Source organism: Achroia grisella, unplaced genomic scaffold (assembly GCF_030625045.1).
Source record: "Achroia grisella isolate CSIRO2021 unplaced genomic scaffold, CSIRO_AGI_Agris_v1 utg853, whole genome shotgun sequence".
In the NCBI taxonomy this organism is placed as follows: Eukaryota; Metazoa; Arthropoda; class Insecta; order Lepidoptera; family Pyralidae; genus Achroia; species Achroia grisella.
The window spans coordinates 226201-467691 of NW_026713043.1; the positions used below are offsets into that span (position 1 = coordinate 226201).

Sequence of the window (241491 nt, forward strand, 5' to 3'; positions counted from 1 at the left end):
ACGTTTTAACACGTATTTGATAATATAAAGCAGAATCACTGCAAAAATTTGCAAATATCGTCACTACTTTGCCATTATCAAGAACTAACTAAATATTTAAATATGAACAGTTATAGTGAAGTTTTTAGACGACCGCTCTGTTTTATTAAACTATGATGGTGAAATGGCGAAATGCTGAAACAAAGGTCCGTAAAGGGCGAGCGGTAGCTTCCGGGCCCGCTACGTATCGAATCCCGCCCGCCCTGTCCGCCGAATTTCAAAGAATAAATTATCACGACAGATGAACAAGTCCTTATATCCTAATAAACGCACTAGTGGTATTACGAGCGTTACATGATACGTGGTGTCATGTATATAGGCGACGGTTACCACTTACCATGAGGTGGCCCGTCAATTTGTTTGTTTGTTAGCATTCCAATTAAATACAATATGTGTGGATTTAATTATTAAAAAATATAAGAGTCTATAATAGAACTACAACAATATATTTTTAGTAAATTTTGATTATCATCGTGTTTATAAGTAATTTTAACAAATTCTGTAGTTGTTACTACTTACAGTTCCCATTAACTACATATACGATGCAATATACATGAAACAGGTACTATTACTCCGCTTTCTTCATATAATTAAATTGTCCTCTTCCTGTAAAACATATAACTCGCTCCATAAAAGAGCGATACTTGCCGGCTATAACTACGCTGGTTAATTTAGGGTTTTATTCGAATTCCTTGTTCTTGCACATGTGATGTACTTCATACATATAAAAAAAGTATGATAAAATATATTTTCTGACATACACAACACGGTTTTAGCTTTTACGGAGATTTAACATGCAATCAATCAATTGCACAAAAATAAAACACAAACTAGCATTAAAAAAAGCAAAACTGGAGAATAATTTAAATAATTGTTCATCATATATTACTTATTATATTATCTATGAAAAACTTTTCGATTTCACTTATTTAATACCTATTTATACATCTGATACTAACCATGTGTACAGGATTCGATTAGTCTTTGCGTAGGGCGGCGCGGCGCAGCCGACTCACTGTAGCTTGGTCAGTGCCCCGCGCGCCGCGTGCTTACCGCTTGTCGCTTACTTCTCTGAAACATTGTTCTAATATCATTGTCTATATACAATATTAATCACTAACAACAGTTCACTTTAAATATAACACGGTAATTACCGGTTCTATTTTTTGCTAACATATTTCCTCATATTGTGTCTAATATTTAACTTTTTGTATTAGGAATGTGGAAAGGATTAGGTTAGGGTTTTTTGCGGTGCTGAAATAAATCAAAGGTAAGATAAATTTTACTTTTTATTTGCATAGAAATAGCCCTCGGTCAATGTTTGGTACGGTTAATTGCGTTTCGCCTTTGTTGCGTTTCTTTGTTTGATTTAAAATGATTTTGTATTATAATCAAACATATAAATTGAACATATAAACATATTATTTACTCTAATGAATATATGTAAAATTATCACTAATATTAGCATTTTATTTTGATTTAATTTTGTTGTAATAATATTATAAGGATATATTAAATAATTAAGTAAAGGTATTATGAACTCAATTATTTTATTAAAATACTTATTTAAGAAATTGTTTAATGCAATAATGAATTATTAACATAATTATATTAAAATATTAAGTAACAGGTTTTTAATTAATGACGTTAACCCATCAAAACCTACTAAAAGGTTTTGATGGTTTGCTAATAGTTTTGGTGATTAGTATAATGTAATTTATATATTTTTTTAGTTTTAAACATATTATTTTATATAATATAATATATACAACTTACATAGAGATTGTTTTAGTAACTGTGAAAGACTCTGAGCTGAGGTCGCCTCGTAACACGTATAGTAACTTAATTATCCGACGGAAACTGTGTCCCTACTTCGGTAAGCACCCTGAATAATAATTCTTGCCACATGATATACAATCGGAATTTTAAGATTTACATAAAATAATTAATGATAGTTAATGATTCGCATATTTTGTATATTCTAGTAGAAGTAATTGAAAGAATAATAAGTAATAATGTATTACCAAAAAATAATACATATTGATTTTATTTTATTTTGTTTAATAAAATAGTAACAATACACAGAAGTATAATTATGAATTTTAATTACATTATCTAGAGGTACAGACTAAAAGTCTGTACTATATATGTAAATAAAATATATAAAATTATATAATACGTAAAGATTAGATATACGATAGACGAAAATAAATCAAATTGTACTAATAGTGCAATTTTTTTAAATATGTTAAAAAAATATTTTGGGTCAAAATAATGTATATTATCAATTTAAAAATAAATACCATCCAGATAATTCATTTTTAAGTTGTAGTAAATAAAGCAAAAGTTTTTTTTCAGTGAGCTCAAGATATTTATAGCTACGCAAGCTACGACGTAGCAAGCGCGTAGCACCCTCATTATTGTTTAAGCAAAGGAAGTAGAGAAGTTCGCCGAACTATAGTGTGATATGTGTAACATTACCACTATTATTAAAAAGATGATAGTCTAATCTAATATTACTATTAGCACAGATAATATAATATTACATAGTTACCTTTCTCTATATATATAAAACCAGTATCACGCCCATCACGAATATACCATGCCGCCCATAGTACCATTCCTGTGAAAGAAGAATTTTTGTCTCCGTTCCATATAATTCTATATATATATCACGCTTTAGACACGCGACACATTTCACATAGCAAACTGTTAAGTGGCAGAGTTAGGTGATAAAAAGATGCCTGCGGACGACTTTGAACAGTCTTATAGAAGATTAGATAAATTTTGAAATTGCGTCAACAAAAGACATTTCTTTCAATCACTATTGAAGAAATTTGTCGCAATTTATGCTTTGAATATATATTTTGAATATATGTATTTATAAACATATAAGTTAATAAAAAATCGTAACCTTTAAATAAGTTTACAAAGTGTCACATTAATTGATTCTATTAGAATAGATTACATGATAATTACCGTGAATTTTCTAACTCAAAGTTCAAGGGTAAATCAATTTAAATTTCCGAGAGAATTATATTAGTTATTTGGGAAAATTAAGGTTGCGCGAACAAGCCATCAGTAGCTAATGATAGAATATTAAACGTGCCGTGTTTAGAAAGTTGCGTATACAAACGTCAAAAGCTTTAAATTAGTTTTGATTAAGGCTCAATTATAACTGAGTTCTATGTTTTTAAAGTGTTTTTTAAATATGTTTTTTACCAGAGGTAGACTGTAAAAAGTCGTTTACCTGGATGCATTAGTCTCACCTATTTTGGCCGCTAAGTAACTTGATTAGTAAGCTGTGGTTCAGTTTGATATTCAGATTAAGTAGTAAAATTATAGGATAAGAGGTACGTCTTAGTCCTCTGCAATGACAACGCATGAGGTATCACGGGTGTCACATGATATCTTGATGTCCGTAGTGCTAATATATACAGGTATTCTTCTGTTGCTTATTTACCATTTCAAATACATAAAAAAACAAGGAAGTTTTTAACTAACAACGTTAATTAAAATATGTTAATAACGTATATAAAAACTAGCTACTCGTCCCGGGTACATCTATTATATATATAAACCTTCCTCTTTAAACACTCTATCTATTAAAAAAACGGTTCAAAATCCGTTGCTACTCAACGGATTTTAAAGATTTAAGCATACATAGGCAAGGACAGACAGCGACAGTGCGTTTGTTTTATACTATGTAATGATGACAACTATATATTTTGTTAATTTTGTAAATTAATCTAATAAAACAAGGAATATTTAATAGGATGTAATATAGCCAAGTACGCAATTACATTCGGTCAACTTTGCCAATAAATGTAGAGAAATTAGGATCATTGCACGAATAAAACTTCACTTCAACAATGTCGCTTAATCTAATTTTCTTTTACATTAATGAAAATGTTAATAAAGTTATCAATTTGCAATTGGCTTATGAAATAAATTATAAAGTTTCTTTATACGACGTGAAGTCTCCCTACCTACGCTAGTTATATTGACTAACTATTGTTCAGCCCCGGCTTGGCTCGGGGGTTAATTTTTTTATGATTCGTATCATTATATTAACAAAACAAATAATATAATATAATTTATTTATAACTCTGGAATATAACGTATTTGTCAAACACTAAAAAAAATCTAATATTCGCTCTATTGTTTTAATATTAGTATAGATATTCTATAGGTAGAATAACTATACCATATAATATTTAATACTATAAGTAGGGCCTGTGTTATAGGAAGGTACTAAACAACTAATACAAAAATACTTAGGTACTAAGTATTTGTATTAGTTATGTTAAAGAAAATTTAAATACATATTGTATTTAAATTTTAATTTAAATTCTAATACAAATACTGAATACCTAAGTATTACATACATAGAAAATACACAGACCGATACAATCACACTCATGAATACAAATGTTTGCACCGTGCGAGGAATCGAACCCGCGACCATCGGAACTAAAACATTGCTCTAAGCTGATATACCACCGAGATCATCAATTATGAATAGGAATTTTTACAATGTAATGTATGACTTTCTTTTATCAATTTTAATAACTTTAAAAAAAAAACGACCGTTTATAAACTACATCAATTCAATCCAGGGTGTATCGCTAGTTATCAGTATTTATGTTTGCGATAATACTTGATAAATACATCGATTATTAGATGTTATAAGAGAAGCATTTAGTCCCCGCGCGGCTCATTAAGTCCAAATCCAATTATTGTTGCTCCCGAGTTTTCTCGTCAATTAACAATCAATACTATGTTGGTTACGAAACGACTAAAAAAACTCTTGGAAAAAATCCTCATTCTCACTCTATAAGTAATAATATGCATATGTAACTTGAATGATAAGTGAAAAATTAATTATGGCTGAATTTCGACCTCTGGGCGACAACTAGTAATATTTTTTTTATAATACGATGGTGGCAAACAAGCTTACGGCTCATCTGATGGTAAATGGTTACCATAGCCCATGGACACCAGAGACACCAGGGGCATTACATACGCGTTGAGGACCGTTAAGAAATCCTTCTTGAAAAACTCCAATAACTAAAGTGCTATTAGGAATGGAAGTAGAGAAAATATGATTTTTAAAAGTAGCGACTAATAGCTCATTTTTGTTATTGACAGGCCCAATATACCTCCACGCTATTTAGTCTGGAAACCACCGTGATTAATTCCTGGCAAATTGCCATCTGTCCAAATGACTTTACCGAGATACTTGTTTTGGTTACCTCAGCCTCACATATTTCTTCCTCTAAGAAGCTTGCATTATATTCAGTGATCTAGTTTGAAATATTGCTATGAGATTGATATCTCAGTCATCCGAAATGGCAACACCTGAGAGATTTTACTGACCTTACATGACGACAGACGGGATGTCCGTAACGCATTTTATGTGTATAGAGCGACAATAGTTGTCACTTTCTATGTATAATGTTAGCTTTTTTAGTATTTAAGTTATACCACAGATAATATACAAAAATCCACCCGACTCGCATCACTTTCGTTTACGTCTCATTTCCCCGTTTTTGCAACATTTTTCATTGCAACTCTACTCCTATAAGTCATAGCGTGATATTATGAGGTCTAAATGTTTCTATCGGTAAAAGAATTTTCTAAATCGGTTCCATAGATCCGCATATAATTCTCTGCCTTTACAACTTCATAAACTTTATCCCTTCATATTATATTGCCAACTCTGCAAATTTTTATATATATATTTTTCTACCAATTATAAATGTATTTTCTTTATAGAATTAAAGTAGCTTTTATTAATGAAATTATAAGATATCTTGTAGTGGTATCATCTTAGTCTCTTTCCGGAGAATCATCAGTTACACCAACAGATAGTTTCGCATTCCAATTACATAAAAAAGTATATAGAGATTGCATTGATTGTAAAACAATCTCGGAGCCTTGTGCGGCACAGTTGGCTGGCTGTATATATAAAAAGTTCCTGCTGTGTAATAATAACGTTCCGAAACTGCTACCACTTTTATTGGTTTTCAGGGCATAAATACACTCATAATTTATGTATATAAGCTGATAAAGTTTTTTCTTATAGGTATTTTTTTTATTTTTTGATATTCACATATATACATTATAAAGTATCTACAGTAACTATTTCAGTCTAAATATATGCGACAGGCTGTTCTCTGCATCTTTATCTGTTTTTGCAGAGAACATGCCCATGTCTCTCGTAGTGATCAATCTATCTTCATGTTCAATTTTGTTAACATCAGTTACGCCGGTTACAGCTAAAAAGGTATTAAATAGTCAGACACACTTTCCCATTTATATTATATATTATAGACAGATACAATATTTAGTAAACTTTAAAAGAAAAAATATAATATTATTATTTAACTGTAACTTTTAGTAATTATTTGTATTATGTGATATAATGACTAAATTTCATATGTATATTCTCGAGAATGCTATCTTTTACTTCATGTTTTCATAAAATTTAAGAATAATTTAAAATAGTCTTACACGTTATCTAGAAAGATTGATATTAAACTAAAAACGAAGAAGGAAAATAACGAAAGATTACTTTCATTTTATTGAAAACTATCAGTTTTAAAAGAAACGAACGAATAATAAACGATTGCCATTAAATATGACGACGACGAACAAAGTCATTATGTAGTAACTTAAGTCTTAATTATCTCTAATTAAGTCTGCGCCGCGCGGGACAATCATGGGTCATTAGTGGGCAGAGAGAAGACTTATCTGATAGCTTACAATGTGGTATATACCTCAGACTATATAGGTTTTAAGCTCATTAATTCTAACATACTTTAAAATCAAATCTGTTTAAAAGTATATGAACATATAGTACCATCACAATTTATATGTATATTTTTAATAATTATCCTTTTCGTGAGATGGTCTGTGTTTTTTGATTATAGAATAAATAAAAATAAATATTATCATGACTATAATCCGTAAAAAATAGAAACATTTTTAACTAACGTAACAGTGTACTGAACTTAATATTTTAAATAAGATGTAAAGTTATAAAGTATTAGAATGAAAAGCATAATTTTGACGAAATCGAATTGGGTCAAATCGATTATTTAACAAATTTATAGTTCTGTAATGATTATTTATGTTTTGATCCTATTCACAGTTAAAAGTTATGTGTAGATAAAATGTAGTATGTAACTATATATACCCATGTAAGCTTTATAATGAGATTGGAGATGATTGACTTGTATGACATAAGCATTAGTAAAATAAAATGCCCTGGACTTACCTAGCACCCTCGGACCCCTTTAGTCCAAAATTAAACATAGCACGTATACTATAAAACCAAAAATAGACCTATAAATATTGAAATACATTTTATCTAAACTGATTCTTATATATTTTAATATAAAATATTCTTACAATGATAATGAATAGTGAAGAAATGTGAAACACGTCCTAGGTACCAGGACGTTATTCACAAATATTATTCTTTATTGTACACACACACATAGGACAAAAATAACAAGGGCGAGCTCATCTCTAAAAAGAGATTTCTTCCAGCAAACCTAGAAAATGTTATTATAGTATAATTTGGTCACTAGATCAGCAGATACGTGTACGAGAAAAGAAATATTATTTAGATTTTTTTTATCTACCAGGAAATTATAAGTACGAAAGAGTAAACGGAAATTACATGAAATAGTTGGAACTGGCTCACTTTTCCGTCCAAAATTAAACCGGAAAATTCATATATAAAATATTCTTACAACGATAATAATAAAACCCAGGACGTGTTTCGAATTTCTTCACGTATTATTTTGATTTAATTTTTTTACCTACCAGGAAATAATAAGTACGAAAAAGTAAATGGAAATTCCGTGAACCAGTTGGAATTGACGTGAGTGTACGTAGCGAAGTGAACAAGTATGAAGCACTCTCATGGAGTCGTGCCAAGCTCCACTGCACCCCTTAGCCCTTTTCAGAGCTCCTCAGGCCCTTTTATACCGAATAGCCAGTAACTTGACCTCGCCGACGAATTAAGAATATTGAAACCGGTAGCTTTTTACGAATAATAAAAATGGCTACTCATTGTTCAATGTCGAATCTTTGCTTTTATAAAAAGGAAGCTCTTGTAAAGGTCTGCCAAGAGTAATGGTTTTAAATTCAAGTATGTAAGTACTAATCAGAACTCACAAAAGAGGCTGGAATTGATATTTCTTTGTACCTGATAAATTCATAAAATACAGAAACAAAACTTAAAAGAAAGAAAATCGGGAATTTTAAATTCTTAAAAAATATATATAACCATAAAAAATATAGTTAACAAATTTGTTGTACCCAAAAATAAAATAAAATATGTTGTTTCATATTATATTCGTATAAACAATTTTATAGGTTTATAGATTTAGCTGGTACAGTAATATTTACCACCTAAATCACTGACTATAGAAATTTATGTTAGGTCATATTTTTTTTTTATAATATATGATCAAATCGAAAAACAATCAAATAACTTATTTTATTATGAATGAATGAAAATCTCTTTATCTCTCACCGAAAAAAATAAATACAAAAAGTAACATGTATAGAGACAGAGGTAACAAAGGGCGGCCTTATCGCTAAATAGTGATTTCTTTCAGGCAACCTTACGATGGAGGGAGAGATTAATTAAACTTTGAGTCTGGTCGAGGTATAACAATAATTAATGTTTAATAATAATGGTTATAAGTATTATTAAATATATATAAACTACATATAATACATACGTACATATAAATATATAACGTGTAAACATTATACCTAAATTAAACAAAAATATTATATATTTATCCCGTCTAAATAATTATAGAAAGTAATTTAATGTTAATTTTTTATAGCATTTGGTTAATGAAAAATTATACATTGGCAACACATAAATGACCTTACATTATATTGATCAACAACCCTAAATGTCTACAAATATTAAATTCCCATTGTGATGAGCACGAAACGTCATTGAGTCTAATCTACTTAGGTACGGGTCGGGAATTAATCGAGTTACGCCCGCCTGCCATGCTAACAGTCTATTTAGGTGCCTCAGACCAAATAATCGACAAGCGCATTATGTAGAGAACGGTTAAAAACCGTATAACCGATTTATCTTACGGCTAGCTTTGTAAATAACGCAGCGGAATTACATATTTTATTCGAATCTCGGAGGAGAAGTAAAGCCAAGATGAATCAACGCCATTCGTCTATCGCAGGCAATCCCTTTAATTTTCTTCCATCTTGTTCGGGATCTTTAGAAGATTCCCTGTAGATATACTTGATGTCAGTGTTTTAAACTTTAGCTAAACAAATTTCAGATTTATATTATTCTTTATACCTGCACTATCTGACCCGCGCAACTTCGTTCATCTTCAACACTTAATATTTATGATTATATTGCGTCCAATTTACATAATATATTTTTATATTATATCCTATATGATATTCTAATGTATAAGCTATATTACTAAAAAGTTTCATCAAATACCGTTCAGTAGTTTTTGCGTGAAAGAGTAACAAACATCCATCTGTACTCACAAACTTAAGTGTTTATAATATTAGTAAGTATACTCAAACTTTAATTACATATTTAACAGAAGTATATTTTATGCGAATTTGTCTGTCTCATTTATTTCTGACGCTAAGCTGCTTGATTTTTAAACTGTATTCTGGTTTAAAGGGCGAGGATCTCAGTAAAATTATATGGTAGAGACACCTAACATCTAGGTCCTCAGGAATGGCAATATATTAGGATTTCAAGATGACATAATATTCATAAAGTAGATTATTTGTAGTCGTATAGTTAATGATTACTACTTTGCTATTACTTCCATATGGTTGGCCATTATGATTATGTGTAAAAAAGAATTGCTGAATTTAGAGTATTTAGTCGAGTAAAACCCAATTATGTTATCTGTGGTATAACACTGGCTTACTTATTTCGGTCGCTGAACCACTCTGAAATTCAAGCTATGTTCCTGTATAAAGTGTGAGATACGGTAGAGGAATTACTGCGTACGGAAGTAAATATCTAAGTCTTAATGGCAAAGAATGAGGGGTGCCATGTATTGCTATTCAGGTGTTCAATTTTATATATTTTTATTATTTTACAGATACCGAGATGAAATCGCAGCTTAAGTATTTACTTAGTTGTATATTTTCATAACTGTGTTTACTCGATTTACTTACTTAAGCTGCGATTTTATGTCGATATAATTGAATTCACTATCATGTAATAAATGCATGTAATATCATGAATTTTAATAGTTCTATTTTTATAGTTGTAACATTGTTTTCTTGTAAATGATAGACAAAAGGATTCTTCAACGTACCTTGTTGGATTCTCATAAACAATGTGAGATCTACATCTCAATTAAAAATTTGTGTGAAATCGATACTCTGTGTAAAGTACATAAAATTTCTCGCAAGAACTTTCGACCATTATTTTCTTAGTATATCTGTATTTTATAATTACTAAATTATACCGGACATATACGCTTGCGATCACAAATATAATAAAGAGCCATTACATATTTCTTAAAAATAAAATTATCATTTTATAAATGGAATGTTTCTTTTTGCAGAAACAGAAACATAATCTTCTCGTACATTCCGTATAAAGATGAAGTGCGTAAAATTATTTATAATTTTTCTATTACTGTTATCATGCAATAATCCTCCACAAAATCTTACTTATAATATATACCTGATATATTTATTTACACATTACACTCTTGAGGTGGTATTTTAGTTGGAAAGGCACAATTTGTAGTTTTCGTGTACAGGTTGTAAAGGTGTTGATTCGTATATTAAGCATGTTTGATCAAGTACATCTCGGGCGCTACCAAACAGTAGCAGGTGTTCAAATGTTTGCTCGCTAGAGCCACATGGGCATCATACGTCATATTAGCGAGCACGCTTTGAGACACCTAATATTAAAGTTTTATAATATACTAGCTGTGCTGTGCTGTATCAGTGACGTAAAATTTATAGCCTATGTGTTATTGTGATGTATAAGCTGTAACTTACTACTGTCATTATAATTAAGCTGCATTCAAAAGAAACGAGCTGACAAGACCACAACAGATGCACTAGTTATTCCAAAAAACACTATCTCACATGCTACAATCTATTTTACACTGTAGTGACTTTGAAACGTCCAACAGGTATTAAAAATGAAAAGTTTAAAGCTGAAACTTACTATTCGTAATTATTATGAGTCTGCATTCAAAACAAACGAGCTGACAAGAGCACAACAATAGGCGCTCTCGTGCATTGTCCGTTGTACGCTCACGTGCCCTCGTCACATTGCGGTACCTAAGTATCGACCGACTGACTGTCCACTCACACGCCCTCTACCGTACCTTTGACGAAATTGTTTTTCAACATTTCTAGATTTTTTGTTAATAAATATACACAATTGCTTTTGAGCACTTGGAAAATATAATGATATATTCAAGAATACAAATAGAAACTACAAATGTAGCTATTTTTTATAATGGTATAAATATATTATCAGTGTGATGCAATTTTAATTTGATCTCAATTCTATTGTATAAAACACGATCTGCCGATTCTTTAGCTTTTTCTTCCCTCTTGTCTTATACCATGTAATTATTATAATGATGATTCTGGATGATTCACACAGCGTCATATTATTACTATAAATACAAACCATTATACAAATGTTTGTATCATGCGAGGAATCGAACCCGCAACATCGGATGTAAGGTAGTGTGCTAAACCGATGGACCACCTAGGCCATCAATTATAAAAATAGCTTAATTGAAATGAAGAAAACAAAAGCTCGTAATAGAAAAGTAAGTTTACCTATTAAACAAGGTTAGATGAAAACTCAAGCGAAATCGGTTGAGTCAAATGCAAACAAATATAATTTGTTACATTATAATAGAATTAAGGCACAATAAACTAAATTTCAGTAACAAATTCTATATATTTAATGCAATAACATTTCGGAGTACAATCCAATTTTATGAAAAACAAGTACAAATGCGATTAGCGTTCAACAGTCGTCTAGACGGGAGACGTTAGGTATTATAGTCTCGAGTTTGCTGTTTATGTATTTTCAACACTCTTGATCGTAAACTGGATCTAATTTCCACCGGTTTTCGATATATAAAGCAGCTTATAAAACACGCGTGCGTTATAAACGCAAACAGTGAAGTTACATTCAATAATATTTTCCCCACATTTTATTAATCAAAATTCGAATTGACTGCCGCGCAGCATCCTGTAGACAGCGAATTTATTTAAAAAAGTAAAACAGCGGGCATAATTTATAACAGTGTGCATCACAGTTTTAGGGTTGAGTTTATTTAAAATCAAGTGTACCGAAAAACCTCGTACGATTTACGTGCGTATTTAACACACTCGGTTCTACTACGCCCTCGTCTTAGTTCGAGCTAAAATTTTGCTACGTGTATTATAACCATCATAACGCACTTATATCGTAATATACTAAAAAAAACGGCTCCATCGCACTTTATTGTATCAAATACAGAAAAATCATAAAATAATTAATTTAGATGAACTAATAAAAGTCGCGGTCTTATAAGAAATCTCTTCCAGACAACCCTCGGGTAGGGAAGGTAAATATAAGAAATACGCTATGGCGTAGGTGGCGCATGTTATAACCGAAATATTATATTTATTATTTATTGTTTATGGTACTTTTTTATAATGTTATGTTCGTATTTGACCGACACGAATAATATTATGTGTCTATTTTTATTTCTCAAAAACAACCTTCAATTTATCCGAATGATGGCTTTCTACGACCTTCTGCTACATTTGATTTAAGTATATTCAGCATACTACCATATTCGAACTAAAAAAACGATTTTTTACGAAATAGCGTTATTACGAATAGCTTAAAATCTACAAGTTAGGCTTTAATTAAAATTATTAAAGTTAGAAGCATAAATAAAAAATCGGATCGCGTGGGAAATATTCTCAGTTGGCACCCATATAAAGCTTCTATTATAATAATATAATAATAACCCAGAACAACTTACATAGCGTCATCAAGTCCCAAGCTAAGAGCTTGTGTTATGGATACTAGATAACTGATACTAATACTTAAATACTTTAAATACATAGAAAATAACCAGAATTGTTTTTATTATGCTAGGAATGGAATTTGAATCCTCGGGTAGTAAGGAGTTGTGCTAAACACTGAAGTCATTAATTTAATATATGTATGTTGACTGTTAACACAATCTATTAGGAATCAAATCGAATCATATCGAACAGATGACATTTATTCCTAGTGTTTATCCCTTTAAGCCATTATAGAAGATTTATTACATAGATGTAAAGGGTATGTCGTAAAAAATATTTATTATATCCAATCGAAAGACAGAGATAGAACGTATTCATGAAATTGAACATCTACTAAAAAGGGAAATGGAAATCTATAAATATATTTTGATCTTATTAAACTAAATCAATCATGTTACAGGGCACTTCATATTTTGTATTTCACACAAGTACTACTTTTAGTTTTGTCTTAATACTACATCGTACCAATATTATAAATGCGAAAGTTTGGATTGATATCTGTCAATGTCCATCTGGACATTTGTATCTCTCTCACCCAAATGCTCCTGAAGAAATTTTTATGTAACTTACGAACAGTATAACTTATGTGTAAGTTAGGCCAGTATAATACATCGGTTACCAATTAAAAAGATATTTTGTGAATTGGTTTAAATATGATAACTTTCAAGAATGTCTATAAAAATTATTCAATCAAAGAGATATTATAACGTGCGTTGCATAAACTGTTAAAGTTACTCTAAGTGTAGAGGGATTGGTTATCATAAATAGCTTTAGTCGCAATGTCATAGTTATGTTCTATCTGGATGCCATTATAGCAAAAATAAAGAACAATAATTAAATTTATTTGGCCTTAGCCTATCTGTTCTTATGTATGAGCTATATTACTGTAAAGTTTAGCACTTTTTGCGTGAAAGAGTTTGTTACTCTTTCACGCAAAAAGTGCTGAACTGAAAAGAGAGAAAATTTACAGTAATATAGCTCATCCATCTCACATCCTACTCACAAACTTTCACGTTTATAATATTAATAAGATATGGATACAGTAATAAAAATATGTAGATTGAAGTAGATACTAAATTAATTGATATCAGAATAAGTACTTTTATCGGTTTTTTAAATAAAATAAACTTTGTTCTTTACTGTAGAATAAACAAACTCTCAATTACATGATGAGAATAAAGGCGAGCAGACGCATGGTGTCTTTTTTAAGATTTATTAATAAAATTTATAAATCACTACATTAATTGCAGGTCGTATCGGTAGATTCTTGAGCAGTGTTTCCCAACCTTTACTAAAATTCATATTGTTCACTCAAGAAACTTAAATAATAGGTTTTAGGAAGAAATCACTAGGAAATAATGAAACAGTAAGTAAATTTTCAATACATATAAGGAAAAATTTGAATTCACTTTCAATATAATTTTAATAAAGAGTCCATTTTCGAATTGCCCTTCTTAACCATCGAATTGACCCCCTATGGGGCGTGTGACCCATGTTGGGAAACACTGCTCTACAGTGTAATATATTCACTTATTTTATTACAGCGACAAAGCAAAAATATGAAAGAGGCCAAGCTCATTTCTAAAGTACATTCAAACGCAATAAAATATTCAGCACGACTTGTACACGAAGCTTAAACTGTGTGACAACTTTTTATTACATTTTATTGCCTCGCGTCGTAGGTAAGTAGGTACTTATACACGAGTACGTAATGTGAAGTTGTAAACTTGCTTGCGAATTCTTCGATAGTGTGTGTCAAGTTTTATGGGGTAGTTGCCCGGATTTTAGTGAGTATATAAATAAAATATGCTTTAGAAATTACTTAGTGTTAAGGGCTTTATAAATGACGTCACTACAATAAGGGAGGGCGTAGGAAAGTTTTTATTTATTTATTTTTATGACATACTGCGGCGATTCTAAATATTAAAATGAAAGCAAGGCAATTACGACCAATAAATTTAGAACCAATGGAAAATAGAAGGTATCTAATAAAGTAGTTGTCACCCGTGTCTTCCTCTGATCAAATGACAATTGGTTTGTTCGAATAACAACGTTAATCATTTGCACGGTGCGCTGAATCAAACCCACGATCATTTGAAGTGTGTATGTGCTAAACCGTTGGAACATCGAGGCCGTCGAATCAAATCAAATCAAAATATCTTTATTCATGAAGATCTATTACAGACTCTTATGATATGTCAAATCTACCGTCAGTTCGCTATGCTTTCAAGCTGAGAAGAACTGTAAAAAAACTGAGCTCGTATTATTTTCAAATAAGATTGTATGTGTTTACAATAAAACAGATTCATTTATTAAATTCAAGTTTGGCTGAATAGAGTGACCACCAATATACGCTATTGCAATTTTATCAAAAGCAAATAGTCTAATCACGGTCTGTAACCCGAACAGACCAGCCCCCACAAGCAGTACCAGTTCACGAATATGACGGATAATAATATAATCGCTTATCTATGCTTTTTTTATAATTACTATATTGCAGAAAAGCATACGTAAGCAAATACAGACAGACGCAAAATTATGTATATGTACAAACTTATCTCTTATAAGATTTTTTCTTCTTTTCCTATTATAACTTATCTTACAAATTAAGTAGAGGATACCGTCTCTACTAAAAGCTCAATTTCAGACGTCTTGTATCTTCGTTGTGGGTAAAGCTAGAGGTCTGCAAATTAAATTAACAAGAATATGCATCGAACCTAACTGACAAGTTACAAGTTTGCATCCAATACATCTAGTTTTCCAAGTAGATAGTCAAAGTTCCCTAATTTTGTCACTAACTCACTTACGAATCAAGCAACAGAAATTGTATGTACTAAATGCGAATTGGAGATAGTTATATAGATACCTAATTAGTTAATTGGGATTTAGTTTATTAAGAAACGAAAAAATGAAAATTCTATTGCATCCTTATGACTCTACATGTTTAAAAAAGGAATAATTATAGTTTGTTTGTTTGTAACACTTTATTGTACAGTAATTACATTAAAAATAGCAGGATCTTAAGAAATCAGTTGTACAATGGGGGATTGAAAGGAATTGTAGAGTGGTGGAAACAGATACATACATGACAATAACAACAAAAGCAAATGCATTATATATAATAACTAGAATATTAGATATAGTATGTGAATAAATTATTAGTATTATACATTTGAAACCTACGATCCAACTAAAAAAAATTTGGATGGGACGTAGGTACTCAAAGTATACGGGTTAATTCTTTTTATAAAATCGTAAATTTATATTTTGCCATTTCAAATAAATAGGAAACAAAGACTAGAAATTTAATATTAAAATTAATTGAGGAAAATATTGCAATGTTCACGAAACGTGAAATACAATTTGTATACTTCCTAAACAACGATATTTTAGAATTGGGTTAGTTTAATTCTAATCCTAACATAGATAACGTTAGAAGCAAGGAACATGTACAAAGTTTTTCATGTAAATAAAAACCCAGAGATCTTGAATTGTCGTTGTTTCATGCTCGTTGTTCAGTGGTAGTAATTCTTCAGTGCACCAGTACACTAAACAGATAAGGATTCGTGTCACGAAAGGTTCTACTTGCTGAAACTTTTTACATATATTTACTTTACTGCCAGATAAAATATAGGGTTCCGGGAACATTATTCTTTAACAGTAATACAATATTTACTAAAAATAAGCAAACAAATATACGAGATTTTTTTTTACATGATGGTAGGTGGTAAATAACTCCTATAGCTGACTAGCACAAATATATAACAATGGCTTCGCGCGGTTTCACCGGCATGGAATTTATAGCCTATGTGTTATTCTGACGTATAAGCTATATACTGTAAAGTTACATGAAAATCCGTTCAGTACTTTTTGAGTGAAAGTGTAACAAACATCCATCCATCCATCTATTTATTCATACTCACAAAGTTTCGCGTTTATAATATTAGTAAGATATTCCTAAAACTGATTTATGCTGCGCAAACATATTTTGATTAAAATGTACAACATTGCAAGAAAAATGCCAATCACAATATTTTTTATGTAACATAGGATGATTACTACTAAAGTGCATAACATATAAAACATGTGAAATTGAACAATACCTTTATATAATCTTACAATTACATCCTTAAATAAAATAATAAAAAATAGAAGATGAGGCCAGATAATGGATGACTGGGATGACTTCAGGTAATCATATGCAGTTATCCCATTACTAATCAACTCCTTCCCTCTTCGTAGTGAGGTTATATTTATTTAAATTTCAACTCAAATACTGCACAAGACTAATCTATAAATTTATGTTGAAACGTGCTGTGCAGCGAGGAATTAGTTCGCTAGATTACATGATTTATTCTTGTTAATTTAGCACAGCACGTACTAGATTAACGGCCCCTCTCCACTTCATCTCTCTTTCATGTACCTATATACTCAAAGTAAGTCGTATATATTTTTTTAATTAATGATAATATAAAGGTGCTTCCTCCTGCACTAACGGTTTACGCTGTCAAGGCACCAATGAGTATGATAAGATGAACATGAGGTCAGATCGGTTAGCCCAACTTGACAATTTCAGCAGGAATTTATCACGATAGTTTCGGGGGTACCGCGTGGAGGTCAACCTGACATGGTACTTTGCTGGCAGTGGAGTTATATTACTAACAATACCCGTTCCCACAGTATTTTATTATTAGTTTCTATGATTATAAGACAGGCATTATGATATATGACTGGGATGATTGGGATGACTTCATGTAATCATATGCAGTTATTCCTGACTTGCTTAAAGTGGAGCCAATACTTACGAATAAGAGGTTTCTGTTCACAATTGTGGACTAATGTCCACGATTACAGAAACTTCTTATTCATGAATAATAATTAAAAATAATAAACAAAAGTGCATACAGTTGTACATAGAGTCTCTATACTCAACCAAAATCGTATATTATCTTATTGATGGTTACAATCATTCTCAGACAGGTATTATGATATGACCATGAATAATACCTGCACTTGCTGATAGTCGACCCCTTCTTCGTGCATAAGAAGTTTCTGTAATCGTTGAACATGGATAGTAATGAACATAAATACGCACAGTCGAACATAGAATTCCTCCTTTATTTTTAATCAGTCGATTTAAATTTCTATTCATTTCTTTTGATCGTCGATAGAAAAAGTTTAAATCACTATCACGGTCTTAGGCAAAGACGACCCTGCGTATGCGGTTTAAATTTCTCTAAGTACATAGGGAGCACTGAGCGGGACGTAAATAAACACAATTCCAATATAAACAGGATACGTTCAGCTACATTAATAGTACGTGAACGAGTGAGCATAGCAAATGCGGCTCTATTCGAAAACGACAGCCTTGAAACTCCATTCACAATCTCATCAGGCGTGTGCCGAGAGGCCATTGTTTCGCCAACACTGCATCGGAGAGCAATCGAGTACCATCGAGGGGAACCGAGTTCATTATGGCGGATTCGCGCTTTAACCGTATTTTCAAGTATACTCACAAAAGTTCTCATTGAAATACTCCCTTGGGAATCGATTGTAGAATATTAAAAAATATATTGAAAACGCAGAATGGATATTAAAAAAATCGACTTTATACTTAAAATAGATAGGTAGATAGATTTCCCCCATAATTATACTCATATAATTATGAACAATTCATAGATCGACATAATATTAACATTATAAACTATAATATAACAATAATACTCTAATATTAAGTCTATTTTACCACCAATCGTTCAGAAATTTTCATATCAAATTAATTATTTCTTACCAAACATTTATATGTTATTATGTAACTATTCTTTTTTATTTACAATCCATAGATCCAGGATTGTAATTATTTACAATCCATATTTAACTGACTTAAAAAAGAATAGTTCCCAATTCGACATTTTTACATGAATTGATTTTTACGTTTTTTTCGATTTGAAATAAAAATATGTATATTGAATATATATTATTATTATAATAATAATAAAAATATATATATTTATATCAATATACATATTTTTATATAAATATCGAAGTCCCATAAAAACATCACGATGTAACCAGTAGTTTGTGTAATCGATTAAATCCGTTTTTTTTTCTTGGATGTCTTTCTTTGAATTCGGAAATATTTTCCCCATACATCTTTCATCTTCCATTTGCTATTTCACTATTTTAAGTTTTACGTTCTTAAAAAATATTACTATAGTTTATGTCCTTTCTTTAGCCCAGATTTCATCAAAATTTGTCAAGGGACTTAGTCTTAAAAAGGTAACAGATAAAGTTAGTTTGTACACAGATTTCGTTTTTAATATTGTATTAGTATAGTTATAAACATGTCATTCACATTTTTATTTAATTTATATTCTAACATACTACATATTGGCATTATCAATGATATTATTTATACTCATATATTCAATTTCGGCCATTGACGTTGACAGCAAAATATTAGTAGGATAAAAGTATCGAAAGATGATAACTTACGAATAATAGCACGACATTAAATAAACAATAGTACGGTTTATAAGAAAAATAGAATGACATTCACATATACAGTTAGTTATCTATCATATTGTTATAGAAATGTACGTAAGTTTTTATCTTCGACTGGGAGCTCCAAACCAATACATTTTTGTTTTAAGTAAAATATTTCTAATTGCTATTATATTATGTTTTACACCATATTTTGAATTAAATTTATCTACGCAATCAAAATTTATTGAAAAAGCTATGAGTTTATATGTAAGGCTGTAATGGCTCGGTCATCTAGCGGTTGAGCACACCGCTTTACTTTCTATCAGTTCGATTCCTCGCAGAGTACAAATCTTTGAATGCATGAGTATGATTGTTTGTATCACTCTGGGTGTTTTCTATGTATTTACAAAAAAATATATCTAAGTATTTATATCAGTTGTCAAGTACCCATAACACAAGCTCTGTTAAGTTGTGTTATTTACTAATCAACATATTCCTATAAGAAACTATATACCGATCTGTTTGTTACACACTGCAATATATTTCACTCGTCATTCCTAGTAGAATTTATGATATGGGTGCCTTTTGTCATGGTACGAACTACCTATATAGCTTCATTCAAACCGTCTGTATTCCCTATCGCTAGGTTACGACATACACGCAACATAATAACTATATATAGGTACATTATCTACATGCTAGTATCTATATGTTATCTATTCATGTCGTAGCTACGCTAAAAGATTGTATTTACGGTCTTACGGATTGTACTATTTATGGTTTGGCGATTTATCACACCGCTTTACTGCTGATCGCTGCAAGTTCGATTCTTCGCATGGTGCAAACTTTTGTATTTATGAGTATGATTGTTTGTATCGGTCTGGGTGTTTCCTATGTATATTATGTATGTATTTACAGTTCCTATAAAACAAGCTCTGCTTAGCTTGGGACTAGATGACGCTGTGTCAATTATTCAGGGTTATTATTATTTTTACAAGTGGTAAACTGTAAAAAGTCTTTAGCGCGGGTATCTCAACCTCGCCCCACCTACTTTACCGCCAAGCAGCTTACTTTATAAGCTGTCCTTCATTTGTAATGTGCAGATAAGGCAGTGAAATTACAGGATATCTAAGTCCTTTGGAATGGCAATGCGTGATTAGTATTAAGGGTGTAATAACATGATATCCGTACTGCTTATATATATATAGGCGACGGTTAAACGCTTACCATCTTTTTATTATTACCTGCGTAGTGGTAATAGTATTGTACTAGATCTTTATCACAATTCACTTTCTTTATAACTTTGTTGTAATATTTTTTAGCACAAAGATTATGAGAAAATAAATTCAAATTAATACAAACATAAGAGTCGTTTTCGAGTATCGTTTTCGTCAAACAACTTCGAAATTTGTATTACATTTTTCCTCTTTTTGGTACTTAATAAAAATTTATCCACCAATCCTATTACGTTTTACTTTCTTTGTTTGCGTACATTCACAATACAAAATAATAACAAAGTATTGATGCGAAGTAATATTTTTAAATTGGATATTGAAAACAAGAATGTTTCGCAAGGAAAAGTGTCAATACTCTCATTTTCTCTTTAAATTTAAAGAGGTCCTCGAATATTATATTTATTGAAAATACCTACTAAACGCAACTTTGATGGATGTCACTATTATATTTCGGTATACAATTCAATTTCAGCCTAAATCGAGATACATTCGTTCTAACTGCGCACAATAAACCATAATATTACCTAAATGTAACAGACATTTCCTTTAACATGGTGTTGGGTACACCTATTGTTCCACCATCGTGCTTGATTTATTATAACTTTACTGGCGCTATTATTAATATTACTTAACCATCAATAATATTTAACGAATTGAGTATTTATATCTATTTTGTTTATGGTCGAAATTCGATTAATTCATTATTCATTATCATCTAATGACCGCTTTCACAATTCGATTTAAAATGTCACTCAAACACCTAAATTTAAACTTTATAATCTCAATTCACACAGCGCCATCTAGATCCAAGTTAAGTTCACTAAAGCTTATGTTATCGGCACTAGATAACTGATATAAATACGTAGATTTTTTTTCGTAAATACATACATATTATATATACAAAACACCCACACCGATACAAAAAATCATACTCATAAATACAGATGTTTGTGCCGTGTGAGGAATTGAACCCGCGACCAAAGGAAAAAAAGCGGTGTGCTAAACCGCTAGACCATGTAGGCCGTCAATATGTCAATATTAATTAGAAAAGTAGAAGTAGTGAAGTGAAATAATTACTTCGCAATATATCAACGTAATCGATGAGTTTTATACAACTTTTACCCACATTTGTACACAGACAAACAAAAATGAACTTTCGGGACCATTAAACTGAGGTATTACACATATTAATTATTCGTAACCCAAGCACCTACGAAGAATTTCATTAAAACCAGTCCTCTGAACAATGGCGCTTCCAACGGTACTGTTACGTAACAAAACCATGCGAGTTGAGGTATTAACGTCAACAAACTAATTTGTTTAAAGTACTGTTTGTAATTGTAATAAAACGTAAGTTCATCGTCTGTGTAAATATATATATATATATAACACATATTCTTATAACATGCGAGCTATGCTAATTTGTGTTACAAATAATGTTTTTACTTTACATATTATATGCGGGAATTATAATAAAAAGTATTCAATTTTTAATATCAAATGTTAAATATAGATTAAGATCTATTTTTGTACAGCCATTTTTGGAATGTCTCGGTGGTATAGAGGTTTAGCACACCGCTTTACTTCCGATGGTCGCGAGATCTATCTATCGAACGATGTAAATATTTTTATTCATCAATATGATAGATTGTGTTAGGTTATATATTTATTTCCAAAAAAAAATGTATTTATATTAATTGGGATTAGATGGCGCTGTGTGAATTGTCTTGTTGTGATAGTAGTTACTCAAGATATTTAAAAGTGTTCCTCAAAGTTTAAACATATGGCTTCTATGAAAATAAAAAAACAAATTCTTGGTCAAAGGTAAGGTATGACGGATTTACCATTTATATCCTTTATGACTAATTCTGCATGGGATATTTACCTTTCAAATCCACCTTGTTATTTAACCCTACTTAATTTAGTAACAAGCATGTAAACATCCTTAGAATCTGTAATATTGAGAATATTAATTCCTTCGAAACTTATACATACATGTCATAGCTTAATATTACTCGTAGTAATTATAAAAAATCATAAATCTTCTATAAACTGCCATAACAATTTCCATCAAACAATAATCCCAATTAAACCGGCTTTCAAATACAGGAAAGCGTATCGATGCTCGTTCATTAGTTAGATAGCAATGATACTATAGAGATTTACAAAGGATTCAAATATATAATAACATCACTCAAACGATTGAGATACGACGAGTACATGACTTGTATCGCACTATAACTTTTGTTTCAGAATTTCAAACGTAGTTAAAAACGTCAATGACAAACAAACTATCGGACCAACTGAATGTTTACCTATAAATATGAACAGAATCGAACTTATCACATGCATTGTAAATTTTAAGAACAAAGAAAAAACAACTTTTACAAATAAACATATTATTATTAGAAGGATTATGTACAGTGTCTCCTATGCTCTCTATTATGGTGCTCTGTCTCTACAATATTCTTGTCTACTCTACTATTCCTCTGTATCCTGTAATTTCTCTGGCATAATAATATTTTATCTTTCATGCTGGAATACACTAAGCAACACAAGCAAACTGATTGGTGCAGAAATTGTAAAACAAATGTACCCAAGCAAACGACTGTACAAAGTTTAAATCAGATGAGTAGATGGCTCATTAAAATATGAAAAATTAGGCCTGTGTCAGCTATTTTAGCTGCCAATCAGCTTGCTTTTTAATCTGTATTTCAATTTTAGTGTAATATTAGTTTCTTAAATTGCAGGATAAGAGTCATACCATTTTAGTCCTCTGGAAAAGGAACGCAAGAGTGGTATTATGGGTGTAACATGAGTTCATAGTGTTGTTTACATATAGTCGACTGTTAAAACTTGCCTTTAGGTAGGTAATTCTTTGCTATTCCAATTACGTAAAAAAAACTTTGACGGCCTCGGTCGCCTAGCAGTTTAGCACACCGCACAAACATTTGTATTCATAAACATGATTGTTTGTATCGGCCTGAGTGTTTTCTATGTATATTATGTATGTATTTACAAACAAAAAATATCGGAGTATTTATATCAGTTGTCTAGTACCCATAACAAAAGCTGTGCTTACCGTGTAATTAGATGGCGCCGCGTTGATTGTCCAAGGATATTTATTTATTTATTGTAATCTGTAAATACAGTAGATATACCGTAATCTATACGTTAAAGTGCTTACGTATGACAAATACACGCCTAAATAACTCCTTTATTGCCCTCATAAGCTCTACGTGGATTCATTTTATAGCCGAGCGAATAAAGCGTTCATTCGCCTATCGCACGCTTGTTTATCACCTGGCTGGCCCTTAATTAGGTACTTGCCATTCCCCAACTGCGACTCGCTTAAATCACTTTAATAGACCGAGCATACCCTTTGTACCCCTACTTCTTAAGTTTTTGTATAATATAAATATAACACTTTTACTAGACGGAGACTTTGTGTATAGTTATTTGTATGGATACCTCCTGGTTACTTAATTCTGCCCCTAAGCAACTTCCATGAGAAGCTCAACAATGTTCTGGTGTACAATATTTTAGAGTAAGGAGGTATAATAACTTAATTTAAGTGACACAAATCGCTTTATAACTATATTTAAAAAAAAAACAGATTATTTTTCAGAATTATCGTTACTAGTGTTCGTCGCTGGTCGAAATTCGACTATAATAAAAAATACATAATCCAGCTATAACAAATATATATTATTTATACAATAAACAAAAGGTTATATATACGAGTGCGTATCAAATACATGGTGTTAGTTAGTGTGCATAATGTTTTTTATTGATTTCATGTATTTTTTATACATCATTTTACATTAGTATTCTGCACTCGTACTCCATATAAAAGTGTGCGAAATTTCATACTTCTCCGTCCGCTCAATTATCTTAAAAAGGGGTACAAAGTTTTCATGTATTAATATTGTGATATTGTACATAGATGTACAAAGAATACAAAACATATATGAAACATAAACGGTTAATGAATATATTTCTGTTATTTCTTTGTTGTTGCATGTGGGCCATTTCTCATTGTTCCTTTCTCTGACTTTATTGTATTCGCCCACTTGTTTATCGCCTACAATAGACTCGTGCCTCGCAGATTCCTTGATTATATTGTAAGAATAGTTCATTCATATAACGTTCTCTCACATACATATATATTGCATACTTACTTTGACACAATTGGTGTTTGCTGTTTTGAATTTTACTATATTGAAATTGGGACATTACGGCTTCATTTATTTTTCGACGCGCGGAGATTCTGCTCTCAGCACTTTTGGATAAGGCTGTACACTACATATGTAACAAGATAGAACACACGTTTTGTTTAAGGGATGCACCACTGGAGGATGATAACATGAGTACGAGTTCAGGTCAGTTAGCCCATTGTGGCAGATTCACCAGGAATTTATCACGATGTTTTTCAGGGGAAACTGCATGAAGGTCAACCTGACATGGTACATTGCGAACAATAGAGTTAGTTATTACTAACAATCCCCTCCGTCCTCTATATATGGTTGGCACGCATAAAATAGAATAAATCAGCATCACCTTGGTGTCCTCAGGGACCTTTATGACTCAATTTAGATCAAATCGAATAATCGATAAATTTGTCTCTACGCACAAGTTTCTTGTCTTCTTGTGATTCTTCTCAACACAAGAAGAAAGAGCAACAAACTCGCTCTTTTAAATAAATGTTATTCTAAACAAATACAAATAACCAGGATTAGGCATGCGACAATCAACATACAAACAAGAGTATAATTCGATAGGATCACGAGACGATTAAACAGATCAAAAGTCGATTATGTAGATTTAAACAAGGACGGAATTACATATAAAGTATTATATATAAGTAATATGAAACGTTCGGGCGACAATCTCAGCGGAGGCTGCCTAATAGCAGTTTAATTTAAGTTTCCAAGTACGAATAACTTGATAGCGTGCCAAATTATTGTGTGAGGACCGAGACCCGACACCCTTCCTATCCCACGGGATTAAACCTGCGCGGAGCTATATACCCAAATGGAGGAATGAATGGTACAGTTACCTTTATTAATACATATATAAAACCTTCATGTTATTATTATTATGTAGACAGTTATTTCATTAGTAATTATTGTGATAGGATAATTTATAATAATTTTAACAATTGAGAGCGTCGTGGGCTAATTGTTTATTATCCAAACTTAGACTACAAGGTCTTGAGTTCGAATCTGACCGACACAAATAGTACTTTCTGTGTTAATATATATATATGAGAGAGAAATAACTCTTCGGTGATAAACACATTACAATACAAAAAGAACCCGAGAGACGGCGCATTAAAGCTATCCCCTGCTATGTTGGATTTATATTTGAATACAACACAGCAGGCCATCAACAGCCGACCCTGTAAAATGTAGTCAGATCACGTGTTGCCTTTATCATGATTTCGACTTAGTAACAATGTTCCTGATTACTCCAGCTCAAATAACAATTGTGACGGTATATTATACAACATAAAAAAATCAAGCAAACAAATAACTGTTACTATATTTTTTTAACGATTACCAATATGAAAGTATTCTATTCAGCTATAGCATCTCTACAGCAGTGTGTAAGATATAGCAATAAAAATACAATATCCGAAGGCATAATATCTGACTACTTAGAAATGGCAACGAATGAGTGCATCACAATGTAGTGTAATAATGTGCAGCACAAAAATTATTTATTCCAATAAACTTAAATTTAAGCAGTGTTCAATATGTCATTCTATACTACTCATTGGAAAAACTGGCTGATTATAAGAAGAATGAGAAAAGTTGTCGTTCTTTGAAACAATTGCTTGAACTTACATATTTATGTTAAAATGTTTGAATACAAACTACAAAATAGCACTCAATTAATTGTAGTCAAATTATCAAATACACAACCAACTGGTTAAGTAACTAAATAAGAATTTTAAAATTAAAATAACCCCGTCTCACCAAGTTTTACTTATTGTTATAAAATATGTATACATAGGTAGTTTAATCGTGATCATAGCGGCTGTACACTGCTGTAACATCGGGGAATAAAACGTGGTAAGATCTCGGTAGATCGTAATAAGAATTTTCTTAATTTTACAAGTAAATATTGACCGCGTTGAATTTTAAAAGGTTTATAAATTATTGATATTTATATGATGTTCGTAATGCCACTCATGTATATAACCATGACGTAACTTAACCACTTTCTATCAGACCGGCATGAACTTGTTTAAAAATCCAGATTCATAAAAGAAATACATTAGACAAAAAGATTACAGAGTGTAATTGTACTTCTGAAACCTTCGAACGTTGACCAAAGAACGCGAAGTTAATAATAATATAAATGGCATACAGTTTAAATAAAATTTTGCTTTATATCTATACCATCACAAACATTCAGTAAATGTGCAAACGCAAGCCAAATCCTAGTCTCTGTCGGCGATAAGCGGTCTTTGTTTTTTCGTTTACAAATCCCTTGCCGCTTTTAGTGGGTGGCTACCCTGTGTTGTTTTCATGGCGAATATTTGAAATGGAAAAGATACCCTTTTATCCAAATCCATATGATTTTAACCCAAACAGGAATGGACTTTAAATCATTTTATATTTTAGCTACACAAACACAATTCGTATTTTGGATTTCTTCAACATCTTTTGCATTTTTGGAAGAGTAAGAATAGGTAAACTTTATAGAAGGGGAAAAATACTACCTAAATTTTGTCTTTTTGTTCAAAGTAACCAAGAAACAATACTAAAAATATTATAAAATTAATGTCAACCTTTTCAGTATATCTGAACTTATTACCACAGATAAGACAGTATCAGTATCATAGTATTACTATATAAAAATATATAACTCAAATTCCCTGTTAACAAAAATCCTTTTCTCCTCAACTATAGTAATTATTTTCTAGTGAATGTTCCATGATAGGCTGATATCTCATCTCCTTATACCTGAATCCTTTCAGTTTGCCTCTTCCTCCTTTGTTAGAGTACTAGTAATTCCTCCATCGGGAGACTTCAAATAGTTCTTCCAGTTTAGTGATCTTCAGTCTTTTCTTCCATTTTATTTGAGCTGATATATAATTAAAAGAGAAGGGTTTGAACTCAAATATAAATAAATTCATTTATTACCTGTTAGGTATTTCGTATTAAATGACGAGGATACTGCGTCCTGCGTCCATCTTAAATTCGAGCCCATTAAATAGGTATATAAAAACCCCAGTAGCGTATTCCATTAGTGCAGACGGGTTTACAATTCCAATATAATTCACAGAAAAGGTTACAGCTCTCCAACAGACGGGCCATTAGCTGCCGAGATAACATACGAGTATTATCCATATTAAACCAAAACAATATTGTAAATGCGATCTGGCTATCTGTTTGTAACCTTTTTGCAAATAAACGGGTTAACAAAGCTAAATAAAATGTGACGTAAAGATAGATTGTATCATGAGAAAAGTCAAAAATACTTAATATTATAAATGCGAAAATGTTTACAAGTAGGCTCAACATATATTGATGAAGAAGGTTGAAAGCAAGAATGGATATATAAACTATCTTATATCTCCAAAAAGCAGACAAAATCGCGGGTAATAGCTAGTATGCACATTTTTTTCATTGTTATTAACTCGAGCGTGAACTATTAATCAAGGTGCCACACCACATCAAGTATACAAAATTAAGTGCCAAAAGAAAATAGATTGTAGCAACTCGGTTATTGGCCGTTTGATCGGACCCTCGTCAAAATTTGATAATATCTAACATAACATAAATTACACATGGTAAACAAAAGATAAACTTAAATGAAGTTTGTTTGCTTCTAAATATAATTAAAATGAAAATTGGCGTCATCTAAATAATTAACATGCTTGCATATAATAATAATAATAATCTCAGGACAATTCACACACACAACTAGATGGCGTTGTTGACACAAGTTAAGCTAGCTAAAGCTTGTGTTATGGGTACTAGATAACTGATACATATACATAGATTTTTTTTGTTGTCAACACATATGAAAATATATTATACATAGAAAACACCCAGACCGATACAAACAATTATATATGTATATATATACTCATATTCCTTCGATTTGCCGACGATATAAATGTTTTTGCTCAGTAGAGTCTCACAAGGAGTAGGTCTTAAAATGAACATGGACAAGACGAAAATTATGTTAAACGTCCAACCTGCTCCCGTAAAAATCGGAGATCATCGAAATTGTCGATCACTACGTATAAGCAAACTATCCAGCTAGGTAGATCCAATTTCGAGAAAGAGATCAATCGTCGAATCCAACTCGGATGGGCAGCGTTCGGAAGGTCCGATATATCTTTTCGTCCAAATTTATATCAAGACGAATTTAAAATAAAGATTATAATCTTATCAGAGTCACTCAGAGGGATGAGGACTATGCTGAGTTTCTCTTGATTTTTAGCCCGAAGTATATATCTTGTAGGACAGAATAGAGTGGCGACCACGGACCGGAAGACGCAGCGTGGGAAGAAGGTGGACCGACGATCTGGTCAAGATTTGGACGCGAGCAGTACCGATCGTCGTATATATATAATGATGATGATGATGATATATAATAAATATAAAAAACGATCATCGGTCGTAAAGCGGGTGCTAGACTGCTTGACCACCGAGGTATATAGGTATTTAAAATAAAATTATAATCTTATCAGGATGGGACGTGATTTTTTTTGTATATATCTTGTAGAATAGAGACCTGCGAAAAAACCACTTTACGTAATGCTATATATATAATTAAATATAAAATAAATCAAAAACTCTGGGCAATTAACACAGCGCCATATAGTCCCACTGTAAGCAGAGTTTGTGTATTGGGTACTAGACAACTGATATGAATACTTCGTTTTTTTTATAAATCTATACTTAGTATACATAAAAAATACTCAGACCGATACAAACAGTTATACTCATGAATACAAATGTTTGCACCGTGCGATGATCGAATCCGCGACCATCGGAAGTAAAGGGGTGCGCTAAATCGTTAGACCCTCGATCCCATCATATTATTAAAAAACAATATAATTCCTGTTATTTGTATTTATTATGTGTCCAAATATGTAAATTTTTCTGGTAAACTTTCGATTGTTATAATTTAGAGTTTACTAAATTGTTAGAGAATACTAAATATGAAAAGAGTCACACACATTTTATATTTAGTAAACACACTTTGGTCCCATTCTTCCCCCCTCTTTCCCCTGTTTACCCTTTATAGGTATGATTCATATGACATAGTTACCCAATATTTCGATAATATATAGTTGTCCTTATATACGAGTATATATATACAGGCAGGTACACTAAACTATTTAAACCACATCAAAGTGTCGGGCACATGAATTTCACAAGTGTTTTCATGCCTGGCTGACTTTCCGAGGTCTTGCATTCACTTCGACATACGGGGTCTTCCTTTGAAATTGTATCCGTTCACAATTCACATAGTGTGAAATTTGTAATGGATTTGAAGGATATTTAACATATTTCTTAAACTTATATTAGACATATACTTATCTACTCCATATTAAATTACTCTCTTGGTTTAAAAGTTTGTTCGAATATGAATTTGAATTATGTAACAGTTTTGAATTCTATCTTATCTTACGTTGGTTGCGGGTTCGATCTCCAGAAATATATTTGTATCGAAATAATTATTATTGAGCATATTTTAATGTATAATATATAATAGGTATTCCTTTTATGTGCACAAATAAACATGAATTCAATTGTGTAATAGGTAAACTTTATATTAGTATGTATGCTTAATAGTATCTTAGATTAAATGTTGTATTAAAAATATTGCTATTTAACATTGATGTTTTAATATATACATAATTCATAAAAAATGCATTGAAGCATAACAATCGGTTGTCTAGTTCCCATAGCACAAGCTCTAGTAGATTAGATCTAGGACTAGATACGGCTTTGTGATAAAAAACAGAATGAACGAAATAGTACAAAATAACAAGGTTATTTTATTACTTATTTCAGTAAAAATAATTGTTCACAGACTAAATCGTAAAATCCGATTTTACCGATGACCGGATAACAGAGTACATAGCCTACTTCGCTTTGGATTAATACAACTTTCAAACAGTGAAAAATAATCAAATTGGAGTTTTTTTCCCTTAACACAAGCCTGCTTATTTTTAATAAAGCTTTATACTGCATACAAAATATTGACTTTCTTAATGAGATTTACTTTTGATATTGCGACGCTCTTATGTATTTATTGTATATATTAATACTAGCTGACTCGAATAACTTCGTCTGTATCACACATTCTTGACTTTTATCCTTATATTTCGCTCAGTTTACATAATATCTTTTTATATTATGGACTATATATTATTCTGATGTATAAGCTTTATTACTGTAAAGTTTCATCAAAATCCGTTTCATAGATTTTGCGTGAAAGAGAAACAAACATCCATCCATACTCACAAACTTCCGCGTTTATAATATTTATACTTTTAGGTAAACAACAGCTAATAAAATATATAGGCATTTAGTATTACATACTTAGTAAAACCAATAATGGATACCTCATAAATTTATCGAAATGTGTGAACTATCAGTTACCAATACCGATTATAAGTTACATTAAATTTTTAATTTAATTATATAAACGTTATGTGTGTAATTACAAAAAATAAAGGAAAGAAGTTGATCACTGAAAATAGACAATACAGTTTCACATATCAGAGCCAAAGTTAGAGAACAGCAGAGTGTAAATATAATAATAAATACATAATAAATTTAACGACCTCGGTGGTCTGGCAATTTAGCACACCGCTTTACTTCCGATTGTCGCTGGTTTGATTCCTCGCACGGTGCGAAATATTGTATTGATGATAATGATTATTTGTATCAGTCTGGGTGTTTTCGATGTCTTTAAAAAAATTATCTAAATATTTATATCATTTGTATCCGTAACACAAGCTGTACTTACAGTGGGACTTAATAGCGCTGTGTTAATTGTCCAGGGTTATGTATTATAATAAGTATATTAGTATCAGTAAGACATATTTAATTCTAGCCACGTGAAAATATCAGACAACTACGGACTGGTATACGTTGATGTATTCACATAAGTCCTATTATTGCTACCCTAGTTTCAGACGACGGTAGGCTATTGTGCCGGCCGTCGGAAGTCACAAGGCGGACGTTAAGCTTTCAAAGCGAGGTCAACCTTTATACACACGAGGGAAATCTCTTATCTACATACTTTTGTAATCTTCATATATTTACCTACGTAAACGGATAATGTATGGCGTACGAACTATTATATAAAAAATACATCGCACGCCTTCCTTACAATATTGCATACTGTAGAAAGTAGAAGAAAATATGAACTAGACTTTAAAATTGATACTTTAAAGGCGATGTTCTGTTACTGACAATTCTTTCCATTCACAGTCGATTCTACTACATACTACATACATTTAACACTAGTTGTGCCCGCGGTTGTATTAAATTTATAGCCTATTTATTATTCTAAAACATAAGATATATTACTGTAAAGTTTTATTAAAATCCGTTCGGTAGTTTTTGCGTGCAAAAGTAACAAACATTCACCCTTCCATCTTCCATCTTCATCCACTCATACTAACAAGTTTTACGTTTATAATATTAATAATATCACACAATGCTACATAATCATAATTATGTGCGTTAATTGGTAATATTATCCAACTACAAAGAACTGTGGTTCGTAATTGAACTATATTTTTGTGATCTATATTCTAAAATCTCAATAGATTTTTAAATCTGTTTATAAAGTTTTAATTGGTTATTCTGGTTTGAATAATATTGATATTGATTATTTAAACGAAATCGTAAATCATTACAAAATATTAATAATCCACGCCGTAATTATGACATTCTAACTGTGCCCGCGGTTTCACCCTCGTTTAAGTTCAATATATAAATTTCCTTAGAAAATATAGCCTATGTGTTATTCTAATGCATAAGCTATATTACTGTAAAATTTCATCAATATCCGTTCAGTAGTTTTTGCGTGAAAAAGTAACAAACCTCCATACTTACAAACTTTCGCCTTTATAAATGATAAGATTAAGATGAATAAATTTGTATACATATTAATTTATGTAATTTTCTTTTCTGTTAGAGAAACAATAAGGAGTTTGCATTTGATTAATATTTATATTTATTGCTGTCAGGTACCATGCGGCGGGCCTGTTGGCTGTTATTGGCGTTGGTGCTGACGGACGTTGCTTGCGAGCGCCCCGAACCCGACCGTCCGTTAGATCTCGTCATTGGTGAGTATTTACATTAGTTCCTAGACGACCAAGCATCGCATACTAATTTTTTTCTGTAATATTGCCGGCTCTGTAGTCTATACTTGTAAACATAAAAGAAACATTATCAAAATACGAAATATTAGGAAAATAATATTATTTTATTTATTGAACCTATTTACGTAAAAGAATAAATATATTATGTACGTATTATGGAATATACAAGTAACTAAGTCAGACCATTACGTTCCACAAAACATCTGTTACGTAAACACAATATTGCCAGTACAATAAAACATGTTATGACGGGATATAAAACAATAATGGCCCACAAAAATGAACTATACCTGAAGATTGCTTCCCCAATAAAGCGGTTAATTACGTTAGACTCGTAGACTTCGTAGGCCCGCCTACGAGTTGCTACGGAGCGTCGCAGCACGTAGCAAATTACTTCGTAGACAGACGCGCGTAATATACAATCCACTATTGGTAATAAAGAAATTCCTTTACATTTTTTCACTTAAAATTAAGTTCAATAAATAAAATATTACACCTTCCATACTGTTGTCCCAGATAGAAGCCACTAGTCCCTTTTATTGGGAGGAAAGGGATCGTTATTAATGTGCAGGAAACGGGGTATTTATTCTACATTATAATCGTGTGGAGGTCAGCCTGACATGGTAATTTACCCTTGGAAACTTGTGGTAATTTTCCATTTTTTTTTGTCTGACAATGGAATGGTGCACCCTCCTGCACTAACGGTTTATGCTGGCGGAGCACTAATGGAGGACAATAATTTAGCAAGATGGTTTCCAGGGGGAACCACGTGGTGATCAAACTGACATAATACATTGCTAGCAATAAGATCGTCGATCCACATTACTAACTATCGCTCCCTCCCCTCCCCCCCCCACCCCGCGGTAATTTCCCCAAACTAACTGGCTCATTTTCTTACCCCACTCATTTTCATGCTCATTTTATTATCCTCCACTGGTGCCCCGCGCGCCATATACCATATCACTCTGGAATCCTTTCTCCTAAAACACATTCAATTAAAACAAAATAAACCTTCCTTTTAAGTACCTACCTATTATTTTGGACAATAATAATGAATATATTTATTATAGAAAGTCCTGGAATAAAAGGTCACTAATGGATTTTTGTACTGATTTTAAGGGTAGGTTCCCAACCTACCCTGTACAGGGTTAATGATGGATTTACATATACTTTTCTCTTCTCTGTTTATATAAATTAATGAGTACATATACATACGGCAACGTCCTCGGTGGTCTAGCGGTATAGCACAACCTTTGCGGATTCAATTCCTTGCACGGTACAAACATTTGTATTCATGAGTATGATTGTTTGTTTGTAATAGTTTATTGCAAAACAAAATTATCAATAAAAGGTCACAATTGACTTGGACAACGTGGACTTTTGCTTCTAAAAAGGGAAAAGGAAGTAAATACACGTTTTGTGGTATTCAAAAAGATATTAATGATGGTATCATTAAATAGCCACTTCAATAGCTATGCAAATCCAATGAGCTATAAAAGCTAACTAAAGCAAATAGAATTGTTACAAAAAGAAATAGATACGTCATTCAATATAAGGTCGTTAAAAGCTAGAAAAAATTAACAGTATTTTAGGAAGAATCCACAGTGGATTCTCTACTGATCATTATATATTAGAATGTAAACAATAACAATTACCCATTCAAATCTATAAAGACCTAAACAAATTGTGTTCACAAACTTTATGCGCAAATAAAATTATTTAGTATATTAAATAATACTAGAAAAGTAAATTAATTATATAGATAGATTAGCTGTTCCCGCGACTTCATCCGCGTGGAATGTAACTTTATTTTTCTAAACATTCATTACCTGAAAAAAAATTCCCGTCAAAATCGGTCCAGCCATTCCAAAGATTAGACGGAACAAACAGACAGACATACAAAAATTGTAAAAAATGGTATTTATATTCATTTGCATGTAGTAAAAAATGGTTATTTCATAGATATATAGATTAGGTTTATACATTTACGAAATAGGTGATCTATTTCGTACTGTAGAAACAATTTTCAATGTTAGTTCTACAAAACTATATGCCCAGAACAGTCAAAAGCAATTGCTAAATGCAAACGGTGAAAATAAATAAAACCATTTTTTATTTTATTCGCTTTGTTATTGAACACAATGAGTCGGACAAAGATGAGAGTGGATTAAAAAAGTTTACTCAATACGTCCAATTGTTATAGACAAAACTGGGGGAAAATAAATAAGAAAATATCAAGAAAATGTTTTAGTTCAATATATTGAAAGAAAACCTATTTTATATTTAAGTACATCTGTAAATCTAGTAATATAGATAGGTCCAGCTGTTACTGGGTATCAACCGTAATTATTTCCTTTTGATAAAAAATTAAAAAGTTTAACTTTTAATTTTATCATAACTTAAGCAATTATGTTTTAAATGTTGGCATATTTAAAAATATCGTCTTTGATTTATCAACTTACACATGTATTTATTTAATTTCAGGCATTAGAGAATGATTATGTAAAAATCATCGAAATTTCTAAGTACCAGATTTACGTTTATTAATAGTAAGATTAGTTATAAAATATTTTTTGATAAACCCATTTATTTTAATGGTAATATAAATAATTAAAATCTATATAAATGTATCTACCTGTAATTAAACTCTCACCATATGTTAATACTCATAGTATTAATATCGCGCATACTGACATGACGCGCTCGTCATCCTACTGCATCTGTGCACCATGCAACATTACGCATCTGTGGCGGATTAAGTTTGCGCGGGAAAATTACAAAAGAGAACAAAATGGCTTCTTCTGCAGATGTAATGATAAACTGTTGTACTCCTTATTCTTAATTATTTTATACTGTTCTGCATATCTTTATATGTCTGTAATTTCCTTTTTTATATATAACTGTAGTTATTATTTTAATAAATGTATATATGTGTATATAGTAATTTATACCAAATTTATACCCGGAGCTGACACTCCTAAACTACTTAGAATGTCCATATATACTCTTAACAGTATCTGTTTTCATATCCATTTTTTAATTTTAATATATGTATAACCAATATACAATAGTTTTTATGTAAAAACAATTTTATTAGTAAAAAATATATTTAGCTAAAAATATATAAAGGAAACATTATTATTCACTGTTAGTTAACGAGTACGTGCCTTTGAGCGTTGGCAAACTGTTTTAATTAGCGGCACGATTAAAATTCACCGTGGAGTCAGTTTTCTCTATAAAAGCGAAAAACTGCTTTTTCCCTATCCATGCATAATCATTATAAGAGATATTAACATACATTACAACGGTTAACATGCGCATTTCTAATTCGTCTAAACTTACTTATTATTTATTCATAACAGGGGTGCTAACGTACGAGGTTCCTCGTACAATTGTGAGATTTTTGGCTTTTGGTACGAAGACATTTTCTTAGTACAAGTTTGTACGAATCAAATGAAATCAAATCATAAATCTTTATTCACATAGATCTATTACAGACTTAAGAGTCAGTCTATCGTAAGTGATATATCAAATTTACTATCAGTTCAGAGTGCTTTCAAGCCAATAACTGAAAAGAGACTCATCTCTTATTCTTTTCAAATGAGCTTGTACAATAACACAGATTCAATTTTAAACTAATTTAGGGAGAATTAATGAATATATACAATTTTTACTTATAAAAATCTGTTAAATTACTATGATGTACGAAGTTATAGAGCCGTTGAACTGGTATCTGAGATTTAGTCACATTTATTATTTCTTTGTATAAAGTTGACAACCCTGATTCTCAATGTGAAATTCCTCTGTGTCTACTTAACATGTTATGAAATTATTACATTATCATATTCAGTCAATCAAATTATATAACATACCTTATTTTTAACCCTATATTTCAATATAATAAAAAAATACTTGCAGAAAATTACTAAAATATAATGTAATGTATATATGGACTCTATTCTCCGCATTTAGCCTGTTAATAATTAAAATATCCATAAAATGTGTGAATAGTTTTGAAGTTATAAAAATCAACCGATTTCTTTATATTTCAATATATTTTAGAAGTATTTACTTTCCAATAACAAATTGTAGTTAATTTTTAAAATGTTTTACACTATGTGCGTACGTAGGTTCAAATAATGAGATATTAAATTTAATTTTAATTTAAGATATTTAAAATGAACGTGAATGGAAGTAACGCAATAGGACGTTCGAAGAAAATATAAATTGACTGTTTTACAATATTACTAAGAATAATAATTATGACCAAGAATTAAAATATGTTAATTAGAATACGAGTATTTTTTATTTAAAATTAAAATCTTTGTTTATAAAGGATCATATTATATTATATTACTTATACAATATTCCAGAACATTATTTTATATTATCAAATACTGGTAGAAAATAAAAACATTTGTTCTGTTTTTTATTCATGAATATGACGTTATATCTGGGGAAGCAATTTATATACAAGTAACATGGTACACAATTTCATAAGAGAGTTATTCCAGAAATTTCCGAGATGTCGACAACTCATCGCAGTGTTATTAATACTCATTTGCTAATTTATTCCTTTCCTTATGGAGTAATTATAAGCTCACATCTTGCAAGAGAGAAATAAAGACAAAGTAGATATATCTAAAATTACATATGTAGTTATTTATCTCTCGAGGTCATAATTTGCATTATTAAGTTACAAGGAATATGCATTATATTCATTAACTTACCATTTGATTAGTCTTTCGCAAGCACTCAAGTACACAAGCCAAAATCACTTAAGGTAAAGAAATGTATGTTGAATTTAATAGCCCTGAAGATGAATTACATACACTCGCATCCGTATTATATAAGTATGATGAACGGAAGGTGATTGTTAGTAATGTAAATTAATAACCCCATTGCTAGCAATAGTACAATGTCAGATTGCCAACGCGGTTCCCCCTGGAAACCATCCGATAAATTCCTAGATAATTGATCACAATGGACTAACCGACCTGACCTCATGGAGGATCGTCGACCGATCGTCGTTGAGATCTTTGGGGAGGCCTATGTCCAGCAGTGGACGTCTTCCGGGCTGCGATGATGATGATGATGATGAAGCCACCCTTAACACTTAGGGTTATAAAAATTAGTTATAAAGATATTCTCAGACCTACTGAATATACATGTAAAATTTCATTAAAATCGGTCAAGCCGTTTCAGAGGAGTATAAACACAAAACCTGTGATTCGAGAATTTTATATATTAGATTAGAAATTCGAATGTCTGTAATTTGAGAAGGGGAAAAATAATAGATATAAGTTTGTGCAGATGAGGTCGCGGGTAACAGCTAGCTATAGCTATCTTATAAACTTGTCTAAGAACCTTCTGTTTCATCTCGCCATCTCCGCAGGTAACGAATTATAAAGCGCGCGATTGATATAATATTCTGCGGGAGTTACGCGACAAATCGAATCATCCCTTGATCCGAAGCACGGATGTGGAAGTTAATACTTCCTCTTTCCCGAAGACGGATATCCCTAAAGCGTCATGTTTATTTTATCAAGGCGTTAAATATTAAGTTTGTTATTTCCCGCGCATATCTAAATGTAATCGGTCACAGGAATGTAGGTGCGTAAGTAAAATTATACAAGCTGTTCTCGCAGATTCGTGCGCATATATAATAGCTCGTGATTCAAGAAAAGATTTTTATTTCTTAAAGATCGGCAGCGCACTTGCACTTGCGAGTGCTCATGGGCGGCGGTAATCATTTGCAAATATGGGATGCCCCAAGCTCGAATATTTCCTATGCTATAAAAAATCGGGAGCTTCGTAATCTAGTGGTATTCTTAAGTTTTTTTGTTTGCGATCTTATTGGTTGCGCTTACGGTATACTTATTGTGGATTTTGAATAGCATGTTTATACAAATTACGGGTACAATGTTTGGAAGGTTGTTAAAATGTCTGGGACCAGTAATCAGCCGTGTAGTCATATAATTTCTTTGTATAATTGTACAATAATATATATGTTATATAACCGAGAATTATTAACGTCGCAGACGCATCATATTTCAATAATCCTTCATGTATTTGAACAGAAGTCGACTGATGAATAAGGCAGCGCCACCTACCGTGTCCAATTGTCTTTAAACCAGCCAGGAATTAATTTAAATATATAAATAATAATAATAAATATACAAAAAGAATAATTGAAATTGTTCAAGCCGTTTAGGAGTAGATAGGTGTTAAACATACGTACAGAAGAAGTATATATATTAAGATATGTCATTGTAATAAGTTTTGATTACGTTTTAAATATAAGTAGGGTAATAATAGCCAATTCAAATCAGGCCTATTCGGATATAGAAAAAAATATTAATATTAAAAGTTCAAAGTCACGAGAGTTCATGTATACAGCGTTGTAACAACACACGAAATAGTTGTCATTGACCTACTTGCTCTATTACCTATAAGAACAGCCTGGGTTTCATTTTACTGTTTACAAAAAGAATTAAAAAAATAAACGACTTATTTAATGCAATTTCGTACAAAAACATTTGCAAGTAAAAGTATGATGATGATGATGATGATGATGATTAAAATTGTGGAAATAATTTACTTGTACTTGTGAAGAATTTGTTATATTGAATTAATAATTAACACTACCAGTTCTTATTAACAAAAATCTGAAGAGGAAATGTACACAAAAATTCATAGACAATATAAATACAGCGGAAATAGATACTTGTGTATGAAAACGTTGTTATTTTTAGTTTAAAAAATACAAAGTAATAATATTCTAACAGTAAATAACGTTGCTTTCCGTTAATTTGTTTTGTAACGTATTTTTTAATTTTATTTTGAGAAAATGAAGTACTGTCAAACATATGTGGCATATATTTCACACAGAAATTATTAAAATAATAATAATATGCATGGACAATTCACATAACGCCATACAGTCACAAGTTAAGCAATTTATTATGCGTTCTAGACAACTGATACGAAAGAGAGTTTTTTTAGTTTAAAAGCCTATATATATGGTAGATAGCCTCCAGTCCATTACAAACAATTATATTCATGAATGCAAGGATTTGCATCGCGCGAAGAATCGAACTAGCGACTATCGGAAGTAAAACGGTGTACTCAACTGTTAGATCACCGTTCCAGTAGTAACGGATAATTATTTCTATAGTAATAATATTTTTTTACCATTAAAACTCTAGTTAATTAGAAGTAAAAAGAGATTAAACCTTTAGAAAGAAGTAAGTTTATTTGATAAAAATATAGGTGAATCCACTCATACATAATGCATCGGACCTCTCCTGTGGTGGAGTTAGTTGGTAACAGGAATAGAAATGTCAGTCAGCATTAATACTCGACAGACTCCCATTTCAATCGATAAAAGCAAGTAGATATACATACATTTTGCTTCACTTTCCGTAGGATATTCGACCTAAATAAACATACGTACTCATGTCGAAGTATTACAGATTTATCTCTACCTTACCTTGCCTATATAGAAATGGTGAGAATCATTTCTAAATGAAAATAAAATACGTATATATATTATAATATATTAACACATTTCGTAATTATGTCGGTGTATTCTGGTTTCCTTTAAGTTTCACTTTAAGAAATATTAGTCTATTTTATCCAAATTTGTTGATAAATAATAAATTTAAGTAAAATATAAATAAACATAACAAATAAAATTGAATTTTTATAGATAAAATTATATTGTTACCAAAAAACAGATTAAGTAATATATATTACAATATTACCTTACTTTAGGTATGTAATATTCTGTTATCTGTTCTTTAGGTTATGGACAAAACTGAGTAAAATATATGAAAAAAAAACCTTCCAAGTAAAACTTTTACAAATATTTTATAGTTCTAAATTAACCTTTATATAAGTAGTTTGAAGCACTCTACATTAAAATATAATTTATATTTTAAAACTGTACTGTACTTAGATTTTTTATAAAATTGGAATGATAAAGCTGTAATCACACATGTATATTATATATGGTTTATAATAAATAAATATTTCTTCTTTCTTTCTTTATACAATATCACATTATCATTTTACAATCGCGTTACCACACATGCGTTGCTAATTCATAGGACTAAAATGTTCTTTACTCTATTCTGTAATTTCACTGCCCAGTTTATTTCAGTCTTGAAATAAACTGATGCACCAACTAACACAGACTACTTTTTACACTCTACCTCTTTAAAAATGAATTATCGTACAGACATAAAAATATTATTATAATTAAATTGCCCTTCCGCAAAGAGTAACTGAACTGAAATATCTGCTGGTGTCGGTGAAGTGAATTGAAATGGATATATAAAGCAGATAAAAGGGTACGTAACGTAATAGTTGCTCATTTCTCTGGAAACTCGTCTAGGAAACTACCATTAACATAAAACAGAGTATGAAAATGTTATTTTATCTTATCTGCTATCTTATCTTTATGAAATTAAAGGGGATGTTGCATCAATTGATGAATTATTTAAAAAAACTGCACATGTTAATCCTCCTTAACACTGTGCAGAGAATAAATAAAATAAAAAATATATTAAATACGAATCTTCATAATATAGCATATATATATATATATATAGATTTACATAAACCAAATATAAATACATATTTAATAATCTAATTTGTGTTCCAATAATGGTGTGTAAAAATAAAAAACAATGAGAAAACAGGACACAACGTAATTTACGTTTGAAAGAAAATCTACACGTGGCGGCTTTAATTTTAATTAGCTAAGATAACTCCTGTTAATCCTCTAACTGTGAATAAAAAAACAAATCCTAATCTTCATAATATAGATGGACTATAATTAATTTGTGTTCCGTGGTGTGTAGTTAATCAACTGAAAATTTTAATTCCTGTAGGGACTGCAATAATTATAGTGGCTGAAGTAAAGTAGACTCGTGTATCAATATCTATTCCTACAGTAAATATATGAGATGAGCTCAAACTACAAAGCCTAATAAACCAATAGCTAATATTGCGTAAATTATTCCTAAACATCCAAAAGTTTCTTTTTTACCACTTTCTTGTGAAATAATATGGGAAATTATTCCGAATCCAGGTAAAATTAAAATATATACTTCTGGATGTCCAAAAAATCAGAATAAATGTTTATAAACAACCGCATAATGTTGTTTTTAATTACACACATTATATGAACGGGATATTTATCATCATCATTATCTGTTTATGAATTCCCTATATTTCGACACTATTGTCCTATCGATGGGTCGATGACATTTATATAATATATTTATAATTTTTATAATTGTACAATGCTGTTTTTATATAGTAATATTTACAATAGAATTATATAATTTTCATATTCATATAGTAGTTTTAAGTTCTTACACAATTTCTACAAAAATAGAGATATTATCTGTATTACTATAAAACAATGTTATTTCTATGCTTATACTTATATAAATATATATATATATATATATCGAGGTATTATATGGTTTTTAATAGCATTTAGAGAATTTCTTCCGGAAAATTTATTTGTATAATACATGCATAAAATTATACGAATTTTATAGCTTCATTGTATAAATTGTAAACGCCTGTGGAGCAATGGTGGCTCGCTAGTTGTATATATACGTATGTATATATACAACTATCGAGCCACCAGCCACCACATGTTTAAGATAAAAAAAGAAAATGTATATACGTGACATTAAATCTCTCTCTATTTTCCTATACTGTTTATTGAAAACTATGTTTATACATTATATTATATTTATCATACAGTGCCTCGCAGTATAACGCTTTAGTGAAGTGAAAACGTCCAATAGCATTGTAAATAAAGGATAATATATACATAACTGCAAACACGTTACATGAACAAACGTGTGGATGAGTGATAAGCGATATAGAGGCGAATATACGAAGCCCCGCCGCTGAGTCTAAATTATTTTGGGGTGAATTTAGCGAGGCTGTTATTACTTGTTCGTAAATATTCACTTACCACGTTATATATTATCGTAACACGACGCAACAAATCTGGCTTACTACATTGTGAACAATTAATTATTACGAGCATATTGTGTTCTAGAAAAAACATATATTTTTACGTATGAAATGGCAAACAAGTTGAAAAGCTGTCGGTCACATATTATAGATATAAATAATAATACCACAAATTTTGTAAAAAAAATTGTTAGAACCCCTGAACTATTTATTAAGCAGCTCTTATAATTTGTATTTTTAAGTTGTTGTTTTTTTCGATGAGAGGGACTGACAGAAAATCAGCGCTATGCAGCATACGTGTAAACATAAGTCTAGTAAGCCTCTTTTGTTAAGTATATACATTGTGAGATATTACTGTTTTTATCAATTTGTAGAGTTTTTAAGAGATTAAATTATTTTTTAAGTAAACATTTAAATGTAAGTATATATGTCTTCTTTCTGAAAAAAATAAATAATATATTTATTATTGTTACCCCTTATCCCTAGGACCTTATCCATATCATAATTTCACTATAATATTAGGTATTCATCATAAAAATCAACGTAGAAATACCAGAGACGACTGAATTGATTTTCAACTCTCTTTTTACCAAAATAATTTATTCACGTGTTGCTGTTGAGAAACTCTTTTAAATTTATATATTTAAAATTTATTTTTACATAAAACTGTTTTATATATCAACTTACTAAGTCTGTTACGATTAAAATATTTATACACATCAGTTCGTACGTAATAGTTTTAGTAGTATTTTTTTTGTGTATTTTCTTGATAATGGAAACAAAACTTTTTATAAAAATATTATTCTTAAAGTCTGGTGTTTCCAACATATAATATGTAAAAGCCAGTTATTCATATATCGAACTCATAGTTGATATTTACAATAAATGTATAGACTTGTATGTAAAAGTGTAGATACGACATGAATACAAAGTTAAGAAAAATAGAAGAATAAACTACCATTGAAAAGTTTTCTTCGAAAATTCTTTCTCGAGCGAGCACTTACATGTTTTTGCGAACGTTTTCTTTTTCTCGTTTTACGAGGGCATTGAAAGATCCCTCTAAGCTTAACCTGCGAGAAATAGGTGCCTCTTTTATCTGTCTATTCACACGTATGCCAATCTGAGTGTCTAAATTCCTCCTATAAATGTATGTCTAGGATTGTTATTCACTTGTCTATTACTTTACAAGTTTTTATTTTATCTGTAACTTGGTTCAGTTGTAATGTATATTATAAGTACTTTCTAGAACCCAATTGAAATTGGCCTTCGCTCGTATGTCAATATAAAAATAATTATCTTACCGCTCTATTCTAAAATTTAATTACAATCCAATGACTTTACATTGCGTCGTTTTGTACCTTTTTATTATCTATAATTATAGTAGTTTTTGCGTGAAAGAGTATCAATCATCCATACATACAAACTTTCGCGTTTGTAATATAAATAAGATTTTTTTTATCATAATAAAATGTACAGAATATGTATAATTGATTCGATTTGACTAAACTGAGAGCTGACATAAAACACAAACTCTATTTAACTTGAAGTTAAGGGGTGCCTAACTTGGTAATCCACTTACTACGTCGAGAGCGTGTAAGTTATGTCTCTATTCTAAACTAACACCATGTGTTATATTTCTCATTACTGCACTTGAATGTAAACCTTAATGTTATGTATTTATGCTTATTTTCCAAAGATACGAACACTCATAATTTAATTAACAATGTTTATGTAATAATATAGTTTATAACATATGCTAAAACCTACCAAAGTAATATTTAATAAGATACATAATAATAATTAGACCATATCTAGACCAATACTAACATGCTTACTACTGAATGCAAGTGTTTGCAGCGTGCGAGGAATCGAACTTAAGACTATCGAAGGTAAGGCGGTCTTTGAAACCTAAATTTGAGTATGTATAGTTTTAAAAGAAACGGCTACTATATGTTCTGCCTAAGTCAAACATATAGTACCAAACTGAAGTGGACTTTATGAAAAGTCGTCTGCATATTCTCTGGTCATCTCTCAGACTCAACTATTCCTGCAGTCAAATCGATTGCGTTAGAGCAAAATTTCTAAGATGTATTTGAAATCTTGTTTAAAATTAAAATGAAGAATATATAAAATTACAGAATTCGGTGATTGGTTTGTATTTTTTATTTATTATTGACGCTTTGGTTTATATTTATATACTTACATATGTAACTACACATTATATTATATTTACATATGTAATTATGTGACAATTACTACTAATCATCAGGTGGGTTTATTAACTCAGTTACCATTTTAGTAGATTACTAACGTTTGTACGTAATAATAATTGTTTAGGGCGCCACTATTAGGTCTCTATAAAATGAATGACTGAATGAAAAACTTTTTATTGTTCCTCTCACAGAAAGAAAATGACAATTACATAAATTAATATAAAAAAGAACATAATTATAATACAGTATGAACAATGGGTGGCCTTATCGCTAAAAAGTGATTTCTTGCAGACAAGCTTATTATTGATGGTACATATTGGTAAATAAAAATAAATAGCACTACAGACATTGACTTTTATTTTAGTTTTGCTTTGAAAATGTCAATTTCTTGTGAAAACTAAGCAGTGTTGGAGCGGCTGCTTCCCGTCACGCCGGATGTGCGGAAATGAAAGGCGTCTATGGAAACTTCTGGAACCTTTCTATTGAAATTTATCCAAATTATATTTTAGTCGATATAAATTCTTATAAGTTGTCCTATCTAAACTAGTATTATTAAGGGAGAAGATTTATATTTATTTTTCTCTGTAAAGAATGAATAGATATATAAAAATGTATTACCTATAAGCCTACCTACAACATCAATTAGTAAGTAATAGAGACAAAGTCTAAAAAAATATTTAATAAATGGGGCTATCCCCATGATTTCTATATAATAATGGGTTTAGGATATAGTTGGGGCTCTCTCGGTTCTGTAGCGCTGAAGCTGTTTGCAGTAGCGCAGATAAATGGCTTTCAAGTCATAATGCAAAAAGCGCAAACAACATCCTTACCTCTATGGCAAATATGTCGGATTGTCTAGAGGAACTGAACATCATTGCCCTGCTGCAGACCAGTGCATGTGGGCACATATATATATATAAATAGGATTGGAATAAGGATATCTTATTAATATTATAAACGCGAAAGTTTGTGAGTATCGATGGATGTTTGTTACTCTTTCACGCAAAAACATATGGATTTTGATAAAACTTTACAGTAGTAAAGCTTATACATCAGAATAACATATAATTAATATGGATGAATATTTAAAATAAATAAAGTCAGTTTTTCCGAAACCGGTGCAGGTTGATAGTAAAAATTTACTTTCACGGTTTTCGCGTCAAAAATATATATACCTATAGTTATATAACAGGTATATATGAAGTATACATCTGGCCGCAAAGACCAATAAAAACAAATTAAGGCCACTTGCATCCAAGCTCTCACCATGAAACATTTAGCGGAGCCCCGTTTGGCAAAACACGGCAAATTGGTTCCATTAGGGTGCATTAGGGAGCTCGCAGATACAATGGTGACAGCCTGCAACGTCTCCTTATACACGCCACTCGTGTAACTGTATTTCGTTACGTAAACAAATGTTAATGTAACAGGAAATATCACTGAAAGCATAAAACGTTGGTTTAATTATATTTACTAGGGGCCTCCCATTTATAGAACTACGTTTAAATTTATTCATCAGGTCCAGTGTGGTAAATACTTTATTTACTATAGAATTATTCGTGTTACGATCCAACTAACTATATTGTGTATGTAACCAAACGTGAAAGGTAAAAAAGTGACTAGATATTAGCAAATGCGGGAAGGATGTTTATTTTCACAAAATTCATGAAATGACGAGAATTATCTACACGTTTTTTTATTATATTGGACAATTTAAACTATTCAGTGTGAATGAAAGGGGTACAATTCGTACAATATGTACACACAACAAAAAAATTACAATGAACAATTAAACAGCTCCATGTAGTGACTACTATGTAAACTAAATTTACAAAAGATGATACACGGAATCTGAATTGCAACCAAAGAAAGACGAGTGTTAACTAAACGATTATATATTAGAATTCAAATGAAACCATATTAAACTAGACTCTATGCCGTTGTTATAAAGCATAGTTATAGGTGAACGTATCAACTACGTCTATCTAATTTCGTGTAGAAGAATTTTCCCTGAAGGGTGTCGTGCTCCGACGTTTTCGAGGACAGCCACACGATACCCCACATCACGTGTTGGTAAAATTACGTGTAAATTAAATTAGGTTATGTAATATAAGTGAGGCACTCGGCGTGAAGATTGATTTGATTATGTAACTGTTATCTGTTATAATGTAATATCTATAGCATGATTGAAATTACCAATAGTTTCATCGGGTGTATACAATAGATACATATAGGAGACATATGGACTAATATCACAGCAAAGTGATGCTGTCTCATTCTATTTCATGCGTGCCAATCATAGATGGAGAGAGGAAGGGGATTGTTAGTAATGTGGATTTATAATCCTATTGCTAGCAATGTACCATAGCAGGTTGACCTCCACGCAATTCGTCTTGGATACCATCTGATAAATTCCTCGAGAATTGGGCACGATTCAGGTACTCACAGAAACGCATATAACTGTTTAGAAAGTATACCTCTCTTTGTGCACGTAATATATATGGAACATAACAAATATTAAGAAAAAATAACAAAATATTTAGTTTAATTTTTCATTGTACTATATAATTAATAATACAATGGATGAAAAACAGAGAAAACAAACAACTGAAAGTTTTTCCGTCATCAAAGAGACAAAAGAAATTGCTGAAAGCGAAAGGGAAACACTTTTCCTAAAATAGCTACACTCGGCAAACAATTATACTTTACAGAATTCCAAATAAATAAATAACTAAGCTAGCTCTACAAACAATTGTGATATTTTGAAATTGTATAAATAATAACGCAGCTCTTGTATAAAATTTTCCACCGCAATTTTACAATGGAATATGGTATCATTCAAAGCAGTGATTCCCAACCTAAAAGGTTACCTTAAGGTCACTGAAATAATCACTTAAATACTGTTGTCATTATTATTGTTGTAATTAGGACTATAAATTAAAATGAGTTCCTTAATAAATAAAGTTTAATCAAAAGTTAAAATCACTTCCGCTTATATCATACATTATGTCCGTCGTCGCAATACAATCTAACTTCAAGTCAACAAACAGACAAACACAATTTCCGATTTCTAATATTAGTATGGATATTGATTCTGTTGCATCGATAACTATCGACTTCATCATGTTAGATACTCTTTAACACGTACTTGCAACTAATACTTTTAAAATGCATTTACTTTTATAATTAATATAATTCTGGCTTTGGCCAGCACTTTTAATAAAGATAAATCTTATACAAAATAGTATACATTATTGACAGTCTCACGCATTTCAACCTGCCGTAAAGGAGCTTCTTTGGTTGCTACGATTCGGCTGGTGCGTGAGAGAGAGGTAGGCGGAGGAGGTACGGAGGCATAATACCTTAGTCATAAGTGGTATGCGTCACATGATAACGTGATGTTCAGGTATATAGACGACGGTTACCACTTACCGTCCGGTGGACAATTTTCCCGTTACAGATACATAAAAAAAGTATTCAAAATTCTTTATTTAGATAACACAATTTTTACTACATTCTATACTATATATATGTTGAAGACTCCTTTTAAGCATAAAGATATCCGTGCCAGGACTCTTCACTCTTCCATAACTTATATCATAACTATTGAAAAATATTACTAATTTAGTATATTAGATCAAGAATACATTATGGTTTTCGCCATCAATTAGTGGTATTCGGAGTACAGGTTGAGAACCGCTGATTTAAAGTAACGTATCTTATACAGGATTATTCGTGCGGATTACTGCTCCGGGGTTGGTTCTGACAGGAAAATAATAGAGAAGAAAACCGGCTGTATTACAAACTGTCGGGTGCGTATTACACCGTTGTGTAACATCATAATCTGTTAATACCCTTACAGCCTATTGTGATAGGAAAAAGAGCTATGTGAATCTCCAGGTGGTGTTTCATGTAATTATTGTTTACTTACTTCGAATATGTACTAATATTAGAAAGCTGAACAGTTTATTTGGTTAAATACGATAAAGTCAGGAACTAATTTTTCATATTTAAAGATTATTTTAATATTAAATAGTTCTTTTATCTAGAAGGAATTAAGTTATATAGCATCACGCTACGACTGATAGGAGCGGATCATGAATGGAAAATGTCGTAAAAACGAGGAATATTTATTCTTTATTAGAGCTTCCTCTCTCTTATGTGACGCAGAGAAAGTTGAGCGGACAAGTATAATTATAAATACATTTCACGTAAATCCAATAAGACTTTTAGTTTCACAAAACCTTTGTTATTGTAAGCCGATTTATTTTGTCAACAACTATCCTACAGGCTAATGAAAAAATATTCATCGAAAACAGTCATTCTATTTTCGAGATATCATCAAAAAATATTCTATAGTAATCGTATGAGAATTGATTTACTTCATAAATTACATTTTATTTTCTTCAATTTTTTATAGTAATTCTGCCATCGAGACGGCGACAGCCATTAAATAAAAAAACATAAAATTAAAAAAAAAATTCGATAACATAAACTTCACAACAAACAAACTGAAATCAAATAATATAAAAATGAAAGCGGTGGTGAATAGAATAGTTTAATACTTAAATATTTGTATTTTATATGTATAAACAGATTTTATAAGGGGCATTTATATATATAGATATATATAGACATATTTACAAATATATTTATTATTAAAAAAATATAGATAGTGTAACTTAAGCCAACTTTGTTTTTTGTAGATATAATATATGAACTTTAGGCTAAAATTGAATATCATGGATATATTTTATTTTAGTCCAAGGTCCTTGTTACACAGGTATAACGTTTTTTTTATAAGGAACTTAAATATCCAACAGCTTGACTTTTTCTGTCGTTTTTTATATAAGCGCCCAAAAAAAGGTACATATCGTTTTTAGCGTAATGTTTTTCAACCAACGTAGCGTATTTTTCATATTTTTTTCGTATCTCAAACCTATTTTTTATTTGAATGTTGGTGCTGCTTTTCATAGTCTTATTAATATCTGACTAGTAGGTATTTCAAACATATATATATTTTTTCTTTTGTCAATATATTGACAGAATTTAATGTTTGAATACGCTATGATTTCTGGTAATCTTTAAAATGTAGTTGATAAAGAGGCTAGAAAATAGGAAATGTTCAGGAACATAATGTAAAAATATTAGAAAAAGTATAAGATTAGCAAATAATACGACAGGAAGAATTGGAAGCTTGAAAACTGTATTCAAGAAAAGCACAAAGACGATTTATCATTGAGGATACACACCTAAATAAAAAGTTTCAAACAAAAGTCTTTTTGCTGTCATCGTGAATAGCTGAAATTACATATCACTACGTTTTGTTTATCAATAATCGTATTATAGTATTATATTTAATATCATGTGTAAATATAACTTTATATTCTATTTCTATTCTATTCTATTCTATTTTATTTATGTAAATCTATTTAAATTTCCTCCTTAAAATTAAGTAAAAGAACATATTAACAGAAGCAAAGCTTTAGTTAAGCTCAAGAGCTCGAAAGAGCGAAGCCTTTTAAGGAACTTGCTGGGCTTTACCGAAGTTTGTTTGATTAGTTAAATTTCAAAGTTGATGCTGATTGGTGTTTTGAATTACAAGGAATCTCGATAACAAATACTTAAGAACTCCCGTTTCGTGTTACTACATTTATTTCGATAATTTTAGACCGCCGAAGTCAAACGTTGAATAATGTTTGATCTTTTGAATTTAATTTTTAATGTGAATGGTACTAAATGGCCGACGTGATCACGTATAACAATAGAGTGTTACCGTTGCTTATATGGATACATGAAGAGCAAACCTCAAGGATATCACAAGATATGCTTCTCGTATAATGGAGGAACGCAACTCATAAGAGCGTTACCATTGTAGAAACAGAAACTGCTAATCCATGTGAAGCTTTATTAATGTCTGTTGCTTATTACTGGAAATATCTTTTAATTTTCCTTTATTTAATAAATATTCCTCACATTTCTCATCAAATAAATATTGTCAAACTTAACAGATTGTTCTCGTACAAAGTTGCTAACTTGTTATTTTTTAAATATTTTCAAGAATAGGAAGTTTAACAACAGAATCAATAACCATATATAAATAAAAATATGTGTCTAAAACAGATATTGCTAGTGAAAGGAATCTCTGGTTTCAATTTCAAATATTTTATATCTGAAATTTAAATCACACATTCGTTTTAGTAAACAAAAACTAACATATTTTAATGGTTTCATTACTAACCGTACCTATGTATACCTAAAAATATAATCACTATGGTTGTGGCGAAATTCAGCAAAACCACAGGCAGTTACGATGGGCTGACGTTTCCGGGACATCATTAAACCCGTGTTCCAACGTGAACAAAGGAAGAAATAGAGAGCTATTTAATTAATTGAACCAATCACCTGATTAGACCACAGATTTAGGGGGTAGGTATTTGGTATATATATATATACGATTTTGTATAACACTTAATTATATATGCAATAATTAAATTAAAAACATGATAATATTAGTTTATAATGTCACTAAGATATTTATAAAAAAATAGAACAAGGACACTCAAAAATGCCGTATAGATAATAAAATACAGTTTTTAACTATTATAATAATCATGTCAAAAGACAAAACAAGTTTAAACTTAATAAAGATCTAAAAACCCACCTTGACGTCTAGTAAATTCATTCAAACAATGTACTGTAATGCATATCTTATATTCTTTACGAGAAACGGAAGTGAAGAAACCTACCTACATAACAAGTACAAAACTCTGCTACCACTCCACCATCATTTCAACAACAACGATAATGACCTATTAGACACTGCAATCTTTCATTTTCACGCTCATGCAGCAACAAAATTAAATCGCCAAAGATTTCATGTATTTACAGCGACGTTGCGACCAGGTTTTATCGTCTCGCCGGCGGACGCTTACGCCTGTAAAGCACCAGATATAAAACCCCCTGCTACCCGCCTGTGGGTATTTACCCCCTACCTCGCCCTATAATCGATCGACTCTCAGTGTCGCGAACCATCTAAGGGATGGTACTCACTCGTATTTAATATTTACTGACGTATTTTGCAAGTTGATTCCATTTCGATGAGGTGCGTAATCAAATTATTTTAGAATATTGAGGATGCTTGAAAATCATGAATAAATCATTGACATCACCTGTGACAAATACTTCATAGAGAATTATTCATGATATTATAAGAGCACTGTACTTCAAGATAATTTAAAATCTCCAAAAAACAGCTTCATTTTAAACTCGATTTGGATTAGTATTGATTCTATCAATAATGAATAATGATATCGAATCTGAAAATAATCATTAAAATTTATTCAAAATTATAAACACTCAAAAATTTTACTTTTTGAGACTTTGTAATTCTGAACAACTTTTTTTAATACTTTTGTTAAGTTTGTAGTTGAGTTGTTCAATTGATTTCTATAATTAAACATAAAAATTAAGATATCAGGTAAATTGTCATAGTCAAATGGTATGAAATATTAAGCTTATATATTCACTAAATTTATATATAGTATAAATAACTACAATTATTTTACAGTAAAAACATATAAAATGGGAAGATAAAAGGATTCTAAGAAATAAATTATACAATGTTAGACTATTCCCAAATGAGGGATTATTATAAAGTCAACGTGAATAGGAGTATTGTCGGCCCTTGGCCCTTGTAAGTTTGTTTTAGGTTATGTTGTTAACACATCATATATGTTGGTTAATACATACGACTCAAACACAAAATTTATTCATTAATATTGTGTTATTGTTGTTATATTTTCTTTCCAAAACACTACAAGTATACATGTAGGCCATGTAGTTTACATTACATCAACTATTGCGACGTAAACGATCGCGTGCCAATGTTTTACCAGTGCCCTTGAAGTCGGTCTCATTAATAATTAATATGGCGGTATTATGTTATCTGTGATGCCTACTGCCAGAACAAAATAAACAAAAATTACACAACAATTTCAGTACTACAAATAAAGTATTTAATTTATTAAAATTAATTCAAACGTTTTTAATTAATAACCAGGATCAATGTATTTGTTAAAATTGACGAAAATTTTACAATCATATATACAAATAATTAGTAAAAATCATGGGATCTTACCACGGCAGTGTTAGTTACGGGTAAACAGTTTCCAGTGATTATGACGGTTGAAACACTGCCGAAATAACGGGATCTCAATAAAAATAAATTAAAACGTGGTAAGATCCCGTGATTTTACTAATTATACGTATAAATAATAACCACATCACATTTAAAACAGTATTTAATTTTACAGTACACCTGCCTAGGATGCTGACTTGAGGAAAATTAAACAAAAAACATACATTGTAAAATGTGGAGCTGATTTGAATCTAGTTATGTAGCTTTGCTATTATATATGACAAGTGGGAACACAATCAACAGATGGGGATCTAAATACGTCTCCTTACATGAATCATAATAGGATTTCCTTTGTACAACACCTTTATGAAAATGTACCAGCCCTAAAATTACGATTTTATGGAAGAATGCTTATTAATCTTGAAAATAATTACAATTTGTATAAAACAGAAAACAAGAACATGCCCTACCTACCCTAATTACATAATCTGTAAAAAAATATCTGATCGCTATCTGTATCATACGTAAGATGTATAAGAAAAACTATGATGGTGGGGACTTTGTCGACATACCTAAAACAATAATTGATCAGAATTTCTGACTGTTTTTCTGTATATTTGTGTGTTTTAATAAAAAAAATACTTAAACAATTTGAATATGGTTTATTAATAATATGTTGTGGTAAATTTTACTTAATACTTTGTTTTTATTATACTCCAATTGGTTTAAAAACAAAAAAGTATTCAATCTCGGACTCGGCCAGTGAATAAATTCTTTCTAAAGTAACCCTCATACGAATTGGTTGTATTTTACCAGATTAAAAAATAACTCGAGTCGATTACAAACTTTTTACTAATGAAAATTGATGCGTCGGTCGCCCCAAAACTGTGTTGATTGAGCGTTAAAGCTTTTCATTCACTTATTAGAGATAAGCAAAAATGGTTTTAAAATTGATTACTTTTCTGAGTATGATGTTTTTAGTAAAATACTCAATCGTGTTATATGTATGGATATATATTTCATGGTGGTGATGATACATACATACATAGTGTAGGAATGCAAAACATCAACCTACTCGGATGCCAGAAAGTGCTTGAAAAATGGATCACAAATGAATCGGAAAAAATTCATTCATTTGGAAGGACGAACAAAGCAAGTGATCCATATTTATATTATAAATTCCGGCCTCGGTGATCTATCGGTTTAGCACACTGTTTTACTTCCGTTTTGTATTCATACAAAATGTTTGCACCGTGCGAGGTCTCGAATCCACGACCTTCGAAAATAAAATAATTCCTTTGTAGAAAAGTATATCATAAAATTGAAGAGTTTGTAAACGATAATAATATGGCGAATTGTGGCGGAATTAAACAAAATAATATAAATCCATCGAGTCGTGTAATGGACTTCCGCAAAATAACACCTAATTCGATTAAACAATACGATAATAATATTTTAGCAGATAAATCTTAAAATTCATAGTGCTGACAAAATTATCTAATTGCACTGAGAATGAGTGCGTAGCGGTTTCTATGTTGATTATCGCATGCCTCTTGCTTGTTATTGTGTAATTATTTATTTTAAATAACATCTATTCAAAAGAGCAACACATAAGTTTCTTTCTCATTCTTCTTATGATGAGTCTGTGTTCCGAATGAGTGGTAGAATAAAAAAAATGACTATTCAAAAGTGCTTGTATTTAGTTTAATTTAATATTTGTATTCTAACAGTTTCTTTAAAGCGGTGTGCTAGATTGCTAGACTACCAAGGCAGCTGCAATAATGTAGAGGTTGTTAAGCCTCATACTTCTCAAATTAAATATATCATTTCTATGGTTTTATTAGTGCCTTCTATTTACTACCACTCGTCTTTGGAGACAAGCCAACCTGCAACATAATTAATTATTTCTTGGTACTCCACCCACCTTGTTCGTCTCAGTGATTAAATTCGATGTGAGATTTATAAGACAGTCTTAGCTTTCCCCCGAGACTGGGCGTCTCTGCTTATTATGTCGATGTGGTTGGCGCTCTACATCAAAGCGTACAAGAGCAGCAATCTGCTCAGATCCATCTTATTAATAGAGTTTGTTTATAATTTATATATTATCTCTTTATTTTTATTATTATACCATAACTTTCAAATATCACTATCTGTCAGTATTATGGTTTAAAACGATTACATATATATATAAATAAACATCAGTCCATGCAGTTTCACCCGCATGAAATTTATAGCCCATGTGTTATAATGTAATAATAATCTCAGGAAAATTCACACAGCGCCATCAGATCCAAGTCTAGACCCAAGTTAAGCTAGCTAAAGCTCGTGTTATTGATACTAGATAACTGATGCAAATACATAGATATACGTTTTTGGAAATACATACATATTATATACCGATACAAACAATCATACTAATGAATACAAATGTTTGTGCCGTGCGAGGAATCGAACTCGCGACCATCGGAAGTAAAGCGATGTTCTAAACTGTAGGACCACCGAGACCGTATTTGTATTTACAGTCATTATAAATACTATCAGGTTTGTAACATATAACTTTAGCTTTATAACTCTGGTTCAGCGGTAATCTGACTGCGGTATACAGCGTTGACATTCGGATATAATATCGTGTGTTACCACACACATGACACGTTATATGATTGTTGATAACATACTGGCTGGAACATCAATATAGAAGTGTGTGGGAAATTAAAATGTACATGTAAATTAATATAAAAGTAGTAAAAATAATTCATTAACGGCAAACGTGTGTCACTGCCAAAACCGTCAAATAAATGAGACTTGAACAAAATAAAAAAAGAAATATACTGGCTGGTGTAAATTTTAAATTAAGAATTAAAATTATCGACAAAAAACGTTAGTCCTTGGAGCATTCTGAACGGCGTTGAAACGGACTGATTTTAATTTTTCAACGTCTTAAAAAAGGACTGTTTAAGAAAATTTAATCCAAGATAAAAACGGGTGAATTAATGTAGGTATCTGAGACTGAGTTCATTGAACCGGCGCGCGACGCCGAAATAAATCGGGAGAATTCATTAGACGTATCTTGTCTTCGTGGTGTATTTAACATAAACACGTTTCTACATTTTACGTATTACTTCTAGTATATGTATTTTATTTGGTATTCGCGTCTTTGAAATAAAGGAACTTTACTTAAGATACTTAGTAGAGGCCCGCCCCGACTTCGCCCAGGTGCTTATAACTTTGTGAGTTTCATATATATAATGATACTAATAACCCAGGACAATTTATAGCGCCATCTTGTCCCAAGCTAAGTAGAACTTGTGTTATGAGTAGGTACTAGACTACCGATATATACAAAATACATGTTTTTTTGTAAATGCATACAGAAATAATCAGGAATACAAATTAGTATGCACCGTGCGAGGAATCGAAGCCGCGACCATCGAAATTAAAGCGGTGTACTAAACCGTTAGACCAACGAGGACATCATAAAATTATTCAAAATCAAATATACACCAGTGGCAAACAGGAACGAGCCGCTGTATAGGTAATATACCTACACCTTTTGGTCGTAATGGCGCCAAATAAGAATCTTAACTGTCACTCATAGACACTCTTTATTTCCATCAAAAAGTTACATACGAGAAGGTTGCACGTTAATATTTATGGACTGTGATTTTATTCACTCACTGATTTATGAGTACCAGCCCCACTCAGACTTTCCACGCTACGACCCTATTTCTATTACAGGATTACAACAAAATGTAAATAAGGATCCATCTCTATCCATCAACATGAATCTAAAAATATAGCATCATAACAAATTCCTTTGTCCTCTTCACACTGCTGTATTGTAAACTATTTGATACGCGTGAACCTATATTTGTATATCGCCAATGGATGGCGATCAAACGACATTTCATTTATTCATGACAATTTAAATAGTGTTGTATTATTACATTGACTTTTATTACATAGTATAATAAAACATTAGAAACATAATACAACAATAATAAAGCATATATACAACACCATCTATTATTCGCTTAATGAATTAATTATAACTATTAAAATCTTAGTATTGAACATTTTTATAAAATTAATTACCTCCCTAATATAATAATATATTTCTCAGTTTGCTTTAGCCTATATGTAGACTTATATTTAACTTCAATTATAATTTATAAAATTTATACAGAATAATTCTGTATAAATATTATTTCTAACACAGCAACAGACTAAGCGGCAGTTCTCGTCTCGTCTCGATATTACAATTTTATTCTATGTAAAGAAAATAAAGATGTTATATATATTTAAATTTAGAACACAACGATTAAATTCAATTAAATGACATAAAATATCACAGATAAAATATGATATTTATGCTGTGATATCTACTTTATTTCTAGCACTTTGTCTCTCGTTCATCATTCTGTCACAAATTAATAGTAGATTTTTATTTTGTTCCTTTGATAAACAAACCATGAACTACCTGCGTAAATATAAAGTTCCGCTCTACTCGTTATACAAAGGAAAGTTGTGATAGTTACTCTGCACACAAATGTAAGGTAAACTGACAATTATAAAACAATAGTTTGTACGAGTTGCTACTACTTCCTTTCTGTTGCTCAGGAAGTGGTAATTCTTAGAAATGTACCATCATAGTGTTTTATACATAGGTAAAAAAAATTAACCACACATCATAAAGACTTCCACAGACAGAAATCTTTAAACTTTTGATAATTTTATTCCTACATCATAAAAAGATAAGTGATATTAGAATAATTACGTGTAAAGTGACGTAACGTGAAAGTTTATAGGTATAACATATAAACTTTCCTCTTGAATTACTCTATTTATTGCTAAAAATGCATTAAAATGCGTTGCGTATTTTAAAAGATTTAAGCGAACACACACCGGAAGCGACTTAATTTTATACTATGTAAAGAAGATTAAAAATATCATAATTATACTATTTTAATGTATTGAAACGTTAGTCACAAAAGCGAATACGTATTAGAGAATCCTACGTACATATATTGCATAAGTACTTTTTTATTATTAAAGGAAATCTGAGCTCAATTTTATATTTGTTAAGCCTTTATTTGTTATAAACTTATTGAATAATTGTTGCGTAAGAGATACGTACCAGTATTGATTGCCGTCTCATTAATTCTGGTTGCCATGGAGCTTTTATGGAGGTAAAATTTACAACGCATTTAATTAAATAAACATGTAGAAAATATATTTAATGACGTCCTAGGTATTATAAGCGGAAACGAATCTCCTTTTAATATTACAAAACGGGAAAGTTTATCAAAATCGAGCCTTTTTTATGGTAAAGTAGTGAACGCATTCAAATAAAATATAATGCACAAATATGTCACTTTCTAGATTTAGACAAGACTTTATTTAAAACGGATAACACAGCGATATTGATCTGATTTTGATTTGTTGTCCGTATGTGTTATTTATTTATTTATTTTACTTCGATATAGATAAATGAAATGTATATATGGTGGACTAAACCGTCATTCCCTAACATGTCACGGTCAAATATTTTTAGGGAAGCTGAACCATTAAGAAAACAATCATATTCTGAAATAAATACTCTTGAAAGGTCGCAGGTGCAACGGAAATATTATGTACAACTTCTATGTAGATAGAAGTTGTACATACAAATATCCTTATTACAAATTCCGACAGATACCTATGTACAGGATTGTTAACCATATGTTTCACAAAACAATTTTCCCTTTATGTTTTAAGAGACACATTAAACACTTCGCTGTAATTATTCGATTCTATTTGATGTAAATCGTTCTAATATACATTTCGTAAACATGTATATATAAGTAAAGATATACATATATATATAACGTCTTTATAATATTTGAAGTATTATAAGTGAACGCTTCCATCCATTATTTCCCGTTGTAAGTACGAAGGCGAATGGAATCCACATTTACTCATAATAAACAGAATTTCATACAATTCCGTATTCATAACATAAACTCGTGCACTTCAAGGGAAGTGGAACATTCTATAAATGGGGATTTTAGTAAGATATATAAGAGGACCGGAATATAAAAATGGCGTGCGAATAGCAAGGGTCATGTTCGAACGTCCGGATAACAATGGGGAAACGTCGCATTACGTTCCAAGGAAAAAACCCGCCAGTATTTCATTCTTATGAATATGGCGGATATTAGGTGGTATTTATAGATATTGCTTCGGTACCTTACTCTAATCTACTCTACTTCTCAATTGCTCGTACCTATTTTACGTACGTAATTCATACAATAATAAAGTTTTTTTCAAGAAAATGACAACCATGACTACAGATCTGGAGACGTTTGGCATTACATCGCCAGAAAAAAATAGGAACAAATGCAATGTACGCTCCAAACCCACGGTAGGACTTATGAAGCGGCTAAAAGCCAACTCCTGTCTGACGAATACTGGTCTCTGAGGGCACCACTAAGGAGACGAAACTCGCCTCACATCATCTAAATTCGATCTCCATTTCAATAGGTCAGGGGATCGATCAGAAAGCCTGTGTAGTATTATCTGCCTCAGTTCACTTGAATTGATTAATACCTTTCCTATTACCATACCAATTGGTAGGTACCAACTGAAAGTTATGAGCCAAGAAAAAAAAGTATATTTTCAATAAAACTTCTAAATAGACTTGAAAAACCTGTAATTTCATTATTCAGTAACAATGTGGCAAAATTTTGCAACCGCTTTTTATAATTTAATGGTATATTTATAGGGATTGTAAAGACCATAAACACATCCTTGACATCTCAATTATTTTTTCCCGCGCATTTGGCCCCTTTCTCTGATTTATGGTGTTGGTGGGATACATTTTAAGCTGACAACAAGAGGTCACGAACTCTTTGAAAATAAATCCTCGCCGGAGGGCGGTGACCCCTCCGAATATAGGGTTATATTCGCACGACCCAAATTGGAAAAGTTTCTCTCCACTCTATTACGCCTGGAAGAAACAGATGCTTGTTAACTTCGGATATTTGAGATTGTAGTTGGTAACTGTGAAATTGTTATTAATTCAACACCAGTTTTGTTTATTTAAACTTACGGTTTAACCGGCGCACATAACCACTTTTACTCACTAACCACTGTTAGTTAAAATATTGTTTTATTTAAGGTAGTTTTGTCCTTGTTACCAAACCGGGTGGGTACACGGTCCTGAATATTTCGAATTCAAATCTGGTGAGTACTAAACCCTTTGTGGTTGCTCTGAAATTCTCTGTAACATTTTGTATAGATATCTCCTTAACAATTTTGTGCTTCAGTTCACAAAACGCCAAGTAGGTTTTTATTTAATCCCTCTCTTCCCGACTTTGTTTCCTTATCTTAATATTATATTCCTAGTAATTATATTATATTCTTCTACGCTCTAAATATGTAACCATATGTATACTCCTTTCGAGATTAGTTGACATAATAAGGAAAGAAACAAATATCTAACTGAAAATCACTAACAATATTAGCCTAAAAATCCTGAAACTAATTTATTTTTCGACGTATTTATTTTCGTGGAAGAAATTAAATATGCACAATATGTGCATGCTATCGAAGAAGGAAAACAAAATAAAGTCAAAATTGTAAAAGTAATTAGTAAATAACATAGCCTGTTTAATGATTTGGGTACTATCCTAATGTCTACCGATATACAAAACTTCCATGAAAATTGCTAAGGTCTGGAGTACACCTATATTTAGTTTTCCATTGACATAAAAGAAGAAAAGTACATAATATACTAATCGTATCGACGTGTCGTCTTGATTAAAATGTTACCAATACCACAAAATGTGTTTAATTCCCACAGCAAATATTGTTAATTCTCCTCCAATAATTCGTAACGTGGAGCGGTGCCGACCGAGTGGCAATGTCGTTTAATTTTCCCCAGTCCTCGAGAGTAATGCAATCAGTCCAATGCCCGGTTTCAAACCCATTATATTCATTAGAGCACGATATTGGATATAGCCGCTGTACCTGTTATTATTGTGTATGTGTACTTTCTTTTTATGGACGTACATATATATCTGAATGGTATCTCTGCTTGCGCTGATGGTGTAAATTACACTATAAAAAAAAACACTTTGAAAAAGGAACTACCAAACTTCGTTACATAGTATAAAATAAAGTCCCTGTCGCTGTCTGTCATTCCTTGTGTTTGCTTAAATCTTTCAAACTACGCAACGGATTTTGAAGCGGTTTTTTTAATAGATAGAGATATTCAAGAGGAAGGTTTATATATATAATACATGTGCACCCGTGCGAAGCCGGGGCGACTAACTAGTTATTAATAAAAACAACAATATAAGACAAAATTAAATGCTACATAAATACCCGAAATATTTTACATACTGCTTTATTGTTCTCTTCTTCTGTAGATGTCATCTCCTATCGGAGATTGGCGATCATACTCATATCCGTCATACTCGTGAACGGGTGCTGCTTGTGGGGACTAGTCTGTTCGGGTTACCAACAGTGATTAGACTATTTGCTTTTGTAATGGCGTATGCTGCTGATCACTCTATTCTCCCAAATTGAAATTAAAAATTAATCTGTATTATTTCGAACTGACGGTAGACTTGACATATCATAAGAGTCTGTAATAGACCTATATGAATAAAGTTATTTTGAATTTGAATTTGAATTATAGCGATCTTTATTTTGTCCACGGCGGTCCTGAAAAGGAACCTGATGTTCAACCTAAACCACTGTCTGAGGTTTTTCAACCACGAAGTACGGGGTCTACCTGGTCTTCGACTTTCGACTTTATTGTTATTTTCCTGTATTTATTACTAACATTTTGTCGGAATTTTTCAAACTCTCTTCAGTGTACCGTTGGCGCAGGCGAGAGAATCACTCCATCATCGTCAAAAGGAAGTGCTTAATAATAAAATGTATGTTAGAAAATACAAACATAGTACACTTACCAAATTGAATAAAGCCATAAATTTTATATCGACCATATTTTCCCGGGTTCGTTGGGCGGTATTCATCACATATCAGGGGCGCATGATGCCACCGCGCCGCGACGGTACGCGCCTCACGTATTCCCCCGACACGACACCGCCCGTGTGCTGGGAACCTAATTTTTAACTGTCCACGCCACTAGTATGCCTATATAGACATATTAGCTATTCCGGAAAACGTTGTTTTGCCATATAAATTTAGTAATATCGCTATTAAAAAATAGGGGTTAGTGGTGGAAAGGTGAAAATTAAGGGATGCATGTATTTTTAATGCCACATAATTTTGTCGAAAAAATATAAAAAATTTTTGGGGTGAGCCACCCTTAGAGGTATAAAAATTAGTTATAAACCTATTCTCAAACCTACTGAATATACATATAAAATTTCTTCAAAATCGGTTGAGATGTTTTGGAGGATTATATACACGAAACCTGTGACACGAGAATTGTATATACTATAAGAAGATCTACAAATAAATTAAATTAAAGTACTTAATTGATTTTTATTATTTTGTTTAATTCTGCTCAAGTAGCTTGTCTGGGGTGACAATGTGCACTGACCGTTCTGATTCAACGGCGACCAAACCGCCGAACAGTAGGCTTCCAAGCTATACCCGAGCTCTCTTCAATGATGCCCAGCGAAACACGTGTCGCAATATGGGTGTAGATTCAGTAACGATCAGAATTTGATCACCATTAGAGAAAGTCGTAACGGTAGTCAAATTTCCGCACTGAGGTAGAAAGCAGTGGGTATATATGGTACTTATATCAAAAAATATATTTTGTATCTGTCCGTCTTTTGCTGCGTGCTGGACTGATTTTGACGCAGCTTTCTTGTTCTTCTGACGTAATAAAATACAACTGTATTCTTAGGTTGACCTACAGGCAATTCCCCTAGAAACAGTTGGTTGTTATTTCCTGGTGAGTTCGGATTCATTACATATTCTATTTATAGTTTACTACTGCCCCGTCAGCGTATGCAAACTGCAAATAAATTTTTTCAATCATTATTTATACAAAAGGTGTACAAAGATTTATAACGACAATTATTGATATCAAAAGTGATAATATTGCCATTCCAGTTAATATTAGGGTTTAAATAACAAATAATGATACATTTGAAATACCATAAAAGTTATCTGACGGAAAGGACACTCCATCAGTTTTTTCAATATAGGAGAAGAAAGATTTATAACAACATTTTTTGATTTCAAAAATGATAATAATGTCATTCCGGTAAATTTTAGGGTTTAAATAAAGAATTATAGGTACATATGAAATACCATGAAAATCAACTGACAGAAAGGACACTCCATTAGTTTTTTCAATATAGGAGAGAGAAGATTTATAACAACGTTTATTGATTTCGAAAATGATAATATTGCCATTCTAGTTAATTGTAGGGTTTAAATAAAGAATGATACATATGAAATACCATTAAAGTCAATTGACGGAAAGGACACTCCAGTAGGTTGGACCGCAATGTTCTGCGGACAACTGGACGGTACATAATGGGAGCAATAACTGAGCATTTCCCATTAAACAACGTGCCCATAAAATGAACCGTATGGGAATCCACTTAGGGGTTTTGATAAATCAAAACCAATAAGATTTTACCGATATACGTACTTCAGAGATCATTTTACCAATGTATATAGAGTTTATTGAAACTTTAAAATTAATTATGAGATGAATTAACTATTTCTATCAGTAGTCTAGTACTAGTTTACCCATAGCACAGTCTCTGCAAAGCTTGGGACTAGATGGCATTATGTTTATTGCTTAGGGTTATTGTTAATATTAATTTTAAGGTTATAATGGTCTTTCTAGCCTTATATATTTTAAGATTTCGGATTGGCGTAATACCAGGTCTTTCCTGGAAACCATTTTGATTCATAATTGGCGAATTCACCACGATAGACCAACTGGTATCCGGTTTAATTAATTGTACCCGGGCTGTAGTCATACAAAATAATACTAATGTTCTACCTATATGCTACGACGCCTACGACTGCTATACTAAGGACTTTAGCATAAATATTCGTAAAAAGTAGGACCAGAGCCCCTCGTATTATAATCGCTAAACAAGTTCTTTTGTAAGTTGTGTTTGGTTGAAGGTAAGATAAAACTGTGAAGTAACAGAATAAAAGACATCTCAGAACATCTTCGTTCTCCGGAATAGATACGTATACGCATGAACAGACACATGATAATGTAATGTCGTAGTTCTGTTTATGTATATAGACTGTTACCATTTCCCAGTGGCCCTACAGCTTGTTCCCCATTCAGTTACACAAGAAAAATTGTCAGTAAAACATTTATTTTTGTCCCTAACTTTGCTAGTTGGTCGACAAATATTTATTTAACATCCACATATATGTATATATCTGAATATCCCGCACTCGTTTCAATCTCATTTATTATTCAGTGGTCAGATGTATACAATACGTCAATCAGCGCAAATCGATTAATATGCAAATATCAGAGATTTTACATAATGTATAGGTATATAGAAATGTAAATGAGCGTAAATACGCGACCGACATCATAGGGGAGAGGGTTAAATTACTGATCGATACAGCAATATCTATGCCCTATAATACCCACCTGTCTGTATTTTACAGTACGTGTATTCAATGGTAATGATGTATTCATAATAATTTGGGAATTGCGAATTCAATACCAATAGGTAGGGGAGGAAAAGATTGTTAGTAATATGGAGTAATAACCCCATTGCTAGCACTGTACCATGTCAGATTGAACTCCAAGCGATTCCCCCTGACAATTGTTGTGGTATATTGCCATTTACCAAGATAGGCTAACTGGCCTGAATTCTTGCCTAACCTTTTTATTATTCTCCGCTGGTGCCCCGTCAGCGTAGAACGATACCCACGACCATTCCACATTCATTAATTAATTAAAAAAAACTATATTTTTTTTTAATTGTTAGTAAATGTAGCTATTGACCCTATATCTAGCAATGTATCGTATATAATTTTATTTCACATAAATCTTTACTTTGTTAATTTCTCACCCAATTGAACTATGTTTTGCTTAAAAAATATACTAATATCAATTTTAAAAATATCACTATATACCAATAAATATTGTCGAATTAACCAACTTTATTATTTCTGAAGCTCATTAAAACAAATCATTCTTCCTGGCCGGAATAATCTTTCTATAAAATGGCTGTCCAATACCTTAATATACATTAATATTCGCCTATTAGTACTAATATTATAAAAACAGACAACGTATTATGTTATAAGAAAAATAAACGGAACCACTGCATCGATTTGTTGAAATTCTTTCACTATTTGAAAGACACATTATTTAAGAGTGATGTAGATGTATATTATGATATACATATACGCAAAAAAAGAAATTTTTTATTCAATTATTTATATTTCCAATTATTAGCACCCAAGCAAAGCCGCGGCGATCTACTACTAATCTGTAAAGTGCATTTGTTAATCATAATATTTACATTCAATTTAGTTGCTTCCAAGAGTAGGTACTGGTAGGTACGTATAATCTAAATTACAGTGACCCCCTAATTGCTTTTCAGTTAATTAAATATGACCTTGCGCGAGGGGCAATTACCTAAATAAGGGATTTCTCACTAACGGCCCCTAACGCAAATTTACTGATTAAAAAAGCGAGCGTTTGCAGGTCGAACTTTTTTAAAATAAGAACAATGTCTGACCGCGTTTCCTTGGCCTCTTTTTACGGTGAGAATATAAAAACAAATCTTGGTATAAACGTAACAAAGATTGTTAATACTTACTCGAAATTACGTTATAAACTTAAAGTGCGCCATATACACTGAAAGAAGTATTATCTATACATATAAATAAAATTGGAGTGTCTGTTTGTAATATTGAAATAACCGTTTTTTACTACGTGCATGTATATGTAAATACGGCACATACACCAAAATAACATTTTTTTAAATTTTTGTCTGCCTGTCTGTCTGTTTATTCCTGCCAATCTCTGAAATAGCTGGACTGAATTTGACGGGACTTTTATTGGCAGATAGCTAATGGAATAAGGAGTAACTTAGGCAACTTTTATTTTAGAAAAATAATGTGGTGTAACTGTAGTTTATAATAAATCTTGCGAATAAATAATTGCAGATTACAGACTGTCTAAAATTATGAATTCTATTGCTTAAAATATGATCAATCAGTTTTAAATAGATAATATTAATCTAATATACTAATTTATATGCATGACATCTTAGCTATATCCACAGGATGTATGTATTCAAACTACAAATCCGGTTTAGAACATGGCATTATGCTATTCTCTCAGCCTGAATATCCTTATGCAAATGCAGTAGCCGACTTTATAGTTATTGTACTGTATGTAGTTCTATATGTATATATATGTGTCATGTACTTTATATTTTATCAGAGTACTACCGTTCTACTGATAGCAAATTGTTTTCTCTTTATTTGATGAAATATATTATTACGTTAGTTAGATCTTCTAGATGCTAAATACATAACTTTCTATAGATTAATGATTTCGAAAATCAATCTTACTGTACACTTTAATACCTTTTTTTTCTTTCTTTCCACAAACATAGAGTCCGTGCTCTTATTATGTTATTTAAATTTTTTACACTTTAATACTTGTAGTAGGTATCCATTACAATCCATTACAATCAAATATACATATTCTCCTTATAATATCAATATAATATACACAATTTTTATTTTACCATAGACTAGACTACACATAGAACTCAAGTATAGTATTATATAAGTCATGTACGCCTATAAACATGTGACACAAAAAAAAAAATGAAAAATCCAGAGTGCCATTTTCCCTATGGGCGAAACCGCGAGAAGCAAATATCATAATTTTCTGACGTTATTAAATTTACAAGATTTTAATCATAAACAAAGAGTGTAATAAGGTAAATCGGCAATTCCATGACAAAACATGCGTACTACCTTTTCTCAGTAAAATGGTGCTGGCATGTACGGTAAATACGGGTATGACAATAAAAAAAAACTTAACAAGATAAAACAGGAAAATATATAAGTAGCCGTCAATTTCAATGATCGTGGTTATTTGATCAATGTATACATAATTAAGAAAACATTACCACAGTAGCGTGGTATTCGTTAATTTGATAAAATCCAAGGGACAACAAAACGAGTATAAATGCCATTCATTTCTTGACCCTCGTCAGATGATCCGCCTTTCTAAACATTTCGACTCAACTTTTTCTTAATTAAAAATAATGCCTTATTCAACTTAATCCACTTGTATTAAGAAAATCTCGCAACAGACTACCAGTAGACATTATATATACCCGTTATTTATAGATACTATGGTATTTTATATTACAAACTCGAAATATATATTATTTGAAACGAACACATTTAGTTACGCAATTCTTGGTGTTGTTGTAATTGTAATTGTTAGTAAAACTTCTTGGTGCTCTTGTTTATAAAGATAAACATAAAGCACATAAAATCCTTTCTCTATATTTAATCTTTGTAAAGATATCTATACCTACATATAAATAAAATTGGAGTGTCTGTTTGTAATATTGAAACAACCGGTTTTTACTACATGCATATGAATATAAATACGGCACATACACCAAAAAACCGCTTTTTACAATTTTTGTCTGTCTGTCTGTCGGTCTGTTTGTTCCGACTAATCTCTAAAATGACTGGGCCGATTTGTAGTAATTAGCCGACTGGTAGTAATTAGGCTACTTTTATTTTAGAAAATAAAGTTAATTTCCACGCGAACGAAGTCGCGGGTACAGCTAGTATATAATGAAATCGTGACGGGGACGTAACTTATGACAAACAGATAATTTTCCTACGTGGAACGTAAAGATAGAGGAATAATGATGAAATTTTTAATAAAAATTCCAATAAACACATTAAAAAAAGTCTCGAAATGATAATGAAATTCATATCAGAATAATGGTTTACTTATATAATTATGTTTTAGAAGAAGTGGAGATACAGACAGACGGAACCAGTGAATTTTATTTATACTATTTATAGATATAACAAATTTCAAAGGATTATTATTTATATGTCTCTATCTATATATATACATAAATATACAGAAACAAATTTTTTGTCTGAAACGCAATACTGAAAAATGCAAACAATTTCTCCGAGTTTGACGGCAAATTGTGATGTATGTATAAAGTTTAGTATCTATAAAATACAAAAAGTAATTATGCCTATCTTTAGATTTATTTTAGACAGTTAGTCAATATTTTCAAGTAAGTTTTCAAACAATTTTCAATTAGTCCGAAGCGAGATAACTGCTCTGACAATAGAAATTACAATGAACGGGCGAAGTTGCCAGCAATTTAATTTCTGAGATTCGCCTCCAATACACCAATGGAATAAGGATTGGTTTACACTGTACGCCTGGAATTTTGAACTCGCTAGTATAAAAATCTAATTAGGTTTAAAAATTTCAACATAATAATTGAAATTTCTAAACCCATCTTTTTTATACCGGAAAGTTTAAAATTCTTTCTGATTATGATGTCTCACAAATCCGTAATTTCCTCCACTTATTACATGTTGCAAAAAACCTACATAAAATTTTAGATATTAAATAGACACGATAATAAATATAATAATTATGGATATGTTTTAATATCTATACTCTGTCCTCTGTCTGTATATTTGTGATGATTTATAAAACTACTGAACATATTCGTCTATGAACAGGATGATTTCTGAGTAAGGTGTAGGTAAAATACTCGCGAAACCGAGGCAGGTCGCTATAACATTTTAAAAATAAGTTTCATTTGAGATTTAATCAAAAGTAAGCTAAAGCAAAATTAATAAGAACAATATTACAATATAAGGAGTTCCAAACTGAAGTTACGACGTAATGAAATTCGCTTCTTTAGGCGGTAATAGAAAGCAGTAGATAAATCTATCAGTTGTCACTTCCCATTATCAAAAAACGTTTATTCACCCTGGATTAATTTATATTTTGTTTTATTCAGAACACAGAAATTAAGAATTGTATTGAGATCGTGTGTATGTAACAAAATTCAAGTCAATTGAAATGTTAAATGTGCCAAGCATGCGAGAATACTTATGTTAATACAAGACTTTTTGGTCCTTTATATGAGAACATCTTCATTATAGTGCGAATACTATTTAGACCTACAGAAATCGGCCAAAATATGATAATAGACTAAGAGGTTATAGTGCTAAATTAGGCCAATACAGGCGAACTTTTCGAACGGGATTAAATGTTTTAAATTTGGCAACGTTGAAATAAATATAATACACCATGATGTACCAGTTACCTACTTAAACTGTACTTGTGAGACACTAATAAAATGTTACCAAAAACTTAGACGCGAACATAAATTTATAAACGGTAGCCTAAAATTATAAAAGTTTCGTAAGAAGCATATTTCTGCATCAATAACTTGCCTCAAAGACGTGGCATTGCGAGTATGGAATGCTTAGTTATTACGGACCAAGTACTTTGTTACTTGTTCTTTGGAAGTAATATTTCACTTGTAGTCTCTCAACCCATAATACATAAGTATACATGTCATTTTATACTTGGCGGAAATAAAAGTGGTGGAATAAAACGAGCGGTGGGTTGGTAAAAGTTTTGGTACCTTGGTTTGTCCCTTAACATTCCTTTATTAGAATATCCTTGTTTAAAACGTAATTTAATATCACAACACAGAAAATATAAAAGTAGTGGAATGCAATACATAATGTTCTTATAACTTCATGTCCAGTCATTATTATTCACTGCACGTTATTAATTTCAATTCAAATTTCTGAATAAAGATATTAAATTGTAGTGAATCCGTGAATAATTTTAAAAAATCATTCCAAAATACTTATTCATTGGTCAAATTATTTTTCTTTTTTTGTAGTTCTTTCAAATATCTGAGGAGTCTTAATAGTACAGGAAAAAACCGTATAATTATCATATATTGTCAATAATTATCAGCCTATCGGGTTTCTATAACGACGAATACAAATTTATATGTTATTTATATTTAGTAGCTGTTACCGACATTGATGGTCTGCGTTGATTATGATTACTAGGTACATTTTATTCAACAACCAAAAACCAATTACACAATTCTGAGGAAAATTATAAGGAACTACTGCGAGAGTTAACTTAATCGAATTATTGAAATCCATTTAGTTTTAGCATTTGATTTCTAACGAGTTAAATTCTCTATTCATCATCATCATCATCGCAGCCCGGAAGACGTTCACTGCTGGACATAGACCTCCCCCAAAGATCTCCAAATTAATCTCAAATTCTCTATTATTGCCTATTTATTACAACAATAAGTAGGCTTAACGCCATGTGATGTTTTTTAATGAACTAAACTTGTACTAATAAAACAGTCATTTTATAGGATCTACTAACTAAATGTACATATTTTGTAAACTAAATTATAACATTAAATATGTAGCCTATCCCATTGGATTCAGTGAAATGTGACATGTCAAGTATTGTGATAGTCGACTATGCCTATGACATCTGACAATGCATCCATGACGATTTTTTTATTTTATTTATTCATCCCAAACAATATAAATTGTGTAGGATATGAAGCCTAAATCATAATAGTAACTCAAAAAGTAAATTTTGTTAAATTGTTATAATGCATTAGGTCAACTGATAGATTACGAAATAGTAATATTTATCCAATAAACATGAATAAGGTAATTATTTAAAACTAGATTGAAGTCATGATGTTAAACTGTAATTTAATTGGTAATTTATTAAATATTTTTAATGATTGCTATGTACCTACAATGCGTGAATTCAGGTACTGTTTGGCCCTGCAGATCTTTTCTCCTCGTACTTTATTCGTCAGTCTCTATCTGAGTTAAGATTTTCAGCAAGTTAGATATTTAAAAATTTTATGTTTTCAGAAATGGCTACATGATTACGATTAAATAGTCTGCTTACATCTTAATGGCGTATAATTAAATGGAGATGCCATAGAAATGAAAACAATAGAGCGGCCTATTGTGCCCATTATTTGTGGATATAATTTACTGCCGTTAGCAATTTAGGTACAAATTGAAATATGTTTAAACGATTATGACTTGTATTTCACAAAATTGGCGATATCTCTTCGTGTAGGCTGGTGATCTGTAGAAGTGACATCAAAATAAAAAAAAGAATAAAAATAGGAGAAATAAAACTGTGGTCATGTTTTCTTATTGGTCTTCAATTAAGATGATAGGTACAACAGCACTAAATCCATACTAATTTGTTTTTAGATTCTAATATATTAAGTCGCGTTTTTGTATCTGTTTGATTATAATTTTGTTACCTTTTCATGTCTGAACGGAATCTAGTTTGAATTTAAAGTGCTCAACACTTGCACTGATATAAATAAATAGATACATTTTTTTCTAAATGTATACATAATATACATAGAAAATAACGAGACCGATACAAACAATCATACTCAGGAATACAAATGTTTGTACCTTGCGAGGAATTGAACCCGCGACTTTCGGAGGTGAGGCGCTGTGCTAATCCGCTAAACCACCGAGGCCCATGTATCTGGTTTATGTATGTATGTATGTATATGGTTTAGTGTTTTTTTATTTCTTCAAATATTTTTTTGTAAATATAAATAGTCTACTATAACAATATGCCAATCTAAAAGAACTCCTTTTGAAGTCCTTTGAAAAGAAAAGGACACTTTATGCGTCTAATATTCCCTTAAGCTTCAATCAGTTCAGATGACTGTTTTTCTCAGTCTATTTATACTTTGATATCAAATTTTGGCTCAAACGATAAAAGATAACAAGCCTCCAAAAATACGGATCCTCTCGCAAGTAAAAAGATAAAGTTAACAAGGTACAGAAATAGCAGCCATCGTCAAGGATTATTCGGGCGTGAAATACATATTTATTATGTTTATATTTAACCATACAGTATATTGTAAAATGAAGCTTATTAATATGCGTAAAAATGCCAATTTTGTCTAATAGACATTCTGTTTATCTATATACTCTCTTTTTTCGATACTACAAGTTTAGACTTTGTAAAAAGTCTTCTGCGTTGGATTCCTTAATCAGACATACTGCAGCCGCCAAGTAACTTGCTTTTTATTGGTTAAAGTGTTAGAAAGTGAAAGTATATTTACACATAATAGTTCTTAGGAGTAGCAACGCATGAGTCGTATCTATATATATATATATATAGGCGATGGTTACCACTTACTATCAAGTGGGCCGTCAACTCTTTTCCCAATTCATTGACTTAAAAATATCGATTCCGATAATATTTGTAATAACACTACGAATTAACAGTGTTAAGGGCATTTAAGGTTATGTCTTATATACAAAGCGTTTTCTCATCACACTTTTAATTACATCCGCATCTTCCGTACTTCCCGCTTAAAACTTAGATAATAATAAAAGTATTGGAACATAGCTAACAAACTCGAGCGACCATGTAAGCGGATTCAGTGCTTGCTCCGCACACTTAATTAATTGCCCATAGAATACGCTGTAGTCAGTAAATCCGTAGGTGCTGTTCTCATGTGCTATAATCTCTCTGCTCAGTAGCCAATATATAATAGATATCTATGTGTGTATATAGGGATAAATGTTTGTTACTCAATCACGTTTGAACAACTAAATAAAAATGTACATACGTAAATAAAAAGTTTATTGTACAGAAAAATTAATAAATATAAGACACAAGCGACTTAAAGAATAAATGCTTACAATGGCGGACTTATCCCAAAAGAAGGATTCTAGTCACCCTTAGAGTGACTGAAAGGAATTGTTAAAGCTTTTATTTAAGAAAAACTAAGGGTTTATCATTTGAGAAATAATTGACATTAGTATATTAACAGTATATTTTCATCATAGGACGTTTGGAATTTTGGAATATCGAGACATAAACATTCTGTGTATTGAACGCTTCATCCCTCACGTTTTATTTTGTGACTTTTATATTCATAGACAACTTTTCAGCTTCGACGTCAAACTCGATAAAGCGCTTGCAACAAAATTTTGGTATCAGAAATTACCACCTATGTGGTGACAATGCATAAAGTTCGGGATCGATAATAATATAGGCTACAGCAAACTATTATCGCAACTTTTCATCATTTAGTCCACCAGCTTACTGTTTCCTGGGTATAAAAATATCAAGCGATTATTAAATTTAATAGTGTTAATACATTACAATGCATTAAAAGACTTTCAGAAATTAATATATATGCCAGGAAAAGCATAAAGCGTGAATATTTTACAGACCAAATACACGAACATTACATGCAAATCAGCAACAACTGTGCTACGTTGCCTACTATTAAAGAAATTACTCATTTCTGATGCATACAATAGAGGACTTCGTTATTTTATATCTAGATAACAAAACAGTGTTTCGCACATACCTACATTATATTAATCAAAAGACATTTTTACCAATAAGTAAGAATTTTGAGTACATTCTAAATTGATCACGTGACAATGAAGCTTTCAAAAATTATATTTCATTTTTCGAATTTGTCTCTTTGTTAATAAAAGTCGGTTTCGTGGTCTTTAACTCTGCATAAACCAAAACAACCATGATAACAAAACCGTACTAGTTATATATAAATATTTATAGAATGAATATAAAAATAGTACTGATTTTTAGCAGTGCAAACAGTGCAACTCTTAATTCAATTTAGCTTTGCAGGCGACAGATCAATTTGCATCATCGTGTAGCAAGTAATTAAGTAAACAATAGTATTATATGATAATATTTATATCTTTAGTGATGTAAGGTTAGCTATTTGCTATTGAGAAACTATCAGTCAAAATATCACATTTCAAAATAAAAATAGTACTAAAACTGGATACTCAGAAATTTGTCCTTATAAATATAATTATTATGATAGTTTTTAATTAAACAGTAATGAAATTAAATGTTATAAAACTAAAACTTCTACTACTACTTTTTATGAGATACATGTGAAGAACTGATAACCGCGACATACTCATAGATAAATTGAATTTAGAATTTTCGAATCTAATGTTTGAATGTTATTAATATATAAATGTATTGTATAATTCGAAATAATTGTTTCTAATAATTAGAAAATATGAAAACCGAAAAACTATTCCAATAACACCGAAATACCATGCGTAGCTACTCTTGAGAAATTTAAATTTCGAATATAATTTTCTTCACTCTGAACCGTTCGTAATCAGCCAGGCCTGCATCAGATATAATATAATACTTTTAGTATGAGCTGTGTAGACTCTTTTAAAATGTTTTTTTAATACTGCAGGTTGCATAGACTACAGATTCAACTCTAAAATGTATAAAATTCTTTATTCTAAAAATGGTGCCCTCAATTTGGAAATACCAGTGTATATACTGAATAACCTTTTATATCTGTAGCAGCATATATACGTTAAAATACCAATCGCAATTGAATGTGCATTTTCCCGGCGTAATTGAAACGGCATAACCGTAAAAACTACATAAAACGGTCATTCAGTCACTTCGTATTTGCAATAACAGGCAATGTCTGCATCGCTTCCAACATGCATAGAGTGCACGGATTAGCTGTTAATAACTTTTTTACGTACCAATGGTTCATTTTCGTTTTTTTTGTTACAGATACTGAAACCGCCGATACAGATTACTCGATTTATGTAGGACAATGGACTGACTGCACGACTCAAGACCCAGGGGAACATGCTGCCAAATCTATTGATATGTAAGAAGTTTTTGTATTCTGAATTCGAAATGTTGGTGGAAATAGGTAGGACAATTATGTCAACATGAGGCAGTTATGAATAGCTTTGTAAATTATCTACTTCTTACATATATTCTCATTTCTTCAGGTCGACGACACCTATTTGAAATTCAATAAAGACGAATAGAGCAGACCGAGCAGGCATTTTACTTGTACTGAGTCAATACAGTACCGTCAGTAGATTTCCAAGCTAAATATTTTTATATAATTTAAACAACTAATATAAATACATACATATTATACACAGAAAACACCCATACCGATACAAACTATCACAATAATGAATTCAAATATTTGAAATTCAACCGTGCAAGGAATCGAACCCGCGACCTTCGAAAGGCGATATGTTAAACAATTCGACCACCGAGGCCATCTAACTATGTAAATAAATACTTTATATAATTTATATGTTCCAGGTACAACTTGCAAAAAGAGCCCGACTCGTTAGTGCATACGCCTCGGCTCGGCCTGCAGCGACGGCAAGTACAGTGTCGGAGAAAAGATGGACGTTTCGTTGAATCGATGTAAGTGATTCTTTTTTTGATTTGATTTGTGTTTGTGGAGTACGGTATCTTTATTTTTTTTAAGATAAGTTTTACTACGACCTATCGCATTGGTCGCATTGGACTACGTTGTAATTTTGTTAAAGAAATCTTAAGTAAACTATAGTTTTTGTTCTGTTGTCGGGAATTCTTATTTTGTACGAATACGTCAGACACCTACATTGTTAATGAGTTGCAATAATTTCTTAATTGAAAAAAGCAAACGTTTCCGATTATATATTTTTGTAAATATTTTGCAATTGTTTTTAACATTGACTTTTTTATTTGTACTCTTCTTGTAAAAGAAGAAGATACCAGAGGTAAAGGACAGGATCGTAAAAAGGCGAAGGAAAGGACTACGGAGAAAATATTAATAAAATGTCCTGCATAATAAATACATTATGTTTTGTTTGAATTAATTAAAGTTAGTAGTAATTTAAGCTGCAAAACGGATGTATGATCAATTTGTCAGTTGCAAATACTAATGAAATTGTACGGTATAAAATAATCGCAACTGTGTTACGTAATCCTGTCTCATATGTTCTATCGTAAATGTATTAAGTATGTATTGTCGCTGACCGATTTAGTCGTCAATATTTCATTCCCGTCTTAAAATTTTACCGGCTCATATCTAGGCGGATCGCGTGCATTCTTATGACATTACCAAACTAGGTCAGTCGTGAACATTGATCGAATACGTCAACTTTTATGCGACGAACTGTTACCATATTTATTTCTCGTCTTAAGAATAAAAACATGAAACTCTACTAGACTCGGTAATTTAAGTTAAGTTGTCTGACTCTACTAGACTCGATTATTTAAGTTAAGTTTACTGACTCTATTAGACTCGGTAATTTAAGTTGTCTGACTCTACTAGACTCGGTAATTTAAGTTAAGTTGTCTGACTTTTCTAGACTCGGTAATTTATGTTAAGTTGTCTGTTTTTGTAGACGTATCTTAAAATTCATAGCGCGGACAATATTATCTGATTGCACTAGAGTGCGTAGTGGTTTCTATGTTGATTATCGCATGCCTTTTACTTGTTATTATGTAATTATTTATTTTAAATAACTTCTATTCAAAGAGCATCGCACAAGTTTCTTGCACATTCTTCTTGTGATGAGTCTAGGTTCCGAAATAAAAAAAAGACTATTCAAAAGTGCTTGTATTCAGTTTATTTGAATAATGATTATTCAAATTTAATTTCTGATTATATTAGTCAGTCTCGACTATTTCCCTTGCTTTATAAGTTATGTTACGGTTACAATGTGAGATCATACAGTGAAATTATAGCATAAAAGGCATTAACAAAGACAACTTAGTCCTATATACGGAATGGCACAACACATGAGCGCTATCAATCTCTGGAATAGCAACGTATGAGCGGCAACTGGGGCGTCATACAATGACGTGTGATGCCAGCAGTGCTGTTTTTTTCCGGACGATTCTAATGATGTTGTCCGCAGCTAGCCTTGACAGCATCACCGGACGATAGAGGGTGAGTGCAGATGGTACTCCAAACACGCGGAGGGACTTATGGAGTAGCTGAAGGCCAACTTCCGCCTGACAGATACGACTTTAGTCTGAGGGCATCGTTAGGGCTTCGAACCTCGGCTCAAGCCGTCATAATTTCGATCCATGTTTGATTTGGACGGAGAATCGATCGGAGGGGAGTAGTGCTGTTCACCTCATGTAATATATATAGACAACGGTTACAACTTACTATCAGGTGTACCGTCAGCTTAATTGTTGTTGCAATTGCATTAAAAAATTGGTCAAGTTGATAGCTAAAACAAATTGATTAGACGTTTCGCGTTTTTATGACTTCGGTTTTAAAGCATAGATAGTTAATAAATGATTTTTGTCTTTCCAGGTACTGTGGTTCGGCTCTGGCACATATGGGCACAACCAGAGTATGCATTATGAAAGAAGACTGTTCTCTAGCTGAGTGGTTACCATGGCGACCACGAACTGATGGTGCTCTTGTACGCATACGTAGATTAAAACGTTTACCACAAGGTAAAGATATAAACTATAAAATTACTTTATATAATACTAGCTGACCTACGCAACGTCGTTTGCACCATACTTAATGGACATTTATCATTATATATCCCCTAATTTACATAATATAATATAATTTATAGCCTATGTGTTCTGATGTAAAAGCTATATAGCTGTAAAGTTTCATCAAAATCCTTTAAGTAGTTATGGCGTGAAAGAGTGACAAACATCCATCTATGTTCACAAACATTTACATTTATAATATCAGTAAGATTATAATATTTGTGACCGGAGCGAGATGAATGCTCGAATTAAGAAAAATTATACTTATATATTCGTCTCATAACGAAATCATATAGCCTGTAGCCTACCTCGCTAAACGGACTAGTCAAAACGAAAAGATATATTTAATTAGTAAAGTAGTTTCAAAGTCTTTGTTGAACATAAGTTGAAACATTTTTTGTGTTTCATATTTTTCAGTAGGGCTGCTTTATTATTATATTATTTCGCTGCTGTACTATAAATCTGCGCGTCAAGAACGTTGTCATAGTAACCGTAGGAGGAAAATTACTACTAGAAATCCCAACTGGCCAAAACACCGACAGCAATATTATAACAGCATATTTACGCCCCATATTTATTGCTTTCAGCAAAATAAATATTTTTATTGAAAAAGAAAACCTTATATGTGTCTTGTTATATATTCTTATTGGTTTTTGGTACCTATGGGACCGACTTTTCTGTGGAATTGTTTTGTCAGAGAACGAAAATACGTATTTATGTACCTAAATTTGTAAAGGAAACTAATATTTTGATAGATGGGTGCAATGTATATGACACCTCTTTGTAGATTTTTGATTTACTATCTTTATGTGCTAGTCGCAAATAGCTTGGCGTTATAACAAATGTTTTTAAAATAAGATATGGTCAGCTACACTTATATTGTGAAGAGGAAAGATTTGTATTTGTATATGTGTTTGAACAAAGAATCTCAAACTACTGTACCGATTACAAAATTCTTTCACCATTACAATTATACTTTATCCCTGAGTACCTAAGCTATATAAGCCTATAGCTATAGTAAGCTATATCTAATATTTTATAAAAAATTGTGTAAAAACGTCATAAAATGTATTTCATCGGATATCGAGACGGGCCAGTCTCTATACATGTACACATACTTATATGTATAATCGTTTCTTCAGACTGATTTTCATCAACGCACAACCTAGAGGTAGGAACTTGAAATTTTGTGAGTTCTTTATAAATACAGACTTATAATAAATTAAATATTTATTTCAACAGGTGCTGGAAAAGAATGTGATGTAGTTGAAGAAGTGAGACCAGCAGTCTTAGAACCGAGCGCACACTGGGTCCCCGGACAATGGAGCCGTTGTATCATCACCACTGAATCACCAACATTCTCCCGTATCCCACGTAAGTACAAATGTTCTTTTTGCTCTCAGATAATTTTAAGCTGTAATGTAGATTCGAATAATAAATTAATTGTATAAATAACTGTACTACAAACAGAGGATATTATGATGGATTAAGGAGAACAATAATCCGGGATTTATTTCTTGTTTCTATTTGTTGTATAAATAAAAAAAATTCTATCCGCGATTTCATTATTTCGACGCTCTACTTAAATAATACAAGTACAATAGATGTAGGTACTCTAGAAACCACAGCTTACTGTGCTGTTTCCGATTCAATTACAATGAAATGCACCATTTCGCACAATTATACGTATAGTATGTAATATCACAGATAACATAACATAGTAATATTATCTTATCTGTGGTTGTTATATATATTATAAACACGATATGTTTGTATAGTTTAACACAAATATTGACTGGTTTGTACTGAACAAAGGGTAGTGCAACTATGCCGCGATGAAAAATAACTGTGACACATATGTGTATATACAAATATTGTGTTCCTTGTGACGCAGGTCCGAGGTGTAATTTAAATTGTTATTTTTTCTACTTTTTCCATTATGTTTAGTTATAGCAAGGTATGTATTTATTAGCCGCCAGTTACAAATTTCTTATTCCAAAAAAATATAATTACTGAAATAGACATATTAGGTTCAACCCCGTCTTCAAAGTGGAAATGTCTTTCAGAAGAGCTTAATATCATTACTCGTGAATTATTCGCTTTGAAGTTAAGTCGATACGATGGCTATTTTATGATATACATGACCCTATCATAACAACATAATATCAAACCATAGTATTTTTATTACCTTACCTTTCGCTATCAAAGGAATTGATTTATTATCCTTCTCAAGCTACTGGTCGTCAAGTACCATATACCTTACTCTGTGTAATATTCTCTTATAAATAATAAAATAAATATACAATACGATGACTATATTACCTAATATAGGGTAGTCAGAAGTATTGCCAATTATCGATTCGTCGAGTGTGATTATTTTGGATTGGCATGACGAACCTACCAACGTCTCTAGATTTTTATTTTCTAGTTAATCAGAAAAATAATGTGACTTATAAAAAAAATATGTGTTAGCCAGATTTGAACATAGAATCTTTTGCTCTAAGAGTGTCAATAACTTTACCATGACGGTCTCTTATCTGTGCTTACTCTACACTTACAGAGTTTCAAGTTGATATACATAAGTATACAGATTATGTATATAGATTATTGAAAAAACTGACCTAAATTTCAATGAAATTATAAGCTATTATTACGGCCTATATTTTTTGTATACAGTTATTGTAATATAGTACAACAGGCAGGCGAACGCACTAAAAGCGGTTTTACGATTCAATCCTATAAATGTCGACAACAATAAACATTTAAAACCCCAATGTTGTCTCATCCCCCTATAATAGGGCGCTTTTAGTCTATTGCTGCGAGAACCATTATGAATATAGGATTTTACTTTGATTTTTTTCACTCGCACATTAAAGTATTGGAATTTAGTCCCTTAGATATAAATAGAAAGGAATTTAGATATATATAATACTTAAAGAGTTTTATAATTACTTTTTACTTTACTGTCTAATCTTGCGATTTTGTTAAAAAGGTATAAATAATATAGAGTTATAAATTACATTATTGTATATGTTATTGTATAATTATAAAAGTTTATAACTATATTGTTTGTAAAGTAGTTGGAATGAAATAAACACTAAATTGTAAGTTAAATAAACCACAATATGCTAGTAATATATATATATATATATAGATTCTTAATAATAACTATTATGTCAAATTTAAAATATAAAATTATTATTATATAAATCTAAAATCATAAAAATGTTCAAATATTTATAAATTCATAATAACCCTACCGGTTATAATAATGATAATAATGTATATGATGATAATAACCAGCAAAAGCTGAGAAAATGCGTCAATAGTGTAAATAATAAATTTATAAATTGAGCTACAGTATCTGTCATTCATTAAAATATTCATAAATGTTTTTTAAGCTTTTAAAATTGCTTTTATAAAGTTCATCTTTTAAACCACTCGGAAATTTATTAAATATTTTACAGACTGATAAATCAATAACTATTGCAGCAACTAGCGATGACACTGATGACGTTGACAGCGATGATTATGATGGCTACGACTACAAGGAACCGGAAAGTGAGGCCACTTGCGGAGGAGGCATACAGAGAAGAAATGTATTGTGCGCGCGCGCAGATGGTCGAATTCTGCCGGAAGCCCAATGTGAACACACGCCTTCGCCGACACTTATGCAGCCATGTGAAGTAAGTATGACTATACTATTCACGTTACATCATAGCTTTTTTAGGTTACTAAAATTGAAAAAAAAAAGCTAAAGGCCCACCTGATTGTAAGCGATAACTGCCGCCTATATACATATTATGAACCGTGCTGTGATATCATGTTATCATTTAACGCCTGTGATACCACTCATGTGTTGCCATACCAAAACATGAAGGTGGTATGCTCATATCCTGTACTTCCACTGCCTTTTTTCACCCTGCAACCGATTGGTGATCAAATTCCGACCGTTATTGAGTCTACACGCATATTGCGACACGTGTTTCGCCTGTAACGGAGGCATCATCAAACATTGAATATAGCTCGGATATAGATTGGAAACCTATCCAATCTATATCCGAGCCTATCTATCATAGATTGGCGACTTCGATTAGTAACAGTTTATATAGATAAAGATTATTTCTATTTTGTGAACTTGTTTTTTAATTGTGCACAGGTACCATGTCCCCGGGACTGCGTGGTCGGTGAATGGAGTGAATGGGGCGCATGCCAGCCCACAGACGGGTGTCCTTTGTTCCCAGTACAACAACTTACTACTACCGGTTAGTTATATTGTCATTATAAACCACTTTTATAACATAGTTTATATTCCTAATTATGGCATAGCATATAGCTACTGATATTACTATCCTTTTTTTTTAATTCGTTATTGTAGACCACGAGCCAAAACCTAAAAATACGTCAATCATATCCTCTCGCCCCTAAAATTCTAAAATAGTTAAGATAGTTGTATTATAAAGCCTAGTATAGGTCAGCTTCGGTTCCGTGGATCAATTCGGAAGAAGTAGTAAATCGCTAACGATTGAAGTCGGCATTTTCGTAGTTTATACTTTCAATAAGTAAATTGACAAGCATGTAATTATTAATATAATCAATTATTATATGCAGATGAATGCATATGATGGTGTATGTTATTGCAGTTTCATCAAAATCCGTTCAGTAATTTTTGCGTGAAAGAGTAACAAACATTCATCCATCCCTACTCTCAAAGTTTCACGTTTACAATAATGGTACATTTTATGCTGTTTGGTTATCCACTTATAAATAGGGATACAAAAAATAAAAAAATCTTTTACAATATCTGTATAGATGATTATTTGAATTTATAGGCTACAGTGTACGTCGGCGACGCGTCAAGTCCGCAGCATCAGGAGGGGGTGCTCCGTGCCCTCCTCTCGAAGAGAAGCGGCATTGTTCCACTCCACGGTGCGCCGCCTGGAAGACCTCCTCCTGGGGACCCTGTATACTCTACGATTCGCACGACACGTGCGGCCGTGGGAAGAGAACGAGAGAGTTGAAATGCATCGGTCATGATGGGGTAAGTACGAACAGAAATAGAATAGATAGATAGGTTTTTTTTAATGTATAATTATGGAATGGTGCACCCATCCTCACTAACGATTTACGCAGATGATATTGTGGTATAGTGATGCAAATCAGCACGTTCAATAAAAGATTGTGCGAGTGTACGTTTTGTATAACGACACGTAGGTCACGCAGTACCTTATATATATAGTTTATGTAATTAGTCTAAGCTAGAGTATTCAAGATGTAACAGTTAAATATACAAGTTACACCCTACTGTGTATGTTTACTCTCACCACCGCTCCTGTCATCACATGGCGACCGTGACAAAGAAGCTGCATAAATGGATCAAGATCAGACTATACTCTGAAGATCTTCGGGCAGCAAAGAGGTATAAATTATTTATCCTCAATATATTGTACGGTGGAAATTAAAGTTCCTAGGCCATCGGTGTCCAATATCCTCAAATAGAGGTTCACCGCATACCTGTGCCTAAAAAATTGATTGAAGCATCCATAGATGGAAGTATAAAGATTGAATAAAAGGGTGCTAGCGGTCTACAAATGTTGTAGTGATTATTGTGCCGTGATTAGTGTCATTTCTGAAGACATTTTTATACGTGTTTGGTGCAGTGAAAATATAATTTCGGGACATATTAAGTGGTATATAATATTTGATTGTGTATTTAAATTTAAGTCACTTATTTTGAACAGGAAGTAGGCAAACTGTGACAGGCCACTTACACACTTTTTGAAAGAATTTTATATTAGTCTGTATATTTTAAAAATGGCCGCATTTGATTTAAAAGCAGCTTTATTGCTATTACCTATAGTGAATCGGGATGAGGAAATTATAAAAGCCTTTTAGACGGCATTGAATTTTACAAAACTATCCTCAGGCCTGATGACCACCCCTTACTAATAAATTTTATATTAAAGACGAGACTTTCTAGTTGTGCCAAATTAAAATTAAAATCAAACTACGATAATATTAATAATTTAACGGAGGATATAAGAAAAATTCTATTACCAAGTAAATCGTATACATTCATTTTAACGCAACTACAAAAATGTAGGCAGGGTAATAGAACAATTTTAGAGTTTGGGGATGAAATTGAAAGGTTGTTTGGTGAATTAACAATTGCCCAAGCGGGGGGTTTGAACACCGCGTATGATATTCTATTGCCCATAAATGAGAATATTGCAATTAGGCAATTTGCATACGGGCTAAACGATAGTAGGTTGACAATGTATATAATATGTAGAAATATATCAAATTTACAAGAAGCTGTCAGATCAGCAATAGAAGAGGAGGAATTCATTCCTAAGAACTTCCAATCGTGTTTAATAAATAAAATAAATTATGACGCACGAGAATTTGATCGTAGAACAAATCAATGTCAAGCGAAGCGTAATAATACTAAGGCACGTAGTCAGCAAAATACAATAATGCATAGTAAAGAAGGTCGCGCAGTTTGTTATAGTAAGCATATGAATTACGTCAAAGCGTCAGCTGATAGTAGGAATAGCGAAAGAAAGACACCGTTAGATTTTGTTCATGGAAATAAGAATATCGAAACTTTAGCTTTTAACACAAATAATGTAGTTAAATTTAATTGTTTTAATAATGATATATTTTTGATAGGAGACTCAGGAGCATCAATGTCAGTTTTAAAGTATGATTGGTTAAAAAATTTGCCTTCAATTAAGATCCATAAAGATAACGCTATAATAAAAGGCGTTTGTGGTAATCTAGAGGCAATGGGATTTGTTTACCTGAATCTTGAATTTCAGAAACTGCAATTTAGACAAAAGTTTTATGTATTTAAAGAATTACAGTGCAGTTCCCAAGGTATATTAGGAGAAGATTTTTTAATACAATTTAAAGGTATTATAAATTTTGAATTGGGCTGTTTAAGTGTAAAGCCCCACGGATCACTCGATAGGGTCCGTATACCTTTTCAAAAAAGAGAAAATGGTATAAAATATGTTAATTTTCCTAATAAAAGGAAAACTGATTATATTGTGGAAAATGGCAATTGTGCGAAAAATAGAACAACGGACGAATTATCGAAAATAATTGCAACGTCCGATGAGTTAAAAAAATTAAACTCATGCTGTTCAGGCGTTATTAAGCAAGGTCCAATTAAAAAAAAACATAAATGTCCTCAAGTGAAAATAAAATCTAGTCCATCAAAGATGGTAGAAATTACTAAAAAATCACAGTTTCGTGTGAAATTAAATATTTGTAATAAGGAGACATTAGGAAAAGTGTTAGGTATGCATAATATGCATGATAATGCGTGCAATGTAGTTCTATCCGGATCTATAATATATTTAAATCAAACGTCTCTATTAACAAAGGTGGGCGTAGATGAATCATTAAGAGAACTTGTAGAGATATGCAAGGATCATAATATTATGGAAGTTATAATTATTAAAAATATGTACAATAAGTCTCAAGTTAATAAGTTCTGTCGGTATATACAGAAGTATGATGAGTTTTTACGATTATGTAGGTATACTGTAAAATGTATAGATAAGTATAGTAAGTTAATAAGTACAGATAATGAAGTGAGCATTGTCACATTGGCCAATAATGTAAAGCATAAAATTTCTTAAAATTGTTATAGAATAAAAGGCCTAATTTTAATTTTTGGTTACTACTTGTTTAGTAGAAAACAAGATCTGTTAGATGATGACAAATATGTATTAACAATACAATGTAATTATAAAATTTTGTATTTTTTGTACTCAGGTATGATATACCTTGAGAAATTGTTAAATTAATCCTGTAGTGCTGTTTTTTTTTGTCTTTTTGTATGTAAATGTTTAAATAATAAAATTGTCTTTGTAATGTTAAACTTTCAGAGGGAGGGGACACCCTCACCATAGACACCCTACTTTTCAGGGGAGGTGTGGTATAGTGATGCAAATCAGCACGTTCAGTAAAAGATTGTGCGAGTGTACGTTTTGTATAACGACACGTAGGTCACGCAGTACCTCATTTATATAGTACTCTCACCACCGCTCCTGTCATCACAATATAGATGAGCATGAGGTCAGGTCAGTTAGCCTATTGTGACAAATTCAACAGGAATTTATTACGATGGTTTCCAGGGAGAACCGTGTGGACGTCAACCTGACGGTACATTGCTAGCAATGGAGTAATTACTTCACATTACTAACAATCCCTTCCCCCCCCCCCCTATTTCCATTTCTTTTATTATATGCCTTAGGGATAACCCTAGTCTCATTTGAGAATACATCTTTAATAAACCAAGAAAATCTTTATAGAAAGAGACAAAACTTTGCTACGAAATGATTATCATAGTTCGTGGCTACTTTTACATTCTATAGGCACCAAATGCTGCATTTAGCTGAAAGTCAATGACAAATTCATTGATTTTTTGCTAAATAAAACTAGTGTATATGACTATTCTTTAACTTATATAAATGTATCAAAGCAGATGAATTTATAAAAAAATTCTTTAACAAAATTGAGCTTAATTTATGTATTAATTTAAAACGAGAAAGATAATTTTTATGGACGATAATGGTATGTTGCTAACAGTGTAAAGATAATCACATAGATCGCCCTAGATACGATTGTATAATACTTAATTTCTACCTTAGTACTACATATAAAGACCCTACATGCATTACCTATCATCCTCCACTGATTCTCTTCCAGCGCATATCATTAACAAAGGCGAATGCACTATTCTATTTTCATAGATTAAAAACTGAAGGTTCTCGAAAACATTATACGTTTATATATATAAGTAGTGTAGTGTATATATAAGTTTTATCTTCTAATTAAATGTCATTTTGCGGAAGTCCATTTCACTCCTTAATGGATTTATATTACTTTGTCCAACATGTAGAAGACCGCATTGAAATATCTTATTTCTCACATACCGACCGACACTTTTTTATTGTTAATTACGTATATTATTTTTTCAAACATGTTTTTAGTGTACAATAATTTGAAGTAGACATTATTTAACCCCTAGATTTATTTCAATTAAATTGACCACGGGTGGTCCCAACGTGTAAATTTTGTCGTTTCTTTCGTTGCAGAGTGGGTTCTTTCGTTAACCCACCGGTGGGCATTCTGTGTTTAACATGTTAATTGTTCTAAAAATAAGTGTATATAATAGAAGGAAGCGCAACGCGGATGGTGTGGGGGAGCGGGTGCGCCGGCGGCCAGCGAGCGGTGCCGGATCGCGTGCGCGGGCGACTGCGTGGTGTCCGCGTGGGCCGCCTGGTCGACCTGCACCGCGCCCTGCGCCGCCCCCGCGCGCCCCGCGCCCACCCGCACTCGCCACCGACACGTCCTCGCCCATCCCTCTCGTGGTAAGTTATATACTAATTACTTTTACCCAGGACATCATAAGAAGCAAGAATTTCTGGCTTCTTAATGATGCTTGTACAGGACATCACCATACAAGCATCGGCATTTTACACCACTCCGCGTCCATATCCCGCCCAGGCATGCCATTTTCCCTTCAGTACACTAAATAATCACAAGCAAGCATCGGTCCACATTCATGCAACGTGTACTCATTAAATCAAATTGGTAAGTAGTCCGGACTTTTATACATCATAGCATCCAGATTGTGTGGGTCACAGCAGACGCATACAATGCTCGTCAAATTTTAAGAGGAGTCAATCCCATACAGGTGGCACGTTTGCTCGTGCTCATACCGGGCTCTTCCAAATACACAGATGTTCGACAGTTTGCTCGCTTTCCATCAGATTGACAACTTGCGTTATCAATAATACCAATTCGCTTCAGGTAGTTTTTATTATATCCAAATCTAAAACCGTGATCAGTATTTTGGTATTGAACGCTCCTTTCATCTCACCCAGACACTCACAGAGCATGGATATAATAAAAGCTACCTGAAGTGATTTGGTAGTATTGACAACAGAAGTAGCACGTAGCTGTTTTAGCGGCTATTATTATATTGTGTGTTCTTTTAGTACAAGCAGTAGTAGGAAAGGAGGAGGTGAAATGATGAATCCAGCGGTGGTTATTTACATTATGTATTATATATTAATTAAGTATTTACAATTGGTATATATACAAGAAGCGATTCGGTCTCGAATGACAGGCTTGTTCTTTTATTGTACTATCGTAACTAAGCAACGGTGTTGTTGAGTCATAATAGTAAATTCGCCACACTGTATTGCGCAAGACCGACAGATCGACGATCTGGTTAGATTGCTGGAAGGCGATGGATGAGAGCTACGCAGGACCGATCGTCGTGGAGATCTTTGGGGGAGGCCTTTGTTCAGCAGTGATGATGATGTATTACGCAAAGTATATGTGATGCTACACTAGTAAAAACCTAATTATATTATATAATATTTTTCAGGTGGATATTCGTGTCCACCAGAACACGAGTTGGTACAAAACGAGACGTGTAACAACCACGGATGCGCCACATACTCGTGGCTGGCGACGCCCTGGGGCCCGTGTGAACATCGCCATCAGGACTTCATGGCCACTGCCAACTACACTGACATATCGGTACGTATTGACATTGTACCCAATATGTTTACTGCCATATCTCGCCCCGAACCAAAACACAGCTTTCAAAATAAAAAATAGTTTGTATTCAGACATTTTAACTTAAAAATGTAAAGTTACAATTATTTAAAATGATTTGTGTTATGATGACGGACTTTTCCGAATGAACGGTAGATTAAAAAATATATATGATATTCCAAAGAGAATATATGAATATTATTTATTCTATATACATTTATGGCTACACATATAGGGTACCCACGCAAATGATTTTGTACAGTCCTTCCTGTGCTCAACGCATAAAAGAAATATTCATTGTTCATGCAACACTGCTTTGCAGGACGGAGAACCATTCAATGAAAGTGATGAGGAAGAACCATGCGTTGAAGAAGGAGTGATGGTGAGACAGGTGATGTGTATCCAGAACAACGCTGACGTCGTTCGTGGAGGACTGTAAGTTGATTTACTTGAGAATACCAATAATTATAAACTACATAAGTACATTTTTTTTCTTTGTAACTTATTTCCACTCTTGCACCGCCAACATTTTTTTTATAATTCTCTCCGAAGGCTGTCTAGAAGCGATTCGCGAAGCGAGACGCCTTTTGTACCTTTTTTCTGCACTATACTTTTTTTTTTTCGTCAATTTTTTTTTTATTGTTTCCCTCCCAGTCCCCAATATACAGGCCTGATCTAATTTTAGGACTACCTATAAGAAAATCAGATTCTAATGTAGTAAATAATTAATGTAAATCTATGACTGATTAAATCCACGTTTTAATTCCAAATAAATGTAAGTATAAATAAATATAACTAGATATGTTTATATTTACAAATATATTGTATACGTAATCAGATGTGCACCTCTGCATAAGCCTGCAGCAAGACGCGCCTGCACCGTCCGGTGTCGGCGACGTCCGTGCAAAGTCGACGATTGGATGCCTTGGTCACCGTGCCCCAATACATGTGGTTAGAATTAATTCATTAAATATATATATATATATATACTGCTAGTATATATAATATATATATACTAGCTGTTCTCGCGGTTTCACCCACGTTAAATTTCTATAATAAATATAGCCTATATGTTATTGTGATGCATAAGTTAGTTATTACTGTAAATTACATTTTTCGCCCCTCTGTATCATAATTTTCGATTTCTTGAATAAGAATATGTTAACCATCTTGGGCTGCATTATATTTATTATAGTTATTTATATAAATTCTTTATTGCTTTCACTCATGTTTCATTTTGTATTAGTTAATATTTTTAATTCTCATGTCAAGTTTGTGTTGTCTCAAAATTTTTTGTAACTCTTAATACCCGTTATAAAACTATGTGGACAGAGCCTGGACAACAAACTCGTGTTCGAGTAGTCCACGGAGGGCCAAACTGCGGCGCACGGCAGGAGTCGAGGGACTGTCCAATCGCACCATCATGTCAGCCGCTAGACTCCACCTGGGTGGCGGGAGAGTGGAGCACGTGCCGCATGCCGCCCTCACAACGATGCGGCGTTGGATACAGAGTCAGAAGTATGTCATATTTGAGTATTTTGCCTTTAAAGCAGTGTTTTTTTTTAATTAGAACCAACGGCGTTGCAATTCTATTTACATTATGTATGTGGTAATATTACAGCTACCATAGGTTTCACTTATTTAACACCAAGTATATTTTATTGGCTTTCGCTAAAACAAAAACAACCAAATAGGAAATGAATGAAACCACTGAAATAAATGAAAGAATTAATTAATTTGGAAGCTATACATCTCGTAAATTGTCATTGTGACTAATGAATTGAAAAATTATTATAGAAATAAGACACTGGGAACATGTGTTTTCCAACCTTGTTGCACCCACCTTAGCCCTTCTAAAATATTATGCCCTCTAAATGTAAATGCCTTAAAGTGATTGCGAAATATTTTTCATTCAAACAATCGTAACAATGTTTAATAAAAATACCTTCAGAACTGTTGTGCTTCAAAAAGATTTCTTGTCAATACTCGGCACCCTTCCATTTCTTTACGTATCCACATAACTTAGTTCAATATAAAGTCAGTCCACCTTACGACCCCGTTTGCGTGTATTGGGAAGTTTCAGAAATGATACGTCAATGCAGCAGTACTTTTATTTTATTCCTTTTTCAAATTACACTCCACATCAATTGCGTCGCTGTGCATTCACGTATGGTCGTCTCAGTCGCCTCGAACAAAGAGAGAGCAGCCCGCTCCCTCCTTGTTCCCGGCCTCTTTTTCTCTACCACTATTGGAGCGGCATAATCGTGCCGCCACCAACATCACGTGACTCGCTATGGTTTTAAATTTGAAATGTGAGTAACAAATTAGTCATCTGAGTCTTCTTTATGTATTGGAGCTAACACGTGTGTGTACCCGTCACTAACAGACCACGTAGCGCATTATGAAATAAACTTACTAGTGAAGTTCAATTACTACACTTGTATACTCACTACCTAGATGCTACAGGAAACATAATACGTAGCGACACCTTATCACATCATTTATAACGCATTTACATCAAGCAAATTAAGGACAAATTTGGAGTCATGTTGTATCAACATTTAAAAATAAGCTAGAAAATTATGGGAAGTGGCAAGAGCCTCAGCAACAAAAAGCATGTCTCTTAAATTATGAATAAACTAGCTGACACACAGCTTCTGCGTTACATTTTCCCCATTTTACAACATTTTTCATTCCAGCTGCGCTTCTATTAGTCAGAGCAAATGAGTCTTATCTAAGTGAATGCGCGAATTGATAAATCCAAAATATTTGCAAAATATCTAACATTTTCTATACAGTTTTTTTATTCTTTGTTTTGTTAGAACCTTCATTATATATTATAAGTTATGCCGCGGTAAAGGGAAATAGAAATATTTTTTTATATTGTTTCAGGTATTTGGTGCGGCTCAGAATCGAATCGAGTGGAAGCAGGTTTCTGTGCAGGCCAACTAGTCCCGCAGAGCGTCGCACCTTGTAAAGTGACTTGTGACTTCACAGCTCCTCTCACATGTGAAATGATTTGTGCCAATCCATTGAAGTAAGCTTTTTCTTTTATATCATACTAACTGACCTGCTATGTTATCCAGCGCCACATTTCCTCTTTTTACAATATTTTTCAATACAGCTCTGCTCCTATATTCGATCATAGCTTGGTGTTATGTAACCTCCTCTATTAATCTCGATTAATGTGCTATAGGTATGATGTTATTACTTTACAGATACTTAGATGCAACAGAGCCGGATGTACCAACTTGTGTTTGCAAGAATGTGTCCTTGGAACTCTTGCCAGCCGATTCAGACTGTATCCTACCATATAGGTAAGCATGTTCGATGACCTTCGACTTCACAAGGGAAAAAAAGTGTTATATGTTAATGAGTTATTTGTACTTTGACTTAAGTTATATATTTCACTAATGAGGAGAGTGCCATGTCAGATAATGAAGAAGTATAAACATTAGGACTAACGTTTTATCACGCTGCCTTACTTTCTGATAGTCATAGCTTCGGTCACTGTCAATATGTTTATTGGTTGATATTGATCTAAGAAATCTTCTAACTACATAGTGTAAAAATGTATTTAATGTATTTACTAGTCTGGGACTAGATGATGCTATGTTAGTTATTGAGCATTGTTTATTTATTTTAAAATTGTTATTACAATTATTACAGTAACGATTGTGGAGAAGGTAAAACACTGAGGGCTGCCCGTTGCATGGTCGGTGGTCACGATGTACCGATGGACGTTTGCAAGAAGTATCATCCGCTTACGGGTAAGATCTCCTTCGGTCGCATCTCCTTCCTTTTTGTTAATACTACAGGTTATAGGCCCAAATATAAATACGTTTCCGAACTCTTACAGGAATGTTAATCGTATGTAGTTAATTCAGAGAAATAATAAAAGGCTGTAAAAGCGTAATAACCTGGTCGAGAATTAGGGATAACCGGCGGTGGCCCTACCGCATGCTACATTGCATTCAAAATAAACTTATTGAAATGTGGCCATGTCAATTATTGGGTTCACCACAACAACGACAGATGAACATGCCACTGACTACACTATTTAGGATAACAGTGGTAATGGTGTGTTTGTTTTTTTATCGCTCAGGTCCAAATCGCGTTCGTGAGGCATCCACCGATGGATACACTTACGACGGTGATTTCCCGTCTTTGTTGCGAGGCGCGTGCACGGTGACGTGCAGGCGTGACTGCGTGCTGGGATCCTGGGGCGAGTGGGGACCCTGCGCTGTGGAGCCGGACTCTAGGGCTGCTTTTAGATTCCGCACCAGGTCAGAAAGAACTTTTCTTTTTTTTATCGTTAGTAGTTTGTATTAATACGTTTCAACTTAAAAATGTTTTGGTTTGGATTTTCATTGCGGAGAGAGGATTGGGCAGTCTAGACACTGCATTACCATTGCTAGCTGTCCCTAGGTTCCTATTTTGCACCTAATGTAAAAATGCGGCCGAATGCGCTAAAGTCAAATAATTAATGCGCTAAAGGTAAATACATTTAGTTGTCATTGAAACGAAAGAAGAAGAAGATTTAAAAATGTTTAGTTACAACAATTATTTAAAAGATCAAAATGCAAGTTTCTTGCTTGTTCTTCTTCTTGTAAGATAGCTTTCTGAATTAACGGTAGATAAAAAAAAATAAGTGTAACTATTCAAAAGTGCTTAAGTTTATTCAGAGAAATAATAAAAGGTAGTTTATTTAATATAACAGGGAGAGCTAAAAAATATTAAATAAACATCAAGTGAATAATGTACGATTGGTATGGCAAGGGTATATGGTATGGATAGGTATGGTATGGATAGGTATGGTATGGTTGTGTGTGTGTGCCGCCGCAATATAATGCTAACGCGACACCGGTATCAGCGGTTCGCTGAACATACCATGAGATTTTAAAGTGAGTAAGAATCTCACACACTGCCATTCCTCTCCAGTGAGGGGATTTCGTGAGGGTTTTTCAAAATGTTAAAGAATATTGTGTGCGTATGCAGGGAGGTGATACAGGAGGCGTCTGGCGGCGGGCGCGAGTGCGGCGCGACGCTGCAGCGCGCCACGTGCACGGTGCGGGCCCCGCGCTGGTCCGCCGCGGACTGGCCGCCCTGCGCGCCCAAGCACGCACTCTGCGGACGCGCACTCGTCAACCGTAGCGTCACGTCTGTATACATTTTTTTTTTCAATCTTATTGTAATAGGCTCTATTGTCATTTGGGCCTGTTTTTTTTTCTGTAATTATACTTGTCTTATAATAAGTTTTTCTAGAAAACATTTTGAACAGAGTTGGAGTATCAGAGGCATTATCATATTATTATCTAGATGTCTTAGTGAACAGCGTGGCAACATCCAATTAAGGTTAAACGTAATAAGTTTTACTTTTGATTTCAAAAAGGCCATAACAACGATAGGTCCACCCCTATCGCTATTTTTTTTCATTAATTTGGTACGTTATCGGTATTTCTACAGAATCAGTCAAATATTGATACACATACGTGTAATTCCAACTACCAGTCCACGAGTCACGACGAACGATGAACGATCCTTAAATATCTCATTTTCTTATCTTTTTTGTTTAGGTGCATAGACTCGGAAGGCAAGATACTCGACGATGCAAACTGCGAGGCGAGTGGTGCCGGCCCGGCTCCACCGCGGGAGGCTACGTGCCGAGCGCCTTGTCCGAGAGACTGCGTCCTAAGTGCTTGGTCCGAGTGGAGTCCTTGCGAACAGGTAAACGAAGAAATTGTTTACTAATTCAAAGGATTCTTAACAATTCAAGAATGTAAATGTTTATTTTCTCATATTCTGAGTATAGAACAACTTAAAAAAAATGTTATTTCAAAAAATATTGGTTTCTAAAACAAGGAAAGAAATATTTTCTCTGCCATATGGAAATGCATTAAATAAAAAGATGATAAAAGAAATAATCCGAAATGGGACACAGACAGCGAACAGAATACCAGTTATCATATATCGGCAATGATAAATATATATAATAAGATTCCCATCTCTAAAATTGATGTCATGAAAACACTTACGCAGACGAAGTCTGGTGGACGACGCGATCGTACACGCGCAGTGCTGCGGCCGGCTGCGCCCGGCGGAGCACCCTGCGGACATCTGGTGGCGGCTGAGCCCTGCGCCCCGCACGCCCACTCCTGGCACGTGGCGCCCTGGGACGACTGCCAGCCGCTAGGTAACCCTCGCCGACCTGCGACAATGCGGGCGCCTGCAGGCGGCCGAGCAATATACTCTTAAACTCTAGTGGGACCTAACAATCTGTTTCCAAAAATGTCATGTCATGTTCTTTGAATATTTATTTTATTCTCTATTTAGTTTCTCCAAATATTTATTAATAATAAAGCGCTGACCTACTTTTATAGGAGGTTCGCCCTGTGGTGAAGGTATCAAAAGGAGATCGGTTCGGTGTCTCAGAAGCGACGGGGTCTTTGTCAACGACTCATTTTGTCCGGTAAGTGTACCTTCTATGATTGTAATTCCTTTCATATTTGAAATAGTAGAATTGAACTGCTCTATAAATTACCTGATCGATTATTTTAATCATGTACTACAGAAAAAAGTCCAACCTTGTAATGAAACTCGTAAAAATCTGTTGATGGAGAATTTTTCTAATCCTACGAACAAATTAATAAATAATTATTGCTTAGATCTTAAAATACGAAATGTCTCTGTACGTAGATAATATCTATGATAATTTAAAAATAGTCAAACAAGTGAATCGCAATAAGGTCTCTTAATAAATAGCATTTCATACAGAATACGACAGCGACAGAAGCAAGCGAGTCGTGGTGCTACGTGCCATGCGGCGTGGACTGCGAGCTCACTCAATGGAGCGCATGGGATACTTCTGCGTGTGCCTGTGGCGATTCATCTTCCACTAAATATATGCGTCGTACCAGGTATATTTATCACGTGTAGTTGTACAATTAGGTTATGTAAATAAATTGATATATTGAATACATTTATCATTATTTTAAATTATTTATATATCATAATTATTTATAATATGCCCGATTTTTTTCTAATGACCTAACTATCAAAAAGCACTTCCGACGTAACGTCATTTCAGGACAAAGTTAAAAATGATTACCTACATTTATTTTTGAAAATACAATTGTATAAATAATGGAGTAAAAAGTAAAGTGTAAAGATATTGTAAAGACATTTTTGTATTATTCTGCTAAATCTAAGTAGGTATTTTAAATTATATTTAATAGGTGTTTTACATAATTTGGATGTGTCAATTTGTCCCTTTCCAAGTAACAACTAACAGTAACAACAACAATAAGACTATTATTGTTTTTAACTGATTATTTCATCAATAAAAATGTATATTTCAGAGACCATTTAACAACAGTAGTGTGGCCGGGTCGAGCATGTGGACCTACAGAACACCGCGCACCATGTCCTCGGAAGCCCTGTTTGAGACTCGTGGCGAGACCTTCTCTCGGATGTCACGTCAAGGTATCATAACAATAAATACTTTTTATATCCTGTTACAGTTGTAATTATTGCCGATTCTTCTCGACTGAAGAAAACAAAAGAGAATTGTTCATTCGACTCGAAGGACCATTTCTTTAAACTCTAACAAGATCTCCAATTAAAATGAAGTGTATTTTAAATAGGTTTATATTATGCTTGATAGAATTAGCTGCAAGATGTTGTAAGATATATTGGGTTATGACAATACGCGTTTTCGTGCTGTCCGAGGTTGAAGTGAAGACAAGCCGCTAATCGTGACAATTGTGGTTCAGCATACGTTTGATTAAATAAAGGTTATTTCAATTGCATTCTACAACACGAGTAATTTCTAATAACATTTTCCTTACATTTGTATACTTATAAATTACAAAAAAAAATACAATCTTGTAAACTAGTCCTCATAAATGGAATTGAAATAAATATTTTCGTATGCAGACCTCTTCAGGAGAAGAAGCAGATGCTTGCGGCTGGGGGGTAAAAATATCACACGTGCGCTGCGAACTCACCACTGTTGGTGATGAGCCTATGATGGAGGCATATTTAGAACCCTGGCGCTGCTCGCCTGCACTACCTGGAAGGATTATTTCCCCACAGATAACTTATCAGGTTAGCTTAAAATATAAATTGCTTGAATTTACCTCATATATTTTTTCATTTATACTAGGTAGTGTTATTATTTAGTAAAGCTAATATTTATCAGATTTAATACATAATGTTTTTCCATCTTTATACATAATCTGAGCCATTATTAAATCGTAACTAAATTTTAGTCTTTGTGACCTTGCGAAAAGGACGACACTTGCTTACAGAAATGCCGGAAAGAATTTCAAATTTGATTAATGATAAAAAATATATTATAGTCGAAAACTAAGTGGTATCTGAGAATTGTTTCTGAATGAAAGTAGCCGACCGCTAACTAAATAAAATATCAATTATTTTTATATTATAGTCTCTATAGAATCGCAATCATGTACTTATTTAATAAAAATTAGGATGTGTAATATATACCGAGTATGTCATAACTAGAACCCAACAAACATACTACTGAATGTCTAATTATCTTATTCTTCTTATTTTTCCAAGTAACAAGAAATTAATCTAAATTAAACTTGTTACTTGGAAAAATATTACGCCTGTGAAGTACTTCGTTTTCAAAAAAAAAAAATGTATTTTCTTAAAAAATTCATCACTTTATTTCACAACTCAACTTATTTAATACTAGCGGTGCCCGCGGTTTCACCCGCGTTAAATTTCAATATAAAATATAGTCTATGTGTGCTATGTTACTGTAAAGTTTCATGAAAATCCGTTCAGTAGTTTTTACGCGAAAGCGTAACAAACATCCATACTCACAAAATTTCGCGTTTATAATGTTTTTAAGATAACCAGATTTTTAATACCAATTCATTCTGTACATCATAAGGAGGAAGATGTTTGCGAGGCAGACTGCGGGTGTAGGGAATCAGAGATTGGACAGCCGGGACCGTGGGGCTCGTGGGGATCGTGCCGTGGGGGAGCACGCTCCCGCACTCGACAACTGGTTCTTCCTGCGCGTCGTGCTTGCAGAACACCATCCAGGTATCATCCTATTACCTACTACCTAACTCATATTACCTACTCGTATTGCAGGACAATGTATATATTCGGAATACGTCGTGAAAAACAATTTTGAAAAAATCGCACTTGAAGCCGGTTGCAGTCTTTAATTTTCTTAAAAGTATAAATAAATAGCGATTATAAATAAATAGAATTATAGTTTACGATATAAATAAATAAATAGTATTAGTATTATTTATTTATTGATATCATACTAAGCGATATTTTTGGGGGAGACCTTTGTCCGGCAGTAGACGTCTTTCAGGTTGAAAGATGATGAAGCGAGCTTTACAATTTCCCAATATATTCACTTTTGAAGATTGTACATATATATAACCTACTGGCATCCTACGAAAATCCAGCCACTTACAAGTAAACACATCTAGGAAATCTTATCAGACCGTTGACAGACTCAATGCAAGAGAAATAGAAGCCTGCTTGGCCAGCTCTGTTCTTCTTCATAGAACAAACAAGTATCGTGCTTGTATATAAACATTGAGCGCTCTTAGGGACATTGGTTATGTTAATACCACTTGATCACATTTTTCACCCTTTTCATTACAGATTTCATTAATACAAAATTTCTATTTTAACGTTCATGTATGTACCTAGAGGTCTATTAGCCCCTAAAATAATAAGGGTAGTTAATTACTTTTGGCATCCTAAGAAATTTTGAAACACTTTTAATTCATGCTTAATACAAAATAGATTTGTGACCATCGAGTGGGCCAACTGCACGGGCGACGCCGATGAGATCCCGGACCTCCTCGCTGTAGAACCTCGTAACGACAAACCGCGCCGCGCCTGGCTTGAGCGAGATGTGTACCATGATGGATATATTGGTATGCCTCGGTTATATCTACTAAACTAAATCCAAAGTAGACTGGTAGACTTTTTTTATAGTTGAAAATAGAATGGTGCACCCGTCAGGGCTAACGGTTTACGCTAGCGGGGTACTAGTGGAAGATGATACTATGAGTATGAAGTCGATGAGCATGAGGTGAGGTCAGTTAGCCCATTGTGATATTTTCACCAGGAATTTATCATTATGGTTTCCAGAACCGCGTGGAGATCAATCTGACAGGGTATATTGCTAGCAATGGGGTTATTAACCCACATTACTAACAATCCCCTTCCCCTCAGTGAGAAACTTTGTACATAGTCATCTGGGAACACCCCTGTCTCGTCTATAATAAAAACAACTTGCTTTGTAAGACCTGCTTCAGTTGATGGGTCAGATATATAAATTTTATATTTATACACGTGTATTCGAAATATGTGATGTGGATATATAGTTATTTTAACTCACATCTCACTATATCGTTGTATTCTATTATTATTGTTACACTTCGACCAGACTCGAGTCTAATCGCTTCTCTCCATCCTAAGGTTGGCTAGAAGAAATTTACTTTCAGCGAAACGCCGCCCATTGTTGCCTCTTTGTCTTGCTCATTGTTGTATGTTTATACATATTTATATTTGTACATACATAAATTCTTTGAAGAGAATGGTAAAGAATTTTTCTTTTCATATGATAGTGAAATTACAGGGTACGGACTCAAGAGATCTTATCTCCGGAATGGCCATACATGATGTTCACGGGTGTTGCATAATAGCGTGATATCCGTGGTGCTATTTGTATATACTGGCGACGGTTGGCACTTACCATTACGTCTTATTTGCTATATAGTTCCCAAAAAATTACTTTGTACAAAGTCCCTAACAAAGTGTTATATAATAGATTATCAGTATGACATACAAGCAGTGTATTGTTGATCATTTAATTTTTTCCATAGAGGGAAGCACATCAGTGCTAGCGGTGGTGTGGACTGCAACTATCGTGCTCAGCTTCTATGGAGCTTTTATGCTGTACCGTGGATTTATCAGGTATAACATAACATGAATTTATGACGAATTTAATGGTGAATTTAGAAGAATACCGTCTTCCGTATTACACAATAAAGTCGTGCCTGAAAGATTTTCTGTAATTCCAGGTGTCTCAGAAGCAGGAAAATGAGATCCATCGCCAAAGTCTAAACCATCAAGTGACCATCTTCTGTGAGAATCTCATTCGCCCGAGCGGACTGCCGTACTCGGGTTCTATTACTCTATGGACAATACTGTTCCACATTCTGTTGTCTGTTTCGAATACTCTATACATAATATTAATTATTCTTTGAAAAAAGAACTTACTATATTGTTTATTTATGCTATTATCGATGACTAACGTTATCAATATCATCTTCTTTAAGACTATCAATGATTGATCTCTATTTACCCAATCTCTATCAATCTATTTGTAAACTTCTATATAATAATACAACTTCTCTAAACGAAATGTATTTTATCAGCGATATCGCTAGTATAGGAAAAAGGTTCAAATATATGTAGTATATACTATATTTACTTTAATATAAGTATTTTAACTCATTACTATATAACCTGTACGCATAAATTGTCCTTTTATACTAGCAATGTCGCCACGTACTGTGTCTAGTGGAAGTTTAGTATCGTCAGTTTACTGAAAGTATATAGCATCAGTGTCTATTAATATTTAGTCAGTAAATATTGTAACAAGTTTATAGCCAGCAAACAGTCTGTCCGCAGGAGTGCTTCCATGTTTTTACGACGTAATTACGCTAAATTAGACGGTTTGTATAACTTTTCCTTGCTATAACGATTGGCCGCGTCGCAGTGAGGCTTTGGAATGACAATATTAATTCACGAATAGTATTAGCTACTTCGTTAACTTAGAACTGGAGGTCATGTTTGAGTAATGTTAGGGTATAGCCCTTAGTTGTTTCCGTATTGACAGGTCGTCGTGACTCTCGAGGCAATGTGAGTTAGCACAGAGCCGTCCATTTTATTAGTCGTCTACTGGAATTGAGGATGGCCAAGTGAATTTCACAAATTGAATGGAACAGTTGGACAGTTTATTGATTAACTCTTTTTTTTCTTAAATTATCAGACGTGAAGCATATTTTCATAATTTCATATTATTAATACTATTTTCATATGAACTTTATTAATTTCCTTAAATTTTCGCACAAACAGTATTATTAATCTGCTATTTTATATTAAGTAATAGATAATTACTCAGATTTGTGTAGGTAATGGCAATTGTTATGCTAGTCGATGATTTAGTAGGAAGGGTGTAAGGGACTGCCTAGCTTTGAGACTTGTATGAGCTTGTACGCTCCAGCGACCAAGTAAGACGTAACACATCATACCACACATATCAGTGTTTAAATATAAATTATGTCGTAATTAGACTAGATCGTCTTCTGCAATAGCATTCTTGATTTGGTCAGATCTAACATGGTATTTGGTATTATTATGTCTCCGTAAACTATTGCAGAAGGTAGTTTAGTTACAGTGCTTATATCATCCGAGTAGAGCTTTGGCGCACAAGATATCTACCTACTTAATGAATAGATTGTAAGTGATAATTGTAACTGATGATACCGTTTTGAGATAATAATCGTGTATAACACTTTTTGTAGGTTTTGCATTTAAGCCCATGTATTGTGACATGTATCTACATATTTATAATGTGAGTGTGTTCTACGTCTCATCGACTACTCTCTTATACTTTCACATTCCGTTTCCTCTCACTTTGTGACTTCTACATTTCTATTGCTAATATAGATTTTGACATTAAATTCGTAATCGCCTCATAGTTTCAAATTATTGTTTCGTTGATTTTCCACAGCTATTATATTAGATAATTACTTAATATCTTGACTGCAGAGTATTTGTTTTTAAATAGATGCTTGTGCTTTATAGTTGCATCAGCATATTTAAGTGATAACATATAACAGTTCAGGACTCAATATGTTTAATAGCATGCAAAATAAAAGATTAAAGATGTTTTACTTTAATATAATCGCTATTTTTTTTTATTATTTACAAAATCATTCGATCAATGATATTTAACTACTTTCATGTTCCTTTCTAATAATAACATTTGTTCACTAGAAATCACTATATTTTTGGTTACATTATTCTGTCCTACTTTGTATCACTCTATACTTTCGTGTTTACGATGTGTATTTGTAACCGTATTATATCATTACCACGATATTGATGTGAAACATGATAGTTAAGGAATCGTGTTAGACAATACAATATTTGATATTTAATAAATTTGATTGTGTTTTTATATATACAAGTTGTTATTATTTTACCTACCATGAAGTTTAGCATTTATAACACGTTTAAAAACTAAAATTACAGATTCCTAATAAAGTAATAGATATAAATTTACGAATTACTGACTACCCCTTTTGGAACAACAGTTGTAAAGGTATATGATGTAATCATTCCACGAATCTGTAATAATTGTAACAAAATATAAAAATTTTAAGAGGTAAAATATTGCCATGGATAGCTATTATAATTTAGTATCTAATAAAATATTTAATGTAATAGGATTAACAAGACATGAATATTTTAACTATGGCAATATCAAAACATCTTGTGATTATCTATGGTTGGTACATACCACAACCTACTGATTACAGTACAATATGATGGCCAAGGAATATAAGAAACATCAATCTACCAATCCTAATCAATGAATGACAATAAACATGGATTGTATTTTTCTTAAATTCAGCTGCTACGACCTGATGGAAGTCACTTAACCTGTGTTCTCAAACTAGCGAGCACTTTAGGCTCGTATTTCAAATCGGCCAATCCTTTTTGTACGACAGAGTTTACCCTCGCCGAACGGAGCTGCCGTCTGTACCGGGTCACGTCTTTTTCCGATGCTGACAAGTTCTCCAAATTGTTGAGTAATACCTGAAGATATCAGCTTATTAGAAACTACGCTAATAAAATGGCGACAAATCTTGACACAACAATAAAATTGTAGCAGTACTTGGGCCAACAATAAATTACGTAACACTTTAAGGCCCTTCCTTAAAGTGGATCCACAAAGTTTGACATTGTACGATAAGGGTCCTAACCTCTGTTATACAATATCAAATGATACACAAACTATGTGTAAAAATATCATTAAAAGAACCCCTCCCACTCTCCAGGGAGACTTAAAGTTTATGCATCACATTTAAATTTTAATATTTGTACCGTACGAGGAATCGAACCCGCGACCATTAGAACTAAGAAAAAAACTTTTCGGGCATTGGCCAGTCGTGCAAGTAATCTAATATTAATTGCGACTGCTATTGCCCGAAATAACATGAAATTTTAATTATTAAATATACTAATGTAATGTGCCCTGTTTGGGCACATTACATTAGTATATTTAATAATAAAACAAAAAAATAAAACAATACTGTTATGTTACATAATTTATGAATGGCCCCTTGTCAAAAAACTTTAACTTAACAAAGTTCAGTGGCTGTTATTTATGTAACGCTGTTAATAACAGTTCTCATCTAAAACCGATAAAATTTTAACTAGCAACTATGTACGGACTATTTATCCGGAAATAGCGAATCGAGCAACTTAACTTCCACGGTTACTCTTAGCTGATTAATATAAAAAAAACCTTTTTCAAAATTTCTGCACATAACTACTAGTATATTTACCGTTTTAAACGGATCGTATTTTGATCATATTTTACACTCAGATGGGTCGCATCCTAACTTAACATGCCTTTAATTCATACATAGTCAATTTCAGTTTATTTCATAAATCAATTATAATAATTAATATAAAATAGAAACAAAGTAATTAATAACATTTATATCGATATTAAAAGAAACTGTTAAAATACTTCTATAACTAAATACTAGCATATGAGCAGGCAGCGAGTTCTCCAGCAGCTTTCTGTGCCTTTATCATGGTAGGTGAATTATAAGTAAACACGTCTGAACAATAATACTCCTGCAATGTCTTCATGTCCACATCTAACAAATAATTTTCACTCTCTCCACTCGACTTTAATAATGGGGGCAACAAATCCAAAAATAATTTCTGTTGATATTGATCCAAATCAACGAAATTAGGGCTTATTTGCAATAGTCTTTGACATAAAGAATAATGATCACTATAACTTAAACAAACGCCGCTATACTCAGCTAAGGCGCGAATTATTTTCCAGTCATGACGCGCCTTACCCGGTGGTGTCACCGCTGGCATGGCATATTGAGATCTACCTTCCATATTTAAATATAATCCACCAGATTCTGTATAAGCACTCCCAGGTAAAATGACTGCAGCATTTTGCGCGCCGCGATCCCCTTGAAATCCTATATATATCACACTACAATTTGCTGGTGGTGTCCAATCGTAAAATATTTCGTCTGCCCCTAGAGATATCAACACATTTGGCGGACATTTCTGGACAGCTTCAAGCGCTCCCGGCTTCCAACCAGCTTCCAAAGCCCCAGCGAAACTCGCCTCCCTCGTTAAAACATTCAAAACTTGCCAGTTTCTTAGTTTAGTAGCAGGCGCTAATTTAGTTAAGATTCTCATAATCTCAGGTCCAGCCGCAGTTTCCAATTGAGATACTCCTACCAGTATAAGCGCTCTCTTAGCACCTTGCATAAACTGACCAGCATTGGCTAATGCTTGAATATTGTCACCTAAATAATTGACGTAATAGTTATAGTCGCATTTTGGACCGATGGCGTAAATATCGCATTCATTAAAAATGTATGCTTGGCGAATTCTTGCATTTAGTACAGGTGCTTCGAATCGTGGATTTGTACCAACAAGTAAGATTTTATCTGCTAAAGCGATGTCCTGCATATTTATATTTAACAAGTATCCAGCTCGTAAATCCATCCCCGATATAGAATAATATAACCCACGTTCTACGTATGTGTGTTCTGATCCAAATGTATTAAGAAGATCTTTGGCTGCTACCAGTGTTTCAACATTGCAGTGCGGTCCCGCTATAGCCATGACGTTATCTGGACAAGTACATCTAATCAAATCACCTGCTAATTTCAAAGCAAAGTGCCATTCTGTTTCAAATAGACACTCTTGAGATCTGTACATTGGTGTTACTAGTCTTTGCATTTCAAGTGAATCTATCGCCCATCGTCCTTTATCTGAGAGCCACTCTTGATTTATTTCATCGTGCTCTCGAGGCAAAACTCTTAGTAAGCGATTAAATCGATAGTTTAATGTAATATTTGTTCCTGTTGCATCAGTAACATCAATAGAATTTGCTGTCCTAACTTCCCAAGGACGAGCTTTAAACATATAAGGTATAGCCGTTAAAGCCCCAACAGGGCACAAATCAATAATGTTCCCAGAAAGTTCAGATAGAAAAATTTTATTGACATAGGTTCCAACAAGCATATCTGTACCGCGGCCTGTAGTGCCCAAAACATCTAAACCGCAGACTTGAGACGCAAATCGAATGCATCTAGTGCAATGAATACATCGTGTCATCTCAGTACGTATCAGTGGTCCTAAATACTTATCTTCCACAGCACGTTTACCGTCAAAATGTATATCTGTAAATCTAGAACGATCATTCCCAAACTTCATTGACAAATCTTGAAGATCGCATTCACCTCCTTGATCACATATAGGACAATCTAAGGGGTGATTAATTAAAAGAAATTCCAAAACTCCTTCTTGTGCCATTAAAGTTGCCTCGGAGTTGGTTCTTATTTTCATACCTTCATTTATAGGGGTCGAACAAGCTATTTGAGGCTTCGGTATGCCTTCAATCTCTACAAGACACATTCGACAGTTTCCAGCAATAGAAAGTCTTTCATGGTAGCAAAAAGTTGGTAAAGTCACACGTTCACGACGCAATGCCTGCAGTACTGTGAAATATTTAGGAACAGTAATAGATTTTCCATTAATGAATATTTCAACATCGTTACTTTTTTTATACCGCTTTTGTGTGTTTTGCATTAAATTGCGGCATTTCAGTAGACTACAATATGTTCTAAACATCATAACTGTAATAACAGTTTATAATTTTATTACAGATGTCAATAATAATGTCACTAACAGAAAAAATAACAAATCATGTCATTACTCATAAATCTAATTGCAAACTTTTTTATTCGCTACTAATTTCAGAAATTTGTAGGTACTAATATATATTTCTATAATATTTACTAAATAAGATATTTACGTAAAGTTTTTTTTTACTTTCTACTATAAATAACAAATAGTTTAATCTTATTAGCATAATTTTACCTATGAAAGGATGTCATTATAATTGTTATAATAACATTGTATCGTGTTTAGTTTCAACGTAACTATCGTAATAAATTAAATCAGTTGTACTAAAATTGTATATAAAATATATATATATATATATATGTAGGTAGTATTAATAATTTACCTTATGTATAGAATCTATGAGTTGTACCAAAGCCTCCTTAAACTGTACAAAAATCTCTGTCGCGCGTTGGTATCTGAAAATAAAACGAAATTAAAAGTATCTAAAAAAATTGTGGCATGATTTAACACAGGAGGATAGTTCACATATTGTATATGTGAATTATCCACGGAGCGAAAATCTTTACAATTTCATCATAAAATAATTTCTATTAGGCTGACCACTGAAAGTGAAATATATGAAATACTAGCTGCATCCGCGACTTCGTCCGCGTAAAATGACGATACTTCCATAGAACCTTTAATATTCACTTTCAACCCCTTACAACCCTTTTTTCACTTTAAAAAGTAGCCTATGTCCTTTGTCAAAGTCTAGACTATCTGTGTACCAAATTTAATTTAAATCGGTTCAGTGGTTTAGGCGTAAAAGCGAGACAGACAGACAGAGTTACTTTCGCATTTATAATATTAGTAAGGAGTATAAGGGCAGAGGAAGGCCAAAAAAGAGATGGATGGACTGTGTGAAAGAAGATATGGTAAGAAAGGAAGTAAATAACGCGATGACTGCGAACAGGGATGAATGGAAGCGAAAAACATATTACGCCGACCCCAAATAAATGGGGTAAGGAAGAAGCAGATGATGATGATGAATATTAGTAAGGAGTAAGGAAGTAAGAATAAAGATCGAATTATGAAAATAAAAAAATCAACTGTCAGAATTTAAATGAAGTTAGCAACGTTTGTATATTCATTACTTGATTACAGTCACCGGAAAAGTATCATCTTAGCAGTATGATTATAGTACATACCAACACTATAAGTGACGTTTGATGGCCGTAGGAGACGTTTATTTTAATTCTTACAAATTACACACAATTACAATGGACAATACATAGATGTACATAATATTAACTTGATAGTTCGTGTCATTATGTGTGATCCGCAGCAACACCTATTTCACGGTCACTAGATATAGGTACAACAGAAATATCATTTGTTTTACTTATGATCATGTAAAGTGTCAGTGAACGCGTAGTCCAGTGCAAGTCTGAGGGTTCTCGCTGCGCGTGGTGCGGCGGGCGCGGCCAGCACGCGGCGTGCGCCTCGCTCCAAGCAACGCGCCTGCACCAGCAGCCGGCATGACTCCGCGCAGGCGTTGGTGCGCTCCCACCCGCTTCTACTTCACCAACAACCGATACAGAACAATCCTTAGCTACCGTAATAGTTATTTCCATAGAATTCAGTTTAAGAAACTAGGACATAATACTATATTCATTACTATTTATCCGTCCATGAATAGGTTCAGGTGTTATTGGTTCTAGAAAACTGATATAAATACATAGATAATTTTTAAATATAATTTTTAGAAATAATATTATACTGAGATGGGTCCCCGGGCATTCAAATATTGAAGGCAATGAGAATGCCGACCATCTGGCAAAGTTAGGGGCAAAAACCGTCCAACTGGGCCCCGAACCCTTCTGTGGTGTGCCTCGTTGCCTAAAACTGGGACATCTCAAATTAATAACCAAACGAGAAGCACTAAATCACTGGCAAGAAATGCCAGGATTAACACATTCAAAAGACCTAATATCGGGCTTCTCGACCAAATACTCCAATAGACTACTGCTATTGAGTAAAAACAACATATGCATGATGACTAGGGCCCTCACAGGACACTGCAAATTAAACAAGCATATGGCTAAACTAGGCCTATGCACGACAAGTATCTGCAGATTCTGCCAAACTGAAGAGGAAACGCCGCTTGACATCCTATGTGGTTGTAGCCCACTCATGCATAAACGAAATATCTCCTTTAGAAAGTTTACACTCTTTCCTGAGGAGATAAAAACGATCGCTCCTAAGAATATCCTTCAATTCTTGTCCCTGACGGGTCTAGGTAGCGAACTCTGAAAAGGGCGAGCACAATAGATCTATGTAGGTCGTAGTGCTACAGGTGCCACACATCTGACAATAGCCCAAACAATCCAATAAAAAAAAATAGATAATTTTTTGTAAATACCTACATATCGTTATATTGGGTCTGTATAGGTATATTCAGTCTCGATGTTTTTTTATAAATACACACAATCATGTTTCTGAATACAAATGTTTGTACCGTGAGAGAGATCGAACCCGCGACTATCAGAACTAAAAAAAATCTTTTCGGGCATTGGGCAGTCGTGCAACTAATCTAAAATTATTTGCGGCTGATATTGCCGCAAATAATTTTAAAGCTTACTTCCAAAGCTTTGATGAAAACTACATACATAGGTTGATAGAAATAATTTGTTGTAACTAAATTAAACAGAAGAATTATACAGAATAATATAAATAAAGACACGAAAAAGAAGAAATTGCTGAATTAAAAATATATATCATATATATATAAAGAAAAATATATCGAAAAGCCATGATAGTATGATCTATCATGCATACACTTTTCGATCAGATTTACACAGTTCTGGATTCAACTTACTTGCCAACCGAAGTTAGTTTCCAAGATGGAAGCGCATCGTCCAACAACCGAACGGCTGCGTGGGCGTACTCAGCGGCCGCTCTTAGACGGACGCTTACAGATGCTAACGCATCCCGGAGACTACGGGCGCGAGTCAACTCACTCTCCAGAGGCGTGCCTGGCCGTAAACCATTTCCCCATACGCTTTCTGTAATATTGCTTTTTCAGATGATACGTGCCATAGATACACAATAGAACTCTATATAAATGGTTATGGATATCTATGGTTCTCCGTAGCTAATCTGTGCCAATATACAGTCATCAGTATTATTCTGTGTTCAACTCTCTTCACTCTCCATACATCTCATACTTTATGTCTAACACCACATCTTATTGAAAATAATAAATAAAATACTTCTGGAATGACTACAGTACAACGGATGCTTCTTATAAATATTTCATCTAAATATTTGTACAAAAAATAAACAAAAATTCATCTTTGTAGTGTACTGGGCAAAACACATTTATGGGTAAAGCTAGCTGACACGCAAACATTGTTTTGCATTATAAATTAAAATCGCTATTAAAAAATAGGTGATTAAAGAGTGAAAATTTAGGGTAGTATGTATTTTTTAATGCCATATTAAATTTTCCAATAAAGTCAGGCGGTGACAACCCTTATCACTTAGGGATATGAAAAATATATAGTAGCCGATTCTCAAACCTTACTGAATATGCATATAAAATTTCATAAAATCGGTCAAGTCGGTAAGTTATTGATAACAAATTCATCGTTACCACACATCAGAAACAACATGACTCCAAATACAGCTGTCTCTATCTACATATCTCATATGATCGCAGTGTATTTTTCACTATCATTATCCTGCCGCGTTATTTATAATGTCATGAGATGTCGCTACTTAATTTATGCGTTTCTTGTAGTATCTAAGTAGTAAATATACAGGTGGAATGATTATATTAGCAAGTTTATTTGATAGTGTGTTACATGGCTTAGTAGAAACGCGAACACTCAATGCAGGATCGTAATGTGGACTGACTTTACACTGAACTTAAATCTAAGTTATGTGGAGATGTAAACAAATGGACGAGTGCCGAGTGTTGACAGAAATATTAGAAGTGTAGGCACAATCTCTTGCATCCGCTTTTATTCTTTACGCGTAAAAATATGATATAATACCAAGTAATTGGTGCAACTGTGCGTACAGCGACCGTATGCGCAGGATCTGTGCGTGCAATACTCGTCGCTCACGTTGCAACTCGCTGTGGCGTACCTTCAACCAACTCAGTTCGAGTCCACGCATCTCCTGTTGGAGAATTCAATTAAAATACAGATGACCCAATTTACCAGACGATTGTTAATTCACTTTATTTGATCAAAAATAAGCCCAACAAATTGTCTCCAAATACTTGCCATATTGATTATTTTCAATATAGGTGCAAGAAAATTTTACATTTTAGTATATTAACAACAGATTAAGTGGAAAAGTTCAACTTAAAAACAAAGAAGTCAATTATGTATGTAGAATATACACCTACATAATTGACTTCTAATATATAACACGAAATATTAATTACAGTAATCGATTTTTGCAATAAAAATATTTTATTTAATATAAAACATATGTATAGCATAGCTCAAGAGCCAGCGGCCAATGTGACCAATTTCTATTTTAGATGTTTTCGGCGTGAGGAAATCATTACCGAAATTAGGTGTTGGCACGCTGACTGTCTGCAAGATATCGACGTAGCGTTCTTATTAAAAAGAGATTCTTGAAATTGTATATGTCCTTACCTTTCTATTTACATTTGCGACAAAATCTTCATTCTCGGAGGCTAACATTGGACGTCTGTACAGATCTAGACTTACAAACAACTGAAATACAATGTATACTAGTTAGTATCTAACTAGTAACTCATTTATAAATATAATATGAATATAAAAACCATTAATAACTATTTAATATTTAATCAACATTTGATATAAAAATATAGATTATACACATATTTAATCCTTATTTTACAAATAATTGTAATTTAAAGCACTGACCTGGTGAATAGTTTTTGCATATACATCTTGAGTTATTATTGTAGGCTTAGTATTTTCTTCGAATGTATTGATTTCCTTAACAAACGAAACAAAACACTCTGATAAAATATATAACGTAGAAGTAAAGTAGCTTAGATACATATATATATATATCAGTTTTACGTTATTTTTTCATAGAAACAATTGTCTCGTCTGGATACAGACTCAATTATAGAATATATAAAAGTCCGAATGTAAAGTCATGGGTCATTTACCATATAAGACAAGTATCCGCGCTTTTTTGACCAATCTCTTATCTCCAAATGGAGAAATGATGTCATATACCTAACACTATCATCTTCAACTATATCACTATACAGCCAACGTAGAGTTGTTATCCCTAAAAATCTCATCATCTTTAAAAACAACTAGAACAATCATGAAAATCCTAGGTTACGAAGTTTAAAACCGCGTTTACCTACTATTTTTTTAATTAAAATAAAACATAATTTACATTCTAATTATTCTCTGCGAAGAAATTGTGTAAGCAATCATTAGAGGACTTTGGCAAAGAATTGTTTTATTTATTTTATTGCGCCAGTCGCATACTTGAATACTTTTATACCTGGACAAATGACAACCAGCACATGCCTGAAAAGACGTGAAATATTATTCAAGTTTCTCACCTGCTGCAAACTTTCCATCTCAGCTGTGATAACAGCCAGCCTCGCCGCTGGGTATGCTTTCTCGCTCTTCGCGATTTCGTCGTCTAATCTTACTAGAGCCGCCACCACTGTTTCTCCTTTCACCGTTACGCCGTCCCACGACACTCGCTGAAGTACAAAAATCAATTATTTATAATTTCATCATATATTGCATAATATCTGCACCTGCCCTACTAATATGCTGTCCACCTTCTTGATGGATGACTACTGGTCGTAAACAATAAAACATCAACATCAGTGTCGCAAGCATAGAAATAATTAATCTTGTTATTATTTTATATGTATGTTAGTCTGTAAAATATATATGGACAAGCAATAGTAGCAACAAGACAGAAAAATGTATTGGACATTTCAGCATTGTTTTTTTATTTATTTATTAAAACTTTACTGCACAAATGCATAAATAAAGGCGTACATACATTTATAATACTAGTATAGACATAGGTAAAAGTAAACCAGACTTCTATTATTAGCAACAGCTATATAGTTACTCACACTAGGAACTGTGGAAACGTTAATCCTCTGGGAACTCGCCATGCACCCCATTCCATCGCCACCACACATATGAATTGTATGCGGAGAGACTAACAGCTGTCTCCAAAACTCTACCCCTTTATAATAGTGGCAAATGTGCCAAGGTTACTATGTATGGAATGCTCAGAAAATGATTCACTTTCGTTTGAATGGGACCGTTTTGTGTGAACAATACGGGCGAGTACGGAGCGGCACCGCGGTGTTGTTGGTTTTTTTAAATCCATTATTTACGTACATGGAGCTATAAACTGTAAATCGTAGTTGAAATTGGATTAATGATACTTACTTATACTTACTTACTTATTTTCTAAGAATTCCGTATAAGGTTTCGTATAGATTTTCATGAGAATTTACAGTCGACTATTAAAAGAAATTTGGGTTGTTTGATAATGGTGATCCAACGGTGCCTGCTATATTTGATTAACCAGTATAAAAGTCGTATATCTTTAAATAAATAAATAATCATAAGTTACCAATATACCTATTATATATAGTACGTACATAGTAATGTAATTTATTGTAGCACCAATTTTTTTTATGAGATGATAAATAAACCTTGGCATACATGAATAGCACTACGGATATCATGTTAACAAATCCGCCCCTACTAAAACACTCATTGCTATTCCAGAAGAGTACGATGTCATGATTATTACTTTGTAATTATCCCACGCTTCAACCGAAATACATCTCACAAACCAAGCTGCTTAGCGACAAAATACTATAATACACCACGTATGTACGTCATATTAATATTATAAAAACGAAAGTTTGTGAGTATACTGTATACATGAATAGATGGATGAATGGATATTTGTTACTCTTTCACGCAAAAACTACTGAACTGATTTTGATGAAACTTTACAGTAATATAACTTATACATCAGAATAACAGGTTAGGAAAGGTGTATTAAAAAATACTATATATAAATATTATTTGTTTCAGTGTACATTAAGGTAAAATATGCTTATATATTCCTACATCAGCGTAACATGATTATAATTAGTCACTATCACGACACGTCATTATCAGCTTTTGGCACGAATTGCTACATGCATCCATATTCGCTGCAATAGGCTCGCAGCCAATACGACAATATTTTCTATATACATAAAAATCTATTGCCGATCATAAAGGGCATCACTTCTGAATAGTTCCGATTTGAATAATTCTTTTTTCTTGTGCTTGTAATTGTCAGGTCAAGGTTTGTTATGAAAAAAAAGTGAGAATCTAAATTCTTTGTGTAAAAATATTGTATACTTATGTTTAATGGTTATTTAATTACTTATAAGATAAATATGAGGTCAAATCAGTTATCCCATCGTGACCAAATAACCAGGAATATAGCACGATAGTTTCTAAAGTGGACCGCGTGGAGATCAATCTAACATAGTACATTGCTAGCGATCGGGTCAAAGGTACACATTAATGATAATCCCCTTCCCGCCGGTGCTATATATTAGATACTATATAGCAGCAAGTATATCGTACCTACCACTGTTTTTTATAGAAAATGATGTAATGTCTTTACGTGTGTTGTGTCTAACGGTGTGTGCTGACTAGTAAAGAATGCTAAGTTAAAAATTCACAAAGACATTAATGACAACGATATTTCCAAGGAAAGTGAAAGAGGAATTATCAAATAAAACCAGAAACCCCTAGATATATTGAAATCCTTCAGTTAAAGCCCTTCCTATTAATACAATATGTTTCCCCATCATACTGTATACCTATTATTGTATAGGTATACTCGTTGTGTATGGCGGTTACACACGCCATTTAATTTTAAAGATATTGTTATATTTTTACTGTATCGAAAGTAATAGATAAAATCAATAACGTAGATATTATTTGATCCGCGGTATATATAATATTATAATATTATCTTGAAATACTTAAATTTTCCTATGGTTCTATTTGTCCTTTATAGGCGAGGCAAAGAGGACTGTGTCCATACAGCCATGTCTGCATGTTAAAATGGAGATACTTAAGTTAGTGTGAACAAGTCGTAATGTCAGTGTCAAACGTCAAATCTGCCCATTTTTACCTGTTACGTACAGTTGTAGGTTTAGGTTAATTTCTGTCTGTGCTACGTACCCATTTACCAAACAGTCTTCCTTTCAAATCAATTTACTTAACCAAAATTCATTTTGGTATACTGTAAATTATTTTGAATTTGTTTTATTCTTTTGTATTTGTTTTTATCTTACTATCACCAAAATAATTCCAGGTAAGTCAATTTTATAAATTGGTATTAATCATATGTGATTTCTTAATAATGTTCCACATCAGTTTCTGAATACCTACATTCATTTCTCTTGTAATTTGCAGATTTACTAATTTACCCTAAGGTAGGACCTTAGGCTTCGGCCTAAGGTCTCGGCAACGAGACCTTCTGAAAACATCATAAATTAATAATAGAAATTTTGTCAAATACCACTAAGTGTTTCACAACTTGCACAAAAATGAGTCAATGGAATAATTCATACGTTTACAACAATCAATATCAAGGTGCTAATAGTTGGAATGGTGATCTTAATGACCAATATACAAACAGAACTTATTACCCTAATGTACAACAGGATGCAACCAACCACTATGTTAGCTTTAATGAGTTTCTATCTCAGATGCAGGGCAACAGTATACCAACCACCAATAATACCAGCTTTAACAATCCACAATACCAAACATATGAACAATACAACTACCCAAATATTCCATCCACTTCTCATAATATTCAGCCCGATAGATATTATGGAGCAAATGCATCTAATCAAGGTAATAGTTTTAATCAGAACCAACATAATACCCAATTAGCACAACCGGAACCAAATGTGTATACAAATGAAATGATACTTAATTCTAATTTGACACCTACTGCTGTGGAGTTTGTGCCAAAGAGTTCAAGTGTGAAACCATCAACCAGTGCCCAAAGTATTCCTGAGGCCTCCCAAAGCAGCAGTAATGAATGTGTTACAGAAAACAAAAAATATTACAACAGATCATCAGCTGACACAAATTGGAGGGAAAGATCGAAGCCAGCACAAAATAATGGCGATTCAAACCATAGAAATGAACTAGTTAACCGTCAGGATAATTATAGGAATAATGACTCTAGATACCGTAATCGAAATTACCATGACCAAGGAGGTCGATATGAGTCTGGCAGCCAAGAATCTGGTAATCGTAACAATGATAGAAATCAATCTAAATCTAATTCCAAAATTAAAAATAAGGACTCTGATCCTGGTCGCACATTTTATAATAGCACTATTAATAAGAATGGTCAAGAGGTAAGAAATGGGAAAGAGGGACCATCAGGAAGAGGCAGGAATTGGGCTGGTAGCCAACGAGTGAGGACTGCCGAAAGAAACCCTACTGAAGATGAGCAGTATGCCAACAACTATCTACATTATAAAGATGAAAAGTCTGAAAAACAAAATCAAATTTTGAAGACTGAAAATACTTACAGCCCTCTTAAGATTAAGAGTAAGAATTCAGAACAAGGTTTGTTTTCATCCATTTTTATTTATTGTGATTGTTTGATTTTATTATTTAATTTAGAAAAGTCTTAATATATTTCTTTGAATTAGGAATATTGAAAGTGATTGAAGAAAATAATTAAATCTTTCTAATTATGTTTTCCATCTGTATTTCATTTTACTAAAAAAACTTCAGTTTCTTTTTTAAGTACCTAGTAAATATTGATAATAATAATCTCAGGACAATTCACCTTCTAGACCCAAGTTAAGCCAGCTAAAGCTTGTGTTATGGGTACAAGATAACTGATACAAATACATTGATATTTCTTTTTTATAAAGATATATACATATTATACATAGTGCACACCCAGACTGTTACAAACAATGATACTCATAAATACAAATGTTTGTACTGTGCAAGGAATCGAACCCACAACCATCAGAAGTAAAGTGATGTGCTAATCTACTAATTAATGTTTATTAAAATTAAACTTTTCTTTTAGTTCACTCTGAAATGACTCAACGTGAGAGGCTCAGTGAACAATTAGATAAAGGTACCTTAGAATGTCTTGTGTGCTGTGAAAGGGTCAAGCAAACAGACCCAGTATGGTCATGCAACAATTGTTACCATGTGCTTCATTTGAGATGCATCAGGAAATGGGCTGTGAGCAGTATGGTTGGTGAGTGTAGTTAATATTCAAAATTCTTAACTTAGGTAACACAATTTTTTCTACATTCTATTGTTGTTAAAGACTTTTAAACATAAAGATGTCCTATCATATCATATATATGGAATACTAGCTGTTCCCGCGACTTCGTCCGCGTGGAATTTACCTTTTTTTTCTAAAATAATAGTATCCAAAGTTACTCCTTATTACATTAGCTACTTGCCAAAAAAGTCCCGTCAAAATCGGTACAGCCAGTTCAGAGATTAGACGGAACAAACAGACAAAAATTGTAAAAAATGTTATTTTGATGTATGTACCATATTTATATTCATATGCATGTAGTAAAAAATGGTTATTTCAATATTACAAACAGACACTCCACTTTTATTTATATGTATAGATTATCATTATGTTGTGAAAACCTTGTCATAGTATACTTTTAATATATCATCATTTGCTTCTTCCTTATCATATTTTTTTGGGTCAGTGTAATATGGTATACTTTTTATGTGAAATAAATACAGCCTGGTATAGGTATTTTATTAAATTTAGAGTGCATCATTCATTATTCATCATTAAAAATAAAATTCTCTGTTCTGTTACTTAACAGCTTAAAAGTTTTTTTTTCTCTCTGGCAACACTGCCGATAACAGTCTTTGTCAGTTGGCTCTTATTTATTTATTGTTTTTAAATTATTATTTGTGAAATAACGATACTAGTGTATATAATCAGTGAGTTTTAGTCATAAGTAACGTTGATTATTGTTGGTGTGCAAATCTGTGATTTCTTTGTGGCAAAAATCTACGTTACAAAATTTGTGAGGCCGCCAACTGTCAAAGTACTGGTAACTTACAATAGAAGTCTTGGATTTCTATTGATTCCTTTAATAATTAACTAAAGTTATTACACTTCACTATTACTATATCCGTTTACAAATAAACAATAATATTAAAGTCAAATATTCAATAGTGAAGATCGGTTGTTGTTGTTGAGGAGAGGAAAAAAAAAAAACTACCCACTAACATAAAATATCATTGTAATAATTATAACTCATAATATTTATTTATTATCATATTGATAATATATTAGAAAGATCTGTGTGACTATACTTATGTATTTTATTAAATAACAATACAATATTAGTAATCCATAGCCATTGCTAAATATCATATATAAGAAATTGAGACATACTTACTGTAGTGGTAATATACAAGAAACATTTTATTTTTAAACAGTATTGGTATTTAAAGTTTTATTTAACAGTTTACTAACAATTTTTTTTTTATTTATTTAATATTATAATATTTATTGTATTATTTTATTGAAAGGAAATAGCGCACTTTCATTAATAATACAGTATGTATATCTAAAGTTATTGTACCACCAACAATGTTAACCACAATTTTTGTTCTACAACATCACTAATACATAGTGCTTAGGGTACAATTGGTGAGTAAAAATATAAAGCAATTTACCAAAAATCAATTCAACAAATGTAAATATTCTGCCAACATTAAAATGTAATATGTGTATGTAATATTTTATATTATTTAGGGTTACAAACAGTGCATACAATGTAAATTACTTAATTAAGAATACATACCAACAATGTTAACCACAATTTTTTTTACAACATCACTAATGCATATTGCTTAGGATACAATTAGTGGGTAGACATATGTGTATAAAAAATTTTTTACTTTTAATAATTAAAAATAAAATATAGTTTTAAATTTCATCTCTTACAGAAGCTAAATGGCGCTGCCCAGCCTGTCAGAACACAAGTAAAGATATTCCAACTGAATACCGTTGTATGTGCGGCGCGGTCCGGTCCCCTGAATACCAGCGTGGGTCCAGCGGGGCTCACACCTGTGGGAAGTCCTGCAAGCGCCCGAGAAACTGTCCACACCCTTGTACATTACTTTGTCACCCTGGTCCATGCCCACCCTGCCAAGCTACCATTAGAAAGTTAGTCAAACTATGATATTATTATATTATTTTCTCTGTGATATATTTTTGCACCCGCCTGTGCCATCGTTTTACGCTAGCGGAATACTAGTTATTACAACGGTTTCCAGGGGGAACAGCACAATACAATATTTATTTACATTTAGTTTATTTACGTTTTATATAGCAGATTCTTCTCAAGTTCAAGCCACGAAATCTTGATACTATATTCAGAATTGACATTATATTTAACTGTATAAAAATATCTTTAATTAGACTACTTAATGAATCAAGATATTTTTTGATTTGATATCATAGATGTAAAATATAAATTGTGTAGAGAATGCGGTTGTGGCGCGGAGACACGGTCGGTGCTTTGCAGCAGCAAGCTGCCGCAACTGTGCGAGCGGACCTGCAGCCGCACCCTCGCCTGCACCAAACACGCCTGCACCCAGCAGTGCCACGAGGGACCCTGCAACCCATGCACAAAGACAGTCACACAAGGTCAGACATAACTTCTAATTTTATTTTTATTTTTTGCAACTTGGAGCGGCCGAAGGCTAATGTATAATTAATAATATAATATTTAAACAAAAAAAATATATAATTTAATATGTTGACACACCCTTAAATACTTATGTCTTTTATAAAACTGTAACACATAATTTTACTATATTCTCAATAATATTGGCATTGTCACTAATTATTTTTTTGTTTTTTTATAAGTTAGGTTACATTTAAGTTTTCATACGGATCCCGAATATTTTAAGAATATTCTATCGCCTATGTACATCAGGAATAATGTAGGGTTCTAAAAGTAAACGAAATTTTCAAATCCGTCCAGTAGTTTCAAAGTCTATTTAATACAAACACAATATAATCTTTCCCCTTTATAATATTAACTTAAAATTTGGTTTCAATTTTCGTATATTTAAACTAAATTTTAAGTATTGTTATAATTACTAGTGACAGACAGAGCAGATACCCTGCCTTTTTTTTCGGACTACTCTAATGCTGTTGGCCTCAGCTGGCCTTTACAGCTTCACCGGACGATAGGGGGCGAGTTATATGTAGAGGCGATAGATGGCACTCCAAACCCAGAAAAGGACTTATGTAGCGGCTGAAGGCCAACTCCCGCCTGACGGATACGAGAGAACTTTAGTCTGAGGGCACCACTAGGGGGTTCGAACCTCAGCTCAGGCCGTCGTAATATCGATTCCCGTTTGAATTGGACGGGAGATGCCCTGCCTAGTTTGATTGTGTTTTTTAAACCATCCAGGAACCCACAGATGCCCAAAAGTCATACAAATCAGTCCAGTCGTTTAGGATAAGTGACAGATAATATATAAGATTACAACAAAAAAAAATTACATTTTGCAAATATAAGTTGCAAATGATGATTACACTTATATAAGTCCAAATAATGTGGGGGAATTATAATAATTCTAATAGATTTTGTTGATTATTTTAATTGAAACGATACTCCCTCCTCGCATAGTTCCAATCCAAATTTCGTCAAGATTTATGTGCGATTCTTTTTGTGAAAGGATATCTCAAATTCGTTATATTAAATATTGAATTTTATGTAGTAATTAAAAATTAAATGTAAAGTGAAACATATTGCATAATTAAATTGTTAAAAATGATATAATAATTATTATTGCACAATCAATAAAATCGTATAAATGTCGAATGACTGACGTCATCTCACAGTCAAGGAAATAATAATATATGAATGTGAGTGAATTATAGTTTATGACTTCTGTTTAACGTAATGATAAGAGTCTGTCTTATCTTATAGCAGATAATGTTGCGACCTTCAAGTCGCACGATAGGTACGTTGACCGTGACATTTACACAGATGTGCAAAAGAGATCATAGGTTCTACTCTCAATTAGGTCAGAGTAGAAAATGCTGTTTATATTTTTAAACTAACCGTACCCGCGACTTCGTCCGCGTGGAATTTAACTTTATTTCTTTTAATAAAAGAATTTTTCTAAAATAATAATATAGCCTAAGTTATTATTATTACCCTTATTCCCTGACGGGTCTAGGAAGCGAACTCTGAAAAAGGACGAGCACAATAGATCTATGTAGGTCGCAGTGCTACAAGTGCTACAGTCACCTGACAATAGCCCAAACAACCCAATAAAAAAAAATACTCCTTATTACATTACAAGGACATTTTTTGGCAGCTCTGACCTGCCAAAAAATGTCCCGTCAAAATAGGTCCCGCCATTTCGGAGATTAGCCGGAACAAACAAACAGACAAACAAAAATTGTAAAAAATGTTATTTTGTTGTATATACCGTATTTATATGCATGTAGTAAAAAACGGTTATTTCAATATTACAAACAGACACTTCAATTTAAATATAAATAATATTTATAGATTTATGAAGGTGGCAATTTGAATTGGTACAATTGTATTTTTGTATACTGATTGTAAAATAGTTTTTTAATTATTCAAAATTTACGGAACGAAAAGATATTATAAAGATATAAGCCGGATTCAAGTTATCTGTGGTGCAAAGAAAACGGCATTACGAAAGGAAAACAGAATATAGATTGTGATGATTTAGAAACACTTTATTTATCTCTCCGTAATTGTTACACATAGACATTACATAGGTGTAAAAAATATAAGTAATTGCCAATATTTCCATAACATTAATAAGCTAATCACTAAAAGCTGTCTAAGAAGCTCTGTGTAGGTACTTTTACATTTTTAAAATCTAGTAGTTACATATTGGCTGAATGGAGGATGATAGAATGCAGATGTCAGGACTGTTAGCCTGTTGCTGCAAATTAAGCATCTACGATTATTTTGAGAAGACTCTGTGGACATCTGCCTAATTCCCTTTATTGCTAGCAATACTATCACCGTCTGCTATTCCCTCTTCCTTTCCCATTTCCTAAGCAATAATTTGCTTTACACCACACATTCTTATACGCATGATCAGGAGCGCGCGCGATTTAGTTCGGGAAAGCCAGCGCGCGTAATCGTTAGGATTTGCATTATTTTTGCTCCGTAGTCAGATGTCCGCCATTTGTCACTAATTATTAAAAAAGGCGCTATAGCACGAACGATCGATCGCATTGCGCAATCAACCGGCCGGCGCTGTCTACTCGTTGTCTTTGTCTACATTTACGTGCACATTTTTGCCTGCGTGATAGACTATTCGCGAGTGAAAAAGGGTACGCGTAAAGAGGTTAAGCTAGTGGTGATGTTACAGTGTGCCACTGCCCGGCGGCGGAGACGCGCGAGGCTGCGTGCAGCGACGCGGCGTGGGAGGGCGCGCGCGCGGCCGCGTGGGCGTGCGGCGGCGCGTGCGGCCGCGTGCTGGCGTGCGGCGCGCACGTGTGCTCGCGCGCCTGCCACGCGCCGCCCTGCGCGCCCTGCGCCCTGCGGCCCGGCAACGTGCCCACCTGCCCCTGCGGCAAGAACAAGTAACCTCATTTTATATACTGTTCTAGTACTGTCCGCCGCAGCCTTCCTTTACAGTATCACCGGACTGGACTATACGTCACCGGAGGTTGTGGAGACTGATCTGTTCGCGTTACAGCCTATTTCCTATTGACAAAATTGCATTCGTGGTCACTCTATTATCCATAAATATAAATACGAATATTTTAAGTATTTTTTGTACATACGTGCAAGCTCATTTGAAAAGATCAGGAGCTAAGTTTCTTGTCACGTCTTCTTAGTTCGAATGCACTCCGAAGGTACATTTATAAGCATAGCATCAAAGTTTATAATGACCTACCTGAATAAAAATATTCTGATTTGGTTTGATTTGATAATGGGGCGAGTACAGAGGGTCTCCACACCCGCCGATGGACTTATATATTGTGTGTTATTTTTTTGTTAATTACTTTAATACTGATTACAGGTTAGAAGAAAATAAACGCAAGACGTGTACGGATCCTATTCCGCTATGCGGCAACATATGCGCGAAGCCACTCGCCTGCGGCCCAGCTGGGGATAAGCACTTTTGCAAAATCGACTGTCACGATGGTTAGCGTTCTACCTTAATTTTAATGCACTTCTACTAAAAAAAATGTATGAAAATAAATAAAAATATTTATATACTAGCTAATCAGTACATAATATCTTACTAAAAACTACTGAATGTACTGAACGTAGCCACGGTGGGGCAGGGTGGGGCAAGCGCTCCACCCATACCACCGTGGCTCTAACCTGTAAAGTACCTAATTAAACCTAAAAATTTAAATTATATAAGTATTAACTATGATACTTAATATCCATAAGAAAGTTCATACTTGACAGTCGACACAAAAAATGACATATAGGTACAGGGTGCTATAAAGTGGGACCGTTTTGTGTTGTTGGGCATAGTTTGCTAGTTACATAATATTTTAGACTGCCCTTCCCTGAACCCATGGCTGGCTATGGCCATTCTGAATGCATTTTAATTAAAATTTCCAATAATATAGATTATATATCAGAATAAAACATAGACTATAGATTCCACGCGGGTGAATCGACGGGCACAGCTAGTATATAATATCTATTGCATTTTGTTATATTCTTTTATCTTAGTTTCTCAATTTTAATGAAAGTGATAGAAATCTCCAATATTTGAAATTATTTGTACATTTTAGTTCGATTAATGATATGAGGCAGTGGATTTTTTAAATTAATTTTAGTCTATCTAAAAGTGTGTAAAAATTATTTTAAAATGGTATCTATCCTTTACAGGTCCATGCCCTGTGTGTCCTGATAAAACGTTACTGCAGTGTCGCTGCGGACACTCCAGTCGCGAGGTGCCTTGCTCTGACTTGCCAGAAATGTATAATAATGTATTGTGCCAGAAGAAATGTAATAAGGTAATTTATGTAACAAGATGTATTACATTACGGATTCGAACTATTCACTAAATTTTCAAAATTAATGTGAGGTATTGTTGGTTAAAAATGATTACTTTTAATAATTCCTAATTGGGTCGTTTTGCAATTAAGGTTTATTTATTTACTATTATGTTTAATTAGTAGTAGTCCTAATTACTAAAAAGTTAATTATTTGATTTGATTAATTGAATTGTTAGATTTTGAGAACTTACATCATCACAGTGTACATCGTAATATATGAGTAGGTATATGAAATTGAAAAAATAGTATTCATTTCACACACTTGACCGATTTCTATTTTTATTATTCTCAATACAGGAATTGTTACTAAAAAGTATCTAAAGCTAAAAAATAGAAAAACTTAAAACAGTATATTACTTTTTATGGAAATCGCTACTTCGAACAATATAGAAAACTGTAATTCAATACACAGAATGTGATGTCACCACTAAACGTGTGTGTGTGTGTGTGTGTGTGTGTGTGTGCACAGAAGCTGTCGTGCGGCCGTCACCGGTGCCGGGCGGCGTGCTGCGCCGCGACCGCGCACCGCTGCAGCGTGGTGTGCGGCCGCTCGCTGGCCTGCCAGCTGCATCGCTGCGAGGAGTCCTGCCACACCGGACACTGCGCGCCCTGCCCGAGGCTCAGTCAGTACCGCACTACCTAACGTTACCCTTCCCCCACATCGCACTAACTTTTTATGCTTCGACAAATATTCGGCAGCTCCTCGAAGGGGTCGAGGAGCTGCGATAATTATGCAGTTCAAGACATCCAGGAGCTATGGTGCGCGTGCGGCGTGCAGGTGTGGCCGCTTCAGTATGTATGTGTGTGTGTGTGTGTGTGTGCGTGTGTGAGCGTGCAAGTTTAACCGCCACGTATGTGTCAGTGTGTGGGCAGGTGTGACAGCCTCAGTATGTGCGTACACAGGTTTCGAGGAACTGCGATGCGCAGGTGAGGTCGTCGCAGTATATGTGTGTGTGTGTGGGTAGACGTGGTCACCGCAGTATATGTGTGTGGGGGGGGCAGATATGACCGCCGCAGTATGTGTATAAACAGGTTTCGAGGAGCTTCGGTGAACAGATGTCCCTGCCTCATTATGTGTGTGTGTGTGGGCAGATATGACCGCCACAGTATGTGTATACACAGGTTTCGAAGAGTTGCGGTGCGCGTGCGGCTCGCAGGTGACTCTGTCGCAGTAGGTCTGTGTATGTGTCGGCAGGAGTGGTCGCCACAGTAAATTTGTGCGTATGGGCAGATATGACCGCCGTAATATATGTATACGCAGGTTTCGAGGAGCTGCGGTACGCGTACGGCATGTAGGTGTGGCCACCGCGTATGTGTGAGTGTGCGTGGGCAGGTGTGACCATTGCAGTATGTGTATACGCAGGTTTCGAGAAGCTACGGTGCGCGTGCGGCATGTAGGTGTGGCCAGCGTAGTATGTGTGAGTGTGTGGGCAGGTGTGACCATCGCAGTATGTGTTTACACAGGTTTCGAGGAGCTGCGGTGCGCGTGCGGGTCGCAGGTGTCGCTGCCGCCGGTGCGGTGCGGCGCGCGGCCGCCGGCGTGCTCGGCCCCGTGCGGGCGCGCGCGCGCGTGCGGCCACGAGCCGCTGCACTCGTGCCACTCGGGGGACTGCCCGCCCTGCGTCGTGCTCACCACCAAGCGCTGCCACGGCGGACACGAGGTACGCACGTACCTTCTATATCAGACCTGGCGGCCGCCGGCGTGCTCGGCCCCGTGCGGGCGCGCGCGCGCGTGCGGCCACGAGCCGCTGCACTCGTGCCACTCGGGGGACTGCCCGCCCTGCGTCGTGCTCACCACCAAGCGCTGCCACGGCGGACACGAGGTACGCACGTACCTTCTATATCAGACCTGGCGGCCGCCGGCGTGCTCGGCCCCGTGCGGGCGCACGCGCGCGTGCGGCCACGAGCCGCTGCACTCGTGCCACTCGGGGGACTGCCCGCCCTGCGTCGTGCTCACCACCAAGCGCTGCCACGGCGGACACGAGGTACGCACGTACCTTCTATATCAGACCTGGCGGCCGCCGGCGTGCTCGGCCCCGTGCGGGCGCGCGCGCGCATGCGGCCACGAGCCGCTGCACTCGTGCCACTCGGGGGACTGCCCGCCCTGCGTCGTGCTCACCACCAAGCGCTGCCACGGCGGACACGAGGTACGCACGTACCTTCTATATCAGACCGGGCGGCCGCCGGCGTGCTCGGCCCCGTGCGGGCGCGCGCGCGCGTGCGGCCACGAGCCGCTGCACTCGTGCCACTCGGGGGACTGCCCGCCCTGCGTCGTGCTCACCACCAAGCGCTGCCACGGCGGACACGAGGTACGCACGTACCTTCTATATCAGACCTGGCAAGGATACGGGCCGCGTCCTGCCCCCGGGCTGTAACGATAAGGTCCGCGACAACTGTGTATTATATAATTAAACAAATATAAATATTCAAATAATACAGTAGTAGAATCTGGCACGCCTACACATTCTAAATTTAATATTTAATGAACATCTACAAAATTGAGTTTGACACCTTTATTTTATAGTATATGACTAATAATGAATATTTCGCTTATTTTTTTTTTTAATAAAGTGTTTTGTTATGCTGTAACATTATAATTGTAGTCTAACAATGGCAATCAAATAACTAATAAATTAATAAATATGTATGTATAATGATACAGGAAAGGAAGACCATACCATGCTCACAAGAGGAGTTTTCTTGCGGCCTACCATGTGGCAAACCTCTACCGTGTGGCAAGCATACCTGCATACAGACCTGTCATAAAGGACCTTGTGATACTGTCAAGTGAGTATTATGCAGTTAGACATTGATACACCAGAAATTAGACTATGTGCTCCATATGATGTATACATACGTATATATACACTATTGACTGCAAAAAAGTAGCCTGTATAGGCTATTTTTCTGTGACATACAGAACATACAGTAACTTAAATAAAACTGTATGTGTGCGTGTTTGTAATATTTCTTACTGTGTTTAATGCACGCCTAACAGATTCTGGTTAGACGCTGATTACAGATTCAATTAGTCTATTAATCGTCAGCTTTCTCGATCTCGTGATAATTAGGCCCTATTTATAGATGGGCGACTAAGCAATAAAACAATCCAATCGGAATGATAACGCATGTGAGAAATCAGGTATTAAACATGCCGACGCTGGTGACAAATACAGGGTAAATCGTCCAAGTATTTGTCAGCAACGTCAGGGATGATTTAATTGAGCGTGGAGATAATAATTTGGTATGTGTGTGTGTGTGTGCGTGCAGGTGTACGCAGCCGTGCGCGGAGGCTCGCGGTTCGTGCGGGCACGAGTGTGCGGCGCCGTGCCACGCGGCGGCCGGCTCCACGTGCCCCAGCGGCGCGCCCTGCCGCCGCGCCGTGCAGGCCTGCTGCCCGTGCGGCCGCCGCCGCGCGACCCGCGCCTGCGCCGACAACGCCCGCGACCACGCCAGGTCGGTACCAGTACTGCACTACGCGACGGCCGACGCCATGAGCGCCTGCTGCTTCTACGGCCGTCGCCTTGCCATCACGTCAAGTCGGTATGTCTACTGTGAGCAGTGCACACCACGCGGCGGCCGACGCTATGTGCTCCTGCTGCCCGTGCGATCGCCGCTACCACTCCTGATAAATACGTGTAATGCAGACGACGACCCCGCCGTGCGATCATGCTGTCCTTTTGGCCGCCGCCGCGCCACTCTGTCAGTACGTGTCCTGCGGACGACGCCGTGCGATCCTGCTGCCCTCGAGGTCGACGTCGCGCCTCCATGTCAATAGATACGTGTACTGCGGGCTACGACCCCGCCGTGCGATCCTGCTGCCCTCGAGGTCGACGTCGCGCCTCCATGTCAATAGATACGTGTACTGCGGGCTACGACCCCGCCGTGCGATCCTGCTGCCCTCGAGGTCGACGTCGCGCCTCCATGTCAATAGATACGTGTACTGCGGGCTACGACCCCGCCGTGCGATCCTGCTGCCCTCGAGGTCGACGTCGCGCCTCCATGTCAATAGATACGTGTACTGCGGGCTACGACCCCGCCGTGCGATCCTGCTGCCCTCGAGGTCGACGTCGCGCCTCCATGTCAATAGATACGTGTACTGCGGGCTACGACCCCGCCGTGCGATCCTGCTGCCCTCGAGGTCGACGTCGCGCCTCCATGTCAATAGATACGTATACTGCGTGCGACGACCCCGCCGTGCGATCCTGCTGCCCTCGAGGTCGACGTCGCGCCTCCATGTCAATAGATACGTATACTGCGTGCGACGACCCCGCCGTGCGATCCTGCTGCCCTCGAGGTCGACGTCGCGCCTCCATGTCAATAGATACGTATACTGCGGGCTACGACCCCGTCGTGCGATCCTGCTGCCCTCGAGGTCGACGTCGCGCCTCCATGTCAATAGATACCTATACTGCGTGCGACGACCCCGCCGTGCGATCCTGCTGCCCTCGAGGTCGACGTCGCGCCTCCATGTCAATAGATACGTGTACTGCGGGCTACGACCCCGCCGTGCGATCCTGCTGCCCTCGAGGTCGACGTCGCGCCTCCATGTCAATAGATACGTGTACTGCGGGCTACGACCCCGCCGTGCGATCCTGCTGCCCTCGAGGTCGACGTCGCGCCTCCATGTCAATAGATACGTGTACTGCGGGCTACGACCCCGCCGTGCGATCCTGCTGCCCTCGAGGTCGACGTCGCGCCTCCATGTCAATAGATACGTGTACTGCGGGCTACGACCCCGCCGTGCGATCCTGCTGCCCTCGAGGTCGACGTCGCGCCTCCATGTCAATAGATACGTGTACTGCGGGCTACGACCCCGCCGTGCGATCCTGCTGCCCTCGAGGTCGACGTCGCGCCTCCATGTCAATAGATACGTGTACTGCGGGCTACGACCCCGCCGTGCGATCCTGCTGCCCTCGAGGTCGACGTCGCGCCTCCATGTCAATAGATACGTGTACTGCGGGCTACGACCCCGCCGTGCGATCCTGCTGCCCTCGAGGTCGACGTCGCGCCTCCATGTCAATAGATACGTGTACTGCGGGCTACGACCCCGCCGTGCGATCCTGCTGCCCTCGAGGTCGACGTCGCGCCTCCATGTCAATAGATACGTGTACTGCGGGCTACGACCCCGTCGTGCGATCCTGCTGCCCTCGAGGCCGACGTCGCGCCTCCATGTCAATAGATACGTGTACTGCGGGCTACGACCCCGTCGTGCGATCCTGCTGCCCTCGAGGCCGACTTCGCGCCACCATGTCAATAGGTACGTGTACTGCGGTCGGCGGCTCAATCAATCACGTCTGCTCCAAGCATGCTAGGTTGGTACGTAAGCCTCCAGAACAGCGCTTTGTTCCTCGAAACTTTGGAGTTGTTAGCCAACACCACAAGATTATCGATATACACATTTTAATTAATAGAAAAGCTAATTTCTTAGCAATCCATGGATTCACCGTACCAGTGTCGGGTTCTTCGTGTGGCAGAGAAGGAAACTCCGAGTCCCGAGTCAATGATCCGGATGTAGGTTTAAACCTTCACCACTTATATTTCAATCGCTGTCCAGCTAAATCTGGTGGTAGCCTGCTAGTACATCTTATTAACAATAACGTATATTTTATCAATATATATAGTATTTAACAATACAAAGTCAAGTACACGACATATAACATTGTGATTTCGCACTTGCCTTGCATTGAAGGTAAGTTTTTAGTCCTTATCACGCAATTAAACTTAAGTATTGTACCAATTAATAATTTAAAAAGTTATGTTTAGTCAATTACAGTTTAAGTCTTCTTAGTACTAGTTGGTTTATTAGTAACGTTAATACACGTTCATAGTTTATGATAACTATTTTCTTTTATTATATCAGATGCTCTCTATAATAATATCTAATTTAATTTTCACAGGATTATGAGTGCGCTTGCTGCGGCAAAAATACAAGAAGGCGGTTCCGTTGATATATCCAGTGTTCAGCGTCCTAGCTCCATGTTAAAAACGTCAGTATATAAATTTGATAAAATATATCAAGTCTCCGAAATGTTTATAGATTAAGTATTTGCTCAATATGTATTCAAATATTTGTACTTAAAAATATAAATTTACAATGATTACATTTAAAAGAGCAACTCACAGGTTTCTGCCACATTTTTCTTGTGATGTGATAGTTTCCCGAATGAGCGGGAAATTAAAAATCAAAAATGAATATTAAACAGTGCTTAAATGAAGTTTATTTGAATTAAGGATTTTCTATTCTATACTATGCTAATAAAAAATATTTAAATATGTCTAACAGTCATCTAGCATAAGCTTTAGTCTGTGCTTAATGAGTGGTGGTTAATGATGTCGATATGTGCGGTAGGCTGGAGTGTGACGACGAGTGCCGCGTGGAGGCTCGCACGCGGCAGATGGCGCTGGCGCTGCAGATCCGCAACCCCGACGTGTCCGCCAAGCTGGCGCCGCGCTACAGCGACATGCTGCGGGCCACCGCCGCGCGCGAGCCGGCCTTCGCGCAGCAAGTGCACGACCGACTCACCGACCTCGTGCACCTCGCCAAGAAGGTACGTCACGACACGCTACGTCACGTCACGCCGCGCTACAGCGACATGCTGCGGGCCACCGCCGCGCGCGAGCCGGCCTTCGCGCAGCAAGTGCACGACCGACTCACCGACCTCGTGCACCTCGCCAAGAAGGTACGTCACGACACGCTACGTCACGTCACGCCGCGCTACAGCGACATGCTGCGGGCCACCGCCGCGCGCGAGCCGGCCTTCGCGCAGCAAGTGCACGACCGACTCACCGACCTCGTGCACCTCGCCAAGAAGGTACGTCACGACACGCTACGTCACGTCACGCCGCGCTACAGCGACATGCTGCGGGCCACCGCCGCGCGCGAGCCGGCCTTCGCGCAGCAAGTGCACGACCGACTCACCGACCTCGTGCACCTCGCCAAGAAGGTACGTCACGACACGCTACGTCACGTCACGCCGCGCTACAGCGACATGCTGCGGGCCACCGCCGCGCGCGAGCCGGCCTTCGCGCAGCAAGTGCACGACCGACTCACCGACCTCGTGCACCTCGCCAGGAAGGTACGTCACGACACGCTACGTCACGTCCGCTGCGCTACATCACGCCACAATACGTCTCATCGTGTTAGTTCAAACCCGCTACACCACACCACAATATATAACATTATGCTAGTTTACACCCGCTACATCACACCAGGATCCGTCACATATCCTAGTTTACACTCACTACTCCATGAGTATACCAGAATGGCAGTCAGTAGCGGCAAATGACAAGTTGTCGTATAGCGGATGATATCAACCTCTCGCCTCACTACATAATGAGCACGACAGTTTTGTCAAGAACATGTCGAATGAGAAGAAGTCACCCGCTTCGCCACGCCATGCTAATACACACATCACTACACTAAAAGCTCAAGGAAGGGAAGCAATAAAAAAATCTTCAGTCCTCAGATATCAACAACACACTAAAATCTTCAGTCCTGGATAAAAACATACATTCAACAGTTTTTATTAAAGTTATTATTTTCTGTTTACAGTCAAAGCAAAAAACCCGGTCCCACTCGTTCCCGTCGATGAACTGGCAGAAGAGACAATTCATACACGAATTGTGCGAGCATTTCGGATGCGAGAGTGTCGCATATGATGCCGAACCTAATAGGAACGTCGTTGCCACTGCCGATAAAGAGAAGGTATATCAATATCAGTGAATAGTCTTAAACATCTTGTAAGGTCTGCTCTTATCACTACGACTGATTTAATCTTATTGTGTATTTATATTTGACCCTAATAAATTAGTGCTGGTTGGTATTTTGTATTCACATGTTTCGACTTGTAAAATGTGAACTTACAAAGATTATTTAAAAGAGCAACACAAAAGTTTCTTGCTCGTTCTTCTAGTGATGAGACAGGTTTCCGAATGAGCAGTAGATTAAAAAATAATATTATTTGAATAAATGATTTTCTATTTCTATTCATCAAAAGCCCTTATTACGGCATTTCATTTTTTTATGTAAATAACTCTTACTGCTATGGCTAAATCTTAATAATTATATCAGTTGTCTAGTACCCATGAAACAAGCTCTGCTTACCTTGGGACTAGATGACGTTGTTTGAATTGGCCAGGGGTATTATTATTATTACCGTGCAAACACTTGAACCCGCGATCATGGGAAGTAAGAGGATGTATTAAACCGCTGGACAACCGAGTCAGTTACTAAAATGTGATATGTATGTTGGGTACAGTCGTGGCTGCCCGCGATGAGCGTGCTGGAGGTGGTATCGCGTGAAGCGGGCAAGAGACGCGTGCCCGGGCCCGTACTGCGGGCGCCGCCGCCCGCTGCAACTTCCGCTTCCGCCTCCGCGGCCGCCAGCGCCGGCCCCGCTGCCACCAGCAAGTGAGTCCACGCCCTAGTTACTCGTGAAATAACTATTTATATTTTTATAGTGTAATTTTTTTTGTAGTGTAGTAAAGACAAGGTAGGTAGCTTTTCTTTCAAAAAAGCTACGATCTCCCAGTTTGTCTGTAAGAAATTGCTTTAAATGATAAGCGAATATTAAAAATATTATTAATATTTTGTTTGCAACTACCTCAACAGATCATCAACTGGATGGGCGACGCTGACGTCAGCAAACGCGTGGGCAGCACGCAGCCAGACCAAGCCAGTGAGCGAGCAGCCCAAACCCAAAATAGACTACTTCGATAACCCGCCGGAGAACTAGTCGCGCGTGGGATAACTCAAGTGGTATACTATCTTTGGTAAACTCAGTGTAGAAACAAAGTTAATTTAAACCCTATAACTGCTGAGAATTTGCGTCGCAAGTTGAAACAGTCGCTGTATAGTTCTACATATTTACGTATAGGAAAAACGAGACGTGTTCAAAACGTGAAGTGTTCACCGTTTACATGCTAGTACAGCATTTAAATCCATACATATAATACAAGTTATCACACACAGCGTTTTAAAGTTTAAAATGTTAAAAACCTATACGACCTTGTATTTATTTTTCCACTATTGTTTACAATTGTCCACATCATATCAGCGTGATATTTAGAAATTTAATATTATTTCATAGCTCATATTATTACGATGCTCTTAAATAAATATTAACATAGTAAATATTCCGGTTATAAATGTGTACAATTCTATACAATCTTTTTCTTGAATTGTATTGTTAAGCCTAATTTACATAAAGATTTGTTACTGTTGAGATCATTGTGTAAGTGATATGAAATGATTACATGAATCTACGATTTCACATGTCCTCGGTCACTAATTCGTGAAATTAAATTAAATTCGTAAACTATAATAATTTACTGCAATCACATCATACCAGTTACATAATATAAAAGAGGTGCAACTCCCAATAAACATATTATCTGATTTATATGAATATGTTTAATTTTCTATTATATATATAAATGTAAAATCTACGAAATTTAATACTATGATGAACCGACTCTACGAATGTTGATATTTGCGTAACAAAACATTATTATAACATAGTATTAAAATTTCAAATACCCTTATAAATTAATATTCTACTCGTAGAACTAGTTTATTATGATTAACTGCCATAATAATTATTGTAATATCTTGTTTGGTATATATATCACACTGAGCTTATCAAGGAAAAATATAGTGTCAATTTATTCAAATTATATTATACTCCCAATCGGATACTAATTAATGGCTTATAATAACTTGTATGTGTATGAGATGTATGATGTTTGTATTGATTTATTATTTATATCGCAAGTGTATGTAAATATTGCATAATAATCAATTTACCGAAATGGTCATCTGTTGAGTTTCTTAGAACATATTTACCAATCAATACAATTATTATAAAGATTTCTTTTAATGTTGATTATGCTGTACCACGAAAACTAGATATAAATGATTTACAATTGCCATTAATCAATTGTACGAGTATATTCATACAGAACACTAATAAAAAAGTTATAAAACTATGTTAGTCATGTACATGTGCTTCTTTTAGTTATATATCAAATTATACAGTTATTAATAGAACGCTCATATATTAAAATGTATAAGCATTCTATTAATAAATCAAGTAATATAAATATTTTAACGGATATAAGTGTCCACTATTATTCCTCAATAAGAGGTAGATATCTGATATGCATATTATGAATGTGTTGGGAAATAAAGTAATGAAATGCATTGGATCCGGCTCGAAGGACCAAGACATGATTTGTAACCGTAGATAGTTAGAAACTTGGGAATATTTTTAAAGCGCACGGGAAAAATTTACTGTCTGATTGTAAGTTCGAAAAAGATGACATTAATATAGAAATCAAATCAATTCATATAGTGGTACAACCCAATTAGCACCTTAATATGTACAGCCTTAGAACAGTTTTATCTGTATACATCACACATTTAAAACGTTATAATATAGGTATACAAGAAATACTTTCCAATGCAACATGCTAAAGTATAAATCCTATGCATATGTTTGAATATTTATCAAGGTACTGGATATCAGCGCACTTTATTCAGTTTTCTTAAGCATAGAATTTAGTTTTGCGTAAACCTTATATAATATAAATCTGACTTTAAATGTTGGTTAATTCTGTCTCTTACCGTATTTTGCAAATACAATCGCACTTATAAAATTAAATATGTAGCACAAAATGTTCCATAAATGTCATTTAATCTTGGTAGAAACCTATACGTTTCAAGCTTCTGTCTTCTTGAACAGAAGCTTCAAGCTTCTGTTCTAAATTGTGTACTGCTATTATACTATTCTATACAGAATTAATATTAAAAATTCACCCTTTCACTTGACATTAACTGTTATATTCATAAATATTTGTATTTATTAAAAATAATGGAGAAATATTACAGTGGATCGATTACAATCATCGCAAAAACACGACGCGAATCTCGCCGATAAAGTAGATGCAGAATAATAAGTGTATAAACGTTTGTAAGTTCTATCCAGCCAATTTAAAGTATTTTTCCTATTTATATTATTAACCGGGTTTTAACACGATTAATTTTATGGCAAATAAAGATCTCTCTTGACGTTTTGACTAGGTTACATTAGAGGTGGTCACGGGCTGACTGGAGTGACAGCGATGTCAATGTACATAGATAGGTGCCAGCAGTTTTTTTCTTCTACCGTTATCAGATTAACATACACGATAGCGACACATAGCATAATATATTTCGTGTTTAAACCCGTTAATAATGTAAATAATGTATATTAAACTCGAAAGTTTAAAAATAACTAGTGTTTTTCTTGCTCGTGTCTAAGCTTATAAAAGCAAATCAAATTAAAATATCTTTATTCATGTAGGTCTATTACAGACTCTTATGATATGTCAAATATTTCGTTCGGAGTACTTTCGAGCTAAGAACTGAGATTCTTGTCAGTTCTTAGCTCGGCTCTTATTTTACAAAAATACAGATTCATTTTTAAATTCAATTAGATAGAATATAATACGAACCACCAGCATATCCTATTCCACTTTTACAAAAGGACATATTTTAATCAGTGGGCGTAACCAGCACAGACCAGTCCTCTCAAGCATAACCCGTTCACGATTATGACGAACCCCATCATACTCGTGAACTGGGTGCTGATTGTTCACAAAATTAACCCAAAATTGTTTTACCACATAAAACAGTTTAGACTTTCATAAATATAGTATAGTATATTTAGTATTTGCCCTCACAGTACTGATAACACCTCCAAATTGGTCATTTGCAGCGACTAGCAAGCAGTAAAGAAATAGAAGATAACCTTGTTCACACTCCTTTATGTACTCCTCTTTAATAACTGAACAAAACTCTAACTCGATATCAATGTGTTATATCCGTTAACGAAATGTCGATACGATTTTATTTAATGGTAAAGGTAGGGATTGGTTTCTTATGAACACTCGATGTAAAACTTTGTAGAGGAATATTGTAACCTACTTAATTCGCTGTTGTACACGCGACAACTGTATTAAAATGTTACATATTTGTTATTCTTTTATTATTGTTCCCACGATATTTCCTCTGCTTCAAGCTTAATTTTATAATATACTAGCTGACCCTCGCAACTTCAACATCAGACTTACTTGACATTTATCATTATATTTCGCCCAAATTACGTGGTACCTTTTTAAATTATTAGTGTTATTCTAATGTATAGACTGTGTTACTGTAAAGTTTCCTCAGAATCCATTCAGTCGTTTTTGCGTGAAAGAGTAACAAACATTCATCCATACTCACAAACTTTCGCGTTTATAATATTACTAAGATTTGTAAAAGGATCATCATCATCAACACTGGTTATTTGCTCAATAGCAAAATCATTTTGATTCTATAGAAACATATGCGTTTTATTAAACTTGAATCATGATTAAAAACCTTAATATTCTGTATAAATATATTTATAAAGGTAAAGTAAATAAAAATTAATAACAAAACATTGCTCAACGATTGTATGGATAATTAGATCACAAACAATTTCAGTCGTGGCTACAATCCTCAATGTCTTGTAATATGCTGTCAACATAGCGACCTATATTTAACATGGGATTCCTCATTCTATGACAGTAACAATTGCAGTCTGCTATTACATATTCTCTTGATAAGCCTGGCCATATTGTAGAAGATTTATGACTAAAGTTCAAATCTCTTTTACTTGTTGTAAATGTAGAATTTATGTGCCGTGGTTCGCTGCTCCATCGATTCTTGTTGCTTTGGTATTCATACATGTGTTTAGGAGAATGTTCGGAGTTGTATTTTTGGTCAATAGACAATTTTTTGCCTTTATTTCGATGGGATAGCTGCAAGATCAAGCAAGAATGATTGAGGTGTCGATACATTGTCTGTAGCTCTTATTATCTTTATATATGACGGACTACTCAAAACATATAAAATACTCTATCCTGAGGATATAAAAACGATCGCTATCTAATCATTATTGCATCCTAAAAACTTGCTTCAATTCTTTTACCTGGCTAGATAGCGAACTCTGCAAAAATACCCGAGCACAATTGTTTTTCGTAGGTAGCAGTGCTTAAAACAAAATGTAATAACTCTAAGCCCTCAGTAAAAAATAATATCTCTAATTATAATAAAATCGTGGCTAGGCAAAAACTATGTATTTATGTGGAAGTCTTTAACTTAATAATGGCTGGAGTAATTACGATACAATTTTAACACAGAATATGTTGTTAACATATAAGTAAGTTGGAAAATATACGCTACATCAATCATAGTATTACTGCATTCCTATACATTCTAAATCCGACAGTGAATATGACTGTCAATTTGTACTTATTACTCGTAATGTTTCTACCGTGTTTGTACTGCACGAGGAATTGAACCCGCAACCATCGGAAGTAAAGCGGTATGCTAAACAGCTGGTCCTCGAAAGCCGAATTGTTTACCTTGTGGTTTGTCCAGTTTTTGTATTTTTTCGTATCTCTACTTATTTTTCTTTTGACAGTCTTGTGAGGGACGGAGGAAGTTTCGGATTCATCAGTAGCAAACTTTATCGGAGAAACGTAGGGCTGCAAAATATTAACTAAAATTTAATTATTTTAATTAATAGCTATTAATTAAAATAATTGAATTTCATATTATACGGCATTTCTATTCATAAGTCTATCCTTTTCTTTAAACGTTCTTACCCATCACCTTAAAACCTTTACAGACTCACTTAACTTCAGGTGAGCTTGCGGTCAAACACGCTCAAATTTAAAAATTAAAAAAAAGACTCCAACACTATTAGTGCAATATAAACATACAAACTACCAGGTATTCTATGATACTATCTACTCACACATTCGGTTGATCCCCCTCCGCAAAACGTCGCAAGCAAGCACGGCAGTCAGAAATTGAGACCCATAGTCATAATAACAATTGCCTGTGAAGATCATAAGACCTCCATTAAAAATTAATTACCATCTACATTTATTACATTTTCTACATTTATCACATGTGTACTTTATATAGTCTTATGCATGGTTTCATGGCAATTATAGCAATAACATTAGGGCGACTTGGTACCATAGTGCAGATGGACTGCAATGGATGAGAGGTGCTAAGCAAGTGCGAGAAATTATTTTATCTCGTCTGAGTGCATATCTACAGGCGACTATTTCTATATAGATAGATAAATCGTTTATATGGTGATTACTGGTTGCTGTGTGTAACTGGTAATGATGATAAACAATTAGGTACACTTATATAAATATGGAAAATACATTCGACTGATCCATCGATATTCCGATTATTTGTCATTCCAATCATATTATTTACTACTTAAATAATATTATAAATATTACCGTGATTCAGTTGAATAATTTGATAAGCAAATGAAACCAGTTTTGACCACACGATGAATAAATTATTGTCATCGTTTTTCCCGTGTACATGTTCTCTCCCTTCCATCATTGCACGCGTTTCAATCGATGGCAAACTTTCCACGCTGGACATTTTAGCATCATCACACAATTTGGTATAATCTTCTATGAACTGCAAACTAGCTTTCACAGTTTCCATTTGCATATTGATATTTTCAGCTATATTTTTCTTCACAGATTCCAGTTCTTCTTTTATATCATCTGCTAAATTTGTTCTGGATTTTAGATTCTCGACCACGCTAGTAATACTTTCCTCAAGGCTATTGTCATTCCTTATGTCTTCTATACTTTGAAATTCTTCTACATATGGTGTACCAAGTTGCGAGTCATCTTGGCTGAAATTGTTATCTGAATCTTCTAAGTCACGCTCAGTAACTACACTGATACGGTCGTCTTCGAGTTCGCAAAAACTTTCAAAGAAATCATCATTGCTCGCACTAAATGCTGTTTTCGTTCCTTCGCTCGTAATACTCTTCTCTGTGCGAGGCTCGATCGTACACAACCCGAATTCATCGTAGAGCCTTCTTCTGGCTCTTCTTTCACGTAACTCTCGACGCAGGATCCTCTCCTGGTAGGACCTGTCTTTCAATTTTTGTGCAGCCTCCAACTGATTGTTTTCCAGAGATTTAAATTGCTCATACAAATACCATGATCGAACTCTTTTAGTTTTTTTATGTGTTGTTTCCAAATCTACTGATAATTTATATTATATAAATATAAGAACTTTAAAAGTATTTTAAGGTAAAATATATCTTTTTTTATGTTTAGATAGCCAAGACAGTGATACAAACCATTAAAACCGTTTGTAATTTGAATGTATATAATGTATCATAAATTTACACTATAAAGATTTATAACATCCTAATAGGAACCTTTAAATAGTATTGTCCTGCTACTACTGCTAAGACTAGTCTATTTTTTACAACGAAACTTACCGAGAGAATCCAAAAAATCCATCCACGCCGTTTTCTTCAAACAATATAAATTATTTATTCAACACTTTTTTGTTACTTTAATTCCAAATTTTACATAGTTTGCCTAAATAAATATCTGTTAATTTTCTATTTTATTTTACAGGCTTGGGTATATATAATATAATAAAAAGTTCTATTAAACATCTCTCATCCTTGTAACTGCCAGTTTATATTTTCTATTTCTAGTGATGTCAATTTATGCATTATGAAGCAACCAGTATCAAACTCGAATAAATAATTCTTCATGGGTCTTGACAGCACACTAGAACGAGATAATTGGCGACTGCTAATATAACTAGAGTGGCTTACCAAATTCTGTAAGCGGTGGAGACGGAAGCTAATACGGCTATTACACTGGTACGAGTAGAAGTACCTATTACACGATAAGAAACGAACTTTAACAATAATCCTTACTAATATATATAATATATAATATTATAAATGTGAAAGTAGGAATGTTTGTTACGCTTTCACGCAAAAACCACTGAACCGATCATCAAGAAATTTTGTACATATGTTCTTCGAGGTATTAGAATGAACATAGGATACTTTTTATAAAATAAAGCAAAAAAATTCATTTAATGGATTCAATGCGACCGAAGCCGCGGGTAAAAGCTAGTATTTAATAAGCTATGAAACACGTATATGACACACACTTTTTCACTTGTTTTTAGTGGCGGAGAAATTTGATAATGAAGATATGCGAAAGATATTACAGAGATACGGAATACACAACAGCGGCTGAGAATGCCTTACACGCCAGAGTAAAACGGCTGTAGTGAGCGAGAGAATCGTACCTACTATAGTTGAAGCTGCGAGATCTATGATGTATGCTAGGAAACAAATGCATGGTAGAGTGTGTAATGTTTTTTTATATTAATAATGTATTTTTATGCATAATTTTAGATTTTAAAATATTAACATTCTCACTCCTCTACATAAGTGTGCGAAAATTTATTTATATTTATACTTCTCCGTCTGCGTAATTTTCATAAAAAGGAGTATGTACCAAGTTTCTGATTCACGTATAGATAAATACCTAATAAACTCAGTACATATATTACGATGGGATTATTCTTCGAATGAATAAAATTTAATACACAAACAAAAACATCTTTAATAAAAAAAAACATCTTTATTTATGACACAATAGGACACAACATTAAACAACCCAAAGTGAAACAAAATTATGACATGAAAACGACAACACCTAACAACACTAACATACTCGTTTAAAAAGTAGTCTACCCATGTCTATAACATTAAAAATACGCCATTGTTACATAAAAACTTTTTTGTAGGTATAACTAAAGCTAGCGCGACACAAACAGAAACCTATTTTTCACATGCATAAATGAAACAAATCGAATAGACATAGCGCAACGAAATTATAGTACATCTCCAAACAAGTAACTTGGTTTCGACAAATACTCCAACATCTCACTAAAAATATACAATTGAGAGAATTAAAAAATGAAAACGATTTATCAGCGATTCTTGTATGATCAAATGGCAAGATATGTTTGAGAACTTTCAAATATATTTTGAAAGTTAAGTAAACGTAGGCATTCTTGTGTAAACAACCCACGTATCTTCACAGTTGTAAAATAAACTCCTGTTTGCGGGGGCAAATATGCATAACTCTGAAATAGAAAACATGGAAAGCAATATATAAATATTGTCTGAGTCGTAGCAAATAAATAAACTACCTATATATCTACGTACAGATAGACAAATCCTTTAATTAATTTTCACAAATCACAAACAAAAGTCACATGTACCTACCTAATCAATTTACAAAAATCTGCGTTCTGACATCACAATTATTTCATACTAGCTACTCGCCCGAGTATACATGTATTATATGTACATATAAACCTTCCTCTAGAATCACTCTATCTATTAAAATAAACCGCTTCAAAATCCGTTGCGTAGTTTTAAAGATTTAAGCACACATAGGGACGGACAGACAGCGACCGCGACTTTGTTTTATTACTATGTGATAATGATACTGATTGTAACAAATAGGACTAAAAGTAATTACTTTTTATAAAATGTAAGTGTGTATTTTCAATAATCTTAATAATATTATACACTAGAAAGTTTGTAAGTATGGATGTTTGTTACTCTTTCACGCAAAAACTACTGAACAGATTTTGATGAAACTTTATAGAAATAAGTATAGAAACATAATATAGCTTATGCATCACAATAACACATAGGCTATATTTTTTATTGAAATTTAAAGAATAATGTTATGTATTAAAATGACTAGGAATTGTATCTGATTCTTACAAACATATTAATAGAAGAATATTGCGCCACCAGCTGGTTGTCTACTGTATCCAGGGTTGGTTTGCGAGGAATGAACACCAGAATTCATCAACTTCACACTGAATGGAGATCTGTGCTCCGTGATGCCTCCTCGCTTCATAGGATGACCCTAATGGAAATGTAAACATTTGTTAACATATAACAAATGTTCGTATTGCTGTACTATAGACTACATAGTCTATAGTACAGCAATACGATATGAATATAGAAAGGTGCAGATGGAATCAGGTGCGAGTGAAAGCGTCGACGATGTATATGGACAAAAACAAGCAACTACAAAAGATATAACTCCGACCAAATAAATAATCTGCATGTGGAATGTGCATATTTGAAACAACCAATTCTGTTTCGCAGATTCAGTCACCAAGTGAGACTGGATCTGAACGACGGTGAGGTTTGGCATTAAAATTCTAAAAGCTTGTGTACTATTACGATGAATGAAATAAAATAATTTGTTTAATTCATAATTTTCTGCAGACATTAAATTAATGTACCCATTATAGTTCTAAGTATTTACGAATAATGTTAAATCCGTCCATACCAAAGGAACTACAACAGGTGGGTGTTTGTCATAGGTATTTCGTAAGCGTCGCCACGTGTCACATCCATGAGTCTCGGGCTGTAAGTGAAGGTCCTCCTTATCGGCGAATTTCTCCGTGGAATGGTTGTATGTAGCTGACAGGATTAAATCGAGACTATCATCAGGAAGGCTTTAAAAAGAAATATGTTGGTATATATATATATATAACGTCTAGACAACGACCTCGAAATTACATATGATTTTCTACATACGTAGAACATCAATCTATAATTTGTGATAAGTAAGTAGGAGTAAAATCCTACAGAAGTTAGCGCGCTACTTAACAGCAGAAATAGGTGGCTCCCTCTTCTGCCTACAACGGCTTAACGATACGACTGCGGTCACCCATGAACCCATAAGATATATTGAACTTGAGTCTTAAAAGGCAGTAAATTCAGTTTGATGAAAGGTAACATAAGCTAAGTACCTTTCATACCTACTACATACCACATGAAATCGAGCTAGTGATTTGATTACTTATATTGTATGACAGTAGTGTAATATTTACATAGATAGCAAGTTCATCAATACTTACTGGAAAGGATAGAAAAAGCTAAGGCGTCTAATACTCGCTAGAGTATGATGAGAAAACAATCTAGAGCCAGTAGGGACACCATGTTTCTCGTTAGTAGATAAAACAATTTCTTTCCTTAGCTCACCCTCTTTCCTTAAATCAGGCAAGAGCTTTTTATTTCGAATTTGTTTTATATCAGACATTTTATAAATTGTTAAATACACTTTACTGATTTTGTAAGGCCCCAAATATTTACTTAAATTTTTACCTATCCCTAAATCTTTTACTCAACAAAAATTGTAGACCGAAGTAAACAGAACCCATAGCAACGAATTGTTTTAAGTAGATACTAGCAGTATCTGGCAACGCTCCACGCATCAAATACAGCTCATATTGCTAGCTGTAGATTTATGTAGGTGAACGAATTTTTAAATTAATTGTTGTCCTAATAAGAATAATTATTGATAAATTAAGATAAATTAATATGTTCAAAAATATTTCGTCATTGTTATCATTATTAACCAAGAAATCACTATATAATTACAATGTAAATGTAGCAAATAATCATTGCGTCTTTATATAACTGTTTGTGAACCACAAACTAGAACGAGATGCTGTGTGAACTCTATGATACTTCTTTTTTAAAACACGCTTTAAAATATATCTGGATTGTAACCAGCATACAAATAATCTCCCTAAAGTTAGGGTATGTTAATATACTTGTAACGATTTATTTCCACATTACAGAATTGGGTGTAATTATACTTGGAAAATCTTAAATAGAAAATGATTTATTCAAATAAACTTACATTGATGCACTTTTGTATGCCTAATCATATCTCGTCTTAATCTACTAAATAGTAATGGTAGTTGTAATTTATTTATCCAAAACGAAAAAGTGCCTACCTGCTAATACAAATCGGAATCTAATCATTAGAAAAAATCTTAATCTCAAGCTAACGATCTTTGCACGCACATTTTACTGATATTTATAAAGGAAAAATTAAACAAGAACTGGCAACACAACGATCCGCCGCCACAAGCCGCCGCTTTTCATTTCCGGTAGCCATATTACTTCGTCCATTTCTATTCTGCGTTCTTTGGCTTTCTTTGATAATTGTAAGGTTAGAAACTATTTTCTTGCTCTTTGTGGATTTTGCTTGCTATTAGTTTATATTTAACTCTTAATTTTACCTAATATATTTTGGTTTTAGTATAGATATAAATCACAATGAGTTACGGAAGGCCTCCGCCGCGCATCGACGGCATGGTGTCCCTCAAAGTGGACAACCTAACATATCGTACGACGCCCGAAGATTTACGGCGAGTATTTGAAAGATGTGGCGACGTTGGCGATATTTATATTCCAAGAGATCGATATACAAGAGAAAGCAGAGGATTCGCGTTTGTCAGGTACATATTTTCAATTGTGACGTCATTCTGAATACCGGTAAAAACACCATTTGCTATTAATTACTGATTAATTGCAATCAAAGATTAAAAATATTGCCCATATTCGAAATAGATCAGGCTCACAATTGGCTATGTAATCTGAATCAAATTCATTTGTGGTAATTTTTAATAGATTTTATGATCGAAGAGATGCTGAAGAAGCTTTGGAGTCTTTAGATGGCCGTATGCTGGACGGTAGGGAGCTCCGCGTACAGATGGCTCGATATGGCCGCCCCTCATCTCCCTACAGAAGCCGTTACGACAGACGTCGCAGGTATTTATTACAAAATACAATTTAAATATTTAAACTCATGCTTGTCTTTGCTATAACAATTCATTTCAGACTCATAAAACTGGTGACTGGTTTTGACTGACATTTGAACATAATGCTACGATGGCAAGGAGTGAACGCTGTTTCTTATTTTATCACTCAACTTGAGCTTAAAATTGTTTTTGGAATAAAAATTTAACTTTTATATATTAGTATAAAAAATTATGTGCTACTTGATCACATCAACACACAGATCTAAAGTCTAATCCTAGTGTTTAAAACACTAAAGCATTGAACCTAAAATTTGGTATATTTAGCCTTAGATTCAAATTCCCTATTAAATCCTATTATAAAACAAGTTCAGGATCAAAATTTTTAATAGATGTTTTTAATAATGATTATTCTTAAGTGTAATCTAGCCCTTTTGTGGTCTTTATTGTCACATTTTCATGCTGTGATAATTGTGAATTTCTATCGAACTGTAACTAGACAAGTATTAAGGCCCTATTTCTTTTATAGAGAGATAACTAAACAAACATTCCTAATTACCATTAAATGATATTATTCAAACCATTAAATTTAATTACTAGATTATCTAACACATTTTATGAGAACATTTCAAAAGCACAATAAATTATCAATATAATTCATTGGTCAATTAACTTAAATAAATAATCATGCTAAACTAAAGTAAAACCTTAACAACATGTTGCTACCAACTAACATACAATATATTAATATTAAATGTTAGTTACTTCTAACTGTACAATTTTATAAGATAAAACATCTTAATTCAAAAAATTATCTATATTTTAATTTTATTGTCATTTATACTGTATTGGTTCTTTAAATTTAGTTAATACAAAAGTACCCTTTTGGTTTCAAAAAGATAAAAATATTTATTTTATTACAATTACATAGTATATATGATACTGTGGTGTTGCACTGCAACAAAATTTAAAAAATAAAAAGTAATATTACCTTAATTTAAACTGCCATAATTTTGTATTTTATTTTTTATTTGTCACTGTGGACAGAAAAAAATATATATTATTTATTATCAAAGCAAAACCTCAAATATACATAACTGCAGGTGCATTTCTTCTGTCATCTGCATTAGTCAATTCCAAAACAATTGCTTCCAATAAGCTGCTACACATTGAAAATGCTTCCATTTTGTATTAGGTGGAGATTGCTTCCGTGAATCCTGGGCAGCAAAGGCATGTACCAACGGAGGAGTGAATGATACTCATATGTATGTGTGATGGTATTTCTTTTAGCCACTCGCGTTCACGGTCTCGTTCACGTCGTCGATCCAGGTCCCGTTCGCGATCGAGGCGGCGCTCGTACACGCGCAGCCGGTCGCGCTCGCGATCTCGCTCCCGCTCAGACTCGAAGAGTTCCCGCGGACGCTCCCGTAGCCGCAGTCGCTCCAGGTCCCGCTCCAGGCACTGAACTGTTGAGTGAGTCTCATTTTGACTTATTTTATATGTATTCTTATGTCAGTTTTGTTCTACACTATTTGTATAATATAGTCTGTTTATTCATGAAAACCTAAAATAAGATAAAACTAATCATATTGCATTCTTTAATAAAAAAAAAACTTGCAACGCAACACTTTTATAACAACAATCTATTTGAAAATATATATAGATTGTATTGAAGAAAGTATTATGTAAATCATACTTATTAAAGTAATTTACATCATTAACTTCAATGTTAAGTTAACTTCAAGCTGGATCATAATATATATTTTTCTATTGAAATATCAGTCCAACAAAATTTTTTATTTTTATTATTTTGAAATTGTTTATCTTGTATCCTTGGATATGTTTATTGAAAATTTTAATGATTCAAAATTACACGCAAAATTAGGATGTCTTGTCTACACTTAACAAATATAGTATTATGAAAAATATAATTGAAGATATTTTATTGTATTGTTAAATAATCATAATAAAATTTATGTTTATTTTGCCCTATAGGGTATTTTATTAAAATAATAGTAGTTCAATATTAGTTCATTATTTATTCCAGGTTGAGAGTACCAGTTGTGAGCTGAAGTGTTGTGCCACATGACTCGGCAGTCTTTGGCCCAGGTACTATACTCAAACTCACTAGCCATCTTCATTTATGACCACCACTATGAATACCATAGTGGTATTACATTCAATATAATTTTAAGTTCTCTATTTAGATTAACTATGTAAGAATTGTATGTTTTAAAATTGTTCCTTTTAAATGTTTTTATATTCATAAAAAGTGTAATGTACTTGAGCTTGTCAAAGAAAATACTATCAGTTTGATCACCTTTGTCTCTAATGATACTTTTAGTTGTATATTTTTTTTATATTTTAGTTATTGTATAGAAGCTACATAATAACAGTCATTTTTGATTCATTAACATTATATGTAATTAATTTTCTCAGTCTTGTGTATATGGATAATCAACATGAACAAAGTGTTTGACCTCTAATGGTCCTTAGATATTATTTCAGGTTAAAATTAATTGTTGAGAAGATCATGTACATCCCAAGGGCATATTGGGCTAAATTGGGCAATTATATGGCACTCCCTCGTCTGTGGTAACACACTTCAACAAAGAAGTTATTACTTTTCTTTATATAGATTTCTAGTGTTATTATATTGTCAACTTGTTCACATGTAGTAAGCCTTATAATTTTGTATTTTATTATCTGAAGTACATGTATCAGAATAAATTTTGTAACTCCTAGTACTAAGTATTAGTACTCAAATATATTATTATAAAGAAGGGCAATAATTTAATATCGTTTTAATAATACGACTGTAATTATCATTAATCGCAATGTTGGTATGCTCAAGGTGTGGAGTACGCGGGGAGCGGTGCGGTTTGCGGGGGGGAGGGGGTTTGCTGATTGCTGACAACTGCTGAATTGCTGTTGTTGCCGTTCATAAGTTATGAGTAAACTTTTATATTATAACAAAACGAGACACTCATACGTCATAAAAATAGAGTCGCATCGCCCAATATCAATAGAGCATCTATAACAAATAAGTCCAATTGACGAAATATTGCAATAGGATATTTGACTACTCAGACGTAATTTTTCGTAGAACAGTATTACATATTAAAATGATTATTTGGGACATTTAGTATGAGTTGTTTAAATATATGTAGGTGTCTCATAATAATATAATAAAATTCACAAAAATAACCACTTTAGCTGTTCAAAGAATATGCTGAAATACTCCCAATTCCAACTACTATATATAAAAATAATATCTGTCAATAATGCGGTTGCAACCACCATTCGACACGATTAGGAATTAAAAAACATTAAATAGTAATAAATGGCTTACTTTTATAGATCTAATGTTCAAATTGCAGAAATTAATATATTTATTCATTATAATTAAAACCCAAAATAGTTTACTTAAACATACAGTAGGTTTTACGTTTTCTTAGAATAATGTAACACAAATATTTTCAATACAGTCAAATAGCCTATTTTTATTTCCTCTTCCGTTAATGCTGATTTTTAATTCCATTATTATACAGTCGGTTTTGAAATATCTGTTTAGAGTACACTTTAAATTTAATATAAAAATAAGTTGTGACAAAGTGCATAAGTGCATCAAACAATGATTAGTAAAGTCGTAACAATGAAACGTAGGTAGCAGCCGACGCGCAGACACCCAAACTAATACATTCGTTTGTTTGGCAGGCCGGTGCTGCTCGCTGGCCTGTTTGCTGTGGCAGTTTCCTGTGCTGATTGCTGTGATTTGCAGATACACCTTTTTATTCTTGTCACTATTGACATAACGCCTCTCTCCTGCCCTTCAACCAACCGAGAAATATAAGTACCTACCTATATGCGTTTAAAGCGTAGTATTATAATTATTTCAGTTTTATACTTTCAAAGAAAAGGTTTCAATGAACAATTTAGTGGTAAACCTTTTCTTTGAAATTTACAGTCAAGAAAGAAGCATCACCAGATGTGGGACGCCTGGCACCGAACTGTGTAGGTTTTATCTTAATAAATAATATTATTAAAAGAAAATGTATTTTTATTTATATAATACCATACCGTACGTAGTATATAATATGAACCGTACTTACAATCCTTGGATTCCATGAATAAATATGTCTAGGAACCATAGAACTTCAATGTCTATACAATATACATTGAACAGGGTTTTGGGTGGGTGATAATGGAATGGTTCACCTGCTTGTTCTAACCATTTAAGCTGGCGGGCACCAGTGGATGATGATTAAATGAACATGAAGTCACGTCAATTAGCCCGTTTTGGCAAATTGCAATTTACCACCATGGTTTAAGGAATGAGTGGAGAGAATTTATCACACGGTGGTTTCCAGGGTAACCATGTGTAGATCAACCTGATATGGTACATTGTTAGCAATGGCTTATTAGTCCACATTACTGACAAACCACCTTAATAATTTACTGCAAACCTACATCACAAATGTAGTGAATACATAGCATAGGAACTATGGGTATGAATTATACAAACTACAGTATAATAATATACTTACGAGCTTATATATGCTTAATAAAATCGAAAAGTACGGTATTAAGTCTGCTTTTTGTTTAATAAAAATTACCTATTAACGAACTCTGTAACACACTTATAGTACAATAAATAAAAAACCCTGGGCAATTAACACAGCATCATTTAGTCCCACGCTAAGAAAAGTTAGTGTTATGGATACTAGACAACTGAGTACTGACTAATTACACCCGGACCGATACAAATGTGCGCCGTGTGCGAGGAATAGAACCCGAACGCGGCCATTGGAAGTAAAGTGGTGTGCTAAAACGCTAAACCGCAGGTCGTGAAGTACAATAAATTAAATACTAGTCATTTATGCTAACGCCAGGTATAAGGTATATATATATAATATATAACAATTATATAAAAAAAAACTCATTTTAACCAGTAAAAATATGTTTATACTTAATTATATAATTTTATGTCATAGCATCATGACTTAATATTAAAATTAACAACTAATAATCCATTATGTCCAGTAACAATTCTGAACCATCTGCCTGCTTTATGCTCTTGACCAATTGCTGCATAAAGTTGTCTACCATCATTAGTGAACTGCATACAGTTAACAAAACCGTTTACCTCTATATTAAATAAAGGTAATACTTTCCTATAATTGTCGCAAATTTTCCATAGCCTAATTTTATTATCATAAGAGCCTGATGCAAACACATCAGAATTTAATAAAGTTGCAAGACTAGTGATCCATCTTGGCACATCATTATCAATACCATGGGCTTCATTTACAGTACATAAAGGTTTCTTTTTTAATACACTCCACACACAAAGTGAACCATTATCGCTTCCAGAAACAAAATGCTCTTCATTCAATAATTTTACTTCATCTATAGTACCAACAGGTCCATTAAATATGAGCTGTGACTCTTCTACGATTTTCCATATTCGAACCGTGGTATCCCGGCCCCCAGCTGTGATTGCACACTCTCTAGTCAAAGCGTCAATAGACGTTATGGGAGACTGATGACCAAACAGTGTTTCCACATATGCCATCTCATCCAAAGACCAGATTTTCACAGATCTATCTTTACTTGCAGAGTACAACTCATGTGTATTCTTTCTAAACACAAGACCAGTCACTGGATCTTTGTGTCCTTTAAATGTATGACTATGCTTCAATATACTAGGGTCCCATATCTGTATATTAGGTGATTGGTCGGATGAGGCCAAAAATTTTGTGTCTGTTGTGATAGCTAATGAACTTATTCCACCTTTCAATAATTTAGAATGAGTTTTATAAGTTATACAACCAAGTTTCCGTTTCTCTTTGACGCCCCATTTAATTATGGTGCCACACTTGCTGCCTGTGAACACAAACTGTCCATCATTACTTATACATACACATGTTAGCGTGAGACGGTGTTCTCTGGCGCGTATTAGTCGGAAGTCACTGTCCCTAGGTGCGACGTAGCTGTCAGCCACTTGTGTCTTTAATTTGCCTTTCTGTTCTAAATAATCTTTTTGCAGTCTTTTCTCCACGACATCATCCAGTTCCTTCAGTTCAGCACGTTTCGCTTCCTCTCTTTCTATTTCTTCAAGGTACTTCTTTGCTAACCTCAGTTTTGTTTGTTCAGCGGTCTCATGTTCACTCCCCGAATCTTCAGCATCGGAAAACTTTTTAATCTCCAAATCACTTTCAGAAGATTCGTGCCCATTTTTTAGGTTAGGTGGAGTTTTCTTAGACTTTGTTTGTATTCTATCGCCTTTTCTTTTTTTCACTTGTCTAGATTTACCTCTTAAAAAGAAAGAGGAAGACATTCTATAAAGTTTTAAAGTTATATCGAATGAAATTTATTTAAACACATTGACTTGAACAGAACATAACCAAAAAATTTGTTATTTTGTGACATTAGGCAGCTGTAGTGCGACCATGAACTCGACAATAAAATACGATAAATCACTTAATTTATATTTATGGATACATTATTTTGTTACAATATATTGTAAAAGTAGTTTAAAAAACATGCTTAATGTAAAAACTAAAATAATAAGGAGTGATACGTATGTAATCATCATTTTTTACTTTTTATATTACTAATTTACTACATATTATAGTTTGTAAAAAACCAGTTCTGCTAATTATTAATATTACAATAAATGTTATCTTAATAGTGGAGTCTTTTCTGAAGAGTTCTCCTGAGCATTAATATCAATATTGAAGAATATTTAATTTTTAAAATATATCGGAATATACGTCAGATAAATATCGATACTTTCATTTTTGAAATCACTATGACGTTATGCCATGTGTATTTGACATTTCAGTATTAACTTTTTTTTTAATTGAATATATTTTGCGACAGTGGGCTATTGTTACCATCAGACTGTTACTTATGGTAAAGAATATTTTTTTACAAAAGTTAGGAATAAAATGATATAAGTAAATTCCTTGTTGAGCAGCTCAAATTAATAGATTAAATTTAATAATATACTTTGATAAATAGACATTGAAAAATATAATGCCATAACAAAAAAAAATCAAACATTCTATATTTTTTGTCTCTGTAAATGCTATTCGAATATACAATTCGAAAATGACGACAAATTATATGTAATTAATGATTTGGATCGAAAGATAACGCTATTTAAATATTTAAAAAATTTATGGAAATAATATGTACCTACACTTGTAATATTTCTATCGACACTTGAGACCCTTCCCTTAGTTTACGTTTCCATTAACATAGATTTAAGTTAAGTGTAAAATGAGTCTACATCCCGACTCCGCGTCGACTGTATGGGTTACTAATAAACCATGTAGAACACTACCAATAAACTTAATAATGTCTAATAAATAGTACAATCTTTTTACGAGTATACTCATTACCTACATACTACAATAAATAATATATTACATAGCGCCACCTACTCACAACATACATAACGCTACAGTGATGAGGATAACCTACTAATGCTACAAATACAATAAAATTGTAAATGTCTGTACATTCAATATTTTATTACTATTATATTATTTCATTACACACAGTAAAATATATTTTGTTAGACTCAGATAAGCTGTTAGTTGGTACACATGAAACTATTGTTCATAACTTAAACAAATTTAAGGAAATCTTATATTAAGAGATAGGGAGTGATATTTCTTCATAATAATAATACTTATTTATTCAATAGACATAATAAGTAAACAGGTAGCTTATTTCTATCACTCTTTTGTATTTGTGATTAACAAACAACATGTATATGTATAATATAGGTTGTTGCTATACTTTGCTATGAGAACCTAAGTAAAAGTCAATAATAGTTCATTTTCAACCCACAATAGTGTTTGCACCTCTTAATTGGAGATACCCAGCAGTTATATCCATTGGCAAACTTCTTACTGTAGCAAATTCTTCAGCATTATTGTAATGAAGTTTGGAGTGTCTGTCTATATATGGCGCTGGTAAACCTGATATATCGGAGTACTTCTTAGTTGGTTTGAATGTTGGTGGAGCATTTATTGAGTAATCTGAAAACAATATTATGAATAATAATAATAATATATTTATTTCCTCCACTAAACATAAATATGATATAAAGTGAAACAGAGCCATTGGGGCATGTAAAAATTAATACAAATGAACTGGTGTGCAGTTATAGAGAACTGGTGCCTGTACTAGGCATCCGAAGAACCTGTTGACACAGATTCTTAGGTCACCAATAATTAGTGTTATATTAGAACTGTACCAATATTCAAGAGATTGTTGATTGCTCTTTATGTATCCTTAGATCATAGAGATCTAAAGATTCTTCCATATTTAATATTGTGATTTATTTAATACTTAATTATTCTTATTAAGTGTTTTAAGTAACTGCTCATTATAGCTAGTATATAGTAAATAACAGAATACTCAGAATAAATGATAGACTTCTACAATTAATCCTGAAGCTGAAGTTTTTTAGAAGCAACCGACGATTGCTTTTTGTTTCGTATATTAATTATTTATAAGCAATGATGAGGTTATATGCTAGAAAATTTACACTACATAAATAGAACAAACTACATACATAATACCGCTTCGTTAGGCCATGGGAGTGCTCGTTCTGCTGTTAAAATTTGCTTCAATGATCTCCACATTCGTTTCTTACATCCACTTTTTACTATAAACTTATTTTCCGCTTTAAAGCAATAAGTATTTTCTGAATCGGCAGTCATAATTTAATGTTTAAACTAGCAGTTCATTCAGTACACATACTAATTTCGTGGATATAGTGGTTATAATTGCCGTACTGATTATCTAATAAGGTAATAATTATGTAGCAACGGTAAAATAATTGCTCGTTTATAAATAAAACCAAGAAAATTAAAAACTTAAAACCAATGGATATGAAAAAAACAATAACAAACTTTCATTTTTCATTTTTAAGCAGTGTTACCAGTTTTATTTTGTCTATTTGCTGAATTTTGACTAATATGCTAAATGCAAATAATAAAATGTACCAAATAAGTAATAATTACAGATATATTATCTAATTACATTAACAGATGTTTAAAATAATACTAGAATATACCATTAATAAGAGCAGAACAAATTCAATTCTTGTCTAGATTTCACAGCTCTATTGTCTTATTACTCAAATATAATTTCCAAAAACGTTGTTCTCTAAAGCCATAAAATCATATAAATAAGTTTATATTATAGATTATGTTTTTTTAATAAAACTGTCAAAATTGAAAATGTTGAATTGACATTTCAATATTGACAGTTTTATTAAAAAAATAGAATATGAAGACAATAGACATGGCTGTATGGGCGCAGTTTCCTTTGCCTTTCCGTCAAAAGCATAAACAGAAGCAAAAACATAAACAATAATAATATTTTTAGAGTATATGTAGCAATTTTTTAACAATCGAAATCTTGATTTATGTAAAAAAAAATCTTCAATGAAAGTATCGAAAAACCAGGAAATTTAATCACATATTGTATACAGTTATTTTTGTGAGTGGCATACTGTGCGTACCACCCTACGATCTCCTGTTACTATATTAAAGGGGGTGGGTAATGTAGGAATAGCGTTGTCTACCTTATCCAGGGTGGTTGGGGACTTGGGGTGGATGTTTTATATCGGGTATTGGTTTTATATATCTGTGCAGACTGACGTCTCGTCTCGTAAGGACTAGAGTAACGTAGAAATATTAGTGGAAGAGAGTCGCACTCCGACGCGTGTTTTTCTTTGTTTTCCTATAATTTCTTAGCATATTTAATTCGCAATCATGAAAAAGGGATATAAAGTCACAGATGTGAAAAGAGAGAAAAAAATTGGTATCGCCGCCGAAAATTTAGAAGAATTGATAGAAAAATCTCGGAAAAAGTTGGGTGTAAGTGATACAAATATTTTTGCACACTATTTTTTATTATAATTAATAGTAATAGACGATGTTTTCTATTAGATGTGTAGTTGTTTTAGCCTTCAATTATGTAGGTCAAGGCGACATGGCCCTGACACATATTCTGCTACCTTGACCCAATTCCCTTGTTTTGCAGTTCAATGCCAACTGCGCGGAGTGCCGACTTTTTGTGGCGGAAGATGGTACGCGTGTGGATGACGACGAATATCTCGACTCATTGCCGCCGCAAACACTATTCATATTATTAAAGGATACTGAAAAAATGGTAACTGGTATGTCTCATATGATTTAGATAAAAATAAAAGTACTTACCTGTATGAAAAAAAAACAAAACTGTGTATTTTATAATTAAATAAAATCTCTTTTGGCACACCTCACACACCCATATATATATATTTATTATTTATAATAACACTGATTAGGATTACTCTCTAAATAGTACATAAATTATTTATGTACCTATATGTGTATGTATATTCAACTGGATTTTTAGGTTACATAGTTTAAAGTATCAGGTAGTGCATGTAAGCCTTATTTTCATATTTTATATGAACAGAAAAAGAAATACTGTCTTTCAGTTTTAGCATGAATGTATATGTATATATATATATAGACTATATAGATGCTAAAATATCCTATATTGTATAAATGATTTTTGTATTAAAAGTACATTTCTGTTCATTATTTTATTAGTAGATTTTTTTTTAAATAAAATATCTAATATTTTATATATTGATTTCAGATTTTGACTACTTCTATGATATGATTCGATCAGTGAAGAAGGATTATATTGATACTGGAATGGCAGCTAAGCAATTCCTCAGTACTAACATCAAGGAGAAGTTCAAGGCTTTCCAGAAGTACATTGCGGCATCAGATGATTCTCGTACCCTGCTTAGTGATCGAGCAGATGATCCATCCTGGTTTGAAGGTATTCTACAATTTACATATATTATACTTTTTTTTATTATTTCAATATTTTTTTATTTTGTGCCATATGTAGTAGTAAGATAAGAAGGTTTACAGAAGATAAGTGGGAAAAAATAAACTATACAACCATTGTAATGCTTCACTGTCATACTCAAGTCAAGTCAGTCTCCAGACAATGCATTACTATTATTTTCTTCACTAATATTTTAAAGAGGAAGGGTTTGATTTACTGTTTGTTTTTTTTAATGGACAAACTAAAAATTAATAGACAAATTATAAAAAAGATATCACATTTAGAGACCTAATAAATTATCGGTAAGTATTTATGTTACTATGACAGAACATCTGTATTATAAATGGACAGTGCCACACTACTAAGGCCATGTCGCCGTCGTGTGCGAACGGCGCACACAGTCAAACAACAATGGCGCTGGATGAAATGCTAATAACAATTGCGTGTGCTAGACCACTAGACCTCGGTGGTCTAGTGGTCTAGCCGCTTTACGACCGATGGTCGCGGGTTCGATTCCTGGCACGGCACAAACATTCGTATTCATGAGTGTGATTGTTTGTATCGGTCTGGGTGTTTTCTATGTATGATATGTATGTGCGGAGCGCATTTGTAACGATTCTCCTCCGATACGGCTTGACCGACAAAGACCAAAATTATATCGAAAGTCGACCATCGGGCCTCTGTCGTTTATCCCTCAAAAAAATCCATGCGTTTAGGTCGAGTTTTTAAGAATAAACGCGCTGCGCTTAACATGTGACCTGGTGTATAAACAATACACTGGTAATAAACCTAGTAATTTTTTGCATGCAGGCACTGCATTTGTAACGATTCTGCTCCGAAACGGCTTGACCGATCGAGACCAAAATTTCATCGAAAGTCGACCTCAGACCTCCATCGTTTACCACTCAAAAAAATTCCAATCGGTTTAGGTCTAATTCTTAAGAATAAATCAACATGTGACCTGTTGTGTAAACAACACACCGGTAGCAAACCTAGTACGTAGTAAGATTGTTACACATCAAATATTAATTTTCCAGGGTTAGAGCTCAGTGAAAAGACAAAAGAGCAGTCCATGTCCAAACGCGTTAAAGAACGAATGAGAGGCTATTTCTACAAAACAAAAAGTGCACTACAGTCATCCGAACACTACGTTCATACCAACGGGCGCGGTAAGAAACTTATCGACCAGTTCTTAGTTGACCTTAAGAAATTACTTGAAGCTTCTAAATACAATGAAGCATATTTCAACCGTAACGCTGATAAAAAGGGTTCTCTCTGTGACAAAAGCGGGCTTTTTGTGTGTGGAGGACTTTGGAGCAAGAATGATTGCGACTATGAGGGTGAACACGTGATAAACCCTTACAGGAGTCGTGAGGAGCGAATCATATTCCAAACTTGGAACTTGGATCATAAGATAGAATTGTCAAGATCAGTCATACCGAAAATATTAGAGGCAATAGAGCGATTCTATAACTGTGAAAATAAATGCATAAAATGTGAAAATATGATTAAAATTGGATATATAGATGCAGACAGATATTATTTGCAAATATTTACAAAGCAGAATCTTAAGTTGGTCCATATTGTTTGCCACTATAAGGGTAGGCACGATGCTGAATCTGATGTATACACTGTATGCAAAAAGTGCTTTGATGGTCAGAGTATTCAATATAGTAATTAGAATGCTATGTTCATAATGTTATATTCCTAACATATTTTGCTGCAACATTCTATAAGTAGAGAAATGAATACCTGTGATAGGCAATATAATTACATATTTTCATATAATAAGTTTTGATATAAATAATAATGATAATATATTTTTTTATTAAATAAAATGCATGTAAGGATTAATTTTTGGGTAATATAACAAAGAATTTCGGATTTGACTACATAAACTTTAATCTACCAGAGACATATTTATTTAGAACAGTGTATGTACATCTATTGATAGTTCTATTGTTATACACAAATAGAACTATCAGATTTAAATAACTTAATTAAAAATAAAAATGTAGCAAATATCGTAAAATTGTAGCCTTTTACATTAGAAATTATTTACACTTTTAAAATATTGTTGATGTTGTAACTCATTATTATTAGATGAGAATAACTTTTCTATTCCTTGAATTGATCTCCTTCTGCCCTTTAAATTTTAGATGTAAGAGTAAATGTTTATATTAAGTTATTGGTGCCAAAAATGTTATCTTTATAAATATTATTACTTAAATATATAGTATATTGTAACTGTTATATTTTATATCTCATTTATAATTAATAATCAATAGATTAATTTACTATTTATTAATTTAACTTTATTATGTAACATAATGATTTATTATTAATCTTAATTATACACTATTAATAAAAATTATATGACCAAGAAGCTTAAAACAAAATGAGTAAGCATACTGAAGTACTAAATTTAATATTGACTGACGTCAGATTTATCTTTCCGGATATCAACTTATTTATCAATAACTTGATATCCGATATTTATCAATATTGCCATTATTTAGCATGTTTCTCTTAGCTAATTTTATGACTTCTCCGATAAAAAAAACATTGTATTAATGTGGTACATGTGGTAATTAAAATGCAATATTACATATGAATTCCTATTTTTTATCTTTAGTTTACTCTGCAAGCTCATTTTGTATATTAGCTTCTTGAGTATAGCGAAAGAATAGTTTAAAATTTTGAAATATTCTTTATTTATTGTAACTATACAATAAATTTTATATGTGAATCTTTAAGTTGAATCTTTTGTAATGGATTGTGTAATAATGTAATGTAAAGAGATGTATTGGAATTGGGACATATTTTGGACTGTGATATTACAAAAGCTATTTATTGATAGCATTTTCTATAGAAATTGACTGCACTAATGTTATTGTTCTCAGTCGTAAATCGATAATAATTTCAGTAACTTTTAATCTCTACTCCGAATAAAGAATCAATTTGCGAATTGAAACTTATGAAACTTATTTCATAATATTACTGTTAATTGCATCATTTCATTAATCACGTAATGAAAACATCTTGAAACTATAATAGTTCAGTGCTCAGAACAATTTTTCATTCATACTTTAAATGTGTGAACAATAACTTGATGTTGACGAGGTTAAAATTACAACAGCGTAGATTTACTTTCAAATCTATCTATTGATCTACATACTAGATATCTTACAGAGTAGACAGACAACTGAATTTTTATTTAATTCTTAAACACAACTCTCACTTTATACCTTTTCATAGTTTGTTTGTGTACAGGACTGTTTACTTAAAATTTATATCCATTACTTGATTGATGATTGCAAATCTTAAAACAATAGCGGAAAAGTTTCAGTATAGTATGTGCAGTTTCGTCATATATTTGAATCAATGTTGTGGTCAATTATTTAGTGAGGGTGATTCAAATTGCATATCATATATATAACAATGTTCCTAAATGTGTCCCAAAGAAAAGATGAAGGTTCAAAACGACCATATAATGTCAGTATTGTAACGTGAAACCTCATTTGAATACAGGGTTATAGATAGCCGTAATCAATTTTCTTATAGCAAAATACTATTATGACTGCTCCTATATTACTCTTACATCTTACGTTTTGGAAAATAGCCATTCGTCAGCAAAGCAGCCATTCGCCTGAAGTTCTAGAATGTCAATCGAAGCAAGCAAATAGCAAATTAAATTCATATACTAAGCTATCTTATTTACTAATTCTAAATTAATGATATCAGAACGAATGGATTTATTATCAAATAAATCCGTTTTGAAACAAAACAGGTTATTTATAAAGCCACATCCATTTTCGGCATTGGGGCCACTCCACTACAAAAAATGGACTGTTTTCTTTATCAAGCGGCATCTCCTGGCAATGACTTTCATTAATTTATGGGTTTTATCTATTTGTTGCAATGCATTATTTTTTTTATAAATAACATACCAAAATTATTTACGAAATATGTACACTTTACAAAAGCAATATAGGTGATATATGCCGACCGATATATGGCATATTATTAGGTATATATGTTTTTTAATTTACTTAAACTCATTGTTGTCATAATAGTATTTTGTTAATTTTGCAGAAACTATATATTACTCGACTGATTTGGTACTATGCCGACCACTATCGAATTTTTAGAACGAACTACGAGTAGTTTCTGCACTCTCTTTGTACGCAAATATGGAGTGAATTAGTTAGGTAAATAATGTACGGAAAGGATTGTCTGACGGTCTTTCTCATTTCTTAGAAAGAAAAAATCTGATATAGTAATATTTGAATAAGGATCTTTCCTATGTCTCCACAATGGGTAAATGTTATCAAAGCTGTAATAAGTCTTTTATATAATGTGAATAAGAGGCCTATTATCCCTATGAAAATAATATAAAATAAGTGGATAAATAACTGCATGTAAATTAAATATGAATGAAGATGAATTTTAATTTTAACAAATGAAAAAGATCTTCAGAATTGAGTGGGATAGACTTTTGTATCTTTAAGTTAAATTGAAAGGGTATACATAATATATTTCTACAATATTTAAGAGATAGTAACATTTTTGTTCTACTGTTTGTTGTGTATTGTAGGATCCTGTTTCACAGTCGTTAGATGAGTTAAATAGATACCTAAGTTGATGTGTTCCGAATACCGGGATAATATTCCGTTAAGTTCGTGCATGGTGCTTCAGAACATCCATAAATCATGTTATTGAGGGGTTCCCACCTCATTCACAACGTGGGAAATGGTGGATAAGGTGTGACGTGGGGACATTTATGTGAAATGGGGTGGAACAGGTCCTAAATTTCACATATCATTTTAACTAAGTATTAAATCACGAAATTTAAACTACTGAAGAAAAACTTAATATATTTCCAATTCAACTGGTTTTTTTTAATGTATAATATGGAATGGTGCACCCGTCTACGCAAATGGTTTACGCTGGAAGGGCACCAAAGGAGGATGATAAAATGAATATCAGATTAAAGCAGTTAGCCCATCGTGACAAATTCACTAGAATTTACTATGATGGCTTCCAGGGGAAACCGCGTGGAGGCCAAATGACATGGTACATATCTAGCATTGGGGTGAATAGCCCTCATCACTAACAATCCCCTCCTGCCTGCTGTTTTACTAGTGGATTGCAAAATAAGTGACGTCATAAACTTGTATTAAGAAAAAGAAATGCAGTGGAATTTCTTGCCAGTTCTTCGCAATTAAATCTGTATACTGAACTGGTCAAATGTCCCTCATGAGCAAAAGATTTTTGATTCGATTTGATTCCGTGAAGATATAATGTTCCTTGCTTCTTCATACAAAATGCCTCCAGTAATTCTAGTCACCGAAGGAATGTACCGGCACTGTGCACGACTTTCACGGACTATGCCACTTATCCCGCGGTTGTGAGACACGACCTAACTATCTTTTAAGGTTAATATAATATCAGAAATCCTATTTTGTGACAATTATACCTACTTGTTTAGATAGTCATAATTATGATCGATAGCAATAGTAAATTATAAGTAGCTTTTATGTATATGTCGTTTCAACTGTGGATTATAGAGCGTAGTATTGAAAATAGTAGTTTTTAAATAATAGACACTTCAAATAAAGACCATGGTAAGTATATTCTCTGCAAAATAATAGTATGAGAATGAAAAACTAATTATTATCAAGCGTTCAACGCTGGAAGATAAGGCGCACCTAATACAAGTATTAATGCAATAGTAAATTAAATTTGACATTACCACTTTTTAATGATCATTTCATTTTATTATTCTATCGCTACATTCGAAATGCAGATTTAGCCGATAATTTGCAGGAAAATCGGCTGGTGCTTACTTACAATAAGACACTATGTAAATATATACTTATGTTTAAAATCTAATGCGAATATAAACTATTATAGCTCAAAGTCATGACATTTGAATTTCATTGAATTATTACTAGTATATATGAGAATATAGTCTATAACTTGGCTTATATTAGTCAAAATATTAAGTAATAGTCATATGATAATAAATGATATATTTGTTGCCGTTCTTCCTCCACATGTGAAGGACATATTACAAGAATATTGTAATTCAATAGAGTAGTAGATGCTTCCAATAAAGCTTTATAGTTGTTCGCTGTAGCAATGTAGCGTGTTTGAGTAGTTATCGTTTAGATACTTAATCTATATACAGTATTACGGAACCTTCTCCTTTGTCTATTGTATGACGATGATTAAAATTGTTTGGGAAATAAAGGTTTTCTGTATTAAACGGCTTGTTTTATTGTCTATGGTTATTAAGTCTAAATATGGAACACAGCCACAGCCAGGGCTTAGTAGAAACTCTTATAATCAAGAAGCCATAGACTACTTTTGATGTTTTTACAATGACTGGAATGGGAAATAACTTTAGGGCCTACCTGAAAAATGTAAATTGTTGTCTATAGATATGAACAGCTCATGACCTCTCACCCGTGGTCTGAACTATTAAGTCTTCATGGCTTACTTATTTTGAGGGTTAATGTGTCATGCCTCCATACTCTATGTCATTGCCATTTGAACAGGAACACAGCTTACAATACGAGCTGCATAGCGGCAAAAATAGATTAGACAAAGGTCTTGCAAATTATTTTGGCCAATGGCTACCTCATACCTATGTCGAATATGTCGCAGAGTAAAAAAAAACCGTCAATTATTATTTGTGTCTGTTTATTTACCCTTTTTATTACTCATCTACATATTTCTGTAGTTTTTTAATTTACAAATTGGACTTTAGTTTAAAACGTTATAATGTACACAGACATCAAAATAATATACATTTATATAAGCCATTTGGCTCCAGAACGTAATAAAGATAAATTACAATTATATTTAACAGATTTTATTAAAATGTTTGATAACTATCTCCTCTTTCTGCCAGGAGTTTTCTTACTGGGATTCCTTTGACCTCTGCCAGCTTTTGGCTTCTTTGCTGAGAAGTTTGTAGAGTTGCCTTTGCCCTTACGCTTGCCTTTAGACGGTTTCAAATTTTTCTTTTCTTCTGACCTCCTGTAAACAACAATTATGTTAAATACTTTTTATTGAAATTAGTATTTATTACTGTCTTGTAATCAGGGGTGTCTCTTGTCATATCTTATACATATATAAAATTCTCATAGCCATTTCGGAGTATGGTAACTAGCATTGTGTTTGTTTGTTTTAAATTATATACATTTTCAGTAGGTCTGTGTATCTGCTACTATCTACTTCTCATACGCCTGAGTGACAAGGGTTGTCCACTCCTAACATTTACTTTTTGGACAAAATTTTTACGTTTTATATTTATAATATGGCATTAAAAAATACATACAATCCAAAATTACAATCAACAATCCCTATTTTTTAATAGCGATTTTAATTTATATGGCAAAATAACGTTTATGGGGTCTGCTAGTACAGTTATAATATCTTGTATGGAATACCAACATGTAGTTTCTAGTGGTATGAAAATAATGCAAGCAAAAATATGTCACATATTATCAATACAAACTTCATTGATATCTGTGATAAACTTTTCATATAGACATCAACTATTACACCAACCAAGATAACAATGCAACATTGTATCTATAATATCTAAATACATGATTTGTATAACACAAAAAGATACTAAACTATCTTCATAAAAAAGTTATTCATTATCTGATTTAAGGCAAGGCAGTGTATTTGTTGCATGCCTAATCCTTGTTAATGTGTATTTACTTTAACAACATTTATTTAAAAAAGCTACATGCAAGTTTATTCTTCTTGTGAGGAGTCTGTGTGAGAATGAATAGTCATTCTGAATGAATTTTGAATAGTCAAAAGTACTTATCTATTATTATGTTTATTTGATAAAGATTATTTCTATTTATATAACAATGTAAATATACTTACATTGCTTGTTCATTGTGAATATGTTTAGCTACAGCTTTATCCATATCAATCTTGGGTCGTTTATTCAAAATAGTGTCAAGAAGATTAAGGTTATTCTCTCTCTCTGCTTGTGGAGTAGGTATAGGTGCTCTTCGCTTCCTCTCCTTGCCGGGTATGAGTTCGTGCACACCTTTACCCCGAGCTTCCTTCTCTTTTGGCAATTTGTCTTGAAATTTACCGAGGGATGCTGTCGACGCTTTGGCGACCGTTGCTGCTGTAGCTAACTGAAATTATCATAATCAAATCAATAATCCTTATTCAAGTAATACAGTTATTACTATGGTATAAACAGGCCATAAATAAGAGGAAACATATTGGAGAAGCCAATGGTGGGCTACCCCATGCTGAAGAAATAGCTTGGCCTGGCAATGGCTTAAATATAGACATCAGAACTTTTATAGCTCAGTCTATCATTTCAGGAACTCCCTTGTGCAAAACAATAGACACAATGGGCTAGGAGATGGTACATAGATCAGAAGAGTAGTGATGTATGTTTACAGTACATAGCCAATCCCTGCAACTCGAAGCTTTTATATCACAATAGGTGGACTGTAAGGTGAAGGATAACAAAAAATATTATTATCTATGGCAGGGCATGACTAAGTAACTGGAGTATAGATTGAAGTATTTAAATATCTCTGTATGTATGCAGTATTATACATGTTGATAATTTCCATAAAATCGGAATGTTGTAGAACCATCATTTATCTTCACCAAACTCAAGATCTTTAAGTGCATCTAAACATGAATCTCTTCAATAAGTTTTTATATTTTACCTGTGTTGCAGATGCTTTGTCAGATGTAACTGGCAGGCCCACCCTGGGTATTTTGACTTTCCTAGCCCTAGCTATGTTTTTCAACCGTTGTAACTCATTCTTTGCCACTTTTTCAGACTTTTCAGACGCCTTTTTCTCATACATATCTGTCATAGGGTCCATATTTTGTGGGACTTCTATTAGCCAATTTTTCTCTTTTTCTGCAGCTGCCTTTCTAAATCTGTTAACAAATAAATTAGTGATTATTCTTCAATTTAGATGATATTATATTTTGTTATAAGATTACAATGAAAGTTGTAAGCAATAGTTATCTCATAGCCACAATGTCTTACAAATGTATAATAATTTTATTTCTCATATTTTTTTAAATATATATTTTTGAGGATTGTCATCATGCCAACTACCTAGATTAATTATGTTTACATGGGAGGCAATTCTAAATCATAAACAATATGAAAAAGTGATTATACAACAATTTGATAAAATTGAATTACTAAAAATTATGTTATGAATGTACTAACCCATAAAGAGGTACCCATTTCTGTAATTGTTCATCCCACTGCAATTTGTCCTTCTTCTTTTTTGTGATACCTTTGGCCTTTGCAAACTCTTGCCATTTTGTCAAGGGTCTTGGTTTCGGAACTGGCTTAGCGCGAGGCAATACTGTAGTTGGAAGTGGCAGCCGCACTACTATAGCTTCATCAATTCTCTCAGTGGGCAACTCCCATATTTTGTTCAAGAGTAACTGGGTGTTATCTCGGGTAAGTGATTGTAAATATACATCTTTGTCAGACCTGTTAATCGATATTAAAAAATATATATATACTAAAATTATACCAAGTATACTAATTAAACATTTTAAAAGATCATAATGATCAGTTAATGTGTTATAAATATTAATTATACATGCTTCATAGTGTATGAAGCATGTATAATAAATTGTGTAATAGTTATATTAACATTATTAGACTTATTCAATATTAAATGGTAATTTTTACTTCAGTAATTTTGTGTCCACATCGTTGGAATCGAAAGCAAGAAGTGTGCCCACGTCGAATTCCAAATCCAGATGCTTATCAACAGTTATTGGCTTATATTTTTCAGCTTTCTTTTGCTCGTTCAATAAAATTTCATTAACGATATCCATGATATAAAATTAAGCATTAAAGTAACAATGTACAGGAACTACACACTCAATAAACTTAATTTTTATAACCTTAAAAAACTAAGAAAATAGGTAAATAACATGCCTGTTTCTGACAATACAGATTATATATAGATACAGATAATGTCTAAAGTGTCATCTGTACATCTGCCATATTAAAATATACTTTATGATAAACGCCATTAGTTCATTTTTGGTTAATATCAAACTCTATAAATTTTAGAGTCAAGTTGCCATTAAGAAATAAAACCGTCTTTATACATTTTTTGACATATTAGTGATGCCGCCGGCCGTTGCGCTAATTTAACCCCCGAACCCAATTGTGTGATTGCTATCTATAAAAATATATTTGTTTTATGTAGGTTGAGTCGACGCGACGCGACAGTGTGACTCCAACAGCGGCAGGAAATTCGTATTGATGATTTATAATATGGAACTCACAATGACCTTCAATTTGCACTTCCAAGTGAACCTTTTAGGTACATAGTATGAAAATAAGATAAATTTTATTTTAGAGTTCATAATTAACTTAATAGTATTAGTTAATTATGAACAGTACTATTAATTAAATTAATTGACGTACAATGAGAATGGCTGGCAGTTTTACATATAATTTTATCTATATTCAAAATGATCTTTCTATATATTTTTTCCCTTTATATATTTTCGCTCTGCTATACAAACGTCTCTACAAGCATCTCTCTTATTTTCATTTATTATTACTATAATTAGATTTGGGTAACCTGGCCTGAATATCGCCACTTTGGCCGGATTCGTCTGTGATAACCTGGTAATTCAGATTCGGACTTCCCGGCTCCCGCCAACTGAACCAACCTTAAATTTTTATTTTATTATTCATTCTTAAATTTAACAAAACACTATTAATTTTTCCATAATGAAAAGAGGCGCTCTAATAATTGTTGAAGGCGTGGATAGAACTGGAAAAACTACACAATGCAAAGAACTTGGTAATTAAAGATTTCTTTAGAGAACTTTATTTACTTATTGACATTTCATCATGTCATTGCATTTCATAATAACTCTGCAAATAATAATATTTTAATGCAAGAAGGATAAATAAAATAACAAGTTTTATTTAAACATGTATTCTTTATTTAATTCACGCATTATAATGCTTCTTTCTCTACTGTTGTGACAAATACATGAGTAAATAAAAGCATATTTTTATTAACTTATAATAACATCGGAATATGTCACATCATAGAATACCAAATAGTATATATTTAGAATGTGGTATTATAATGTTGTGTAAAATAATGCAAGATTTATTTCACAGTGAAGAATTTAAATGCAAAAAATGTGCAAGCAGAATACACAAATTTTCCAGCAAGACACACTGAAATTGGTAAAACCATTAACAATTATTTGACATTCAAGGTAAAAGTGTATTAAAATTCAATATGCATATATATTCATATGACTGTAGTAATGGAGATTAACAAGTACTAAGTAAATTAGCAAAATTTCAACATTGCCAGATTTCCCAATTTGCAATGGTTATTGTAAAGAGAGAGAATTCAAATATCTAGTGGTAGAATAATTACAAGTTATATATTATATATAACTTGTAATTATTCTATATATCTATATAGTAATATATTATCTAATTAATTAATAGACACTGCACAGCCACAACATATATTTTCGTGTAGCAAGAAAAAAAATTTGTGGACAAAATAAAACAAAAAAGGGTGTGGAGTTTAATCTATCACTACATAGTATAAAATAAAGTCATTATCGCTGTCTGTTCATCTTGGATGGTATATATATATATATATATATAATACATGTTCACCCGTGTGAAGCGTGGGGAAAGTAGCTAGTAAACTATATTTTTTTAGGTTACACCTTTATTGGTGTAACTTAAAAAAATATATGTAGTGGTCTTTTTTTTCACACTATACCAATACTGTTAGCCATAGCTAACCTTTTTAATAATTTCGACAAACGGAAATAAAGCAGTGCAGAGGCCACTCCAAATTTTCGGGAAGTCTTATGGAGGATTGGAGGCTTTACCTAGGAGTTGGATAAAAATATTTAAATTTATTTTCCAAATAGGAAATAATATCAACATATATGTATATAGTAAATAAGGGAATATTTTTTTTGTTTACTATTCTATTTTTTATGTATCAAGATGCAAAATATTGAGGAAAAAAATAATTTACCAAAAACAATTTGGTTATTACAAATATAAAAATGTCTTATTATTCTAGAATAACTTATCCGATGAAGCCATCCATTTGTTGTTCTCTGCAAATAGATGGGAACGAGCACAGGAAATTAGAAAGATTTTGGAACAAGGGACAAGTCTCATTATTGACCGCTACTGTTTCTCTGGAGTTGCATATTCTGCAGCTAAAGGTAATAATAATAATGAATCAAGACAATCCATATAGCGCCACCTAGTTCCACGCTAGTTGAGTTTGTGTTGTGGGTACTAGATATCTGATAGAAATACTTAAGTACCTTTTTTTAATACTTACATATTGCACATAGAAAACACTCGGACCTATACATACAATTATAGTCATGAATACAAATTTTAAAATACAAATTTACAATTGAATGAGAAATTGAACTCATGACCATTGGAAGTAAGGTAATGTGTTAAATTACTCGGCATTCATAAATCCAATTAGTATATTGAGAATTATAACTTATTTTTTTCTTGCAGTCAATAATCCTCACTCCAAATATTACTATACATTTATTTAGACCACATTTTATTATCACTTATTTGTTGGTCATTTTTAGTTACTTACATTATTACACTCATATAAACTGAATTCCATAGATAAATGTAATTAATTCTTAACATTTGAAAGTGTTCTGTGAAATGTAGCCAACATTTCACAGAACACTTTCAAATGTTGAAACATTAGTTTCTACATCATTATTCATCTGTGGTTACTTATAATTCTGTTATTTACTAAATAATAAACAGAGTAATTTTTATTACAATTGTCATATTTACCTTTACAATGTCTATGCAGAAAGGTCACCTCCAGTGTTCACTATTCACATAACAACATAAAAATACTATATAAATATAAAGCAACATTCAACAGACACGATAGCTGTCAATAGATTTATTTATTTATGTAACTGGAATGCATACACTTTTATTTTGTTACAGGCTTAGACTTGAACTGGTGCAAATCACCAGATGTTGGCTTGCCCAAACCTGATAAGGTATTCTTTCTTACAATGCCACTTGAAGTAGTGCAAGCTAGAAAAGGATATGGTTCTGAAAGGTGATAAGACTCACCTAGTATATATATATATATATATATTTTAAGTAAAACTCTACCGCGCAATTTTGTCAGCAAATACATATTCCCCGATTATACAACATTTGCAGTGTCAGCCTCGGTTCTATTGGTAATAGTGTGATGGTATATTGTCTCTAGCTTCCAACTATAAATGGGCTATCGAAAACTTTAATATCTACATACCCCGTAGAAACGTTTAAATACGATAGTTATATATTATATAGTACGAAAGTTTACATATATATAGTATAATTGTGGATTATTTTATTTCAATGTTATAATAATTTTCTTACAAAAAATTCTTGGTAAATGTAAATATTCCGTTTTTAGCCTTTAAAATTAGATATTACTGCTTCAGTTCCGTTATGCTTTAGTAGACTGACTGCGTTAGTACCTAAATAAATACCTATTTATATGTAATCAAGAAATTATCGTACATTTTTTTTTATACTATAATTTTATGGAACACTGCTCTATAGTAGGAAATGCAGATCATTTTGGTAGCACTTTATATGTAACTAGTCGTCCTGGCTTTTCACGGGTGTACATGTATTTTATATATATAAACGTTCCTCCTGAATCATTCTATCCATTGGTAAAAACTGCATTAAAATACGTTGCATAATTTAAAATATCTAATTGAACAAACACCGGAAGCGACTTTATTTAATTTATGTATATATACGATTTTATTATTATATTTCTATAAATAAGAACTCTGGTGCTAAACCAAAAAAATAAAAATAAAATACTTGTATTTTCTAACAGGTATGAAGAACTGGAATTTCACAAGAAAGTAGCTCAGGTATTCTCACAACTACAAGATGACACTTGGGATGTTCTGGATGCATCCAGGTAAAATAAACGCATTGTATATTTCATATATTGACGGCCTCGGTGGTCTAGCGGTCAAGCACACCGCTTTACGACCGATGGTGGCGGGTTCGATTCCTCGCACGGCACAAACACTTGTATTCATGAGTATGATTGTTTGTATCGGTCTGGGTGTTTTCTATGTATAATATGTATGTATTTACAAAAAAAAAAAATCTATGTATATGTATCAGTTATCTAGTACCCATAACACAAGCTCTAGCTAGCTTAACTTGGGTCTAGATGGCTCTGTGTGAGTTGTCCTGAGATTATTATTATTATATATTATTTTTATTGTAAATGTATATTTTCATATAAAACTGTCTTTACAGATCAGTAGAATGCATACAAGAGGAGTTATTGGAGAAAACATTAAATATTGTCAACAGTGTTGTAGATAAGCCAATTGGTAAAGTGTGGAGGGAATAAATATATACAGAGTTGTATATCTGTCTCATAATAAGTATCTAGTATATATTGGCTTGAAATATTGGGACTTAATTGTTCGATGAAGCCGTAGCTGAGGTCAACAGCATTAGAATATTCATAAAAAAAAACTAAGGTTTTAATGTGGACCAGCTGGTGGCTCTAACCAAAAAAACACTATAGTAGAATAATAAATTTGAAGCTGTAAAGGCCAGCTGCGGCTAATAGCAATATTAATAAAAGAAAAACTGGGCCTTAAGATGGACCAGCATGGTGGCTGTAACCAAAGTAATTGTATCGAATAATAAATTTAAAATTGTATTAATTTTGTCAACAAAATCAAACTTATCTAGAATGTCGAGAGTAGAATAGTCACCACAAAAAATTATATAAATTTATATTTTTTTAATTGCGGATATTTCGCTGTTGTGATAATATATAAAATAAATCAGAGAGACGCCGATTCATTTGTCCCTCTGCCACGTATACCTAGATTACTATATGTAGTCTGCATTTAATCATTATTTTTATTAATTCTTTACTGTTATCTTTAGTACTATTAGATACTAAACCAAGTTTACAGAGATCTTGATTTATATCGAATAACTCTTAGAATGTATTTTTTTCAACATACATATAATGAAATATGGGTACAATGGAATATTGTATAATAACCAAATAAAAGTATGTGATAAATTATGTTTATTTATTCAACTTTTGTATAAGTAGTTTTGCACCGGACACATTTTCTTTTAGTATATTTCTGTGCGATTTGATTTTATTCACGAGTTTACTGGCGATGATATCATTGTTACTTTCAATTAGCTTCAATATGAAGAAACATCCTCTATTCGTGGCCAACCACGCTGTTACCTGGAAAATATCAGATTTAGAATATATTAATTTAATCCAATACATTTTATTTAGATACATTGATTTCATTAGGATTGTACATCCACATTCACAATATATATTTAACGGATAAGAGATACGGCTGAAATCGCCAATTACTTTATTAAAAAACGTAGGGTAATAAAATTAATTATTTTTTGCAAATACAATTTGTCATATAAAGCAAAACATTACACTAAAATATTTTTATTGTCAAACTATAAAATTAGAGCTATTAAACAGAATAAAACAAATTACTAATATAGGATAGGCCAAATCAGTACGTAATTATTGTATCAATGATAAAGATATGGGTAACACATTTACGAAATTAATAATAAATTATAACACAATCTATATATAATATAAAAATCAAATTGATCACGGTCTGTACATGAAAATTAGGAGAAAAAATATTGACGAATAGAACCCAAAACAATGGTTTTTAGAAACTTAATCGATTTTAATGCGGTTTGTATTTGTATGTATAAGGTAAGGTTCATTGACATTTAGTGTTTATCCAAAAAAGGTACTATTAAACTATTTCTGGTAAACCATTGTTATCCTGAATAAAAGATGGACAAAGTAGCAGCTTTAGCTAGTATAATAAAAAATATTACTATTGCAGTAGTAATACTTACATTATCTTGGTTAAGGTTATCTACAATCGCTTCTCCCAGGGTACAATCATTTTTATCTTTGTCCAAACTGGCCAATTTCTTAAGGCACATATGGATTCCTGCATCTTCTATTGCCAGTAATTGCTTCCCATTCACATCTGTATGCCAGTCGGGCCGACATATAGCTTTCGACAGTGAGTTCAGCATTTCCTTAGTACATTCTAAAAAGATAATTATTATTATTATTTATCTGACAATGAAATTACCGCTTATACTAAAATTAAATTTTGTTCGTGTGTGTGGACGACGGTAGCCACTTTCCATAATCATATAGCTTGTTTACCATTATTGTTATTGTATACCATATTACATAACAGAAACTTGAAACCAGAGGATATATAGTCGTAGCTTAAAAAGTAGAAGTGTAAGATGATATTTAACAATATTGTATTGGCTTTGTTTATGCCATAAGTCAGTCTTTTCTGTACTTGAATGCGTTCTTTAGTTGCAATTTGCCCAGATTAAGAGATTTGACGTTCTAAGTAACTTAGCTTTAAATGTTTTTACGTTATTATAAGTAATGCAAGCAGATTATTAAATTATGCCTGCGTAATTTTATATGCTGCCGGGACTGATAGGAAAAGATTGAAATCAGGCCAGTGAACCCACTGTGGCAAATTTAACAGGAATTGATCATGATGATTTCCAGAGGGAACACTCTGTTCCCTAGTCGATCTGATAGCTTATGTTTAAATGTAGTAATACAATAGTTCCCATTTGCCATTACTAACAATTCCTTTCACCCACCTGCAATACAACTTTTATCAATTCACATACCTATAGATAAAATAGCTACAGTCAATAGCATTATGGTTTTATTGCTGACCCAAAATTCAGGGTCTGACTCTATGTCCTGCTTTAAAACAGGTAGAATAGCTTCTCTCAGTTCTGAAGTGCGGAGATCTCCATCTTTCTTGGAAGTACCGCTACTAGATCCGTCTTCGAGAAGTTTTATGAGACTTGGGTGGAAGATTGCAGAGTCTTTTGGTTTTATTAACCAGTGTAGAGTCTGAAAAATAGTAGGTATATGGAAATGAGTTAATATTTATAGAGGCAACTAATTTTGAACACAACTAAAATTATATAATATACTAGCTGTTCCCGGGACTTCGTCCGCGTGGAATTTAACTTTCTTTTTCTAAAATAAAAGTAGCCTAAGTTACTCCTTACTACATTAGCTACCTACCAAAAAAATGCCCGTCAAAATCGGTCCAGCCATTTCAAAGATTAGCCGGAACAAACAGAACGACAGACAGATAGACAAAAATTGTAGAAAATGGTATTTTGGTTTATGTACCGTATTAATATTCATATGCATGTAGTAAAAGATGGTTATTTCAATATTACAAACAGATACTCCAATTTTATTTATATGCATAGACGTATACATTATTAACTCAGATGGAAGAACAGTTTCCAGATAATTATACTCCAGATCTATGAATTTTAAATATGTCTATTGTATTTAATTACATGAAAATAATTTTACTCTCCATAAAAATCACAAAATATTTTTTTCCAATAAATTACAACAAAAAAATTGATCAATATTTTTGAGTTTGCCAAACTTTACTATTGCTTGATTGTTTATTACAATAACAATAACAAAATACAACAATTAAATGCAAATAAAGCTTACCATAACACCCCAATGATCTTTTGCAATATCCTTCAAATTATTAGCTAAAGTGGACACAATAGCTTTCTTAACTAGGACTGTGTCATCAACAGAATCAAAAATGGCCAATAGAAGACGGTAGCCTGTTTTATGCTTAGATAATGACAGTGCATGTTCCTTGACTACCTTCAGTATGGTCTAAAAATAAAATAACGATCGTTTTTAACTAACTTCTATAATTGAACTTAGGTGTTATCTGGAAATATTAAATCACATAGACATACATTCACATAAATTGCATATATTGATTACAGTTTCTACGTATATAATATATAGATCACTATGTATACTGTGTTCCATATACAGGGAGTGGCTTCACATTTTAATTTCCTACAGTTGCTTTTAAAAAAGGCAGGTTTGTGTTTAAAAATAGAAGCTGGTAACTGTAATCATATAAAAAGAACATATATTATCAAGGACTTTATATGTGTCCTGAATTTCCTTTAGTATGTATTGTAATAATTTACAATGTTCCATTTTTAAAAAATATCCTTATTATTTCAATCACAAGTACATCAGAATATGAAAAAGGACACTGACTTCTCAAACATATGTATTCTTTATACCTACCTCAGAAGTCAGGGACTTCATAGATAATAATTGTACAAAATATAGAAAGTAAATTATTATTGGTACACATATATAATGGAAATAGTCAAATTATTTTTAATTTACCACTCAGTTTCAAGAAAGAACATGAAACATGTTTCTTTTTTAGATAAGGTACGATTTTACGTTTTGAAATTAAAATGTATGTATAAAACAAACTTAATAACTATAGCATTTTAATAGTTTGTCACGTGTATACAAACCTTTTTATCTTTATTGGTACCCTGCCATACACATATACTGGCAGCATTGACTCCCGGCAAAGAGTTACTTAGCGGAACAATTAAAGGACTCAGTGTTGTTATCAATTCTACACGTTCTTCTGCATTGCACTCCCGAATGTAATCATATAGAACTGAATGAAGCAATCTGCAATATTTTCAAATTATCTATTATTTCCAAAGGCATCTTAAATAATTATTGTATTCTTTACTTCTAAAGAAATGAGAATTTTGTTTCTATTATGTTATATTTATATCAATAAACTAATTACAAACAATATAAAGATGATAGTAAAGTTTTAATTATTATTATTATTGAATTATTAATTAAGGTGATTTAAATAGATTTTAGCAAAAGTTTTAAAAAGTATTTAAGCATCATGGCCTAGAGGTATATTACCCTGACATAAACCAAAAAGGTTAGTTCAAATCTTGCCAATAAGTAAAACTGTGTATCTGTGTATACTTATATTTCTGACTGACTTTCCAAAGAACAAATTAATCAAAGAGTTGTTGGTAAGCTCCTCATCTCCCATTACTATTTAATTTTATTTATTTATTAAAGGATAACCAAGGCTTACTATATACATATTAAATCAATATAAAAACATACTAAGCCACTGACAGGCTTCACAAATAACAACAGATTAGTTATATAGATAATAACACAATTAATCAAAAAGCATAGATAGAAACATACTCGTTGTCATGGAGATTTTTATCCAAAATGCGTTGTATGTTTGCTTTACATGACTGTAGTATGGCTATCTTCATTTCGGGACTGCCTTTGTATGCATCACTCAATGTTTTAACTTTGTCATCTTTAGACTGTAACAAAGATTATAATTAAGTTTTAAGGCAGTTTTTAATTATATATATACTAATAAAGACATTTTTTATAAGAATGTGTATTCAAATAGAACAACTATATCATATAAAAACAAAAAATTGTGGAATGGAAAAAATAATTCCTATAAACATGCAACATTACTCATTTTGTAACATTTTAGAATAATCACTTACACACAAATCATGAGATGTAAATTATATCATAGAAACATGAAATATTTTAACAAAACAAGACCAAATTTCACTTACATTTTTGTATATCTCTCCATAAAACTCCTGTTGCATGTAAATTTTCTCTTTCTTTGTAGCAAACTCACCATATGCATAGTCAAGCACAGGTGCGCTTATAGAGTGAGCTGCTAAGGAAACTATGTGCCCAAAGAATTTCTTGATCACTTCATGTCGAATAAATTCTGTACCATACTTCACAATACGCTTCACAGCATGTTGGCCATATTTTGATTGAACCATAGGCACTATAATGTCCAGCAACTCCTCTGTTACCTCAGTTTTAATGTCCTCTGGGCTATACTTGAGGAGTACTTGAATGACCCGGCTTAAGTCATGGGTAAGAGCTATAGATTTATATTGACCTTTCATTAAACAATGTAATTCTTTACATGAGTTTTCACGAAAATCACTTTTCACCACTTTTCTGAAATAAATAGTGACACAGTGAAAAGATATGTTATTTTTCGCGTACATTATATTTTCATTCATGTGCTTACTGCCATACCATATAGACAGTTTTGTTGACTTACCTTTGTATTTGTGCAGACAATAATTTAGCTTTATGTGATATTTCAAACACTTCAGCTGTTGTTTTTGCCTTACGCCTTACGATTCTAAGTTGTTTCTTTTCTTTCTTCATCTCTGACCATTTTGGCTTTTCCCCATTGCTTTGAGCTTTTGAATGCTTATCTTTTATAAAATTAGGTTTCCCTTTGATTTTCTTTTGTTGATTGAATTTTTTAGTGGATTTCTCTAAGTTCTCTTGTTTATTACCGTCCTTAGAACCATTTTTCTTTATTAATTTAGGTTTAATTTTATTCTGACTGTTGGGACCATTTTCAGATTTTAAATTTTTTGCTTTTTTCTGAACTATAATGGGATCGCTTTCGCTACTCTTTCTTTTAACTTTCTGCATATTGAAGGTAAATTCTTAATGTAATTATTACATTTATTGAAGTAAAGCACTAGAGATAACCTCCTTTAAATAGACAAGTTATTTTTTTTGATGCACGTGTATGGATAGTAACACAAATATCACATAATGAATGACAGCTAATAGCACGCACAACACAGTATGTACTCCTTGATGTACTCTGTGATTAATAATCACACTCACACAAATATCTCATTTCGTTCTAGTCTGTTATGAATTTATGATTATATTATATATCTTCTAATTTATTCAGGGGCATCATTTTAAGTATATACATAAAAAAAATATTTTCTAAATTGAGAGACTAGTCTATTAATAATCTTTTAGATGTAACCACTCTAATTAATAACTATCGTTTACCAAGTACAAACTTAAAACTTCTATACGCTTTACTTATAATAACTCGAAGTGCTTGGACTTTGCTACCAGTAAAGCTTAAAGATAAAAAAAAAGCTAATTTAAAAATATTAAGTCTAAAGAAGTTTAGCTCCAGACCCGTAAAAGGAAAAAAAAAACATTGAAAGAAACAAAAATTACACAAATTATGAAATAATAAAAATAAATAAGTTTGCGGATATTTTAACGTAACCATAAATGTCTATAAAGTGTAGTTTTGTTGTACGTACAACTGGCGTCTTAGTAGTTAATAAGTAAATCAAACAGTACTGAATACCCGTTTATAGTATCTAATCAGACAGATAATAGTATAGTGAAAATGGTCGACATAAACAAGTATCTTGAAACTCAATTGGCACTAGCAAAACAAAGATTTCAAATCAAAAACTCCAAAGATGACAAAGTTTCAATAAAAAGTAAAGTGGCAGCAGAGACAATATCAAAGAAGCAGAACAAAAACTTTTCTAAGAAGTATTCGAAAGATGAACATAACATAGAATTTAGTGAACAGTTGCAAATTGATACTAAGATTAATAAGCAGTCTAAAGATATAGAATCGGATGATGATGAAGAATATTTGCCATCAGACTACGATAGTGATGATGACGTTCCACTTTCATGCATTCCATCTACATGTCGAGTAAAAAAGAATTTGAATAAAATAATAGATGATGGTGACCAAAATCAATATAATTCTAGAATAAAATTGTGGAAAGAAAGTCAAGTAGCTGCATGTTCAGGTAAATATAAGGGTGATATTATTTCTGCAGATATTAAATACATTTTGGATGGAAATAAAGAATTTGACAAAAAACATGAGATACAAAATGGTTTGCTCATACCTAATTATATTTGGAAACAATTATATAAGTACCAAAAAGTTGGTGTGAAATGGTTGTGGGAACTGCACCAAATATCATCAGGAGGTCTACTTGGTGACGAAATGGGTTTAGGGAAGACCATTCAAATTATTGCATTTCTGGCGGGTGTATCAAACACTGATATTGGAAAATGGAGTGGACTTGGGCCTACTATAATTGTTGCGCCAGCAACAATAATTTATCAGTGGGTTTCACATTTTCACTTCTGGTACCCACTTTTAAGAATTGCTGTACTGCATCATTCAGGGTCTCATGTTGGAAACCATAGTAAACTTATCAGAGACATGCATCAATCTCATGGTATTTTACTGGTGACTTATGCTGGTATTGGAAAGTATTCTAAGGATTTATTAGCCAGGAAATGGCACTATGTTATTTTAGATGAAGGCCATAAAATTAGAAATCCTAACACACAAGTCAGCAAACTAATAAAAAAGGTAGATACACCTCATAGAATTATTATAACTGGATCACCAATGCAAAATAGTTTACAGGAATTGTGGTCTCTTTTTGATTTCATGAGTCCAGGATTGCTAGGATCATATAACACTTTTATGGAACATTTTGCATATCCCATAACTCAAGGTGGTTATGCTAATGCTACTCAACTTCAAGAGGCAACAGCTTTAGAAATAGCTAAAGCATTAAAAAACATAATAACACCTTATATATTAAGAAGAACAAAAGCTGAAGTTCAAGACCATATTAAACTACCTGAAAAAAATGAACAAGTTTTGTTTTGTGTTTTGAGTCAAGAACAAAGAGATCTCTATATGGGGTACCTTATGAGTACTACTGTTCGTAGTGTTCTAGACAAAGATAATAAGTTTGGTGATCCTCTCAGAGGTAGAATTTTAGTAGCTTTGTCTACTTTAAGAAAAATCTGTAATCACCCAGATTTGTACCTATATGAAGCACAAGAAAATATAGAAGACATAGATGAGGAGAAATTTGGTTATTGGGAAAGATCAGGTAAAATGACTGTTGTAAACTCATTATTGAAAATCTGGCAAAAACAGGGTCATAGAGTTCTAATATTTACTCAATCTCGAGCTATGCTGTGTATATTGGAACAATATTTACAAAGACAGAATTATATGTATTTAAAAATGGATGGCACTGTAAGTGTAAGCCAAAGACAAAATCTAATTAAAAACTTTAATGAAAAGTCTGAATACCTTGTTTTTCTTTCTACCACAAGAGTTGGCGGATTGGGTGTAAATTTAACAGGAGCTGATAGGGTTATTATATATGATCCAGATTGGAATCCAGCTACCGATAATCAAGCAAAGGAGAGAGCCTGGAGAATAGGACAAGAGAGGGATGTTACAGTTTATAGATTACTTTCGGCTGGTACTATAGAAGAAAAAATATATCAAAGGCAAATATTTAAACATTTTTTAAGTAACAAAATATTAGTAGATCCTAACCAAAAAAATGTCTTAACTACAAGCACACTTCAAGGTTTATTTACATTAGAAGAACCAGATGGTAATGGAGATACTGAGACAGCTTCTCTTTTCAAGCACACAAAGATCAGTGTTGCTGTAAAGGACAAAAATAGAAACAGTGTAAGTAGTTCTACATTTAAACTACTAGAAATGAGAAAGAAGGCCAGAGAAATAAGCAAAAGAATATCAAAGGAAGCAGAAAAAATGAAAGTGCCGCAAATAGAAGAAGATCCTCGCGAAAGATACAAGAAACAGCGAGAACTTTTAATGAATCCGCCTGAAATTCAAGAACCAGAAATTAATTTGGTCAATGATTTAGTAACTAATTCTTCATTTGACAAAGTCATATCAGAACTGGAGATAATTGAAATGCATACAAAAAAAGATTATGAGGAAAATTTAATCCAGCAGGTTTTAAACAGTCAAGAAGTTTCAGTACAAGTTGAAGTTTCCAGTGAAACACAAATATTAGATGAACACAGTAAAAATAGTACCATGCTACAGACTATTGAAAATATTACTCTGAAAAACCAAGAAGATGTAGTAGTAAGTGAAGACAACCACCTTTCTGACCTAGTATTAAATCAAGTAAATCACAAAAAGCGAAAACAAAAAAAAAATGAATCAGAATATGAAATAGACAACTTGTTAGCCATTAAGAAAGTAAAGAAAAACAAAATTAAACTAGATAAAGAGAAAGTAAGTAATGATAATGATTATGTTTTAAGTAAACTTTTTGCCAAGGCTGGGGTTAAAAATGCATTGCAACATGATGTTGTAGTCGGATTAGCAGAAAAAGAGAAAAGGCATAGAATGAAAGAGGAAGCTTTAGTAAAAGCAAAATTAGCTGTGAGAGCCCTAAAGTTTTCTTTATAATTGTTGTTATTTTATCATATATTTATGAAAATACTATAATTGCTGCTTTATTATGTTGTCTATAATATAATAAACAATTTTTATGAGTATTTGTTATTTTAATAACCTAAGTAAATTTAATTGAAGATCTGAGTTGGCAACCACAGTACATTCAGCTGAAGAATACTGAAGTGAAGACGTTTTTTTTTCCATATTCGTCCATCTCCTTTTCAGTGATGGAACAAGCAAAGATCCTTAGACCGTACAGCCTAGTCTATGTTTAAACTTCTTCATATTTGATGAAGTGAAGACGATTATTGTAAACATATTATTTTTCTTTTGTAATGGCTTGGCACTATGCATTTGCCAACATCAAAGTTTGGGAAACTATAGGATAATTTTGGGATAGGGATCAGAGAAGTTAAGGAGAGGTATGGAATAAATGTTTGAAGATTATATATTTACAATGATATTGAATACAAAAAACCATGTTTTATATAAAAAATAGGTACCAACATATATTATGATATGACCTGTAATCATAATGTTATAATGTTTTAAATACCATAACATAACATTATGATTACAGCTTAATATTGTTGCTACTCAAATAGACATAGTTATATGTATAGTCCAAATCTGATATAATATTATAAATTATAGATTTATTAACTTGGAATAAACATGACTCGAGTTAACTCGAGTTGAAAAGACAGTATTTTTTGTTTTTCGAACTATTTCAATGTTGTTGGCTGCAGCTGGCCTTTTCAGCTTCATTGAACTATAGAGGCGAGTGAAAATTGCACTTCAAACCAGCGGAAGGAATTATGGAGCGCACATATGGCTCCAGGTCTAATATTCCTATTTGAGTGCTTTTTTTAAATATTTATCGATAACGACCTTCAACTCGAATTAACTCGAATTCCGCACAACTCGAGTTGACACATCTCTACTCTGTGGTGTATTAAAAGTTCTCTAAGTAATCTGTAGTACTAAATGTCAAAGACAGTGTTTTTGCTGTCTATGTCTAACTAAAACGAAATCTGATAGAGGATAAAATATATTTTTGGGAAACAGAATATTAGTGATGTAAACTTACTGGTATAATTATATTATTGTTTGTGTAAAAGCTTTTGATCCTTGTTATTTGGCACGAGATTTACGTTCAGTGATCTAATTTTCCAAATCTTGGCTTGGTACCATACATTAGGTGCATAGCAGACTAAAATCGCTTTGTCGTTATGTCTGGGCGAAGAAAACCGCCACCACCGGGGTTCAACTTCACCCCACGAGAAACATCGCAAGATATGTATGTATACACACAAATAATTGTACCTGCTATGCATGTAGTATTCACCAATACTTTACTACAAATGGAGGGCTGGGGATTTTAGTAACAGGAACGAGTGGCCTCATCCCACCATTTTTCACTGGCGCCAACTTCGCGTGCACCTCCAATTGTGGTTTTACCATTACTGCAAGAGAAACAACCATTTCATCCTCTTTAAAAATCACAAACTGCTGGTTTATTAGTAGTGATTCTCAATGTAATTATCAGGTCATCAATCAGACGGTCCTACATGGAATGAGTTAAAGACTCAAATGGTGTGTTCTGAAAAAAAATATATCTTCATCTTATCACTGTTAACACTCATATTTACACACAACTTTGTATTTTTTTAGTTTGTTTACTTGTCTATTTTTATGGTATGAATAGGGAGAACCAAGAATTATGGGCTTTCTGTCTAATTATCTTCATGGGCAATGCAACCTAATCAACTGGCTGATGACCACAGAAAGTAAATTACAACAAGAATATTTGTGTAAAAATATAAATTGTATTGATTCAGTTTTGGGTTACTATGCATCTTTATGTAAACCTTCCATGAAAGTTAATAATATACCCATGAAAAAATTTCAATGTGTTTGCAGTGCACCGCCTCGTAATTTAGAAGAACGGACTACAATAACAATAGGTGAAAATACATTCACTGTACATGCTGATGATCTGGTGAAGATTGGTGACCTGGGTCGTGGAGCCTATGGAGTTGTGGACAAAATGCATCACAAACCTAGTGACACAATTATGGCAGTCAAGGTATTTTATTCTAAATATAAAAAATTAAAATGGCAAACATTTGTCTCTAAGTGGTAACCACTACCTAAATACATGATAGCACTATGTATATCACATCATATGATGCCTGTGATACTGCTTATGAGTAACAATTTGGGAAGACTGAGATGTCATACCATCTACCATCATATCCTGTTCTACTACTGTGATATTAGACAACAAACCTTAAACTGGTACACAGCTGAAACAGCAAGCTGCTTGGCATCTTAAATAGATCAGTACCTCAGATACCCAAACATATGAGATTTTACAAGTTTTCGTCGGTAAATTTCAATTTTTAATTTAATTTCAATAGTTTTACATGATATTATTAACAAATATATAGTGTTTGAAAAATATTTCTTTAAATTCTGATTATAGATTTAAATTAATTTTATATCTTTCATGTTTAAGTCAAAAATATTCAGAATATAAAAAAAAGGAATAATTATACAAAAATATACATTTATATGACCCCATTATTTATATCATCACATAAGTTTCCATTATTTTGCACATCATACACTTAACATCAATACTAGATAGGGGGTAGACACAGGCATTGTCATTTTCATATATATGCATATTAAAACATCATTATACCTATTTATATAAAGTATGATCTTTAGGAGGTCTATATAACATATCAAACCATGAGAGGAAGAACTTAAACCACACTTGACCTGTCATTTTTTTTATATAAAGCTATTATCCTTGCCTAATATGTAATGTCCATTTAAAATTATATACCTAAAGTGTTTTATTATCTTCTATTTAATTTTTTTTCAGAGAATCACTTTTAACAATCAGTCACTAGAAGTGAAACGTCTGCTAATGGACTTGGATGTATCAATGCGTGCCAGTGCCTGTCCATATACTGTCCATTTCTATGGAGCTATGTTCAGAGAAGGTGACGTTTGGATATGCATGGAAGTCATGGATACTAGTCTTGATAAATTTTACGTAAAAGTGTACAAAAACAATCGAACCATACCAGAGAATATACTGGGAAAAATAACATTCTCTGTAGTCAGTGCTCTCAATTATCTCTATTCACAATTGAGGGTAATACACAGAGATGTTAAACCATCAAATATTCTGATTAACAGACAGGGTGAAGTGAAGATGTGTGACTTTGGAATATCTGGTTACCTTGTGAACTCTATTGCACAAACCATTGATGCAGGTTGTAAACTATATATGGCTCCAGAGAGGATCGATCCATACGGGAATCCGGCGCATTACGATATCCGCAGTGACGTCTGGTCACTTGGTATATCTCTGATTGAACTTGCAACGGGCAAATTTCCTTACCAGTCGTGGCCTACACCATTTGAACATTTAAAACAAGTGGTCACTGACGACCCCCCGAGACTGCCGCCAGGAAAGTTCTCGCCCGAATTTGAAGACTTAATAACTCAGTGCTTACAAAAAAATTATCATAACAGGCCAAATTATACTGTGCTTTTTTCACACAAGTTTTGTGTGGAGCATGGCAACAAGGAGACAGATGTTGCTTCCTTCGTCCAAGAAATACTGAATTTACCTGATGACTCCTAGTAATAGGAAAAATGTGTTTAACTAATACTAAAACCTACTATAAGTATTGTTATTAACCTTTAATTTATACATATGTTTATAAAGTGAAGTATCGAGTTTATATAATATGTAGAGGAAAAAGAGAATGTTAGTTGTGATAAAAATCAATATCACTTGTTCAAAAAGTTATTATTTGTTGTGTAAATATTTTTTAACTGTCATGAGTATATGTTTACTCAATTGTGAATAGAGCTGGCTGAATATTGAAAACTAATACAACAGCCTGGACTTGAAAATAAATATAATAAACATCACAAACTAATTGGTCTTAATAAAAAACATTATTCAACTGTACATTGTATTTATTTAATGTCAAATGTGAATTAGTATATAAATATTTGATGTAATATTTCTTGAAAATAGTCAAGTCCCTGTAAATTGGAACTACAAATTAAAAAGTAAGTACAAAATAGTATATCAGGTACTACTTAAGTACACTGTCACATTTTCTCTTAAACATAATATCATCATTTTGGCTTCGTTACGTTATTAAGTCTATTTAAAATTTTACTAAAAAATAATTGACTAGTGAGTTGTAATCAAAATGGTGAATTCATTCCTAGCTTTGTTCCAAAGTCTAACCTGGCCCGTCTTTGGTTGCGGACGTCGGCTCTGGAAAAGAGAAAATATACAATTATACATTCTGAAACTTAAATCTATATGACGGGTAATTGAATATAAAAACATAATGCCGTTTAAACTCGTAGTTTGTAGTAATGGTAATTCATTTACTCGCACACAATTACAATAGTAACTTTACTATTTTCACATTCTACGTAAATTTATTATATTCATCTATAATCGTATATATATACGATTTTATAAAATGCACATCATTTTAATATATTGCGAAATATTATGCCCGATCATCTTATTAATATTATAAATGTGAAAGTATATTTTTATGGATAGATGTTTGATACTCTTTCACGCAAAAAGTACTGAACGGATTTTGCTGAAACTTTACAGTAATATAGCTTATACATCAGAATAATACAGGCTATAATATCAAGCGGGCGAAGCCGCGGGCACAGCTTGTACATTATAATGCCGATCATTTCAGATACGCGGCTCTAAACAAACTATTTTATAGAATATAAAGTATAAAAACACATAATTGCTACTTATAACATAACTGTACAATCCTACCTCTTAACCTAATCTTGCAAGTAGATTTTGTAAAAAGACGCCTGCTCCCCTGGCTCACCTTTGAGTCACCAAGCAGCTTTGTAAACTGTGTTTCGGTTGAGGGTGAGATTAGGGAGTGAAATTACAGGATAAGAGAAGACATGAAAAAATGTGACTATTCAAAAGTGCTTATATTAAGTTTATTTGAATAAAGATTATTTCATGACATCTTAGTCTTCAGGAATAACTGGTATCACGCATATTGCTAGCAAGCAAGACCTCCATAAGGTCCCCCGTGGAAACCATCGTAAAATACTGGTGAATTCGCCATAATGGGCTACCTGATCTGATTTCGTGGTCATCTCTTTCTTTCGATCTCCACATGTGGCCTGCTAATATGTATATACTGGCGTTAGCGCCATTGCTCCATTATATCTAAAGTATTTATAAATTGTTTTAATGTTTTATTGCCTTATAAAAAATATAAAGAAATATACATACTTGATCTCTTGCCATTTGATGAATTCGTTTAGCACAAAAATAAGCAGCAGAGAGGCGCCGTATCCAATCGCTAGCGGCCAGGGCACGTGGTACTGTAACTCGCACACTTGCCAATTCTCACAGTACCCATATTTGTTACTGAGCATTATCACACTGAAAATACTCTGCAGTAGTATTCTAAAAAATAGATTATTGTTTTATATAAAACGTATTGTTGTATTGATAGGAATCAGTGGAAGAAGAGGACATTTTGCGCCGACCCCAAATAATAGGATAAAGACGAAGCAATGACAATGTATTAATGTTTATGCATGTGTGAAGTGAATACAAAGTTTTGACTCAGGGAGGGAAGGATTATTAACAGTTTTAATTATACTTAAATAAATATCCATTAAAGATAATTTAAGGAAACTTTGAGTGCATAAGTCGTTACGCAATAAACTACTATTTAATTTACCATTTTGAATATCATCAATTTGAGGTACCATCCAAAATCAACTCTGTGATTATAGAAACATTAGCTGAGAAAATAAGTTTATTTTGTAAATATAGTAGTTATTGTAGACGCTCTATAGACATCGGGTCTATAGTGCGGATGAATAAAACAAACAATTAATATTAACGATGGACTACTGATGACGACTCTTATTAATATTATTAGATGCAACTGTAATAGATATTTATTTTAAGTTGTATTCACATAACTATGTATAGGGCAACACTATATCAAGTATGTCAGTCAGTCACTCAATCGTTCATCAGTCTTAAGAAATGTAGACCATGAGTAACACGTGATATATTAGAAAACTAATCTTATTTAATAAAAACTATTATCACAGCAATCACAAATTATCATGATAAAATAACAATCATAACGGTATATGTTTACAATGCCTCTTATAATAAAAAAAAAATATACTTACAAGATAACAACGCTTCCTGACCATACTTTGTTCGTCCAAAAACTTCTTTGCCAAATGGATGATTGTCGATGTACAAATGACAATGATATCACAACTGTAAACAAAAGTTTCTCGTTCAAATTATAAGGAAATATAAATTAACAAAAAAGGGCCGTTCATTACAAAATAAACAAGCCTATCACCGTCATTAGCCAACGTCAGTTGATTTTGATGAATAACTGCGAGCAGAACGTGCGCATTCACTGAGGCCGTAAAGAAATAAAAAAAAAACTTTAAATAACTCACTTAAATTCAAGATAATCAACGCGAGCGCAATATGCTGAGCGAGATAGAACCCATTGTAGAAGTCGTCGTTTTCGTCGACGTCGATTGAACACGCTGGATATTTGCTAGCAGAATGTGCGAAGGCCGTCAAGAAATTAAAAAAAAAAACTTTTAAATACTCACTCAAATGCAACGTAATCAACGCGAGCGTGATATGTTGCGCGAGATAGAATCCATCGTAGAAGTCGTCGCCCCAGCCGTGCCAGCTGCGCTGTGTGAGGTCAATCGTTGGCTCCGGCTCCACATTGACCGGGTATACGATCCAGCACGACGTTGCGTTGGTCACGGTGGCTATTTGCTCGCAGAACGTGCGCAGCGTGAACCCGTACAGCACAAGAATGGATATAGCAGACGGCAGGAACTTGCAGGCGTAACACCAGAACACAAATACTGCCATCTGTCGGTAGAAGATATTTCTTAACTATTGCTGTTGGCTGTAGCTAGCCTTTACAACTTCAAAAGGTTCAAACAACGGCTTAGGCTGTAATTCCTTTTAAATATGGCAGGGGATCGATCTAAGGTGTTGCTAATAAGGTGAGTTTGTTACCTCTTGGCTTTGTTGACGAGAAAATACTGCTCAAATATGATATCTGACTACACTAGATCAATATCAAATTTTACCACAATTTCCTCCTATATATTATCTTTCTATGTCTTCTCTCTATGTAAATAAAACGAAGTCGGGATAATTACTCCTTTTAGAACTCAAGAACGACTGGACCGGTTTTAAAGATTTCTTATAGGCTCCCCAAGTTATTACAAACTGAGATGCAAGCCATGGAGTAGTATCGTAATCCTATTAGATTACGATGACGTTAAATTTACCTACTATGCTAATAAATGTTACGTTTTACGTGTTAGCACTGTTCTTGTGCCCGTAAAACTAAATGAATCTATGTAGTTACAAGTGATTGAAATGTTCTAGAAAATATGGATGCGTATTTTCATATAAATTTATAGTGATTCGGGTTCGGTACCTGCGCCGTCATGTGAAGGTGTGGGCGGGTGGCGGCGCGCTGCATCACCGCCGCGTCCAGCGGAGCGAACGACAGCGTCGCGGACAACAGCGGCACGCACACCGCGCCGCACCACGCCGCGCCGCCCGCACTCACCAGCAGCGGCAGGAACGCGGCCAGAGACCCCACCTACACACACGAGCGTACTACAGCGGCAGGAACGCGGCCAGAGACCCCACCTACACACACGAGCGTACTACAGCGGCAGGAACAGAGACCCCACCTACACACACGAGCGTACTACAGCAGGACGGCCCACCTACACACACGAGCGTACTACAGCGGCAGGAACGCGGCCAGAGACCCCACCTACACACACGAGCGTACTACAGCGGCAGGAACGCGGCCAGAGACCCCACCTACACACAGGAGCGTACTACAACGTCAGGAACGCGGCCAGAGACCCCACCTACACACACGAGCGTACTACAGCGGCAGGAACGCGGCCAGAGACCCCACCTACACACACGAGCGTACTACAGCGGCAGGAACGCGGCAGAGACCCCACCTACACACACGAGCGTACTACAGCGGCAGGAACGCGGCCAGAGAACGCACCTACACACACGAGCGTACTACAGCGGCAGGAACGCGGCCAGAGACCCCACCTACACACACGAGCGTACTACAACGTCAGGAACGCGGCCAGAGACCCCACCTACACACACGAGCGTACTACAGCGGCAGGAACGCGGCTAGAGACCCCACCTACACACACGAGCGTACTACAGCGGCACGCACATCACTCCGCATTCCAACAAATTGTGCACATGCTAAACTTTAATCTTATGACATCTCCTTAACATCTTTATGGCAAATAGAGGTTTATGTCGGCATGTGAGAACTTCATCGAGGCAATACTAGTTCCTCAAAGATAACAGTTCCATACCAGAAATATATATTACCTGGAGTAGAGCAATGAAGCAGGAGCTGCAAAGCCAGAACTGTGTGCTGTTCCATAGACACATCATAAAGTGGCGTGACATCGTGATCAGCGTGAACAGAGACACGTCGGCGTCACGCGTCATCTGTACATATAATAAACAATTAGTAAATAAAACCAACAAAAATATAAGACGAAATAAGCTTTTATGTAAGTTTTTAAGTATATAGTCTTTTGAAAATAGGCTAGTTTTTGTTTAATTTCGCTATTATTACCATGAATGAGCCTACAAATATTCTGTGCAGAAACTTACCAGTAGCGGTTATCAGGTTTCCACACTGAGAATTTGTGGTCTTAAACAATGCTAATGGTAGCGTAATTAAACAAAATATGAATTCATTTAGTAATATAATAGTCATTACCGCGTCCTCTCTGTTAAAATGAAAATATTATATCTATTTTCAAAGTCAAAACAATTTATTAATAGGGTATCGTTTGTAAATATAAATAAAATTATTTAAAAGAGCAACACGCAAGTTTCTTGCTCGTTCTTCTTGCGATGAGACAGCTTTCCGAATGAGCGGTAGATTAAAAAAATGTAATGACTATTCAAAAGTGCTTCAATGTAAGTTTATTTGAATAAATGATTTTCTATTCTAATAATAAACTCTAACATTACAGATAAACTATCGCTAGCGCACAAAGTAATCAAGGACTTGATACAAATTGCAAGTTGGACACTTATTACCTTTTTACTGCAGTAGTTTGTAAAAGGTTGGTTTTGCCATTTGTTCTGTAACTTCAGGTGCAGCGTGCAAATTATTATTATGTAAATTAATTTATTTAAATATAATTAATTGTATTACTACATCCTGTCGCAGTTAGAAATGTTTATGAAGAGATTCAGTATATTGTTTTAAGTGACAGTCAGTTAGTTTGCCATTATGACTAATTGTAAACTAGCTGATTGGTGATGGTGACAGTATTACATATATTTATTATGTCACAAATAGTTTACTGCATGGTATGCATATTAATTAAAATTTAATTAGATATGAAATTGGTTTTTATTAATTATTATCATTATTAATAATCATAACTTATTTCCAATAAACACAACAAGCTTTTTTTTATACTATTAAAAATCATTCTTCCGTACTAGTTGAATAACTGTTACAGGCAAGGTAACAGTTATTCAACTAGTACGGAACCACCATAGAATAGAATAGAATAGAATAAAGACGTCACTTACCGATAAAGAGCAAGGTATGGAGTTGAGAGAGCGCGCCAAATCAATGGGCCCTATAAATTTCTCAGGGACTTGATATGGCGGCATCTTTTGGCACAACACTGGATACAGTGGTTCAACTGCTATGCTGAAACACGTTCATTCATTCATTCATAATTTAAGAGCTACGCTCTTGTCGTACGTAATAAGTAAAAATGAAATGAATCTTATATACAGGTGTTTGTTACAATAGGCTATAAAATAAATGTAATGTTTAAATAGCAAACAGTAAAAAGGATAAGTAACTGGCCTCCTAGATAGGTTAATCTATAACCTGTGATTAGGATTGTCAGCCCCAGTTCTCTTGGTAAAAATGTTTCATATATATATATATATATATATATATATATATATATATATTAACTAGCTGCGCTCGCGGTTTCGCCCGCTTTAAATTTCAATGTAAAATATAGCCTATGTGTTATTCTGATGCATAAGCTATATTACTGTAAAGTTACATCAAAATCCGTTCAGTAGTTTTTGCGTGAAAGAGTAACAAACATCCATGCTTACTTTCGCATTTATAATATTAATTAAATCTACCTAATTTAACATAGGTTTTAATTTCTAATGAGTATCGTTACATACATCATCAATTTAAAGTTAAGTTGCGTCATATAATATTTCACCCTATCATTCCCCTTCAAAATATGACCTATGTCATATTTTGAAGGAATTGTAAAGTCATGGGTAGAAATTAGTATAAAATAAATAATACCTGGCATCCGCCTGCATAAATATTTCCATATTTAAACAGTTGGCAGCTGATCCCATGACGCAGACCACTTCGCCGTAATCCTGTTATTATAATAAAATATAATGTAAATAAAGTATGCTTACAAATAACATATATGCATGTTCAAAGTAATTAAAAACAACTTTCTTATGAACAGCAACGCACGGGCGTCATATGATAAGTCCGTAGTGCTGTTCAGGTATTTGGGCGACAGTTACCACTGGTGGTAATACTATAAGTCCATTACAAGTATACACAATTATGTAAACAATATGTGAATAGTTGAAATTTGGCCACCAACATGCTGCCCACCTTCATGAAGAAGGACTACTGTCCAAAAGGCCACCCCCTTGGCCCCTTGGCCTTTGTATCGGCGCTACCTTGGCAGATTGTGATATAATTTGATGGGTATGATTGTTTGTATCGGTATGGGTGTATTCTATGTATATTATTTATGCATTAACAAAACATATGTATCTAAGTAACTATATATCTTTCAATTGTCTTGTATTCATAACATAAGCTCTGCTTAACTTAGGACTCGATAGCGCCTGTTAATTGTTCAGGGATATTTGTATATTATCATGTATCTACAAAAAAATCTAAGTATAGGTATCAACGGTGTATGTATGACGGTACAAGTACATACTTGCATGATCTGCACCATGAGCTGCACGGAGCTGGCCGTGCAGTCGGTGAATAGTGACACCAGCAGAGGCACGTTGTCCACTTGTTCGATGTGGGGTCGAATGTTCTCGATGCCGCGCGGCAACTTTGCCTGGACAATTGATAAATTTTAGCGTCATGGCCCGCCTCCACACTGCAAAATCTTCGATTTTTTCGGTTTTTCTGTACTATAATATGTATCTATAAACGATATTGAAACTTTCAAAGAGCTTATTCCTTCTTAAAAAGCGGTAAGGCACTTGCAATTTGACGGCCGGTCGGTACGGTACGGTCTAGTGGTTTAGCACACATTATTACTTCCGATAGTTGTAGGTTCGATTTCTCCCACGGAACAAACTTTTATATTTCGGAGTATAATTGTTTGTATCGGTATATACGAAAAAAATATATATATCTTTGTATTTGCATCAGTTATCTACTACCCATAACACAAGCTTTAGCTACCTTAATTTGGGTCTAGATGGCGCTGTATGAATTGTCCTGTGATCTTTATTATTATTATTATAATTCGCCTGCAGTTGCGGGTACTCTTGGGACGCAGTAATCACTTACCATACTAGGTAAAAATAAACATAAATAATAATAGTAATTTTTCAAAAATAAACACATATACCAGTGTATGTATGCATATAAAAAAATATATTACCCAAATTATCACTATCAGACAGGTTGTTTGCAATTCTAATAAAAAAAAACTTACTCTATTGCTCATATCGAAGTTGACGGGTGCTGAGTGGTCGGTGGAGTCTGTGAGACAGGAGAGTGAGCGGCACGCGTCCACCGGCGACTCCGCACCCTCGTCGTCGTCCAGCAACGAGTCAGAGGACGGGTGACTGGTTGGTATACTGCCGCGCTGAAGCAACCGCACATAACGATGTTAATGATGTTCAAATTCAAAATATCTTTTTTTTTTCTTTTTGTGGCTCGGCACGTTGGTGCATTTGCCAAAAACAAAATTAAGGAAACTTGTTTACGAATTAAATATATTTAGGATACGACATTATTCATGTAGGCCTATTATAAACTCTTACGATATGTCAAATTTACCGTCAGTTCGGAATTATTTCGAGATGAGAACTGACAAGAAAAGCTTTTTAAAAGTCAAACCACATCAAACTACGCTGTTTCAAGGTTATTTAATCATATTACAAACTACATAAACAAATAGTTGACATAACATTGAAACAGCGCAGTGTGATGTGATTTGACTTTCAAAAATTATTGCTTTTAGAATTTAGTATTGCTCAAAATTAATACGTTCATTGTAAGTTGGAATAATTATTAAATTTTTAATGTTATCACTCATTAATAAAGCAAATAGAAGTTATTTAAAATATCAGTTCAAAGTTACGTCGATCATTGATCCCGACCTGTCAGAAACGCAAAATCTGAGCGACTGGACTGCAGGTATAGCCCTGTATATAATGCAAAAACTTAAAACAATACAGTTTGTGAAAATATATAAAGATTATCTCTATACCTTGAGGCCGCTGTGCGTAGTTATGGAATGGCGGGCCTTTTTGATTTCGTTGTCAAACTTGACGGTGGTGTGTTCCAGATTGATGGCGCCGGGCGCCGACAACGACAACGACTTGCTCGTAGTCATGTTGTTGCTAACATTACATATAAAACATTATAACAATATAACAACACTTATTTTTAAACTTACACGTTTAGTGTACATTATTAACATAGTTAAATGGGTTTTAACATTAATTTTATGGTAAATATGGGTATTAGTGCAACCTAGTCGAAAATTATAATAAAATAAGAATAAATTAGTAAGAATTGTAATGTCTAAAACTACTATATTATTATTATATATCTATAAATATGTGTGTAAATAAAATAGTAGTAAACCTGGAACTTAATATATTTAATAAAAAATAAACAAAAAGAAAAAAAGCCTAGTCATAACGTAGAGAGGTAAATACCTCTATTTATCATAAAATTATTCGTGTCACAATCCGTTTAACTATATTAATAATATAACAACAGTCACAAGCTCTCAAAGTATGTCAGTAGCACATTAGAGTGTAGTTTTTTTTAATAGAGTAGTAATATACATCGTATTTTTATTATTCTAATTCCAAACGATATTATTTAGGAAATATTAAATGAATGATCTTATGAATCCAAATTGCTTGTGTATATGTTGTGTTTGATACGAACGGCGATTAACTATTAATAATATAAATATGTTTAGGTCTTATTCCAAAACCAACTCTTTTTTTAATAAAATTTAAATAATTATTTCTATATAACTATTCATACGTATTAAAACTGTAATGTATAAAAACTATTATGGAGAACTTTTTGAACTTAATAGAACCATAAACAATGTTTGTTAGAATTTTTGCCTACTTGTCTGTGCATTTATTCGGGCTTATCCTAGAAACGACTTAACCGATTTGAGTGCGGTTTGCACCTATGTATTGCGGTAAACTTCAATTAAAATTGAGGGCTTGCTTTATTCCAATCAATTTATAAAATAATTAGTTATAAACTATTGCTGTTCCAAATACTATGGCACGCGGGTACGAATTCACGGGAACGTACTGCATGCTAACTGTAATTACTACTCTATTGTTTAAGTATATATCAAATAATGATATTATAATTATTAAAAGTCAATTATAATTTAATATATAATAGTGTGTTTGAGTTTTGTTTGTGTACAATAAATAAAGAAAGGACAAACTCAGTTTTAAAAATCGAATTATGTACCTCAAATATATTTCATGTACACACTTGTAATATTATTCAATCGATCATATTAAATTAATATATGTAATTCGAGATACACAATCGATTTTATAAAACAACAACATTTATATGAAGAACTGTTGATAACTAAAAATAATATCTAAAGTTTATATATGAAACTGTAAGATACTAAAAATATTTTACATTTTCATTACTAAATAATCAAGTCTGTCGAAGTACTAAGTGTCACTCTAACAATGTACTTTAATTTATAAAAGAACCAAGTCAAGTTATAAAATTAGTGAATACACTTGATAGAAAAGAAATCGAGCCATCGATAATAAATTATTTATATTAATTTTCATAATAATACCAAATCAATTAACTAAATGTTTTTTTTTTGTTATACACGAAAAGTGTTATTAGGCGAAACGCGAAGCGCGGAGCGATCTTAACATGTGACCTGGTGTGTAAACAACATACCGGTAACAAACCTAGATATACGTTTTAAACAATGATCAAATACTCATGTGATTTCATTTCTTTGCTACCAAGTGTAGTAACGTGCACGGTTTGTTTAACAAAAGCAGCCAACCACCTAAATCTAAAAACCTGAGCGTATGCACCTAACTGTAGTTTAAACTCTTAAGTTACATGCAGGTCTAATTTGAAAAATTCCAGTGTTACTACACTACAAAAAATAACCAGATATCTCCATTATTTTACACATTACATTGGTACGAATTAGTTCTAAATAAAGATATAAAAAAACTTTATTTACTACAACATAAGTGTTTGGGCGATTTTCAGATAAAACCTGGCAACACAATAACTGATGTGATACAGTGATTAGAGCTCATGAAAACTCTTGCTATATATAAAGCAAAACTATACCATATATTTTGTGTAATTGATCCATTTGTGATACTCCGCTCGATACAGCATGATGCGAGTGACAGAAATATAAATTAGGTACAAATCTTAGCTAGGTAGGTAAGTTATAGCTGGCAAGCACAATTCTTGAATTACTAGTTAATGAACTTTACGAAAATGAAACATTATATATACGAACGAAATATTAGCACAATGTAAACAAACAACAACAAATATGAATATTTTACTCTTGAATACAATAGAAATGCTATTGTAATTTCTAGTAAAATGTTTCAAAATAACGCACACCATGCTATAACGGGTGTAGTATATAACATATACATAAATTCTATATACCATACCTCAGTTTATGCTGTTAGCAATATGCAAGTGATGTGCCACAATCATAACACTTCAAGACGACACAGCAGTGAAACTAAAGACAATTACAACAAAAAAATGTTTTCAAACCGTGCATTGCAAATCAGAAATATACCAGCGTCAATCTCGAGTACATTAATGTAATTCACATTAAAATATTCTAATTAAAACAAAATTAATAGATAAAAACAAGAAATATATTAAATAGGCGCATAGTAATGCAATAACAGAACTATGGATTTCGTCGAATCATGCACAAACTCTTGACTGAATATATCTCCGTTTGCCGAATTAGTTGGACGGATCTTAACGTTTTAAGCGACAGAGTGATAGGAACAAACCTATAGTAAAAGCCGAGCGTAGGCGCGTCATATTTATGGATGTTTCTAGTGAGTTGCGAGGCCATGTTAGCGCGCTCCTTGCCGGCATTCGGAAGGGTTTGCGACGACAGCGGCGAACCACTCTTGCTGTCGACAACACGGGGCTTCAGTGGCGGTCGACAAGTGGTCACGCAATAAGAGAAAGACAGACAGAGAGAGAGACCTAATACGGCGCCATCATTACTTAATTTATTATATTATTTTGTTTACTTCCGCTAGAATTAGAATGTGTGACCACAAATATTCAGCGCGGAAACTTAATTACCTTTACGACCTTCCCTAATGGTGATCAAATTTCGTTACCGAGTCTACACCGATATTGCAATAGGTGTTTCGCCTCTGAATGAGGCATCATTATATAATGAATAGAGTTCGCGAGTTGAGCTTAGAAGGATAATGTTAACTTTGTTTGGTTGCCAAACACTTTCATGTACAGAGTACCAGTACTAGTGATTAATTACATAGAATTATTTTAAAATATTGATAATAATCAATCATCAATCAATGTTTATTCTGCTTGCTTTATTATACTATTGATAAAAAAATATAGACAACAACCACAAAGTATCATTGACAGTGCAGTGCCGTACCATAAGACAAGCACTGCTTCATTTGGAACTAGATGGCGCTGTGTAAATCGTCCGGAAATATTATTATTATTATAATGAATTGTAAAAAAATCTACTACACTATTAAGTACCAAACATTGAATAAATGATTTTCGAGAATCTAAATTTCAAAATTTTTATAATTATCATTGGGACCACTGTCAACTGCCACATCAGCCATCAGCTCAAACCTCGTTAGTTACAACTGACGATAAATATTTACTTCGATGAGTACCGAACCAATGTCAAACCATAGTCTGAATGGCGGCCCTTATTGTTGTTTAGACTTAAACCCTAAGAAGTGGAAAGAGATAGTATAACCACTAATCGAAATTACATATATATATAACTCAAACGCAATTATGAGTACAATTCAGTACTTGTTGAATAAAAACTTAAATATATATATTTTTCCTTTGTGTCACTTAAAATTACTTATTTTAAACGGGTACTAATACCTTCCCGCTTTTAAACGGCAATGTGCGGAACGAGTTCTATTACCTGCCCCGTTTATAAGTGGCAATCCTCGGAACGAGTAGGTACAAATACCTGCCCCGCTCATAATGTGTTATCTATATAAATGTTAAACACAAAGTTTAAAAATAAATATCTTGAAATTCGTGTGACTTTTTTTTAGTTACGCTTTAAATTGAAACTCTCTTTTAGAGATAAGTCCACCTTTGCTCACATGTTTGTATAACCATCTTTTTATTTTATAGTGTTACAAGTGAAATAAAGTATACTTATAAATGAGTAGTTAATAGATCATAACTAATAATACTGTCTATTAACAATTTGCGTTTAAGTTATATAACTAACATATAAACTATATAACACTGAGAAGTTAAACACACCGAATTACCAATAAATATTTAAATTAAAACAACGAGATTCTGTGTGGGTAACGTGACGGTGGTGTGTGCGTATTTATATGTATGTCACTCAATTAGTTACCAATGATTCATGACTTGTTAATTGTACCAATTGTTAAATTTATTAATTTTCATCGAGCACTTCTTACTTATGTCAAACTTTTTAACAATATAATATTTGTTATAGAGTTTGACACCTGTCAAAATTTGAAAATAGAAATATGTGTACCAAATAATTCTACTAATTTATGAACTGTAATAAGGTAAATTCAACTCGTATGAGACCCACTGTCTTCTATCTCGTTTATGCTCTAATTGAGGTAGCATGAACAACCACAGCGTTACGAGGGAAGGAGATTGTTAGTAATGTGGACTAATAACCTCATTGCTACCATTGTATCATGTCAGGTTGACCTCCGTGTAGTTCCCCCTGGAACCCATCGTGATAAATTCATGGTGAACTTACCACGATGGGCTAACTGACCTGACCTCATACTCATCTTATCATCTTCCACTGGTGCCCTGCCAGCGTAGTCCGTTAGCGCAGGAGGGTGTACCATTCTATTATCATCCATAAGAAATCACAAGATGAATTCAAATTTAAATTGAATTTTAATATATCTTTAACACTGTTTATTGGTCTCAATTATAAATTATCCTTTTAAATAATACTTCTTTAGGTGCGACAGTAGCTAAGATCAATCTATCTAATATATCGAGTAAAGATCAATCTATCTAATATATCGAGAATGTATTATAAAAAACCAATTAAAATGATGTGGATACCAAACTTAATGAGTAATCACCTGGCATTCTCGCCGCTCATGAGCGATATATGACAATTCCAGCCGGACTCTAAGCCCATCTTCTCGCTAAACACCCGCGAGCGTAGTTCATTTTCTTTACTGAAGTGCACAAATCTAATGCATGCGCGCTCCAGTCGTTCAATTAGCTCTACCATATCGCTTTGCGCCTGGTACTGCATTGTTACCATTCCTATAAATACCTGAAAGATGTATGATTGTAAGTTTTCCATATCACAGAGACCAATAAACAATTTAATGGTAATTCCTATACATATATTAATACAGGTTCATCTAGTAAATAAATCAATTTAGCAATAATACATCATTAAATATATGTTTCTCAAAATTTAGTTAGACTACAATTTGTACATACGAATTGTAGTCTAACTAAATTTTGAGAGTTTAAGTAAAAAGAGCTGTCCCATATTTTAAGACAAACTGGCGACAACTATTGCGACAGACAATAGGTATGTAATTATGACACTTATATGTAATTTTAAAAAGTAATTATAGATTCTAAAATTACATATAAGTGTCATGGAACTAAAGATTGTTATTTACAGGGTCTTTTTACATTTAGTATAATTTTTTGCCGACTGTACAATTAAAAAAAATAAACAAACAAGCGACCTACTTGGTTACACTGCATGTCAAAGTACCCTTCGGTGTTATTGACTTCTTCATCGGTCACTTCATTGAAAAGTAATGAATCTGTAATATATAGGACATTACTTTGTAGTAGCAATAAAATTAAACAAATATAAGATATAAGTGCTATCTACGCCCAAATAAAGAATTACGATACGGTTGGCAACACTATCGGAGTCAACACTCTATGACTCTGTGTAGCTCTCTATTGTCCTGTGTGATCTGTGACTTTAAACTAGTTAAATACTATGTACGTGTAAACTTTATACTTTTCTTTTTACAATAAAATAACTAAACACTACCATCGTTTCATTGTAAATGATCGTACAGGTCAGGAGCAAGCTGTCTTTGTATATAAAATTATATATGAATTTTTAAGCATTTTTCTTTTTATGTAACTGGAATAGAAATCAAGTCGATGGTCCACCTGTATGCGATAACCGTCGCCTACAAACATAAATAGAACTACGGACATCACGTTATCACGTGATACCCGCGATATCACTCATGTGTTGCCATTTCACAGAACTAAGATATCTTGCCACGTATCCTGTGATTACACTGCCTTATCTCCAGCTATCAACGAAATGATGGATGGATTATGTGAAAGATGATAAGAATAAAAGGAGAGTATGCTCAGATATGACGGCCGATAGAGATCAGTGGATGGGAACGAAATACTGTGCCGATCCCAAATAATGGGATACAGGCAAGGCAATGATGATCTCCAGCTATCAACTGAAACACATCTTATAAAATCTACACAGCTGTCTGATGCTACTGCATGTTAAATGAATAGTGGTTTGGTAGTAGTTTACGTTATTTGAATTGTTGTAAATGCAATGCTGTTGTTCTTCAATGGTAAGGTTAAAACTAATAATTACAAAAGATAACTGTGTAGAAAATTTCCTTTACACTGGGGTCGCAAAAATATAAGTTACAAAGTGACTTGCAGAATAAAAAAAAAGGTTAGATACCTCTCTCTACTCTGTACTCTCTCTGGACGTACTACTGGAAGTACTAATTACAATCAGATACGTGGCACTGATGGAGGATGATAGAATGAGAATAAATTCAGGTCAGTTATTGGTTATGATTTCGAGGGAGTCTGCGTGGGGTTGAGCTTGTGTAATATTAATAATATTCACACTCACTAATTAGTTAATAATGGTATGCCAAAATAACATGGAACGAAGCATTCTAAACATTAAACTTAGAGACAAAATCAAACTCACTAATATAAGAGAAAAAACCAAACTGACAGATGCAGTCAAAACCATTAAGAAACTTAAATGGAAGTGGACAGGACATGCAATAAGAAGTAATAAAGAGAAATGGACTAAGGATGTTATAGATTGGTATCCAAGAGATGATATAAGGGCAATGGCGGAATCAACATGGAAAAGGAAGGCATTGGACAGGGGACCCTGGAGTCTTTTGGAGGAGGCACAATGTGCTTTGTTAATTACTAACAACACTCCCCACCCCCCTCCTCCCATGCTTCCGTATTAAAGATATTCAGTTTCTCTAGTTTCAGCTTGGTACACCTTTAGTCTAGTATATGAGGTGCATTTAACATACCGGTGGAATGAAAGTGCAGGGCTGGTGCATCCGCCCACTGCTGCGAGAGTGGCGCGTACAGTTGACGGGTGTCCACAGGCAGTTCTAGGTACATACGCGCCAATGAAGGTGATATACTGCGCGTCAGTGGCCTGATATAAATATAATAAAAATGTTGTTATGTTCATATGTGCATATAATCAATATTAACTGTAGCGTATTTTTTTTTTTATAAAATTACAATTCAATGAACTGACTTGTAGGCGAAGGCAGTGCAGTAGGCTGTGAGTGAATTCCTCTGGTAGAAATCGATGATCTTCTTACGATCGGACGGCGAGATGGGTGTGAGATCACGTCCGTTCCAGTAGTCCACACAAGAGTCCAAGACTATGTCTGCAGTACCCTGTTATATATGTGCATAATGTGTAAGGTTTTTAACTACATTCTAATTAGGAATCTATTGACGCTAGTCTCTAAAGTATTTTATAAGGTTAAAATATTTAATTTGAACAAATTGCTACTTATACAATCATTGGAATTCATTAGTATGCTTGTTTGTATTGGTCTGCTTGTTTTCTATGATTAGAAAAAAAAAATCTGTCAATTGTTTAGTACACAGTAGAAGTTCTTCTTAAAACACACTTGACGCGGGCTACTATTTACAATCTCTACCTCTACAAGTCGGGGAAAGTAGAATGTTAGTAATATCAGGTTGACCTCTACGCAGTCCACCTGGAAACTATCGTAATAAATTCCTGGTGAATACTAACTGACCTGGCCTCATGCTTATCTTGTCATCCTCCATTGGTGCCCTACCAGTCTAATCCGTCACCGCAAGGAGGAGGCCATTCTATTATCATTCATAAAAAAACATCTCTCCTAGTCTATGGTAAAGTTCAACTCTTATGTAGTGATGTAATCTAACTTATCTGGAATTAAAAATGTTGCATTATTGATCGATATAAATACCTGCGACAGCATCTGTAGCTGGTGGCGTGCGTCCTGCACTAGTACAGCCAACATATGCGGTAGCGGCACCTTCACACGCGTACTCAATTGTAGCGAGCGTACGAACCGCGTCTCGCGCCGGATCGTCTCCGCTTGCTGAGAAATATTATAGAATAGAATAGAAAATTTTAATAAATAGAGATGTCTTATGTTTATAAATTAATAATTATTAACAAAAAGAACAAGACATCTATAAGGATCAATTTACGAGAAGATTCTCTAACAGCGACGGGACTTTTACCATATCTGTTCATACTTTTCAACTGATTGCAAGACAAACCTTGGATAAAACTATCTGGGCTCCCTTTTTTTTTTTGCTCAGTTCGTAACTTTAAATAAGTAATATACTAAATTATTTAAAAGAGCAAAACGCAAGTTTCTTGCTTGTTCTTGTGATGAGCACTCTCACGATGAGCTTAAAAAATAACTATGTCTACTCAAAAGTGCTTAAATATAAGTTAATTTAAATAAACAATTTTCTATGTATTTTGCAATTGAACAAATAAATAATATAAATATTACCAGTCTTCTAAATATCGGCAGACACTCTTGTACAGTGTAGTTGTCAGCGACAGCGTCAGTGAATCCAATCTGCTTAGCCAGCTCGCAGAGGCATCGTCGATTTGTCACTGGCACCAAGTCTTCACTATAATGACATATACACCTTAAGTATCATAATTTACTTTATATATATTCTGTATTTAACAGATAATAAAATAATTAATTTATAGACAATGAGAGCAAAGGTGGATTTATCCCTAGAAGAGATCTCTTCCAGTCAGCCCAAACCAGTCGCACGGGTAGTAATGAGAGGGTAATAATTGGCGGAGAAAATAAATACAAAGTCAAAAACTACCAATTAAGAATTGTAAAATCTAAAACAAAAGTAATATACATACACATAAATATAAAATAAATACTTAACATACACAAACTTTCATAATATTCGTGTCTATTAAAAACGCGAGTATAATAATATAAGAAAGATAATAAATAACCTGTGCAGTGCCTCCGCGGTGAGATGCGCGCAGAAGTGGGCGTAGGTGTGCCTGGGTGCGGGCGCGCACGTGTTGAGCAGCGCCGCCAGCCCGAGCGGCTTCAGCCGCGCCAGGTGCTGCCGCCAGCGCTGGTCGTCGAACTCCACGCAGAACGGCGCGTTCTGGTCGTGCGTCAGGTCCAGCACCTGCCATCAGGGACACCAACTTCTTAGGGACCATCCATTAATCACGTGAGAACGTTGAGAGGGGGGGGGGGAGGGGTTTGACAAAAATCACGAAATATGTCAAGGGGTGAGGGGGCGTCTAGTAGACTAGAATAGAAAATCATTTATTCAAATAAACTTAATTTCAACATTTTTGAATAGTCAACATTTTTTTAAATCTACCGCTTATTCGGAAAGCTGTCTCATCACAAGAAGAATAAGCAAGAAACTTGTGTGTTGCTCTTTTAAACAATCCTTGTAAGTTCACATTTTACAAGTCGAAACGTGTGAATACAAACTACCAACCAGCACTAATTTATTTAGGCTCAAATATAAAAACACAATAAGATTAAAACAGTCGTAGTGATAAGAGCAGACCAGTCACTACAAGCAGCACTCGTTCACGAGTATGATGGATGAGCCAGCCATCATTGCGCTCGACCATATTTTAGGGAGCCCAATGACCCGGCCCACCACGCCGCCACATGTCTGAACATTTTAGTGAGCATGACTACTCATTCCACTCGACCACGTCACAGCTACAAAGTAAGTAAAGTAAGACATCACGTGTATTTATTTTATGCCAATCAAAAATCTGCAACCATTTTGTCTAGACATTTTTAACATGGTCCTTAATTTCAGAATAAAATAAGATTATACTTTATACCTGTATTTAAAAATATTCTAAAAATTTTTAGATTTTTTGTAGATACTAAAAATACACATGATGTTGGGTGGCGGTGGGGTGTAGGGGATAGTTAGGGGGGGGGTTTAAAAATGCTTAAAAAAAGATCACGTGATTAATGGATAGCCCCTTATCATTCCATCGAGTTAAAAAAAGGTATGACTACTGGGCCCAGAGAGCAACTTCTCAGTATACTAATGTTTTTTAAATCTATGGAGATAAAAAAACAATAATTACGACTTATTTCTTTTAAAATCTATGGATTGCTGAGAAGTTTATGCTTAGCATGTCATCAATTAAAAAAAAAATATGAGTACTGGAACGAGAGTGCAACTTCTTAGTATAATAATACTTATGTTTTTTAATCTATAGAGCTATAAAAAATATATTCCGTTTGACTACTAAAACGTGCCTAATTATAAGTTTATTTGAATAAAAAAAAAAATTTTATAATCAGGTGTTTTTATTGTTTTTGCTCTTTAATAATTACTAGCTATCCCGCGCAACATTATTTTTACTTTGACATTTATCATTAAATTTACATAAATTATATATTAATATAATGATGATAAATTTAGGTATACAGTAAATAAATGTTGTAAATTATGAATTGAATAGACAAATTACCTCAACAATAGTAGATGGATCTGAAGGTTGTTTGCTCTCCGCTGGCTGTTCCAGCGTCGTCTGACTCTGACGACCCATTGAACCGACTAAACTTGTTTTGCTTGAATTGTGTGAGGAGGGACTCGAATTACGAAGAAAAAATACTTTCTCCGCTGTCGGATTTGGCCAAGACAATATGCCTTTTTTGTCAACGCAGCAAAGAGCCTATAAATTAATGTATTATTATATGGTATTAAAAGTGTAAGAGTACCAACAGTATCCTAGACAACATTGGAGGCAGACTGGACTGTTTATACGTGAACCATCACTGATCACAGACTGATTAGACACAATCCAAGCAGAACTTGTATTACGGGTACTAGATAACTGATAGATATACTTAAATACATTTTATTTGTAAATGTAGAAAACACTCAGATCAATATAAACATTTGCATAATTAATACAAATATTTATTTATAATCAAACCCACTACATAGGTATTAAGACGATGTGCTAAACTGCTAGACCAGCGAGGTCATCCATATGTGTGTGGTATTAATAATATTGTAAACATGTACAATATTTATTTGATAAGAATACCAGGTGAGTAACTTGTCAGTTCTTCTCATCTCGAAATCATTCCGAACTGACGCTAGATTTGACATATCATAGGAGTCTGTAATAAACCTACATGAATAAAGATATTTTAAATTAGAATTTGAACATGAGTGTATTAATGATTAGGAATCAAATAATTAGAGTAATCAAATTATTACCGATAACGATCCTAACACGTGTACAATGTTAGCAGTTCTTGACACCATATCTTCTTTACCAGCAAGAATATTTACAAAAGTCTTCCCTAAGGATTTGAGGCTCTCCGGCTTCAGATTGGACTCGCTGAGTGCCTGAATAAGCGGGTCGCTGGCGTCCTCCGATATCGAACAGGACTTTGGACGGATATATTTCTGACGTGTTTCGGAGAGAAGTTTAAATCTGTTGATAAAATCATCAGTCATTAATTTTTCTAAAATGGAGTGGTTTGGTAAGTAGAAACAGTATAAGAAATATTGAAGGAGAAATACTATTCATGGTGGTATAATGTTAAAATATTTTTGCAAATATAGGCTAATTTTGGTCAGCAAATTGATAAAAAAAAACTAACGACAAATTATTAATAAAATATATTTCAATAATTTTACCATAAGTATATCGCGTATCTATAGTATAGAACAGAACAGGATCAGAACAACCTGCAGCTAAATCATACGCGAGTCTAAGGAATATTTATGGTTCTCTATAAATGTACCCGACTTCCCTTTTCATACTTTACATTTTTTATGATTATTAAAGAATAGAATAGAATTGCAACGACATATTACGATTGCAACGATACTCTGGAGGAAACAATTTGTTTGTGTTGTAAATGTAAAGTAAAAAGTTTTAAATACGTATTTAATTGCGGCTCGCGAAAAATTTAAATTAGAAAAATATTTCGAATTATTAAGGACCTCGGCCACCCCTGGTATAGTTAGAATATAACAATATAATAATTAGATTAAATTTAATCTTCATATTATCTGATTTAATCATGTAGCTAGCAAATAAACATATAATTGGTGTATAGTGCACAAGAATTAATTACCTAGCCATACCGTAGCAGTTGAGAGTGACCCAAGCAATAGGGAAGATGATTTGTAGCAGTGGCAATGAAGCGGCTATGGTCTGCAGGAAATAGATTTCGGTCCAGTGGGTGACACCCGGCAAGTGGTACACGTGACGTACGAAGCTAGCCACCACCACCATGGATATCACCAGTGGTAGTACTATCCCTTCCATTATTTTTACTGTACACTGCAATAATAAACACATATAAATTGTAAAAAGTCAATGTATAATCTATTGTATTAGTGCTCTCCACACGCTCAACGGCTGGACCGTTCCACTGCAATAATAATCAGACATAGATAATAAAACATCATTGTATGTGGGTACCTAAGTCTCACCTATTTTGTTGTATTTAGGACTCTATTAGAGCTCTTTACACGTCCAACAGCTAGACTGTTACTCGCTATAATAACCAACACAGTAAAAAGGCATCGTACGTTGGTACCTCAGTCTCATCTATTGTATTGTATTTTGGACTCTATTAGCGCTTGATACGTTTAGAGCCGAGACTACTAAAGTAACCAGCCAAGCTCCTCCAAGAAGCGAAGAAGCCTCCTGGTGCTTTCACAGTATTCTCAGTCTTATCTATTTTAGCCTCGAAGCAGTTTGCTTTGTATACTTTGTAATATAGGTTGTAGAGTTTAATTAGCCAGTGAAATTACAGGATAAGAAGTATGACATCTTAGTCCTCTGGAATAAGATGCATATGATGTCCATGGTGCCGTTCATGTATATACACGAACAATACCACAACTATAATAGCTTTTTTGTAAATCCAGTTACATTATGATGATAAAGTTTGTTTAAAAAATGTTTCGTTAATTGACGGCCTCGGTAGTCATAGCGGTTTAATATACCGCTTTACTTCTGATGGTCGCGGGTTCGACCTTAACTTAGAACTTTGGTCCTGTGTGAATCTTCCGAGGATATTATTATTACTAAGTTTAGTGAAAATAACCAAAGAAATATAAAATTTAATATGAATAGTATAACAAAGAGTCAATATAATCAAAGAGAGAGTCTCAAACTGCAAATACAGAAAATAATGTACGTACCAAATATCTTTGTTTCTCAAACACTGTAACAGGTCGGGTGGTTGCCTGTTCCAATGCTAGTTTCAAGTTTTTCAAATAGGGTGTCTCACACATACGATATGCTTTGTTTTGATGAGGCGTGCGTATTTTTGGCGTATTTAAACTTTCCTTTTGCTGCAAGTAATATTATTTTAAAATAATTTAACATACACAGTGTAATCTCATGTGAAGTGAATAATTTCTTTTCTCATTTACCTTCACACATGAGAACAAAATCTATGTTTATAATATTATTTACAATTAATAAAATTATTTTACAAAGGAAATGAAAATACCTGTGAACCAGGCTGGAAAATCTGTCCAAAGAAAAGTTCCGGGTCATCTGGCTGCAGACCTTGGCAGTGTCCTGGCACCTCCTGGCCTGGCCTTAGGACAATGACGTCATCTTTGACCAGAAGTGCCCATGGTAGATTCACAATGGTTGCTGTGTATAAAAATCTATATTATTTTATCTATATATAATAATATAAAATATAAATATGATTTTAAATAAATTATTTTTATGAATACCGAATTCCTAAAAATATTTTTTTTAAAATCATATTTATAGTTTCGGTTCGGAAAGTAGAGTATTTGAGTACAAATCTATAATAAGTAGGTACATACATATAAGAGTTTATCAGTTATATTTTTTTGTTCTACTAATCTTCGGTCCACCAGTAAAACTACCAGTGTAATCACACTGGTAGGACCGGTGGAAAACTCAACAAGTGGTAAAACCCTTTTTAAATTTGATAGTAAAATTTTTGAGTAAGATGATAGGCTATTATAGCAGAATACAAATTTTAGGATCAATAAGAACAAAAGAAAAAAACGGAGAGAACAAAAAAGAAATGGGGGCGCAGTGGAAGGCTAGAGCCGCTGACATTTAATTTAAATTAAATGGTGCCTGATTCCGCAGACTAGTACTTCCCATATTATAGAAACTGATAATATAATTTACATTCGTATTTTCTTTTATTACCATCTCGATATGTCCACTGCAGTATCACACACGGTGAGAACGGAGCACATAAATGAGGATAATGTTCTTGGTCCCATTTTGAATTCTCTATAGCTTCATCTAGTGTTTCTGTAAAAAAATATTTATCTACGTTATCTAGCCGGAAAGTGGCGCAATTTCATATCTATATAGCTTTGTTGTTAGTATACATAGGATAAACACAAAAAGTAGTTTCTAAAATTAGCACATACAAACATGAAGATGAACATACAAAACTTCAAACAATCATTCTGATTTATATTACATTGATAGAGTTAAAAAATAATAGTTTCTCTCTTGTGCCAGACACACAGACAGCAATCACTTACATTTTTATTGTTTGTATATTTTGATTTCCAGAACTTTAACAAAAATAGGCCTAATTAAAAGAGCAAATAAAAGATAATACCACTTGGTACCATAACATTTTTAGGACACTAAACCAATTAGTGATTTTCACAATCTTATTAATATAATAAATGTAAAAGTTTGTAAGTTTGGATAGAAGTTTGTTACTCTTTCACACAAAAACTACTCAACAGATTTTTTTTAAACTTTACAGTGATTCAGCTTATTAGGCTATAAATTTCATACGGGTGAAACCTCGGGCACAGCTAGTAATATAATAATAATCTCAGGACAACTCACACAACACTATTTAGACCCATGTTAAGCTAGCTAAAGCTTGTATTATGGATAATAAACAAGTGATATAAATACATAGATGTTTTTTTAATAAATACATACATATTATACATTGAAACACCCAGACCGATACAAACAATCATAATCATGAATACAAATGTTTGTGCTGTGTGAGGAATCGAACCTGCGACTATTGGAAGTAAGGCGGTGTGCCAAACCGCTACACCACCAAGGTCATCATATAATAATATTGAACAATAAATATTGGAGTTGTTAATAATATTAGAATTACTAATTTTTTAAGTTTTTACATTTGATTACTTATGATGGTATCATAAAAAATATGATAGAAAAGCAATCTTACCTAATACTTTTTTAACTCTGTGTGGTATCTCATTTGTATGTAGATATTCTTCATTATATGCTACCAAAAAGTTTATAACCAATATGATGAAGAGATACAATGCCTCCCACAATAAATAACTATGAGCTTGTACTGATTCACCCACGAAATATGTCAATATGAGGAAAAGTATAAAGATCAGTGTTATAGTGTAGGCTACTCCTGATAGCAGCACCTTCTCTGATGAAAATGATATCACATTTCGTATAAGTGTATACCTAAAAAAATATTTTGAAATAAATACAAAAGAACATATGTACCATTTTATACAGCAGATCTACATCTAGATTATTATTATATATGCTACAGAATTTAAAAAAATTACAATCTCGCTGCTATGGAAAATTAATTATTGTTGTGTACAATTGTAATATTAATGAAGTGGAAATAATAGGATTTAACAATTTGCATAACATTCACTCATATATATATTCTGATATTTCTTTTAACATTTACTTGATGAAATAATTAAGTTACTTTGAACATTCATGATTTAAAGTAATTTAAATATTGTAGTATTTAATATTACATATAATAGAAATCTGTTTTTATTCTATTGATGAATATTTGAGTTATTTTAAATCATTAATGTTTGAAGCTACCTATTTTTAACACACTTATTTTATTGTATATCACCCTACAACTTGTACTACACTACAATTGTAAATTTCTATTGCCATACAATAGGCATACATTTCTGGTGTATTAGAGTTGCATATAAAAATATTTAAATTCTTTTTTCTGATTTTTATAGGTACACAAAAATTTTTGTATAATAAAATTCTGATTATTTATATACAAATATTTCATTATACACTTTTTCGTAGGAAAGATTTTATTGTCAGGATTGTGTAATGTTCCTAAATACTCTATTCGAATTGTTACTTATTCTAGGATTTATTCAGAATTAAGCAGTACATAAATTTTAATAAATGTTTATAAATAAATAATATTCATAGTAACCTGACCGATTTTTTTGTTTATGTTCTTCTAGCACAACACGTATGTCATTGCGTAATTTTATTAATGCAGCTTTAGTAGAATATCCTAAAATCTGTTGTTTCTCATCCATTTCTTCAAATATCGGACATTGAAGTCATGATTTTAAATTATTTTTGTTATATATATTACAATCATAACAAATTTTTGCACAGAATCACAGGTCAGGAAGATCTCAAATTTGTCATTTTTGTCAACGACATTCACGGACACAGACTATGTCATGGAAGCAGGGTTGCTAACTGTAATAATTAATAAGTGATTAGATAAATAATATTGCATGTCTCTTATTTAGTAGCTCATAAAAAATATTTAGTATTAGTAACAAGGACGTTTTGAAGATTGTCATAGCAATCGATTGTAGGGTGATGCTTTCTGACACCAACCTTAAAACTGTTTGTACAGCAAAAGTGACGCCATTTACGTAAAATATAAAAGATGAATATATAATTTAGGTTTAGCAAGGACTCACTGCTATACCTGATTTTAATTAAGCAAGTTTACAAATAATAAGATTAAAGAGTTGCGAATTACTCATTACAAAACGTTCTTATAGTAAAGCAAAACTTGTTGCAAAAATGTATAATATTATTTAGAAAGATGAGAACACATTTTATGATTTCTGAAATATTTAAAATTATAACTCGGAAAACTAACAATGTAACGAAGTTTATATTTAGGAAATTTCGATTACGATTACGACGAACTGTGATTTCTGAAAGTGTGGCAACCCCAAAGGCAAGCTCTATGGTAGTGACTTGCTCTGTGATAGACATTTTATGTATGTATGAGTGAAATGGATAGTCCAAAACGAACGTAAGTACATTTTGTACGTCTACGCGTTACTCTTGGTCATTCGTTTTGTAAAACTTGTAGTTGTAATCAAAAATATAATTGAATTTTAGGAAAACAATAGATAAGTTATTATACATTAACAAATAGTTGCATTGAAGATAATGTTATACGTTCTATTTGTGTGTGTCATCGTGTTGTGACTACAGTGTTCCATCGACATTGGATGAAAAATACACAAAATATGTGTCGATTGCTTCGTTTATTGCATAGCGTTATCCTATTCGTAATGGTTTAACAACAAACACGTTCAACAACTTCGGCAGCTATGGCTTACGATCAATTACATAAACGGACAGCAAAATGCAGCATTTCAAGAAAAGGACCAAATTTTACACTACGACTGTGGTATACCTTCCTTATCAGCATGATTAGTCTACCGAGTATAATGATGTCTTGTTACCCTAATGGTTCTATCGATGTTCGATACGGCAATCCTCTGGAACTATATTGCAGTCGTAAAAACACATCTGGACGTCTCGATATACTGCATGGGTCACAAGTTGTCACTGACACTACCAGAGTTAACGACACCACAATAAAATTGTACATTGAAAAACCAAACATGACTTCAGCGACGTATTCTTGTAAGACTGATGGTGAAACATGCTTCTTCCGTGTGCTGGTCGACTTGCCACCCAGGAATGTCACTGATTTCAAGTGTGTATCTAATAATTTAATATACTTGAACTGTTCATGGACGGCGCCCATCAAATTTGCTTTAATTAAATATGAATTAAAAGTGCTTGTTAACAATGATTATATGTTGCCATGTGAAGTAAAAGTAGCAAATATTTATTCACATTATTGTGTGTGGACGAGTGTAAAAGATGCTAATTACACTATATATAGAGAAGCTGTGGATATATACTACTTTAAACTTATAGCCAAGAATCGTTTTGGCTCATTAGTTCAGGATTTTGAAATTGATCACTATTCAGTTGTTAAACCTGGTGCACCAACCAATGTTAGGGTTATTACAAAGATGACAAAGAGTCACAGTGTACTGTTGCAGTGGGAAATTCCTAGTATTATAGCTCATTTGTTGAAATGTGGTGTGGAGCACAGGATGGAGTATCAAATAGCCAAAATTGATAGTACTGATGAGTTTCGCAGTGTAAATGTCACGGGTCTCTCAAATAATAACATTACCTATAAATTTTGGCTTAAGAATTTGCCATATGCACATATGCAGTATGAGGTACGGATATACATCAGATCAAAGAAAGCAATCAAAGAAGAGTTCTGGTCAGATTATAACTATACAATCTTTTTCACGGCTAGTGAGAGACCTAGACGGCCACCAGATCTAATAACTGGTGCATTTACTGAAACACAATATGATCTTGAATCCTCATCATATAGAAACATTATGGTTTACTGGAGGCAGTTGGAAGAGTATGAAGAAGCTGGTGAAAATTTTACATACAAAGTTTATGTAACTAGAAATAACAAAACTGAGATTAAGTACCCAAACAAGACTTTAAGTTTGAGCTATATAACACTTGACAAAATTCCAAAGGAACCAATGCAGATTTCTGTGGCATCTAGCAATGTGAATGGATCCTCTATTAATAGTAGTCATATTTACATACCACCTGAGGTTGATAGAAATTTGAAAGTTACAAGATTCACACAAATTGCATATGAGGGTGGGATTTATAGATTATCATGGGTAACAAATGAAAACACAATGAAAATGGATAACTACACTCTTTTATGGTGTCAACACAATATTACCAAAATTTGCTCAGGACGTTTGAACTTCAAAGTGTTAAATGGTGATCTTAATAACTATAAAATAAATGTTACTAATAATTACAGATATCAGTTTGCTATATCCGCTAATAAAGGAATGGCCACAAGTGGAATTGTTTGGGCTACCTGTGACATGTCTAAAGATACACTTGAAGTATATAGTTTTCCAGTTTCAATTCAAACAGAGCATACAGGGAAATCATTTGTAGCAATCTCATGGTCCTTCAGCTGTGAATTAAACCAAGAACTGAATACAATTAAAGGTTACAACATTACTTATTGTATTGGTGTCAAAACTCATACTGAATGTGATCCAACTTATAATTCTAGTAGCATTATTATTAATGATTTACATCAAATGAAACTTAACATAACGGGATTACGTCCTTTTAAGACTTATCTTTTTACTGTATCATTGGTCACCATTTATGGAACAAAGAAAATACCTACAATCCGGTCAGTAACAACTGTAGAAGACACGCCAACTCCCCCAAGAAATATAAAGATTTCTGATGTGGAAAGCAATTCATTTGTATTATCATTTGATCCTCCTGACCCAAGAAATGGAATTATTGGTAACTATACTATTTATTGCAATGGAGTAGAGCCAAAGGTAGTGGAAGTAGAAAGTGACAGCAATGATGTATATAGAAGAAATGTCACTTTGACAAACTTAGACCCTTACACTAATTACACTTGTACAGTGAAAGCTTGTAATATTGGTATAAAGAATTGCTCTCAGCCTGCACCACAGAATGGTATATTTGTTCGGACAAGAATTGGTGCTCCAAGCCAAATCCAAACTGTAAATATTCATAGTAAACCTGATTATGTTACATGGGATTTACCTCAAGTACATGGTGGACATATTGATTACTTTGAAATAAGAAGAACTATTGATGGTAAGAAGCAGAATATTGAGAGAGCTAATAATTTGTCATATAACTTAATGTTATGCTATTCTGTGCAAAACAATGAAACATTTGAAATTAGGGGTGTGAATTTGGACAATGATTATCATCATGGAGTCATTGCTCTTGATGAAACAGTGGTTACTATACCTATGAGAAGTGGAGAAAAAGTGCTACAATTTGCTGGGGAATGGAGTAGACCATTTATAAATACATGTACAATAAATGATAACACAACAGTTGTAGTAGTCATATTAATAGGAATTGCATTAATATGCATAGGATATGGTTGCTTAAAGTTATATAATATGTATAAAAATATGGACATTAAACCAGTTATGCCAGAAGGATTGTTAATACCAGGTTCAGAGAAGTGTGGTTTCGAAACCTGGAATACTATAAACAAAGATAATAAATTGTCATTAGATGAGACATTGCCTCTGACAAATACAAAGGCTGTAGTAGTTCCTCCAGATGTTAAACAAAAAGATAACAGCAATTGCAATTCTAGTAACCAAACAGAAAGTAGCGGTTTGTCAGATAACCTTTACGGGAACTTGGATAGACAGCCTTCTACATCAGATGATGATTCAAACGCATCTTTCAATTTAGATGATGGTGCTAAAATTCAACATTTCACAAAGGATGATGAATACTCGTTTACAAATTCGGATGATAAACTTTATCATGACAGTTTTAACGAAAAGCCATTTATCGTAGATTCTCAACCTGTACTGAAACCAAGCTCTGGTTATGTACAATCAGTTCCAACTCCATTGAAGCATCCAACACCCAAACTTTCAATAGAGCCTTCAAATTCGAGTTACGTTAAGGCCGGCCTTTCCCCGGAAATATTTACCACTGGTGTACTACCACCTATTGTGAAAAATCACCCACCGACCTCATCAGGGTACGTGCTTCGTGAAGATGTGATGAACCCAATGAATTTACACAAATTAGTGCCAAGTGTTATGCCATTTGGGCCAGAGAGCTTGCCGTCTACGCCAAACTTGCCACATCCTACAAAACAAAATCCGAACAGCTACATTCAGTTGCAGTCATTAGACACGTTGCCTAGTCTTAAGCCGACCGAACGGAATATTGTGCCATCAATGAAGCCTACGGCTGCTGTGATCAGTCCAGGTGACCCAGTTATAAATAAGCACTTAAGTAATGTGCTATCCGCCAGCCAATTGGCCGATGATCCGCCTGTTTTAGATCCTGCGATGTCAGCGAACGCATATTGTCGCTTTTCATGGAATACGGATCCTGCTAACGATAATTTAAAGACATTTTACTCGCCAACTAGTGACTCGTATAATAATTAATAGGTAGTTTGTGTATAGTGACTTGTGATATCAGTTACGTCTGATATGATTTGTTAGGTATAACAGACTGAATTGTAAATATTGAACACTGTAGAAGCTTTAGAAAGTGAATACTAAATAGGACTTTATACAAGAAAATGTGTATGTGTTGTCTAGTGATAATCCTTGTGCCTTATTAAATTATTTTAGATAATATGAAACAAAATGAGTACGTAAGTATTTTTTTCCTTTACTATAATAGTAAATTGTATACTTTACTTTTATAACTATACAAAGAAAATTGAACTACCCTGCTTGAAGCAAGAGAAATCAGCAAAAAAAATGTGAAAAGGGAACAAGAAGTCACGCATTCCTAGATTGAACTCTGAATACATGACTTAGTGTTCCGCCTATCCTTTTTTCGTGGTCTACGTTCTTTTTACTACATGAAAATTCTGCTTGCTCACAAATTTCTAAATTTTAATATTATGTTTTATATGTAATAAGCAATACTGGTAAAATTCATTCATGAATCTCGGCAATTGTATATAGAGATCCTCTTCGTAACACCTCTGTATAACGCAGGATTTTTTTTAGATTGGTACAACACCAGATAATAGGCTTTTTATAATTTTTTTTTTCTAATAACATTTGCCAATTAGTACATTTGAATCTAATATGGAGTTAGTGGGATTTCTCGATGGAGATGGACATAGTATTTCATTCGGGTTAATCAATATGTACATATTACAAAAGCGTAAAAAGTGACGCAAACTAAATTGCGCGAACAGCTAATAATTTAACATTAATTTTTAAGAATGTGAGGTTTTGATAGGTGTATTTATCCTAAATGTAGAATGATCAAATATTTTCACTCTTCTAAGTAGTTTGATGATATGAGATATGTAGTACATACGGTATAAATGCGGAAATGTCTGTTGTCTGTTTATTACTTTTCACCATTGAACGGATTCTAATTATTGCGTTTGGATTAGTCACAAAATTATGCATTTAAAATTTAGTCGTAATTTTTTTTAGTAACACTTCCATATATTTAAATTGTTACAGTTTTCATTAGAAGTTGTGAGTAAATTATATAATAATGGAAGGTATTTACAAAATAAACTTGATCGCATGCGACTTGAGCGCAGAAGAAACTATACTGCAGATCGCGGATACACTTGAAAACCTGAACGGGGTTATAGATGACGTATTTTCTCGCCTCTCTTGCCGTATAAAGCAGAACGTGGACAAAACTAGCAAATTGAAAAACAGAATAGAAACATCAAGGATGAAAGTAGAAAAGCTGACAGGGCTACAGAAGGCTATTAAAGTGTTCTCGTGTGCTAAGTATCCTGCATCAATTGTGCATGATCATTATCATTCTGTATTTGGTTTGGACGGATACCAACACCAATCTAAGAATGTCACCCTGTGTGGTAAAAGCCGCGGACAATCTGGCAGGAAGGAATCGCAGGTTAGTTAAAACTCAAGAGTCCTCGGTATTGGTATAAGTTTCTGTTTAATAATATAGAATTTTACAATTGATGAACAAATACTAGAAATCGATTAAATAAAAATTTTGTTTGATTATTCATCCAAGAGTACTAAAACACAGGGTCACCTACATTATTGATTTCATTGCTATTCATTTGCAGTTTCCAGTTTAAAAGCAAACATGTTTATTATTTGTAGGAGAAGCTTCATTTCTATCACGTAAAAGTGGCGGAACCTAAAAGAACACCTAAAGACGATTTCGACTTCCATTCTATTATTGACAAAGTGACAACGGTTGGGGAACTCTTGATATTCAACACCGATGAAATTCCATACTTTGGTGCACCACCGAGCAAACCAGCATATGTGCCAACAGTTAGTACCAATGTCGCGAGCAAAAGCTTACTGGAAGCTGCACCGACATCTATTGTGAAAAGAGATGTATTGAAAAGAGAAGTGGATGAATATATGTATGCTCCAGGCATTGGAATGGTAAGACATCTATTAATTAATAAACTGTTACTAATTTACAAAGTTATTCAAATTCCAAATTAGTTCTATGAATCTATTATTTATGTATTGATTTTTAAAACTTCATCCGACAGTATCTATACATTGATATGATTTGGATTATTGTTCTGTATTTCAAACATTAGACATTCTACATGTGTAAAATACATTTATTAAATTACAGTTATTGCATGAATTACAAAAAACCCAGCGTAATTGTGATTCTACACAGAAGGAATCAACTATATTTTTATTGGATTTTGCTCTAACAATTCATGTTTACCGTATAGGTACCAGAATTAGAGATGCCACTGGATTTGCCGCATTTGCCGGGTATAGCCGGGGATGTCCAGTTCTCTATAACAACTGAGGGATCCATAGCCCCGTCTGTGGTTACATCCCCTGTAACCCCATTGGTAACTCTGCCGGAATCAGAACTACCCGATTTGAAGGAACTGCCTGGCGCTGAAGATCTTCCCGATGTGAAATTGGAAACGGCTATATCAGAAATTCCCGACGCTCCAACAATACCTGCCCCAGTTCCTTTAAGTTTGCAAGTTGCGCCTCCGCCACCCCCACCGCCGCCGCCGCCACCACCGCCAACAGTACCACCACCACCACCGCCGCCAACATTACCACCACCACCAGCAGTGGAGTCTGTGACATCTAGTATTAACAAGTAAGTGTTTCTTTATTATGTACTCGCTGCGTCCTAGGTCACGTTGTTGATACGTGGTTGGTAATTGAATAACGACGATTAAGACATCACATCATTCCTTCAGTTCACGATGATTATCACATAACATAATTGTTTTTTTTTTGTAAAGATGTCCATCCACTTAATTACTATCTCCGCATTCCATGCTATTTTATGAAATGAAGGGTCGTAACTGTACGTACCTACAGTAGTTTTTACAGTTGACGCTAATACAAACTCATAAAGACAGAATGTTCTAATTTTGTCACTATTCTCGTCGTTTCTTTCCGACTTTCGGAATATTCCTGATACTCCTAATAAACTAGAATGCATACGATCATCTGACTAGACAGAGTACCCCTGTCCTTGCGCATTTTGTTTATATATAGAGAGTTTGTCTGTTTATATGAAAACAATGTACGCATCTGCAGGTTATAAAAGACTTATTGTGATCCTTTTTTCTAACTATACTAACGCTGTTGGTCAACTGGCAACTCTTCAGTAGGGGCGCGTGACGATGGCATTCCAAACCGCGCTAATAAAGCGACTGAAGGGTAAATTCTGCCTGACAGATACGATTTTAGACTAAGGGCATCGCTAACGGTTCTAACCTCGGGCTAGGCTGGCTGAATTGGAAGAGGGATTAATAGGTAGGACAGTAGTATCACTTACCTGCCCTACCTATTAGAGGATAACAGGTTTTGAAATGGAGGTTTCATGATATTAACTTAATTTTCAATATACTCAGAAAAGAAGTTCAAATGTCCTATTAAAGCTTTCGCACCAAATTCTCGAAATAATAGTGTTTACAAGTATTTGAAGAAAAAGAGACCTGAACAGCTACTTTAATTTCTTTCCTTACTATTTGTAGATGAGTGGTGTGTACAAAACTTTCAAACAAATTCGTGTTTACTAGATCTAATATATAAAAATCTTTTGTCATAGTGTTTGTTACCGAACTCCTCTGAAACGACTTGATCGATTTTCATGAGATTTTTTTATTTATATTTGAAAATGAGCTACACCTCTAGGCAATAAGGGTGGCACTATCCAGAACTAATTTATATAGCAAAACAATGTTGCCAGATCAATTACTATTTTTATATTTAAACTCCTATTTGACGGTCTAGCGGTTTAGCAGACCGTCAAATACTTCCTATGGTCGCTCGTTCGATTTCTAACACGGTACAATTATTCATGAGTATGGCTATTGGTATTGTTTTTAATTAGTACTAAGTGTGCATTAACAAAAAAAAAAAGAATCTGAGTATATCTATCACATGTCTAGTACCCATAACACGAACTCTGTTTATCTTGGGATTAGATCGCGCTGTGTCAATTGTCCAGGGAAATTATTATTATTATTAATTCTACTTTAAAATTCCTCCATTCCTCCATAAAGTTGCAAAGCAACTTTTTTATTCGATCAGAGAGTGACCAGCCGGCAAGCAAATGTGTTCAACCTGCCCATTTTTTACTGCTACGCATCCCAGATACTTTGTTATCTTATTTCTTGCCACGTTTTTTAAACCGTACCATGTGTATGTTGAAGTAATATATTACAAAGGATTTTTGTGAAATAACATGTTGTATTTCTGGTATTATTGTCTGTGCTGTTAATTAAGTAATCAGTTCATTGAAGCAGGAAAAACTAACAGTATTATTATTATTATTATTATTATTATTAACGCAGAAACATGTTTGTTTTCAATCACTAATATTGTAATAACATTACATTATTATTGCTGGTAGAATATATCCAAAATACCAATGAATATAATAATATCAGTTCAATATTAGAATGGGATGTCTCCTAGTTCCGTTATATTAAAAAAAACTTAATTGCCAATTTATTTAGATAAAAAAAGCTAGCGAAATCACTTTTAACCTCTCCATTTTTCTATAAAACACCCTTTGGAATTCGTATTTTTAGTGCACATGAGTGATGATTTTTATTGCTGTTTCTGGTGCTAAAATTTTTAAGTGGGTTATAATGAGGTTTTTATTCAAGAGTATTTTAGTTTTAAATTTTAATAGAAATGCAAAAAACTTGCAAAGACTCCAACGATTATGATGAACAATAGAACTTTTACCTGGAATGATTTGGGATGTTTGCCCTTTTCTTTGTTCTGTTTAATTTAAGATTACAATGGGCTCTTTTTTAGAATATTTGAATATTATTTAAAAACTCGTTCTTCAGATGCTTTTACTAGACAGTTTGGTAGTGTTAGTTTTATTTTCAAAGTGTTTCTTCAAGATGACTTTGTACAAAGTCTTCTTAGATAATTTTTATACGTCTATTATCATCCTAAATCAATGAAAATGTATACTGTGCAGTGTTTGTACTTAATGTTCAATTTATAGTCCCCTTATCTCTTATTTAGTTCACATATAGAATATTAACAAGATAACTATCTAATAAAAGAAAGTAGGTTTGTGTTGAAAGGTGGAATTGGTGTAAATGTAAAATTGTAAACGAATTTTAACTGGATAAAAGAACATTTAAACCACTACCACGTTTTATATACGAGTATTAGTATTTTACATTTTTTTTTATTGACATTTACAACTCGTCCCTACTTTGTAGAGATGCAATTGATTTCCGAAAGTTTAAAATACACACTAACAATGTAGGTACGCTTCTTATAATCGGGATTAAGAAGCCTTATTGCTTGTAATGTATTAATGCCAAGTTGAACTCCACGTGCTCCCTCGTGGTAAATACCTGGTTAATCTGATTACATCCTCGTCCTATCATACTCAGGCCCAGACGACGTGGAAATAACAATTATTTATTAGTCTATATAAATCCACTATACAACAGAATAATCGTTCCACAGGAAAATGGTTGGAACATTTTAATATTCGATATAAACATTTTAATCAATTGTAGCGAGCGGGATATGTTTACAAATACGTATTTCTACGTAATATAGTCTTCAGTGGAAACAGCCGTTTTCAAAACAAACCGCGTGCGCGTTTCAATGAATAATGCGATACGAATGTTAGTTCAATTAATAAAGGAGCTGTCACTGACTGTAAATCCTCTTTCGCTGAAATATTGCACTTTGTTAATGTATGTTTGTTTATTTATTTACTCTTTATTCCACAATCAACATTAACAGAGTAATAGTGTACAAAAGGCGGCCTTATCGCTTATGCAATCCCATCCTGACAACCTATGGGTAGAGGAGAAATAATAAAAGTATGTTTATTGCAATTAACAAATTGTCCAGATTTAGTCAAATCCGCCCTTAGGCATTTATACCTAAAATTGAAAATTACATAGTACATTCGGTAGAAAAATTCTAAGTCTAAAATCCGTCAGAATATGTCAGTTTATATATCAATATACATAGGTATAAATCAATTTTGTTCATAGACTTAAATCAAGCGAATATGATATAAAAGCTGTGCTTAGTACAAGAGTGCTTGTTATTTCATTCTGTTAAGTTTTAACATTACCGTCATACACTGACCACCACTGTCACGACTGTTGTACCAAGTGGGGGTAGTCAGAGGCATTGTCAACTGCCGGTGTTGGGGGTAAAATGTAGGCATGTAAGTAAGTATTGCATTTACATGCCTACTAGATTATTATTCTCAGGACAATTCACACAGCGCCATCTAGACCCAAGTTAAGCTATCTAAAGCTTGTGTTATGGGTAGAAGACAACTGAGACATTACATAGTTTTTTTTTTTTCATAAATACATACATATTATAGATAGATACGTTTAACTCAGGTTATTCAATCAACATGGCAGAAGCGACCCTACCGAGGTCTCTCAGATATTTTTTTATTTTAATATCGACGTTTTTCTTTCACCGGAGTCAGAAATATAAAAATAGACGCAATTTTTTTTTAACATTAATTAATAGAATCTATGCGGTGAATCACAGGAAACGAAAGTATCCTACGTTTTTTTATTTATAACATTCTTGTATGTATTTGTTTGTCGCATGAAATGTGACTCAGTTGTACATGATAAAGTACCCACAAAGTACTAGAATTATCTACTCTTTTGTCATTTATTTTAGAGTTACCTAAGAGGAAAATCCATAAAATGTATAACTACTAAAATTTAATTTTATGAAAGTTATGTACATATTAATAATAACAAACCCTATTCATGCATTAAAATACCAACTCCTGTTAATATCAAGCATCGGAACTCTTTTGATATGAAATTATTTCAATATCGTAATATCATATAGTTAACATTGTGACCAGCACCTTATGTATGGACTAGATCTGGATATTTAACGGCCTTGGCGTTCTAGTGGTTTATCACATCGCCTTACTTCCAATGGTCGCGGGTTCTTCTTCTTGCACGGTCCGAACATTTCTCTTTCACACTCACACTCATTCTTGAGTTTCTATTGATCTGGTTTTCTATTTATATTATGTAGATATTTACAAAAAATGTATCTATGTATTTATGTCATTCGTAACACAAGATTACGACTAATATAAATACATAGGTACATATATAACTTAGCTTGGGACTAGACGGTGCTGTGTGAATTTTCCTGAGATGTAATGTAATCTATATTGTGTATGTTGGACTTTATTTCCGTATTTGTGCGTGTAGAGCTAAGGCGAGTAGCAGCTCCACCCAGACGTACAGAAGTCTACCTGTGTCTTTACAGGTTCCACGGAGCTACATCACTATTAATTTTACTGAGATATTTGTTTTTATTTGGATGTGTTATTTGATTGTGTTAGTGTTATTACCTACACCCACGTAATTAACGTCGCATCGATGCCATGATAAAGTGAATGCGTGGGTGTAATAGCCCGGGACGCAAAATGATTGAGGTTGAATACACGCCGGCCGACAATCGATCGACCTTCTGCTTAAGTGGAATTGATCTCAAAGGAAATATCCTCGGAAGATCGACCCACAATAATTCATTATTCAGTAGATAATTTTATAATTTACTACGTATTACAGCAGTCAAGCAGCTTGTTTTGTAAGCGTAAGCTGTGATTTGTTTGTAGGATTAAAGGATAAAAGGCATGGTATTTAGTTCTCTGGATTAACAACGACTGAGCGGCACCACATACGTCATATACTAACGTGATGTTCGTAGCACGCATCATTGAGCGGAGCGGGAAGCGCGGGACGATCTTAAAGTACAGATTTGCGCTCTTTGGTAACAATACTTCTCCGAAACGGCTTGACCAATCGGGACCAAAATTTCATCAAAGGTTGACCTTCAGGCCTCTATCGTTTACCACTCAAAAACATCCGATCGCTCAAGGTCAATTTTTTTAAGAATAAACGCATTCCGCTCAACGTGCGACCTGGTGTGTAAACAACACACCGATAAGAAACCTTGTATATATAGGTGACGGCTACCACTTACCATTAGGTGGGCCATAATCTTGTTTGCAATTTCAATTACATTAAAAAAATATAACAGCATATATTTATTTTTAAAGTTTCGCGTACACGAAAATTTTATGGTAAACTAGCTGTCCCGGCAGAAGTTGTTTTGCCTTAAAATAAAAAATAAAAAATTAGGGGTGGACTACCCCTAACATTTAGGGGGATGAAAAGTAGATGTTGGCCGATTCTCAGACCTACTCAATACGCTCACAAAATTTCATGAGAATCGGTCAAGCCGTTTCGGAGGAGTATGAGAACGAAAACTGTGACACGAGAATTTTATATATAAGATAAAAGTATTTTCTAACCTCTCGACGTTTCGACTAGTTTGCACTTGTCGACTCAGTGTCATACGAGCTGACTCAGTTCTTGACCACGGATAGTGCTATCTTTATTTACCACAAAATTATTCTTTTTAAAACGCGTCTATCTATATATTTTTTTTTTTGATTGCATATACTAGTATAACGATCGACGAGCGATCGATGTTAATGCAATCGATCGAATCGTCGATCGTGATAACACCTATAGATTTATAGACGTCCCTCAGTCAACCTCTTATTACGGCCCATAAATATAACAGTGAACGAATGGGACTTTTGCTGTTGTGTCTACAAATTAAATTATCGTTGTTATGCAAATTGTGTTGGCTATTGTTTTATGAACATGTACCTACTCATATTCAACATTGCAATCATTAGGTGACTCCTTAATAGCACCCTATATGGAACAATTAGATCTACATAATAACATGCTAAACAATTGACTATTACGATACGGAAATCCCTATCTGCGAAATTCAGTTGACGATTCCAGGTGTTTGCCTGTAATTCCTGATGTGTTTATAATCTGTTCTTATGGATGATAATGGAATGATGATCCCGCCTTCGCTAACGGTTTACGCTGGCATACTCTATTGGTGCCTCCAATGGAGTATGATAAGATGAACATGAATTCGGGTCAGTTAGCCTATCGTGGTAAATTCACCATGAATTTGTCACAATGGTTAAATGGAACAGGGGGAAGCACGTGGAAGTCAACCTGACATGTTACATTGCTAGCAATCGGGTTATTAGTTCGTATTATTAACAACTCCCTTGCCCCCTTTACAACCTGTCACCTGTCGTGCTTTTATGTGCGTCGAATAAGATTACAGAATTCACAAAATGAATTCTTAATACCCGTGTTTATCATCTGAGGATTAATGTCTCAGTCTCACGTCTCTCTGAAGATGCTAAGCAACAGACCGATGAAAGGGAATACAAAATTCGTGGAAAATTCAAGTAGGCATATTTGTTTCTACAAAAATAATCAATTTTAATTTAGTATGTTGATATTGGCATTCATAGCAGTCATATATTTACTATTATTAACATAAAAACACTCTGGCGTTCATATTGTGTAATATTAAAAATATATATCGTATTTAGAACCTCCTCCATTTTGTTCAGAACTTCCTGTTATAAGTTGAACATGAAATTAATACCTAACTTAACTATTGCTGAAGATTATAACTACCAATTAATCAATAATCTTCATAGCACAGTATATTCATTCAGAATTTCAATAAGACAATTCAATATGATTACTAACATGTAAATTTACACCGCTAGTCTTTCTAAAATAAATAATTAGTAACTGAGGACACATAGCACCGCGCCATTTAGTGCTTGATAAAGAAGAGCTTATAATATGAGTACTAAACATCAATGAAAACTGTGCATAGGCACTCCTGAATATAAATGTTGTATTACATATAGTATGATCGAATTCATAACTATGGAAAAGAAAGGCAGGATATACTGGTGTAGTTATTATACTCTTTTTATGACTGTCGTGGTTCCTTCTCGCGGCCTGCTTAAAGAATTAAAGAAAGTATGTTTTTATTTCAATAGAAGACCGGTAAACCAATTTTTGTTGAATAATAATAGATATGAAATATTTTTATGTCCAGTGACTGTGGTACACAGAAATAGAATTGTAATTTTAGGCGACTATAACATTCAGTCAGTCTTGGCATGAATATTTCATCAATGTAGACTTTGTTACAAAGGCGTCTCAGTGAGTCTGTCTCACCTACTTCATACGCTAAGTAATTTGCTTTGTAAACTACGTTTTGGTTGACGGGTGAGATGTGACAGTGAAATTACAAGTTACGGAGGCATGGCACGTTACCGTACCTTACCGCATACATTTTGTTCATATTTGTGTTTATGTGTGACTAAATTTACTTAAACTAAACACATTTCTATTGATTACTAAATGCATTTCCTTGTTGTCCTTATTGATGTGTTTAGCTTTTATGATATTAGTATGGAATAAGTCAAATTCCTAATAAGTAAAATTCCTACATCCTTTAACTCCATGTGTGTACAGTTTTTTTGTACTACGATTGTGGCAAAGTACCGCCCACTTAATGGTAAATGGTTGCTCTACGGACTGTCGATAGGTATAGGAAACACTAGAGGTGTCACGTGCTCGTTGGCGACCCTTAAGAATTAATTTTATTAATATTATAAATGCGAAAATTTTAGTGATTCAAAGTATAGATGGATATTTATTACTCTTTCACGCAGAAACTACTGAACGGATTTTGTTGAAACTTTACAGTGATATAGCTTATACATCAGAATAACACGTAGGCTATAAATTTCATGCGGGTGAAACCGCGGACACAGCTAGTATAATATATTATAAATTTATTATATATGCATGTGTAATTACAAACGAATTCAAATATGAACTTTAGAGAGGCTACGTGCGGAAAATGGAGTCCTTATTACATTACATTAACTTTGATGTGATTGACCGAGATAAAAACTAGGTAATGTTCTTCTTAATTCCAAATAGTGCATTACAGATATATGACGTTGTTTATGTATAGGGTAAAGTCGGAACACACCTAGACGTTATATAGAAATCAAATAGATATTATTATATCTTGACGCTAGTATAAAATTATCATCATTATATAGTATACCACAAAGTCGCTGTCGCTGTCTGTCCGTCCCTATGTAGGTATGCTGAAATCTTTAAAACTAACGCAACGGATTTCAAAGCGTTTTTTTAAATAGATAAAGTGATTCTGGAGGAAGGTTTATATGTATAATACATGTACACCCGGGGGAAGCCGTGGCGAGTAGCTAGTAACACATAATTTAAATCCGACACACGAAAAAATTTGATTGTACTTAACTATAAGTAGTTGTATTTAGAAGCAAATGGAAAAATAATTATGTAACACAGGGAAGACTCTATTACCCGACTCCGATCCTCAGTAATATGGAGTCGTGGTTAACGAATTGCCAATCCAATCCAATCAAATCAAAATGTTGATAAGTGTTATTTATATTAGTTGTTTATGATTCCAGATATATAACCATATAACAACGTACCTATAAAATAGTTGGGCGAAATAGATTATAAAATATATCTATACAAATAAACGAAACTGATTTGTCCATAATTTCAAATTGACAGCTTTTCTCAAAATTTATGTGAACATATATGCGGTACTTACAACAAAATATTATTTAAAAAATTGTCTGTCAGTCTGTACGTTTTTTCTTGCTAATCTCAGCTGGCCGATTTTAACTCTCGCGGGTACTAATATATAAAAATTGCTTTCCTTCGTATATTTAATAATCTTGTTATGATTTTTGTTTATCTAAATTACTTATGACAAGAATTGATCTGCTTAATCGAGTTTTCACTACAGTGATTGATTGCTTGTTGAATCATAACAACTAACTAGTAAAAATAGTTTTGCATAATAAAGATAGGTGAAAATGAGTGGCGTGTTTACCGTGAGCGTACGTAATTCGCTAATCGATAATTTGCACAACGCCGGCTACCGATTTAGTACAGCATTGAATCTTTGTGTAAAGTTAATAACGTTGGACCTATCATGAGGATCATGACAGTTTTTTATTCGTTTATAAATATTTCAAACTTTCATGTTTAATATCCTTTTACCATATCAATATACGTGTAATCCTTATTATTTACTAGCTGTGCCCGCTACTTCATATGGAATTTAACTTTATTTTTCTAAAATAAAAATTGCCTAAGTTACTCTTTATTATATCAGCTACCTGCCTAAAATCCCGTCTGATTTAGACGGGACCATTCAACCATTTCAGAGATTAGCCGGAACAAACAGACAAAAATTGTAAAAATGTTATTTTGGTGTATGCTCCTCATTTTATTTAGATTACGAATTATTATTAAGATTATTATTATTATTAAGACACATAACATAAATGAGTTACAGAAAAACAGTCGCGGGAACAGCTAGTTGGTGAATAAAGAATTTATCTATATTTAAAATTATTTAAAACTTAAAAGTTATACATATTAGCTAGCTTTTTTCTGTACCGTTAATATGTTCAGTTCAGGCAACAGTTTCTGTTGCGTAGAACTGGGAAGAAACTCAATTTCTTGTTTTTATAGTCTATATGTTAATATTATCTATTTATTAGAGGACTTATTTAGTTGGCTAGTTATATCTATTACTAAATTGGAAATCCCTTACGTGGACAACTCCTGTCATGCACATTTGCCATATTTGTACGGTATTTATTCGATAAGTGAGTAAGGCTTTGCTCAATAAATTAAATGTTTCCCGTGTGCATAATTTATAAAGCAATCCTGTTTTTTAAATATGGGTCGAAACGTAAATATTTTGCCACGTGATTTTCACAAAAGCTTATGTGAAACGTTAAAAAAATTATGTACCGACATCAAAATGCTACTTATGCTATTAATTTTAATATTTTGATATGTAATACTACATTTTTATGTAATAATATTTTATTTCTTGATTATTTATAATATGTATTTAGGTATTCTTTCTATGAAAATATGGATGTCATATGGTAGAGTCAATGGCACAATAAAGCCAATATTGATAAATAATATTGTAAATAGTTTTATAAGAATGACATGTTATCTCAGAGTTCGCTTCTTGTCCTTGTTTGACAGTTTTACGTTCGTAGATAACTAAACAGTCCCAAAAGTGTTTCGTGGAATACACTTTAGTCATTGTTGATTTTTTGCTGTTGACCTTGTACTGATTTTTTTGCTTTTGGTTCGGGAGTTCCCTAAAGACCAAGAACGTATACAGCGTGGTAGTCGTGTGGGTTTATTATTCAACTTACATTGTCATGTGTTCAAATTTGGAGGATGCTAACTATGTGTTTCAATTTTCTGACTGACTCTCTGTTGAAACATCGATTATAAACCGAAATCAATCGAAAGTGCAACACTGCGCTGCGCTGGTAGGCTCGTCTCCTGCCACGATAGTAGTGAGAATTTTTTACGGACCATAATGAACTAGTGCACCCACGAACGGTAAAGGCATATCTAGCGAGTATATCGGTGAAGGATGATTTCAGATCATTAAGTCCATTGTGGTGAATAATATGCTTTATGTATATATAGTATAAAATTACAAAATTTCATATCATCATACAAAACAACAATAATTATTAATAGCCTGTCCCCGATTTCTAACAAGCACCTCGACTTGAAGTCGACAGTTGACTGCACCTCTGATTACTAACGAAATGAGACCCTTATAAAACCTTGTGTTATGTGTACCTACTAGACAACTGATATAAAAACTTAGATTTTTTTTGGTAGTACATACATAATATATTTAGAAGACGATCAGATCGATACAAACAATCATACTCAAGAATCCAAATATTTGTACCTTGAAGGTATCGAACGCGCCACCATCGGAAGTAAAGCGGTATGGTAAACCGCTAACTACCGAGGCAGTTTTTTTTATTATTAAAAGAAGTATAATTATTGATGTTTCAATATTTTTTTTTGGTTCAGTTTTTCCCTTTTCAGGGAAAGGCAAAAGGACTTAGCCTATACAGCCATTATCTTCGGTAGTGTGTTGAAATAACTATATATGAATGTTTTGTTCGCAGAGTTGACAAAAGTTCGGCGTCATCGGCACCGCCGGTGGCCGGCGACGCCCACGCTAGCCTGATGGCTGCGATTCGTCAGGCGGGCGGGGCGGGCCGCGCCAAGCTCAAGTCTGCCGCCGAGTCCACTCCTGTAAAGGTATGATTCACATTGTTAACTCATCTCAGTTGATGGCCGTGGTGGTCTAGTGGTTTAGCAATTTCTTTATTCTGATGGTCGCGGGTTCGATTTCCCGTAAGATACTAATGTTTGTAGTCATTATTGTTGATGTGGGTGTTTTATGTATTTGTGGTATTAGTTACGTTTTCTTAAAAGGATGATTATGGTATGGTGTTGGTGGCCTGCGTTAATGGTTTACGTTGGCAGGGCACCAGTGGAGGATGATAAGACAAACATGAGGTCAATTTATTTATATAGATTTAGATATATTCACCAGGAATTTATCACGATGGTTTCCAGAGGTAACCGTCTGGTGGTCAACCGTAAGTTATGCGTATTAGTATACATTAAAGAATTTTTTGTCAGCTGTATTACAAGCACTGCTTATCTTGGCACTAGATGGCATTATATGAATTGTAAAATAAATAAATCCAAGGATATTATTATTACTTTGTCAGAAGATCTGCCATCCGAGGACACGAAGTTTCAAAATTATCCGTCTGAATCACACTTATGCTATTTTTATAAACAAGTACGAAAAATTCACTAAAGATACTAATATATATAAGTAATATAATATAGTATGTCATATAAACACAAAAACATAGGTAGGTATAGGTATATCATTCTGCGAATCGGATTCGAATATGGTAGTTTTATTTTCATATATTCGATCGAGACTTCTAATTAATAGCCTCATTAGATCATTGAAGCTTTTATGTCACGCCCATTATTATATTGTTATATGAATGAACAAAGTACTTGACAGTTATCAATTAATTAGAAATATTATATAAATAATCTTTATTGAAATAAAAAATAATTTATTTTACGATTAAGTAACTATTTAGATAAACATATAGTTTTGATTCGGAATGCAGATTCATCACAAGAACTAAAAAGAAACGCGTTACTCTTTTAAATAACTGTTGTTCAGCATTATATTTTATAAATTTTGTGTGAATACAAACTGCCATATAGCAATATGCCATATAGCAGCACGTGTGAACAAGTATGACGGGCGGGAAACGGCTGGGCGATTAAAGACTGAAGTAGCTTTATATCAATACTAGTTGTAACCCGCAACTTTATCTGCTTCTTTTGAGATGAAAAGAATCCTTCTACCGTCCTCGTGGTCCATTTTCGTCTTATATTATGAACATTCGTTTAGATGTTGTTTAAAACTTGACAAACAAACAGAGATACGTTCGCATTAGAAATATTATTATAGTATGGATTAGGTACTCGCTTCAGATCACACGATGCGTCTATTATTATGTCCATTATCTAAAGATAGCGAAAGATCATTGACCTCATTTGCGTGAATTGTACGCAATTTCTAGTTTCGTAGAAACAGAAGTATCACTTGAGTAAATGACTGCTATCAGTGTTGATGTCAACCATCATCACTGATACTGATGACCTATGACCGATGACCTACGTCGTATGATAATAATACTGGGAAATACTTGACCGTAAATTAAGTAAAACAATACAATATCATCTGCTTCTACCATATCCCATTTATTTGGAGTCGGCGTTATATGTTTTTCTCTTCCATTCATCTCTGTTCGCAGTCATCTCGATATTTACTCCCTCTCTTAGCTTAAGTTAAGGAAAACAATATATCAACGTATGCAAATTTCAAGAAATTCAAAGAGATGTATTTCATTCGCGTGAAGTCTGACGAGTCGTGATATAAAACAAAACGTCAAAGATATAATTATTATTCCATTAAACAACATTTTTTCTCTGCACTACATATGGTTCGTTTCCTGGTAGAAAATGCAGCGTGGTGTTAAGTCCGTCAAATTTACTGTGTTATATTTTGGATTGTGTGCATTGAAGTTAAATAAAAATAATCAATTATTTCGTAAGTCTAATCCATAATCCATAAGAATCCTCATATCATGTTGTCTGTTTATTATCTCTGATCTTGTTTATTTTTATACCCAAATGAAGTAACCCTCGGACTGTAGGTAGTATAGTCACCGACCCGTCATCGATCTACAACTGTCAGACTGGTTACAAGACCTTCAAGTTTCGTTAATCCTATCTTCAAACACGATTCATGGAAAAAATATCAATTATATTGACGATCAATTAACGTTTTACAGTCGATGGTAATTAGCTTGCAAAACTGCTATCGCCAGGTTATCGTGAATTTCGTCTTCCCCGCTTCTAGGAAAACATCTGTTTTAATTGAAAAATTTACGATCTTTACAGTGTAATAAAAACACATTTGTTATATAAAACTAGTATTGTCTTGACTCGTATTATAAGTATTTATAATGAGAATACATTTGTTCTTATGCAAAGTACCACAAAGTGTTATTATATATTTTGTTGCATATGATAATGAAACTATTTGCCGTAAAAAAACTAGCAACAGAAAAACGTTTTTTTTCTATTACTAGTTTTGTTACGGTTCGGCGGCTTCATTGTAAGCATTCTTATTATGCAAATTTCTTACATTTATTTTTTTCCGATGTAATTTTATGTGAATTTTATGAAATAATTTATTTTTAAATTTCTAATTTATAATTTCAGTTGTCAGTTCACATGAGAAATATTTTATACAACATTAGTGCAATTATAATATACACCTTATAAAGAAAAATGTTGCTGATATATATATTTGTGATCAATTTAATTAGTCACCTCTTACGATGTTGTAGGAATGTTTATTGTAAATAAATTGTTATTCATCCTAGTCTCTTCCCGTTACGCGGGGTCGGTATTTCTATTCTTGAGGCGCCATACATTTCGCTGGTTAGCATAGTCATTTTTTTTTTCCATATTCGTCCATCTCCTTTTCAGTGATGGAACAGGCAAAGATCCTTAGACCGTACAGCCTTTAGCACAGTCATTTGACAAGCCCAACTCATTCATGTCAACCAGGTAGTTGGTGGCTTGCCACGTCCTCTTTTTCTTGTAGCCATGGAAAGGCACTTTTTCACAACGTGGTTTTCAGGTTTAGGCAGAATATGTCCGAAAAGTTTAAAGTTTAAAGAATGTAGATTTAGGTGAAGTCTACATTCTTTAAACTTTTCGGTAATTGGTATCACTTCGAAGCTGCCCCTTACATGCTCGTTTCGGACTTTATCCCTAAGTGTAACTCCACCTGCCCAACGAAGCATACGCATTTCAGTAGTGTATAGTTTTTGCTCAATATATTGTAAATAAATTATTTTTAAATAATTATCATGATTATAGCAGGGGAAAAATATTAATATAAAAACTTGACATGCATTGGTTACTATACATAATTTCATAAATGATATTCTTTTATCGCTAATGTATACTGTAATAATTTTGTAGCAAAATATTCAAATTCAATTTCCTAGTTTTGTATCAAAAGTATAAAATATAAAAATCAGACATAAACCAACAGATAGGTGCGCTGAACAGAACGCTGCGACAGAAATAATTTATAAATATTATTATTACAATTATGTACTTATTGAACACCGAAGATTATAATTATGAAATATTATTTTAGTAACTGATAAGATAAGATGTACTACCTATTCCACTGAACCGTTTCTGAACAAACTTTTAATCAGGGATTCCGGTAATTCCTCTACGTCATATTGTATATATGTATGATGATTATTATCATACGCAAAAGATAAGCCGTAGTCATTCTGTTTTTTTTTATCGAATCCATTATGTTTGTTTTTGTAATTGGAATGGCAATCTAGCTTACGGCCGGCCTGATGGAAAGTGGTAACCGTTGCATATATAGCCTACATGAACAGAACATGAATGTGATGTAATAATGTAATGCATAATCAAACAGGTCTACCACAATTCTTCTGCAAGGAAAAAATATAAAATAATGTCAATTCTTGTCAATGTATTTTAACAACGCGGTTTTTCTAATGGATGATAATGGAATGGTTCTGTTGCCAGCGCTAACGGTTATACTGACGGGGCACCAGTGAAGGATATTAATATGAACATGAGGTCAAGTTAGGTAGCCTATAGTCACTAAATAACAAATAATTTATCAAGATGGTTTCCATGACATGGTACATTGCTAGCAATGGGTTCAACAGACCACATTACTAACAATCCTCTTCCCCCCATATTTGTGCTCCTACATTTCGTAGTCATTAATGTAGAAGCGAAAATTCCGTGCATTGTTTTGAAGTCCTCAATCGTAATTGCGCAGGCAAATAACATTTTCAAGGAAGTCTCGATAATTGACACTAGCTTCTCAGAAATGCTATTATTATACTGTTCTGTGATAACACAATGATAATGGTATCAGCGGTTTCCATTATGCCCGAGTTTACTAAACCTCGGTGCGGCGCGCGGTGGAGTGCCTATTTCATTTTACCGGCCAGCCTTTTGAATACCAGAGACAAACTTATATTAGAATATTTATATTTTTATAGAGAATATTTTTCTTTTTATTAATTTTGAAACTGGATACAACGTAGCATTATAAATCTTATTAACTTACTTGATTATTACTCTTGCTTTAATCTAATGACACTTAATGTTGTTTACGTTACTCGTGTTTTTTTATTGCGATGTATTTTGATGAATTAATTATCTAACCTGTTTTATTATTATATTACTTATACCGTCTAAATTTTGTAAGTACTACTTCATTTTTTATTTGTAATTTCCAAGAAAGATCATAAGCTTCGCCCCACGTTTCTAAAATTTAATTAAATTTATATTTAATTTAATCGCCTGCACTAACTTTAATATCATATTTTTTTGAGGTAAACGATTTATCTATATATCAAATTTCATTAAGATCCGTTTGCTGTTTAGTCGTCAAAAGGTAACAAATAGACAGACTGACTGAGATACATTTCATTTATGTTAGTATGGATATGAATATTGGGTATTTTTTGTCGGAATAAGAACTTATTCACACTGCAAGATTTCCCGGCGGTTTTTTCCACAACTATAAGAAATGTATGAAGTTATATAAACAAATGCACGGCGGAAAATAATGCGCGAAAACAATGTATGTATAAGTGGATACGAGTACTTATTCATTACAAAGTTGGCGGAAAAAATACAAAAGTATGTGGTAATACAGCGAAACTGTATTTTCGATAATGATTCATCATAAAAAAGTATAACATATAAAATATATAATGGCAGGAGTCATCTTTTGTAAGAAATGTTGCCTTTCGCTTGCATAATACATATTTATTATTAAAACTAGCTGTACTCGCGACTTCGTCCGCGTGGAGTTTAACAAAAAAGTTATTTAAAGAATTTTTCTAAAATAAAGGTAGCCTAAGTTACTCCTTATTATATCAGCTACCTGCCAAAAATAGTCCCGTCAAAATAGGTCCAGCAATTTCAGAGGTTAGCCGGAACAAACAAACAGACAGACAAAACTTGTAAAGAATGTTATTTTGGTACCGTATATATATTCATATGCATTTAGTGAAAAATGGTTATTTAAATATTACAAACAGACACTCAAATTTTATTTATATGTATAGATAATGTTATTTTAGTTTGTGTAAAATGTGCTGATTCATAAATTTTTAGGTTAATGGAGATCGAAATTACGGCGGCCTGAGCCGTGGTTAGGGGTTAGGGATTCGCCACGGTTCCCTCAGATTACAGTATTGGCCTTCAGCCGCTTCATAAGTTCTTCCGTGTGATTGGAGTGCCACCTGCACTCACCTTCTATCGTCAAACTGCGGCCTACAGCATTAGAGTTGTCCGGGTAAAAAACGCTGATGGCCTAACAGCCAAATAATGATTAATGAATAAAAACATTAGGTACCTTAATTTTAATGCAAATACATCATAAAGATAACCAAAATAAACACACAATCGAATGCAATATTCGAATTTGATGAACTAATCGTTCGGCTAAATGTTATTTCAGTTTAAATGTTTCGTTTCTCGTAATTCGGTTTTTGTTATGCGTTTCCCCGGAATGCGTGACTTGGTTACGTACTCTATTGTAATCAAAAAGCACTACAGCACAGACTATAAATAATAATTATTGCTGTAGTCTCGTGCCATGATTAAACGCTGCTTAATGAAACTGTTAACAATGATGTTAATTTCATATTTTTTAACAAGTACCGTAAAATGAAATGAGCGGGGTATAGGTGAAATTCTAAATTGTTTTAGTCTTAATGAGTTTTCCAAGCAACATGATTATTTTAATGCTGTGACATTACCCAATGTTGGCCTAGTTTTGTTTAAAGGAATAATAACATTAAATAAGTACGCATAACCGATTTCATAATTTATCATTTATTTAATATTTTGACGTAATGAATTAGTGCTAGTTAGTAGTTTGTATACACTTATTTCAACTTACAAATTTTAAAGTTGTGATGTGACAAATTTACGAATAAGCGGTATATAAGAAAGAAAAATGATAAAAAAATAATAATATGACTATTCAAAAGTGCTTAAATTTAAATTTATTTGAATAAAGAATTTTCTACTCTGTCGTTGCAGGATACGATACGCTATTTCTATTTTTACACTATTAGGCACATTGCGTGGGAGGGGGTCGTAAATTTCGTGACGTCACATTTCAATTTCAGTTATATTTTCAACTTCATCTGTATAAATTATAAGGTTCAAATTAATTCATTACTGTTTTGTTTAAAACTGGAAAATATGCGCGGCACACCGGGGAAGGGGAGAATCACTACTGGTGAAAACTGAAACTAAAAATAAGAAATTGATGTGACGTAATTTATGGATCTCCACTAAGGGAAGCGAAATGTATGCACTTGTATGAATACGTTTTTAAATTTTCAAACGAAGTTAAAGCCGTGCAAAATTGCAGGATACGACGATTACAATTATAACTGTGGACACCCACGGTCAAATGTCTAGAATGTACCGGCCGGTAAATTATAAAAGCGCCCTATGGTGGACATTGGTCCTTTTATTTACTTCGTCACGTTCATTTGTTTTGTTACTTGCCCTTAATTTTTATTGACCACCGCTGAGGGTCAGTTACGAAGGTGGGACGTGCGGAATTGAAGTATTGTCAACTCCAATACATCTAGTCGTCTATGAATGCGAACAATGCATTTTGTTCTGTCAAAGGTATGGTATTCCGAGTAGACAAAACTCTTTGTAGAAATTTTTGAATTTCGAATGGACATGTTTTGATTTTTACGTTATCTGTTAATTAAATTAGAATTACAAGTGCGATTAATAAAATTTTATTTTTTAAATACGATTTCAATAAATATTTATTAATCGTGTAGGGAAATATCTAGGATAGTGAATTGTTATAGCAAGAACAGTAGCGATTTTAATACAATGATGAATGTGGATTCGAGCCCTGCACAAAATAATATTTATAATAATATGTTACTCATTATGTTTATTTGTATAGATGTTGATGTAACGTTATATATAAGGTATTTAAAAAATTAGAGTCTAGTCTAGTTTTTCTTACATTTTTATATCATGTAGTTGAAAAAACAATTAAATAAATTAAAATAAGTACGGATCCCCGTGAGTGGTGTCATTAGACCTCACTTTGAGTAATCATAATTTAATTATGTATGTATGTATGTAACATTATAAAAAATCTGAAACAATTTTATTTAGGCGTATAATAAGCACTTAATGTTCTATCATGACTGTTTGAGATCATTATAAATAAATGATATAATATTATATTGGGTTCTAGGAAAATCAACAACTCATAAGCTTCTTACAAATTTTTATGTCAAGAGGTGATTTATAAGAGTCGGTATTGTTGAGTACGTAATAATTATCATACTTTACCAGTATTTTGCATTGAATTTTATTCGTAGATCTATTTTTGTACAATATTACGAATAATAATAATAACGCAGTACAATTCACACAGCGCCATCTAGTAGCTAAGCAGAGCTGGTATTATGTGTACTAGACAACTAACGTAAATACTTACATTTTTAATAAATACATACATATTAGATAATATATATACAAAATATCCAGACCAATATAAACAATCATACTTATGAATATATGTTCGCATCGTGCGAGGAATCGAATCCGCGATCATCGGAAGTAAAGCGGTGTCGACCGTCGAAGTAATGCTGATGAATCCGCTATGATGGACTAATGATCTAACTTTATCCTCTTCCAATGAGCTTCCACTGGTGCCTCGTCAACAAATACCGTTAGTGCAAGCTATTAAAATATTTACCATTTTCATCCATTAAAAGATGCCTATGACGGCCACTTGTCCCGGTTTTCTATTTATAAATTCATATTAGAACTCCCCGTCCTCGAGTATAAATTGTCATACATACACCATGAATATTTTTTATATACACAACCGCATATTTCCAACAAACGGTCATTCGAAATCCATACTTAATTTGATGCTACTGTCGATAAAAACTGGTATCTCCGACTTGAGATGGTTGATTGAAATACGCGACGAGTTAGGGTTAGCAACCAGGATTATTAGGGAAAAGGTCGAAGGCATTCTTGTACTTTTATTTTATTTGCGTCTAGGTAAAATGAAAAGACTTGGTATACGGAGATATATATTAATAAAAATATTGACATAACAGAATGAAGTATCAAACAAGAATATACCATAAAAGAACTATAAATTCAAATACAAATTTAGAATAAAAATACATTTCTGATTAGTCAGATACAACACTCCCCCTTAATGTTGTATCTGGCTAATGAAAAATATATTTTGTAAAATTAAAGAACTATAAATCCAAATACAAATTTAGAATAAGAATACATTTCTGATTAGTCAAATACAACACTCACTCCCTCTTAATGTTGTATCTGGCTAATGAGAAATATATTTTGTAATATTAAAGAACTATAAATCCAAATACAAATTTAGAATAAAAATACATTTCTGATTAGTCAAATACAACACTCACTCCCTCTTAATGTTGTATCTGGCTAATGAGAAATATATTTTGTAATATTAAAGAACTATAAATCCAAATACAAATTTAGAATAAAAATACATTTCTGATTAGTCAGATACAACACCCCCTCTTAATGTTGTATGACGTGGTACATTGCTAGCAATGGGGTAATTTTTCCACATTACTAACAATATTCTTCCCCCCGTTTATACACTATTAGATAACAGCTAGTGGTTAATATAAAGATGATAATGTTTGTACAAACGATTTAGTGATGGATTGATTGATTGACTCATATATGCATACCAGACGAGTTTCATGCCAATTCTTCAGAACTGTACAGTAGTATTGAAAAGTGGGTGAAAACGTTCTGTATAAATGAATAGTTTTCACTTTGAATGTACTTATTTAAGTAATAATTTATTCAGCACTTATTTGTTTCCAATTAAAATTAGAACAATCAATATTAGGACTTCATTAATTATATATATTGGTTATATTTTGTATAAAAAATAATTATAATTTGTAAGTAATGAATGACACAAAGTTACTTTATATTTCTCTTGAATTAAATTATTTTGTGATCATCATCTTCTTCCTTATTCCATTAATTTGGGGTCGGCGTAATATGTTTTCTTTTCCATTTATATTATTGAGTTACTTTGAGTTAGATAGAAAATTAAATACTCCTCACAATTACAGTTAATGTAGTAACCCTATTAGTACTATACATTTTATACCTCATTCATGCGATATTAGACCATGTGTCGTTGTCATAAGCGCTGTATTGCTTCAAATTACGAGTTACATCAGATGAGATAAGTAAGAATGATGTGGACCAGTATGTGTTTCATAGAATACATTTGGACTCACTGAATTTTTCTGCGTAAAATGTATATAAAAGGTGCCAATGTTTTGTATGTTTCGATCCAATACATACGTTATTATTTATGGCCTCTCAGTGGGCACAATTACCCATAGTGTCAAAGATATTAGCTGCACTATAGACACTATCAATCTGTATTTATATTGAAATAACGTTTGGTCGGTTATCGTTCGATTAATATTTAAGTTTGAATTTCTTGGAAGTGTTAAGAACTCTTTAAGTGTCTTGTCGTGATAAGATGTTTATACACTACGATTATTTAAATCACAAACGTGCATGCGTTGGATGTCTATGTAGGTACGTATTAAACTAATGTTAGACATATAGAAAATAGATTTAAAAGATTGTCTTAAAAAAAAGAACAGTTGAATTTCGTGCCAGTACTACTTCTAATTGCAACTGTCACCGTACTGGACTTTCAGTGGTCGCTTAGTGGTCGAAAATCGACCATAATAAAAGCTACAAAGAGATCTTTGATGCAGCAATTACAAATATATTTTTAACAATAAACAAAAGAGTATATGCGTTTGTGTGTCAAATACACGATGGTGAGCGTAATGTTTTTTTTATTATATTTTTTATGAATAATTTATAAAACATATATTAGCATTCTGCACTCCTATATATAAATTTTGTACACTTATGTGTAAAATTTCATACTACTACATACGCGCAATTTTTGAAATACGGAGTACATAGTTTTGATAAAGAAGGATAGTTTTATTTTTTTTACTGCTATTTTCCCAGGTAGAAGGCATTTTATTTTAAAACCATATCCCTCTGTATTCAAATCCAATGTGATGTTAGTCGACCTTGCCTCCGTCTCTCAAATTAATTGGTTTTGTTATTGGGTTTTCCATCACTGGAGAGTCAGTCAGAAATATAAATTGACACACAAAGTCTGCTTAGGTAGCCACTAGGCCACGGATTTGTCAAAATTGACGTACGTAAGTCGTAAAATATACAACATGTAAGACATGAATCAAGCTGTAGAGTTGGAGACTTGAGTCACAGATTTCTAAAATAAAGTGAAAATTACTCTATACACAATGACTATGATGGTTGACATACGTTGTACACTCAGCAATTTGTAAACAATATGCGTGATATGTACATATCGACTGGTCCCTTCGAGATTTTATTGTCCTCGAAATTAACTTCTGTAGTTTTTATTATCTTATATATTTTATTTTATCCTACTCGGTGTTTTTGTAAATGTGCCAACCGTCTTGTTTTCCCAGGACATGTGCTGGTTATTGTAGTGCCCTGGGTAGTCCTGAACAATTTTTATACAAGGTCCTAGGTTTTTAATAAAAAAAAAAAAGATAATTTTATTCAAATACTTTTAATAATAAATATCATTATTTTAATTACTTGAATTTCGTTTGACCTATTTTCGCTACATATATATAACTATTGTAACTCTATTACTGCGCCCTGTTTTTAAACTGAATTGTCCTGGTTTAATACTGTTTTTTTTTTAAATTTTGGGTTGGCAACTCTATTACATAGTATAGAAACAGGTATGTTATGTTTATTCGGTGTTCTCAAACCTGTATGGTTGAATGTGAATTGTTTTTGAATGAAGTAAAATTTTTTCATATAGTTATTTCAATTTATAGTTCTCTGCGATAGAAGTCCTGTCTACAAATAAAGAAATTCTACTAAGACTCTCGTAAACGATTTTTTTATTGTTAAGTTTGTCCTTTAAGTTTGTGTATGTGAAACTTTAACAAATTGCAAGGATCCATTTAATAAAAAAACGTATACGATATACGTATTGGTGGCATTTATTTGTTATTGTTAAATGGTCTTCAGATGAACCCTCGTAACATCATGGGTCCGCTGACCACATGTTAAAACACAAAAGTTAGAAACATTACTTTATATGTTTTCCAAGTACTTAGTATGACATCATTGGCCTATTTGTTAGCAACTTTTTTTAAAATTTATTTTAGTATATAACAATTTATTGAGATATCAAAGCTGGTAAAAATTGTCAATAATACACGTACATACTAAATTCTATCTATATTCATATCTAAATTAACCTAAATTATTGTATAAAAAATTTGAAACGTAACAAAGGACTAAATTCAGCCACAACGCTATGCTATCAAAACCATTTTAAAATTTTAAATGCAGTGTTGTTTATGTTATGTGTTTCTAAATTAATTTATACGAAATCTTCACGAATTATACATCTAAACCTTCTCCAAAAAATGATCTGAATCAATGTAAATCATTCCTTAGTTTATAGTAAACATTGACAAGCGGACACTTCGTTTTATAACATGTAGAGATTATAAAAAACATTAAAAATAAATTAGAACACATTCTGGAAATGAAACGTTGTTCGCGCAGGCTTTTTTTTATATTTGAACATACATCTCAGATTATCTTTATCCATGTCTATTACAGGCTCTTTTAGTAATATTGTCCATCACAGTACCGTTTTCTTTGCCAACAGAACCAAGTTGCGAGCGGTGGTGACCTAATGGCTGACCTCCATGCGAAACTGTCGATGCGCCGGAAAGGCATATCAGGCGCGGAAAGGTCCGGTGGCTCTGTACTACACACCCTGGCTAGCATCATACCGGGACCTGACCTGTCCTCAGCGCAAAACTCCTCCACCGATGACGACTGGGAGTAACAGCATCTAACTTCATTCTATAGGGTATCCACTGAATCCTATACTTCTGTATAGCTTTTAATTGTAAATTTGTTAAGTTTTTTAAATGCACGTTTTTTAGATTAAATTTAATAAGCCGCGGCTTGTAGATTGGTGTATATTCATTACAGGATGTACGTCTGAAAATGCTGAACTTGTTTAGGTTGGATTATCTAAGTGTTGTTGGATGGACGGCTCCCTTCCCCGATCATTTTTATACGCGCCACAACATTGTAACGAAACGACTTAAAGGTAAATGTCATTTCACACAATTTAACCTTTTCCTCGTACTACCATAATAAGTTGAGAGGAGGCAGATAAGGCCATATAAAATAAACGTTGTTAAATTAAAAGGAAGAAAAAAATGTGGAAATTTATTGGCATTATATTTACATTATTCTTTGGATATTATGCATCGAAATTTATAATATCTCTCATGCAGGTTATTTTATCGAAAACATGACCGTCATTCTGCATATGTTGTAAACAATTACATATCAGCAACCAGATATCAGCATTACCAACTCGTTTTAAATAATAAAATCATAGTATTGACGGCCATCATTAACTACTCATAATGACTGATCTTGTTACTGATCATTACAATGTGACTACAGTCGTATGCTGCAATTAATTGATTCATTTCGCCACGGATCGACACGCGATCTTTTTCTCGCGTTCCATCGAATACAGATACAATAAGCGAAATCATGAATGAAATTGAAAACATTAATACAGCAACTCTGAGCAAATAAAATTATAACCAACTAAAACGAACATTTAGATTTTGTGTTAGTCACAAATATGATATGGAAGCGTAGGAACGAATGTTAGTAGTAGTATAATTTGAATAAATTGGCCTACAACAAGTAAGGCAACTGCAGATTTTGTACCAAATCTGTTGTACACGTGTATCCACAGAATTGATTCCAATATGTTCCAATTCGTCTTCCTGTCAGCACTAAGGGTGTCCGCCCGTCCAAACAACCGCACCATTATTCCATTAGCAAACAAAGATCGGAAAGGGCCTTTTCGTTCCGGGAGGTTATTACGATAATCGCATTTCTCACTAGCGGCTATCTCGCTTTCGTTTCTAAGAAGGTGCGGGCACATTAAGTCTTCCCCGCAAACTATCAACTGGTTTTACTAATCGTCCGATTTCAAGAATCGAGAAACAGATAGAAGTATAATAACAGCTCGCCGCGCTCCAACTTACGCGGAAGACTATAATTCTACGACATTTTCTACCGATAATCAGTTTATTACGCTCATTAATGTCTCATAACGAATTGTATGTTATTATTGTAATTTGAGTAATGACGAGTTTATAAACGATTTCGAAGGAAACCCCGTGTTTATAAACTGTTTTTCCTTGCTTGTTATAATTGGTAGACCATCTCGAAATGTCTTAGACTAATTGTATATTAAAAAATGTGAGTCGCAAAAAAAGCGGCGTCTATTAAATAATCGTTAACACCGTTTTATTCTAACAGTTTGTTGATCTTATTAGTAATAATACTTACCAAGATGGTCTATTAAAAAAAACTTAAAAATGTACTGTGTAGTTGAATATTTTTAATTGAGAGAATAATAAGTATACAGCCTATTTACATCTTATCTCAAGTCATCAAAAGCCATTATAAATATTATTTTATGTAAAGAATAGATAAGTACTATAATTACTTATATGTTGTAATATAGTTAAGACTCTTCTAACGTTATTTTAATTAAGATGTTTAATTTTACAAAAGAATCATGAAGTCTGTATTGATAGGTATTGATGAATTTATTGTAGGGATTTAACAACGACTTGGAACAATATATCTTTATATATTATAATGAATAATGATGATGTAAGTTGGTAAGCATATGTGATGCGCGTGCCTAATTGAGAGGTGCTAAACATAAAGAAATATGTTTATTTTATTTGTATCTTTCTGCTATTTTATATATACTTAAATATTTTACGCTAATTTTAGCGCGATCGTTGAGATTTTGATAAATATTGAGCATGAAATATTAGGACAAAAAATATATATAATTATTGAATGTGTATTGGCATTTTTGTAAATTTTAATTTACTTTTAAGTATTTTTATTAGGTGATAATGTTTAAAAATTAATAAAATTAATAACGTAATATTCTGAACTTCACATATAGCCGGGGAATAAGTAGGTATAGTAATTGTTAATACAAAAGCAGATTTCGACGAATTTGTAGCCACTTCATTCGATAATGGATTAACAGTTCGGGCAACATGATCGGAAATTACTGAACTATAAACAAATACGTATAATAGCGTACTTCCAACTAATGGCTGACAATTTATCACAAAAATGTATTATATATAACTTGTATAACGAATATAGACAATTGTTTTAAACTTCTCACGATTGTTTACAATCGTACACATTATATAAAAGAATATTTGCGTCCATTATTTA

The 241491-nt window shown here is 33.3% G+C and overlaps 18 protein-coding genes across 26 annotated transcripts; 9 read left to right on the top strand and 9 right to left on the bottom strand.

Moving 5' to 3' along the window:
* Window positions 1–1079: 1079 nt before the first annotated feature.
* LOC131852453 (thrombospondin type-1 domain-containing protein 7B-like) lies at window positions 1080–99940 on the top strand. Its single transcript, XM_059203108.1, has 29 exons — window positions 1080–1309; window positions 33103–33201; window positions 75236–75335; window positions 75791–75898; window positions 77790–77935; window positions 79226–79357; window positions 81476–81669; window positions 82143–82248; window positions 82816–83024; window positions 87174–87369; window positions 88395–88549; window positions 88890–89002; window positions 89406–89518; window positions 89900–90085; window positions 91460–91604; window positions 91786–91884; window positions 92237–92337; window positions 92673–92853; window positions 93566–93727; window positions 94144–94294; window positions 94607–94760; window positions 94948–95036; window positions 95342–95484; window positions 95926–96049; window positions 96503–96673; window positions 97491–97645; window positions 98372–98505; window positions 99460–99550; window positions 99658–99940. Exons 2-29 carry the CDS (start codon window positions 33108–33110, stop codon window positions 99698–99700), a joined length of 3795 nt encoding a protein of 1264 aa, XP_059059091.1. The 5' UTR covers window positions 1080–1309; window positions 33103–33107; the 3' UTR covers window positions 99701–99940.
* A 2009-nt stretch (window positions 99941–101949) lies between these two features.
* On the bottom strand, window positions 101950–111741 carry LOC131852455 (uncharacterized). The gene is made up of 9 exons (XM_059203110.1): window positions 111672–111741; window positions 111138–111284; window positions 110473–110547; window positions 110218–110298; window positions 109603–109729; window positions 108423–108609; window positions 106947–107123; window positions 105948–106020; window positions 101950–102466 (listed from the first exon to the last, which is right to left on the bottom strand). Exons 1-9 carry the CDS (start codon window positions 111738–111740, stop codon window positions 102302–102304), a joined length of 1101 nt encoding a protein of 366 aa, XP_059059093.1. The 5' UTR covers window position 111741; the 3' UTR covers window positions 101950–102301.
* On the bottom strand, window positions 103361–105561 carry LOC131852454 (NADH-ubiquinone oxidoreductase 75 kDa subunit, mitochondrial-like). Its single transcript, XM_059203109.1, has one exon. The coding sequence runs from the start codon at window positions 105551–105553 to the stop codon at window positions 103415–103417; it is 2139 nt and encodes a 712-aa protein (XP_059059092.1). The 5' UTR covers window positions 105554–105561; the 3' UTR covers window positions 103361–103414.
* A 2025-nt stretch (window positions 111742–113766) lies between the features above and the next one.
* On the top strand, window positions 113767–131678 carry LOC131852495 (protein shuttle craft). The gene is made up of 17 exons (XM_059203162.1): window positions 113767–113941; window positions 114043–115218; window positions 115697–115873; window positions 117610–117829; window positions 118149–118312; window positions 121045–121258; window positions 121702–121826; window positions 122532–122659; window positions 123171–123324; window positions 124166–125010; window positions 125364–125488; window positions 125972–126157; window positions 128602–128691; window positions 129054–129252; window positions 130257–130409; window positions 130963–131114; window positions 131316–131678. The coding sequence occupies exons 2-17, from the start codon at window positions 114177–114179 to the stop codon at window positions 131437–131439; spliced, it is 4098 nt and encodes a 1365-aa protein (XP_059059145.1). The 5' UTR covers window positions 113767–113941; window positions 114043–114176; the 3' UTR covers window positions 131440–131678.
* Window positions 131679–135118: 3440 nt separating this feature from the next.
* LOC131852514 (uncharacterized) lies at window positions 135119–138258 on the bottom strand. Of its 2 annotated transcripts, XM_059203185.1 has the most exons (5): window positions 138049–138258; window positions 137036–137803; window positions 136531–136614; window positions 136136–136272; window positions 135119–135529 (listed from the first exon to the last, which is right to left on the bottom strand). In XM_059203185.1, the coding sequence occupies exons 1-5, from the start codon at window positions 138068–138070 to the stop codon at window positions 135209–135211; spliced, it is 1332 nt and encodes a 443-aa protein (XP_059059168.1). In that variant the 5' UTR covers window positions 138071–138258; the 3' UTR covers window positions 135119–135208. The 2 variants fall into 2 exon arrangements, with proteins under 2 accessions (XP_059059168.1, XP_059059169.1); XM_059203186.1 differs by lacking the exon at window positions 135119–135529 and having other exon boundaries at window positions 136142–136258.
* Window positions 138259–139225: 967 nt separating this feature from the next.
* Window positions 139226–141855, bottom strand: LOC131852528 (cilia- and flagella-associated protein 276). Of its 2 annotated transcripts, none has more exons than XM_059203203.1 (4): window positions 141537–141855; window positions 140963–141131; window positions 140387–140530; window positions 139226–139730 (listed from the first exon to the last, which is right to left on the bottom strand). In XM_059203203.1, exons 1-3 carry the CDS (start codon window positions 141716–141718, stop codon window positions 140390–140392), a joined length of 492 nt encoding a protein of 163 aa, XP_059059186.1. In that variant the 5' UTR covers window positions 141719–141855; the 3' UTR covers window positions 139226–139730; window positions 140387–140389. The 2 variants fall into 2 exon arrangements, with proteins under 2 accessions (XP_059059186.1, XP_059059185.1); XM_059203202.1 differs by having other exon boundaries at window positions 140383–140530.
* Window positions 141856–142549: 694 nt separating this feature from the next.
* On the top strand, window positions 142550–147082 carry LOC131852457 (serine/arginine-rich splicing factor 2). 5 transcript variants are annotated; one of them, XR_009357941.1, is made up of 6 exons: window positions 142550–142639; window positions 142730–142928; window positions 143101–143241; window positions 144519–144701; window positions 145276–145337; window positions 146083–147082. XR_009357941.1 is itself a non-coding variant. In XM_059203116.1 (5 exons), the coding sequence occupies exons 2-4, from the start codon at window positions 142747–142749 to the stop codon at window positions 144691–144693; spliced, it is 498 nt and encodes a 165-aa protein (XP_059059099.1). In that variant the 5' UTR covers window positions 142550–142639; window positions 142730–142746; the 3' UTR covers window positions 144694–144701; window positions 145276–147082. The 5 variants fall into 5 exon arrangements, 4 of the variants coding, with proteins under 4 accessions (XP_059059099.1, XP_059059102.1, XP_059059100.1 ...); XM_059203116.1 differs by having other exon boundaries at window positions 145276–147082; XM_059203119.1 differs by having other exon boundaries at window positions 144558–144701; window positions 145276–147082.
* A 1103-nt stretch (window positions 147083–148185) lies between these two features.
* On the bottom strand, window positions 148186–150366 carry LOC131852490 (U3 small nucleolar RNA-interacting protein 2). Its single transcript, XM_059203156.1, has one exon. It carries the CDS (start codon window positions 149566–149568, stop codon window positions 148225–148227), a length of 1344 nt encoding a protein of 447 aa, XP_059059139.1. The 5' UTR covers window positions 149569–150366; the 3' UTR covers window positions 148186–148224.
* A 368-nt stretch (window positions 150367–150734) lies between these two features.
* LOC131852491 (INO80 complex subunit C) lies at window positions 150735–152177 on the bottom strand. Its single transcript, XM_059203157.1, has 2 exons — window positions 151822–152177; window positions 150735–151282 (listed from the first exon to the last, which is right to left on the bottom strand). Exons 1-2 carry the CDS (start codon window positions 151967–151969, stop codon window positions 151083–151085), a joined length of 348 nt encoding a protein of 115 aa, XP_059059140.1. The 5' UTR covers window positions 151970–152177; the 3' UTR covers window positions 150735–151082.
* Window positions 152178–152609: 432 nt separating this feature from the next.
* On the top strand, window positions 152610–156297 carry LOC131852544 (DNA fragmentation factor subunit beta). Its single transcript, XM_059203223.1, has 4 exons — window positions 152610–153133; window positions 153300–153435; window positions 153906–154094; window positions 155144–156297. Exons 1-4 carry the CDS (start codon window positions 153029–153031, stop codon window positions 155785–155787), a joined length of 1074 nt encoding a protein of 357 aa, XP_059059206.1. The 5' UTR covers window positions 152610–153028; the 3' UTR covers window positions 155788–156297.
* Window positions 156298–160784: 4487 nt separating this feature from the next.
* Window positions 160785–164090, bottom strand: LOC131852545 (ribosome biogenesis regulatory protein homolog). The gene is made up of 5 exons (XM_059203225.1): window positions 163834–164090; window positions 163357–163629; window positions 162836–163055; window positions 162021–162283; window positions 160785–161153 (listed from the first exon to the last, which is right to left on the bottom strand). The coding sequence occupies exons 1-5, from the start codon at window positions 163980–163982 to the stop codon at window positions 161006–161008; spliced, it is 1053 nt and encodes a 350-aa protein (XP_059059208.1). The 5' UTR covers window positions 163983–164090; the 3' UTR covers window positions 160785–161005.
* A 713-nt stretch (window positions 164091–164803) lies between these two features.
* On the top strand, window positions 164804–169169 carry LOC131852546 (thymidylate kinase). Its single transcript, XM_059203226.1, has 6 exons — window positions 164804–164968; window positions 165298–165398; window positions 166238–166385; window positions 167161–167278; window positions 168065–168151; window positions 168502–169169. The coding sequence occupies exons 1-6, from the start codon at window positions 164896–164898 to the stop codon at window positions 168596–168598; spliced, it is 624 nt and encodes a 207-aa protein (XP_059059209.1). The 5' UTR covers window positions 164804–164895; the 3' UTR covers window positions 168599–169169.
* A 10-nt stretch (window positions 169170–169179) lies between these two features.
* On the bottom strand, window positions 169180–174825 carry LOC131852543 (protein penguin). The gene is made up of 8 exons (XM_059203222.1): window positions 174285–174825; window positions 173773–174178; window positions 173375–173502; window positions 172657–172822; window positions 171806–171982; window positions 170944–171175; window positions 170128–170327; window positions 169180–169468 (listed from the first exon to the last, which is right to left on the bottom strand). Exons 1-8 carry the CDS (start codon window positions 174668–174670, stop codon window positions 169298–169300), a joined length of 1866 nt encoding a protein of 621 aa, XP_059059205.1. The 5' UTR covers window positions 174671–174825; the 3' UTR covers window positions 169180–169297.
* A 359-nt stretch (window positions 174826–175184) lies between these two features.
* Window positions 175185–178356, top strand: LOC131852497 (DNA excision repair protein ERCC-6-like). The gene has a single exon (XM_059203164.1). The coding sequence runs from the start codon at window positions 175404–175406 to the stop codon at window positions 178290–178292; it is 2889 nt and encodes a 962-aa protein (XP_059059147.1). The 5' UTR covers window positions 175185–175403; the 3' UTR covers window positions 178293–178356.
* Window positions 178357–179277: 921 nt separating this feature from the next.
* LOC131852550 (dual specificity mitogen-activated protein kinase kinase 6) lies at window positions 179278–182257 on the top strand. The gene is made up of 3 exons (XM_059203231.1): window positions 179278–179580; window positions 180204–180369; window positions 181177–182257. Exons 1-3 carry the CDS (start codon window positions 179513–179515, stop codon window positions 181945–181947), a joined length of 1005 nt encoding a protein of 334 aa, XP_059059214.1. The 5' UTR covers window positions 179278–179512; the 3' UTR covers window positions 181948–182257.
* Window positions 182258–182293: 36 nt separating this feature from the next.
* LOC131852549 (transmembrane protein 94) lies at window positions 182294–207797 on the bottom strand. Of its 3 annotated transcripts, XM_059203229.1 has the most exons (27): window positions 207570–207797; window positions 206563–206819; window positions 205536–205643; window positions 204847–204995; window positions 204533–204685; window positions 203455–203663; window positions 202586–202805; window positions 201828–202031; window positions 200313–200497; window positions 199837–199960; window positions 199276–199410; window positions 198564–198709; window positions 198328–198458; window positions 196733–196809; window positions 196099–196298; window positions 193774–193899; window positions 190953–191085; window positions 190173–190325; window positions 189435–189563; window positions 188768–188847; window positions 188014–188137; window positions 186784–186906; window positions 185840–186007; window positions 184986–185259; window positions 184539–184632; window positions 183616–183792; window positions 182294–182598 (listed from the first exon to the last, which is right to left on the bottom strand). In XM_059203229.1, the coding sequence occupies exons 1-27, from the start codon at window positions 207671–207673 to the stop codon at window positions 182526–182528; spliced, it is 4056 nt and encodes a 1351-aa protein (XP_059059212.1). In that variant the 5' UTR covers window positions 207674–207797; the 3' UTR covers window positions 182294–182525. The 3 variants fall into 3 exon arrangements, 2 of the variants coding, with proteins under 2 accessions (XP_059059212.1, XP_059059213.1); XM_059203230.1 differs by lacking the exon at window positions 193774–193899 and having other exon boundaries at window positions 182295–182598; XR_009357942.1 differs by lacking the exons at window positions 182294–182598; window positions 183616–183792; window positions 184539–184632; window positions 184986–185259 and adding an exon at window positions 186138–186486 and having other exon boundaries at window positions 186003–186057.
* A 923-nt stretch (window positions 207798–208720) lies between these two features.
* Window positions 208721–212655, top strand: LOC131852466 (cytokine receptor). The gene has a single exon (XM_059203130.1). It carries the CDS (start codon window positions 208721–208723, stop codon window positions 212447–212449), a length of 3729 nt encoding a protein of 1242 aa, XP_059059113.1. The 3' UTR covers window positions 212450–212655.
* Window positions 212656–213521: 866 nt separating this feature from the next.
* Window positions 213522–239635, top strand: LOC131852463 (WASH complex subunit 1-like). Its single transcript, XM_059203127.1, has 5 exons — window positions 213522–213905; window positions 214124–214417; window positions 214726–215114; window positions 226470–226605; window positions 238847–239635. Exons 1-5 carry the CDS (start codon window positions 213531–213533, stop codon window positions 239027–239029), a joined length of 1377 nt encoding a protein of 458 aa, XP_059059110.1. The 5' UTR covers window positions 213522–213530; the 3' UTR covers window positions 239030–239635.
* The last annotated feature ends 1856 nt before the right edge of the window (window positions 239636–241491 follow it).

Coding starts and splice junctions, on each gene's coding strand:
- LOC131852453 (XM_059203108.1), top strand. CDS start 33,108: ATGCGGCGGGCCTGTTGGCTGTTATTGGCGTTGGTGCTGACGGACGTT. Junction 79,358..81,475: donor AACATTCTCCCGTATCCCAC/GTAAGTACAAAT, acceptor TAACTATTGCAG/CAACTAGCGATGACACTGAT. Junction 94,761..94,947: donor GGACGACTGCCAGCCGCTAG/GTAACCCTCGCC, acceptor CTACTTTTATAG/GAGGTTCGCCCTGTGGTGAA.
- LOC131852454 (XM_059203109.1), bottom strand. CDS start 105,553: ATGATGTTTAGAACATATTGTAGTCTACTGAAATGCCGCAATTTAATG.
- LOC131852455 (XM_059203110.1), bottom strand. CDS start 111,740: ATGTGTGGTGGCGATGGAATGGGGTGCATGGCGAGTTCCCAGAGGATT. Junction 110,299..110,472: donor ATGCAAAAACTATTCACCAG/GTCAGTGCTTTA, acceptor ATTGTATTTCAG/TTGTTTGTAAGTCTAGATCT. Junction 102,467..105,947: donor TCATAGATTCTATACATAAG/GTAAATTATTAA, acceptor TGATATCTTCAG/GTATTACTCAACAATTTGGA.
- LOC131852495 (XM_059203162.1), top strand. CDS start 114,177: ATGAGTCAATGGAATAATTCATACGTTTACAACAATCAATATCAAGGT. Junction 115,219..115,696: donor GAGTAAGAATTCAGAACAAG/GTTTGTTTTCAT, acceptor CTTTTCTTTTAG/TTCACTCTGAAATGACTCAA. Junction 115,874..117,609: donor GGCTGTGAGCAGTATGGTTG/GTGAGTGTAGTT, acceptor CATCTCTTACAG/AAGCTAAATGGCGCTGCCCA.
- LOC131852514 (XM_059203185.1), bottom strand. CDS start 138,070: ATGGATTTTTTGGATTCTCTCG. Junction 137,804..138,048: donor GGATTTTTTGGATTCTCTCG/GTAAGTTTCGTT, acceptor AATTATCAGTAG/ATTTGGAAACAACACATAAA. Junction 136,273..136,530: donor GAGGGGGATCAACCGAATGT/GTGAGTAGATAG, acceptor ATTAAATTTTAG/TTAATATTTTGCAGCCCTAC.
- LOC131852528 (XM_059203203.1), bottom strand. CDS start 141,718: ATGTCTGATATAAAACAAATTCGAAATAAAAAGCTCTTGCCTGATTTA. Junction 141,132..141,536: donor AGCTTTTTCTATCCTTTCCA/GTAAGTATTGAT, acceptor TTCTTTTTAAAG/CCTTCCTGATGATAGTCTCG. Junction 140,531..140,962: donor CACCTGTTGTAGTTCCTTTG/GTATGGACGGAT, acceptor CATTTCCATTAG/GGTCATCCTATGAAGCGAGG.
- LOC131852457 (XM_059203116.1), top strand. CDS start 142,747: ATGAGTTACGGAAGGCCTCCGCCGCGCATCGACGGCATGGTGTCCCTC. Junction 142,929..143,100: donor AGAGGATTCGCGTTTGTCAG/GTACATATTTTC, acceptor AATTTTTAATAG/ATTTTATGATCGAAGAGATG. Junction 143,242..144,518: donor CGTTACGACAGACGTCGCAG/GTATTTATTACA, acceptor TATTTCTTTTAG/CCACTCGCGTTCACGGTCTC.
- LOC131852490 (XM_059203156.1), bottom strand. CDS start 149,568: ATGTCTTCCTCTTTCTTTTTAAGAGGTAAATCTAGACAAGTGAAAAAA.
- LOC131852491 (XM_059203157.1), bottom strand. CDS start 151,969: ATGACTGCCGATTCAGAAAATACTTATTGCTTTAAAGCGGAAAATAAG. Junction 151,283..151,821: donor GCCTAACGAAGCGGTATTAT/GTATGTAGTTTG, acceptor TATTGTTTTCAG/ATTACTCAATAAATGCTCCA.
- LOC131852544 (XM_059203223.1), top strand. CDS start 153,029: ATGAAAAAGGGATATAAAGTCACAGATGTGAAAAGAGAGAAAAAAATT. Junction 153,436..153,905: donor TACTGAAAAAATGGTAACTG/GTATGTCTCATA, acceptor TATTGATTTCAG/ATTTTGACTACTTCTATGAT. Junction 154,095..155,143: donor TGATCCATCCTGGTTTGAAG/GTATTCTACAAT, acceptor TTAATTTTCCAG/GGTTAGAGCTCAGTGAAAAG.
- LOC131852545 (XM_059203225.1), bottom strand. CDS start 163,982: ATGGATATCGTTAATGAAATTTTATTGAACGAGCAAAAGAAAGCTGAA. Junction 163,630..163,833: donor GTGGACACAAAATTACTGAA/GTAAAAATTACC, acceptor ATCGATTAACAG/GTCTGACAAAGATGTATATT. Junction 162,284..162,835: donor ACAAAGCATCTGCAACACAG/GTAAAATATAAA, acceptor TGATAATTTCAG/TTAGCTACAGCAGCAACGGT.
- LOC131852546 (XM_059203226.1), top strand. CDS start 164,896: ATGAAAAGAGGCGCTCTAATAATTGTTGAAGGCGTGGATAGAACTGGA. Junction 164,969..165,297: donor TACACAATGCAAAGAACTTG/GTAATTAAAGAT, acceptor TTTATTTCACAG/TGAAGAATTTAAATGCAAAA. Junction 168,152..168,501: donor GATGTTCTGGATGCATCCAG/GTAAAATAAACG, acceptor CTGTCTTTACAG/ATCAGTAGAATGCATACAAG.
- LOC131852543 (XM_059203222.1), bottom strand. CDS start 174,670: ATGCAGAAAGTTAAAAGAAAGAGTAGCGAAAGCGATCCCATTATAGTT. Junction 174,179..174,284: donor TTGTCTGCACAAATACAAAG/GTAAGTCAACAA, acceptor TATTTATTTCAG/AAAAGTGGTGAAAAGTGATT. Junction 170,328..170,943: donor TGTAGCTATTTTATCTATAG/GTATGTGAATTG, acceptor TTATCTTTTTAG/AATGTACTAAGGAAATGCTG.
- LOC131852497 (XM_059203164.1), top strand. CDS start 175,404: ATGGTCGACATAAACAAGTATCTTGAAACTCAATTGGCACTAGCAAAA.
- LOC131852550 (XM_059203231.1), top strand. CDS start 179,513: ATGTCTGGGCGAAGAAAACCGCCACCACCGGGGTTCAACTTCACCCCA. Junction 179,581..180,203: donor CGAGAAACATCGCAAGATAT/GTATGTATACAC, acceptor ATGTGTTTGCAG/TGCACCGCCTCGTAATTTAG. Junction 180,370..181,176: donor ACACAATTATGGCAGTCAAG/GTATTTTATTCT, acceptor ATTTTTTTTCAG/AGAATCACTTTTAACAATCA.
- LOC131852549 (XM_059203229.1), bottom strand. CDS start 207,673: ATGGATGAGAAACAACAGATTTTAGGATATTCTACTAAAGCTGCATTA. Junction 193,900..196,098: donor ATGAGCGGCGAGAATGCCAG/GTGATTACTCAT, acceptor TGTTGTCGACAG/CAAGAGTGGTTCGCCGCTGT. Junction 186,907..188,013: donor CCATACCTTGCTCTTTATCG/GTAAGTGACGTC, acceptor TTATATGTACAG/ATGACGCGTGACGCCGACGT.
- LOC131852466 (XM_059203130.1), top strand. CDS start 208,721: ATGGCTTACGATCAATTACATAAACGGACAGCAAAATGCAGCATTTCA.
- LOC131852463 (XM_059203127.1), top strand. CDS start 213,531: ATGGAAGGTATTTACAAAATAAACTTGATCGCATGCGACTTGAGCGCA. Junction 213,906..214,123: donor CTGGCAGGAAGGAATCGCAG/GTTAGTTAAAAC, acceptor TATTATTTGTAG/GAGAAGCTTCATTTCTATCA. Junction 226,606..238,846: donor CCGAGTCCACTCCTGTAAAG/GTATGATTCACA, acceptor CTTTGCCAACAG/AACCAAGTTGCGAGCGGTGG.